At 38.3% G+C, this 288,358-nt stretch overlaps 1 protein-coding gene across 3 annotated transcripts; it reads left to right on the forward strand.

Annotated features, from left to right (window-relative positions):
* Positions 1 to 47,443: 47,443 nt before the first annotated feature.
* Positions 47,444 to 164,819, forward strand: MAN2A1 (mannosidase alpha class 2A member 1). Of its 3 annotated transcripts, XM_075725887.1 has the most exons (22): positions 47,444 to 47,578; positions 59,864 to 60,124; positions 68,029 to 68,173; positions 81,498 to 81,669; positions 83,017 to 83,144; positions 84,700 to 84,873; positions 87,254 to 87,440; positions 94,610 to 94,787; positions 97,007 to 97,209; positions 102,670 to 102,855; positions 104,250 to 104,364; positions 107,292 to 107,359; positions 124,688 to 124,853; positions 127,750 to 127,980; positions 128,093 to 128,215; positions 136,391 to 136,505; positions 140,553 to 140,686; positions 144,372 to 144,513; positions 146,820 to 146,953; positions 158,854 to 159,048; positions 163,451 to 163,561; positions 164,510 to 164,819. In XM_075725887.1, exons 1-22 carry the CDS (start codon positions 47,444 to 47,446, stop codon positions 164,660 to 164,662), a joined length of 3,456 nt encoding a protein of 1,151 aa, XP_075582002.1. In that variant the 3' UTR covers positions 164,663 to 164,819. The 3 variants fall into 3 exon arrangements, with proteins under 3 accessions (XP_075582002.1, XP_075582005.1, XP_075582003.1); XM_075725888.1 differs by lacking the exons at positions 47,444 to 47,578; positions 59,864 to 60,124 and adding an exon at positions 63,234 to 63,372; XM_075725890.1 differs by lacking the exons at positions 158,854 to 159,048; positions 163,451 to 163,561; positions 164,510 to 164,819 and having other exon boundaries at positions 144,372 to 144,517; positions 146,825 to 146,864.
* Positions 164,820 to 288,358: the final 123,539 nt, after the last annotated feature.

Genomic DNA, 288,358 nt, shown 5'->3' on the forward strand with positions numbered 1-288,358 from the left:
AAGGGCTCTTCTGCTCCTCACCCCACCCCACCAGCCAGCAGGCTGGGGGTGCACAAGATGTTGGGAGGGGACACAGCTGGGACAGCTGACCCCAAGTGACCAAAGGGATATTCCATACCATATGACGTCATGCTCAGCTGGGGGAAGAAGAAGGGACAGGGGGACATTCGGAGTTATGGTGTTTGTCTTCCCAAGTAACCGTTAAGTGTGATGGAGCCCTGCTTTCCTGGAGATGGCTGAACACCTGCCTGCCCATGGGAAGGAGTGAACGAATTCCTTGTTTTGCTTTGTTTGCATGCGCAGCTTTTGCTTTCCCTATTAAACAGTTTTTATCTCAACCCATGATTTTTCTCACTTTTCCCTTCCGATTCTCTCCCACATCCCACTGTAGGGGAGTGAGTGAGCAGCTGTGTGGGGCTTAGTTGCTGGCTGGGGTTAAACCATGACAACTAAACAAAACTAGGACTTAATATAGATCTGCTTTTATCTTTCTGTCATGATAAAGTGTACCCTTTTATATTTTTTGCTTATCTTTTTCCTTCCTAGCTTTTGCCAAAGGCAGTAATTTGTCTTTTATCTCCTGACTTTCTTGAATATCTGCTTGTGAGAGACTTCGTTAATTTACTTGAAAAAAATGAAGTTAATTACATTACCTGGCTTCCTTTTTATTAATTTTTAACACATTTCTGTGATTGCAATAGATTACTGAAAAATCTCTGCCAGTATTGGGTTACTTAGTTCTCATATTATAACTTTCCAGCCGTTCTGATATTCTTTTCTAAAAATACTTTAAAGCTATTTACCTGGTGCCTATATAGTATGTACATATGGACAAGCATGATTTTTTATATCTTGAGCAAAAGATTAACTTTGATTATGATCCCAAAGAAGAGTTCCCAGTAAAGGAATAGTGATGAGTCATTATTAAGCCAGATATATGCATAACAATGAAGTAAGAGTGGTAACAGTCTGCATTTTCGGACCAGTGCTATCTGTAGATCATGCTCTGGAAAGGGCTGATATGGCCTGTTCCTATGTACCTAGCTGTACAGGGTCTGGTCAACCCACTAACAATGCACTAGCATTGGTAGTAACACAGAGGAATTACTGGCATATGTGTTGATTTTTTTACAACATACGTTCAGGTTGTCTGAAATTTCAGATTTACTATATTTTAACTATATTGTAAAATGTAGAGTGTTACTGGTACAAATATTTGTAAAGATAATATTGCAATAATTTATGTAGTCAGAATTTGACATGGCCCTGTTACTTGATCTGACTAATAATTCTAGATGAATGTGGATCCTAACTTTAGAAGAACATTATACTGTCAAATTTATATATGTTTGTATGCATATGTATACATACAAGCCCAGTTCTTCTGTAAAACTTCACAAAATTTTATATAACACTTAAACCCAAAATGTTTATCTATTATTTTGCATCCTTTCATTTAGCCAAAACTAGCTACATGTCAAAAATGATAAAACTTAGATGGAGCCAGATAGTCATCATTAGGATAGGCTTTTCTGGCTATAGAAATAAAATAACATGGTCTTATTTCTGCTATACCTAGGAAATAGGTTGTTAGTTGCTGTTGTTACTCCTATGGTCTGATGAGTGCTAACATGGTATCTATTTTTAGAATACTGGCTTTTAAATAATCATTTTGTGAGTAGTCTACACTCTAGGGAAATTGAAAACTAAATACTAAGTGCTGATAGGCAGATACTCAAAATGGCCTTATGTATAACATATATGTCAAACTGAGAACCGGTAAGGCAACAAAGTAATAGCATGCATAGCCATTGAATATCAGACATCCTCTTAAGTGTGTGCAATTTAATTGTTTGTTTCTTTTAGAGAGAGGTGTGTATCTGAGAAGAATATAAACTCTGAGGTCTACCATGATTAGAAACTGATTAACTAGTATTTTCAACATCTACTTTATTGACTTTTAAAGATTTGGTTAGCATGTATTTGTCTTTTAGTATGTTTAATTTGTTTGATTCTCTTTAAATGTTACCCTAGAAGGGAAATCAATTATGCAAATCAGATATTTCTTTGATGTTATCTTTTTGTTTCTATTGAATGTACCTAAAGTCTCCTTTCCCTGAACACAGTACAAGCAAACAGCCACGCAAGAAAAAGTCCATTTCTGCAATCTTTCTTTCATGCTTGCTTTCACTGCCTATCTCATGCTCATGCACACTCAGGCAATCAATATCCCTAAAAAGGTGGGGGGTGGGGTGTTAAGTAGTTTCTAGGTAGGAGCTTATCTTTATATTGATAATTTAATGGTATCTGGAATAACAGTGTGACATCATGAGAGACTGAGTTTATGCAGCTTCAACTCATAACAGCTGTGGCTCCACCTGGGACACTACTGCCTGAATTCCTTTGGCATTCCCAATCACATGCTGTACATCTTGTCAGGTTTCCCATGTGATGTAGTGGTTATCACTACATAAACAGACAATTTTGCTCTTTCTGCTTAAATTCAATCTACCCGTAAGCTATATCCATCTCTGTGACTGATGGTAGCAATTAACATTTTCCCATATAAAAGTAGCATGCAACACATTACATGATTTTATGCTGAGACAGCTGATCCCTTGAAAGAAAATCCATGAATCTGTCCAGATCAGTTCCTGAAAATATTGTCAGAGGAGTTTATGTCCTGATGCTGACATATTCTTCCAGATTTACTGAATGCTTAGCACACAGGTACAAATGCTAGTTAATCTAAAGCAGGATTCTTGTTGCTTGCTCAGTTTGAGAGCATGTAACAGTGAGACGGGCCAAATGAGGAACTGCTTCAGCTAGATTTACCCATGCCTTTATAAAATGATAGCTGAGGAAGGAAGTACACCGTACTCCTAATTGGCACAATTAAACAAAAGAGAATAGAAACTCTGTGAGGGAACTTCAAAGTCCCTGATCCTCATTCGTGAGCTTTTAAAATAGTCCAGCATTCCCCGTGCCATGTGTCTGCCGAGAATGATTTCCTCATTTCTCATTATGTATGAATGCCAGTGCACTGTGCAGCTCCAGTGCACAGTTGATTAATAAGGTCAGAATTAGAAACTGAGAGCTTTCCTTTTCTTAGCATCTACTGCAGTTTTCTTTGAACAGGATTTTCTTTGCAGATTTTCTATCATCTGAAAAATAGAACTTACTGGAACAGAACTTACATATTTTATCATGTGAGGCCCTGAACACTGTGCGGTATTCTACAGTTTTTTACAAATATTATAATTACAGTTTTAATAGTTTACATTGAAGTCTCTTAAGAGTATAATATATTTTAGAAAAATACATTAATTACCTGGAGAGTCCCTTTTTTTCCAATAGATAATCACTGTATATTCAGACACCATTTTGTTTTCAGAAGGGTAAATCTTGGTTTTATCTGAATTATGAATAAAACAACTCAATATCTTTCAAGTGTCACAATGCCATCAATCCAGTGTGACTGAATTTCTCTTCCATACAGTGATTAAAGCTGTGAATTTCAAATCAATTCCAAATTATTTTAGCTGGTTACAAATTATACAACCTTCTTCTCACCACTGCAGCCAAGGTTGTGCATGTGCAGCTGGCTAACCCTTTATCCAACTGTATTTTTATGAGTATATTTTACAAGTGTATTACAGGTACTCATTAGGTCTTCCAAATAAAAGCCTGTGCTGAAGATTACAAATGTTTGGGGGTTTTTTTGTTTGTTTGGGTTTTGGGTTTTTTTCAGATTCCTCCTTGTTTTGCCCGAGATTACGCAATTTTTAATTCTGTGATATTAGCTATAGTAACTGGTCTGGTACTTCCAATTGTTTCATCTTCAACCACCTAAGATTTTTGGTTTGAAAAATTTATTTGAAAACAAACTGAAAACCATAACAGTCCCCACCAGCCTGGCACATAAAAAGAAGGAAAGATAAATGAAGAGGATTTTATCCATCTGCACCATCAAATGAACCTAGTGCAGAAAGCAGAGTTTGGGGGAATCACAGACTCACAGAAATGTTGGCTGGAAGGGTCCTCTCCTGCTTGAAGCAGGACTATTGCAACACAAGAACTGGGTCAGCTGTGACTTTGTCCAGCTGAGTTTTCTTTGAGGATGGGCTTTCCACAGTCTCTCTGGATACCAATACCCCTTCCAGTGCTGCACTGCTCTCCTACTGAAGAAATTAATCTTCATGTGTTAAACTTCCTGTCCAATCTGAACTTCCAAGTTGAAACTAGCAGCTGCTGCCCCTTGTTTTTCCTTCTGCTTCTACAGAGAAAAATTTGGTTCTGTCATCTTTGAAACACCTCTTCAGGTAGTTGTAAGAAGGTGTTAAATTGCCTCTCAACCTCCTCTTTGCCAGACTAAACAAGCCCCGTTCTCTCTACTGCTCCTCCTATGTCACATGCTGTATGCCATTAGCCATCTTGGTAGCCCCAATGGATTCCTTACAGTTTCTCAACATCGACCTTGAACAGGGGGCCCAAAACTGGACGCCATGCTCTAGGTGCAGCCTCAGTTTAGCCACATGGAAGAAGATAACTTCATCTGCTGGATTAGGCTCTTCCAGGGTGTGGCTACATTTTTCTGCTTTTGTGATTGAGGTGTACTGTTGGCACATACCCTGCTGTAACCCCTAGGTCCTTTCCAACAGGGCTAAAGCTCAGCCAGTTGGTTTCCAGTCTTGGCTGATGAAAGGGATTATTCGGTCACAGGTACAGATCTTTGCCCTTCTTGTGGTAGAATCAGTCCCTTGTTGGTCTGATCCTTAAGTTTCTCAGGGTCCTTCTGGACTGAAGCACTACTGTTGGATGTGCCAGCCACTCCCTCTGATTTCGTACTGTCCACAGATTTGCTGCTGATGTGTTCTGTCTTGTCACCCAAGTCACTAATGGAGCTATTGAACAATATAGTCCTCAGTACAGACGCCTGGCTAAGTAGGTATTCCAGCCAGATGTTAAGCTATTGATTACTTGGCTGTGATTCTGGTTGTCCAGCCAATTTTCAGTCCATCTGACAGTCTGTTTGTCCTGCCTATCTCAACTCAGCTTGCAAATGAGAATGCTGTGGAAAACAGGGTCAAAAGCCTTACTAAATTCAAGCTATTTTACATCCACCACCCTCCCCTCATCGACACAGCCAGTCATTTCATTGCAGAAAGCAGTCAGGCTGATCAAGCTTGATTTTCCCTTGGTAAATCCATACTGACTTTTTGTGATTACTTTCTTGTCATTGTCAAACTACATTCATAGACTATATCTTTTTACTTTTTGGAGAAACAGTGACCCAAGAAGACATTTGCAGATCATCAGGTCAGCTTTCAGTTTCTGACAGATGAGAGTAGAACTCACCTTGCAATGAAAAACTGCTGTATTTTATCAACTGTTCTCACAGATAAGAGAGTTACTGCAGTAGTTTGGAAGCTGGCCATGGCAATTGGCCACTGAACTTTGTAACTGATCTTTGGACTGTAAGAGGACACGTTATATTAATAACATAGCAAAGTAAGTGCTAGTCTAAGTAGTCAAATCACTACACATTTAAAACAATAAACTGGTTGGAATCAGCTGCAGAGACATTTTACCAAAGCTGTATCTTGCACAAATACTGCAGTAGAGCTTGGGATCTGGGCCACTGATCAACTCCCTGAATCATTTTCTTTGCTACTTCATTTATTATGGCTTTAAAATACATGATTCATTTTAATGCACCTTTCTATATGCTATAGCCACAGCTATATATTCCCTGGTTGTCTCTAAAATTAACTAGTTAAACCAGGTGGTCTACAGTTCTTATTAAAGTAAAACATATGGGAACAGGAAATAATTTTACAGTATCACCATCTTGCAGGCTTTCAGGTAGATACACAACATTAGAGCAAAAAGTGCATGATGGAGAACATATTCTGCTTTATAATATAACATTCCTGATGGCATACCAGCCATCCTTTTCTGTAACATCAGTAAGAATATCTCTAAATTTTCAGAACAGTTGGAAAACAGACCTCTATGCTGTTGAATAATCCAGGTTTCCAATACGCTTTATTTAAAACTGTTTGCAGAATTTGACATAGATTGGTTTAGCAGAAAAGGGACAGACAGAAAGTTATTTCTGAAATTAGACACAAAGTCAAACAAGACACCAGGTAAAAATCCTTCCCACTGTACCTAAACTGAGACACACATAAATGTATACGGACCCAGAGTTTTCTAGTTACCAACAGCTTCTTCTGATGATGCTGAGAAAATACTTTTCTCATTTTAATTTATTCATATAGTTCATCCCAAAGACTAGTTCCACAATTATGAAAGCTACAGTGAATTTAAGAAGAAGATAGACTTTTTTTTCACTTTCCTCACCTACATGATGAAAGTACAAAAAGACAGGACTTGCTAGTTTTAAAACACTTCATGGGAATATTAATTCCTTCAGGCCACTAACTGTGTGTAATAATTTGTTTCCATTAGATTGGTTCATAACAAAAACTGTTAGGACATTAGATATCTATGTGATGCTACTTAGATTATTTAAAGATGTCTTTCCAATAATGAATAAAATAATTTTAATTTTTTTTTTAAACTTCATCTCATTTTCTACAGATACAGACATAAACAAAGAAAAGTTAAATACTCTTCATCAGGAAAGTAGAGAGGAATTTTCTAATAATAAAACAAGAACACTTAAATGTAGATAAAATGTATGTTAAATTGTATAGTTGCTTAGACAGCTATTACAGATCCTTCTGGAAAGCAAAAAGTATCATACTTACTGTAAATTCTGTATTAGCTGTAAAGAAGCTGTACAACACTTTTAGCAGCTAATGAGAATCAACCTTCCTTTGTGAAAGTAACTAAAAATTACCCATGAAAAACAAGATAATAAGGTTCATCAAAGCAAGATTTCCTGCTTACTGATTTAAATTATGATTAAAATTATTTAAGTTCCTCCACCCTGCTTCTTTCCTTGCCAGGTTCTACTCTTGCCATTAAAAGTAGGGGGAGCAATAAGTGTTCAAAGAAAATGGTTTGTCTCCTGCACTAGGCACACATGGAAGATGTTTTGTGCTTTCAGAAGTGAACTCTTAAACAGAGTAAGGAAAAGTCAGAAGTATGGAGTAACTCGGATGTGTTACCAACTCCTGTTCTTTTTCTGTCCATGTCACTTTGGCAAACAGTTGAAAAGACATTGAGCAATGATAAAATTTCACTATTTCTTGCTCTTCTTTTCCTTTTTGCCTTTGTTGTTCATTTCAGTCAAATTTTTTGCTGTTTATTAAGATGACTTACATTTTGGCTGACAGCTCAATCCAGCGCTTCAAAACAAGTCTAGGTTCTCTGCTGGTATCACAAATATTCACAAAGTATTTCATCCTACTCTATGGAAAATTCAAAGGTTATTTTTCTTTACTGTTGTAAGCAGCCTGCTGACCTTTCCCACTTGCAAGGTGATCAGATCCCATCAAAGCAGCTTATGATTGCATTTGTCAGAATTAAACTCACCTTGGATGTGCTTTTCATTCCAGGTAGTAAGCTAGGTCTTAGCTTTCCCTCAGGGTTGTCCTGACTTCTATTCAGCAAAGAGGTACTAGATGCAATTTTTCAGTTTGTAGTGGCTAATGACTTACAGAAGAATGTGAATGGAGTAAAACAAGGTGCAGATTTTTTAATTGGAGTTGTTTGTGCAGACACTCAGCATGGTGGCCACCAGCCTCTCTGGGAATTATGAATGCCAGGCACATATTGCTCAGAGGTAAGAGCTGGATGCATTTCAGGTACCAGTAATTAATCAGATGTGGGACTAAAGAGAAGCAGACATTTTCCAAGGAACGTCTGAGAAGGGAAGTGTTGCAAATACCACAGACTCTGGTTAAGTGGGGACATTTGGAGATGTAGCAATTCCCGGAACAGCTCTGGAAAACACAGAGGCTGGGCTTTTCATGTCCCCAGTCCAGCACATACCCTCTAGAGTCCAGTCACAGTACATATGCCTGCATGAGTATTTTGATTTGGATCAGGTGTGCACTTTTGAAGTGAATTTCCTGCTCATGCCACATGCTCTGGTTCACAGTTCCCGGAGGGCACATGCTTCCTTCAGATGACTCTAAACCAGAAAGGCAGCCCAGGGTAGCAGCTTTGGTAGTGCAATGACTATCAGGCACTCAGATCAGTGCTAATCTGAAGTAAAACCCCCATGAAATGCCGATAGCACAGGTGTCAGGCAGTGTGGCATAAGACACTTTCCAACTTCCCCTTCCATTTCACAGTAAGGTGAAAATACCAGTGCATATTTGATCTCAGATGACTTTTCAGAGATGGTTGACTTTTCCCCTGCATTGATTAAGTAACTATGTGTTGCAGTATACATTTAATTTCTCAGAGTAAATGTACTGTACACTATTATTAATTGTGTGCTATTTGGGCACTTGGCCTTTAGCTAGCTATTTCTTTACTGGGCTAGAGACCCATTAAAAATCTTCACTGTAGTTAAGGTATGGTGTTCACCCATAACATTTACGTCATGCACACTGGCTTACAATGGTTGATGTGTAACTGAGCAGAAGCAAAGCACAGCTGTTTTAACCCACATCTGTGATACCATGCCATGAGTGATGACAGCAATTAATCTTGTCATTCCTCTCATTTTAATGTCCACCTGTACATTTTGCCTAACCTCTCCATTTGACACTTACTTAAATCTACCTCACATACAGATTTAAAAATGCTTAAATATTTATTTGTAAATATTCTCACAGAGATCCTCTGTAGAGCAAAGAGAAGACAGGAAAATATTTTTAAATTTTCTTAAATATGCTCAAGATCATGATGCAAATTCTGTGTCACTGACTGATGGATATTTTCACATTTACTTTTTGCTCTCGAGTCAAAGGTTACAAACTACAAACGAAGACAAGTACTGATTTAAATTTTAAACTCTGGTTACATTAGAAATACACCACCCACCCAAATTGTCATCTGATCCTACACACAGCCATGTAGATTTCATTAGTTTGGCTACAAAATACATCAAAGAAGCCCTTGTTTCTATTCGCCATTTTCTTTTAGTGCCCAGAGGACTTGCTGGTATTTTCATTATGTGCTTAATTCTCCACTGTGTCGTGTCCTTTGGGTATCTGATTAGTCAGGATGTTTTAGCTATACAGTGCTCTTAGCTGTGGATATTCATTATCAATATGTTAAACATTTGATTGTGTTGCCATTACATGTGCGGTAGACCCTTAGTACAACACAAAAAGCTGTTATAAAGCACATTATTCTAGATAAGTCCAACTGAGACAGCAGTACAGGCAGTCCTTAAATCATAGTGACACAAGTCCAGTTATCCATAACATTAGATTAAATTAATGCTTAAACACAGAATGGATATTTAGGTGGACAAGCTGATGAACAAATGTTTTAATTTCATTAAATCTGTATGTTCAGTTGAGAAATATAGCAATGAAGGTTACAGTCTCAACTACAAAATAATGGTTTACATGATTTTACTTTTTACAAAGGATTGCTGAAATAATAAATTGCTGTATCCATATGAAGTATGATATAAAACACAAGAAAGGCACATTGATTCACAGGATTACTGTATCATTTCTGTTCTAAATTTCAATACTGTAATACATTAAAAATCAAAACTGAAAAGTAGATGATTGCTTTGTATTGCAATGTAACACCTTCTATGTGTTCAGAAACAAACACAACAAATATGTTCTCCCTGAAAAGACAGTGGATAACACAACATATCCACAAACATTATGGGGTTTCTCTTAGTCTTTTGCTTTTATTGTCATTCACTTTTTCAGTTTTCTGGAGCAATTTTCTGGATTAAAGATAATTTTGCACAGAGCTAACACATTTTAACAGTTTTCTCTCAAATTCTGTATGGCAATTTATTTTTATGTTACATTTATCTTACAGTTCTTCATTTTTTTATAGTAAACAATTCTACTCTCAAATGCTTTGGTTTTAATTTATAAAATTAAAAAGATCTAAATACTTCATCATAATATCCGTATAAAGAATGCTTAAAAAGAAGTAAAAGCAATTGTATATGTGAAAATTATTCATGTACAGTCATTCAAAGGTAAGTCAAGACTGTTTACTAAGAAATCAATTTTTCACATCTCTTGTTAAAAATCAGCTATGAAACATGCACCTGCTCCCATATAATTAAAAAAAAATTAATGAAAGAATCACAGGAAGACCCATGTGTGTTTCCCAAGCAGAAACAAAGTTTGGGGTTCTAAGTTGAGATCATGATATAAATAACATTGTTCAGTTTCTTGATCAATTTACCATCCTTAGAACTGATTTGGAATGTAAATATGAACACACCTGCGTACATGGATTGTACCTAGGGCTATGGTATCTAATTAGTAATATCACTAGTAGTTGATGATCTTATTAGTCAATTCTTAAGAAATAAAAATACTAGATTTTACTCTTTATGATATATATCTATATCTATATCTATATCTGTATCTATGTCCTTATCTATGTCCATATCGATGTCTGTATCTATATCTGTATCTGTACCTAGCAATGCAAGCTGTATATTTGATGGATATTGTTAATCAGATATTTGTATTACATATTTGATGGATATTGTTAATCAGATATTTTTATTAATGAATGTTGTTCACACTTCAAAATATAGCAAGTACAGGGAAGAAGACTAAGTTCTCATTCAAATTTCTATTTAGCGCAGCTGAATTTCAGTGCAAAAAATCATATTAAAATTTAATGGAGTTAGAGAAGTTATTTCATGCTTATTTTGCATCAGTCATTAAGTATTTTTAATTGAGGCTTATTTTCAGCCTTTTTATTTTCTATGGTCAGTCATGACTTTAGTCATTATAGGCAGGCAAAATCTGAAGTACAGTTTACACACATTAACAGAAATTCAATGACTAGATTTTAATTCAAACAATATCACATAGTATATATGGGCAATATATATGTGTATATATAACACAAGCAAGCTGGCCTGATTTTTTTTTATATACAGTAATCTAATAACATTTTGTAAAATATGTATCACGTGATATGTTGGATACATTCTTACTCAGTATGTCATACACTGAAAGATATTGAAGTGATTAACTAATTTACTGAGTGTGCTAATTCTTCAGCTGCAGAAATTAAAAGAGGTCCTTTCTGAAATAGGCTGATGTGACCATCCTGCTGTGAAATGAACCTTGGTTAACCAACCCTATGTCAATTGTGGAGGGTGGTGCTAACACTACTGAAACTGTGTCTTCATGAGGTCCTTAAGGATTTTTAAAAATATGGTTAGTTATCAAACAGTGTAATACAGAGTTGCATGCATGTATTTAGTCATGAAGTAGTCATATGAAATTATTAAAACAAAACCAGTATACAGGAGGGAGAGTCACCAGATGTGCTTTTTAAAATAACAGTCTCAAGAGTACATGGTCAATTGAAATACTACACGGACAGCAGCACAGTACCTACTTGACAGTCTGATTGGAAAAGTCACTCCTGTTCCATGCTGTATACCCTCTCCTTTACCAGCTCATTTTCTTCTCAAAGCAGTATTTTTGACAATAAGAGTACTGTGAAAACACCTACTGACAGCCCCTGTTAAGCTGTGCCTAGGCTATCAGCCCTGCAGCCAACAACATGGCATCAATCCATCTCATAGGTCTTGATAAACTTGCCCAGAGTGGAAATAAGGACATGACAATAAACTTGATAGGTGATTGACATCCTGAATGGCAGAAAAGAGGCTGAGAGGGCAAGGAAACACAATGATAATGGGAGATTGCAATTACTCGCATGTAGTTTGAACAGATGTCCTATAAGGTCATGAAGATGAGACTAAATCCTTAGATACCATAAACAACTGCTTTGTGGAGCAGCTAGACAGGGAACCTCAATAGGAGAAGCAACAACTCAGCTGGTCCTGAGTGCAAGACCTTGTTCATAACATTACTGTACAAAGTCACAGTGATCACAGGGCACTGGCATTTGATATGCTTTGCAGGATCCACAAAGGCAAAAAATCTCATGCCGATTTCAAAGTTGCATATAAATGAGATTTGCTAAGAGAGGATAGACAGAAAAATCTTTGTAAGTGACATGGACAATTAAAAACCACCCTAGTGGAGGCACAGAGCAAACATTTACCACTTCTCACAAAAAAAAAACCCAAACCCTTTAGGAATCCCTTAAGAAAGCCTGCATGCCTGAACAGCAGAGGTAAAGATGTACTGAAATGCACAAAACAGAAAGAATCATGAGTTCTTTTAAGTTCATGATAGGAACATAAGACAGGTCAAAAAACAACTTGAGAAACATGCAAAACTGTCGATAGGCAGAGGAGTGGTAGATGAGACTACAGAACACGTTGGTAAAATGGACTAAACCAAACAATAATGGATTGCTAGGACCAGATAGTATTCACCCATCAGGTTCCATAGGGACACTAGTAATTGCCAGCCATGAAGTGTAACATCTTACTTAAAACTGCCTGTGTTCCAGAGGACTGGAAAGTAGTTAATGTGATGCTAACTTTTTAAAAGATTCCAGTGGAGAGTTGGGGAGCCATAGACCTGAACTGCGTTACCCATATGGGATAAATGAGCAGAAATGTTTTTAAAAAATAAAATTAAATGGCACATGGATGTATCCGACACACAGAAGAAGAGTCAACCCAACTTTGTAAAGAGAAGACACCTCACACAACACTGGGATTCTCTGAAGGGACCAAGGTTCATAGGGATACTGAAGTTCTGGCACCACAAGCACTTAAAGAAAGCAATCTATCAGAAAACAAGAAGGTGGGATTGCAGAGTTAAAAGGTAGAAAACTAAACGTCAGAATATATGTTCCATTTTCACACATACAGAATGAATGTTTGAAAGTCTGCCTTCATACAATGTGAACTTACTCCAACAGAATATTGCACAGAACAAAAATCTGCATGAGTTCAAAAGGGATTAGAAAAATCTGTAATACTTAGAGGTACTTGCGGTTTGAACAAAATCCTTCTTGTTTTTAGAAATGCAAATAAAAAAAACTGTGATCAAAAATCCCTGTCCTCATATGCATTGGACTTCTGAGTTTCTATATCCATAAAGTGAGGAAGTGCAGTGCATGAAGATCACTTACCTACTGTTTATACAGCACTCAGAGGATTTTAAATGCTCAATTAGAAAAAGAAGAAGAACAACAACAACAAAAAGGAGCTTATAATGATCTTTTTCTTTATGAATTCTTTATAGGCTTCAAACAGTGCTCGTCTTTACCTAGCAGTCAATCTCAAGATACAATTAGGGTAAAGTCTTCAGTTCCTTGAGCCATCAAAACCGCCAATTAGATTTTTGCATGTCTGTGAAGTCAGAAACAGTATTCAACTTTTCAAAAAGATCGTGATTTTTTTTCTTGAGAATTCATACACAACTACTTTCTAAGATCACTGATATTCTGTGCTCCTCAAAGGAAGCAGTAGAGGAAAAGTAAGAACTTGTGAAAAAACAAATTAAAGGTTCAATGATTGGCAAGCTGTACCCAAGCAGAATCAATTCTGGTCAGACTGGATGCACTCCTGCTCTCTTACTTTATGATGCACTGAAGCATATAGGGATCAGGGGTCAGGCTTGGTGAAGGAAGGAGGAGGCATTTGCTATTGTAAGTTGTGAATGGATTCCACCTACAAAAGGCTGCCATCCAGCTCATGGTCTCCTTAAAGAAGATGATTTAGGCAGCACAATCTGCACTGGTAGTTTAACGTCTCTTCCTGGACATGCATATGGTGATGTGGTCAAACTCCAGGCATTCCCACAACTGTCTCTAGATGTAACAAGGAGGTATGGAAATGCCTTTCTTCTTATGCATATGTGCAGCAAGCACCTATAGACTGCAGCTATCAACAGGCAGAATCCACAGATCTGATCCTTGCAGCTCTTATGACTCTATCAGCCTGCAAAGGATGCTACTTCTGTCCTCATAGAGCTTTGCACAAGGCAGTGACATCCAAACAAAGGAGAAATGTGTGGACTTTCTGGGTAACAGCAAACTGCCTGAAATTCAAGGGATCAGGGAATAGACTGTATTTGTGGATTAAATTGTTCTCTCCCTTCTTTTTGTAATCCATCAAGATGAAAGATTAACAGTATTCAGCCATACAGTTAAAAGGATTCAAAAATGGCTTTCTCTCTATTTTTCTAGTGAGAGGGAGGAAATTGAGTATGCAAAAACAACAGAAGCGTGGCATGTGATATACTTAGAACAATGAGTTTCATGCTGTCTCACTTGTTCAAGGTGCCTGAATCAGCTGCATCAATATTTGAAATGAAAGAAATATTCTCAGCCCTAAATAGGTTATTGCCTAAATTTCAGGTCTCAGAAATAAGGATCTGAGGGAAAAATTTTAATCATGTTTAAAGTGATGAATATTGAAAAACATCTAAAACCCCTGAATTATTTGCACAGAGTCAATATCACTAAGGCAAAGGAGCACACAGAAGATTTATGGGACTGTAATAAGAAATTAAACCTAAATTGATTCAACAAATTACTGCATATAAGAACAAGCTGAATAATTTAAAAAATCAATATGAATAATTTGAGTAAGTGGAGAGTACAGAAGAAAAGTGTTGCGTAGGTTAACGTTTATTGCACATCTATTTAGTGACTATCTTGAAGCAACAGTTGTTGAATTAAAATCTGAGTATCTGGTATTTTTTAAGTGTATGAGAGGAGGCAGGGTAAGAAAGAGAGGCAGATAGTTTCAAACTATGTGAAAACTGTGCTATACGGTGATAATATCTGGAGTACACTTTTGCAGAGGAACATCTGCAAAATTTACGTCCCTTACTACTTTTCATGCTACTTCTGTGCAGTAAGAGAAACATTGTAAATACAAATTTAAAAATGTCCTGCGATGTAAGGTCATTTGAATTTATAAATTATTGGACTCAAAACAAGTACTAGCATCATTTTAGTAGCAAAGATGTACAAAGATTTATTTTGACAATGAATGCACTCATTTATTTCTTTTAAAACATGGCAATTACTTGTGTACTTTAGCATTAAACTGCAGAATGGAAAAAATGAAGAGAATGACACCCATTTCAAAAATATATTAAAAATACCAAAATAATAATTTTTTAAAAAGCCTTTATTTGCTGAAAAGATAGCTCTAACACTTAGGAAAACTAATTTAAGATTGTTTTGGATTTTAGAAAAAATTTTAAAACTATGGTTCACCAGCATAAAGTAGTACATAGGTTCAAACTTCACATTAGCAAATAATTGCTTCTATTTTCTAATCTTATTTCTTTCAGATTAGTTAAGGGCCACTTAGGAAGGAGTGCAGTAGCATATGCACACACCAACTGACTTAAATAATTTTGTTTGTTATTTTTGTACTCAAACAGCTAATTCTTTTTTTTTTTTTTTTTTTTAATCTCCTTAACTTGAAGGCTTAAATCCTCTCTTCTCTGCACCCTCCAGAGAGAAGGGAAAATCAAGTCAAATCATGATTCCCAGATTTCTAGTATTCTGTGGAGGCAACCACATGGAATTTGTGTGTACTGTGATCTTAATTTTAGCAAAAAGCAAAGACAAATAATTAGGAAGTTTTATAGCATTAGAGACTCCCCAAATGCAAGCTGGAGTACAGTGAAAATGGTCCATTACAAAGACCCATAGGTAGGCTGCAGTAGTTATTCTGTTTAATTAAAATCATGAAAACCAACTAACCTACAAGCCTGTGGTCTTGATTACAGTTATTTGGAAAAAAAATAGAAAAAATTATAAAGTTTAAACACCCAACATACAGAAAGCTTTAGACCTGAATAGGGAACTACTAATGCAGATTTTGAGACCTGTGCAGAATATGATTGTATTCTTTGCAGATGTAATAGTTCACATAGGCACATCTGTTCATGTACCACTAGGCTGTAATTTATTAGTGAACATTCATTATGAATTCCTGAAGGGGAAAAAAAGATGTCTTACTGTTTTGCTTGAATTCCTTAATTATCTCGCTGATTTAGTGAAACAAAGTCTATCCATATTTCCTTAAAGCTTTTGATTCTGTACTTAAGAACAGCATCATATTCAAGAAAAATCAGAACACAACCCAGAAAAGTAGGACAAATTGAATTAAAGAGATGATGCACAGTGAAAGAGAGGTCCACAATATCTTTGGACAGTGGCTTTCAGGTTGTCCACCAGACTGGAGTGACAGTTCAGGCAGGCAGCGGAGATGTGGTAGTTACCCTGTGTGTGTCTGAAAAGCGCTCCTGAGGGCAGGCTGGACTCTGACCACGCTGAGAGTGGGGCAGGGGTTGCCCAACCTGCCGGTGGGCGCAGAGCCTGCCCCAAGGCTGCATGGGGGCTGTGCAGCCATATGCATGGGAGGGAAACGGGGAGCAGAGCGCTCACAGACGCACCCACCGCCTGCCAGAGATGTGAAATAAACAGTTCAGGACTGGGAGGCACCATAAGGCACGACAGGACAAGAGGAAATGGGCTTAAGCTGCGCCAGGGGAGGTTTAGACTGGAAATTAGGAAAAATTTCTTTACGGAAAGGGTGGTCAGGCATTGGAACAGGCTGCCCAGAGAGGTGGTGGAGTCCCCATCCCTGGAGGCGTTTAAAAAACGGGTAGATGTGGCACTTCGGGATATGGTTTAGTCTGGTCTACCCTTGATTAGTCTAGAGTGGGCTTGGTAGTGTAGGTTAATGGTTGGACTGGATGATCTTAAAGGTCTTTTCCAACCTAGATGATTCTATGATTCTATGATTCTATAAGCGTGAATCATTTGCTTTGATTTGTTCCTTCTGACAAGAATATCCAATGCTCATGTAACTCACCAGATGATCTCAGGGCACTCTACAGTAAGGGCAATGAACCCTGCAGTGGCTTAGGGAGAAACTGTAACGGAGGAGGAGTGAAGCAAGCTGCTGGAGGCCACCAAGCGGGCTGGCAGCAGATGTCTGCAGAAAACCCCCTTCACGGAGCCTGGCCGCCCATGCCGCAGCCAGGGTGTGGGACTGAGGGACCCCACGCTCACGGGTAGGCAGAAAAGAGCGGGAGTGCAGTCATATACGGCATCCAGCAAGCAAGTAAGGCTTCATGGAAATAATTTGGAAAAAGATGTGGTAGACAAGAAGCAATATGTTTAGAAGTTCATTTTCACTGTATCAAAAAACCATAAAAAAATTCAGAGAGTTAAAAGCTGGACGGTTAAATTCATGGGTTTTTTTGGCATCTGTTCTAAAATAAATTCTGTAAAATGCTACTTTTAAAAGCAAATATTTAGGGGTAAAATTTATTCTCAGTAAAGAATTTTTCAATACACAAACACTTTTATTTCTTAAAAATCTTACACCAGATAAGAGATCTACAGCTCAAACAGGTCAGTCACTTCAGGAGTGAAATGTTACATCTGTTTCTCTGGACATCGGGCCCCTGCCTAGAAACCTTCTTTTTCCATAGAAACATGGCTCAGTTTGGGCTCCATTATTCAAGATACTCCCTGCACATGGTGGCACACAATGGAGTAGGCAAAGATATCCATCTTTAATAACATTTATCTCCCTGAATGTCCTTTCATTTTGACCTTTTCTCCCTGCAGCTTGGCCAATTTCCACTCCTTTTCCCTTTCAGGTCTACCACACAGGAAAAAAGGAAAGAACCATATTGAGGAGGTGGATACAATAATTTTTTTGAAAATTGAAGCTTTTGATGTCATTATACAGAAGTTATATAATCAGGTTCTCCCAATGGCATGTTGTTATGAAAAGATAGCTTTCCAGAGGTGTTCTTGCTTCAAAATCAGCCAGGAAAGGACATTAATTTATTATTGCTTTAGTAAGGCTAGGTTAAAGGTCATGAAAGAAAGCAATAAGAGGAAGGAAAATCACAAACAAGACTGAAATGTACCGTATGCCTTTTTAAATTAACCAGCACAAGGTGCCACCTGAGCAGCTTGAAGTACTGTATTGTACTTCTGTTTTGTAGGACATACAAGGTACATTTCAGCTGTTAAGTGAATTTCATTGCTTTTATTCTATCTCATTAATATTCTTTTATTGCAGGTTTCTTTGTTGACATAAATGACCTTGAAGGGAGTGTGCAATTTCAAATGTACCTAGATTTGCTGATAATGCCAAATTGGGCTGGACCAGTAAATAGAGGAGAGAGCCAACCATTTGAAAATTATCAGATTGGATAAGGGTTGGAGGCTGATAAAGTAGCTCATTCAGATTATCATGGAGAAGTGTAAGATAATGAAACAGGGCACTAGAAACAATCATAGTTTCTTTGGGCTAAAATAATATAAGTTTCAGAATTTGGAACAAACAGACAATTTACAAGAGATTGATGGTAATTAAGGCTACTTTTGCAATTTCACTTAGTTACTTTCAAGTCTCTTCAGCTCTTCTGAAAATAAATGAGGAACATGGGTCAAAATCATCTTTCACAAATGAGACTTAAGACAAGGTATGAACAGAAACCATCAGGTCTAAAAGCTTAGTTATCCATTTTGTTTTCTTTTAGTGATTGAAGCAATTTCCAGATTAATTTGAAACTGCGCAATCTCTTCCAGCAGTACCAAGAGATTGGTTTGCTCTCAAACCAGCCTAAAGGGCTAGATCCTTCAAAGATGATTAAATACTGTGATCTAGTGAGAGGAAGGAATATTTCTAGTTGCTCATCATAATTTCTGAGCCACTCCTGATTCTGCAAGCTGTATGTTTGGCAGTGAAGTAAAAGAAATCCACCATGCCCAGCAATTGTTATAATTTATATTGTAACTCTTAGGAGTCCTAGTCGTGAACCAGGTCTCACTTTTCCATTCACAAGATAAGCACCTGTGTCAACTACAAATGACCTATTAAAGAATATTTGATTTATATGTATACATTTCAATGACAAAGAAGGTCTGAGGATAACTCATTTGGTTAACAAACATGAAGAAATGCTGCTGCCAATGCAGCCAGTGTTCTGTGTCCCAAGGTGAAGTCACACAAGATAGTTGAAATGATTTAAGAGGACAAGATCCTGCTTCCTCTGCCTCCTCCTGCCCTTGCATCCCATGTCCATTCTCCCAGCCACCGGCTTTCCCTCCGTGCCTTGCTTGGGCTCTGGCCCCTCTCCCAGACTGCTTGAACTCACCAGCCTGGTGAGGCAGGAAAGTGTTTGGTTCACTGTTAGGTTTGTTTCCTCTCCGTTTAGGTAACCAAATTGGCATCGGACAAGGCTGATGAGTGCTAGAGCTGGCAGAAGGTGGGTGTGGAGGAGGAAGCCTGCAGCTAGGAGCAGGGTGTGGGAGACGCCGCAGCCTGTGGAAACTTGCCCTGGGCCACAGAGGATAACTGCGCTCCCAGCAGCTTCCCTGTGCGAGAGTCTGTGTGCATCAAATGAAACGGGTGTTCCACAACATCAGAGAATACATGGCAATGTTGCGCTTCCTGATAAAAAAATAGACCTTTTCTAGCACGAGGGAGTCAAGTATTAGTGTTCCTGCTGGGCTGTTTACAGGTCATATTTAAATTGTCAAGTAAAACAAAACAGTTGACCCATTTCTTTCCATCTGTGAAAGAAATGCTCAGTCTGTCCTTCATATCTCCTAGCTACTCATCCAAGAAAATATTTTAATATTGTCTAACTAACTAACTATGTTTTTAAATAGGAGAAATGTTCTATGTCAATCAGTACTTCTTAATTGGAAGAATGGCAGGGATTTAAACAAATAGAAATAAAAGCTTAGTTTCATTAAAATAATGCCTTCAAGTCTTTCTGCTTTTAGTTTATAACCAGGCCTAAACTTAAAAATATTAGATGTGATTAATTCTTTTAAGTAAACTGAATTCAACCCTGCCATATTTCAATTAAATCAAGAAAATAAAATAAGTCTTTTTATTTGCTTCTGGTGTTAATGGAAGAGATTCTAGAATATTTTGGCTTATTTAAAGGCAGTGAAATGTGTTAAAAATAGTCAAGGAACAATATGAATGACTCTTTGGAGAAATATAGAAGCAAAACCAAATTAATCTTTTCTGAAAGAAAAAAAAGATTCCAAGAGTTTTTCTTTGTTATCCTTGTGTTTTCCTTGTGTACCTTTGTGTTTGTGTGGTCAGGCTGCTCCATCCTTCATGCTATTCCATGGGAATTTCCGTTTGTTTGGCCAAGATCAAAAGTGTTCACTTCCAGCTATTGCTCCCTCCGGGTTGCAAAATGTAATGAGTAGTATTGACAACATAAGCCTAAAAAAGGTTTAAAAATACATTATATGAAGTCCAAACAAGTCCCATTTCCTAACTCATACTACATCTGAAGTACATTCAAATTGTCATAGAGATTTCATTTGTGTATTTGGCTGCTTCAGATGTTAGTGATAAAGATAGGTAAGAATGTACCTGCCACATTTCATCTGTCAGGTTTCTGATGCTGGATAGCAAACTGGAGCCCAGCAGCTTTTGGTGAATGTGTATAGTGCTAGTGCATTCTTTGACCCAATGCTGAAAATAACTGACCCAGCACACCTGCTCTAACTACGGGAATTGGCTGTAACTCTGTAGGACAGAAACACACAAAACTTTTAACTCTGCTGCCTCATGCAGAAAATTCATGAAAATTGCTTTTCATCCTCAGAGCAGAGAGCAACATTTATAGCCCAACCAGCCTGCCTGAAACTGTGGGGGTTTCTGCACCCACAGAGGTGCCTGATGCCCTGGGCTGGGATTGCCCCCAGCTGTCCCCATGGCCTGCCCTCCTCCGCGCCTGCCCCAGGGGGAGCATTCCACAGCCCCCAGGGAGCAGCCTGGTACTATTCATGTGGCTGGTGGAGATGGAAGAATTTGCAGTAGTGAGAGACATAAAGAGAAAGGAACAATAAGGGAGAGGTAAAAGGGTGAATTTCTGCAGGGTTTTTCATCTGCCATGTTCAGGATACATTTCGGTATGATCAGCTTTACCATGCACATTCATATGTATTAGATGAACATAGGAGACCAGAACACAGATTTGTTATGGCAGGTGTTTAGAGTCATGTAAATCCAGGTGAAGTCTTCTTTTATAACTTAAGGTTTTGCCTGAATGCACAACTTAACTAAACCATCCAGACTTGTTACATGGTGACCTATCACAGGTTTTGGATATCTGGGAGTGGGCCTGATGAATTGTCTATGAAAATAAGACAAATACACAAATGTGTATAGAATGGATCTGCAACTGGGTTCAGTGCAGAATGCATTGAACCATAACTATTGGACCTTAATGCATTGGCAGCTTTATATTTTCAAGGAAATGGGGAGAATAATGTTGAGAAAATGACTTCACAGATTCATTAGCAACATTAAAAAAGGGGGGCAGATCAGAGATCAGTTTTGAAATTCAAAGCACTTTTAAAATAAAAAAAATACTTACTTTTCCAAGGGATAGTGTAAGGTTTAGTATAGAATTGAAAGAATTAAAATTGAATGTTTGGTGCCACTTTCCCACAAAATAATGATAAAATAACAGTAAATAAAAACAATTAGCAGATATCATGCTCAAATTTGAAAAACAATAACTTATTTGGCTAGTGAAATGGAAAGTTTAATTCCAGTGGATGTTCATTTTGAGGTGTCTCATTTTACTCATTTTCATTTTTATACTTCCTTAAAAATTATTTTACTATAACACTTAAATAAACATTTGACATTTTTATTTTATTTTATTTAATAAACAAGTGTTAAAACAAAATATATGCTAATTGAAACCAGAAAATAAAGAAAAATGGCATAAAAAAATATACAAGTCAAATTACAAATGGTAAAACTTCAGTAGTGAAGAATGAACAATTTTAGATGGAATACTTGCAGCATCATTAGGCCCATCAGCTGCTGCACACTAAGCCTGGTCTTCTTATACTTGCAATATTTGATGGCAACGACCCAGTTGTATCACATCCGTCGGAAACATGAAGCAGCACTGACCCTCATAGGATCAGTGTAAGGATGGGAAGGTCCAAGAAGATCTGAGTATTTCCCAGCACAGGAACTATTCTGGGCCATGCTTTTTGATTGACATGTGCCTCTTCTGTATAGGCTGCTGCCAAGACTTTAGGAAGAGAGGCAGAGAGGCCTGGGCACAGGGAGCAGAGAAAGGATGACTGGAGCCATGAGAAGCTCCCTGTGCTTGTTTGCTGAGCCTGTTTTGTTCGGTCATTGACTCAAACATCTAACTGGTACTGCTAGAGGATGGCTGCAAAGCAGAACATGGTTTTTAGCAAAACCTAGGTATGCTAGCTTATTAGCTGCATTTTACATCATTCAGCCTGCCTGAAGCTATCACACAGCACACGGTTGTTGCTCAGCATCACACAGATTCACAGAGGAGAGGCAGCACCTGCTATGCTGCTGCCCGTGTGCATCCTGGAGTGAGCGACATGGGGGGGTGCACTAACCCAGCTGTGGCTGGGTTGCTCCAAAGTGTAGGCTGCTCCTGTTGTTGCCTTACCTGTGACACTGCAAAAATACGCCAACACATCTCACCCAGGACGTTGGGTGCCAGGGTGGCTACCATGAACATGTTCTACTAGAAGAGTAGGATCCAAGGAAAGCCTTAATATCAATTACTGGAAGAAGTCCTTTCTGGGATGTGTGTGTCTACTTCTCATGCATCCAGGCCTGGCCCTAGCTAAGGAGCTACGTGGTAACCACATTTCACTACAATACCGGGTCAGGCATGGACCCTCCCTTACTGGCACATGGGGTGCTCACAGGCCTCAGCAGGTATGGATAGGGCTGTCTGGAAGATGGGGCAGATGCTGGGGATGTGGGAAGCAACTTTGGGGTGAGGAGAGGAAAGCTGAGAAAGCTGCTGGTTTTGTATGTAGTAGCCCTTGAACCTGGGCTAAGAAAAATGTTTTGAAGAGTGAAAAGGGGTCATAGTGAGAGAAAACTGCTGCACTGGATACATCTCGACATGCCATATAAATCAGATCAATTCTCTTTTTTTTAACCTGTCAGCTGTGTTGCTTTCAAAAATACATGCAAGAGAAGGATCTTGTGCTATGGATGGAGTATCCAGCGTCACTTTCCAAGACTGCTACCACGTCCTCTGTTGGGAGGGGGCGGAGCAGAGGAGGACTGGATCATTTAATATGTGTGCACACACATAGCCATATAAAGATGCTTGCCAGGGTCATTCTTCTTTGGTAGACAAGTATGCCTGGTTGTGTTTACTTTAACTGCATGAGGTGAGATGTGGTGGCAGGACCCTGCAGTGTGGTCTAGCCGGCAGCTAAGGAGGCATGTTTCAGCAGCCAGTGCTTCTGTCTGCTGCAGTTGCTGTGGGAAGCAATGAGCAGAAAAGCTCTCAGACTCTCACTTTTGAAGACTCAGTTTTCATTGATCAGAAGAGCCCCTGGACTGGAATTCACCACTGGGTCTGATGGTACTAGCAATGACAGCAGCAACAGTTCCTCCATCTGTTGCTGATGTGATCTCTCTGGAAGGTGGTAGCCTGAAAAAGGAGAAAAGACCCCTGAAGTGCAGTCCTTTGATTTCCAGGCCCTGCTCATCATTTGGGAGACTCTGCAGTACCTCCTGAAGATCCAGTTCAGCACATCTCAGCGCAGATACCTGTGATGGGTGTACAGTCCTGACCCTGGACCTTGACACAGGCCATCTTGAGTTTCTTTAGTATGTCTATGCATGCTCTAAAACTCCACCACTTCCACTCATCTGGAAAATGCCCAGTAAATGGGGAATTAGACAAAGCTGAATAGCCTTTATTGTGGCCTAAGCTTCTCAGGGATACAAAGGATCTATCTTGCCATGTCCTTCCATGGTCTATAGCTCTTGACATATCTGTCTTTGTGAAAGTGACTGCTTTGCAGTGGACTATAAATACCAAGATGCTAAAGCACAGCCTGCATGGTGTGAAATGATAGAAGGAACGCAGGGGACAGAAGACAGTGTAGATCAAAAATGCCAAAATGGTATGGTCTCATCTGGAATACTGAAAGGAAATATTCCCTAGAAGTTGGTGAATTATGCCAGCAAATTATTTAGCAAGCGTATTACTAGAAATATGCCAAATCTGTGCCAGAAAAAATAATAAAAGTTTATTACCATAGACTATGGCATCCAGCTTCTGGGAAATGTTCCTAAAAATACTGGACATGTCCGGCAGAAAAGGTAACATAAGCCCAATTTGATACTGAATGGTATCAAGGGATATGAAACAGCTCTGTGAATAAACTGAAGGCTCGTAATACAAGAGCCTCAGACTAATATGTTTTTTCAGCATACTTTAGATTGCTATTACATATATGAAAATACAGAGTAGATTAACTAAGGCTATATTAAAATAATCTGAAATTCACAGTTTTACAATGAGACCTGCACATATCTGGGGCAAAAATAGGCACAAAGCATAAATAAAACAAAGGCTACATATGAGCACAGGATTCTGGATGGGGAGGCACCCAGCCTCCAGGGAAGAGGAAGAAACAGGCATTCTGCCTCTCCAAGGATCCTTCCCTCCTGCAGACCCTTTTTTCCTCAACTGAATAGGAAGCCTTGTAGTTGAGAGAGTCACATCATAAGCCTAATCAATTTTTAATAACTTCTGGGATATCCTGATGTTTTGGTAAGGTTAGGATTTAAGAAATGTTTAAGTGCATTTTGTTGACTTGTCCACATTTCACAGTATTGTAACATTTATGACAACTATAGGTGTAACAACTATTGGTTTTGCTATACCCCACAGAAACTAGGTTAAGCCACTGTTAGGGAAAAGAAAGTGTTAAGCATCACCATTCATGCACTCTTAATTGGATCTATCCTAATTGTATGTATCTCTTACTGCTCAGTAAGTGCTGTTCTATCATTCTTCCACTAGCTTTAAACAGTACTTCTCTTTCCTATTAGGAAAGAATATGCCTAACCAGAACTGAAACTCTTATTATATACATGATAGAAGTCTGACTTGGCCCACATAACTCATAGCTTGTTTAGTGCTAAAGTAGGGCACAGCTAAAGAGAGAACAGAATTAGGCAACAAATGGAAAAAATATCTGAAAAAAATTCTTCTAAAAAATTCCCATGCTCTTGCTTGGATTTTGAATCAGACCCTGGAAAAAACACGTGGTGATGAAGATATGTTTGACAGAACTGACTTGTAACAGGGGGGAGTGGGAATCTGAACATTTTATTTTGTCTTTTTTTATGCTAATTTCTATAGGAGATCTGTATGAGCAAGTTGCTCATCACATCCTTTTAGGGCTGCTGTGCAAAAGGACCCTAGGAATGGTCTGAGTGACTCAAGCTGGCCAAATTACTACAGGCAGCATTGGTAATGGTATATACAAGAGGCTTACTCTGGTAAAATTAAAGAAATTCATAGCTTTAGTATCCAGTTTGATGTTCTTGATTATTTCTAAATAATGAGTGTTTAGATTTAATGTCATGCCACACATTTCAGAAAATGAAAAAAATTCTATAAACGCATGAGGTATTAGACAAAATGATCATAATACCATTCATAAAAACAAGAAAAAATTTGTAGTCTTCTGTTTAAATTCATATAATAGGCATTCATTTTTTATGTTACCCATAATTAATCAGTGTGAAGAAAATATATTCAGCATAAGCAATACTACAAGTATTGTTAGCAAGAATATATTTTAAAGAAAACCATAGCTAAATCCTTTCTTTATTCATTTCATTATTCAGTGGACAAGATCAAAACAGGAGGCAAGCAGAAGTTTTTCATGTTCAGTGGATCAGCTACTCAAACACAAGTATTATTTAATTCAGACCTATGAAATGTGATGGAAGGTTACACCTCTTTTTCATGTCTCAGTCTGTGGAAGTCCAGCTTATTTAGAAAGTACTGAATGGGCCTTTCTTTATTTTCTACTCTCTTGGTAAATAGTGCTTGATAACTGAACAAAAAGAAAAACAGATGGGCAAGATAAAGGCAATTCATTAAGCATGAGCTAGAAAACATACAAAAGTAACACAGGTCAATGCAGTATGCTAAGATACTATTTATCGTGTTATTAAGTTAGTGCATCTGGATAACATCTAAAAGTCTGAATTGCAAGACAGTGCCATTTCTGCTGACCTTTTGGAGCACAGCTTAGTTTTCCAAATTCAGAGGTACAAAAGTTTAATATCAGTAGTGAATTATTCTGCTGCAGTGGAGGTACAGGCATACTGGATTGTGGTTAGTCTCTGAACACAAATGTGATACAGTCCTCTGTTTCTACAGCCTCTCCAAACCTTAAATACAAGCACATACTTTCTTACTACATCAAGTTCCTCAAATGACACTTTTGCTGATTTGAAGCACCAGTCTTTTAGAAAGATAGTTATGCTAATGCATACCTCCTTAGAAACTTCCTTAGGCATTGAGTAAATAGATAAATAACTCTGCTTTTAACAGAAGGATTTTTATCAAGGTAAACTCACCACCTGTTTAGGTTCACCAGATAGTATGATTTAACTGTCATGCTCCCAGAATGAATGTTGCAAAACAAATGAAAAAATGAAGGAAATTTATCAATATCCTAAAAGTCCCATCTTTTCCCTTCTGTCGACTGATTTTTAATGCTGGTGAAAAGTGGGAAGAATATTAAAGAATCATATTCTTTTTTCCCAGAGAGGTTCATTTTCCAGTGCTGCTTGGATCGTACACTTCAGTCTAAGAAATGCTTGTGTACTGTCTAGGGGGTTTTACCAGCAGACACAGTGAAGCCAGTATAGTTTTTCTTATAGGGTGTAATCAGAGCTGGCTGTCTTTCACAGATTCAACAACGCCTGGTAGAAAAAGAGTATAGCAAAAGACATATACCTCTGGGTTTTGGGCGAGGGCCTCCTTGTGTCTTGTAGGAGAGCACGTGATGCAGTATCCTGTGGGTTGTCTTTTCTCCGTATTGTAGACTTGGTATAATGTATAGCACAGCTCCACAAAATCTGCCAGAGTACTTAGGCAAAATTCCAAGAAATCCGTCTGTTTCTATTCTTTTTAGTGCCATTTATTTTTCTTAATATATTATCTTGCTGTTAGTAACACGAATGCTGTATTGATCAGTGGAACTATCTGATGTATATTGAGAATGTGAGAGGTGCTTTTCTATTTGCAGAATGACAGCATCAAGAAAGACAATCCGCATTTTCAGAGTAAGATTTAACTATCACCTGACTCAGCGCAGGTTGTGGCATGTATCTTTGGAAGACAGAAGGAGGCCTAAAAATGCCTTATGCCTAGGACATTCATTATTACAGAAAATATCCCTCATGCTGTTGCAGCATGATTGCATTTCGTAACATCTGTGAGGCCCAGAGGACATTCTAGCTCCAAGGCTGATGGTAAGATGTTCAATTTGCCTGCTGACTCCAAGCAATCTGAGATATGCCAAAATTTTGCTATGCGGCCAAGGTAAGATTTAAAAGGATAGTTTGACAGAACATGAAATCATACAATGTGAAAAGGAATAATTGCTTTGGAAAATTTTGACATGTGAGTATCTCAGGACAAAGAAAATACATTCTTTTTTTTCTTGAACTAGAATTGCCTAGAAAATATTACTTTAACAGTGGAAGTATAATTATGCAAGATTCTCAGTGTATGCAGTAAATGTTAAAAGATCATAACCAAGGCATAGGTTGTCACAGCAATTGCTTCGACTAGGCTAGTACAAGGACTGAAAGTAAGGACTGTAATCACAAAAGACCAAGGTCAAGGAGTAAAAGACAAACCAAAGGCAAGGCAGGAGCATGCCCGGCATCCAGTTTAGCTGCCAGTAATCCTACCAGCTCAATACTGCAAGGCAGGTCCTGAGACAGCTTGTGGGGCAGACACAAAAAAAGCTGAAGGCAGATTTGTGCAGCAGTCACAACTGGTCAGCTGGGAGCCCAAACAGGGCCCCAGCAAAGGGGCTGCTGCATTTATGGTCCTGGTGCAAAGCAGCGCACTGAATAACACAGCAGCAGGCGAACTAGCATGGATACCTATCAGTTGTTTAGGCTTAATGGCCAGCCTTTATTTCTTACACAGTTTGGTCAGGTTATCAAGACGTAGGAGACTGGCTTCTGCCAGAATGCTGTCTACTGTTTAATAGTCCACACGGAGCATAATTGCAACTGACAGTAAGTTTATTCATAGCAGTTCTTATTATTTTCTGCCAGAGATTATAGGTATACTTCTAGGAAGACTGAAAACCTGATGAAGGGTTCTACACTACCTGGACAGAAGTAATTTTTTTCTGTATTGTCAAGTGGCTGCTGTGCTGTAAGCCTGCTGATATTTTGATCAATAGTGCACTCTTGACACTTAAGTCTTTTGCGCTGAAAGATGCAAGATCTCTTTGAGTACTAAAGATCACTCTTTCCTACTCAGTTTTACAGTGTAACATAACAAAACTACTTAGCACGCATCTCTGCAAAATGTCTCATTTTTGACTGCTATCAAGCACCATGTTATAATGAAAATAGATGTCCAAGTTCAAACAAGAAAGTACATACAGCTATCATTTTGAGAAGAAGGTGGAGAAAGGATTTTGGAGAAAATAAGCTGTCTATATTCATGAAGCAGCCACTTCTGCATCACATCTACTCAAATTCCTTTTTTTCTGTATCCAGAGACATTTCCAAGCATTTAACTCTTGCTCTCAACATCATTTGCATTTACAGCTTTAACATTCTCTCCCACAGGCACCATTTTAAGGACATCTCTCAGTTCAGATCAGATCGCTGTCCATTATTACTAATAGGAAGGTACCAGGGTTCCAATTTAACATGTCAGTGATTAATAAAAAAGCATATCTCAATAGGAATATTCAGGCTTATATTTTTGCTCCTTAATCTTGGTAAATCTGGTGCATTATTTTCTCTTTAGTTGGCATAGACCATGTTCTGCTGTACCTTTGGGCTTCCCTGCCTCCCATTCCAACAAAAAACCCACACTATTGCTGATACAATATGTGTATATCAATGTTTTAAGGAAATAGAACATCTTTCCTAAAGCACATAACAGCATAAAAGTGAGGTGGAACAGGCATCACTCACAGAAAGCTGTACTGGGATTTGACAGCCAGGCTTTCAACCATGCTTTGTCCCATGAAGTAGAATTAAAACATTGGACCAGTGGAGTCTCTTCTGCAGGAATAGCTGTATTGTAAGCTTGCTGGGGGAGAACTGTTTAAACTGCATTTAAAATATAATTCTTTGTCTACTTAGGTACTGCATAAATGTAAATATACTAACAGAGCTTATTTTGTTTGAGGAACAGGTTTATATTCACTGGGAAATGCATAAGAATTATTTAGAGAACTGTATGCATACAGACAGATTGTGCTAATAGAAGCCAAGTGTTATTGATAAATCTTTGTAATAATGACCAGGCCAATGGTAACACTAGGAAACGTCTTTTGGATTCCATAACCTTTAATTCTGCTGAGACTTTGAGCAAGTGTGCCAAATGTGATGGGTAAATAGTTTGCTTTGTTTTGTTTTGTTTTAATCATAGACAAGCTGTAAGATTACACATTTAAAATAATCCACTGCAGAAATGTAACATAGCTGTGACATTTAGTCTTACTTAGCAAAGATGGGTCCAGATTAACTGTGAGGCAGAAAAACCCCACACAGTAATAATAAAACAATGATTTAAAAAAAACTACTGATAAACCCCTTATCTATTCAGAATTTGTTTTTCAGCTTGTTGATATTCCCTAAAATATCTCCCTTCTGGTACACGTGCCATTATCAATATTAAAAAAATGTAATTGTAAAGCTATTCTAAACTTTCTTTGAATGCATAGCTTTCTAATTTCCACACAGTTATTGTAGTATACATTCTTTCACTGACTGTTTGCTAAAACTTTGTATTGGTTTTGTGTGGCAAGGTTTTGGTAGCAGGGGGGCTACAGGGGTGGCTTCTGTGAGAAGCTGCTAGAAGCTTCCCCTGTGTCTGATAGAGCCAATGCTGGCTGGCTCCAAAACAGAGCCACCGCTGGCCAAGGCTGAGCCCATCAGCGGTGGTGGTAGCGCAGTGGTAGTGCAGGTGCAGCAGATATCCACCTGCAGGCCGGGGAGGACCCCACGCTGGAGCAGGGGGATGCACCTGAAGGAGGCTGTGACCCTGTGGTAAGCCCATGCCAGAACAGGCTCCTGGCAGGACCTGTGGGCCCATGAAGAGTGAGGAGCCCATGCTGACTTGTGACCCCGTGGGGGACCCACGCTGGAGCAGTCTGTTCCTGAAGGACTGCACCCCGTGGAAGGGACCCACGCTGGAGCAGTTCATGAAGAACTGCAGCCCATGGAAGGACCCACACTGGAGAAGTTCATGGAGGACTGTCTCCTGTGGGTGGGACCCCACGCTGGAGCAGGGGAAGAGTGTGAGGAGTCCTCCCTGAGGAGGAAGGAGTGGCAGAGACAACGTGTGATGAACTGACTGCAACCCCCATTCCCCGTCCCCCTGTGCTGCTCGGGGGGAGGAGGTAGAGAAAATTGGGAGTGAAGTTGAGCCTGGGAAGAAGGGAGAGGTGGGGGGAAGGTGTTTTAAGATTTGGTTTTATTTCTCATTACTCTACACATGTTCTCACTCCTCTCTCCTACCCAGTCTTGACTGGCAATAAATTAAACTGATTTTCCCCACGCTGAGCCTGTTTTGCCCGTGACAGTAAGTGGTGAGTGATCTCCCTGTCCTTAACTCGACCCATGAGCTTTTTCGTTATATTTTCTCTCCCCTGTCGAGTTGAGAAGGGGAGTGATAGAGCAGCTTTGGTGGGCTGTGGCATTTAGCCAGTGTCAACCCACCACACACTTACAAATATATATTTAAATATTTCTTAGATGCATGTGAAATTCTTTCTGTAACTGAAGAGTAATTTTATTTTACAAGACGAAAAATACATCTATTCCTGAACTGTTATTAAATGAAAAATGTTTCAATTAGAAAATAGTACAAGAGTAACATGACTTCTGCTTTGTTTGTCTAGATTTTGAATCACATCAAAGTCTTGCATTATAAAAAAGAAATCAAGAAGAGAAGATGATGGAATCTACTAACTATTTATTTACAAGGAAGGCAGTCATTTTTCAGAACTTGGGAGTAATCAAACAATTGAAAATTGCTTGGTCACAGCTATTCCATGTGTAGTCAAATCTGACTCAAAGGTTTTCTCTTTTAATTTTTTTCTTCCTTTGAAGAAACACTAGCATTTTAGTGGCTGTTTATTCATTTGGGGACCAAAAGGAGCCTAAGTAAGGCAGCATGAAGCTCTGCATAGGTTTGTAGATGCTAAGTAAGGCTAAGTTTTGACGTGATATTATTGTTAAACTATTTTTTCTTTTTTAATATAAAGTTTAATAGTTATTTCATTCAACAAATTAAAGGTGAGTGCTCAGTGCATCCAATTCTGTTAATGTTTTATCTAGTCCCTGGCAACAGGTACCAGTACTACAATTTCAGAATTTTACTCTTTTATTGACAGATGACTCTGCAAACAGTGACAAAAGTTTTCCTAAGATTTGTCAGGTTTGTCTCTTTTTATTGCAAGCTGGGTAGTTTCAGAACAAATATTGTACATATCTTTTCAGATACCTGGCCTAGCATCAAGTTTAGGAACTGCCCTTTCAACTGCTAGGTGAAAAGAGAAATAATCTGTTTCTTCTACCAGAATTTTGTGGTTTCCAAATGTGTTTTGATTACTTAATTCTATTCCAGAACTCAAGGTGTTTTAAGATAGATTATCTAGTTTCACTCAGTTTCACTAAGTTCTATACTTTTTGGTTAGGCTGGCGATTTCTAAACTGCATAAAATCCTGCGTGATCAGACCAATTCTGTTGTCCAATATGATACTCAGTTTCCTTCAACTTATTCCGGATGCTTTCCAATATACTGTGTTTCTTTCAAAGAAATAATACAACTCCAGCAATATAATGCTATGTTCATCCATTATGACAGTTTGAATTAAAAATTCACATTGTTTTCTTCTTTGGCCCTGGAAAAGTTGTCCCGAAAGGCTTAAGCTGCCTAGAGAGTATCTTAGCTCTGCAGAGGCAGGATACATCAGAAAAACAGAATTATTGATAGCTTTTCATTAGCCACTAGTAACCAAACACATCCAGGACCCAGTAATGAATTTCAGTCTTGCATGTTTGGCTGTTACACACAATCAAGACACACACAAAATTCAGATCACTGCATCCCTGGGTTAAAACTGTAATCAAATTTATCTTTATTTGCCAGTGAAACTGCTTTAAAATTAAAGGTGGTGTTTAACATTCAGCTTAAACCAATGTAAACCTATGTTCTCTTGCTTATGACAGCACAAGTATTTCTGCAATCAAAGGGACAGTTGGATTCAGGAACCCAGCTGGCTCAAACAAGTTATTTTTTGTTTCCTTAGGTATCAGCTTCATTGGTTGCCTGATCGCACTGACCATGCGCCATCATGATCTCTAATACTGTAGCACAAGACAGGTGATGTGAATTCAGGAATGGGGGAAACAGTAAGACTGACTCTGTTAGCATTAGTGACAACTTAGGTAAACTTAAACTGTGCCATGAAAGGCCTGACTTCCCAACCTGTGTGAGCTGTGATTCAGTGAACTTTAATTATCAGTCTTTTGAAAAGATGTAAAGGTGGAAAGGCTAGCCCTTAAATATCAGTTAACATATTGGTTAGCATTAGCCCTGGTAGAAATAAAATACACAAAAAGAAAGCAGAATGTCTTAAAAAACAGGGAAAGAGAATTGTTCTGTCAAGAAACATATTATCTAGCCAAAGATTTGCTGCCTCAGCTTAACTGTGAAATCAATTCTGGAATAAAGCTATACTTTCTCACCTAAGAAACTTTTTTGAGGCAGTATCCCTAACAACTCTTTCATGATGACAATAAAAAGAGAGGTTCTTCCTGCTAGGTGGTAAGAGCTTCAAAACCACTAATTCATTATCATTCCAGATTCACCACCCTCCTTTGTCCTAAATTCAAAAAAGATTCAGCAAATGCCACAACTCCCCACCCCGGAAGACTACTGTTTTATTATTAAGTAAATGATAGCGGCAGATTGTTTACGATTTCTAAAAACAAAATGAATGTAACTTGACCAGCGGGGTTAGCTCAGTTGGTTAGAGCATGGTGCTAATAACACCAAGGTCACAGGTTCAATCCCTGCTCACTGCAGGGGGGTTGGGCTCGATGATCTCTCAAGGTCCCTTCCAACCCAAAGCATTCTATGATTCTATGATTCTATGATTTTCCAACTACAGAGCAGTTTCCAAATGTTTACCTTCTAGTTTAGTGTTTATGTAACTGAATTAACAGTCTAAATCTACTTTAAATCCTAATAAAGATCTTGATTTAAAACCAAAGCTAAATTCCAAGATTACCTCTAATTCCATGTACTACAAAATATTCACATTAATAAGTGAATAGTCTGCTGTGTAATTTATATCTAATAAACATGCTAAGAAAAGAAAAAATGTGTTAATGATTTATATTGTCATTATGATTTAGAAAATTACATTATCATATACTTTCATCAAGCTACATGTCCACTTTCTTGGCACCAAAGAATTTCATCAATGGCAAAGAGTAGGCATTTTTAGTTTGTAAGGCATCTACAATTTGCACATGAAATACAAAGCAATATCCACAGTTCATAATACACACAATTTTGGTGTAACCAGAAGCACAAAAATACTCCATGTAAATCCATAATTCAGCCTCAGTGTTTTTGCTGTACAGTTTAAATGCGTAAGTGTGAATATTCTCATAATGGTTATCTGCAATTCTATGACAAACCACCAATCCCTTCCAGAGTATTCTCACTCAAGCTTGTAAGTGTTGTAAAACTTGTTGAAGGTACATTCTTTCACTGTTGGCATATAGTTAAATTATTTCTTATCCAGTTGACACACATCAAAATAAAGCTTCATCTGAAGGGCAGCAAAGTTTTTTAAGGTTTCCTGAAAGCACAGCAAGCATGAACCACTAGCACCATTGCACCAACTAGAATTTTCTAGCACCTGTCTGACCTCAAATCTCATTTGCCAGTATACACTGAGCAGGGTCTTCAAGACCACTACCATACAAGACATACTTTTGAATGAGCCTACTGTCATTAAAGCACTGAGACATAAAAATGTCTTAATTTATTTTTCTTCATGGAAAATTTCTGAGCCCATGCTTGATCGTCTTAAATTTCTGTCATTAAGTGGTCCCACCTACTGTTGAGGTCCCAGTTTTTGTAGAGATCTTGTACCTGATCTATATATGCATGCTCATATGCTCCTTTTCAGTTGTTACACTACTATAAAGCTTTTGCATCTCCATTTTCTCTGTCCCTTAAGCAAGCTTTGTAATTTCTGCTCTTGCCTTCCAGCAATAAAATGAATGAAGTTATGAAACATAAAATCAACACAAACTCCTCAGAACTGATTTCCCTTCTGAAAAGCAGATCTTGGTCCTAATAATTACAAAGGCAAAGATTCATACCTGCAGCATGTGAATTCAATGAAGTGACATTTCTTGACTTGAACAGTTTCCTTCTATGATGATAAACCTGAGCAGGCAAATTAAATCCAGCTCTTACAAATGCAAGAATAAAATGATACAGTGTGAATTTCTGTATGCAGATCAGGCACCTGTATTTCTTGTCATCACCACAGAGAGTGCCAAATGAGTCTTGTATCTTGCTGACATTGGCAATGTGGTTATGGAGCAGACATGGTCATGTTGACAAGCATGTGATTGCTTGTGATGCAGTTAGCATGCCGTGAAGAAAAAGCTATAGAAGTCAATCCTCTCCCTGTTACTTCCAGCAGAGAGGAGATTGGGAGATAATTTCCTCCCCATCATTCACACATTTTTCCTCACTGTAGAAAGACAGAGATGAAAGAGCTAATGAGCTAATTAATCATTGACTGAAGAAATGCAACATCACCAACAGAAAAGCCAAGGTACAATGTCAGGATGTTATCATAACTACTTAGTGATTCCTGTTTAATGCCATTTGATAATGAACTGTCTGAGGACCACTGGAATTGGGGATAGTTGCAGTACTTGATAGCATACATTTCTATTAGGACTTGTTTCCAATCTTCTATGCTGTGGTGGTGGAGGGCAGTACACTTATTATTAAATCTTTACATGACAGAGGACAATATTTTCTCAAAAATCACAGCACTGTTCCTGATTTAATAAAGAAAAATAAAATTCTGTAGTAAGAAGGCTCGTGTGTCCTCTTTTCTATAACATTTAAAAGGACTAGCAAACATCAATCAAATATTACAGAAAAACAATGATAACAAAGATATTATGGTCTTACAGAATTAATAAAAATGGGCAATCAGGTAGAAGACAGACATTTGATTAATGTCCTTCTGATGGAGAAGTTTCACAGTTAGCTTAACTCCTATTTAAACATACAAGTTTTCCTAAGGGACAGATAGGCTAATGCATGCCACCACTGTGGAAAATGGTGCTTGTCCTTTATTAAATCACAGCAATCAAAGAAGAAGGAGCAAATGATAGGAAACGAAGTCTTATTTGTTCTCCTGCCAACAGAACAGCTTCTCTTTTTCCTCCTACCTTTCCCTTTTTGCTTTCAAACTAAAACTCTAAAATGCTGTAACTGTAGGACACCATGTTACAAAATTCTTCCTCTGTGCATTTCCCACAGGAATTGTGGAGCCATCCTCACCAGAACTGTATAAATAGTACTAAAATCTTTCTTTGTTTTTCTTTCTGAATTGTGCCATGGAGTAGTGGAATAATGCAACCAAGTATTGTGCTTACCTACAATGTTGTAGGTCATGTACTGCAAGGGCCGTATCAGCTTGTTACAACACGTTACAGCATGTAAAAAACTCCCTTTTTTCTGTTTTGTTTTTTAAGTTAACACTTCAACATCCTACAGAGTTTTTGCACAGGGGTCTTGCTGCCCAGTAGCCCTTAGCAGGCCATCTATCTCCTTGCTGACAGTGTTGGCTATGTGGCAAATCAGTCTAAACACAAAAATGGGCTGGTGGGAGGAAGTTGCAAGGTACTTGACAAAGTAACGGGCATTCTTTCTGTTTTCCAGTATATAATAATTTTCTCATCTTGTTAATGTGTATTTTTTTTCTGCATTCTTGTTCTTTAAGTGTCCACTGCTTTATACTGCACACACAAAGGCACACACACATTTACTGCAAAAGTTTCTGTTTAAATCTCAACCAGCTAAGCAATGTTATGGCTGCCACTACCTCCTGCAACCCCAAACAGCCCGGAGCAGCAGCCAGGGTCTGTGGAAAGCACTCCCCCTCTGTAGGGGGTGCTGGGACAGGTGGAGACATGCTGTCCATCCCTTTGGTTAGTGTAATACTGTTAGCTTTCTTCAGTTAGAATTAATCTTTAGCACATTTGTGAGATACATGTGTGGGCAGCATAAAAGGTATCTATTTTAGGGGGTTTTAGGGATATTTAGGAAGGCAAAAAGGATTAGTTTGGTCTGAAGAAATGTAACTAGTGAAATCTGTATTCCTGTGATGTTTGTTATTTTTTGTCCATCTTTCTTTGTCTTCTCCTTTTAATAATGTACGGGCTTTTTAGAGTTGGGCTGCCTACAGAATTTTTTTGGTTGCTTTGTACAGAGCCTCACACATTAAGGATAATTTTTCAGAACCTTCTTGCCTGCAGTCAACTGCATCAACCAAGAGAAAAAGGTATTTCTCAAAAGGTGAAGTTGATTTGTAATATTCTGTTCACGATGTACTTTTCAGTTGAATTGAAAAGAGATCAAAGGAAAAAATAAGAACCAGAATATCATTTGAAAATACACCATACTTTGCTCCTGCAATTCTGAAGCTTTATTTTCAATAGGCAGTAAGCAACAACAGACATATGCAAATTTTGTTCCATAGTGTCAACATTATTCCAAGAAAAGTAAATTTGTAAATATATGCTGTGATTTTATTAGTTTGTATACCAAACATTAGAAACATCTGACATATTCTTAGGGATGTTTGCATTTGAAGTTACAGTGAATTATCTCCTCAAATAAAGATCTAAAACTTCCATAGAAATGAACAGTTATTTTCTATCAAGGTGGGCCGTGAAATAACATATTGCCATATACTCACATACACTCCAAGGCATCACTCCAAAGCATAGCAAAATATTCACTACCAAATGTACTTCTGCACCATCCTGGCTACTTAGGCTATTACTGCATAATGTGAGTTGTGGATGTGCTCAGCTTCCTTCTCACAGCACATGGTTTAACACTCATGGATTCAAAACATGCATAAAAGCATTAGTGAGGTTGCAATATCATTAGCTTTTTTGTCCCAGGTCAAAGTTCAAAAAGAATGAAACATGTCTCTGATACATTTAATCTTTACATGACTATAGATCACTGATATTTGACCCATTTTTTGTACTTTAGAGGCTAAGTCAGATGGTCAAGATTATATTTTAAACAAATACATCACAGCAAAACATAAGCTAAGCTTGGTTTATGTTTGTTTTTGTTACTAGATTTACAATGATAAAACAGACTTTCTGAAGTAGATAGTGCTAATTTTACACTTGTAACCATCCTTTTTAACAAGTATAACATTTGCTGCTCTGATGAACATTTTTGTTACTGTTTGCTTTTTAATATTCATTAAATATTAGTTAATTAAAAATCTAAACTGATATTTCTACGTGACTTCTTACAACATAACTGAGACATTGTGCTTTACTTTGCTGTTGCTAATGCAGAACATTATCTCTACCCATTAATTGTTGCTTTAGTCCCCTTAAACTATGTTTGCACTTAAAGATTTGCAGTTCCCAGAATGGTTTGCCAGCTATGGCTAATTCTGAGAAAAATCAGGATAACACTATGTTCTTTATCTTTCATTAAATACTGCCTTCCTGTTATGCTTTCTAGAGATGGTATTTAGCATATTTAGGATACATGAAGGTGCAGAAAACTGACTGTACCTGTTTTGGAGATGTAACCATAGTATTACATAATAGCTCTGATCACTATATTTCTTGAGAACTGAATGACACTGGAAGAGTTCTGTTCCACAATGCTCAGATTTTCTTTCCTTACCTCAGCCTATGCTTTACTCTTAAAGCCAGTGCTGCATTGTTTACAATAAAAGCTTCTCTCTCTGTGCTCCATCTTTGCTTTGTGTTGAATACTGAATCAGCTTTTATTTTGAGAATATATGTGTAGCGGATACATTGTTCATTATTTCTTATGTTTTTATTGTGTTTTAGACAATGTCCATATAATTAAAGATATGACTAAGTACACAAATAAAAACCAGATATCCAATAGCATTCAGCAAAGAAAGAAGGCATTCTTTCACTTTGTAAAAATACATTGATACATTGTGTAATGGTTAGATTCATCATGAATGAACAGGCTTGTCCAAAACCAATTTATTATTTTTTTGTCATTAAAAATTATTTGAGTGTTCCGTGTTGTAGAATGGCATATTATTATTCTGTAACAACTTCAGTAAGCTTTCATGTGGGCTTACACACCTTCAGCCAGACCTAACGAAATGTGGCTTGTCACGGCTTACTTTCAGATCTTTGAAGCTAACTTTTTGATTTTTGGCATGCCGTGCTCATCAAATTAACATTTGTTGTGAAGCTATCTGCCCTGTAGAATCCAGCTGTTTTGACTCAGCCCATCTAGGATTACAGCAGGACTGTTCACTTCAAGGTTCTCCAGTAGAAAAGGGCTTTGTTGCAGTTAGTGGGCAAACTGGTCATCCATTAGGAAAAATTAATTCAGTGCTCAAGGCAAACATCCTTTACAGAGGTTAAGACATATGGTTCATGAAAAAGCTTGGAAAAATGTGTCAGACAGCATTTGGTGAGAGGGATCATAAAGTTCTAATTTGACCTGTAAGAACGGTCAGCACTGTTGTCTGTAGACAAAAAAAAAGTCCTCCATGGGTTTGAGAGGGTCATGAATCTTCATGGGCATGCATTTAGCATTGTTCTATTCTATGCTTTTGCAGTTTAGTGCAATCTATAATAGATTAATATAACGATTGAGTTACTTAGCCTATCAGGATAACAGAACAGAAGTAATCGATTGTCAGCCCCTACATTAACTTTCTGCATAGATGCAGTTTCAACGTTCTGATCTTAAAAAAGAAGTACCATGCCATTTTTTCCTCTCTAACCTAAATAATATATTGTTAAATAAAGACAGAAACTGTAAACATATATTTAAAACCATGCACTCTAAAAGCAGCTGGAGGCAACTTCTGTATGTAAGGGAATAAAAAACCCCAGAGATATACAAGTACCTTATAAAACTAAATTTCTGCAGCAATTCACTTCAGAAAATACGAGAGGCTTTGTTAATTGCTCATGTTCCACTGTTATATAGTGTTTCAAGATCTATACTAGGCCAATGCAGCCTAATTCTAAAGCCACCAGTGTTTAAATCTCTCTCTATATATATACACACACTAATGATTTACATAAAATTTACATGATTCTGGTCCTTGATTCAATCAAGTGATCAAACACAATATTTAAAAGTTATATGCCAAAAACAAGCAAAGAAATTCAATGGAGGTGAAAGCAATGCCTTATTTTCCTTCACTAGTTACTAATATTTTAGAGAAGAATGACCTGACTGCTTGGGAAGTTCATTGATTTTTGCAGTCTGGAGCCTTACACCTTCAATAAATGCAAAGACTGGCAAGTACTGCCACATGATACTAATAGTAGGCAATGAGGAACTGCTAAACTGTTTCCTGGTTGATTTTTCATTTGTATTTAAATAGAAGTGATTGATCTGACATTGAGGAAACATCAAATAAAAATAGACTGTCAGGAATATGAGGCCTTGTTGGTTTAAAAAGGGGAAGGGCAAGAGGAAGGGAAAAGGGAAAGAGAAAAGGGAAAGAGAAAAGGGAAGGAGAGTGAACAGCAAGGGTGAAAGAAACAGAAAAGAAAGAAGGAAGCTTGCAATAATTCTAACTTGATCGAGTTACTCCATGAACAGCTAATGCATTATAGTTTTCTACAGCTGTATCTAAAATAGTAAACATCTCCAGTCACAGTAGTCTTGCTCCCCCTCCATGTTCCTGCTGTTTTTCCTGCATTTGTTCCTTACAATATTTGCAGTTTACTCTCTTCCTTTCTTCCTTCACACAACATTTTAGCTATCTTTTCCTCCCATGGTGCCTTGATTTCCTCCCTGTGCCTTCCAGTGAGGTTATGGGCAAAGGCAGTATAAGCTGTGCATGTTCTGAGCAACGTATTCTTGGATGGTCAATATCTGCGTAGTTTTGTCACTTACTGTATCCCAGCCACCACTTCTCATATGTTTCTGAGAAATTAAGTGGTTTTAATATTCCATCTTTGTCCAATGCAGTTTACTGCATCCACAGGTTGAAAAGTTACTGAAGTGGGAAAGGAAAAAGGAATGTATGTTCAGATAAGCTAAGTTTCCTAAGAAAATGAAAATAAGAATTGTCCCTCGTTATGTCCATTTCATAGAATCATAGCATTGTTCAGGTTGGAAAAGACCTTTAAGATCATCCAGTCCAACCATTAACCTAACATTACCAAGTCTACCACTAAACCAATTAAGGGTAGAGTAGCAATTTCATGTTTCCTGGCTTGGTGGCTGGATTATTTTTTAATGAAAGTAAAAACTAGGAATCATTAAGGTTGGAAAGGATCTCTAAGATCATCATTCCAACCATCAACCCAACACCACCATGCCCACTAAACCATGTCCCAGAGTGCCACATCTACCCATTTTTTGAACACTTCCAGGGATGGGGACTCCACCACCTCTCTGGGCAGCCTCTTCCAATGCTTGAGCACCCTTTCCATGAAGAAATTTTTCCTAATATCCAATCTAAACCTCCCCTGACACAGCTTGAGCCCATTTCCTCTCGTCTTGTCGCTAACTACTTGGGAGAACAGACCAACACCCACCTCACTACAGGTAGCTGTAGAGAGTGATAAGGTTTCCGCTCAGCCTCCTCTTCTCCAGACTAAACAACCCCAGTTCCCTCAGCTGCTCCTCATAAGACCTGTGCTCCAGACTCTTCACCAGCTTCATTGCCCTTCTCTGAAAACGCTCCAGCAACTCAGTGTCCTTCTTGTAGTGAGGGGCCCAAAACTGGACACAGTATTCCAGGTGCAGCCTCACCAGCGCCGAGTCCAGGGAGACAATCACCTCCTTGCTCCTGCTGGCCACACTATTCCTGATACAAGCCAGGATGCTGTTGGCCTTCTTGGCTACTTGGGCACACTGCTGGCTCATGTTCAGCCGGCTGTCGACCAACACCCCCAGGTCCTTTTCCATCCCACCAGGCAGCTTTCCAGCCACTCTTCCCCAAGCCTGTAGCGTTGCATGGGGTGGTTGTGACCCAAGTGCAGGACTTGGCACTTGCCCTTGTTGAACCTCATACAGTTGGCCTCAGCCCATTGATCCAGCCTGTCCATATCCCTCTGCAGGGCCATCCTACCCTCAAGCAGATCAACACTCCCGCCCAGTTTGGTGTCATCTGCAATTTGTACCAAATATAAATCCTAAGAATACATATGCTTAACACCGGTGGAAAAAAGCAAAGAAGGGCAGGGAGGATCTCAAGTCTTGAGGACAGATTATGATAAAGGTGAATTCTTCTCACTTATGCACTTGTATCTGTACATCAGAATATACTATCCATAATTATTATGCCTTGCAGGTTCCCCCCATTATAGTGTCATGCATATATGCATGTGCTGCTATTACCTCTGTTGTTTTTGTATTATTAAAAAACACTCACAAAAAGCTTAGTATACAAGGGAACCTCAGAAGAAATAAAAATTTCAGAACAACCACAACTGTTTTAGAATGTAAAACAACAACACTGAGTTCCATTTCCAGCAAGAAATATCTTAGGCAAACTGAAAATGTTCTAGCCCTCTGTAACATACTCAGCAATATAACATCAAACCCAGTATGTTATGGATTTAAGAAACTGTCTCCTTTTCTTATATTGCAGCTGTTGCTACAAAGGATGGATGTTAATGTAAGAGCATTTAATTCAAGAAGCAAATAAGAAAAATCAGTTTCTTGAAGATGACATGCAAAGTTTTCCAAATCCTATGTTCCTGCAGACATCTGAGGCTAGTTACAGTTTTCAGATAAGCAACTATTAATCACTTGTCCAATCCAACAATAATGGTTTTATATCATGATGATACACTTACAATGCCCTGACCAAAATAACTTGTCTCTAAGAACTAAAGGTATATATATATTCATTATAGAAGTTATATACATTTTAAAATAGACATACCATCTTTAATCTCATGATTTAATATTCATTGTCTTGGTGTAGAACCACACTTCTGTCAGTACATACTTTCACAGATTTTTTTACAATAGTTTTTTTTACAATACTATTAACAACAATAATTATATGTTGATCCACTCTTACAAGTTAGCTTGCAGTTAAGAAAGTTGTAAAAGTTATACTTGTATAATACTTCTATATTTTCTTCCTTGTTTGGATGCTAGATCCCTTCACATATGGAGTTTACTTGACTGTACAGTTTCTTAACAGCCAGAGATAAGGTTTCCGTAGTCTGTAGTGGAAAATGAATTGAGATACCATCAGCCTGGTCAGTAAGAAAACAACTGTTGAAAAACTTGTTTCCTCTGTTTGCTACTAGAGGCTAGATCCAGAACAAGAGTTTGGCATCTAAGGAAGGCATTAGACAAACTTTAGGTCCCCAAATCCAAACCTGAGATCTAAAAATATCCACTCAGCAGGTGCCTATGGCTTAAGACATATCTGTATTTAAGATGAGACTTCTTCATATGACTACAGCTCTGGTTCTGCACTTCCATATAAGTTTGTCCCAACCTCAGTATCCAGGTTCCCATCTAACCCTAAAAGGGTAGAAAAAACACAGGCATAACTCTGAAGATATAGCAAGCAAGTCCTTCACAAAATGCAATTCTTGATACATAACTAAAACAAAAAGAAGAAAAAAAGAAAAAAAACTATGTTGGAAACACTGCTATGTCCACCTTCTATACTGTAGCCTAGTGCACAGGTTACTGGCAGGAGAAAAAAGGAGACCAAAGTTCAAACAGTGTATTCTTGCCAGTACTGAAATGTTTCAACACACAAAATGTGTGTGTATGTACACATAGATAATATTGACATAATACGTGGACTACACACATATATAAATATATATATATATATAAAATATGTATTTATTTATGGCTTCATACACAGATATGTATATAAAGCCTTGAGTAAACACAGCTAGTTTACAAATGTGGTCAGCATCACCATATTCTTCCTTCCACACTTCAAAAGTGGAAATAGTATATCTTCGAAAAATAAACTATGAACATCTGTATTCAACAGAAAAATCAAAATTACAGAGCCTAAGTAGATGAAAATATACATTTCCAGTCTCTTACTAATATACCTGAATCATGGGAAAAGTTTTACACAAACAATTGTCTTCAGTGTTTCCTGTTGACTGCCCAGGTGTTTGAACAGCTCTAGGTTTTTAAGCCTTACTTCTGAGGCTAACACTTCTCCTTATCCCCTCTGTATCATAATTCAGGCATCTAAAAAAGGAACCTGAATTCTACTTGAGAAGAATTTTTTTGGCCTAGCACTACATCTCTAGGAGAATCAGAACTCTGCATAGGTTTTAATACTGTGTAGTACTGATATCCATTTCACCTTATGTGTGAAAGGAAAAAAAAACAAACCCCAAACCAGAACTGAAAACTTTGTCATTCTTGTCCTTGATACCACCCATACCAGATTTATTGACGTTAGACCAGAATTTTCATTCTTAGACACACAGCTAATGTTGATTAGCTGTGTCCCTCATTCTACAGAAGATATATTCTTATTTATCAGCTATTAAACATTAGAATACTACAGTATGTCTAACAAAACAGAACAGAGCATGTATCTAAACAGGTAATGATATCTAATGTTAACTGTCACCGAAAAAAAATCACCAATCACAAGAATAGGAAGAGTTGCAAAATCAAACATGGAGAAAACAACGTGCCACAATGTTGCCTAGAAAACCTGAATTGGTCCATACATACATTATGACACAGTTTTAAAGTAACCTGCATTTGCCCCCTCAAACTAATATACATTATGACACAGCTTTAAGGTGTAAGACCAGATATTACTTTCCTCTTAACCCCCGGATTATTCAGACTGCTCTCACTGAAACTATTGTGATTCAGAATACGGTTTTACTGTAATCTTAAGTTGTGACCTCTCATATTACTCCCTATACTCCATTGAAACAGTGAACCGAGAGTAGAATGGTTGATTTCCTTACAGTTCAATGATGTTCTAAGAAATCAGAATTTATTCCAAACATTACAGTTTTATGTGTAAAAGATCCTTGTGAGTAAAGCTCTAAGCTCATCGCTTTCATTGGCCTCAGCTGCAAATGTGAATTCTGCATATTTCTGCAATTTAGATCATGTATGTCTTGAGAAAGAACCCAGAAAGCAAAGAATCCTTACCAGATTTCTGTAGGTATTTCAGTTCGTGTGACTTAGTATCACCCAGAAACCCTCTAACAGAGAGGAGAACAGGGTCTGATTGTCCGTGGCAATATTTGTTCTCTTAGCCACCTGACCACTACTGTCTCTCTGCAGTACTCGTCTCATTCATCAAACAGTTTCTGACTTTTTGAACAAGCAAACAGAAGGTCTACAGTGGACCGGCTTGTTCACAGTCTTGTTTTTTCCTCTAGGCACCTTGTTACCCTGTTCAGTGAATCAACTGAATATTACATGAAAAAAAAGAGGAAAAATAGTACCTGATCATGCACAAGATGAACAAAGGCTTCAGAGTCAACCTTAGTAACATGTACCCCAAATCCTGAGGCCATTTTTTGTAATCTTAGAGTTAGTTTACTGTAGATTTAAATATAATTTCCCTCTTAAGAAAAAATAAATTTGGAAATGACATCTTACATAGATCACGGCAAAGTTGGATTTTTGGATTCACGAAGGTATCTGAACTCCGCTAACAAAACAAAAAATGGAGTAAGAAGCATTGTTATTTTCTGTGGGGATCTACCACTAGAGGGGGAATAGAGCAAATGTGAAATGGTAAGATTCTTGTGTTTACAGCTTTTTGCTTAACAGCACAGTAATGTCAGGTTTCAAAATCCCTGGGTTTTATTCCAGATTCTGTAGGAGGTCCATCTGCATCTTTCCTCTATTTTGCCTGACACGGAGCATTGTGTCCTTGCACTGTCATTCTGTCCCCTAACCTGCTTCATCTCTTATTCCTAGCTTTCCCCGGTTGTCAGTCCCTTTCCATTCCTATGCTGGCCCCCATCTTTTTGTCCTTCCCCAGGTTATTCCCTGTATTGTCCCCACTGCTCAGCTGCTGCTCTCTTCAACCTCTCTTTCAGACTCCCCTGCATTAAAAAATCTTAAATGCAGCCAGTGTGCCCAATAATGCACCATGTATGAGAGACGCAGTTTCTCTGCTGTCAGCAATTCCCACCACGGTAGCTCGTAACGTCCATAGCCAGTAACTGCAGGAGTCCTGTACTGCCTTTCAAAGCCAGAATCAAACACTTTAACTTTTTGTCCAGTGGGAGAAAGGGAAGGAGAAGTTATGAATAACTGAGCCTTCAAGTAGGTTCTCTAAGATATCGGAACAAGCTCCGAACATGGAGAAACTTAGCAACAATTTAAGCCTCTCTGCTCCTGCAAAAGTCCACTGAAATTAATTGGCGAAATTTTTGTGTGTTATTGCAGTTTCAACAACTTTGGAGGGATTTGCATGGAAAAGGAAAAGAAAGTAGCAGTGCCAACACATACATCCTGACTTCAAGTAGTGGGGGTATGTCTCAACGACAGTCCTTAAAAAAAAAGCACACACACAGTGGTAAGAGATGTTTTCAGCATGTGTCTAGTTCTCAACAGCAGCCAATGATTCGGAAGTTAAGTACTTCCCCAAAACATTGGTCAGAAGCAGACACCAGGCACGAACATTTTCAAACCTGAGCAGACTAAATGTATGAAAATTGGAAGCAGCTAAAGGCTGCAATGGAGGAGTGGGGCAGTCTGAATGGCAGGCCCTCGCCCAGTCCGTTACAGCTGTGACCCCTTCCTACGGGCACATGCGGTGCTTTTCACGAAGCTTGCTACTCACTCAGGCGCAGAAAAGCCTGACCCAAGCTGGAGCTCGACAGCGGCCCACAAACGCGCCTAATGCTGTTGGTGGAGGAACAGGACTCGTATGGCGAGGCACGACGGGTCTTGGCCAAACAACGCGGGCATACGGGGGCTCGTTCGGTGCCGGCAGTCACCCCACACCCCCCTTCCTCCCCCCGGCCGCCGCTCCCCGCTCTGCAGTGGCGCACGGCAAGGCCCGGGAAGGGCGGCGGAGGCCCAAGGCTCCCCTCGCTTCCCCCTCCAGCCTCCTCACTCCCCTCGGCGGAGGCTGCCGCACACCGCCTGCCGACGACGGGGCGGCGGCGAGCGCAGGGAGGCCGTTCCGCGGCGCCTCCGAGCGGCCGCCGCCGCAGGGCAGCCGTCCCCGCGCCGCCCGGCGGGAAGCAGCTCCGGGCCGGCCCTGCCGCGCCGAAGCGGGGGCGCGGGCCCCTCCTCCTCACGGCAGCGCCGCGGCCGAGGGGAAGCGGCGGCGGCGGCGGCTGCGGCCCCTCGCGCCGCCGGGGGGCAGCACCGCCCCCAACGGCCGCCCCGCGCGCGCTACCCCCGCGGCGCTGGGGCGGTGCGGGCCGCTGGGGGCGGTGCCGCGCCCGTGACACGCGCGCGGCGCCGCCCACCCGCCCGGGCGCGCGGGGGCGGAGCGCGGCGCGCGGCGGCGGCGGCGGCGGCGGCCGCGGCTGTTTGGGCGCGGAGCGTGTGCGCGGCGGCCCGCGGTGCTGCGGCGGCGGCGGCAGCGGCAGCGCTCTGGCCGCCGGGCGGCGGAGGAGGCGCCAGACTCCGGCGCCGCTTGCCGGCAACGAGGGGGAGCGGGGCGGCTAGTCAGGCGGCCGGAGGAGGAGGAGGAGGAGGAGGAAGGGAGGGGGCAGCAGCGGCGCTCGGTCGGCCCCGCAGCGCTGCCGTCGCCACTTCCCCGCTGGGCGCTCGCCTGCCCGGGAACGCGATCTGCTGCCGGAAACTCTGGGCTCGCCGCGGCGGCCGGCTCTCGGCAGGGCTCTCCGCCCCGGCGCAGCGGGCGGGGAGTGGGGGAGGCGCAACTTCTCGCACTTCTCCGGAGAAGACTTGGGGCTGCCCCGCGCAGGGGTCGGCGGCGCCTGGGGTCCCCAGCGCCCGCCGCGGCGGGAGAACTTCCCCTTCCGAGCGCGGGGCGGCGAGTGGGGCCCGGGAGCGCCGGCCGCGGCGGGAGGAGCACGGCGGCGGCGGCGGGGCCGGCCGGGCGGCCGCGGAGATGAAGCTGAGCCGGCAGTTCACGGTGTTCGGCAGCGCGGTCTTCTGCGTGGTGATCTTCTCCCTCTACCTGATGCTGGACCGCGGCCACTTCGACCACCCGAAGAGCCCCCGGCGGGAGGGCACCTTCCCCAAGGTGAGCGGGGCGGAGGTGGAGGGGAGGGCAGGGCGGCCGGCGGGCACCCTCCCCGCTCCCCGCCGGCGGTGGCGGGGCGCGGCTGGGCCCCTCCGGGGCGGCGGTGTCGGGGCGCCGCGGCCGCCGGGCCGTGGGGGCGGGTGCGAGCGGTGCCGCCTCTGGGCGGCGCTGCTGGCGGCGCGGGGCGGCGGGGGGAGGTGGGCGCAGCCCGCGGCCCGGAGGGGCGGGGGGGGGGGGGGCGGGCGGCTGGCGGGGGGCGCGCCCCGGGCGGGACGGGACGGGACGGGGGCTGAGACGGGGCTTCAGCGGCCGGCCGGCCGCCCTCCTCGGGAGCGGGGCGGGCAGCGGAAGGGGGAGTGCGGGGCTTACTCTGCGCTGTGGAAACCGGTGCTGAGGAGGGGTGGGAGCTGGCAGGGAAAGCTGGGAAGTGGAGGGTAGACCTGAGCTGTGGCATCAACAGGTAGGTTTAGAGCATTGCTGACTTTATGTTACTGCTTTCCTTCTCGCTAAGCCTTGCTTTGGAGCCGTAACTGGCTGATAGCTGACTGCACCGCGTGGTTACACGAAGCAGTTCTTCAGTTCCTCGCTTTCCCTTACTCTCTGTGCGGGAGAGACATTTAAAAGCTGTATATCGTGGTCATGTTCTAGTAAGGACTGTTTAACCATGACAAGATAAAAGTATTTCAGAGAGCACATGGTAAGCTGTGCAGAATGGCCGATTGCTGCTGGGTGTGAATAGCTTTGCTTCCTTATAGTAGTAGACAAAAAGTTGTAGAAAGTAAAGTTAGAGTTTATTTATGCTTGTGCTCTATTTATTTTTTGGGAAATAAACCAAATGAAAGTGGTTTTTTTTAGTACAACAGTGAGGCTTCAGGTGAATAGAAAAACTTAAACGGCTTATTTAAAAAGTAACAATTATCCTGGTGATGGAATCACTAATTTCTTGTTTAATGCAAAGCTAATTGTTGATAGCATTTTGTGAGTGGTAAAGATACTTAAATGTAAAGAAGGAATGCAGATCTGTTCTGCCTTCATTCCTTTGAGTTACAGTTAAGGGGTCAGCCACTGGGTTTTTTTTTTTTTGCAGGAACCAAGAGAATGGGAAAGAAGCTTAGGACAAGGAAGTAATACAAGGCTGGCTACAGCAGCTGTGTCTGTTCAGTATATAGTTCCAGCAGAGGGTAATGCCATGTGTGACACTTGTAACAGCTAAATAAAAGTGCTGTGTTGGTGATATGGTCAGTATCTTATATTAGGAAATCGCTTCATCTGTCTTTATACCAGCAGTTGAGTTTAATCCAGGTAAAGAATAGAACAAGAAAGCTCATACGTGGGCGGTCTTTTTTTTTTTTTTTTTTTAAATGGTAGATTTTGATTTGAAATACTTGAGTGAACAGGGAAGATTTGTTAGACGTTTTGTCTTCCATTGTCAGTGTCTTGCAGTTGAAATTCCTGTCTGTGTTCTACAGTGTAGTGCTGGTCTGCAGTGTAACATGGTCTTTTATCTCTTGTGACCAAGGGTTCAGTACCTTAATCTGTTGTTACACCTCTTCCTTCTACGTGATCTAGTCAGCTAGAGACAAACATTTCTCCTTCCGACCTCCTCCCTCCCCTCGGTCTTCTAGAACAGTCTGTCAGTGGTTTTTTGCCTTTTCCATATCTAAATTTCTTTGAGGCTGCTGACTCTCACTGGAGAATCCTCTGCCTGTTACTGTTTTGGTCCTTCCTTTGGGTGAACAGTTACGTTTTCCTTTCTTACTGTTTTATCCTTTGAGGAGGTTACAGATGAAATTGATGTGATTTTGTCATTTCTACCCTATGGGCAGCAAAAGGAAATTTTTCACTTTGTTACAACTGAGAAACCTCTGACACCTGGCAAATGCGTTCAGAGCCCTGTAACACATCAGTTAAAGTAAATGCAAAAGATGAAGAGTGGAATAGAAGCCACCGAAAATATTTGAAAAGAACAGCTTTAATACTACCTCAGCTGACAAAAAATTGTGTCAGTGCAGTGTTGCCAGAACTCAGTGTACTGTAAGTGAAACTAGCCACAGATGTAAAAACTTCAAGCTGTTTTTGTTTGTGAAGAGCTGTGGCAGCCATAGATCGTCTGTCTGTAGGTTTAGGAAGGCATTCTATTTCATGATGACAAAGGTCAGAATTTTTTTTTTGCTTAGAAAAAAGAATTGAGACTTTTTTCACAAGTTACTGGATTGATTCACATCATGCCTCTTTCTGTTCTGACAATGTGCTAATTTTTCAGCTTTGCTGTTCCTCTGTGCAGTTCTGGTAACAACATACGTCACCTTTCATGTCCCGGAAGTTGCATATCAATTAGTTTCTTCTTTCTGACCTACGTGGCTTATGCTAAACTCAAGAGGAGAGCAGTGGGTACCTCTGGAAGCAGTCTCGTGTTTAGTTTATGAGTGTTTGTCTATCTAGGCTTTTTATTTAATTTTTGCCAGGATTAGAGTTGGAATTTTTCAGCTGGCAGTGCCTGTTGGTCTGTATTCACCTGAACTGTCATGGTACCTAATACCAGCAGTAAAATAAATGATTAGGATTGCTGCTCCACTTGGGGTAGTTTGCATCAGAATCAGTCTTGTGAACCTGTCTTCTTTCAGACTTACCTGCCAGTGTAGCCAAGAGTTGTCCGTTTGGAGCTTGCTTTCCAGCTTGAGAGTTCAGGTAGTTGTTCAATGATGTCAACAGAAATGTCTTGCAGAAATAATTTTTGGACAAGTTCTCCCAAGATGGGTGAATATCCATAGGCAGATGCCTCTAGCCAAATGCTTGTAAATGCCTTCACTGCTGTGCTAAACAGCACCCGTGATCAGGCTTGGGAGATAGTGGTGACGCTGTGTCTTTTTAGGTGTTGGGTTTGCATCAGTAGTCAGTGTTACAGTGAATGTTATCCACACCTATCCATGGTAAGGTGGCATCTATAATAGAACTTGAGCTAAAGTAATTTATAGCCTTGTCATCATTGGTGGTGCGTTTAAATCGTAGTGTCAGAAGATCTGTATGTTGCCATAGAACTGAAGTCCCTGTTAATTTTGGCAAGTACCTATCATACATGGAGTTCAAGACTTACTGGCCTCTCCTCTGTACTTTCTGTGTACATCTTTATGGATCCTGCCTGGTTGTCAGGTGTATATTGTTCTTACGATGGCCTTATCACAACCTCTCTGAGCCTGTTCCTAGCCACAGGATGCTCCTGTCTCGGGCTAGGAACAATGTTACAACATTGCGCAGAGACGGGCTCAAGGTGGAGGGATAGCTTTAGGTGCATTTTTAGATAATGATCTGTACTGACAACTGGTACAATAATAGTGTAAGAGTTTTCTAACAGAATATAGTGGAAAAATGGTTGAGCATATTGTTTTTGTCTGTAATAACACGGAATTCTCTTGAGAAATCTTGTGTGACTGTACAGTGGAGGGAGGTTCAGAGTGGTGACTAGTCCTGTGCTACCTCTTGGGCGGTGGGTGTCAGGTGCAAGTGATTTGTGGGCTATGCTGATAACTGCTAGATGAAAACTACATTCAAATCAAGCCTGAAGTGGAATAAGTCCATAGACAGCTTATCTTGAAGAATCCGTGTTATTATATATGGGTGAATACTGAATACTGATAAGCCCATATTAATGTATTCTGTATTTTGGGCCCAAATGAAAAAAAAATCATTAGCCTGACACAGCTTGTTTTCTCAGCTAACTTTACTTTGACTTAGAACAGATCCATAAAAGCTGTTCGTTTACAGAAGCTTGTGGAATATTTCTTCTGATTTTAAATTTTGCTAGATTCACACCTAGGCATGCATGGCATACATTAAAAATCCAATTAAAAAAATTAAGTGGATGATTTGTTTGTAAGAGTACCTTGCTTCAAAATATATGGCCTTTGTGTAGTCTTCACATGAAAGTTCATTTTTAGTGAATTTTATGCCTGAGCAAGACAAAACAGCAACACAACACAGCATCCTCTGTCACTACCTGATAGGTGATGGACATGAGCCTTTTCCTCTAACCACTTTCACACAGCTTGCTTTGGCTTTTATGGGACATATCTCCCCACTGTGTGCAAGGTTGTTTCTGGAAATACATTTTTAAAACTCAAGTCTGCCATGATTCCAGTTGATAACTGGAATGTCACCAAGTAGTTTCTCCTTTTTATCTTTGTTTTTTCCCTTAAACTTTATGAAAAGGCAAAGAACAAACATACAGCAACTATCATCCTTACTGTTTTCTTTTTTCTAAACAACTGTTATTTGAATAAGATCTCTCTCTTTCCCCCACTCTGTGTTTCCTTCCCCTTCCTGCCTTTGACCACCATTATTTGAAGCTTACTCTGATCTTCTCATATGTGTTAACTGCTTTTATGGGCTCAGTAGTTGCGTTGCACTAAACAGAGGTGATCAGGTACAGTTCCTCTGAAAGCAGCTGGCTTGTTTTGTTTCCAGTGTCCTTTCAGCGGAGCATTAAGTGGCCTGGCCGTTGGTGGTGCTGCTAAAGCTTTTTTACTGGCTTCATGCTTTCAAGGCATCTACACAATGGATCAAGTACTACTGCAAAAATGGTGCAAGCAGTGATTGTTGCAGTATGGAGTGTCAGCTTGCCAGTGATTTGGTAGCAGTACCACCTGGCCAAAATATGAATCATGGTAGGGTGGAGCAGTGGTAGGACCAAATACATGGCAGAAACACCAGCAGTTCTCTGAATCTGTGTGTTGCACAAAGGTGCCTTGTGAACTTTTCTCTGGAGTACTGCTGAGGTAGTACTTCCCGTACTGTAAGGAAGCACTACCTTCAGTCAGCCCTGAGTTCCGTTAGGTGGCTGTAACTACCGTGTATCAACTCACGCTTGGTAGTTACCGTGCATAATTCTGTGCAGTGCAAACCTCAGCTCCCTCCGGTGTCAGTGAGTCTGTATGCTTCCTGTTTTGAAATAGCTCCTGCTACACTATAAACACCTTTTCCACCTAAGAATTTTGCTAGGTGCCTTGCTGTGATGAAGTAGCTGAAATTGATGGCTTACATGGACTATAAACACACACATTTTGTTGCTGCATGTTCTTAGTAACTGGTGTATTTTTATGAGCTCGTTTGGGAGCTTTCAGACCAAGGAACAGGACTTCTGTATGTGGAAGTATTGGAAGTGGTGTGATCAGGTATTTAGGACATGTTAGTTTCACTCTAAAATGTGAATGGTAGCAAGTAAGGTTGTATGTAATTTCAAAGTTGTCATTTTCTGACTTCTGAGCACTGAAAAATTGTGGGCATATTGACTTTTAGTAGCATTCTTAATGAGTTTCATGTCAGAGAAGACTGAATGTTGAGTGAAGAAATCCACAGAAGGAATTATCATTTTCCTTTATTTGAAACATGTTGACTTACTAGATAAGGCTTTGTTTGTTTGGTTTTTAACACTACTTAGTAAGTTCACAGCCTAAAAGCCTTTGAGTGTCATGGGAACGATCTTGAGTGTAAGACAATGAAAATTTAGAATTGTAAAGGAAGGAGGGGCTGTCTTTGTGAGCATAATTACAGGTCAGTAACAATTCTTTGTACTTCCTACTGTTGACGGAGTGTGTTTGTCTTCCTTGCTTGCACATTTTGTGTGAAGTTTTGGCTAAGCAGCAGTCAAGCAGAAGCTAATAGCATCCTTCAATTACAGTCTTTAAATCTGGTGCAAGATGTATTTTTCAGAAAAGTAGTCACACCACCTATAAGTGAGCACATCCTTCTGCTACCTAGAGTCAATGCCTAACTTAACCTGTATAAACTAAATGGAGAGAAAAAGTTTCCTAGTTTGCTATTACTTGACCTTTTCTTTGTTTGACACATGGTTTTGTTATTTTAAGTTTTGACTTGTTCAAATAAAAATAAACGTTATTAAAATGCTCATACTCTTAATGCCATGTAAGTTGTGCTTCAGTTTTGCACTGCTAGCCATTTAAATAAAGATTCAGTATAGGGCAGGGAGAGGAATGAAAAAGGAAATGTACCTGAAACGTATCAGCTAGAGTAGTAGTGAACATTTTTCAGATTAATTGACTTCAGACAGGGAATATTCCTAGATTTGTCTCCATCTCTTTTTTGTTTCTCCTTGCCTTCAGATCACTGATGATGGTGTCAAATTAGTCACTAACATGCCTTACTTTTATCTCTGTAAATTATGTGAAACTTAAGTAAAGGATAATAGTACATTAAACACTCCTGTTATTGCTGCCTCTGGTAAAACAGAATGTGGAGGTCCATCAGCTTCTTGGAATCTCTTTGTCAGGCTGCTGCATCTTTGGAATAGAACTTTCTCATTTTTTAAGAGAACGGGCTTTTGTTTTGTAGTTGAGTTAATTCAGAAAAATTCCAGTGCTTTCATAAAGTAAGCTTGTTTTGAATGGTACTTTAAAGGTAGGAAATTATTAACAAGGTTATTTATATAATTTTCATCATCACAAATGCACATAAGCCTTCTGACCAGATTAATAAAGGCTTTAAACCTTGACTTGTCCTTCTGACTGATCCATTGTATGCTTGATTTTTCATTCTATGTCCTACCTTGCAATGTGAATATATGCTGAAACAGTGTGTTCAAATATTAAGCTTTGATGCTACATCAGGTTGCATTTTTAAGTTTTACCTGCTTGCTTTTTCTGTACAGGAGGTGACCATTTAATTCTACATTTAGTATGTTTTGTTCATTGTACAGTGCTCTTAACAGTTAACAGAGAATGCTTTCTGATCTTACATTCTTGGTATGCTGGCATCTGGTCAGAGGTTTATATCAAGATTTTAGTGAAGTTAGTACATGATTTGTGAAGATGTACCTGGAAATATTTATTGATGAGACTGGTGCAGAAAATGAAGTCAACTGCCATTCAGTGCAGCCAGAAGGTGCAACTTTTTAAGTCTGTTTTCCTTGCTGCTTCCTGCGGTAAGTCTGTATAGGAAACGATCTTGACTTGAATTCCACATCCCCTGGAGAGCTCTGTTCATTGTGGTACTCTGCTTTCTTCACCACAGCTCATTGGTGCACCAGAGCCTCTTATGCAGGACACTGCCAGCTCCTTTGTGGTCTCATGCTTGTTCATGTGGGTGAGAAGGAGAATGGGCTCTGGCTGGTTTTGAACCCAGCACTTGGTGGTTGCTGGCTGAGTCTGGATACAAATAATGGAGTTCCAGCTGATCTAACCTCAGAAGTCTGTAATGTGGATTTCTCCTCTGCCTGCCTGTTTCAATGCACTTTCCTAATCTGTGGGCCTGTCATACTCCCACTTTAATTATTTGAGCTAGCTGTCTTTGTCCTGATGAAATGATCATTAGTGGTCTGTTGAAAGTGACTGCATTTAGAGAAGGAGTGAACATTCATTGAGGAAATGAAAGTTGCAACTAATATCCTTTCTGCAATGTACAATGTTTAGATGGGAGAAATAGTCCATTCTACATTTCCCCAGAATAAAGCAGCTTGATCTTTCATTGTGTTACTGAACTTCCCTCCTTGTGCTGGGTGATAGCGTGCTCCTTTCTGGAGAGAGTCCTTGCTACAGATCAGACCAGTGTCAGAAGCAAACGGAGAAGGACAAGCAGAGGGCAGTAGGAAAGCAGACTGCTTTGGAGTATTTGGGACATGAAAACTGCTGAAGGGTTCAGACTGACTGAAGCATAAGGAACTGTTTATGTAGCTGGTTTATGTGGTGGAAGCGGCAGGTTGTTCAGTGGAGCTAGCAGGTATGGACAGTTTTTGTTCCAAATGCAAGGAGGGCATGCTGATCTGTGCTGTCCTCACATAGGAAGATTCCGTTGGTTCAATCCAACCCTATGTAACCATGGGGATGGTGAACAGATGTGCTGCTCACGTGATGCCATTCTTCTACTAATGCAGCTGTACCTACTTTCGGTACTGTTCTTATCAATGTATAAAGGCACAAGAGAAATGAAAGACGTTTATACCAAAGTTGTTACAAACTTGTTAACTGCTCATATATGCCAGGTGATTCATGTAACTTTACATTGCATTTCATTATGTTAAAACAAGTATGTAGATTAACAGAGCATCCTTTAATGATGTTCACTTGGACTAAGACGTACTTATCCAGACAGAGTACCTCCAATTTCCTGTGCTGAAAGTCTTGGATCAGGATTGCTTCCTTTCTGAGAAGACTCAATACTATAAACTCAGGGCAAAGTCTGCTGACATTTATGAATTGTGCAGCTAGCCAAATTTTGCTATCCAGTATCTACAAAGCCATGTAGGTTACAAAATTTCAGGCAGAATTGATTAAGGTAAAATTGGTGCATCGCTGCTCAGATTAAAAAAAAAAAAAAATTCCTCCCCCCCCCCCAATTTGTGGAAAATTTTCAAACTTAGTTTAAAACAAAATACCGTGAGAATACCTTTTTAGTACTGGCAAGGTCCTGTGTGGTTTATTTTTTAATTAGACCTATTTAATGTCCCCTGTAACGTGGTTCTAATCTGTTTTACTAGTGTGTCAACATCTGTTACTAGCAGTCAATAAGATGAAACATTTTTAGAGTAACTTTACTGTTTTGTACTGTTTCGCCTTGATATTTGAAGTTGGGCAGTGGAAGTTGGTTACATTCCTCTAAAAATGCTGAAACTGAATTTAATTTATTTTCATATGTTAATTTCATTCTCTTGAAGAGTTGCAGTATCTTCCCTGTTTAGCTCATATTAAAATAATTTTACTATGGAATACTATGTTCTAGGCATTGTCTACTCCTACCTATTCAAAATGAGTAAGGGGAAAAGGTGAATATGCAGTGAAAATAGACCTAGCTTTTGCATAATTTGGATCCACATGAAATTTTCAACTTGACAATATTCACTCACTATTGTCATACTGAATGAAAACCGGGACCCATTTCTAGTTTGTGACACTGTTTCTTAAAATTAACTCTCATGGCTGATGCGTTTCACAGCAGAAATTGAAAATATTTTTAAAATCTCAAAAGATTGGTTGCTTCTCAGTTTTAACTTAGGTACTGCATGAAGTCATAGTTACATGTTCTTAACTGTAGCTTTTTATTTCGTATTTTGGATTCAAGCTGAGTTAGCGTATGGCGTGTTTAAATGCTTTAGAGGAGAGGCGTGATACATCTCATACTCTTCAGGAAGGAAAGCAGGATTGTCTTTATTAATGTCCTCTGTTAAGTTCCACAATGGGAGGCCTTCATAAGGATTTCTTTCGCTAAATAACAGAATATCTACCTCCAAAGTTAAAGTAACAATACTTTAACATAATTCTTAGAATCACTGCTCTTCAGAGTCCTAGGTAGGCTTGAACTCTCCACCTTAGAAATAAATTATTGATGGAAGTGTGTAGCACATACAAAATCATTGTTGTTTGAAGATTATAGGGAACAAATTACTACTTCTTGTGACACAGGAAGCAGGGAACTTAGTTTACAAAGAAAAGAGATTTTTCACATAATAAAGAGCAAAATGATAGAACTTGTTATTGTAGATATTTGAAGGTTTGAAGTATAAGAAGTTAAATGAAAGGCCTGTCTTAGATCAAGTATGACATGATGTCCAAATTGGAAGTTTGTATCTGACTGCTAGAGGTTGGCAATATGTGCTAATGGAAGGATCAGTCTAAACACGTATTTGGTGGTTTTTTTAATATGTGGGTTGGGTTTGGTTTTTTTTTTTTCCTGTGTGTGTTATTGGCCAGTGCTGGAGACACATACTTGGCTAAATGACATAAGGCAGATTGGTGGTGTAATCTATGACCAGGTAGCTGACAGCCTATTGCTAAGCAATATAAAACTCTTTTCTTGTAGGAAGAGGTAAAATATTTCTAGAACATATGTGAATGAGAATACAAATTTTAAATGGTTGTTTGATTTTACAGTTGTAGAGACAACGTATATAGTGGTGGGGTAGGTGTGAACAGCATTTTAGCTGCTTACACACTTGGTAACTTTGGTGAACTATAGTCATGTGTGGTGAAGTGGGTAATAATTTGTATACATGGCAGCTATGCTTTACATTCTTAGGAATCTAAAGATCAGAGGCTATGTTGGGCAGCCTGTAAAACCCTACTCAGTATTATTTTATATATGTTATTTTCAGAGTGAGTGGCATAATAGGCTATTCGTTTTCTGAGTAGAGAAACCTTTCTTTCTTTTAAAATTTCACAGCTGTTGAAAGGGAAAATACTAATTTTACGCAGAAATATGTACGCATCATCATTAATGTAGCATTTGAAATATTTCAGTCTGGTTGTTTCTTTTGTGCCACCAGGGGGCATGGGACTACTTTTTTTCCATTCCAGTATCCCACCATCTGCATATTGATTTCCTGTTGTTTTCAGTTCATCTATTTTATGAGTTTCTAGTATTTGTCTTTAAACTGTTGAGATTCTAGGATGCTGGCCCTACATCTCAATTAGCTTAATCTGGATCTGTTGTCAAAATATATTTTTGTCTTTTGGGAAGCAATAACTGTTTGCCTGTGGTGCATTTTAAAACCTATTGTTGTTTTCAGGATGTATCAATCTAAGGAAAAGAAGCAAAGCAGTGGATCAGCTCTTTGCACAGTCCAGAAAATAAGGGGACAAACTTATCAACAGGTTAAAAATACTAAAATGTATCTTCTGCAGAATTACAAAGAACTTTGATAAAGATAGAATTATAGGAATGGTGATTTAGTAGAACCCAAAAACCTGATTGGTATCTCTTGGTAAGGGGTGTTTTTTTTTTTTTTTTTATTCCTGCAGACTTCTCAAACTGAACAGAATTTAAAAGAAAGTCCACATCACAGTTTAGAAAGGAGGCTTAATCCTTTGCAAACTACAACTTAACTACAGAAGTTGGAATTAACTTGGCAGTTGAGGAAGGCAGTTTGTCCCTTAAAAGGAAAATGCAAAGACCTCAAGTAAATTATCATCAAAGGGAGGAAAAAAGTGTCATGGACAGATGTTGTTTCTAATATTATTCTATATTACTTAGAAAATAAAGCATTTGTGCTAGGAAAAAGTTTTGCTTCTCATTAAAATCATAGGTGACAGAGTAGTTGTCTACTGAATCAATGTCATTTGTGTTGAATGTAATGGGTAAAATATAAATGCTTGAATCTGCAGAGGGTTTTGTTGTAATGACAGCTTCTTGAAAAAAACTTACTCATACATTGTATCTTTTGGGGTCCAACCACAACTTTAATAATAGGAAGTGACTGGCTTTTTGTTCTCTGTCTTATTGTTAGTTTGAAGTCCGTCCATGAAAGAAAAAAATTACTGTTAGGACAAAATATCCCTAAAAACATGTTAAATAATCTGTCCTCTTGTGATTCTGTAGACAGTAATACATTCATGCCTGGGAAAAAAAAAAAAGCATAACTCAAATTATTTGGAAGGAGTGGCTAGTACATGAGAAGGCGGTAGTATTTCCAGGTATCTTGTTCTGCTATGCTTCCTCCTGTATTCCAACAATACAGCGATTAGATGCTATTAAATTGCTTTGTGGTGTATGTCTCTCCTTCTGCGTTGCTTTGGGAGATACACTGACTTCTTTCAATTCACATTGATGTTATCCTATATCCTTTCTCTTGTGGTGCACAGTGGAATCATCCACAAAATCCTGTTGTCTGGCAACTGAATATGACCTTCTAAGTGAAATTGCTATCAGTTTGAGCCATCTTCTACAGGATTATCTTGATGTTTGTAATAGTCCAATTATACAGATTACTACTATGATCAGGCTGTTAAGGGATCTTTTAACCCCATTAAGTGCTTTTGTTAATTTCTCTCTAAATTTCACTGAAAAGAAGAAACTCAGTAGAAATACTAATTTACATGTAGAGGAAAAACCTAAAATGTGTACATACTGTTAATCCCATCATGATGCGACTGCCTTCTAAAAACTGGCTTTCCCTTTGATGTTCTGATGTGATGATAAATGAAAAGATGAGTTTTTTGCAAATCTGTGATAGACATGAAAAAAGTAGAAGTTGGCGTAATTGGTACTTGAAACAGTGTGACCTTTTCAGAACATCTTTGTATCGCTGATTAAATCTAGTGCTGCGAATTCAAGTTCATGGTGAAAAATGTAACTTCTGTTCTTTTCCCTTATTCTGAAAGGAGAAGGTTTCATATATTGGTTCAATTTCTTACTAGTTTGTCTTTACATAAAATACAGAGTAAAGATTTATTTATTTGATTTTTTTATGTGATCATATTCTATTCTGAAATTTATGTATCTTTTTAAATTCTGTCAAGAATTGGTTTGAGAAATAATTAAACTTTATTTTTTGTTTTTTTACAGGGTCAGATTTCAATATTGCAAGAAAAAATAGATCATTTAGAACGCCTGTTGGCAGAAAATAATGAGATTATTTCAAACATACGAGATTCTGTGATCAATCTGAGTGAATCGGTAAAGGATGGTCAAAAAAATCCAGAGGCTATAAACTTCAGTCAAGGATCTGTCTCTGAGCTTTTTCCTTCTGCTTCAGTTTTGCTTGCAGTTGACTCTGAGGATTGTTCGTTTGCTTCAAAAAGTGGAAGCCATGGTTCAGGTGTACAGGTAAGCAGTATGTCTTTCTTATTCTGCTGGAGTCCTAGCTGTCATTACCTCTTAATTCTGCAAATGTCTAATTACTGGTAAAAGCTTGGTACTAAGATCCTAATCTAAGACAGAATAGAATTGTTCAAAGTGATTGTTGTGTTTAACAGATGCTATGAAACTGCTCCTTTTTACCATTTTTAAACTGTCTAGAAATTGAACAGTGATTATGAAGAGCCAAGATTTCAGAATACTTACAAGTTCTTAAGAAAACCCCAAACAAAAACCAGTGATTATACTAAGATTATTGTCCAGTTCCGTGGAAAGAATTTATCTGAAAGTCTCTTCCAGTTACCCCAAATTGTTCTAAAACTATGACAAATAAATTGGAAATAATGGATAGCGTTGACTTAAATAGGCTTTACATTTTAGGGATATATGTGTAGATGGGTCTTGAGGGGGAGGCAAAGAATGTTCAGGAACTAATCATTTAGAAAAATCTCAGGTACTGTGTTCCTTTTTGAGTGCCATTTCTGTATTTTGGCATTCTTGTGTGTCTCCAGTGTGTACATGCACTTTGATCAGGAGTATTTTAAGGAGGAACATATAACATGTTGACTGGATGGCATGAACTGGGGAGGTTGAAGTTTTTAAAGTCAAACACTTCAAGTTGAATTTATTTTGCTTTCTGGTGATGCTTGTGAGTTCATGGACTCTTATATATTCAGTTTTAATGGAGTGTTTCAGGGGTGCTGAGAATACTGTGTGAAGTTTGTGATCTGTACTGTTTTTGGGAGTCTTGTGGGAGTACTATAAATATTCATAGTACTCTAAAGCAAAGATTAAATTTTGAAGTCCAGCTTTCTCATTCTAGAAATGAAAGTATTTCTATTGCAGGAGAAAGACAGTGGACTTAAGATGAATAAGTACACATATTGGAACAACTGTAACCTCTGATGTATCATTCATAATGCCTTTAAGTTCTTCAGGGATAGGCACCACCTTAATATGTCTGTTACAGAGAAAGTAGGTTTTTTTAAAGGCAGTATCTTACTGTTCATGTTTCTAATATACTTTAAGACTTCTGTGCAGGAAAGTAAAGCATGTGGACCTATCGTTGCATATGAAGTTACTGGATGGTAAACAGGTTATTCCTTCTACAGTCTGTTACCATATTAAGTGATGTGCTTTTTAGGTGCATTAGAAATAAATTATAGTAAATGCAAATTGCGAATTTTGAGGTAAAATGTGTTAGCTTAAATTCTTAGACATGTTAACCTGTTATGAATGGAAAGTAAAACATGTTTTCTTAAACTGTTGTCATGTTTTGCTTCACATTTGCAGAATGTCAGAATATGTAGCTCCTATCAACTAATGTACCTGCCTATATAATGGTAGGCTGTAGTAGCTAAACTTCTTTTTGACAATTTTCCTTACTTTTAAGTTTATATGCATGTACTTAAGTAACAAGTATAGCAGGGAATATTCTTAATACTGTTTGCTTACTCACACTTTCTTTCCTTGCCGTGCATAGAGAGGGAGGGCTTTAACGTTCTTCATGTCATTGCGTTAGTACCTTGTACTCAGCAGGTTATCTGCCGTCATCCTTAAATCTCTTTAACGTGGCTTCTGCATACAGTTTCTCATCCTGTGAGTCTAACCCACATTTCAGTTAGGGTATCTAAGACCTTAACTTTAGCAGAACTCCTGTAACGCCATGTTAAGGAGCTGGTCTAAATTACTGTATTTGAATATGGTTTTAAAATTTAGTAATTTGCCAAGCTTGATGTATTCCACAAGCTCAGTTAATTTATTTTCTTCTAGATTTTTTAATAAAGACCAAGAAATTCTGGGATTTAGAGCACTGTTTTTTTAAATTGTATTTTAAATTCTAAACCAGCTTGTGTTAATTACCTGCTGTTCATAAATGTTAACTTAAACCCACAGATTTGGACCTTACTTTTTCCGTTTTTGTCTTTTAAAGTGGATGTATGAGAATAAAATGAGAGACTAGAAAAAAGTAAGAGCTAATATAGGTGAGAACATAGTGTTTGGATAAAAATCACTTTAGAGAATGGAGGCAAAAGAGGCTTTACTGAATAAATTATGGGAGTTCATTATAGTCTCCCATAATGGAGAAACCATTATGAGAATGGATTAAAAACCTTTGAGATATTTCAGTGAGAAATATTACCAGGACTTGCTACTCAGAGAGATGTATTTTCTTTGCATAAATCAGACAAAACAAGTTATGAATAACATGAGACCCAAAAGATTCTTGGATAAGATAGCTAAAGGATTTTTTTCATGGAGGAATTGTAAATCAAGAAATTGCATACTTACTTATTTGTGGTGTTTGTAAGTAGGTAGGAAATTGTAATAGAGCTGGCCACTGAAAAAAACACTAAATTGAGAATTCATGTAATTCAAATTAAATAGAAGACTAATGTGTACTTTTTTCAAAAAATAAAAATAGAGCTAGGTAATAAAGCCAATACAATTAGGAACTCTGGATGAAATATGATTATGACCTGACACTTTTTTAGGTTAGTAGTTCAAGAAATATCTGGAATTTGTGCTCAAAGAAAACAATTCTCAACAGCCATCATGCTGAGCTGGAAGGTCTTTTACCTAATGCAGTGAGGTGTCTCCTCTCTTACCCATTTCAACTGAAGCATCTAACATTGTGCTTAGTAATGTTGTTCCTCTTAAAAATGAGGCATGAATCACTCTTCAAAAAGGCGGCCTGGAGAGGCACAAACTATGCTTTTATTTCTTCTGTGCAGTAGTTTAGTGTTCACTGGGGTGAATGTTGTGATGTTTGCCCAAGACTTGCATTACTTCAGCAGTTTGAGTCCCTCAGTATAGAGAAACAATAAGCCCATAGAGAAAAAAAGACAACTGATAAGTTTTCAAATGTTTTAACTGAAAAGCTTGTGAGTACATGACTGGCTTCTGAAGCAGCCGTAATAAAGACAGGCAGCATCCTTCTTGAATTTCTATTTGTATACTGTTTTTACAAAGTCCTTGCTTTCTAGATCAGGATTTTATACTTAGAAATGAAATTAAAATATGTCCAGAAAATACTTGTCTTTAACCTTTTTTGCTTCTTACTGACTAGGTACTTGGAACTTATTCTTCACTTGCAGTCATGTAACCTGGTAAAGTGATGATGTAATTTGTAATTAATCCTTTGCACAATTCTTACTGAGGATGGTGTTACATGAAAGATAAAAATCACTTAACATCTGTCTTCTGGATGTCTTGGAGTAAGTGCAATGATTTCAGCCTGATCTGGCTTCAGTTTATGCCAGTGGCAGTTTTTGAGTCCTAATTTTTTTTCTTGGCTTTTTTTAACTGCTTCTGATTAACATTCAAATCACAGAATGGCCAAATGGGTGAGGTTGGCCAGGACCTCTGGAGGTCATCTGGTCCAACCCCCCCTGCTCAAGCCAGGCCAGCTAGAGCCAGTTGCCCAGGAGCACGTCCAGATGGCTTCTGAAGGAGGGAGACTCTACCACCTCTCTGGGCAACCTGTCCCAGTGCTTGGTCACCCTCACAGGGAAAAAGTGTTTCCTGATGTTCAGGAGCAACCTCCTGTGTTTTAGTTTGTGCCCATTGCCTCTTGTCCTGTCACTGGGCACCACTGAAAAGAACTTGGCTCCTCCTTTGCACTCTCCCTTCAGGTATTTGTACATATTGATAAGATCCCCCCAAGCCTTCTGTAAGCTAAACAGTCCCAGCTCTCTCAGCTTTTCCTCATAGGAGAGATGCTCCCATCCCTTCATCATCTTAGTGGCCCTTTGCTGGACTCTCTCTAGTGTGTCCATGTCTCTCTTGCACTGGGTTGCTCAGAACTGGACCCAGCGCTCCAGGTGTGGCCTCACCAGTGCTGAGTAGAGGGGAAGAATCACCTCCCTTGACCTGCTGGCAACACTTCTTTTAATGCAGTCCGGGATACCATTAGCCTTCTTTGCTGCAAGGGCACATTGCTGTCTTGCATTCAATTTGGTGTCCACCAGGACCCCCAGGGCCTTTCCTGCCAAGCTGCTTTCCAGCTGGGCAGCCTCCAGCATGTACTGGTGCTTGGGGTTGTTCCTCCCCAGGTGTAGGACTTTGCACTTGCCCTTGTTGAACTGCATGAGGTTCCTGTTGGCCCATTTCTCCAGCCTGTTGAGATCCCTCTGCGTGGCAGCATGGCCTTCTGGTGTATTGGCCCCTCCTCCCAGTTTGGTATTGTCTACAAATTTGCTGAGGGGGCGCTCTGCCCCATCTTCCAAATCATTAATGAAGATGTTTGAAGTAATGAAGATCCAAGGAGACCTGGACAAGCTGGAGAGGTGGGCCTGTGTGAACCTCATGAGGTTCAACAAGGCCAAGTGCAAGATCCTGCACATGGGACAGGGCAACCCCTGATATCAATGCAGGCTGGGGCATGAAGGGATTGAGAGCAGCCCTGCAGAGAAGGACTTGGCAGTACTGGTGGATGAAAAGCTGGACATGAGCCAACAATGTGCACTTGCAGCCCAGAAAGCCAACCGAATCCTGGGCTGCATCAAAAGAAGCGTGGCCAGCAGGTCAAGGGAGGTGATTCTGCCCCTCTGCTCTGCTCTGGTGAGACCTCACCTGGAGCACTGTGTCCAGCTCTGGAGCCCTCAGCATGAAAAGGTCATGGACCTGCTGGAGCGGGTCCAGAGGAGGGCCACCAAAATGATCCGAGGGCTGGAGCACCCCTCCTATGTGGACAGACGGAGCGAGTTGGGGTTGTTCAGCCTGGAGAAGAGAAGGCTGTGGGGAGACCTTATTGCGGCCTTTCAGTACTTAAAGGGGGCCTACAGGAAAGATGGGGACAATCTTTTTAATAAGGCCTGTTGTGACAGGACAAGGAGTAATGGTTTTAAACTGAAACAGGATAGATTTAGACTGGATATAAGGAAGAAATTTTTTACAATGAGGGTGGTGAAGCAGTGGAACAGGTTGCCCAGAGAGGTATTGGATGACCTATCCCTAGAAACATTCCAGGTCAGGTTGGATGGGGCTCTGAGCAACCTGATCTAGTTGAAGCTGTCCCTGCTCACTGCAGGGGGGTTGGGCTAGATGACCTCTAAAGGTCCCTTCCAACCCAAAGCGTTCTATGATTCTGTGATTCTATGCACTCTAATTTTCTTCAAAGGTTGCATTTCACAGAAGAATTACAGTTCCTCAAAATCAGATTTTAGAAGAGCAAGAAAATATGTTATTAGGGTAATTTCAGTGTAACCCGTATTTGGTCCCTTCAAGCTGGCCATACAGACTGCATATATCTGCAAGTATTGCACCTGTATTTTCCATTAAGCAATATTGTCCAAAGGTGGAAGCAATCCTGGTGGAGCAGTGACATGACAAGATCTTGTACAGGCCATAGATATCTAGTGTATGGACATTGTAGGCCCAAATGAGGCTCTGCTAGTTCTAGGATTACAGGGGTTTGTACTCCCATCTAATATTACTTAATTCTCTTTGTATCTTAAGTTAAAGGCCTGTGGTGGTTTGACCTTGGCTGGCTTGCAGATGCCACCCCAGCCAAGGTCACCCCACTGCAGTCCTTTTTGGCACCCAACTTGGGGCTTGAGGAATGAGAGATCAGGACAGTAATTGAGAGTGGCAGTGGCCAAAACTTGGACACTGGATGTTGCCAGAGTGAAATAACTGTGGGGATTCTTTTGTTGCTTTAATGAGGTGAAGCAACAAGGAGTGGAGTTCTGTTGTGAGTGTAAATTTTCCACTTTTTCAGTGTTGTTATGTCATTTTGATTTTGGTGTGAGAATTTTTTTTTGTAGACATAGGTTTGTGAAGAGTGTGTGATGAATGTATATTTTTACCGACTGTTCTTAAGTATGTATTTCACGGAAGTGAGAGTGGAGTGTATTGAGTGCATGTGCCCAGGTGTTGGCAGTGGGAGTCTCTGGGGGTGGTGTCTGTGAGAGGAGAGGCCAGCACTGCCCTGTGGTGGACACACCTGTTCCAGCCAGCTACAAAACAGACCCACTGCGGGATACAGCTGAGCCCTCCCTCAGCAAGGGTGGTGGCAGCTCTGGGAGAACATGTTTTAAGAAGGGGGAAAACACTGCGTGGCAGTGAAGTATAAGGAAAAAAAGGTGGCAGGGACAACCCTGTGAACACCAAGGTTATTGAAGAAGGAAGGGCAGAAGGTGCTCCAGCTTGCAGAGCAGGTGGGGGAGACCATTGTAGAGCAAGTATTTCCCTGCAGCTCATGGAGGACCCCATGCTGGAGCAGGTGGATATTTTCAGAAGGAACTGTGGCCCGTGGGGGATCCACACTGGAGCAGTTCATGAAGGACTGTAGCTTGTGGAAGGGACCTCATGCTGGAGCAGGCAAAAAGTGTGAGGAGGAAGGAGTGACAGAGAGGAACCATTATGGACTGACCACAACCCCTATATCCCTGCACCACTTGGGGCAGGGGTACATACAGGGGTTGGGAATGAAGGAGTGAAGTTGAACAGGGCTAGAAGAGAGGTGGGGAGAAGGTGTTTTAGATTTGTCTTTGTTTCTCACTATCCAACTCTATTTTAATTGGTAAGAAATTAATTTAATGTTCCCCAAGTCAAGTCTGTTTTGTCTGTGATGGTAATTGGTAAGTGATCTCCCTGTCTTTATCTTGACCCATGAGCTTTTAATCTTATTTCTCCCCGTCCTGTTGTGGAGGGGGAGTGGGAGAGCAGCTGGGTTGAGGGTTTGGCAGCCAGCCAGCCACCCAAGGTCAACCTGTCACAAGGCCTCATGTCCTTTAGTCAGGTGTTTGTTTCAGATGTCTGTATTTTTCTCAGGTTTCCTAGCAGAAAAGAAACCAGGTCACTACCAGAAAGTTTTAACTCCTCTGGTGTTCATGCAGTAAATTACTCCTGTAGCCTATTTTTGTGGCGGTGAAATGTTTGTTGAAGAAATTTTGTCAGGTGTACAATTGTATTCTAACATGGGGTTAGAACTAACCTAAAGCTTAGCTTTAAGTTTTGTAAACTGTAGTGCCAGTAAAAGGCTTGTCCAGATGATAATTCATGTTCATCAAGTTTTCCTTCTTTCCGAAGAGCAGAGCATTACAACAACAAAAAAAAAAAAAAAAAAAAGAAAGAAAAGTTGGATATGGTAACTGTGGTCTAAACTCACATTAGAAGATTGTCTTTGAAGCTATCTGGTGGTATCTAAATTTCATAGGAACTTGTTAAAGTAACTCTGGAGTTGCTTTAATAACCTGTAACCTTGTGCATTGACAAACGAAATGTGTCCTTCTTTGTGTAATTAGTGTACTGGGCAACAGTAGATATATAAGGAGCTTTGTTATAGCAATTGGCTATAGTTCTGAACATTTTTCCTTGATAGTTTCTTTCAGTTCCCTTTCCAGAGTTTGACTTTTAGAATCACAGAATCGTTTAGGTTGGAAAACACCTTCAAGATTGAGTCCAACCATTAACCTAGTGCTGCCAAGTCCACCACTTCTGCCTCAATCTCTCTCATGTTGTCAGCTCTTCTCACTGCTTGCTTAGTTTGTCCTCTTCATCTTCTGCACTCCCCTATTTAGTGTATTGTGCTATTCTATGTAATTCTTTCCCTACCCTCCTGCCCCAATGCCATTGTGAGCTGTCATAATTTTTGTGACTTAAGGGTCTTATGCCTACCCTTTATCTAATCAATTTCAGTTTCCTTAGAACAGGGCCTGCCAAATGCTTTACTTCCTGCCACCTGTGTCTTGGGTGTCCTAGTGTGACTTTAAACTTGCTCTCATTTGTCAGTTTCCTATTCATTTGACACTTTATCTCTCTCTGTGTAATGAGCAAGCTGATCCATTTTTGCTGAAAACAACTTTGTTTTTTAATAGCAGAACTGGTTTTGTGAATTCATGCTTTATATTCTTTTTACGTTTTTTTAGATGTTGGATGTCTATGACATTCTTCCTTTCGATAATCCAGATGGTGGTGTGTGGAAACAAGGATTTGATATCACATACAATGAAAATGAATGGGACAGTGAACCGCTTCAAGTTTTTGTTGTGCCTCACTCACATAATGACCCAGGTAATATTTCAACTGTATTGACTTGGGTATCTAAAGGCTTTTGAATTAAGAAACATATTACCATTGCTGTTAATATTTGGGTTTTTTGGAAGCATACTGCTTAATATGTTAGATTGAAGTCTAGCAAGGCAGTTAAGGAGATGTATAATTCAACTTGACTTCAAGTAACAGCTGTTACGATAAAAGTTGTACATGTACTTATTTATTAACTGGAGTAGAACTTCAGTTTTGATATGGAAGGTAATATGGATTTTTCTGTGTTCGTCCTGCTGGTAATCCAGTCAGTTTATTCATTGCTGCATTAAATATGGCCTGTTCTTATTTTGACTTTTTGGACTGTCATAGATATTTAACCCTCAGCCTGTGCTAAAGGGGTGTGACTTTTGGGAGATAATGACAATGGCAAATCTGAGGTTTTTGACTGTAGCACTTTCTTTACTGTTTTGTGCACATCCCCGCCCCCAACCTACAGTAGGATAATATAAAGTTATATTGGGTTTCAATGGCAAGGTTGTGGTAGCAGGGGGGCTACAGGGGTGGCTTCCGTGAGAAGCTGCTAGAAGCTTCTGTGTCTGATAGAGCCAATACCAGCCGGCTCCAAGACGGACCCATCACTGGCCAAGGCCAAGCCAGTCGGCAACAGTGGTAGTGCCTCTGGCATAACATATTTAAGAAGGGGGAAAAGAAAAAAAACACTGGGACACAAACTTCAGCTGGAGACAGGAGTGAGAACATGTGAGAGGAACGACTCTGCAGACACCAAGGTCAGTGCAGGAGGAGGAGGAGGTGCTCCAGGCACCGGAGCAGAGATTTCTCTGCAGCCCCTGGTGAAGACCATGGTGAGGCAGGCTGTGCCCCTGCAGCCCAGGGAGGTCCACGGTGGAGCAGATATCCACCTGCAGTCTGTGGAGGATCCCATGCTGGAGCAGGTGGATGTGCCTGGAGGAGGCTGTGACCCTCGTGGGAAGCCCGTGCTGGAGCAGGCTCCTGGCAGGACCTGTGGAGAGAAGAGCCCACGCTGGAGCAGGTTTCCTGGCAGGACTTGTGACCCCGTGGGGGACCCACGCCAGAGCAGTCCGCTTCTGAAGGACTGCACCCTGGGGAAGGGACCCATGCTGGAGCAGTTCATGAAGCACAGTAGCCCATGGGAAGGACCCATGTTGGAGGAGTTCATGGAGGACTGTCTCCCATGGGTGGGACCCCACGCTGGAGCAGGAGAAGAGTGTGAGGAGTCCTCCCCTGAGAAGGAAGGAGCAGCAGAGAACATGCGTGATGAACTGACTGCAACCCCCATTCCCCATCCCCCTGTGCTGCTCGGGGGGAGGAGGTAGAGAAAATTGGGAGTGAAGTTGAGCCTGGGAAGGAGGAAGAGGTGGGGGGAAGGTGTTTTAAGATTTGGTTTTATTTCTCATTACCCTACACATGTTCTCACTCCTCTCCTACCCAGTCTTGACTGGCAATAAATTAAACTGATTTTCCCCAAGTCGAGTCTGTTTTGCCCGTGATGGTAATTGGTGAGTGATCTCCCTATCCTTAACTCGACCCATGAGCTTTTTCGTTGTATTTTCTCTCCCCTGTTGAGTTGAGAAGGGGAGTGATAAAGCAGCTGTGTGGTTGCTGCAGTTGCCGACTAAGCAGTGGCCAACTGGGGCTAAACCATAAGAAAAGTCTGGATTTAAATTGAAGCCTAGGTATGCTTGCATAAGTTAACTTTTTCCTCCCATGTGGATATTTACTGTGTAATAAATAGAAGGGGGAAGTGTCACTGTATTTTGAAATGGCTGTATAATACACCCAAAAGCAGTGAATTATACTGCTGTAGTATACTCCTGGTACGTGTACACTGACCATGAGAAGCTGGTGAAGGTGCTTGTTATTGTGGAAAGCCACAATTACAGTGATTTTAAACTTTACTACTGTGTATCTCTAACAATTTAATTTGCTGTTTGAAGTACTGTGGATTTGGGTGAAGTAACATACAGTAGTTTGAACATAAGTGACTTTTATTTGCACGTATCTAGCGTTTTCAAAGAAAATGAATACTGGAATTTGGAGGGACTGTGTTGTCCAGTTATGACAGCTAAAATAACAAAGTATGGATATAGTAAAAATATTCAGAGAAAATAATCACCGTATGAACTTTGATCTGCTTTTTTGTAGAACTGTCGTTAAACCTGTGTCCACTTAGTTCCTTCCTGGTGGTTGTTCTCCTGAAAACTTTCCCAGAGAGAAGCCATACTTGTACAGCCATTTATTGAATCTGAAACCATCCTAAAGGAATGTACATAACTTCTAATTCTCTTGGTTCTTATTAGAATGGGGTGTGGAGTTTACTTCTCTCCCTTCTCTCTGCTGAAGCTAGTAGGATCATGTCCTAATTGGGAGAGGATGCTTGGCATCCCACTAGAAGCCAGATGAATGGTGTCACATCTGTCCTCCTGAGATGATTTTGGCTGGATTGAACAAAGACACCCTACACAGTGCAGGCTGAGGTAGCTCTACAGGAGCACGAGGCTTGGGAGCTGCTGGGGAGTCCTGAGGGAAGCTGAGAAAAGGTTTGCAAAAAACTTCTGCTGGTGTCCATTCAAGTCATGAGGTTTGGTAGGGGCTCAATGTTCTGGCACTGATTTTTTTTTTTTTTCTTAATTTCCTCAGATGCAGTCTGTTAGTAGAGGCTAAGAGCCTGCATTTTTAAACTTCACATTCCCTGTCCCCTTTTCAGTAGATAAGTAGAGGAGGCTTTCTTTTTTTTTAAATGTCCTTGATACTAACTTTCAGACCATTTGTTTTGGTAGACTTTTCCAAACCTAACCAGTAGATTTCTTCTAATTCTGGTGCTAAGCTTGCTGTTTTCATGACTGTCTAGGTTGATATATGAAAATGGTCTTCTCTCTGTTTTCTACTGTAGAATTTATAAAAAATACTGTGGTTTCATAACTGCACATCCAAGATGTTTCAGATCTTTTGGCATTGCTGTTAGACCTCTGCCCCTTTCAGTAAAGGAGGCTAGTTTTGACTATCCATATGGGTCCCGTAAAAGAACAGGTTTGTGTTTTTTTTTTTAACACAACCCCTGGTTCTTTTTCTACATGTTCTAGTAATTTTGGTTTTATCCTTTTTTTAAAAAAAAAAAATTGTATTTTATTTACAGTCCTTCTGTAACTGTCTTCCAAAACAGAATATATTGGGCTGATTTCCTCTGCGGTGCCTGGCCTGTCGTGTCAGTACTCCATGCAGAATTGACCAGTTTCTTTTGCCATTCTGGAAGGACTCTTTGGAGCTAACCTTTAGCTTTCTGACCTCCAGCCTTCTACTTTCTTCTTCATATCTAGATTCCTGTCTTGCCTCCTATAATCAGGCAAACAACTGTGCTAGATTTTCACAGCCACCATCTTTTGTGTCTGATGAACTTTTGGCATTGGGTGCCTTAACCTAGTGTTTGGTTCATCCTGTAACACCAGTTCTGCTTACTAAAAGTAGTCCACTGAGCACTCATGTTCTAAGGAATTTGAGTAGTAAAGTTACTGGACCTCTTTTACATCCAGTTTATTTCGGTAGATACTAATATCTATCACTACAAATTACATTCTCCTTTACTGTATGCCAGGCAAGGCATGCAGTCTTGAGGCTGCTGTTGGCTCAGCTGGCCAATAGCAAAGGCTATCAATATCAGGTTATGCTGGAGAAGGCTTCGTCAGTGCCTCCGGATTTTTAGGTACATGTCTTGGGACTAGCAAACTAAATAGCTCTGTATTGCTCCTATGAGAAGGGTCCCAAAATTAATGGAATTGTTGGTAAGAAGGACACATCTCTTATTAGCCTCCAAATTAGGATGGCAAGTTACTAAGCTCACTCAATGAGGAAAGCCTTGAGCTCCACTATGTATTTGCCATGAGACTTGAAATATTATAACTTCTTTTGGAAGGTCAGAGGATAACAAGGGTTTTCTCCAGGTCCAGAGAAATGGGCAATTCCACTCCATGTATGGCGCTCTTCTCTGTCAGGTTTGGGTTCTTGGTCTGTGTTAAAAAAAACCCAACCAAACAACAAAAAACCCAACAAAAAACCCCACCCCAGAACCACCCAACAAACAGTTAGAAAACCCCCAAACAACCCCCCCCAAAACCAAACAAAAAAACAGTAGGCCCAAATAAACCAACCATACCACCAAAAAAACCAAACAAAAAATCCACCAAAAAAAACCCCAAACAAAAACCCCCACCCTCCCACCCCCTCCAAAAAAAGTTTGAGTCACCAGAAATATTAAACTTCTAAGACAGATAAGGCATGGATACTGCTCTACAACCAGAGGTAGCCTCACCGACACCTTTTCGTGTTTAACTTTTTGTGTTATCAATCATGGAATTTCCTGTACTTTCTCAGTACAAGTTTTCTACTTACCCAGGAAGTATGTTTGTGATGTGACTGTCTACTCCTTAATTTTACATCTGAATGATGTCTCTTGGTACACTTGAGAGAACCATTTAATGAAGTTTAATCTGATTCTATTTTGCCCTCTCCAGCACTGCTCTGGCCCTTTTCCAAACATGTGTGGGCCATAATGAACTTAGCTTCAGAGATGCATTTTTCCTAGCATTTGATATCTGTCTTGGAGGGAGTCACTCATTAAATATATAGTAAAGTACGTGTTCTTCCAGCTCTCTGAAAGAAGTCCTCTCTGTGGCTACAGCTTTGATAATAAGGTTTGAAGAATTCTGTGAAGTTATGAGAGCTGTCTTCTTTCTTTCTGTTGCAACTTTTTTTCTGCATAGGTTATTCCCAAGGACTTGCCTGAAGTCTTAATGGTGCTGTCATTCACCTTTGACAGCTGACTTTCTTACTGGTGTCCAGTTTTTGCTTCCTAAAGTCTTATTCCTTAATACCTAAGTTCTTCATGCCTTTACTATAGAATTATATCTGTTCTTCCACCAGCAGCAACTAGAATCAAAAGAACTGCATCTCCTCATGCATACAGTCTAAATATCTACCAGCTTCTTCAGGCTCCTCAGTTGATATCAAGTAGAGTTAAACTGAGATGTAATCCTGGTAAATGTAACCTGTTCTGTTACCAAAGGTGATTGTGCAAGACTGGTTATTATTTGCTTTTACAGAGTGTTATCATGGAAGTCTCCTGACTTGGTACTGCTTTTGGTTAAGGAAACTTCTGTGGAATTGTTGGCAGTATGAAACCGCATACTAATAAGCACTTGAAAGAAGGAAAATTTATCTGTAACGGAGATCTGAAATCTCTTGTATAGCTAATGGTTACATTATTCCTTTACCACAGAAGATTGAAAGGTATGGTGCAAAGGACCTTCTGGCAAAAAAGCTTAAGGCATAATGAACGTATAGTGTAATGATGTATGTGAAAATATTTACCAAGGAATGGTGTCAGTAAAGATACAACTATATAAGCTGCAGAAGCTTTAAATTCTCATTACACTTTATGTTTTCTCATCTGAGGCTACTTTAACTTTTCACGTAACCAGTTAATGCTAGTGAGAATCTGTAGCTCAAAGGCAAAGAAACTTTCTTGAAACAGAATCCACAGGGAAAGGGGTGGTCTTAGGTTCCAAGCTCTGTTTTGGGGGATGACTTGTGTGCTGATGCTCTGAAGCACTTGGTGTTGCTAAATTCTGCAACTCTGGGTTAACTGCTTCCATGTGAATTCAATCAGTACCTACAAACTTGGGGTCTCTGTGCTTCTCCCGTCAGTAGCTAATGTATTTACTCATTATTGGGAAATCGGGTGTGACAATGGGTCCCCTTCACACTTTTGATCAGTGGCAGGCATAATTGTCTTTTAGTTGCTGGCAGTTGATGAAGATTTGAGCACCTCAGTAGCGTGTCTGATCTGGGGGGACTCACACAGTGCAAATGAATCTCAAGCCACGGAGACATGTTCAGTTTACAGATAGCTGTGTTGTGTGAGTTTATAGTCATCACAGATGGGTGGCATTTCTTTCTGCAGCAGATTAAGGAGCAATCATATAACCTGCTGTGCTGGCAAAGCCCTTATGTTGCTCTCATGTGCTTCAACAGCAGTTTCATGTGATTGCCTGAAGTGGATTAAGCAGCTGAACTCCAGAGGGGAGAACTCTGCTCAGGGACAGCAATGCTGTCAACCAGCACAACTGGACTTGAAAGATGATATTCAGATATGACCCAAGGGGTTTATAGACACCTCTAGCATTTATTGCTCTGTTGGCAGTGATGACTTTGGTAATATCTTCTCATTAAATTATTTAAGAATTGATACTTGTGAGCTTTGTAATATATGTGTGTACTAGATCAGAGTATTTTATTGCTGAATGTGGTTGTTACAGACCTAGTACAAGCAGCACTTAAGTGGAATTAAGAGAGACTAAAATTTCCTTCTCCTCTCTGCCTGCTCACCCCCAATTTCTGCCTAAGCAAAAACGTATGTGAAAGTGTATGTGCACCTATGTCAGGTCTAAATACTAATTTTTAACACTTAATTAATTATCTATGGTATTGGTAACTTTACCTTACTAGCACTCACATTAACCTCTTTTTATTATTTAAGACAGTCTCAATTTCTCAGGTGGAAATCTGTATAGCCCTGTGAAGTAATTGCAGTGTTAAGATACAAGAAAACATAAGTTTGATACTCCTAATATACCATGGAGTTTCAGATTAGTTTTCTGTTGACCAGATCTGGATATGGTTTTCAGGTGACTTCTTAGTTTTCTTGACATGTTTGGAACACAGTTATTTAGACAGTTGCCTACCCACCAAAATAGAAGAACAGGTTAGTATAAAGCTGAAGCACAAAAGAAAAAATGCTAGTTGAATGACATCTGAGAATGTTACCTTTAAAAGTTGCAGGCTGTAAATCGGAAGTTTGCTGATTGATATATTCATGTTGTGTTTTAATAGGAAGATTAAAAAGAGGTCACAGTCACCACTTTGTCTAGAACTTGTTTTCCTTTTTATAAACAGCAACAGTATATAGTGTTTTCTTAAAAAAAGAATTGTGAAGGCTATGTAAAGACTATAAAATATACGTTGGATGGTGAACACCTAATTTTTCTATTGTAGAGGAAGATGAGATCTAGGAATAGAATGGGAAACTGGGCAGCTCACAAGTTTTTCTTGACATGCTGGATTACAGAAATCTGAGTTTTATTCCTGGCTCACTTCTCAGTATTTCTGTGGTTGCATATGAGGTGGTAGGGACTTTTAAGGAGAGAGTTTTTTCTTTTTCCTTTGTCTGGGTTTAAAACAAAACAAAACAAAACAAAAAAAACCCCACCAAAATTCAGGGCAGCTCCACTGAAAACTGACAGGACTGTTACAGAGAGCGTGCACTTAATTCCTGATCAGTATAATTTTTCTTCCCATGTTAGTTATGAGGGCAGCAGATTTGATATGTACAAAGCATTACACGCTTATGTATTGTGTAAGCCTAACACATAACAAGTCTAATTACAATTTTTGAAGTACCTCATGGTTCACAACCATGCTTTTGGTGAAATGTGCAATCATTTGAGGTTTTTAGTTACGCTTATGAAATTAAATGTGATAAATATGGAATGATTCTTGTGCTCCATTGAGCAGAGATCTTTTACAAGTTAAAGTAGACCACTGAAAAAGTAAATACACTGTTGTAGCTTTTTAATATTGGTGTCTCTGCTCCTCCCTAAATGACTTTATTACAGAGAATATTTTTTGGGAACAAGCGGCTCATCTTCTATTTATCTTCTGAATCAGAATGAATGCTTCAACACAGGGATCTTTCAGGTGGCTTTCTGTCTTATTCTGGTTTATACTATGCCAAATAGAAAAATTAATAGCAATCTTAGACTGCTTTTATTTTTAATTTTGAAATAGCCTTACCTGAGAGACATCATGTTTCTGAAGTCTTCTTTCACAGTATTGGCCAATAAGCCATTTGTCTTTATTGAAAAGATACTTCTTTTTGGTGAAATTAGCACTTATATTTTATGCCAGAAACATCTGTAAAATATTAACTAGTGTATTTGCTCTATTTAGTTTTGACATCATAGAATGATGCAAGATTTCTAAATTAAACAATTTATGCATATATTCTATATCTTAAAATAAGTTATTGCTGAATCTAGAAATGAACTAAGCTAAATTCTATCCATGTGTAACTGTACTTAGTAAAATCTAAGTTAAAGCTTAGCTTTTGGATTTATTTCTAGTATTTGCATTATTGTCATTATTGTGTGTCTGTGTATGATCAGTTAAACACATATACCATGCTTAAGTTCTCCAAAGCACTGGTAAGAATACATGGCTAGAAGTCTATTAATTTTTTTTGTTGTTTTTAAGAAAAACTTTTACCATGGGGAACATGGATGTAATTAAGAACTAAGACATCCTCTTTCAGCTTATGATTCTTTTTTACTTCTTTAGCTATCAAAACAGTTACTCAATTGTGTCTTCTTCCAGGAACTAGTTAGTTGAGAATTAAGCACAACTGTAAAAAAAATTACTTTTTTACTTACTCAGGTGTACATTTTAAAAATCCAACAACTGAAGTTCCACCAATTTGGTTGCAAAGAGATTGCTTTTATTTTCTGGAAAGCTGTATAATGCCAGCTGAAATGTAATGGTTTAATGGTTTAATTCTGACAAAAAATTAATAAATCACTCAAGTTTCTTAGGTTACAAGAAGCAGCATTGATTTGTGAAATTTAGACTCAGTGAAAATTGATTATGATCTGCTGTAAAGTAAATCAGACATGCAAACTGCCCTCATGTCCTGGTTTCAGCTGGGATAGAGTTAATTTTCTTCCTAGTAGCTGGCATAGTGCTGTGTTTTGGATTTAGTAGGAGAAGAATGCTGATAACATGCTGATGTTTTTAGTTGTTGCTAAGTACTGCTTATGCTAGTCAAGGACTTTCCAGCTTCCCATGCTCTGCCAGGTGCACAAGAAACTGGGAGGGGGCACAGCCAGAATAGTTGATCCAAACTGACCAAAGGGCTATTCCATACCATATGGCGTCATGCTCAGTATAGAAACTGGGGGGGGTTGGCCGGGGACCAGCGATCGCTGCTCGGGAACTGTCTGGGTATCGGTCGGCGGGTGGTAAGCAATTGCATTGTGCATCACTTGCTTTGTATATTGTTATTATTATTATCATTATTATATTGTTATTATTATCATTACTATTTTACTTTATTTCAATTATGAAACTGTTCTTATCTCAACCCGGGAGTGTTTCTCACTCTTACTCCTCCGATTTTCTCCCCCATCCCATCGGGGTAGAGGGAGTGAGTGAGCAGCTGCGTGGTGCTTAGTTGCTGGCTGGGGCTAAACCATGACACCTCAAAAAATGCATTTATCTAACAAGTGATAGTATTCCAGAGATGCACTAGATCTGCCTCTTCATTAAAACTGGCTTCATGAGAAACTACAAATTTTTTTAAGGACACGTTTCCTCTTAAACATTGGAGGGTGACTTATCGTAGTAAGCAATTGAAAAGTCTTTTTTGTTTCATTTCAACAATTAATTTTAAACCAAAAGACAAAACAAATAATGTCCAAAACCCCCTCCCCCCCAACAAACCAAAAATCCAAACAGCCTTGCAGATACATGTGAGCAGTGCTCAACCACTGTAATGATTTCATGTTTTCAAAATTGATTTATGATTCTTATGTGATATTAGGGACTGAGAAGTGAAATAATAAATTCAATGTCGTAGTCTTTAGTAGTAGTAGACTTATAGCTAGCAACTGTAAATTAGTTTATTCATTGTTCTGTTCAGGTTTTGATAATTGATTTAAATCTTTATAGCTCCATGTAAAGTTGGACAGGCCTTGTAAGTCATGGGGTTAAGAGCTATGGTGAAATTTAACAAGAGCAAATGCCTGATTCTGCACCTGACAGAGAGTAGTGCCAGGCGCCAGTATAAATTGGGAGAGGAGTGGCTGGAGAGCGGGCCCTGCAGAAAGGGATCTGGGGGTGCTGGTTGACGGCAGACTGAACCTGAGTCAGCGGTGTGCCCTGGCAGCCAAGAGGGCAAACCGCATCCTGGGGAGCATCAAACACAGCATAGCCAGACGGTCAAAAGAGGTGATCATCCCGCTGTATTCAGTGTTGGTGCAGGCTCACCTGGAGTGTTTTGTGCAGTTTTGGGCCCCACAATTTCAGAAGGATGTCAGGGTCCTTGAATGCATCCAGAGGAGGGCAACAAAGCTGGTGAAAGTGCTGGAAGGCATGTCTGTGAGGAGCGGCTGGGGACTTTGGTTTTTTCTAATTTGGAGAAAAGGAGGCTGAGGGGCAACCTGATTGCTCTCTACAGCTTCCTGAGGAGGGCAAGTGGAGAGGGAGGTGCTGATCTCTTCTCCCTGGGATCCAGGGATAGGATGCGTGGGAATGGTTCAAAGCTGCATCAGTGGAGGTTCTGACTTGACATTAGGAAGCATTTCTTTACCGAGAGGGTGGTCAAACACTGGAACAGGCTTCCTAGAGAGGAGGTTGATGCCCTGAGCCTATCCATATTTAAGAGGCATTTTGACACTGCCCCTCATAACATGCGCTTCACTTTTGGTCAGCTCTGATCAGGCAGTTGGACTAGATGATTGTTGTAGGTCACTTCCAACTGAAATACTCTATTCTATTCTGTTATATTCTACTCTATTTAGAAAAATATATATGTAAGTGCAAGATGCTAGGTGCATGATAGTTAAATTTCAGAGGACTTAGTGTTGGCTTGCAACTAATTCTGTGAATACTTACAAATATTTCCTAGGACTTTCTGAAGATTCAGTGTGTTAACCATGTTATACCCTTCCTCTATAGCTTAATAAACTGAATATGTTAAAATAACCTCTAATTGTAACACTGTTCTTCCTACATCATAATGTATTCTTATGCCAGCTGCTTTGTCATTTAGCTCTGTGCTTCTTTATTTAGGTTGGTATATTAAGTTTTTCAAGAACGTTTAAGAAGACTAATTCAGTGTAAGTTAGCTTTTATTGCTGCAATATAAAAATATGCTAAAATAGTTTATTATTATGATGCATTTCTGTGTAGGAAAAACATAATATGATTTTGGTTCATCTGTTAGTTGTGTGCTAGCATGATATTATCTCTTGCAGAAGAAATTCCTGGTAAAAAGCTATAAATTTGTAGTCTGCTATATGTGGATCTTCTAATGTAAATATCAGTAAAATATTTATTTGTTTTTTTGAAAAGTAAATGATCACTGAAAAATATTAACTGGTCATGTCATCTCGGCTCTTTGAGTGAAAACTTCCATTAAAAAAACAGTTCCTGAAATAGGGATCACAAAAAATTGGATTAAAAACAGCACAAAAGGAAAATAAATTCAGCTTATTCATCACTTTTGTTTTCAATCTTCAGGAAACTATTGTGTAATAGTAATTTACTGTCAACTTTTTTGTATTAAGCTGTTTCCATGCCTCTAAAGAAAGTACGTTTTAAGTTTAAATTTTAAGCCGTCATATTAACTGTTGACAAGATCTATTTTTCTCCTTCAGGATAGATTAGATTAGATCCTAGTATTTTATCTGTACAGAAACTTATTCAGATGTGATGATTCTTCTAGATGCTAAACATCTGTTTAAAAATAAGTTATTGAGCTAGCACTTTCCTCTGGAGTGTTATGGTTTTATTTCCTAATTTGCAAAGTAAAAAAGGGAGGTTTTTGGAAACTTGCGGTGTTTTTGTTTGTTTCAGAGTACTTTATTAAAATTTGACCTTTACAAAGCGAGAGTACAACCGAAGTAAGAGTACGCCAGTGTCTAGTGGTTATTCCCAATTACAAGATTCTTTATTTGAAATATAATTAACAATTTTATGTGAAAAGAAAGTGCATATTGACAAATTACATGAGCTCTGCATTTCTACCTAAGATTAATGTAATTTGTTTTCTATTGTTAAAGTAGAACATATCCTTTCTGAATCAATATTCAGACTATTTATTAATAAAGTGATTTTCTTTTATTAGACTTCAAAATGATTTTTTTTAATACTCAAATTTTCTCCATTTATGTAACTGCCTTGAAACAATATTGTCTTATTCCAGAACAGCCTAATCCTGTATCTTCTCATAAGCAGACTGGCATTGTGTTAGAATGGTAGTGCCTCTGCAGAACAGAACTGGTAAATCAGAGTGAAATCACTAGGACCATATTTGTCTGGAGCACAATCCTCACATTATGTGGAAGCTTTCACAAAATCTTAAAATGTGGATGCATGCTATAGGACCAATTTGTAACCTCGCTTGCATTCATCAGTAGATACTCTGTTCTATTTGATACTTCCTTAAACTCAACTGCTGAGTCCATTTTGGAAGCACTTGAATGAAAATCCTCACACATGATAAGAGCTGGTATTGAAGAGTAGGAATATGCCACTAAGCAGACAGGCTTATCTTCTTCTTTTTTCCAGTTATAGTTAACAGAAAGAACATGTCCCTTCCAGGTTCTGGGAAGGAAGATGCATGTCCTTTCTCATGCAGGGTTTTAGGGAGGAGTTAAAGAATTTCGTGGAAGGCTCTGCACTGTGAGGTCTGAATATGTGTTAAAGTTGGTTTTTCATTTACTCTGCATCTCACTGATAGCTTTTTCTAATGAGGGATGCAGCTACAATGTATTTCTCAGTCATTGCTAACAAAGCCTTCATTCATAAATGATGCTGAACATGTGTTGCAGGGCTTACTGCTGCCTCATTTGCCCCTGTTTTATTTCTTTACATTCAACGTCTGTGGGATTCCATTAGCGACTCTTAATTTTGTCCTCAAGCTGTAGGTGTAAGATGCTGCTAGTAAAGATTTTCATTCAGTTGTTTTATATAAAGTAGGGTGATGGGGTGCTTTATGACTTGAAAGAAGAGATAAGACATTGAGGGAAGGAGTAGGCAGTGTTGGGGGTGTGTGTGTTGAGAATAGGGCTTGGGCTGAGAAGATGATCTGTTAGTAGATGCTACGGGCCTCCTGATGTGAGAGATGAGGAAACCTGGTAGAAGTTATCAAGGAAGATCGATTTGCAGATATGTACATCTTCCTTTTCAACTACTTAATTTGTGCTTAAATTAAAAAAAAAAAAAATCCACATATTTTTAAAACCTGTGTATTCTGTCAATGAAAGTAGAAAGCCTAATGTTCCATATATTTATACATTTAGGAAATAAAACATCTAAACTTAGCAAAAAGAAACTCCTGGAGGCGTTAGCACTTCGAACTGTCTGCAGCATGTAAAGTTCAGCTTTTAAAGAAGATGCTTCCCTTTTTGTAGGGAGTGGAAGAAGGCAGGTCTCTAAGACTGTTGAAAGCAACTTAAATTTTGTGTTTTCATTTTTGTAGGTTGGCTGAAGACTTTTGATGATTACTTCAGAGATCAGACACAGCATATCTTAAATAATATGGTTATAAAACTGCAAGAAGACAACCGAAGGAAATTTATGTGGTCTGAGATTTCATACTTTTCAAAATGGTGGGATGGAATAGATAGCCAAAAAAAGGATGCCGTTAAAAGGTATGAACACTAAACTATTTCTTGTATTCCATGTGGTATGTTCTGAGACTTTGTGTATTTGACTACACTGTAAACTTGAGATTTCACTTGTTGCAATGCAGATTTGCGAGAATAATTGACTACTCAAGTTCTGATTTTTTGGGCTTGGCTTGTTTATTTCCAGTTACAAAATAAAACTCCATTTGCTTGGGTAAACTTGAAGTAAGGATGTAGTTTGGAGTATTCAAAAAGGGGGTGTTTGGTTTTGTTTTTGTGGGGTTTTTTTTTTTTTTTTTTTACTTTGCTTTAAGACAGGGTCCAACAGTTCTTAGCTCATCTCTCTGATGCCTTCCTCATGGCCCCCATCAAGATGCACAGGTTGCAGTATAAATTAAGGCTATGAGAACTTCACAGCTGCAAAGGTTAGGTAATGCTGGAAATCTTGGAAATGACATAGAAAACTGTCTATTTAAGAATTTCTGTACAAAGCATGAGTATCATAGCACAGCTGTTGTTTTTTGAGATTAAAAAGATCCCTTGGAACACAATAAACAGTAAATGATAGTCACTAGGGAACTGTGCCCTTTCTTCGGGGGAATCAGGTATTGGTTAAATTCCTGTAAGAGTTATAGAAGCTACACTGGAGATTATTTTTGCTCTATGTTTTTCATTACTCTTATGGGTTTTATCTATAATGTGACTAAGTTTTGATAAGTTTACTGTATTTCTTTCTTGAATTCATTAAACATTTATATGCTAGTGTACAATATAAGTGCTGAAATTACATCATTTAACTGTAGGGACCACCTGATGCTGGAAGCATGATCATTATGTTCAGTGACATCTTAATAGAGACACTCAATCATCCTGTGATCTGTTTCAAGAAGGCATTTTGATGAGTGAGATGGTCTGAAGCCTTTATAGATACAATAAACTCTGAAGTTCTATCAGCTCTTCAAAACAATAAAAAGAACAGTAGATTGAAGATGGGGACATATTAGTAGTGCTTGAAATGTGGAATATCTAGGCATCTTGCTCAACTGGCCTTCAGTACTGTGGCACATACACTTTTATTTTGTAATCTATGCAGGAAATAGCCTTCTTCCCGACTAAAAAAAAAATCAAATATTATGGCACATGCAGTAGAGCTGGTAGTTTTGGTTGCACACGGGCATTAAAAATTTCACTGTTCACCTATTCATTCTTTCCCTGTTTCATTAAAGAAATGTAGTCCAGTGACAGAATTAGCACAAGCAATTTAGATTTTGGCATTGTGTCTGTGGTAATGAATTTCTGAATAGCTAATACTATTTTTTAAGAGTGTATTTTCATATGCAAGATCCTGAACACAATTTACATATTTTTCAGGTTAATAAAAGATGGACAATTTGAAATAGTAACAGGAGGATGGGTCATGCCTGATGAAGCCTCTCCTCATTATTTTGCTTTAATTGACCAACTGATAGAAGGACATCAATGGCTAGAAAAGAACCTTGGTATGTAGCTTGATCTAAAATTTAACTGTGCTAATACAGGAAGTCACTTAGAAAAATACTTTGTTGTATTTCTGAGGTGCTTAGAAGGCTCTCTTTACTCTGCTTTCCTGAAACATTAAATCAGACCACTTACTGGAAGCTATAGGATTGAGTCTAGTATTTGCAATTACTTTTTGCAGGTAGAACTTCCTGGATGAAGTGTATTAAAGCAATTTTATGTCATAAAATTTTGTATTGATCAGTGAAAGGTGTACATAGTATATTAACATAATAAAATACAACACTAGATCTTGCTGAATCACGTCACTGGTATCACAAACAGTTTCCGATTGCCACTTCTGTCTCTTGAGAATTGTGACAAAGGCCTTAAAATGACTGAAAAATATATATTCCTTTCATGTGTTTGGATGTATTCTGCAGGCTGTGTATTTATAAGGTTCTCTTGTGTAAGGCTTTCAAAAAAGTAAGTATGAAATTTAGTAGCGATTGTTGTAGCAGTAGTAGTTATAAAACCTAAACCCATTGTAATGTTAGAATTGTTCATATTTAAAAAAAAAAAAAAAAAGGCTGACTCACTTGCTTTTGAAACTTTGAGGAATTACTGACTGCAGTAACATTGGCTGAACTGTTCTCATGGCTTTGGGAGGTTTTTTTTGTTTAGCTCTATAAGTAGGGATAATGTTCCGTAAGTAGAGATAACCCTTTTTATATAGAAAATATTTGTACAGTGATTTTAACAGCAAGTTAACATTACTTGATCCAATTAACCAATATTATTTTGAAAAGCTGTTTCACTGTTTTTCTTACATTGCAGTTTCCATAAACACAGCTTGACATAATTAGGAGATGGGGGGGAGGGAAGGCCTAATAAAAAGTTAATGCATTCATTACAGGTTTTTTTGGTAAGACAGTAAAAATGTGCCTAAGGAACCATGTTGAATCAGTTAAGCAAGAGTTAGATATAGCTTCTTTATTTGCTAGTATGAAGTTCAGTGAAAAGACAGTAATAATCAACATGATTCTAATGATTGCCAACCAAATAAATCAAAACAAATAACAAGTTAGTTCCAAAGCCAACAAAGGTTAACACTGTTAAATTACAGTGAAAATTCAACAAGCTACAACATCAATCCATCTCTATCCATTCATTTTCTTTCAGCTTTCCTTTCCCATTGTAACGTCTGTAAACTACTCAAAGTGAAAAAGGAAATGTATTTCATTGTGATTACATGTAAAGATGTTTGAGACACATTTGAAAGAAATAGTGTAACAATGTAGAGTACTAATCTCAGGGTGTTTATGTAGTTAGACAGAATGCCTTGCCTGTAAGACATTTGATTGAACTTTTTTTGTTAATTGTTTATCAGTTTCATTCTAGCTTATTAATTTCAGGGTGTGTTCTGCAGGAGGCTTAATATAATACTCAGCTGTGTATTTGAATTTGTCTTCTTGGAAATCTTATCTTTAGTGCTCTGATTTGAATTATATTGGTATAGCTTTCTCTGAGTGAAAAGTAAAACTTTCTTCCCATTTTACTTTTTCGTTTTGTCAACAGGAGTAAAACCAAAGTCTGGTTGGGCAATTGATCCTTTCGGGCATTCACCAACAATGGCCTACCTTCTGAAACGCACAGGATTTTCCAATATGCTTATACAGAGAGTTCATTACTCAGTTAAAAAACACTTTGCAACGCAGAAGACACTAGAATTTTTTTGGAGACAGAACTGGGGTACGTGTTTTTCCTTTATGTCAATTTATTTTGTTAATTTACACAGGTAAAATATGAAGAGAACTTGAATAAATACTGTTGAAATCCTTACAGAACAGGTTATTTAGAGAAGTTAGTCTAGACTTGAAAATTTTAGATTTGCAGTTCTGTTTGGGGGAAAAAAAAAAAAGTCTTTCTTCTAGGTTAAGTTTTAGGGAATTTTTTTTTTAATAGCAGAAACGGAATGTGAGTACCTGTGGGTTAGGAAAGGGATTAAATATAAAAACTGTATTATTGCCATGTTCCTCTGATCTTCCTGTTTATTCACTTTCTTTTGTGCTTTTGCTTTCTCTTACTTCCCTTCTCCCACATTCCTTACAAGTATATATAAAAAAAGTAAACAGGTAGAATATTCTTTTTCCTTCTTTGTTTTCTTCCTCCTACTCCTACTATGTGGAAATGAAGTAGAGGAGAAGGAATGTTTCTCTTGGGGTGGGGGGGAAGGGCCAGTAGTGAATATCTGAACATGGAGAAATCTGTCTTGTTTATGTTCTTAGTAAGGAAAAAAACTTTCAAGCAACCAGATTTCCTCAGCTGGTGTGACAAATTAGTGTAATTAATTACAGTAGCTTTCTGTGGACTTGAAATTTGTAGGTTGTCTTCAGTCAGAAAAATAGATACAAAACATTTCATCGTTTTAATTTGCAATGAAACGCTCATCTAAAACTTAATTCTTAGAATAAATATAATTGCTTTTTTGATATTACTTATACAATATAGAGTATGAAAGTTTTCTTAGGTAATGTAGTGATTATACCTTAGCAAACTGATGTGTCTGTAAATGAATGTACTTTTCTATATGAATATTTTGTTTTGCTTTGTACTGTACCAGCATTCCAACAAGCTGTACGATGAATGTATGTAGTTGAGGTTTTGGTCCTTCTGTTTTTTAAAGTAAGCTAGTATGCCACTACTTTATCAATACAGGGTCAAACAAATTTATTTAGTACTTATTATTGAAAGGTGGTGGTGATTTTGAAGCTTTTTAGTTCCTCTGTGTGTTTAATTGGAAATTGTAGGAAGGAGGGTATTCAGAGACAGAAATCTGCTGCACAACTGAACTTGACTTGAGGAAAACACCACTGTCAAAGAAGCTGTCAGATACTGACACTTCAGAGATTTTTCTTTGAACATTGGTATATGCCACTCACTGTACAGAATACTTAATTGACAGGCCTTATTCCTAAATAGTTGCATACGTAAATCATATGTATGGATATGGTCTAGTGTTTTGGCTTCAAAAGGAGGCTTTTCAAGACAGATCACATATCAAAGATCCCTGTACACTCATGTGACATAATATGTAGACATGGTACCTGAGATAAAGACAACTCCTGTAGTTGAAAAGTAAATGTATATATTTATGGAATACTACCTTTTTAGTAATAAGTAAGTAGTAGTAAAATGGGAGTTTTTAAACAAAAGGTCTGGATTGGAACTGTGAAGACTTATGCTGCTATGGTTTTGAAGAATATTTTCATATGTATTGTTGACATACTTAGGAACCAGGTTCTATGGCACATCTACAGCATTCATCCCTTTTTTTTCAGCATAAAATTACTTTAAGTAGTTAGGGCTGGAAGTAGGTAATCAGCATTTAGGGGTTTTACCAGATGAGTAAGCTTAAGGTTCTCTTAAGTTCTATGAGAACTTCAGGTTCTCTTTAAAGTTAAATTTTGAAAGACCTTCTTTTGAGAGTTGACAAGATGTGTATATATCTCTGCTCCTGGTGGGTTAAACTTTAGGGAGTGGAGATGGAAAAGTTAGGATCACAAACATGGTCTCAGCAGTGCATAGAATTCTATGTAATTTTATGTACAAGCACACAGAATCTATCTACAAGGATGTAGAATTGTACTGTTAATGCATTGAAGTTATGTGTTCAAGAAATTAAAATACTGATAAATCCAACCTATTCAAATGTTGTGCTAATGAGGTAATGACAGCAGTGTGGGTTGGGTTTTGGTTTGGGTTTTTTTGGGGGTGTTTTTTGTTTGGTTTTGATTCAGTCGAAGTATAAAAGATGTGTTTTATTCACCTCTAAAACTCTTGAAATGAGATTTATTTGGGTAAAAAAAAAATACTCACATTTTGTTCCTGTCTTTCACAATCAGCTGGGACTTGATTGGAAAGTTCCAATCTTTGTGGTATCTCTGGGTTTAGCCTCTTTATATGTAAGGTACATACAAAAGTAGGCTCCAGGTATGGGTATTCAAAGCAAGGAATTATCTTGATCTGATGTTTTTAATACAATTCTTGGATTAAGAACATGGAACTGATTTAGTTTTGGTAAATCTGAGAGGGTTTATTTTAAAGGTGTGCTCTATGTATTTAATTCCAGATTTGGGATCCAGTACAGATATCCTTTGTCATATGATGCCTTTCTATAGCTATGATGTTCCTCATACTTGTGGTCCAGATCCAAAAATCTGCTGCCAGTTTGATTTCAAACGTCTTCCTGGAGGAAGAGTAAGCTGTCCTTGGAGAGTTCCACCAGAAGCCATTCATTCTGGAAATGTTCAACACAGGTACAGTTTTTACATATTTTGCAAGGGAGTAACTTTAAAAAAAAAAATTATGCTGGTCAAAGATGGTATCTAGCATAGCTTGGTCAATTTATATAGTTTCTAAACTTGCCATAGGAAAATAATACCTATTATTTGACCTAGTGTTTGCTCATAAGCTCGGAACATAACTGACAGTGAAATTTGAAGATAGGTTATAAGTAAGGAAGATGCATTACATTTTTTTCTGTTTATGATACATGAGTAACTATTACTATCTCTGAATGCTAGGCAGAACATAGTAATCTGGTTATAGTCACATTGCTGGTTACTGTAGTTTTTGCAAATTTTGTGAATAGACAGTAATCTCTCTCCTGCCAGTAGAAGACTTCGGGGACAGCATGGTGTGGTATGATGTAACTGCAAATGGTGAGATGTTTTCCATGGTATATCCTTGCAAAAGTTGGCAATCTGTAGCCGAGGTTTCCTGAAGTGGACACTTTAAATAAATCTGAGTCCTATGTCTTACATGTCTGGAGGGGGTGAGGAGGGTGAAATTGTATTAACCTCAATTTTGTTTTTCAAATACAAACACTGAGTTGTTTTGCCGTGGGTAAGAATCAAGTTTTACAGTTTTACAAAGCTGCTTTTCAATTTGGGGGGGGAGAGGGAGGGGAGGTGGGGGGAGGAAGGGAAGATAGAACTGCTAAAGGTTTTTCCAGAAAAAAATTGTATTCTACAGTCCTGTTACTATCTTCAGGCCTTCAAACCATCCCCAAATTCAAGAGTTAGAAATTTAGGTAGATGTTTACAATTGTTGCAGATTGCTGAGTATAACAAATGTATACAGGGTGCAAACACACGTATACAGGATAGCAGGGTGACTTTTTGGTTCTAGTCTTGATGCTGAAGTTTTGAAATGGTGATGATATGTTGGTTCTCGACATGTCAAGTCTGCATGTCCTTTTTCTGAGTATGAATTATGCCAAGCATCTTGAAAACTTCACTTTATCAGTAAGATTCAAGTACAAAATTTTATTGAAGATAAAACCAAAATAAAACAGAATACATCACAGTTGTCATATTTTAAGGTAGAAATTGGAATGATGACAGGAAAAAATCATTTTCTTTAAAAGAAGAAAAATGAAAACTGAAGGTGACAGGAGAACAGCAGAGCTAATAGAAGAACCATTGACACACTCAGTGCTTATCAAATAGGAAGGAAAGCTCATGTGTCTTTAAATCAAAGTTGTAAAAAGAAAAATCTCGAATATGTATCCCAACTAGCTGAGACCAGTATTTGTAGAAGAGTAACTGCTTGTTTAAGAAATACCTGGAACATATAGGCTATAAATATAATGCAGAGAGCCTTCTTGGAATGCTTTTTAAGTGGGGTTTTTTTTTAATTGGATCTTAATTTATCCCTGCACTTCCAAGATGCATAACAATCTAAATTAGACCTTGTAAAAGAAATGGTTCTTTCATCATGTCATATGACATCGAAGAATAAAAGAAATGAGGCAGGTATGTAGTGAATGTATGATCAAATTGAAGAGACCATCATCTCAATACGGTCTCTGAAACGTAATCTTTTGCATCAGCTTTTGGTGCATAAAACCAGTTTTGGTGTCTAACAGGGAGTTGAAACAGCAGTATGGTAGATAATACCTAAGGGAAAAGTAAAACTAACACATGGTCTTTGAGTTGGGAGCCTGGATTATTTACATTTGGAACACTGGAAGGAACACAGGTACCATGCTTTGAGAGTGTAGTTTCAAATAAATCCACTAAAACATAGGAACTAGTGTTTTGCTGGAAAATGCTAAAAACACTACTCATATCTTACAAAAAAGAAAATGTTGGAATATTGTAGGCAACCAGAAACTTCTTTGATCTGACACCTGTAACAACACAAGTTTTACAGTTGTTATGATGAGGAGACGCACAAGATCCAGGAGTAGTCAGAAAATCTATCTTTACATCGTAAGCTTTCCAAGGTTGAAGGTTTGTAGCTAGCACACTAATTAATCTGTCTCTCATCTGATTGCTTTTTTTTTTTTTAAAGACTGGAAAAATACAGGGGATCTACACTACATGGATCTGAAAAAAATACTTGATATACACTTGATTAATTTAGAGGCAAGGTTTACATTGCTGACCTTTCCTCAATGCTAAAGCAGCAACAAAATTGATAAAACACAGATCTTGAAAACTCAGCGGGGGCTGTTGCTTTTTGATTTCAATACTATTATGGCCATACATTTATACTGAAGAGATATTGAATTGAAAACTTAAGACTAGTAGCTGTTGGATTTATCATTGCCTTGGTACTTTAGTTGTGATTTGGTAGGAAGGAATGAAACAGAAGCCTGACTGAAAGCCTGTACTTGTTTAATTACACTTCATAACAGCTTAAGTTGTAAAGATTGCTGTTGCACTAGCCCTGTTTTGCAGCTGCATCCTTATCCATATGTTTGATTGTTGAAGTTCTAGTTTTTCACACTAGCAAGAAAAACCAACTGTTTCCTTTTTTTCCTTGAATGCTAATGAGTTGTTTTGTTAGAGGAAGCATAGCTTTTTTTGGTGTATGTCTCCCTCTCCCATGCATGGAAGTAGGAAAGAATCTGTACTGCAAGTTAATTGCTTCAGAGAAGGAGCAGAAAATGGACTTTCCCCTTCACCTGCTACTGTTCAAGAGCCCTGTTTTACCCTTCAGCTTTTTTCTCTTTATGGTTGGTCACATTGCACAACATGTAACTGGTGTTCAGAATTACATTGCTGATGTGGCATTGGTGGTTAATGTTCGTAATTGCCAACCTCAAGAATCTGAGGCCACCCTCTTAGGAAGTACTCATCCTGTCTTCATAGCCATCTCCTCCACAAAATTACCTGAATAGAAAATTGCCAATCCACCACATTTTTTTTTTTTTTCTAGTTGAGATATTTGAGCAAAGAGTGAGTCCCTAATGCTTCATGTGCTATATGGGCTGAAGCAGTAGGGACTATGAAGCCATGACCACTGTCAAACTTGTCACATAGGACTTGATACAGCTGCTGCAAAATTTCTTGTGATTCCTGCAGACTCTGGGTGGCTACTGGTCCTTCTCCTTTGACATAGGAATGGGCAAAACAAGCCGCCTTCATTGTTTTGATATGTTTTAGCCAAATACTTGGAATTTTTGCGTTAAAAGAACACACTTGTCCTATGAAGGGGTTTTCTTTCTTTTGAAAGGTTTTAAGCATTCAACAACAATCTGAAAGCTTTCCAAAGAAAGGTGAAAAATATTCTTGATGCTGTTTCTGACAATGTTGATATACTTCAGTGTTGCCAACTAAGAGTGCAGTTAGGGTTGCTCTGAATATTGACAGCTACATAATGTGTCTTATGTACAATTCCAAGAACAACTGATTGTATAAAACCAAAAGTTTGGTTCTATTTTGGTTTGGGTTTTTTTTCTTTTTTTTTTTTTAAAGCCATTAAAATGGAGTTGCTGCTGATATGCTATATCCATAATTATGGTGCTACAAAAAGTTTTATCATGACTGATCTCTCTGGTTTTCAATTTTTTATTCAGGTAGGCAGGATAAACGTATCAAAATGTATCTAATACTGTCTTGCTGGGGAACAAGAAGGGGCAAGTGTTGGTGAGACTCAGTGGAATCTTTTTTTTTTTTTTCCTCCAGAAGTATTTTTCATCTTCAGCAAATTCTGTCTAGGGCTTTCTGCTGACTCTTTCTCACTCCTGTATGAAATAGTGATTTAGGAAGATATTTGAGAGAAACTTAAGAGGATATATCTGATTTGAGACACGTAATTTTTCCTTTATGTTTTTGCAATTGAAACTGGTTTGCAAAGGAGGAAGATCCTGCTGCCTCCCTAAAAACACCTAATAATCCTACATTTATGAGTACTTTAAAGAAAGGGAGAACAGCAGCACTGATGAATATTGCAGTAGATTTGGAAAGAAACTAGACGAGGATTTTGAAGAGGGATGTCAAAGTCAAATATTCTTTTAACTGTAAGCTTTTGTGAAGTCCTGTGTTTTTCAAGAGGCTGTAAAATAAAGTATGTTCCCAACCATAGCCTGCATGTGGAAAGTTTGAGTCAGGCTGGCTTCTTAGAAGGTAGAATTACAAAGTCTTATGTTATGCTGATTGTTCTGCTAGTTCTGTGGAGAGGAAGCTGTTGAAAGTCATGGAAAATATTGATTCAAGCCTAAATATTTGGTAGTCTGAACTATAAATCAAACTATAGACAGAGAGGGGGAGAAGCCACTAGTTGGATCTATTCTAGTCTCAAGAGAACTATGTAGATCCTTAATCAAAGATGCTGTTGTGCCCCCTTTCTCCCTCCAGAATACAGTCAGATCTTGTGTTTACTCAGTACTTTTATAATCTGATAAACAAATAAACCCTGACTTGCTGATCAAAAAAATATGGGTTTCAAATACATTGGACTAGATTCAGTTCTCACATAGTCCAGGAGGAAGCAGTTAATGACCTGCTATGCCACCTGGATGCTCACAAGTCTATGGGGCCAGATGGGATCCACCCGAGAGTATTGAGGGAGCTGGCAGAGGAGCTTGCCAAGCCACTTTCCATCATCTATCAGCAGTCCTGGTTCACAGGGGAGGTTCCTGATGACTGGAGGCTTGCCAACGTGACGCCCATCTACAAGAAGGGCCAGAAGGAGGACCTGGGAAACTACAGGCCTGTCAGCCTGACCTCAGTGACGGGAAAGATTATGGAGAGGTTCATTTTGAGTGAACTCCACAGGCATGTGCAGGTCAACCAGCGGATCAGGCCCAGCCAGCATGGGTTCATGAAAGGCAGGTCCTGCTTGACCAACCTGATCTCCTTCTATGACCTGGTGACCCACCTGGTAGATGATGGAAAAGCTGTGGATGTCATTTACCTGGACTTGAGCAAAGCTTTTGACACCGTCTCCCACAATATTCTCCTTGGGAAGCTGGCAGCTCATGCCTTGGATGGGCGTAGTCTTCGCTGGGTAAAAAACTGGTTAGGTGGCTGAGCCCAGAGACTTGTGGTAAATGGAGTTAAGTCCAGTTGGCAGCCGGTCATGAGCGGTGTTCCCCAGGGCTCAGTTTTGAGGCCAGCCTTGTTTAATATCTTTATCGATGATCTGGATGAGGGGATTGAGTGCACCCTCAGTAAGTTTGCAGACGACACCAAATTGGATGGGAGTGTCGATCTGCTGGAGGGTAGGATGGCCCTGCAGAGGGACCTGGACAGGCTGGATTGATGGGCTGGGGCCAGCTGTATGAGGTTCAACAAGGCCAAGTGCTGGGTCCTGTACTTCGGGCACAACAACCCCATGCAACACTACAGGCTTGGGGAAGAGTGGCTGGAAAGCTGCCTGGCTGAAAAGGACCTGGGGGTGTTGGTAGACAGCCGGCTGAACATGAGCCAGCAGTGTGCCCAAGTGGCCAAGGAGGCCAACAGCATCCTGGCTTGTATCAGAAACAGTGTGGCCAGCAGGAGCAGGGAGATGATTGTCCCCCTGTACTCAGCGCTGGTGAGGCCGCACCTGGAATACTGTGTCCAGTTTTGGGCCCCTCAATACAAGAAAGACATTGAGGTGCTGGAGCGTGTCCAGAGAAGGGCAGTGAAGCTGGTGAAGGGTCTGGAGAACAGGCCTTATGAGGAGCGGCTCAGGGAACTGGGACTGTTTAGCTTAGAGAAGAGGAGGCTGAGGGGAGACCTTATCGCTCTCTACAACTACCTGAAAGGAGGTTGTAGTGAGGTGGGTGTTGGTCTCTTCTCCCAAGTAGTTAGGGATAGGATGAGAGGAAATGGCCTCAAGCTGCGCCAGGGGAGATTTAGATTGGAAATTAGGAAAAATTTCTTTACGGAAAGGGTGGTCAAGAATTGGAACAGGCTACCCAGAGAGGTGGTGGAGTCCCCATCCCTGGAAGTGTTCAAAAAGTGGGTAGATGTGGCACTTTGGGACATGGTTTAGTCTAGTCTACCTTTGATTGGTTTAGAGTAGACTTGGTAGTGTAGGTTAATGGTTGGACTGGATGATCTTAAAGGTCTTTTCCAACCTAAACGATTCTGTGTTTCTATTCTATGATTCTATAAACGCTTATATAATAAATCTTCAGGAGTATGAGATGAAAGTAGATTTTGGTAGACCATCTATTAAAAAGACTTGTAGAAACAAAAAGCTCACTGGAATCTGGATTTTGCTGCTGCTTTCTCTTTAAAACGTTGTCATTTGTATTCCGTTTTCTTAAATATGTTACTATGGTTTATACTCCCTACTCAAATTACTTCCATAACTTTAATTAGAGAGGATCAGCATCTGAAGATTTTGATAGTGATTGTGGTTGGGAGGGGGAGAGTGGGGAATGGACCTTTTCAATAACCCAGACATAAGACTTACAACTTTTAATGCATTGCTGCTTAATGACAGAACTGATATTTTAGCCATGAAAGAGTTAGTAGGTGCCAAAGGAAAATTTTACTGCCATTTTTCTGTTTGTGCACATGTAGATTTTTTGTTGGTTTTTTTTTTTTTAAAGGCCAAAAGCAGAAAAGCTATGGGTTTAATTTCTCAGTGCATGTGCTTAAAGCTGAAGAGGGCTGGCTCTGAGACAGGTGAGAAGCTGGCTGAAGGGGGAGCAGTGATTGTTAGCAGTGAACTTCCTCCAGAATTTTTGTTTTTTCTTTTTTGCAAGGCTGTCATTCCTCAAAGGTTAATTTATTGGCAGTTTGTCTGTCAAGGACATGAAGATATGAAGCAAAGTATCCAAGGGAATTACCAGAGGGGATGAGAAGAGCTTGCTTATTACTGTAAATAAGGGCTGGAGAGGATTAGGATTGTTATCTAAATATAAAGCAGGTAAACATAATTTAAACTGAAGGTTAGTTCTGCCACAGGAACAAATTGATGCAGACTGACTTACTGTTTGAGATAGAGCTTGATAAGCTTATTGGAGGATTTTAATTAGCATAGTGTTTGCAACAATAGTAGGTTGAATGTGGTGTCCCGGTGGCAGGAATTGCATCCAGCTTTTTGTTACAAAATGAAATAGCTGAGTTTTTGTATGTCTTCTTTAGGGTTGCCCTAATGCACCACTTGATATCAAGAATTGTTTCATCTAATGCTGACCTTTATTCTTCTTTTTGTGAAATTGCCTTTTTCCCCCCCCCCCCCCCCTCTCTTCAAGGGCTTGGATGATTTTAGATCAATACAGAAAGAAGTCGAAGCTTTTCCGTACTAAAGTTCTGTTGGCTCCACTAGGGGATGATTTCCGCTATGCTGAGAGCTCAGAATGGGATCAGCAGTACCAGAATTACCAGAAGTTGTTTGATTATATGAATTCTCACCCTGAGTGGCATGTTAAGGTAAATACAACACTTTTTCTGGTTTGTGAAGAAAACAGTATTTCTCAGTATTTTGAGATTCTTCATGGAAAAAAGTTGTGGTTTGGCTTGGTTTTGTGGGGTTTTTTTTGTTTTTTTTTTTTTAACTGTGGAGCTTTATATATTATTTAAAAGCAGATTGGTTTGTCTTGGCAGGTTACATTTTTTTTTTTACCTTTACCATCTCCTCTTCCTCCAAAACACAAACTTTGCTATTAATAATATCTGCTTGAAAACTATAAATAATATCCAAACTAGATCATTTTAGAGAACAGCTATTAGGTTTGATTGTTTTCTTAGTACTCTTGTTTTCACAGGCTTCAGGCGTTGTTATTTAAGGCTTACAGGCTTTGTTATTTAAAACTATTGTATTTTCTTATTGGAATTTCAAGCAAATTTTGTTGCTTTGCTTGGGTTCTCTTGGTCTTATGTCCCAAAACAAACAAAAAAATCCTAAGAGGTGCCATTGCTGGTACAGTAAAATCTAAGAAATTGACCTGGCTACAGAAGGAGTGAACATACTAACACAATTATCAGATGAGATATCACTTTAAATCATTAATGTTTGAGTGTTAATATACATATTTGTACATTCTAATGTGTAAGCTGACTACTTTAGAGACTTCTTGTACTACGGATGTTCTCTGTACTCAGACACCTTTTCATCATCTTTCAACATGGTAATAAGAAATAGGGGACCGCAACCTTGTTTCTTCTTGAGTATCACATGAGACCACTGTTGCTGCTTTCTCATTTAGGCATTTTAAACCCCGTCTGGTCTCTTTTCGTGTGTTGTTTGTATGTGCATCTTTTTTTCCTCACCTTTTCTGAGACCTCCCACCATTCCTTTAACTGCAAATTTGAGTAGTGTCCGTAGTGTGTTAGTTCTTCCTGCTGACTTCCGGACTTGTGTCCTCTATAAGATAGATGATCTCTTGGTATCACAACTGGCCTGAGAGCTGGATTTAGCATCTGTTTCCTATGGGATGTGGGTGACCTGATACATGTGGATGCCTGCTATATCTAACTGGAGGGAGATGGACCTGGAGAGTACTCTTTTAAATCTTTTAAATCTAAAGCTCAACTTTTAAATCTAAAGCTTGCTGCTATCACCAGCTTTACTCCCCTCAAAATGGATATAGTGTGCAGGTAGTTACTCTTTGGATACTAACAGCAGTATACTTTCTGTGATCTCCATTCCTACTAACCTGGGCTGGATGATTTCTTCTTTGGGGCAAAACCTTTAGCCATCTTGGGTTAAGCATATGTTGGAGATCTGGAGCACAACGGAGTTAATTTTGAAAACACAGGATTAAGACAAATATGCTCTTGTTGCATTACAATAAGTTTCTTACTTAGTCCAGACATCTACATACATAATATTGAGATATTACTTACCTCATGTATTAGACTCACTCATAAGACACAAAAGAACACTTTGCTTATTTGTTGAGATTTAGTTTGTATTTTAGATACCAATTTATACTTAAAAAAAATGTATTTCATATTTCATGAATCATAGAATGGTTTGGGTTGGAAGGGAACCTTAAAGGTCATCTAGTGCAGCCCCCCTGCAGTGAGCTGGGACATGTTCAACTAGATCAGGTTGCTCAAAACTCTGTCCAGCGTGATGTTGAATGTTCCCAGGGATGGGGCATCCACAACCTCTCTGGGTGACCTGTTCCAGTGTTTCACCACCCTCATCATAAAAAATTTCTTCCTTATATCTCGTCTGAATCTACCTTCTTTTAGTTTAAAACCATTACTCCTTGTCCTGTCACTGCAGGCCCTACTAAAAATCCTGTCCCCAGCTTTCTTCCAAGCCCCCTTTAAGTATTGAAAAGCTGCACTAAGGTCTCCCTGGAGCCTTCTCTTCTCCAGGCTAAACCACCCCAACTCTCTCAGCCTTTCTTCATAGGAGAGGTGCTCCATCCCTCTGATCATTTTTGTGGCCCTCCTGTGGACCTGCTCCAGCAGGTCTATGTCTGTCTTATACTAACTTGAAATGCTTTTGGAAGAACTATTCAGCTTGTCTGAAAAGTGTGTAGCGAAACTCTAAAGCTCTTTAGGATTTCTGCTATAATTCTGCTGGAAGACTAGGGTATTTCTGAAATGTATATGAAACCAAGCATATTCATTCTGTTCATATGCCTAAAGAAAGAATATGGAACTATGTTATAGTAATTTTCACTTTCATTCAGGCCCAGTTTGGAACTTTATCAGATTACTTTGAAGCTCTGCGCAAAGAAAGCAATTTGGGTGAAAAGAGCAGCAATTCGTTTTTCCCTATTTTAAGCGGAGACTTCTTCACCTATGCAGACAGAGATCATCATTACTGGAGTGGATACTTTACATCGCGACCCTTCTATAAACGACTGGATAGAGTTCTGGAATCCTACCTACGGTAAATACTGCCATTCAGTAAATTCATAACATGTCTTGGCACACAGGAGAGATGAATATATAGGTACTCTAAATCTGTTAGATGGAAAAGTGATTTTGAAATGCACGGTTTAAGTTTTCTTACAATAAGGATAGCCTAAATGGCCCCCAAATGTAGTTCTTGTTACAGAGATTAGTTCATGTTAGTGAATTGACAGAAATACAATGATACTTTTTCCATCAAAACAAATAAGTTCTTCTAAAACACTATTCAAGTGATCAGCAAGTCCTGATTCCATGAAAAATAGCAGGTAGTGTGCTTTTTATTTCTGTATCGGATTTGGTTAGCTGTCAGATCAATCTGTCATTATGGCTATACTGTGAACTCTTCTAGGTGCGAATTTTACAAGGTTGCTAGAGGCAGTTGGGAAGTAGTCAGGAATATTGTGTGCCAAGTGATCTCAGATTGTAAGGTACTACTCTGCTGAAAAGTGTTTGCATCTTCTTTAAAGGAAAAATTATTGCTGAATTTTGCTAATGGAGTATTTAAGTGGTTCTCCTTTGTAGCAGCTGTAGATAAGATGCATTGTAAAATGATTTAACTGTATTTTAAGGCTCCAGAAAGAAATCTGGGACAGATGCATATGATGTAAACCCTGGATATCTATCTATTTCCAAAATTTAGAAACTCAGTTTCCAAAATATTATTCTTCCAAGGATCCTTAGTCATAGGGCACTTCTTTTTCTTCTGGAAGGACCCTTTAAAATACACCTATTGTAGTGCTTATGTGTGCTGTTCAGACCTTTTTGTGCTGGAGAAGAGCTTTTGTAATGCTGAGAAATCCTTCCTTAAGGATTGATTACAATTTTTTTGTGTGTGTTGTGATGACTGCTGCAGTAGTAGAGGGAGGGAGCAAGAGAATTGTGGAAAGTAGTGTTTTGGGAGCATGGAAAGTAGAGTTTTGGAGGCAGATACAAGTAGCTTTCAGAAGAGAAACCTCTGTATCTAGCAGAATTTGTTTTCCTTCTTCCAAAGGATCAAGTCTTTGGTAAAGTGGAGTTTCACAAACCTGGGACGCAGCTACTCTGTGATCTGTAGCATGTTTTTCATGTAATAAAAGTGGCTTTTTCTAGCCTTTTCTCTGCACTCTAAGAATACAGAGTAAGAGACCTGAGCAAATAAAGAAAATTAGTGAAGAAGAAATGAAAGCAATAGAAAGACTAAGAAATGTGTAAGGAGAGTTGAGATCAAGGGCCTGAGAATGGAAGGGTGTTAAGGAAGTGACAACGTAACATAACTTTGAAGGCATTGCATTGACCAGCAAGGAGAAAAGTTTAACAAATGGGAGAGCAGCGTGGAAAGAAGCCAAAGACTGTCAGGAAGGAGAAGAAAAATAAGACCAAGCTGAGAGAAATGACAAAAAGCAAGGCAAGGATCCCTTTGGCAGAAGAATGTAAAACTAATATAGTAAGGAGGAGTTATCAGAGGAGTGACTTCTGCAGTGTTTTAATCAGAAGTTTTGCATGTTACAAGTATTAACCTATGTACAAAACCAAGAACGTTAGAAGATTACAAAAAGGGCATTTGTAAGGCTAACAGTAATCAGGAAGTTTGACAACTGTTCACATATAGTTTACAAATGGAGTACCAAGCATCACTAGAAATATGATTTTCTTAGAAACATTTAATTTTTGACTTACTGTATTGACATCATAAATACTGATTAGCTCTGTTTCATTAGCTTGTTTATCATAAGAATCTTTGATTTTCAGTGAAAACAGCCTTTTTTAATACTGCTATTGGAAAAGACAAGTTATGTAGAAAACAGGGTAGATGATGTCCTTACAAACTGCATTCCCTACTTAGTTGTTTTTCATACTTTTGCCTAAATTCCGTTCTGTTTGTTAAAATGCACCAGAGATTTAATTTTCTTTTAGCTTTATCATAGCCTACTTTCTCAAAATTTTTTAGTGTACTTACTTTACTGTCATTTTTTTGTTTCTTATTACTTACATTGCAGAAAACTTCATATTAACTGCTTTCAACATTATTTGTAGTATTTATAACTTTACATTGTTAAAAGATTCCTTCATGTAAGAATTTCAGTTACCTTCAACTTCTGAAAAAAGTACTAGAATTACAGATAAAAAATCTCTAGAAGAAAACTAAACCTTCAGTCTTATGAATTAAATCAAAACACATTTCTAAAAATTTACCTGGGAAGTTTTTCATCCTTCATTATCCTCTCTGCATAACATGTAGGCACAAAATGTATAGACGTGTTCTTGTCAGTTTAATATCAGGTTTTTGGGCCGTTTTGCTTTCAGAGACCTGGAGAATCTTCAAGGATGGCATATTAGCTGTGAGAACAGCAGAATTAGGGGTTTTGTCTTGTCTTTTTTTATTTTCTTTAAAGTCAGAGGGAATACATTATGATAATGTTTAATTAATAACACCCTTGTCCCAACCTTGTGATTAAATTTTTCATAGTTCTTTTTGAGCTATCTAGTGTGCATATATATCTGTATGTATATATATATATGTAGGGGAATGAACCATGAACAGGAGATAAATATATATATGTGTGTGTATTCTTCACCAAGGTTGAATGCTTTTAAGTTCCAGCAGTACCAGGATTAAGAAGTACTTCACTGCTACTTAATAGCCAGGAAACAGTGTTCAGGCTCAGGACCTCCTATGATGACTGGCCATTTAAGCAAGAAAAGAGTTGGTTGGTTGGGTTTTTCCCGTTTTTAAGAAAGTTTCGGGTTTATGCATTAAAGAAAGTGCATGAAAGTTTAAGGATTTGGTGATAGAGATTGACATCATTGCTGATTTGAGACATAATTGATTTTTTAATCTTAAGTGAGAGATGGATGGATTGATGTCGTTTGAAGGGTGATGAAATCAGTGACCAGAAGTTTGTTTAATGTAATAATGGAGAGATGCAAAGAACAGCATAGTTGGGGGCGAGTTAGTAACACATTTTGTGATTTCATTCTTTACAGATGTAATCAGGGAAAAACTGTGGTAAGTCTGCCAAAAAGATTGTTGAAGTAATTGTTGAAGTAATTCAGAAGCAGGACAAGAGCTGCAGTGATACTTCTAACTGTACAAATGGATAGAAAAGACCACGTCTTTAGAGTTCAGAAACTCTTGGAAAAATTATTTATTATTCATTTAGGTTACAGATAAAGTGGACCTAAAGGTAACCTAGTGTAAACTTTGAGCAATCAATGAAGCAAATTTTGCTCTATTTGGAGTGTCCCATCAGGTAGAGACACAGTGACAAATTACAAGAAAGTGGATAATTTATGGTAACTACTTTAGGTAATCTGCAGTAGTTTGAAATAGAGGTGAGAAAACCGTGATTAATATCTTGCCATAAAAGCTGTATAGCTTACTTATAAGTTGAAGTGTTCTCTAATGTAATGTTTCGTGTGGTTTCACTTCTGAGTGTCTTTCATCTTTGACCATTGAACCATTCTAATGTTTAGAATAATATTGAGACTTGAAAGGAAAATTCTGCATCTCAGAGACTGATGTACTGAATGGATCTGTAAAACAGAATCATTTATTTTTCTGAAAGGCAAAAGAGTTCCAAGAGTTCTTTATAGACAAAATGGATTTAAAGTGAAGTTCTGGAAGCTGTATGAACTGAAAATGTATTTACTATACAGCTTTGTTTTAATGTTACTTCTTTTGGTTTCAAGGTTATTACCTTGTTTATAAATAATGGACTTCCCTGTTCTTAAAAAAAAAAAAAAAAAAAGTGGATTGTGGGGAGGGAAATCTAACCTGTGTTTCAAGGGCTAAAGTTTTTTGTGTTCTCTTCATAGCTGCAGTTGGGTCAGTGTTTAGTGGCTAAGTCAAAGAGTAAAACACTTTCAGACAGGGTTTATCCACTAGGTGAATGTGCATCTGGTGCCTTTTTAACTGCAATATACTTGTTTTCCTTTCAAGTTAAGCTGTAATAGGACGAAGTAGGAATGCATAGATGTAGGAATTTACACTAAGGAACATTAAAATCACAGCTGTTAAGCTTAAGTGCTCTAGTAATAAAAAAAAAGGAATTACAACTTTTAACCTCTTGATTTTGTGTGTAGGTTCTGAGCAGTCATCTCAGCTGTAAGCGCAAAATCTCATCCTCTTCCTCAAATATTAATATGAAAATGAATTGAGCTGTTATAGTGTACCTTTCACTTTAGTTTGACACAGGCTACTTGCAGTTTTTACTTGTCGCCTATGTGATGCATAAAGACAAAGAGACCAAACTGAATCCAAAGGTATTTTTCATCTTAACAGTTAATGTCAATGCACAGTTTGAAAACCCAGGTTGAGAATGATTTTAAAATTTGTTGATGTACCTGGTTTAAATTTGAACACATGCACTCACTGGCAGCTTGGGTAAATGTAAAAGTTAATGTATTTTCCTTTTTTCTTCTTCATCTTTTTATTTGCATGCTTAGAAGTTAGTTTTACATTTGTTTCAAGAAAATCGGTTATTTTGCTTTGTATGTTTTTTATAACATTAACCTGTATCTTCTTGGTTTCTTCAAACACTTGAGAAACCTTCATTAAGCTCAAATAAAATTTGAAAAGGATTGTGACACTTTTCAGACTTAGAAAAACAGAACTGTAACATTTTAGGAAAAGGAGATAGGAAAAAAATTAAACAGATGGTTTCCCAGAATTTCTACAGGCATCTTTGTCAGTCAGATATTCATATTGACTAGCAATTATAGTTTGTTTTGGTTTGGGGTTTTTTGGGTTTGGGGTTTTCTTTGTGTTTCTTGTTTTGGTTTGTTTTTTTTATAAAATAAATGTAGATTCTCATAAAGCAAGTGAGAACCTAATGGTAATATTTGAATGCTAGGCTTTTGCATAAGAAACAGGAGAGGACGACTCTGGATTCTGTTCGGTCTACAGGTTTTTGAATCCAGTGTTCTCACCATTCAGGTGAATGTATAGTGAGCAGGTGCATGAACTGCCTAGGTCTTTAGGAGAATTTGGTTTGCTTAAAGTACAAATGGCAGAATAGTTATTATATAGAATGTACAGATTAATTTATTTCTTTAAGATAATTTTATTTGTTTAATAAGTTGCTTTTTGAAGTGGAAATTGTATTGTGTCCTGTAAGGCAGTCTATCCTTACTGTATCATTTTAAGATCAGATCTGTATACCTCACACATTTGTGAAAATGGTATGTTACTTTGTACTGGCATACTTTTATTTTAAAGCTCTATTTTCCATCACTGAAGCCTTGCAGGAAGCTTATAAGGTGTAAAACTAGTTGATGATGAAGTGCAGCAGTGATTTTTTAATTGTTTGAAGTTAGATACAGGCTAAAAAGTACAAGATTAATGTTTAAAGAACTCGCGGAACTAGGCATGAGGAAAGATGTAAAAACATCAGTTTATTCTTCAGGTAAAATGTGTGTTGCTTTTATATAAGTATTTGATCCTTCTCTGCAATTCCAGGGCAGCTGAAATCCTCTACTCCTTGGCTTTGGTACAGTCCACTAAGTCTGAGAAGATGAGTGTATTTCCTTCAGTGGATAACTATAAATTGCTGACAGAAGCTAGGAGGAACCTTGGACTCTTTCAGCACCATGATGCTATTACAGGAACATCTAAAGATTGGGTAGTTGTGGATTATGGCACTAGGTAATTTATTATAAATATATAAACTTAAATCTTAATTTCCCTTTGCTTTTTTAAAACAGAAATATTTATTTCAGAGATACAGATTTGCTATAGCTAGCAACATACTCGGTACTGAAAGTGTAGTGGTGCTCTACAAGAGACGTGGATTTGATTACCCATGGTCTTCATTTATGAAATATTTTTTAATCCTCATGTCCAAACAAAATTTCTGAAGTTCCAAAGAAGCTAGGTAGACACGGTACCGAGAGTTCTTCAATAACAGGGCTATTATTTTCTGCAGTAACTATTGTATAGGAGAACGTTTTATATCTGCCTGTGCCAAGCAATGATCAAGGGACATGCTAATTTCAGCATATATTCCTTGGAAAATCCCACACCCTCTGTAACCTACCTTTCTTCAATGTGGGAAATCTTTTTCATGTTGCCAATCTTCTACTTAATTTGTCTGTTGTTGTTTATTGCTCTTGTATCTGGTGGGTAGTTGCTTTGTCAGTATTTACAAATTATTCTGCTAGCTACTTTGTGGAATTTTTTTGAAGAAGAGTGCATGAGATATATATATGTCTGTGTAGATACATGCTTTAATTATGCATTTGTTCAGAAAATTATGTATTGGAATGTTAAGCACTAGTAAATTTGAAGTAGATGATCGTAGATGGTTGATGGTAGACCATATGTCCATTAAACAAGTTATTGTTCTAAACTGCCTCTAAAATCCTTGTTCTGGTTTAAACTGTGGCATTCATGACAACTATTTTAAATTCCATAAACCTGTTAATTTTTTATCTATTAAAACATAGATATAATCAAGGTATAAACATGTGCAATGCACTTGATTATGACAGAATAAAATACAAGCTTTTTTCACTTTACAAATAAAATTGAACAGCCCTCTGTATTTTAAGAATTTGTAAACCTTATGTCAGTTGAAGCAATGGAAATAATGGTAATTTTAAATTTTTGTGTTTCTCATTGTTTTTCTAATCCTGCTTAAAGGCAATCTCACCTTTGTGACCAGCGTTTCATGCTTGTCTCCACTATAGATACTGAAATCAAACATATAAACCACAAACTTTCCTAAGACTAGCATTCGGAAAAAAGTACTTGGTATTTTGAGGGTGTATGTTTTGTAGCATAAGTGGGGTGGATGTGTACCTCATTTTCAGTGTTCAAGGTAGGAATATAATGAAATTCAGAACATTTCTGCATTCGGTCTGGTTGCCCATTGCAACAAGCTGTTCTTAATTTCATGCTATATTGATATTAAAAACTACATTTATTTTTCTGTGACTCATACTTTTGAATTATTTAATATTTAATATTTTTAAATTTTGATACTGTCACATCAAATAAAAGCAACTGAAAATTAACTAGGACTTTAAAATTTTTAACAGGCTTTTCCATTCAATCTTGAACTTGAAGAAAGTGATAATTGACTCTGCTCATATTCTTATCCTAAAGGATAAAGGTGCTTATAATTATGACATATCAACTCCATTCCTGAAGATGGTAAGCTGTCTTTCTTGTTTTCCCCAAAAATAAAATGCGAACTATGTCCTTTCAATACAGTTTGAGCGGCCTGGGAAAAGTCAGAATGAAATTTGCTGCTAATACCTGCTCAAAAATCTGCTACTTATCGCTGTTCATATTAATTGAAAATACTGAAAAGTAAAAAGTGAAAACTTGAGTTAATAACAAAAAAAACCCCCATACTTGGGCTTATTTTGTTCCGCTTTGTGAATCACATAGTAAAATCGGGTGTTCTAATTTTCTTGTGGACATACGTTTTTTGGTGATTTCAGTGACATTTATGATAAGTGGATATGTAACAGTATGGAGTCCTGTAATTTAACTTTGCTTATTACTTAACAAATGTAGGAAGAGGAAAATTTCCACCCTGAACATAAGCCTAAGCTGAATTTGGAAGACCAGGTCTAGACAAGACCTTGTGCTTTTTTCCTTAGCTGAAACAGGAATCTACTGATTATAAAGTCAGCAGCAGATCCCCACATATCATTTTGGGACCCATTTTACCCTGAAGAGCACCTTGAAGAAACACACTTGCTAATAGTGTTTCCTTTAAAAATTCTTAGTTTCTTCACTTTCTGAACAAAAGCTCTCTGCTGTGATAGCTAAGTAGTCTTAGGAAGTCTGCCTAAGTCCATATACCTGGAATAGAGAGGAAACAATGTGCTTTAGTTTCTTTGTGCATAAACATAGCAGGATTAAGACAGTCATTATTATATGATTACCTCACACTTCTAACATAACTAATATGACATATATTCTGCCGGCTTAGATGTGCCAGATGTGTCATACCTTGAAACCTCTTCCAGTCACATATATTTTAAAAAAGAAAAAAAGCTAAATAGTTCTTTATACATTTTATGACTTTCATACTAATACATATGTGCATGCTACATATATGTGCCTGTGGGTGTGTGCTGTGTGTATGTGTGCCGCAAATACGTCATTTTTCTTCTGGTTGGAAAGGCTAACAAAATGCATGTGAACCTTCATAAAGTAAGAATATTTCGAAGTCATTCATGGAATAAAGTTTTCACCTCTGCTCTGAGTTGTATTGGAAGATGTTGTGATGTTACATTTTACTAAACTTTCATTGTTCCTGTTCTTTATGAGTCTGGATTAATACCACTGGATTGTAGAAGTACTAATTACTGTTTAAACTGTGTATTGCCTAGGAGCATACTAAGTCAAACCCACTGTTACCACTGTGAAAGCAGAAATTAAAAAGAAAGTTCTTATTTCAATTAATTTATTATATCTATATAAAACAGGAAAAAAAGGTGATTACAGAAGTAGATTATGATTTATATGTATGATATACAGTAACTGCAGCATATCATAAACCTAATATTCCCACAGTACCTTCATTACCAGGGCAAAAGGTTTTTAATGTAGGATTTGTAGAATGCTAATGGGAGAACTTCAGGATACTTACAAAAAACCTTTTGCAAACCTTGAACAAAAGTAGAAAGTTAAGAGGCACTTGTTTTGAAATGCCATCATTGTATTTTGGTGGCTGATGGGAGCTGACATCACGAATTGGTCAGAGATGGGCATTCAGAATGAATGTTGAGAGAGTTGAGAAAGACAAATGATGAAGACTGAAGATTGAAAACAGCTGTTGTCTTTGAGGGGTGAAGAAGGAAAAAACACATGGTCAGTAGAACAGGGCAAAAGACTGTAGCAGCATCCCAGTAGATAATAGGTACAACCAGGGGAAAATTGTCATTCTTGAAGCCAGAAAAAAGAAGTTGGAAATAAGATATGATGGAAGGATTCTAGAATGACATTGCATGCACTGTGTTTATGCTATTCTTAATTACTAGTTACACACAAAAGCATCATGGTTTTCTCAGTTGGTAGCTGAATACTTTGTGCATCATGTAAGTTTTACAGACTGTACAACAGTAAACAAACAAAAACTAGATTGTTTTGAAGACAGTACACTGAAAAATAGAAGGCACTCAGAGATCCCTGAATGATCCAACCAATAGGATGAGATCCAACCTATAAAACTAAAGCTATGCAACCATTGCACCGTTCCTGTATTAATCTTATTTCTTCGAGTGCAGAAAGAAAACTTTCATGTAAGTGGCAATAGTTGGATTTGAAAAACGTGATTTGAGGATGTTTTGGAGTATTCTGAGGAACTGGGAGCTTTGCACTTCAGTTGCAAAGTCTATAGTTGTCACCTTTATATGAACCAATAGGAATGTAACAGTACATGAAACAGCTTCGCTGTTCTCTTAAAGGTTAACGCAATAGCGACAGCAATGGCTTGTCACTACCTTTTCTTACTGGAAGTGAGCACTGGGTCATATTGTATTTAAGAAAAGAGAGAAACTAGTGAAAAATAGCAGTCAATCAATATTGTGAAACAAGTCTTCAATTAGTTTATATCACATAAAAATCATGCACACACCCCAAATTATGTTTTTTGAAAACTTTATGTAGAATATATGAGATCTGCAGAATACTAAACTCTAAATCCTTGTGATAAATATACAGGAATGTAGGCTTTCAGAGAGTAAATTTATAACAAGAGAAAGTTAGTAAAAGTATATGATAAGTATTTGCAAAATTTGAAGGAAGTTGGGGATTATGATGTCTTGTATGCAAAAATGAAAACACGGGGGTGACAATTTGATAAGGGTATCTAATAAGGGACATTTAATGAAAGCAAAGGTTTCTCAATTAATTGATCAAAGTGAGTATTTTTCTTTGTAAATCTGAAGTACTTCGTTTGTAAACTTTTGTGGTTCATCATCCTATGTAGTGTCTTAAAATAAGCTCTGTTTATGGTATGGCTAGCATGGTTTTGTACTTCATCAAGTTCATATAATAGACAAAGCTCATATATTATATGTTTAAGTGTATTCAAAAGCAAATTCAAAGATGCTCTCTTGCAGGATGATTTTCAGTCTTCCCAAGATTCTTTGCCACGCAAGACGGTTATAAAACTGACATCGCAACCAAGGTAAATAATTTATGTATTAGTGTCTAAGATTCTTTTAGCAATGTGTTTGTTTTCACTACCTAGTAGGTTCCTATGCCACTTAATTTTTTTTTAACTTTCAGTCAAAATAAAGGTAAAATTTAAAAAAAAAATCTAAAAAAAAAATTAAAAAAGGTAAAAAGGTAGCCTGGCATATTATGCTAATACTACTATGTCTAGTTGAAAGAGGACACAGCACTTCAAAACTGTAGGAGTTTCTCACATGCCACTAATTCAGCTGCAGCAAGTAAAGTAGTCTGTTTACTATGTGCTTTTACAGCATTGTAATCCTTAATAAATTATGCTTGAGAGCAGCAGTAGAAAATTCTAATTAAACATAATTACAGTTAGGTCAATTAACACTGTGAGCAAAACAGGCCTAAAAATCACAGTGTAGAAATGCTGCATTGCCTTTAAAATTCAAGTAGAAGATAAAGAGACAACAGTGTCCTAATTTAACTTGAACTTTCCATTATATTAAGAGAGCTTACGTCTTTGTTTATATGTAGTTCTAGAGTATTCAGTTGAAACTGACATCCTGCTATCCCCATGAATGTTCAGTATCCAATGGGAAATAAACATTCATTAAAAGTTGACTCATCCAAATAAAGTGAACAAGATGTATGGGTATGAGAACTGCTATCTGTGTAAATGAAGTAATACAAAGTTTTTGCTTACAGAACAAAAGACTTAAGATTCATTTAAAAAGTAGTGAATGCTATTTTTGCTGATGTTAGTATTTAATTTCTCTAGTTCTAGCAAGTGGCAAGCTAAAAAAACTTACTTGCCTAATTCGTGAAGGTGTCAGACTATTCATCAGACTAACTGCTACTGTTAAAAAGTTCTAATCACCTTTGAAAAAATGAGCAAAGTCTGATCCTTGTGAACTTTTGGGGGAAGCTGTCTTCAGTCCTATAAAGTTAAATGTATATAATGTGTGTGTATATGTAGTTTCAGTATAAGCTTGTCTCTAGAGCAGTCATGTAGACATAGGTACTATTTTATCTGTTTTAAATTGGAGTGCTAGATAGGTGCTAATAGATTATCTTAAACTTGTCCAAAATTGTCAAAAACTTAGGTGCCTAGCTATTTATTTAACTAAAACATTTTAACTTTTTCAAATTATCCCCTCAGATATCTTCACTGGGAGAGGATTGCATATATTGTATATAAACACTTGGCTAGAGGCAAGTTACAATGTAAACTTTCTTTGCCATGTGAGGATAGCTTTAATGCTTTTGCTTTCCTTGCCAAGGTTAGCTGTTGAAATTTCCCCCATGCCCCTTCTATCCCCTGATAAGCCTTTTGTTTGCATCCACTGTTCCACTTACCTCTCTGCATAGTATGCTAAGTAAGTTTTTTCCTTTTTGGTATTTATGCCTTTCAGGCATTTGCTTGGTTTTTTTCCCCTCTTAGTTGTACATCAAGAAGATACATATGTCAAGCTTTTTTATTTTAAAATTAGTATTATCCTAGCAGCCTTGTGCTGCTGTTGTCTAAACTTGCCTTAACTTACTAAGAAGATAACATTGGTAGATAATTGCTGATTTTAACTTGTCTGGTATTGTGAAGATACCATACAGTCATATAAGATGTGGTTCATGTTCCAAAGACTGTGTAATCAGAATTATGGGAGATAGAATAAAGAGGAAAAAAATGTGGGGGGCAAGGGAAGGAGACAGATTACAAAGGAATATTGATATTGCTGCCTGAAAACCTGTTTTTTGTAATGACTTACTGTTTGGAAACACTTTCAAAGCAATGCTTAAGTGCACACTACTTCGTGTTGCCTTTGTTGTTAATTTTTATTTGAATATATGTATGTTCAATTATTTTTCTCTTATAAAAATGAGCTTAGTCTTTCTAGGATTCTAACTTTATCTCTGGTTGTAGTCTGAATCTCCACTAACACTACTACCATTGTGAAAAGTGGGATGTAAGCTCAGATAGTAACTTTCGCTTAAATCTAGTATGTGAATATTATGACTGTGCATCTGAGTTTGCTAAGTAACCAGTAAAGATGTGAAATGTTAATTTCAGTAGAATCTTAAATTAAACTTGATAAACTTATCATTAAGGATTACTGTGCTTAAACTTCAGCATTTGAAGCTTCTAAGACAGAAACTGATATTTCAAATTTTGAGTCAGCAGCAGATTGAAAATACTGATTCTTATCAAAACTTTATTATTTGGTTATCCTCTATTCATAATAGTCTTTATTGTTCATGTCTGTAGCATGAAATCTCTAGATTTCTTTCTGTTAATCTGTTCTAATATACCATTATGTGGGATAGAAATTAAGTCAATGTAACTGGCAAAGTGTTACTTTTCTTTAGTTGGCTAAATATTTAGCTTTTTGTAGTTTTGCATTTCCATGTCAAGATTTTTAAAAATGGCTGTATGTAAATTGATTATTCTTATAAAAGTTTGGTTCGTGTCACCTATAAATTTAGAGGAACACTACTGATGGGAAGCTCATAAGATGATGTTTTTTTTTTTAATCTGATTTATTACTCAATCATTTTCCTGTTTTTTTCTTACTTTACTGAGTTGATGCTGTCAATTTCAAATCTAACCTACTTTTCAACAGGAAAGTAGTTGTTGGTGTGCTTTTGCCTCTCATCCGGCCTTCCTTTTTGATATTTTTTAGTAAAGTGATCTCTTCGCTGCTTGTGAAATTCGTAGTCAGTAGTGAAATGAGAGCTGGTACAACTTGATTACATGGAAAGAAAGAAAAGGGGGGGAGGGAATCTTTCAGTAGTCATTGCTCTAGTACAGAGTAGCTCCAGATTGTTGTGTAGTTGAGAAGTATCTTCCAAACTGTTTCTAAGTAGGTACCACTTTTAATATATTTGGTATCGTTTCCCTCCGCACCCTATGCATCTCTTCTTTGTAGTGCTCTGTTGCCATCTTTTTATGAATCCGTAGTTTTATAAAAAAAGGAACGTGTTAAATTTCAATGAAATAGGTGTGTAGAGTTTCTTAAATCTTACTGTGACTCTGCCACCTTAGGACAACTAAGTGGTCTTATGATCAGGCTTTTGAGTACTGACCTTCTGGCATATTTAATTACACTAAACCCCTTTTAATTGATAAATGAAGTTGCATGCTTTTTTTAAGAAATGTTACTTCCAGCTGAAAAACAAAGCTTTCACAAGATAATATCCAATTGGATATGCAACTACTTTTGTCTTGTTCTGAAATTAACAATTATTACAGTGTGTCTTAGAGACAAAGCCCATGAGTGTGCTGATAAATTGGATACTGCATCATGCTTCTGTGAGAGCCCTGTCCCTTGATACTATCATTGCTTCTTGGGAATAGTCTGCCAGAGGTCATACTGCCCAAATGGCAAAAGACTTGCACTCACCGGACTTGGCGCGGGGGGTGTATGGGGGGTAGTATGGGTTGGAAACTTGCCATCCAGTTTAAGCTGTTGGCTGTTGGTGAAGGATATGTTGACAGTGTGAGTCGCAAGACTTCCTAGCTATTTCTATCTACAGTGTTTCCTGGACACAGCATTGCAGGGGAGTGTGACACATGGCCAAATAACTGAATTGGCTGTCTGTACCAACTTGTATTTTGTAGTGATATTGTTTGGCACAACATGGTGAACCTAGGAGTGAATGAAACCTAACAGTATCAATCATGCTTTTCTCCTCTTCCCGCCCCCTGCCCTCCCCCTCCACTTCTGAGCTTTCATGTAGCTGGCTGGGGAGTTTCAGTACTAAGCTCTATTGCACACTACAAGTATGGTGTAAGACATGCCATCTGAACTGAAGATGCTATGATATTGAAAGACTTTTAAACATCATTGATTTAGGACTATTTTTCGTGCTAAACCAACAATACTTATAATTTGCCCACAGATTACTTTTGTCAGCTAATCATAGGGGAATGGCATGATATCCTTCTTATCAGGCTAGTTTAATAGCTTAGCAGACACATTTTTCACTAGATGAAATATTCAGGTTGCCTAAGGGATTAATTCTGAGTAGGATACACTGTAATCAATGATATCTTCAAAGATCTGTCAAAGGACCAAGCAGTTTAGTGCTTTATAAAAGAAAGATTCATTTTTCCAAATAGAGGATACAAAATAATCTGGGCTATTATCCTTACTTCAACATCTATGAAAAGGTTTTGGCATAAGATTGTAATTAACGAAGCTTTGGCATAAGTTGTGTTCATCCCGTTAGGTCCAAAATTTGTGATCTTTTTTGAGAAAAGAAAATTCTGATTTACCTTTAAGGTTTTGCAAGTTGGTTACCTTTTCAAAAATTCACTTGGCAGGTGTACCCACTGCTTTCTCAACACAGCACTATAGTGTAGAAATTAGAGCTATGTTGTTTAATGTGTGATAAAGAAAAATGTACAAAGGTCAAAAATTCTTGGCACAGTAGTGTGTTACTGTATTTGGTTGGAAGATGACAGCAAGGATAACTTGCTTGAGAAAGAAACTTTGTTGGTGTGATATGCCAAAAGGGAAAGCTGTCATGATGTGAAGCAATTGATTAAAGCGTCACACCAAAGGAACTGTATCTTTCTGAGCTTAGAAGGTGACTGGATTGGGGTAATGTTTTAATATTCTCATTTGGCAACTTTAACTTTGGTGTTTTTTTTGTTGTTTTTTTTGACCCGTGTTCCCATGTTGGTAGAATCAATCTAAACAGATGTCCGACATAGTTACAGGGAGAGCATGCTCTGACAGCATCTGACATTTTAGCAACATATATTTTAATTACCTTTTATGTTTGCATGAGATCTGAGTTGTATGTATTTCTAGTTATAAACTGAAACAGTTTTAAAAAAAAAGCAGTTGAAACAAGGGTAATCTCAATTGTCAGAGGGGAAAAATGCTTAAAGAAACAAGAAAGAATACAGTAACATTTAAAATGAGGCCAAAAATATTTGTGGCAGTTTGTACATTGTTAATAAGCACACTTGTTCCCCAGGGGGAAAAAAAAACAAAAACAAAAAACCAAAACCAAACCAACAGTTTTAGGTTTTTATTGCATGAAATAGTGACAACAATATGCACAACCTTGTTCTGTTTTTGTTAAAGTGAAACGTCTCTGTTAGTAACTTTAAGGGAGGTGGACAGAATGAATGGTCATTCAGTCAGGCCTTAAGACTCTTTTCTTCTGTTAAGAAACAACACTTAATTAAGCACTTGTATTCTCAGTGCAGTAGTGCAAGTAGTTCAAAAAATAGAAAACCCTTGAAATTTTGTGTGAAGAACTGCACTTTTAGTTTGCCATACCCTGGTTGCTTAGGCTGAATACAGCCTAATGATTTTTTTTTTAAAATTACTTTAAAGTGTTAATCTCAGTGTTCAGTTGCCTGATCAATTTACTAGATTCCAGGTGACTTGTAACTGCCATGAACGTGTTCTGTTTGTAGTAAACTCAAGGCCATTTTGACTAAATTGAATGGGTATTTAAAAAGCATTCTCCCTCTTGATTTTCATGATGGAAGAGCTGTTGGAAAGGCAATGAAATGCTTGGCTGACACAGGATAACTCAGGCATCCTATAACTTCAGTTAAAAATCATTCTGGCAGAAGTGGTGACTTCACAATGAGCAAAAACAAAAGCAGGATACCTTCATTCTGCTTTATAGGAGGAAGTTAGCTGTGCAACCACCTTTATGACCAAAACTGACAAATTCTGCATTGATAATGCCTAATGGAAGAGGAAGTGAGAGGCATGGAAATGTTCACAGCACCTTGATTCCTTAATTCCCACTCTTTCTGTAAGGTCACAGCAGTTTTTCAGAGACTTCCATTTTTACTGTGCAAGTTTTCTACTTCCTGTCTTAATTACACTACATGCAGGCTTATCTCAGAACTGACTCCCTGCACTGGCAGTTGACATTTCACTAAAAGTTTACCTGGGAACTCTGAAAACAAAACAACAAATAAGCTAAGGGGTGAATGTCTGTTTTGATGTAAGGGATAGCTCTTTAAAACTGAACTGATGGTGCATTTTTTGAGGATTTGTAAATTTTCATTATTAAGAAGAAAAAAATGCATCGTTGATCTGTAATTTAATTGTACTTCAAAGCTTTCTGTGGAATTAATCTTTATTTTTTCAAAACTCAGTTTTGACTGTCATGCTACTGAATTCAAGTTGTTCTGAAAGTTGTTAAATTTCAAAATTTTAATCATTACTTTTTCAGTGCTTAAAATTCTTATCTAGCAAACTTTTTTTTGGTTTTTGTTCTGTCTTATTGCTGATATACCAATGACGGTCTGTTCTAGATATTTTTGTTCACTGACTGTCTTTGAAATTGCAGTTGCAAAATTAAACTAGTAAGTTGATATAGTTTGTAGAATCTTTGCAGTTTCTCAAAATGGCACAAATTTAGGATTTTTGGTTCAATGCACAGAATTTCAACAGTTTTTGTAGGGGTTTGCAGTACCAGTGCAATCAGATTGTGAAGGTGTTTGATGCTTCAGTTGCTATAAAAAATTATAACATTAAAATAAAAATCCCACAATTAGGTGTTACAAGAAATTTCTGGGTTCTTCTGAAAACACTGTTTGTAATAGAAGTGTCATATGAAATGCAGAAAGAATAGATTAACTAAACATACTTTGTGGGGAGGAAAAAAAAAGGTTTGTTTTTCAAAAAAACCAAACGGTGATTATTGTGAAGGACTATGCTAGTAAAGAATTGAATACAACTGAAAGATCTGCATTGTATGCATGTACCTGTTGAAGCAGTTTTGGAAGTAGAAGATACACATTTTCAGTATACTAGTATATTTGTGTATTATTTCTTTTTTTTCCAGGCACTGGCCCCTTCAGCCTTTTTACTGGAGTTGCTTTGAGGCAATACTGTAGTTAGTCCAAGGGTCTCAAGGCACAGACTGAAGTGATATGGCATACTTAAAATCTTTCTACTCTTCTGAACCAGATTTTTTTTCCCTTCTAAATGCAGATTTATAAAGCCTGCACTACAAGAGGAACAAGGAAAGGATTTTAGTGAAGGTACTTCCTGATCCTGAAAAAGTCAGGGGGCTTCAAGCCCATCTTGGACTTCAGAACATCTCACAACTTTGTGGTAAAAGAAAAATTTAAAATAGTGCCTTTGGACTTAATCCTTTTATCCTTAATTGGAGAGTAGTTATGTGCTCCAGATTAGGATATGTGTGCCACTAGAATCCATCCAAATCATAGGAAGTATGTGTATCTGGCATATGTAGTAGGTACATAACATTCTGAAAGTCTTGTCTTAGGTTGATGTTGGTTTTTTTTGTGTTCTCAAAATTTATAGTTCTTGCTGTGCTGTTGTCTGTGTTTATCGTGAATGCTGTTTTCTTGAGGGTGTTCCATGATTTGTTCTTGAGAAAACCACGCAAAGGTCCTGTTTCCTCTGAGAGTAAAGAGATGGAATATGTGCCTGTCATCTGCCTAATTCTCTGCCTTTTGCATGAGCAATAGATATTATACAGATACATCTGCAGAGTTTTAAAAAGAGAATTGATAGGAATGTGTATATGTGAGTTCTCTCGCATTTATTTATTAATCTAAAGTTTGGCTTTGGGTTTGTCATTGGGTTTGTCATGAGAAAGGGCATTTCTGGAGTGATTCAGAATTCTGAAATGTCAAGCTAAGGTAATGGAACTTTTTTTTAAGCACAGTATCATTGTTTTTAATTATTTGTATGTTAATCAGAGCTGTCAGCTGCTACTACTTTTAGAAAGAATGTGCAATTTTAACATTATAGCTCTATTTCTAAACTAAGCATCTAACTTCCTCTTCAAATGCTGTTAAAATCATAGTATAATTCTATTTTGTGTTAGTTGAAACTCTACTGAATTGTTGTGAATTTACTTATTTATTGATAGCATCTCTCTCTATTTCTTGATGTCACCAGTATGGTTTTATAATGAAAAGCTCATCTGTGGATAATAGATTCTGTTTCCACCTTTGTTTTTATATGTTATGAAAGCAAGACAAATTTATATTGTGTGCTTGTAGTTTCAAGTTGAGATTAGATTCTTACTAATTCTTCTGCAGGATTTTTTTCATAAGCTGGAAAAGATGTCTTCCTTAGGAAGACGCAAAAATCTTAATATTTGTTCATATAAGATAATAATTTATTATATATATATTCAAGCTTAATATTCTACTCTATACTAAACAGTTTAACTGGATTATAAGAGTTGCTGCTTAGATGTAAATAGATTACTTTTTAAAAATTATTTTTAATTTTTTTTTTAATTACATTTGTCACAGTATTGATAGTCCTGAATTCAGATTCTTAGATTTACAAGAAGCTTAGCTGGATGTGATGCAGAGGACCATATTAGCATTATTTATCTTAGCCACTTAAATAAGCTGAAAAGTCTTCTTAGACTTTATCCAGTCAGTGAAACACCCCTTGGGAAGGTATCGTAATCTCCTTTTGGGGGGAGCTTGCTTTTCTCTGACTATACAGAGGAGAACTGTTTGTTTAACTTGAATTTTTATTAAACCACCTATATTCCCACTGCCCCAAATATCATGTTGACATCTGACAGTATATCTAAGACTGCAGCTTTTTAATCATAAGGTTTTCCTCACAAAGGACTTTTCTATTTAATTAAATATCTAGGACCGTATAGTTATGAACGCTAGTGGTTTCAGCATCTACTGTATCTTGGAGGAGGTGTGCATTAAAGCTGTAGCAGTTTTTGAAACTAAGTGTTGTAATCTAATTAGATGTGTTGATACAGTCTAAAGCACACTTTCACTGTAGCTTCATTTGGTGCTCTGAGCTTAACTTGGCGACCTTTGTGAAAGTTCATTTTCATAATGTGCAGAGTCAATTTAAAATAAAAACACTAACCCAAACAGGAATCTTGAAATAGATCTGATCCCTTTTTTAAAAAAAACGGAAAGCAAAAAAGCAGACTTGGCATTGTGTTTTAATTCCACACTTTCATTTAATTTCTGGTCAGTTTATTGTAAATGCATTTTTGCCAGTACTATTTTTACTCAGTTCATAGACAGAATTGCTGTTTGCCTAGCTGTTACTTAAATGTTCATCGATAAATGTTGGATATCTCATGTTATTCAACTTATATCCTTGGGTATCCACCTGAGCAGGGTGGAGTTATTTGTGCAAAGTGAGGCCAAAAACAGGCAAGGAATTTTTTAGTTCAGATCATAGAATCACAAATTGTTTTCTATTTGTATCAATCATGCTAATAGAATAGAATGTAAATATATGATAAAATTTGAAGTCGTACTGGGGACAAACACTCTATATAGGATTAGAATTTAAAACTATTTTAGTAAACTGGAGCCAGTGTTTCGTAGTCAAAGAGCAAAATGAAGAAGGCAAGTGGAGGTATTACACACCACATGGAAAAATAGTGTGGGGACTAACCAAATAGATATTAGTGAAGCAGAAAAAGCCTAGTCATTACAGAAGATCAGATTGAGAGTGTTACTTGTCAGAGGCAATTTTGCTTTTGGATTCTTTAAATGGAAATGTGTGTAAAATACAGCTGAAAATGTGCTACACTCAGAGTGATGAAGGCTTCATCAAAAATACGGTATCTAGTTTTAGAAAACATACTTTGAGAGATGAGACTTTGAGAAGGCTTAACAGGAAAACAAGAGTACTAAGTTGAAGAAGGTGACCAAAGAGATGTTGAAAGAGTTATCTGTTTAGTTAGAAAAGGCTGATAATGAGGAACATAAATCTATAAATACATTTAGGTTTGTTACAAAGAGAATCAGTTGTATTATACTTGCAGTGGAAAAAAGACATGCTTGGAAGAAATGTTTTTAATGTAAAGTGATGAAAAATGTAATCGTATATGAGCAAAATGGGTGCTTGAGCTGCAGAATACTATAAACAGTTTTGGACATTTTCAGAAATAGTGATTGCAGCATTTGTCAAAGTTTGTCCTACTGGATCCTCATTCTGGTTAAGAGGTCAAACTACAGCAACCTTCTAGTCCACTGTTTGGGTTTTTTTATTAATATATAGATTTATCTTTTGTTTCTTGAAGTTAGTCTTGAGAGTCATAGCAGAACAGCATATTTTGTAGTACCCAGCATGGCCTAAGGTTATAGGCTAGTCTGTTTTGTACATACTGTCTTTTATTTGACCAACTGGGATAAATGAGAAAAGTGGACTGGTTTAAGGCATACAAGACCTTCCAGTGACCTGAAATGTTACATGATGTTTGTATGAGAAGGAGTTGCTCTAATGAGATAACAGGTCTGCTTACAGCTGCTGTTCCTAATGCACAGGCACAGCAATTTATGCTCAGCTTGTCATACAGGCAAAAGGAATTTCCTGTTTACAATAAATAGTTTTTTTCCCTCTGACAAATGTTAATTTGGCACTTGGCAGATCTGCTACAAAAGGAAGAGTGTTTCTGTATTGCTTTTGATGAAAAAGCTGTCCTGAGTGCTGGGTATTTTAACAGTTTTACACATTAAATTTTTGCAGAGTAATACATTTATTTTAATCTTTTTTTTTTTTTTTTTTTACTATGGGTAGGTAGGTTTCTGATGAGGTGAGAAGTGTTGAGTAGAGTAATAACTACTTACATTAGTAGCAACAGATCAGTTCTCTGTAGGAATGCAAAGGTCAAGATACTTCCTAATACTGGAAAATTCTGGATTTTCCCTCTGCCTCTCCCCCCTGCATATATGTAGCATACATAGTATATGTATGTGTATGTATCTAGTTATATTTATCAAAGAAATATCTAAATCCCTAACACCAAATTTCTGTAAATTAGTTTGTATGGTTTGACATGGAAGTGTATTTTCCCTTCTAGAAAAGAAAAAAACCCTGATGCAGAATTATTCCATCTTATGGGTATTACTGGTTTTGCTTCCTTTCTGGATATGCAGTAGGAAGAAAATTATTTTTGGATTATTGGACAAGTATCCATGCATATCTCTTCAAGATTATAATAAATAATTCCTCAGGGGCTTATGGACTTTTTAATTCAAAATTAACTGACAAATTGATTTCCACATTCTTTGTTCCCTTATTTTTTGGTAGGGTTTTCCACTATTAAAAGAAAGTTGTGAGCCAGATGTCACTGATAATAGCTCAAGACACACAGAGGCTTAGAGTTCAGTGTTTTGAATAACATGTATTAGAAAAAGTATAATTTGGAATAAATCAGGAGAACTTTTTACATTTCAGAAATAAATATTCATATGGCAGAGGGGGAGATGAGGATCATTTTAAAAAAATACCTGCAGAGTCAAATTTTCTTTAAAACAAGCATGAATCAGACTTGAATACCTTCAGAAACCGGATTGGTCGCATAATTTTCATGCATGAGATTTTGAATTACTTTGTCCAAAACTTTCTCTGTTACCTAACTTTCTTGCTAAATATATTTTGAATAGGACTGAAAGGTGTCTTGAAATGCTGTGAAACATACCGTTTCTAAACCTCAATTTAATAACTGATAGAAGAGTTGTAGAAAAAAGCATTAATCTTTGTCAAGGAGAGTGTCCTGATCATGAGCCTAAACAGTTGGCTTTTGATTAGTCTTGTTCCTAAAGGACTATTAAGAACATGGCTTGAGATACTAGAAAATTACTAATTTTTGAAGAACCAGAGGAGCAGCATGACCAGATGATTTCAGATGATATCCTGAATTTTTTTTTTTTTTAAAAAGAATGAAGTTGATTAAAGGACACTTCAAGTTGTATATATGGCATTTGTATGGCATTTATTTTTTTCTTTTAAGGCTTCCAACATACAGCAGAAGTCACGTAATTCAGATATTTTTTTATGGTATTTTTGGCAGCTACCATGGCAAGCAGTGCTTTACACAGTTTAAATGCTAATCCCCAGTTCGTTTCCACCTCATATACATCAATGTACTAATTAAACAATGCTGCTGTCTCCTGACTCTTCTCACATCTTTCAAAGTAATTTTTTCTTGCATATTGTCAGATATGGAACAGTTTTGATTCTCTCCTGGCCCCTCATTTGATGTCTGGAGTGGTTTTATTGTTTTATTGTCCCAGTGAGATTACTTTATTTATAGAATTTCAGTTTTGTTTAGAATTCTAAAAATCTTAGTCCATCATAGTCCATCAGCTGCCAAGATCTCAGAATAACTTTCTAGTTGAATTCTGGTTTCTAACCCACCAGTCCTTCTGGTGATTTTTATCATATGTAGAGTTACTTCAATTCCTTTTATTTAGGGCTTAAAGCTTTTCAATGTCTGTTCATGATTTTTCCCTCCCTTTCACTCCCCCCACCCTTCTGACATTTCAGGAGAACTTAGGCGCTTCTGTTTGTTCTTCTTGTCAGTCAGTGGAAGACCATTAATACAGTATATAATTTGGCTTCATGGCTTGTATCTTTTCTCAATTTTGGATATACTTCTAGCAGTTTTGCTTTTTTTATCACTTAGCTGCTATTTAGCTTAGCCACTGTTCTTTAGCTTAGCCTCTATAACAGAAGAGGGAAAGAAACTAACCAGCTTTGAAGGTGCTGTTCATGTAACTTTGCATTGAAATTGTGCATATGTGCCCAGTGAACTGGTTCTGATGAATTATAATGGGAAATGCTCTAGTCTGTCTGCAAAGGTTTGTCAGAAAGATCCTAGTAAAATTGATCAGTCTGAGCTAGAGTGCCTCAAGGAATTGGGTCTCAAAGTGAACTTGAATAAAGGTCTTCCACTGAGCAATGGAAGCTGTTCTAAGCTGTCCTGAGTCCAAGTGTCTTGTAGAGGTGGTCATCTGAATAATCCTTTGTCACTGATGATCCTCTGACATTTACTAGTAATGAGTTCTGGTTTCTCACATTAGTTGAATGCATTGCTTGTGAAGGCAGCATTGAATGAACTTTAAAAGAAAATGGTAATTGTGTTGCAGGTGTTACCAGTAAATGTGTGTATGTATCAATATATATGTATGCCCATATGCTTGTGCATATTGGTGAAACAAAAAGAACAGTGGTCTGAAATATTGTAACTTTTCAGATTAAAACAAAATTTGCAATAGTGTTCTAGGGGACCAAGATTAAAGTTGTTAAAGATCTGAATCAGTTTATTCACTTTTTGCCTGTGAATATAGCTACACCGGTTTATATGTTTTCTTGATAATTTAAGAAAGAAAGTATTTGAAATAAGAATAGGGAGGTGGCTTTTTTAATCTCTGGCTGAAAATGTTTCACAGCAAGTTAAATCTTTACTACAGGAAAGACTAGTCAAAATATTCTTTGATGCTTGAATGTGTGTGTTTAATAGAAGGGTTTGTTAGTGGTATATGGTAGGTTATATAGGGGAAATGATCATGGTTTTATGAATAAAGGATACTTGTTCTGGGTTTCGGAGACCCAGAAAAGTATGGGGTAAAAAAATTCAACGTATGTCTTTCCAAAAGTGTCTAAAAAGCAGGTGGCACAATTTGGTTTTCTGAAATTGCAAATATTTGCACATCAGAGATGCATCCAATTTAGGATTAAGAGCTCAAATGTGCAGCTGTTTCTCATTTTTTGAGAGGCTGAGAGCAGTTTACTGCTGCTTCCAGTGCACAGATGATATACGTGGTCTCTGTATGAGTAAATTGGCCATGTTTTTACCTGTGGAAAGTTTATATTAAAATAATTTCAGAATTCTTTGTTTTCTTCAATAAATGAAAGAAATTATGGCTGACATTTGGCCATAATGGTGTTTCTAAAGTGAAATATTTCAGGTAGAATTTTTCATCTGAATTTTACCAGTAGGCATTAAAACCCCTCCCTCTTTATTTGGACAAAAGATGTGAAGCTTTGTAGTTTTCTTGGCACTGTTGCCAAAGACTGGTGATCTGAATAGAGAAAGGAAAATAATTGCTTGCTGCTTCTAAAAGACAGTAATATTCACGTTTTTCCCTTAAAATCTGGAATAGAAAACCTTTAAATATTGTCAAGTTGCTTCTCTGTGTAATGCAGCCACAACACATTAAGCAGTTGTACTCTACATTTGTGGATGACGTTCTTAGTAATGATACAGCTTAAGTGAAGTGTAGCTCTTTGTTTCATATAGAATTTAAAATAGTTATAGTGGGATGTTATTTAATGGTGGGAGTTGAATTGGTACTTCAGAAGCAATGTGATTTGATTCCATTAGTCAGTGCTTTTGTATATGCACAAGAATTATATCTTATTGAGTATAAATACTTCAGTCCTGCCGAAATAAAATTTGAAAACAAAATACTAGCATCTAGGCAAAATTCCTGCATTTCAACTGCTGAAAATCTGCCCTGTCATTACTAGCTTCATCTGACTGCCTTATTACTCTGCATACACCTAATGCACTTACAATACATTGATTCAAGGAGCTATAAAACGTATGTACCTTGGTTTTGTTGGAATATATATATGTATAAAAAAAAAGTAATCTGGTGAAATATAATGGTAATATGGCAGTTCTTAAGGTATTTTGTCATGGGTGAATTTGTCGTGCGATTAAATATGAAACATGTTTATATCAATGGGAAGATGAACAAAGTTTCTGGAAATATTTTTACCTGAACATGTTCTTTGTTTGGCAGATAATTTAAACTTAATGAGGATGTATAGCATTACTAGAAAGTAATTGTATGCATAAACCAGCATTTTACTTGGAGGCTTAAGAATTGAGCAATTCCACTGTATAAAAAGAATAAGTAAAAGATTTTTGTAATGTTCTGTTGATGGATGAGAATAATGATTTATGCTGAGCTTTGGTGTTGGATCATCTCTTAGATCTGTATTGGTTTTGACACAGTTCTTACACTCTTCTTTCACAGTGTATGAGGACTTCTTAAAAAAGTAACTAATCTTATTTTTTTGTCTTCCTACTTTTTAATGGGTCTAGACTGAGAGCAATGTTGGTTGAGTTTGGTTTTGATTCCACAACTGTTATAAAAACGTTATGTTAACATTTAAATTAATATCTTATCCAAAAGAAGACATGTTCAGTTAAGCAAAAGTGTAAAATGACCTACCCAAGCCTAGGGGAGGCTCTCACAAAGTTTTGCACAAGTTCTTAAAGGCTCTGAAAGCTGGCCAGGAGTATGCTTAACTGTTCCAACACAAAACAAGAGCATCCCAAAGCACTTTTGGTTGTGCTAGAAGGCAACTTACTACAGCTGGATGCACAAATATGCAAGAAGAATAGTTGTTATGCATGGAAGTCATGATGTGACAGTACTTCAGCACAGGAATCTTCATCTAAGGAGTTAAAAGGAAAATAATTTTTTATGGGAAGCTCATTCTATGTATGGCAGGTAACCCAAAGGTTCCTGATAGAAAAAGCTAATATACATTCTGATTTAGTTTATTCAACTAATGAGAAGTTGGAGTTGGCCTTGCCTACTGATTATGAGGTAATAGGGTATGAAATTGAAGATGAACAGCCTAAGTTTGCAGGAAAAAGAGGGAGCCAATGAAAAGATAAGGGGAAAATGGTAGCCTGGTTAATGTTCATAAGGATTCTGAGTATCTGTACTGCATTTGTTAAAATTAGAGTAGTGTTGCAAAAAAATCAAAAGGTAGGGTGGAAAGAGAGTAGGTGAGATTTTTCCAGCAGTATGGAGATGAAGGAGGAATTTTCCTTGTGTGTTGTATTGCGTTCATGTTTTAGTGGTGGATTAACTTAGTCTCTCTGACTTTACACCAAAATTGTGTAGAAGTCCTCTTTCTCAGACTAAGGAGTTAAATTTGTACTTCCTTACTAACTTTAAGCAGTTTGCTGCTGCTTCTCAGCCCTGAAATTTTGCCATTTCATTATTTCCAAAGTATCATCTCAGCAGTTTTGTCCACTGCCTGCCAGACCTCATGGTGCCAGGGAGACATCACCCTCCTCTGGCATGTGTGTAGAGGAGGGCTACCCTCAGTCCTTCTAGAGCTAGTGTTGGAAAAGAAAAGATTAAAGAGTTTAGCTATGTAAGTAACTTGTTAGCAGGACCTCAGTTGTACTGTAGAGCCAGGCTAGCCAATAATGGAGCACAGAGCGTCTAAATGTATAGGTAAGGAACCTGGAAGACTTATAGTCAGAATGTGAGATTATGGAAAGAGGTTCAAGCAACAGGGGATGTTTAAGTTAAAGACCTGCGTGCCAGAATGAGATTTCTAGTTTGGGTGGAAGGAGACAATTTTAGATGAAGTGGTTTGATATGTGAAGGTGGCAATTGAATTTGAAGGTTAAGATGTGAAAGGAAAAGAAAGAAAACCACTGACAAATACCTGAGGAATCTGTGTAGAAAACAGCAGAGAGTGAGGAGAATCTACTTAGAACAAATGCTGAAGGAGTGATTTGATAAGTAAGAAATGGATATCATGGAAACTGATGAAAGATAAGATTTCATGAACTCTGTTTTACAGTGGGAAGGGTCAAGGAGGTTGAAGATAGAATATTGGTTCTGCTGTGTATCTAAGAAGTTATTGGAAATTTTGGCAAGAATATTTTTCATTGCTAAAGACAGGTTGTTTTAAAGGATGAAATGAACAGATGGAAGGTTGAGGGAGTAGTTTTAAGCAGTGCATTCTTTGAGTTTGGCAATGCAAAGACAAGAAGTACGATGATAACCCTACAGATGCATGAGGCATGAATATTCTAGTATGATTTTATTTTTCTATACCATACAATATGTGAACCTGTAATAAAAAAAATTATATAGGCTAATAAAGTTGCTCTGTTCAGTTTCTGGGCTGATTCTTTTGGTTAGTAACATAATCTGTGCTCAAATGGAAGAACAGGCATAAGATTACATAAAAATTAGTTGTTCCATATGTATCTAATAAAAAGATTTCAGTGTATATGCAGACAGTTGCCATAGGGAATTTTGGTAAATTATAATTTAAATAATTTTGAACTTTCCCTTATAGCAGAAAGAAACTAATTGCTTTAAAGAATATATATCAGATATATGTATGTACAGCGGGTTTTGTTCATTACTTCATTGTTATTAATTTTTGTTAAAGGGAAAGCAACTGTGGATAAGAATTTAATAGTTCAGTCTGAAAAATAAATTTAAAATACCCTTAAATAGCACAATTGTGCTTGCAACTGTTAATAACAATTCTTTAGTAGTTAAGATGGGACATTGATGTATTTTTATTGTAAGGTATTTTTAAAATTGCTTGGAAAAATAACAACATTAAGGAGATCTGCCAAGTATTGATGTTAAATATCCATTGTTTCCTGGTTATGTTTTGCATATTTATTTGTTGTGATATGTACTTGTTGTTCTAATGTTGTTTCAATGCTCTATATGTAAAATCTGTGTGCAATTATATTAAACCTGAAGGAGGAAGCTTGTTTGCCAAAAGATAATTTGGCAAATATGTTTTTGCAGGTACCTTTTGATATATAATCCTACGGAACAAGAGCGATTTTCAGTGGTTTCAGTCAATGTGAATTCACCCGGAGTTAAATTATTATCTCCTTTGGGAAAACCTGTTACTGTCCAGATTAGTGCTGTTTGGGATGGAGCAACTACAGTGTCACATGAAGCATATCAGGTATGCTACTTTAAGTAAAAAGCATGAATGTATTTTTTTACAGATATTGTAGCTTCACAGTTGAAAAAAATGGAAAGCATACTTCAAATATTGGCAGCTCTGTCCTCTGCAGATAACACCACTAATTCAGTCATTTTTTGGAAAAAAGAAACTTACGTATATTTAGTGTTGATGTTTCTTAAACTGATTAAGTTTTTAAATTTTTGTGATATGGTTGTCCTGGTTTTGGCTGGGATAGAGTGAATTTTCTTCCTAGTAGCAGGCATAGTGCTGTGTTTTGGATTTAGTATAAGAAGAATGTTGATAACACACTGATGTTTTTAGTTGTTGCTAAGTAGTGCTTACACTAGTCAAGGACTATTCAGCTTCCCATAGTCTGCCAGGTAAACAAGAAGCTGGGAGGGGGCACAGCCAAGACAGTTGACCCAAACTGGCCAAAGGGCTATTCCATACCATATGATGTCATGCTCAGTATAGAAACTAGGGGAGTTGGCCCGGGGAGCAGCGATCACTGCTCGGGAACTGTCTGGGTATCGGTCGGTGGGTGGTGAGCAATTGCATTGTGCATCACTTGCTTTGTATATTATTATGATTACTATTATTATAATATTGTTATTATTAGTACTACTATTTTACTTTATTTTATTTCAATTATTGAACTGTTCTTATCTCAACCCAGGAGTTTTTCTCACTCTTACTCCTCCGATTCTCTCCCCCATCTCATCGGGGCAGGGGAAGTGAGTGAGCAGCTGCATGGTGATTAGTTGCTGGCTGGGGTTAAACCATGACAATGCTGTATTGCATTTAAAGGGTCAGTTTCAGCTGCAAGAACAGAAAATATTGGACATGCCTCTTTTTCCCCCACTTTCTAAAGCTGCTTTTCCTTCAAGTGATAGTCCATACACATAGTCACACAATCTATATTGTGCTCAAGCGCTCCAGCTGAAAGGTTTTGTAAGTACAATGGCTTAAGTGGTTAGAGTCTGATTTCCCCGCCCCCGCCCCCCCCCCCCCCCCCCGCCCCCCCCCGGTCTTCCAGATATAGGGGCTGGATAGTAATCTGCGTTACTCTTATACTCAAGCTAGACAGATGACTTTGAGTCCACCTCTTGTTTTTGGTTTTAAACAAAGTTTCTGAGAATTTTTGAATCATACATCATTATAGAAGATTGTCCTCAATGATTGCACTTCAGAAATTGTATTTTGTTAAATCCTTAGTGATATAATAGTACTGTATAAGCTCTGTGTTTTTTACTCTCAGGCTTACATTCTTAGTCTGATTCCTTTTGACTTGGGAGCCAAGCTGAACTTGTTTCAGGATAACGTTCCTGTGATGATAATTCAATAAGTGTGTCTCAGTTATCTTCCAAAGGGATAATTATTGATAATTGTTGTGGGTTAACCACAGTAGGCAGCTCAGCCCCACACAGCTGCTCGCTCACTGCCCCCAGCAGAATGGTGGAGGAAATTGGCGGGATAACAGTGAGAAAATGCAAGGAATGAGATAAAGACAGTTTAATAGGTAAAGCAAAAGCTGTATGTATGAGCAAAGCAGAACAAGGAATTCATTCACTCCTTCCCATCAGCAGGCAGGTGTTCAGCCATCTCCAGGAAAGCAGGGCTCCAGAGCGCGTAATGGTCACTTGGGAAGACAAACGCCATCATGCTGAACACCCCCCGCCTACCTCTTTTTTTTTCTCACAGTTTGTATTTTGAGCACAATGCCATATGGTCTGGGGTATCCCTTTGGTCACTTGGGGTCAGCTGTCCCAGCCGTGTCCCCTCCCAACTTCTGGTGCACCCCCAGCCTGCTGGCTGGCAGAGAAGTATGAGAAACAGAAAAGGCCCTGATGCCACATAAGCAGTACTCAGTGATAGCTAAAACATCCCTGTGTTATCAACATTGTTGATAACAAAACATAGCACCATATGAGCTACTATGAAGAAATTTAGCTCTGTCCCAGCCAAAACCAGTACAATAATTTAACACTGTCAATTGCCTGAAGAAGAAGTGGGTGGGTGTTGGTCTCTTCTCCCAAGTAGCTAGCGATAGGACAAGAGGAAATGGGCTTAAGCTGCGCCAGGGGAGGTTTAGACTGGAAATTAGGAAAAATTTCTTTACGGAAAGGGTGGTCAGGCATTGGAACAGGCTACCCAGAGAGGTGGTGGAGTCCCCATCCCTGGAGGCGTTTAAAAAACGGGTAGATGTGGCACTTCGGGATATGGTTTAGTCTGGTCTACCCTTGATTAGTCTAGAGTGGGCTTGGTAGTGTAGGTTAATGGTTGGACTGGATGATCTTAAAGGTCTTTTCCAACCTAGATGATTCTATGATTCTATGATTCTAAGAAGAACTAAAATTATATATCCGTACCTCAAATTCTAAGCAAATTGCTTTGGAGCTCTACCTTGTATCTTACTCTTCTGTGCAGATTACTTTGTAGCTCCTAAATAAGCAGAGACTAAAAATGAGACAGTTGCCTTACATTTCCTATTTAAATTATTGGATTTTTAAATGCAGCTTAAGTGACAAGTAGGATCTGTGTGCACTTGATATGCTACTTGTGTCATTAATGCACAGCAAATATGCTCAAAACTGCACATCACAGCTAACATTCTTTTTAAACAAGATTCAAAATCATGATTGCATTTATATAACTGATCTTGATACTAAGTAAATTAATGATGCAGACATTTTTGTTTGCTAATTCTTCTTAACATGCTTCAGCTATTAATTTTGGAATGCCATTTGTAATTTCATATTAATTTATGGAATATGGGAAAAATTCAGCCATCCTAAAATTATTGAAGGAAAAGGCGTTACTTTGATCATAAATCTAATATGAAAAGTTGATCCTTTGCTGTTTTTAATAATGGTTTCTTCTTTACTCCCAACAGATCTCTTTCATGGCACATCTACCACCTCTGGGGCTTGGAGTTTACCAGCTTTTGGAGGTTCAGAGTTCAGAAGCTGTTTTAGCAGAGTATAATATATACACGAGGAATGGTAGGCAGGAGAAGCCAGACAAACTTTTCAAGATAAAAGAGATGCAGAATTCTGTGGATAATGTAATCTTAGAAAATTCTTACATGAAACTGTGGTTTTCTGGAATGTCTGGATTACTGGAGGTGTGTTGCATTGTATTTCAAAACACTATGTTTTACTTTTTTAAGAACTTCCATTCTTAGTTGTGGAAACCTAAATGTGTCAGCTATTTCAAATGCGATTCTCTGTCCTTAGAAAATAAATACGAAAGAAGATGGTAAAAATCATCAAATGAAGGTGGAGTTTGCTTGGTATGGAACTACAAGTAACCGGGATAAAAGTGGAGCTTATCTCTTCTTACCAGATGGAGACGCCAAGGTAAATCTTCCGTTTGCAGAGAGATTCTAATCTTGAAGTAACTTGAAGCATTATGCAAATACAGATCGGAAGAGCTAGTTTTCCCCAACACTGAAATACAGCCGTGTGGCTGGAAGTAATGACATCTGTTACTGAAATGATTGGCAGAACTTCATAACCCTAGGTTTGGGTGAAAACACGCATTAATTTGAAAGTGCAAAAATATATTTATGAATCACCAAAAAACTTAAATAAGGTGCTACCCTTGCAAGAAATCCAGTGAGACATGTCAATTCACTCTCAATAAAATAAGTTCACTTTCACTTCCTATGGTGAAAAAGTATAGGACATACTGATTCATTTCTTCATTTCTTGGCTGGATTCTTAAGATTTCTTCATTGTGAATAGGGAGCTTCCAGTTCAGAGTGTAGTACTTTTTTAGCTAATATTAGCATATGAAGTTTAATTTAGTAATTAAGATACTGAGTCACAATTGATGAATGTAAAGACAAAGTGGCAAGCAACTGTTCTGATTCAGTTGTCTAGGGTTACCAGTATTTTTAGCTGCATAATTATTGGAGGGCCACAGCGTACTCCTATTAGTTTTCAAATTGGAAATTCAGAAATGACAGTGTTCTTACAATGACTTAATTACAATATGGAATCTACTGTACCACTTTTGGAACTGGAAAGGTGATATTTCAGAAAGCAAATGATGAGATAATGAACACTTCTAAGAAGTTAGCTAGTTTGTATCATGTTTCTTCTGCCCAGTTTCTCCTGGGGAAACTTAAGTTGCATGCATAAGGCAAACTGGGAGTTCTGTGTTTACCACTTCAGGAAGTAAGGAAGGGTAATCATTCTGGGTTTTTTTTGTTGTTGTTAGACGTGTAAATCAGTCTGGAAGTGGACAGAACAGTTTCCTTTCCTTTTAACAGTCTCTCCTAGAGGCACATGTTTTGAGGTCTGTGAGTTGGCAGTTCTAAACCATTTAGTATATTTAATCCCATAATTGTTTGCATCAGTTATGTTCAACAGGCTTCACTTGCTTTTAATTTTTAAAGGCCAGTGGTTTTGATCTGTGAATACCTGAACAATATCACTTAGGCTTTTTAATTTTTACCTTTCATCAGCTGCATGGTCACACTTTAACTAGTTTTATTTTAGATGCTACTTTGTCTTTTGCTTATAAACACAATAATCACTAAATCTAACAGTTACATAATTTTAACTACACTTTTGAATTATTTGCTTTGTAAAAATAATCTGGACAAATCTAGGTAGCAAAATGCTATGGTTCGAACAGGAAGTCTCACATCCCTGCAAGCACAGTTAAATGTACATACTGAACTTTTATGAAAAATTAAAGTACATTTTTCATTAACATTAAAAAGGGTGGTGTGTTCAGCTTTTGTAACTTTTTATACAATAAAAATGAAATCATGATACTTCTAAAAATTCTGCTTCATTAATATACCATAAGGCTCATTTGGCTTACATTTTAATAACATTAATTATGTTGTCCCACTGGGAATAACAGTGTAATTCTATAGTAGTTTCTAAAACAGTCTGAACTAATGATTTCTGTCCTAAAAGAAATGCCATCTGTTCAAGGTTCCCAGCGTGAGGTGGATTGACTAACATTTTCTAAGTTCTTGTGTGGAGTGGCTATAAGATAGATTACAGACTGTTTTCTTGATTTTTGGCTGGGTGGTTTTTGTTTTTTTTTTTCTCCTATCCCACTCTCCCTAAGTATTACTGCAACATTTACAAAGAATAATTGCATGTTGGGTCATTTTCCTCTGGTATGAGTACAGTTAGATGTTTTCATTACCTTTGTTAACTGGTTGCTTTGTCACCTGATAAGTCTTTTGGTTCCTTTCTTTTCAGTTCTGCAATGCTCAGAAATTATTTCTCTTCATTTAGTATAATTGCTTGTCTTACTATAGTACTTATAGCCTTTCTGATCTTGGGTTCTTCTGCCAGTTTAGTTTTGGAAACTTGGTGCTGCAACATGCTAGACTTGCAGGCCATGACTTAAAGCCATGTCAGTTTAGAACACTTGACACATACAGTGCAGCTCTGGTCATCAGTGGGATGTTATGAGTGGGTGTTGTGTTTTCTGCAGATGATGGTCTGTGTACTAGAATGTACACAGGTCTGAATCTTTCAAGAGGTTCCTTGGATTAATCATCTTTATGGCTGACCTAAAACCAGCCTGGAGTGCTGCAAAGAGTGCATCCTTGCTAAGTGGTAAGCCTCTAGTACCAGCACTAAGTTGGACATCAGCAGAGACCTGGGTTAATGACAGTGATTTACAGGTTATTAAACAGAAGGTACGCTGAACACTGATAACTCTTGGTCACTGCTCTGGAAAGAATAGCTGGACTTAAGGCTCTACGACACCATGGCAAACATTGCCATGGTGCAGCTAGACAGCCCCCAGTAAGAACAGTCTCCGGGGTTGTGGCATAGGGTCTTGTCCGTGGACGATTCTGTCTCTGCTGTCTCTGAAGTGTGGAAGTAGTTCAGTGGCAGCCTCAGGTCAGGACATGAGTGCAAAGTCCAGGACAGCGACACAGAGCAGAGGCTCCATGCTGCAGCTCTAGAGATAAGGCAGTGCTCCTATCATGTCTTTGTATTTTCTGCAAAACAGAACAAAAGCAAGGTACCAGGGAAAAAGACAGGCAGTATCTTAATTTTTTAACACGTCAGTGCTGCTTAACTGGTGGACAATGTTATCAAGGTTTGGAAGGAAGGGACTTCCTTGGACCTTGCAACAAGTGTAAACAAAAGGATCCTGCCTATGAAAGGAAAACATGTTTGTATCTCTTGTGATTTTGTGAAGAATGGTCAACTCCGTAAATCTGTTAGATCTGGGAGGAATAAAAAAATGGGTATTCAATAAACTCTGAAACAGTTAAATGTCTATATTTTCTTCTGTGTATTCAAGACAAGTCAATACGTGATGACCTGCTTACTAGCCATGTTTGGTATTAATAGGGAATAGAACAAAGCAGGTTTTTTCAAAGGATCAGATGCTAAGTGTTTGTGGGATCTGTGTGAGTCGTTCATTTTCTTGTTTTACAAATCAATTTTTCAGAATCAAAGCGGACTCTTGATAGACCCAGATTGGAAAATTGTGATTTTTTCCCTCAGGCAGCTGTATCTATGCACACATGTAGGTACTAGTTGCTGAAGGTACTTACATACTAACAGAGTATGTAAGAAAATAGATTTTTTTTTTTTTTTTTTTTAATATCCTGCAGGATCTCTAGTGCTAGAGCTTTTCTCCCTTTTTTTCCTCTTTACACTATGTCTCCGTGGTTGGACTTTCTTTACTGATGATGATCTCTGACTCGTATAGCTGCAGTGGCTGCTACTAGGTTCAAGAAACTTTTTTCATGACAGGTCCTTCTTTAATCTGTCACGATTACCTATTACTTGTTGCCTCTACTTCTCAGAGAAGAACACGTATCTGAGTTATCTAAATACTTGGCCTTCAAACCTAAGGAAAAGATAATGGTATCTTTCTGCATTTATTAAGTAAGATTGGGATGTTCCACTGCCCAAAAAGAGGGAGACTATGCATTCAGAGTATCCTGCTGTATCCATCTTCAGATCTTCCCTCTCAAAAAGGCAGAGGATCTTCATTCAAGTATAGTATTCTTACTTTTAATGCTTACCCTGTTTTTGCATGCCTGACAACAGGAAAAGACAAGTACACAGGCACCATTACCTGGAGGGTGCTCACAATACTCAAGAAGCGGCTGCCTTTTGAAGTGTCCGTTCTTTCCTTGATACTATCTATCTACTATCATATCTATCATCTAAAAATCTGCCCCACATATTGGTGGGGTTTTTCGAGACAAAAGTATTAAAATGACAACCAGCTCTCTTCTGCCATGTAATTCTTTAAAACACAATTCTGAAGAGCTCATAGTATTTGATTTCCCAACCCCCCAAATCCCAGTCTAATCTCAAACCCTGACAAATGAAGGGTAGTCTGTTACTGATAAGCCACTTTTCTTGAAGGCTTTGTCTTGAGTTCTTTTTTAAAATCTCAGGCATATCAAGAGCAATTGAGTCTGTGTTGAAAAACTTTCCTCTGGGCATAGTTTATTTGACTTCCATACCAACAGTGTGCTGCACTGCCAGAAATTTCAAAGATGGTTAGTAGTGCTTCGCTTGACTACAAGGGGAAAGGCTTATTGCCCATGCTTCATGCCTTCAGGCTGCAATATGCCATGCCAGCTTCTATGCAAGTCAGTAAACCTTTAAGTGAAGACGTCTTTCCAGTTATCTCCACCCCTTGGCACTTTGGCACCTGATTTGGTGCCAAGTATTTTATGATATCCTAGGGCTATGGGATATTATTTTGCACCAAGTATTCTCCCTTTTAAATTTTTAGCTTGCTTTCCTGGCCCTCTTCCCCTTCCTTCAAGGGGAGGTTGTCGTATTTCCCTTGAATATGAGTACTGAGAAATAGTTTCTGGACCCTTTGACCCATAGTTCTGTTACCCTGTTTCTGAAAATACTGCTTTCCAGGGTCAACAAAACCTGCCACAGCAGGCAGCTGAATCTTGTACAGTGGAACTTACTCCAGTGGAGCTGAGGGGAACAGATTTTACAGTGACTATTCATTTTTAACTGTTTAGGAAGTGGAGTCTCGAGACTACCACTGGATATGAGACCCAAATATTTTTATTCCTAATTTCTAATTTTATTCCTAATTCCTAATCTGAGTAATCATAGAATCCTTCATTCTGGGAGGTCATTTAGTCCAAGCTTGCACTCAAAGCAGAGTGAATACTGAATGCAGACCAGGGCTTTGTCCAGTCAGTTTTGCAAATAGCTCTATCATTGTTTGTGCCTTCCACTTAGAAAGGAAAGTGTTTGTGTCTGAGTCTGCATCTTAGTCAGACTTTCACGTCAAAAGTATCTTTATATTTCAGAGCCAGGACCAGGATCATTTCACAGGCCTCTGTGCATCTCACCAAGGATCTTTACAGTGATGCTAGAATAATTGCACATTCAATGTATAAAGATGTTTTCCTGCTTAAAAGCCTGATTTATTGAAATGTTTTTAGTGTGACAAACCTGGTCAATTATCTCTTTATAGGTTCTGAACTCAGTATGTCTCCAGATGACTATCACAAAATCACTTTCTAGGATTAGTGCTTTTGTAAGCACTAAATATGAATTAAGAGGCTTCCATGTTCTCTCAGTACCATATTTTTTTCTTCATTTTTCCTGTTTGCCCAACAATCAGGAAGGCAACAGGCATCCTCGAGAACTTGAGTATACATCATATCTCCACTCTTTTTATCAGAAAGAAATTGTCTAACCCCCAAAACCGCATGATAGCATGGGCCTTTAACTCTCTTCATTTGTACCTTTTCCCCACACTGTGTCTGAATTAGAGGCTTGCAAACTGGTTTTGATACATTTGTCTCAATGCATGTGCCGGTGGAATCACAAATTATGATTTAAAAAGAATTCACTAGTTTCAGACAATACCTGCAAAATGACACTTAATTCCTTTTCTTCCCTATCACCTTGTCTTGCCATATAGTTCAGAACACTAAGTGTGGTTGCCTTTATCTTCAGCTGGGGAGCTGATCTGGCTACATGTGCAGCTTGGAGACTCCAGTGCGTGAACTTAATGTTTGTGGCAATATCCCAGAATCTGAGAGCTGTTCAACGCATCTTATTTCAGCTTTCTACTTGGATGGGAACAATGAATTTTGGTAGTTGTTGTCAATGTCACCATCATGTTTTATACTAACAACCTAGACTGAACGAGTTCCTCCAGGTATTTTTTTACTTTTTGTTTTTTAAAAAAATTACTTCAGGTAATTTTTTCTTTTTTTAATAAGTGCACAGCCTTTTGCATTCCTTTGTCACTCATCCAGCATCTCTCCATTTGGCTGGTTTGGTCCTGGATGATAGCTCCAGTGAGAGCCCTAGTGAGAAATGTTCTTACAAACAACAGAAATAAGCCCAGAAAATAGGTGTTACTTTGCTAACAGAATGTATTTGGCAGGCTGCTGTTCATGTAAGTAGTATTCTACTAGGTAATAATTGGCGAGGGTATTTGCTTAGCCTGAAGACCTCAGGTTTCTTAGTTCATTTTCTGAGAGTTTCTTTAGCTGCTGTTTCAGTCCTTCATTGCTAACTGAGGATCTCCATGTTGCCCTACCCTGAAGGTAGGGTTTTGAAGGGTTTGATTATTACACCTTCCTGTCAGTAGTCCAGTTCCTCTATGGGATTTTAATCTAAACATATACTTCTAGGAGTGTGTAGTCACATGTTAAATGAGTTTGTCTTCTCTACCTGTGTGTGATAGGTAAACAGATGGATAGTAATTTCCTCTGACAGAAGAAAGGGGAAGATTCAGTCTACATGTACTGATCTTGGCAGTTTTTCATGGAAATAAGAAAACCCAAAAGCCAGCTGAAATTCTAACCTAAGATGAGGTTTTCAAATTTCCTTCATCCCAGCATATTAATTCACCTGGCTTCTGTGCCCTCCTAATACCATACTGCTCCTGTATTTCTCAGCTAGCAAATCGATTTTGCATAATAGATAACACTTGTCAGTTTTATTGACAAGATGAGGCAGGCCCCTTGGAAGTATCTCATCATTTTTTCATGTCAACTGTTAAGGAGTCTGAAAGAATGTTTCCTCATTTGGGTTTTTGTACTGATTAACTGGATAAAACATTGCTGTTAAGATGATCAGCAGAAAAATCTCTCTCCCTAAAACAACCTGTGTCACTGAAGTGTAAGCAACTATGATTCCTCTACCAAACTCCTGTGCAAAGTAGTCCTGTAGTTGATAGCTGCAGAGTTGGTTGTCTCCTGGAGCTCTGGCAAAGCTGTGTTAACAGTTAAACAGTGTTCTGTCTGAAGCTTTAAGAATAAATATGTGAACAGAAAGTCAGGCTTTTAGTCTTTGAAAGTCTCTTTCAGTTTCTTCTTTTATACAATACTTTTTGCAATCTTCTGTATGAATATACATATATGCTCAAAGAAGAAGATTGGACGATACATATCTATACTTGTTCTTCTCTGACATGTTTTGTCTGTATGTATGTAATCTTCATTTCCTCTCTTCCTCAAGATACATTTGATCTTTGGTTTCCTTGCTTGAGAAGAACGAGCATGCTCTGTTGTTCATATGACACTGGTATATACAGGAGGAAGACAGCACCCTCTAAGTGCTTTCTGCTTAGATCCCTCTGAATAACATGTTTTTCCGGTATTTTGTTGGGTTTTTTTGAGTGAAGTCTTCATTTATTGCTGTTGCCCTATAGTAGTAGTTGCATGTGTTATATTGTCATTTTTGGCTTTGTACATGCTTAATATTTAACCCATTTTTATCTTTGTAGCCATCCATGTATTTCTGTAGTGTGTGTATAGTTCAGCTTGGGATCAATTGTTTTAAAAAACAGCCATGGTTTGCTTAGCCAAGACTCAAAATACTGTGACTATATGGGAAAAAAATTTTCTTCATCTTTTTGGTTTGACTATGGGTATGAGAAATTTCTGCTAGTCTTGAAGAGACATTAGTAAGAAACCAATATCCCTGTTGAGGTTTCTTAATGGTTCCCAGCTCTACCCTGCATTCCAGGGGGATCCCCTGGCAAGTGTAGCTGCTTTTGATGAAGAAAAAGCTTCCTCTTCCACTTTGAAAAGGATATGCAAACTGATCCACAGGCAGCGTAGAGGCAGCTTTCTTCGTGCAGTATGTACCACCGATATAGTAAACTTTGAACAAACCAAACAGACAGTTAAACCATCTGCCACAGATTATGAAACGACAGTATTTGGTTACTGGTTAGCAAGTGTAATTTTGCTAGCAAAAAAGCTCATCCAGATGTTTGCAATATTAATACATTATTGTGTTTTTCTGTAGGCCTTATATCCATTAATCCTCATAAAATACCTGTGAGAGATGTCGTGAGGATTGTCCTAATTTTAGCTAAAGGAAAACTGAGGCTCTGAAGAGTAGTTGCTGGATTTCAGATTAGGAGTAATTTTTTAATTCCCAGTTTTCAGACTACACTTAAATATAGAACATTTAAAAAAAAATAAGACTACTTAATATTTATTAAATATTTTGATTTATTGACACTACTTTTATGCAAAACTTTCAAAATAATTATTCTAACTTTTTATTTTCTTTTTGTAGCCATATATTTTTACAGATCCACCTACCATAAGAATTGCTCATGGAAGGATTTTCTCAGAAGTTGTATGTTTTTTCCACCATGTGACACATACCATGCGACTGTATAACGTCCAGGGTAAGAGTTGTGAAATTCTGTCTCTGTCAGCAGTTATTTTTCATCACTACAGTCTTGGATCGTACCTGTCTTTTTACTGTTTAAATGCACTTCTGAACTAGTGCAGAATTCATCATACTGAGGTCTTTACTCCCAGCGCACCATGATCCCTTTCTGAGCATCATGCTAGTCATTAAGCTGGCATGCTTAAACTCAACAGATTTGTTGGAGATACCTCTCAGTAGTAGGAAATTTTATAGTATAAATTACCTACAATGGGGTCCTGAACTTTACTGCGTCATCTGAATGCTGTAGGTAGCTGTAAATTATGAAAATGAGAAAAAAAATATTAGAAATATATTGAAGATGATGTAAAAATATAGTATCTTCCATAGCTTCTAACCTACTGATGGAGATACAACAATATCTTCTCTAAAGTCACAAAGAATGTGAAGTTATTTGTTAGTGGCATTAATAGTGAAGTCTCGTATACTCCACAAGTATAGGCATGCTTTTGTAACCTGTAAGCTTCCTCTTTATGTCCTTTTCCTGCTTGGAAGACCTCATGACAGAATTGGCTGTGTCTGTTGAGAGGCAGTGGCACTGAATACTGGCTTACTGATTCTTAGGACATAACTTTGTATCAATTTTGCTTGCTTTTCTTTCAGTAAGGCTTTCATTTTTTGTTTCTCTACTGTTCAACTACTGATTTCCAAGAAAATTCTAGGAAAACTGTAACTTTGGAAACTCTGTACCCTTCCAAATTTGATGATTAAATTGGCCAGTGAAAAATGTAAAATGGAGGAATCATGGTACAATTGTATAAACTTGTTTTCCTGTAGACAGTTGACTTAAAATGCTTAAGTGTATCTTTTTTTAATTGAAGTAGGAAACATACTTTTTCAGTTGTTCATCTGTTTGTATTTACTCTACTGGAATTTTTCTGAAATACAGGAGCATTACCTAATGTTTTCAGCGCTTGAAGGAACTTAAACATGTTTTCTATTAGCATTACTTTTACTGTAGGTGTCAAAATTGTCTGCATGGTTTTTAAAATATTATTTATTATATTTAATTATTTTTCTAAACACCTTCAAAAACAAATAACAGAGCTGTAAGTACTTTGAAAGTCTCCCTTGCTCTTTTCCTTATTCCTTTTAGGTTTCAACAATAACATAGCTGGAAATACCTACTTTGCAGTTGCACAGAACTGATCTGTTTGATTTTAGTCTTTTTAGTTGTAATATATTTCTCTTTAGAACTAAAATCGATTCAGAAGCCTCATTTTTTATGATGTAAGTGTATACTTTGAAGTTTGAAGCTGCTAGAGTTCACCCATATTCCCTATATTGATCAGAGTTCAGTTGCCAGCTCGTCTGATACAGTAATTCTACTCTAGATCACATTCCTTATGAATACAAACCAACATCTTGTATAGTAATTTGTTGTTAAAGATCCTGAAGAAACATGTTTATATTCAAGATTATTTTTTTGGTTTTATGTGACCAATATGTAGAATGGGCTTAGATGTTAAAAAAAAAAAAAAAAAGTACCTTGAGGTCAAGATGTACTAGGTTGCCAAAAATGTGAAAAGAAAGTTGCTTTGCTGTGTTGGTTTCACTAAATTAAACTTCTTAGCAAGGAGGGAACTTACATAAGGAGAATGTTTAGTGTAGTGAAGTGGAGGGAAAAAGCCTCAAAAAAGCCTGAAAGATCTCTGTTTTGGTTAGGGTTGTTTGGGTGAGGTTGTTTGGTTTTTTAAAATGGATTTCTTTCTAATACTCCCTTTTCTTTAATTTGTTACTAAGTGCCTACCAGAAATATTATACTTCCATTTCACAGTTCACAGAAAATGAATTGTCAGTGAAAATAACCTGCTTGCCAATTCCTAACACATAAGTTTATCTTTCGAGTTCACTATCTAGTTTTTTTCTCTTGACAATTTTTAATTCATCACACGGTTTCAGTACTTACACTGTTACATATCTAGTCATCATGGCGAAGTCCTGTACCATGTTCCCACCTTTTACAAGGAAAAATGATGCAATTATTTTATATATTTTCTCTGTTTACTTTTATACGGTGTTTTTATTTAATTTCTTCATATGAAATGGCCTTTTTCAAAGTTAAAAATTGATGACTTTGCATCATTGTTTTGCTGAGATCTGTTTCCTGGGCTTTTTAGGGGAAGTTATTTCTACAGCATTACTTCAATTAAAAGAAGGAATCCTGAGGTCTTACTAGTACTGCACATATGTACAGTAACAAAGTATGTGGAGAGAAATAAATATGTGTATGTGTATACATATATTTTGCTTTTAAATAAAGACCTGATACTCCTATTGTAAGCCACCTGCTTGCCAGGGTGTGGAAAGCCTGATTATGTGGCTAATCCAACTGCTGGACAGTACTTCTGAGTCCTACAGCTTCTTAAGCAGTTTTGGTAAAACACTGCTTTTTCCACTTTTGGCTTTAGAATTCTGTTGATTTTGAGCAGAAAATACTCATGACTTGACAACTCAGTTCAGTAATTGACCAAGGAGTGCTTTTTAACTTCTTCTGCTTCCGTTGGCATCTGGTTTTGATATCAGCATGATTTTGTTAATCTTTTTATCAGAAGCTTCTTATGTTTCGTTATCTTTGTAATTGTATTTTTTGTATTAACTCAAATTATGCAGTAGAAAAGAGCTGGAAGTAATTCATGCTCTGGTCATTTTAAAATTGTGAACTGAAATATTGTGTCCTTGTTCAATGTACTTGTGCTTTAATAGTCCTACTTTAAAATAGTTGGAAAATCTATGACTAAGAGCATCAAAAGCAGAGCATACAGATCCACTTTCTCCAGACTAGGTCTGGAAAAATAGATTTAATTACCTGAACCGAATGTTTTTCATTTAGCAGTGTAGTATAATAGCCATTGGTGAATGTTAACTTTTTAACAGTTGCTGGTACTGCTGCAGGTGGCATTCAGATTTTAAAAAAGATGAGGAGACAAATACAGAGCTTGACATCCTCCTCATTCAGGTGACAAAATCACAAGTCTGACTGCATTATACATACTAAATAATAGCATAAAAATTGTGGCAGGTGGACACTTTCAGCATTCCGTTGCATAAAGGTTCAGGGTGTTTGTTTTAGATTTTGACAAAGTAAAGACCTTCTTAAGGAAACTATTCCAACATGCTCTCAAACAGAACTGCTAAAAAAAATTTAAAATATAGTGTGTTTACAATCTGTCAGACAAGAACAATGTAATTTCTTCTCACTACAAAAGAAATTTCATATCTATGTTCTGCCTGGCAGAAGTCTTTCGACAATTGTTAATCCCATTAGACTATAGAAAGGGTAGAAGTGGTCATGCTGAATGATGGTATGATTCCAGACCAAACTGTGTCTCAAACTGTCTGAAAAGGTCAGGTTATTATTAAAGTGCAAGGCACTGTAGGAAAAAATCTCACTGAACATCTGTCTCCATTTTCAGATAGGTAATCCTTCTTTTAATAAATAGGCATCTTTTCCATGTCAACAAAGACTTGTCTCCTGGTTGTAGTCATATCATTGTGCAGTTTCTTAATTTACTGTCCGTAAGGAAGATTATCCCTGTTTTGGTTAAAACAGCTGACTGATTTCCTGCTTAGTGCAACAGTTGCTGTCAAGAAGCTGGTAACTTCATTTTTGTCTGTGAATGGCTACAGACATGTAAGAGTCAAGGGGAGAAGTGAATGGCTAGGTCTTGCTCCACTGTACTACTTCCTGCTAAAGAGAGCATGTAAGAGTTTTGTGCCGTTTCCTACAGATTTACCAGAACCCACGCTGGTTCTTATCATGAATTGCTTCTGTTCCACTTCAGTGAAGGTTTCAGTCAGCCTGTTCAATGAGTACTGAATTAGAAGTAATGCTATATCATATGGTACATAACTGAACTGTCTTCGAATATCTGGTTAGATGTAACAAAAGGAAAACTAGAATGGGAAAACTAGATCACTGTTCTGGGAGCATAATAATTCTTATACATGTGGCAGTCGCTTTTAAAAATTGAGAGGTTTTAAATGCATCTTTTTCATGTAGGTTTGGAAGGCCAGTCTCTTGAAGTTTCCAACATTGTGGATATTAGAGGAGAATATAATCGTGAGCTTGCAATGAGAATTTCATCTGACATAAACAGTCAAAATAGATTCTATACTGATCTTAATGGATATCAGGTAATTATTGTCTATTAATTACAAAAGCCTACAGTCTCAGTTTTGGCTGTCTTAATACTTCTGATTGTAAAAAGTTTGAGTCATATTAATCAAACTCTCATGTTAAACTCCACTAATCATTTAAAAGGAGAAAAGCTTTAAAAAATGTATCCATTACAAAATTTGATTTAGACGAGATGAAGTAGCAACTGTTTTCTTTCAAGGAGTTTGTTAAATATTCCTTTATATCCTTTTTAACATAAGAATTGTAACATAGCAAGTTATGACAAGCCACCATGTAGTTGCATGTATATCTGCATGCCTTCTTTTCCCTCTGCTTTGTCTATTTAATTAGAGCCCTTTGGGTAGCACCACGCTAGGTGTGGATAAGGTCCAGCAGCTCAGACCTAGAGAACAACCGCTTGCTGCTGTGGTGGAAAGAAGTGACGCATTCTTAGAGCGTAATAACTTAGAATCATAGAATCGTTTAGGTTGGAAAGACCTTTGAGATCATCCAGTCCAACCATTAACATAACACTACCAAGGCCACCACTAGAACAGTTAAGGGTAGAGTAGCAATTTCGTGTTTCCTGGCTTGGTGGCTGGATTATTTTTAATGAAAGTAAAAACTAGGAATCACTAGGGTTGGAAAGGATCTCTAAGATCATCAGTCCAGCCATCAACCCAACACCACCATGCCCACTAAACCATGTCCCAAAGTGCCACGTCTACACGGTTTTTGAACACTTCCAGGGATGGGACTCCACCACCTCTCTGGGCAACCTGTTCCAATCCTTTCCATGACGAAATTTCTCCTGATATCCAATCTAAATCTCCCCTGGCGCAGCTTGAGGCCATTTCCTCTCGTCCTATTGCTAACTACTTGGGAGAAGAGACCAACACCCACCTCACTACAACCTCCTTTCAGGTAGTTGTAGAGAGCGATAAGGTCTCCCCTCAGCCTCCTCTTCTCTAAGCTAAACAGTCCCAGTTCCCTGAGCCGCACCTCATAAGGCCTGTGCTCCAGACCCTTCACCAGCCTTGTTGCCCTTCTCTGGACACACTCCAGCACCTCAATGTCTTTCTTGTATTGATGAGCCCAAAACTGGACACAGTATTCCAGGTGCGGCCTCACCAGTGCTGAGTACAGGGGAACAATCACCTCCCTGCTCCTGCTGGCCACTCTACTCCTGATTGTCCTGGTTTCGGCTGGGATAGAGTTAACTTTCTTCCTAGTAGCAGGCACAGTGCTGTGTTTTGGATTTAATAGGAGAAGAACGTTGATAACACGCTGATGTTCTTAGTTGTTGCTGAGTACTGCTTATGCTAGTCAAGGACTTTTCAGCTTCCCATGCTCTGCCAGGTACACAAGAAACTGGGAGGGGGCACAGGCAGAATAGTTGATCCAAACTGACCAAAGGGCTATTCCATACCACATGACGTCATGCTCAGTATAGAAACTGGGGGGGTTGGCCGGGGAGCAGCGATTGCTGCTCGGGAACTGCCTGGGTATCGGTCATCGGGTCGTGAGCAATTGCATTGTGCATCACTTGCTTTGTGTATTATTATTACTATTATTATTATATTGTTATTATTATTATTATTTTACTGTATTTTATTTCAATTATTGAACTGTTCTTATCTCAACCCAGGAGTGTTTCTCACTCTTACTCCTCCGATTCTCTCCCCCGTCCCATCGGGGTAGGGGAAGTGAGCGAGCAGCTGTGTGGTGCTTATTGCTGGCTGGGGCTAAACCACGACACTGATACAAGCCAGGATGCTGTTGGCCTTCTTGGCCACCTGGGCACACTGCTGGCTCCTGTTCAGCCGGCTGTCAACCAGCACCCCCAGGTCCTTTTCCACAGGGCAGCTTCCCAGCCACTCTTCCCCAAGCCTGTAGTGTTGCATGGGGTTGTTGTGCCCGAAGTACAGGACCCAGCACTTGCCCTTGTTGAACCTCATACAGCTGGCCCCAGCCCATCGATCCAGCCTGTCCAGTTCCCTCTGCAGTGCCATCCTACCCTCAAGCAGATTGACAATCCCACCCAGTTTGGTGTCATCTGCAAACTTAGTGAGGGTGCACTCAATCCCCTCATCCAGATCGTTGATAAAGATATTAAACAAGACTGGCCTCAAAACTGAGCCCTGGGGAACACCATTCGTGACTGGTCGCCAACTGGACTTAACTCCATTTACCACAAGTCTCTGGGCTTGGCCACCTAACCAGTTTTTTACCCAGTGAAGAGTACACCTGTCCAAGCCATGAGCCGACAGCTTTTCTAGGAGAATGCTGTGGGAGATGGTATCAAAGGTTTTGCTGAAGTCCAGGTAGATGACATCCATAGCCTTTCCTTCATCCACTAGGCAGGTCACCTGGTCATAGAAGGAGATCAGGTTGGTCAAGCAGGACCTGCCTTTCATGAACCCATGCTGGCTGGGCCTGATCCCCTGGTTGACCTGCACATGCCTGTTGAGCGCACTCAATATGAACTGCTCCATAATCTTTCCCACACCGAGGTCAGGCTGACAGGCCTGTAGTTCCCTAGGTCCTCCTTCCAGGCCTTCTTGAAGATGGGTGTCACATTGGCAAGCCTCCAGTCATAAGACGCCTCCCCTATTAATCAGGACTGCTGATAGATGATGGAGAGTCGCTTGGCAAGCTCCTCTGCCAGCTCCCTCAGTACTCCCGGGTGGATCCCATCTGGCCCCATAGACTTGTGAGCATCCAGGTGGCATAGCAGGTCATTAACTGCTTCCTCCTGGATTATGGGAGCTCCATTTTGCTCCCTGTCTTCTAGCTCAGGAGGCTGAAAACCCTGGGGATAACTGGTCGGACTATTAAAGACAGAGGCAAAGAAGGCATTAAGTACCTCAGCCTTTTCCTCATTGTTAGTGGCAATGTTCCCCCCCCCACATCCAGCAAACGATGGAGATTCTCCTTGGCTCTCCTTTTATTGTTGTACTTGTAAAAACATTTTTTATTATCTTTTACAACAGTGGCCAGATTGAGTTCTAGCTGGGCTTTTGCCTTTTTTTTGCCTAGGTGTTGCAAGTTGTTCTATTGGTGTTGCATCAGATGAAATATAGTGTGACTATTTTCTTAACTTGGAATCTGCAGCACACACAGAGTGTGTCCTTACCTTCCTTGCTTGCTAAAAATAGGTTTGCAAATGCATTGAAAATCATACCTGCTGAGTAAGAGGCTACTGTTTTTCCAGTTAGTGTGTAGTACTGCATTTTGCTGGAGACAGTAAAGTGAATATTTAAACAGAAAATAATTTTAATACTACCACTCATTTGTCATGTACCATTCAAGAATCCCACTAGCACTTTAATAAGTTGCCATTATAAACGAACAATTCCTTTTCTGCTATCTTGAATCTATTCACTGCTTGCTCTCTAGAGGAGAAAAAAATTTCTCTCATTCTATAACTGTGATTATTCCTTTTTTTGTAGGTTCCCGTGATGAATCTTTCAGTTTTTTCTAAACATTCTTTGATCTAAAAGTACATTGAAGTTATCATTTCCAAAGTGGTAATTTTAGCCGCAAATCTCCAAAAAGCTAAATAATACAGTCGAGTGAATGCTTTGGTGCTGGTTGTCAATCAGTACTTCTAAAGCACATGGGATAAATGTCTGAAAAGGTCTTTGAAATTTAAATGCATAAGAAGAATGTATTTTATTGAAGTTCGTGTTCATACTGCAGATCCAGCCCAGACTGACGATGAGCAAATTGCCTCTTCAAGCAAATATCTACCCTATGACTACAATGGCTTATATCCAAGATGTTGGCGTTCGTCTGACACTTCATTCGGCTCAGTCTCTAGGTGTTGCAAGCTTGAAAAATGGTAAGTATGATAGATATTATAAAGGCCTATCCTTCATGATTGTCTGAAATAGTTCATTCAGAGATTACTATACCTACTAGCATTTAAAGAAAGGAAATATGTTTCTCCAGCTCGGACAAGTTTTAGAATATGTCCATAAGGGAGGAGGTAGAGGTTATTCCCACATAAGATCCTGTCATTTTCAGTGGAAGATCTGTCTCAAACTAGAAACAGAGGGAAAAGATTACGAAGACGACAAAATGAGCAGTAAGTTGTCAGAACCAGTTATTTTTCACCCAAGAACTCTGATGGAACTCAAGCATGAAACAGCAAAACCAAGTGGCTTGTTCTCTTTTGTACTGCTCTGGTAGCAGAAGGCCTAAGATGGATAATGTGATGCTGGTCATGTTTTTTGATTTGTTTGTTTGCTTTAGAGTAGAAAGCACTAGTCTTAAGGTATACGCAGTATACCCTAACATCCCTGTTAAGGAAAACAATAGCTGCTTTTTTGAAGACTAGAATTAGTGAATTAAAGGATGAAAATGATGCTGGGTAAGAATCAACATACTAATTCTGAAGCAAAATCATACCTCACAAATTTAATGGAGTACTTTTAAAGACCTGATGAATACATTTACAAGAAAAAATCAACTCATATTAGGAATTCCAAAAGGGACACAGTCTTGTCCCTCACAGCAGAGAAGGCTGTGATGAATGGCCTGGAGGGACACCATCATGCCCACTAAACCATGTCCCAAAGTGCCACGTCTACATGGTTTTTGTTCCCCCCCACATCCAGCAAAGGATGGAGATTCTCCTTGGCTCTCTTTTTATTGTTGATGTACTTGTAAAAATATTTTTTTATTATCTTTTACAACAGTGGCCAGATTGAGTTCTAGCTGGGCTTTTAGCTTTCTAATTTCCTCCTTGCATGACCTAACAAGATCCCTGTACTCTTCCTGAGTTGCCTGCCCCTTCTTCCAAAGGTGGTAGACTCTCCTTTTTTCCCTGAGTCAAGAAAAAGCTCCCTGTTCAGCCAGGCGGGTCATCTTCCCCAACGGTTGGTCTTATGGCACATGGGGACAGCCCGCTCCTGCGCCCTTAAGACTTCCTTCTTGAACAAGGCCCAGCCTTCCTAGACCCCTTAGATCTTCTAAGATTTGTTTGAAGACTTTGGTAGAAGTTTGTCATAGGTTTGTCCTTCTTACTGTGGGTCTAGCTTTTTTAGAGTCTTATCATATCTGTCTGTCAGCCCATTTTTGTACAGTGATCCACAAAGACCATCAATTTGAGACACAATCCTAGCCTTATACCTTAGTTCAAAATGATAGTTTGTTTCTTACTCATTGCCAGCTGACTTCTCTCCTGGATACACAAACTCTGTTTTTACTTGAGGGAAGGGAAGAACAAGTATTTAGGAAAATTGGGTAAGTATTTGTAGAACGCTGAAGAAGTACAAACAAGACCACCTTAGTAAGCAGCCTTTTCTAGTAGCTTAAATGCGCATTTCTTATTTAGGAAACAAGTACGTCAGTCTTCCAGTTTTATTTAGGAAACAAGTACATTTGTTTGAAGATTCAGTGTGCAACAACCGTTAACAGCCTTAATTACATGCCATGAACTGGTTTCCCTCTGGAGATACAAACTTGAAGATATGAACTTCATCTTCTGTAAGGCTATTTATGATTTAATGTCATGCTTAGAGCTATTCTAAGTGGCAATGCTACAGTTGAGTGTAAACTCAGAACTTCATACTCAGTGTTCATCTGGTGCAAAGTTCTTTCCTACTTCCACAAGTGAAAATACCCTTACAAGAAGGAGTTGTGAGTATTTATATACTCATATTTCCTAGTGTTTTTGCTTCTACCTCCAACTGTAAAACAAAAACAAAAAAAAGGAAAAAATATATTTAGGTGGTGCACTCTTTTATGGAGTGCAAGATGAAGACAGTTCCTCCACAGAAGGTCTCTCCATATGGCTGCAGCTACTTGGGGTGCATCTTTGATGTGCCAAGTGTCCTTGTTACAAATAGTAGTTAACAGTAATAACTTTTCATGCTAAACTTCTGTTTAGACTCTTATGTTAAAAATTTGCAGGACCTTCTGAAAGGCTTGTGAAAATTTTTTGGAAGGTTATAAGCAGCCAAAGCCCAAAAGGTATTAAGTGTTTTCATCATCAGACCTAACAATATTAATCTGCTGTTACTCTTCCATATGCAAGATAAAAGTTGTGATTCTTTGTCAGTTACATTTCAGGGTATTTTTCTTATGTTTAATGAAGTTTTGCATATTCTTGTTACCAGTATAATCCTTGTATTGCTCTTTCAGGGCAGCTGGAAGTGATCATGGATCGTCGACTTATGCAGGATGACAACCGTGGCCTTGGACAAGGTGTCCAAGATAACAAGATTACGGCTAATATCTTCCGACTTCTGCTGGAAAAAAGACATGGAACAGATGTGGTAGGATTCACTGTCTGGATTTTTCTGGCTAATTAAGATACAAATACTTATTTCTGTTGCAGCAGCAGTGAACTCAGTAAAGAAATTATTTTATGAGCAGTAGAACTAAGGAAACATAACTTCCAAGTGGGTTTTGTCAGCTTGCTTGCATATTCTCATCATAAAGACTTCATCTTTCACTGTTCCTCACACAAAAACCTGCAGTGTCTGCTTTCTCACTCACACTTCAACACAAGACTGGGGTACCATTGTGGAAGTCTCTTTTTCTTTCTTTCTTTTTTTTTTTTTTTCTCCTTTTTTATTGAGGAAGCTTTTAGAAATTGCTAATTAGCTAGACTTCTGCTTCTTAACAAAGTTAACTGAGTCTGGACAAAGGTTGACAAATTATTTTGGATGAATGGGTGGAAAGAGAAAACAGCTTATAAATTTAATTTTCTTAGGAAATAAGATTTAAGTGGAAATACTTAGATGCCAGACATCGAAGCCTTCTCACTTCATTATGATTCTAGGCAAGTTGAGACCATTTTGTTGTAAGGGTTTTTTTTACTTGCACAGATCATCTCAGTTCACCTTTTTCTTTATTAGTCTTTTGAGTAACTCCTCAATTTTCTTTCAGTTCTTTGCATTTTCTCTCTGCTTTTTTTCCCCTGTCATTTTTAAGAAGGACAAAATAAGAAGTACATCTTCATACTGAGGCAGTAGAATCATGATGACAGCACTGAGTATATTTTAAAATCATCACATAGCTAAAGATGAGAGGTTGTATACTGAGCTGCTAATGAATATGCAGATAAACCAGAATTAATTCCATATTATAATGGATATCATTAACCATTGCGAGAGGATGATAATATCAAGCTTAAAGCTAATTTCCACCACTTAATGATTGACAGTGGTTTTTTCAGGTTGTGCATGTCATTATGATTTTATGGTTCTTCATCCTGTATGACACAGGCAGCATATTAACTGCATTTATCAGTGTGGTGTGCAAATATCTGAGCTAACTTGAAAGAAGCTAACAAGTTCTGCAGCGGTCTAACTTTGACAGCAATGAGCATTGCACAGGTTAACCTACCTTCGCAAGAAGAAACCTGCAGAGAGATCTGTGCTGCCACAGAAAACTTCTTTAGTACCCAGGATAATTTGTGTTGTATTAAATTAGAATGTGAACCTGCTTAAGTAAGAATTATTGGACATGGAAATCTATGTTTACAGTAGCAAATAATTTGAAACAACACGAGCAGATCAAATCAGTTAGTGCCATGGTGCTTGCATTGACCCTGCGTGCAGTTTTGGTATTTTCCATAGACCCATAAAACGACTCACTAAAAGGTATTTCTGGAAGTCTTCTAGTCCAGTCCCTGCTCAAAGCCAGGTCTATTTTGTGTCAGAACAGACTTAAAAAAATGTCCAAAAGATTAGTTACCCATTCAGACGGTAATGGAGATGTGAGGGGTTAGAGCATGTTTGGTGCATACCTCCAGGGGAGCTTCTTGGTTACTTCCTTCTAAAAGAAAACCAGTCCATGCACACTGAGACTCCTCTGCAAACTAGCACAGTGCGTGGTTAAGTGGGGTTCACCATAAGTTTAATTTCAGAACAGCAATGCTGCTTCAAGCCAAATACTCCTTTGGAAAATAGTTTGAGGTTACCTCAATTAAAACAAGGGCAGCCTGAACAATTCTGGGATTATCTGGTTAGTGAAACATTTACATACGTCTTTGCATACATTTACCAGTCTGTTTGGGATGCCAGTCAGACATCAGCTCAGTACAATAACAATAGAATATTTCCCTTTTCTTATTAAAATCCTCTTCCTTTCCTCCATTTTTGAAAGATTCTGTGCAAGTTGCTGAGACTCTTTCAAAGGAGAAGGGACACTTATCTGCTATGATCAAAAACCTTTGAGCTGTTTTGGGTATGTTGTTCTAGCATCTGCCTTCCTTCCCCCTGACCCTTCCTGCTGGGCTTATAATGGTTTAAATAGCTGCAGAGTAAGCCTTTAAGGGTGGTTGGTTCTTACACGCTCTTGCAGGGACATTAAAAGAGGGGGGATCAAAGCTATGGAGGAGTGGGCACAGTCAAAGAGGTGCTGTTGTCCTAACTGATACATTGTGTGCAACCCCCAGGAGCCAAGCAAGATGTTTAAAAGAAACATTTATCTTTCTGGTGTTGTATTTGGAATTCCCCATTGCTATATTAAGAGTGTTCTAGCATTTTGGTTTTCAAAATTTACCTGAACTTCTGTAACATTTTCTGATTCAGATGTGTTGAAGTAAGGAAGGGTAGTAGTTCCCTTTCTTTCTGTTTTGTTAAATGTACAAACATACTTTTTTTTAGTGCATTGTTATTCAGAAGGTAGTTGTTATAATAGTTTAAAAACAACCCTGTCAGAAAAATTATGAAGAGATTATATGCAGCTTGTAGATGTAATCGGCTGTGGTGTGACTCATACACTGACCCTAATTTTGTTGTCAAGCCCCTATTTTGTTACTGACTTGAGGAACCGTGGAAGCTACAGGAGGAGAGAGTTTTGATCATATGGCATTTTTGACAGTACAAGTTTTTTCTAAAGTGTATTCCAAAATATTTCATTCTGTTTTTTCTCAAAACCAGTTCTGAAGAATGGGATTTTTTCTGCTCTTTAGGAAACTTCCCCATAAAAGGAGAGTGTGTGAAGTGTAGGATGTGCAATTCTTTAAAATTAATTAAAATAAATGTGCATCACTTTGGTGTAATTACTGTGGAGTTTTTTGGTTATGACAATACCAACCAGAAGTCTCTTTTCATTTACATCTCCAAAATACATTTTTCCTTCCCCAACCCCACCCTGAACAGTATATTGTAATGGCAGAGTCAAACCACATGAAAGTCCTGAAGTGCAAGATTGACCTGTCCAGTGGGTAGGTAGAATTCTTAATAATCGCTAGCATACTCAGGTAGCCTGTATTCTAAGTCCCTAATCCTAACATAACCTGGCTTTTGGCTCTTGAATTCTAGCTCATCTAGCCAATAGTAAATACTCGTGCTGATATTGCCTCTGTGTAAAAGACTTCAAGTTGATATGTTTTGCTGAAGTTTTTTTATTTATTTTTTTTCCCCCCCTAAGACAAAAAGTGTATTCAGAATGATGGTATTGTTCATTAAGTAAGCTATGTATGTAGTAAGAGCTGGGCAAATCTCATTTCACTTTATACTCACCTGATTTATTGACAAATGTGTCCCTCAGACCTCTGTTGATGTTGTGGTGTTTTGATACAATTTCTGTATACATCTTTTTCTCCTTCTACTAGATGTAACTAATTCTGCTTGTATGTTCATTTTGTCCTTGCAAGCATATTTTGGCTCTGCATATCTTTTTGACTTCTCTCCTAATATTCACTCTTCTTTTTCCTCAGGTTGTTAAGCAAGAACTGAATGCATTTGATTTTTAAATTGCAGGGATTATTATTTAGCTGAGCATGAAACTGAGTACAGTTATCAATACTTCTTGTCAAAAGAGTAAATGTTTCTTTATTTTTGAAAATACAGATTCTTTATATTTATTATAAGTTTTGTTAAAAATAAGCATTGATAGCTTTTTACTTTCTGGGCCTTAGTGTGCTATATTAGTATAGGTTAAATAGGTTAAATAGGTTGAATTCCATTCAATTATAAATAGGTTTTCTAGGAAGTGGTAATATCTTTACTTCATCAATGACATAGCTAGAGAAAAGATGCCATTCCAGGCACACGCTTTGTTCTTCAGTTTCCTATTTCATACCTTGCCTTGGCTTGCTCAATTTATATAACTGGATTTATAGCCTAGTCTCAAGCAGAGAGCCAGGATTCAATGGCTCAAATAGCTGCTATGATTTGGGGGAGGTTATTTAGAGAAACAATGATACATGCAGTTAATAAAATCACAAATATGTGGCAGACAGATAATCAAACTTCTTCTGTCACATACAACTACTCTTTTTTTCTCATTAAGTATCTGTCAGTATCCACTTTCTCTGAAAATACATACTTGGTGATATAGCCATTTCTGTGATTATTGAGTTGCATTTGCCACTTACTTGGTGTGCATATTTATAATGCATATGTATGTTTCACATAGTAGCTATATACCATACTGTGCATTGCTATGCTATGTTTAACCACACCTGAACAAGCATAATTAACTTGATGTTTCAAAAATGCAGAAACTCAACATCGGCTTAACTACTACCATCTGGAAGGATTTTCAAGCCCATGTGTGACAACCTCAGACATTCTAATATCATTTTTAATTATGACTACTATAGTGAACTTGTCAAATATATACAAAATCTTGCACTTTAAAGTTTTGGAGGCTGATGGTGGCTGCAGAAGGGGAAAAAAAAACCAAACCCAAACATTTCCCTCTCTTACTCTCACACAGAACACAATGCATCTTCCTTAGAGCCTTGCCGCATATATTTTAGTAAGGGAGGTACTCTTATTTCTTGTTTCATCTGAAGAGAGATTCAGGTATGTGTTAGTTCTTTACAGCTTTGCTTAAAACTCTACATTTAAATTATTATTACTGCTACTACTGTATAGATGATACTATATTTCTTAAGCGGCAGACACAAACTTCCAGCTTAAGAACCGTGTTTCCATCTCTTATTTATCTGCAAATACTGTCTGCTTTCAGGCCAGCACCATCCTCGTTTTTATGCCAGGGCACCTTACAGCTTAATTTCTTTCAAATACTGTTTTTTTCTTGACGCTGTGATAAAGATGTGCTGCAGAAAGCTTCTAAATAAAGACTGAGTTGTCTACAAGTTCCATTCATGTGATACTCTCTAAAGCTGTAGGGAGTTGTGGTTTAGCCCCAGCCAGTAACTAAGCACCACGCAACCACTTGCTCACTCGCCCTGCCCTGGTGGGATGGGGGAGAGAATCGGAGGAGTAAGAGTGAGAAACACTCCTGGGTTGAGATAAGAACAGTTTCATAATTGAAATAAAGTAAAAGAGTAATGATAATAATAACAATATAATAATAATAATAGTAATAATAATATACAGAGCAAGTGATGCACAATGCAATTGCTCACCACCTGCCAACCAATACCCAGACAGTTACTGCGCAGCAACTGCTCCCCCTGGCCAGCTCCCCCCAGTTTATATACTGAGCATGACGTCATATGGTATGAATAGCCCTTTGGTCAGTTTGGGTGAGCTGTCCTGGCTGTGCCCCCTCCCAGTTTTCTTGTTTATCTGGCAGAGCATGGGAAGCTGAAAAGTCCTTGACTAGCATAAGCAGTACTTAGCAACAACTAAAACATCAGTGTGTTATCAGCACTATTCTCCTACGAAATCCAAAACACAGCACTATGCCAGCTACTAGGAAGAAAATTAACTCTATCCCAGCCGAAACCAGGACAGGAGTGAATGTTCTCACCCTACAACAGGGCAGCAGCTACTTACTGTGGCTGGCTCATGGTGAAGTAGGTAGTATAGAGGACTGGCTTCCTCTGATTTCTGGACTTAGAGCTATGTCTGTTTTGTGGGGTTTTTTTGTGTATGTACATACATCTCTACAGTGAATTACTTTCCTTTGGTTGCTTTTGTTTGTCTTCGTTTGTGCATACCTGTCTACCAGCTCTGTTTAGAAAGAAAGTATTTTACTTCAGTAGTATGCATAGTATTCAAGCTTGGTCTCTCCATTTTTAGCCCATATAATTTACCAGAGCAGGAGGGTAACCTCTTTAAGGTCTTTTCTGATCTTATCTGAGCTGGTGCAGTTTGTGGTCTTAAAGTTAAACCTTTCTGTATCACTACTTCTAGGAAGGCCTACTCATTCCTGCTGCAAGCTCTGGTGGTAGGGCAGAATCCTTCCTAAAGGAGGGAGAAAAGCTGTAAGTCAGGCTGCTGCTTCTCATATTCTCAAGTGAAATAACTCTCTAGGGATAATCTTCTGTCACGTGGAACAAACAGTTTCCATCAGCAGCAAAAACTTCACATGAGCAGCAGACTTCCAATGCAAATAGCCTCTCTGGAGGACAAAAATTAGGAGATACCATTGTGTAATTTCTGTCTTTATTATCAGTCTGGTGACCTACTTCCTCATCAAAGCAGAACTCCAGAAAATTTCTGATCACTGTGTTCTGCCACCATTGGGGACAGGATAAGCTCTTCCCAGTCAACAGGAAACATAATCTAGCACTGTATCCCTTCCACAACTCTAGCATGGGTTATTTATATAGGTATTATGTCCCTCCTCCTTCCTTCTGCACCGTTATGGAACAACATAAACACTGTAAGAAGATTTAGAAGAAATAAAATTGGTGGGAGAGGCTATAACTAAAGTATAAAGTACTTTTATTGTTGAGAAAAGCATGTCATGCCCTCTATCTGCTTTTGTGATCCCCAGACTTTCTTTCTCCTGCCTGGTCTTGGAGGAGCAGAACCACAGCAGGCTCCCATTTATCTACCTGGGATGAGAGGAGTCCTCTGGTCTTAAGAGACTACCAAATTTGGCTCTAGCAGACTGGGAAGAACTCCTCCTATGGGTCCAAATTTCCCTGGATTTGGTTACCTGTAGCAGTCCCAGGTTTCCTCACCTGCAGTCTCAGTAACAGCGAAGAATTCACAGGCAATACAGAAACTCCCTGGTGATTTTAGAGTTGCTCTGAACCAGCTAACAGCCTCATGGATATTTTACAGTGTCTCAGAACTTTCATTTCCTCTATAATCAGCCTCCAGGGACCCCTTTCACCTAGTGTGGCAGAAATGTATTTCCCGTGTAAGAGCCTCCAAGTGAATTTGATGGAAAATCTTCCATTCCCAGATGTAAAGAGGTAGTATCAGTTTGTCTGCACAGTTGAGTCCTCCTTTGCTGGTCACTTCAATAGCTATCAAAAAAACCTAAGCATTCCAGATCATGGTTCTCAATAAAGGACTTGAATTATATTGCCAAAAGAATTTATGCTTTGATATGCAAAACTGTAACAAGACTGATGAATATTTCAGTGTTGACAAAAATGTGTATATGAACAATTCAGGCAGATCTAAACCTTATATTTTTCAGGATTTTTGCCCCTTATCTATTTGTAGGATTTCAGGAAAGACTCATACTCTAGTATAGCAGAAAATAATCTGGTATCAGTATTCTTGTTTATAGTCTTTGTAAGATTTCAGGATAGGTGCCTGTTCAGTACTTATATTTGTGGCTATTATTTCTGGTTACAATTTATCCAGGCCTCCCTAAAAGTCTAATTCATTGTAGAGGACTAGCTTTTTTACAGAGATTACAGAAAATTGTTCTGCTGAAGATTGTTGTGCAGCTTGGAGGTCTTGGGTGTTCTGAACCCCACTGCTCAGAGAAGATGGTCCTATCACCTTGTTTGATTTCTGTATTCAATTCCTTCAGCAACCACTAGCCAGTTTGAAAGCTGCTTGAAGTGATGGACATGTTTTCTTTGGCAGATGGTTACATCAGCATTGCACTCTTGGACACTGAAAAGGAATTATTCACCTCAGAAGACTTCATCCAGTTTTCATCAGTGACTAATTGCTATTTGTTGCATTATGGGTGTAAGCCCCATGGTATCTAACATCCTTCTCCTTTCCTTCTTCAAAGCACTAGGAGTTTTGAGAGGCACACAAAAATCTAGCTCCAGACATTGATCTCAGAAGAAATGATACATCTGTATCTGGAGGACTTTCAGAACTTGTTGGAGTTTGATTATTCTTTTTGTATTACAATGTGCAACTTTCGATTAATTTAAAGCAAGTGCATGTGATTTTCATTTGGTGAGGTACCAGCCAGGCAGTCTTGCATGTAAAGCCTCCAACTAAGTTGAAACCATTTACTGCTTGATGTCAATTTCATGAATTTGACTAGTATCAGTCCCAAATAAAATCTGAATTTCTCTTCCAAGTTGGGAGCTTTAGGGCGATGTGTGTGCAAGAATATTGTGCAATTTTCTCACTCTCTTCCTGTTTACAGACACCTCCTTCCTCAAGGGGGGAGCACTCTGCATAGTTAAGGATTCAAGATGCCTGTCTTAAAGTTAATTGTTTCTCTGTTAGCTCAATTGAAGTCCAATTATCAACTGTTCAGTTTTACTTTGTTCTCTACAGTATTTTCCATTTCTTTATTCCATTCAATTACTAAATGATTTCTGAAGAGTCTAATTAGTGTTTCTCCCCTCTAATTAAGGACCTTAGTTCCTCAATTACCAGAAAACTCTTTGAGTCTTTTCTTAATCTGTTCCATCCTCCCTTTATCAATAAAAGAGCTCATTTCTGATATAAGAGCACTTTTTGTAGATGAGACCATTCTTAGAATTTGTTTCAAATTGTAACCTAGGGTTATATTGGAGTATGGTTTGTTTTTCCTCAAAACTAAAAGTTTAGAATTATTCACCTGACTTTTGATGGCAAGGAAAGATCCCATATGAGGATTTGTTTATACCTATTGCTCAGTCATTCAAGGGGTTGTGTTTCAACACAGACAGTTTCCAATTGGTAAACTGTATATGAACGTGCTGTAAGGTAGTTAAAAAAGGCAGTATTTGCTTTCATTAGAGCTCGTTATGCCAGCACTCAGCTATATCAGTGGCATTCGTCAGAATCTTGTCAATACGTAATGTTTGTAAGGCTGCCAGTGGATCTGCATTCACACTTTGAGTGCTAAACACTGTCACTGAAGTTGAGGAAATAATGCCACTTTTGAGCAAGCAGTACTTTAATTAGATGGAGACTGTGAGACTACATCTTCTGACTTAGCATCAGCAGGGTACTGCTGAAAGCCACCCACATAGTGAATGCGCATATAGAGTAACTATTCTTCCAAATGTGTTGTCTGTACATGGAAAGCCTTCCCAACTGTCTCCCCAGAATCCTGTTTAAATTTTGGATCACTAGATGGAGAGGGGAAAGATGTACCTCAATCCTTCTGTGACTGTGATGTACCTAGGGAGGAGTGGGATTTGAAGTGCCCCTTCTGGATCTTCTGTGATAGCATTGTCTCCACAGTGTTTGTAAAACCCTTTTTCCCTTGGTCTCATGGCAGCTTTTGACCTCTGCTGTACTCTCCATTCCCATTGCTGTTACATAAATTCACTGAATGACTGCAGTTCTTCTGTTGGTGCAGTCATCCAAAACTGACTGTCGTTCCAGATGTGTGAATACAAGATCCAAGATAAAATCTCCACCTGAATCTTAGTGTAGCTTTTCAAAGTTTGAGTTTTGTATAATGCTTAAGTATAATGCTTATGGCTGTAGTAACACAACTAAATACAGCAGGAGTGAAAATGAGCCAAGTTGAATCAGCTCTGGCTCTAGCATTTGCCAGAGTCCTTCATGACTGTGTTTCTCTGCAATCCTCAGTTATTCCCAGAATCTAGGAACTGAGGAGCCACTCTTTATGGTTCTGCTATGGGCTATCTGAAAATTCAGTCTCGGGATCTGAGGTTCGACAAGGCTACGTGCCAAGGCTTGCACTGGGGTCACAACAACCCCATTACAGGCTTGGGGGAGAGTGGCTGGGAAGCTGCCTGGCAGAAAAGCACCTGGGGGTGTCAGTCAACAGCCAGCTGAACATGAGCCAGCAGTGTGCCCAGGTGGCCAAGAAGGCCAACAGCATCCTGGCTTGTATGAGGAATAGTGTGGCCAGCAGGAGCAGGGAGGTGATTGTCCCCCTGTACTCGGCACTGGTGAGGCTGCATCTTGAATACTGTGTCCAGTTTTGGGCCCCAGTCTTGTAGTGTTGCTTCTGTGAAGTTGTTTCTGTGAAGGCTCACCCTTCTTCCTCTTTGCAACTCCTTGGAGTCCCTGAAATCTGGGGTTGAGGGGAACTGTGCTGGATATGGGGCATGCACTTCTTCAACATGTTTGTAGTGTGTGTTAGGCAATGGTTGCAAGTAGAGGAGGAAATGGATGAATGTGAATTCTGTTCAGGCAAAATTTCTTGATCTCAAATGCCTTGAATAGGATTGCCCATGGTTTAAAACTGCATATGAAAAACTGTTCTCAAGTAACTGTTGTTGCTCGACAGTAGTTTTGTCTTCTGCTTATTCTCAGGTAACATGCCCAGAACTGGGGCTTTTGATTCATCTTTCGTTTTAAATATTGTAGTAGGACGAATAAATTATTTGACTGATTAATGTGTAATTTGTAAGATATTCTAGGAGACCTTTTATTAAGTTCTTAGATGCAAGCAATCAACTTATTTTACAGAAAAGAATGATTGAATAATAGTAAGAAAACTGACAATAAAATGTTTTGACTGACTTTAGCACATCTGTGGCAACAGAGTAAACGGTGTTTCTTTTGGGGTGAAACGGTGCATTCTTTGAAAGAACAAGTATATGCATATTTTCCCTGTGGGTAGAGCATACGTGCAGTCACACTTAGCTTTAGCTGTACTTAGAGCAAGGTTGCTCATACTTTAATTGGAAAAGAAGAAAATCATGACAAGGAAGTTTGCCAGTGATGCTGAACTATTCAAGGTAATAAAAAAAAAAAAAAACAAGGCTAAGGAATTGGAGGAGTCAACACTGATTAAGCATGCAGTAAAGTAGCAGATAGAATTCAATGTAAATAAATGTAGTGAGGCACATGGAGGAGCGATCCTCTACAACTATCAACTTTTTGGAAAGTAATTTGGGGGTCATAATAGATCTATAAAAATACTAGCATCAATGCTAAGTAGCTACCAAAGAGGCAAACGGTGTTAGTCATTAATAACAAAAGCGCCAAGAATAAACCAGAAATTAACATCTTGCATTAATTCAGCTCTGGCATATTTTCAATTGCTACACTGTCAGATGTATTTAATTCTACTGCAGAGGTATAAATAAATGTGTATACATGCATACGCACCCCAAAACAGGAATTACTGTCATGGTTGTCCACTATAAGCTGATAAATAATCCTCCCCTTTGCTTTAAGTATGTGCCATTTATTTTTTATTTCCGTCTTTTTAGCCTATCATAAAATGCAAATTTATAACATCAGTGCTTAAGAGACTATGTTTTCAGTAAACTTTCTGCAAAGTTTTCACTAAAAGTCACCTGTTTAACTATAAACAAGCAGGGTTTTATCTGATTAAGTATGCAAGCAAAAATAAGAGCAAAATAAGTTTTCACGCATTTCTGCCTTATCTTCATTGACATTCTAAAACATAAATTGCCTTTTTAAAGCTCCTTTGTTTTCTTTTCTGGCTTCTATGGAGCTTTAACTAGCTGTTGTGAATATGTAGGACTTGGTCATCTCGGGTTTGTAACACAGCTTCTGCAGACACCTAAAAGCATTGCAAATACAAAACTTGGGAAAGTACAAAATTTGTAAAATCTTGGGAGAGTCCCTTCAGTTCCTGTTGGCATGATTTGAAATAAAACTGCTGAAAGAAATCTTTTGTATTGCAGACCAAGACAAAGATACTAGTTGCAATTTATTCCAGGAAACAGTTTTAAGAAGTTAGATTTAAAAAGAAGGAGGGATTTATGATACAAGTTCAATGAATCTGAAGAAAGTAGATAAGAAATTTATGCAGAAAAGGAAGCCTGCAAAAGACTAGCTGGCTGTCAGTATTCAATTAGATACTGAATAAACAGGAGCAACTTGCTAAAGTGGTAGCTAGTTTCTTTCTCTAAACTGCATTGTTTACACGTGAAAGGCTAACACAGAAAACTGAGCAATGGTGTGAAATGAGGTATCTAATGATAATTTTGAAAGATGTACTAATGATTTGTAAAAACAGGAAGTATAGCTAATACTAGAAAAGAGAATTAGTGGATGATCAGAAGTTTCAAAAAGTAATTAAATGGACAGTCTACAAATTAAAATTTTCTGTTAAATTAATGGAATCATATAAGCCGGTTTCAAAATTTAGACAAGATAGTGCATTAACTTGATTTTACAATATTTTCTCTTGTATTTTGCAGAATGAAGAAAAGGCATCAGTCAGTTTTCCCTCACTTCTTAGCCATATGACTTCTTCTTTCTTAAATCATCCTGTAATTCCAATGACAACATACGCAGATTCAGGTGTCCCAGACATGCTGAATACTTTTACTCCACTCATGTCATCCATGCCTTGTGACATGCATATAGTCAATCTGAGGACAATCCAATCAAAGGTAAGGTCAAACCACTATTTTTAACAGCAAACATGTGATATAGCTTATTCATATAGTCTAATCAAATACTTTATTCTAGGAAAATAATTTTTGATATGATAAACAGCAGAGTGATGACTAGTTCTTGTTAATTCTGCAAGAACTAGAGACTTGTGTCAGTTTGAGTAACATAAAATACAGGAATTGTTTTTTCACAACATAATGATATGCATAGTGCATTATTCTGTCTCTGAAGGGGGCACATTTCAGTGCATTCCCAAAGTTTAAGAGCAGAGGGGTTCATATACTTTGGCCTCTTCTGTATTAAGAAGAATTAAATTTAAGGTCATTAGACTTTGTTCTGAGCACAATATTATTTTTTTTTAATAAAACTTATAGTTTTAAACCCATCTGATTCCATTTGGAAGACTTAAAGAAAATCTACCATATCTTAAAATCCATAGAATAAATTTCAAAAATATTTCTAAACTTAAATGCAAGACCTTTTCTAATTATTCTAACATCAGCTTATGGTCCTTGGTTCCTGTGAAACTGTTTTCTGGTAGGTTTACAGAAAAGGAAAAAAAAGAATAAAAAAATCCCAAACAAAAAGCCTGTTCTGTACTCAGTTCTTTTCCTTGCAAAGGAACTTACACAATTGTAACCACCATATTTCAAATTTTTGTTTGATAAACTATAGAAGTAGAACTGTTTGTGCATCTGTCTTTCACCAGCTCTTGTATAAATTCTTTTCAGTTTTTTAACACCTTTTAAAATGTGGGTATATTAACTTTATGCTGTGTTGCAGCACTCACCAGTGCTGTTACCATAGATAAAATCCCTTTTTAATTCTGCCATACTTAGAAACTTAAAACCTGTAGTTGTCCCTTCTCCCTTAGACTCTCTGTGGTGGCTGAGGTAGAACTGTTCATTTATAATAACCTCAGATTATATTCAGAATGTGTGCAAAACTTGCCATTAGCTACTGGTTTATTTTAGTTCTTCATTTTCAGTCTTAATCCTTATTTTAAAACGTAAAGAATCAGTTTACTTTCTCATGCTTTCTGTGTTAGTAGTTCAATCTGACGTACACTCCTTCAGCTGTGACTGTTTCTTATTTTGAATTTCAAAGTGGAATAACTCTTGATTCTGCAGGTCTCATGCCTTTGAAGAGTTAGGAGGAAGCTTCGTATTGAATTAAGTCTTCATATGCAGTGTACGTTTCACACTTCACTGTAAAATCTTTTCATTTACCTCAGCCAGCTCAGCACCACCTGGTTGCTTCAGCATGTCGAGTTCAGAGGCAGACCTTCACAAACATGCCCCCTCTCCCTTTTCAAGGCCTAAACTTCCTCGTGTTGTTTGTATCATGTGGCTGTGAAACCTGTGAAGAAGGCGGGCTCTATGTCTGTTCTGAGTTCAATGTTACTACCCATAGGTGAATTCTACGATTTCATCTGGGCTATACTGGCCTCACTATCCCAGTTGGTATAAGATTGTTCAAGGCTATGATCTCTTCCCTGTCCACAACTGTATATTTCAGTGATTACTTTATTGACAGCTCTAGAGCTTGCAGCATTACTTTGTGCCCTTCATAGTGAAAGTCATCAGTAGTCATAGGATAGGAGCGCTATTGTTGCAGGTACAGAACAGTCCACAGCAAAAGCGGTGCTATGCCTTGCAAACAATTTCTTGCATGCCAAAATGGTCTTTTAAAATATCCCCTCACTTTCTGCTTCCTTTCTGCATCTTCCAGGATTTTGAATTTGAATGACAAGTGTCATAATTCTGTCTAATTGACACAATGCATTTTTTCCAGAAATGTAGACTACTTCATTGCTTTAGCTGTTGAAGTTGATTTTCAAGAAATTATATAATTACAATTTCACACAAAGGGGTACCAAATTAAAATAAAGTATTATTAAGATTTAAGGTAGAAATTGGAATGCATGAAAATACGTTAAAGCATAAATAAGAAAAAAATGTAAGGAATTCTTAGTTTCCCTTTCTACTCTGCTTCTCTCAGTGGGAATAATATTGCTGTTGTTGTAAGATACGTGATCCTGTCATGAAAGAGTCCAATGCCTTAGGAATATGAAATAAAAAAAAAAAAAAATTCAATAAAGCTCTAGTTTTTCAGTTGTTTGACACAGATTTTACCTACTGACTGGCCCTCAAGATTTAAAAACTGAGTACATTTGTCCCTTTATACTAAATATAGATACAGATTTTTGTCTGTTGCTTGAACTTTTCAGTGCATGTCTGTTAGCTTACAGTAATCAGATTTAAAAAGTGCTTAAATGGTTTTTCTTTCTCATCAAAATTTTAGCAGCATTGCCCTGGGATACTGCTTATGAGAAAGCCCAGCAAATTTTTTTTTCTATCCAGAAGCCTGATGCGAGAACTGCATTTTAATTCTCTCAGATCAAAATCAAATTAAACTTCGGCATCTCTTCCAAGAAAGGCAGTCAGAGATTTGATAGTGCAATAGTTAGGGATTTTTTTCTCTTATAATAATGCTGTGAAGTTCTACAAGATTTGTTGAAAATTGAGAAATTTATTACAGGTTTTCATGCAGTTAGCATGGTCATGTTTAGAAGGTGTATTTGTTGTAAATTAAGTTCATCCTTGCTTGGACATTCCTTAGGCTTGCATATGCTTAATCTAATTTACCTATAGATGATATAAGAAAAGCCAAGTTAAAGTAGATGCAGAGGTATGGCAACTTGCTCAGTCTTACACCTGCTTTGATAATAGGTTAGAATAGCTTAATTTATTACACATGGATGCTATGTGCATGACAAAGTCCTGGGAATTTGAAAAGTTTGATACTGTATCATTAATGTTTATACTTGCCAAAACTATTTTCTTGAAGGTGTCATTAATTGTTTATTAGCTTTCTGTTTTAAATCTTTTGAATCTGAATTAAGATAATATTTAATTTTAAAAACTTAAGAGATTAAATATTCATGCCATCATTTGAAATACATAAATGCATTTGTTATGCAGATGACTACAAGATAATTCCACTGTAATAGAGAAAGTGTTGATACCCATTACTGACTTGTCATTTTTAACATCAATTTACCCCATAGGAAGTCAGGCTTTTGCAGTATGAATTGTAATATTTCGCTAATCTGATGTTTAGGCAGATGGTATTATTTTGTGTGCATAAAAATGTCTACTTGTAAGTGCAACATTGTCACATCAGTGACAGTGAAAACCAAGTCTGGTATTTCTTAGTTGGAGACAGAAAATAATTTTGTCATATCATCATTATTACCTTACTTAATGTAGAAAGTGGTACTACTGGTCCAATAACAGGATAAGAACTTTTTCAACCATCAATGATACTAAGTATTGCAAACTTGTCTGAATATGCTGACTGTAGACACCATTCATTAACTAAGGTGGTTATAAGCTAGTATTGTTCATTAAAATCTTCTCAAACTGAGTTTTATTCATGATTTGTAAACTATGCAGTTTTTATCAGTCAGTGTTTTACTGTGAAGTATCTCCTTTCAGTTCCAAATAGTGTTGTGTAAATTTTTGCTAGTTTAAATTAGGAAGTTACTTAGAAAACACTAATACTAAGTTTATCAGTTTACCATTATTTATTATCTGAATGAGTACTTAATACTATGAATTTGTCGTACTATCAAGCTGTAAAAGAAAAAAAATAAAGTTTTTGTATAAATTGACATTTCCCAGCCAGTCTTAGGATATGACTTTGTTTTCTGAAGTACATATCAAAACAAGATTCTGATTTGAGGCATTTATATGCTATTCTTGTGACCATTTTTCCTAAGTGATTTTTAATGATTTGGTCCAAACTAGGAAGTTGAGATTGTGGGTTACTCTTGGGTTACTCTTTGATGCCTATTGAGACTCAAGAGTACTGTATGTCTTACCTATAAACACAAAATTTATTTAATATTTGTATTTTAGTGTACAATTTCATGTACACATTAAGCTGAGTTAGATTTTAGAATGCAACTTTGCAAAATGAAAGCTTGATGGAGAATACTCACAATGAGTATTTAAAACATGTTATTGTAATTAGCATATGATTTCTAGTTTGGTTTTGGTTTTGCCATATAATTTTTCTGGGAAGCCAATTAACACAACTATGATAGCTATGCTTACATTCTGAGTCTGTGCACGTGCATCTATTGAGCTTTGAACTCCTTGGTTGACAACTTACACTTACATTGTGTAGTACTTTGTGTATCTAAACTTCCTTTGCTCTTTAGTTCTTTTCTGTGTTTAGACTTATAAACATTAAAAGATGTTCCATCTAGGCTGACCATTTAAGGCAATAGTGGCTCTGTCACTGTAAGGTAATGACAATTTTATGGGGTCCTAAAATGTCTTTCTAGCTCTACTACTTTCTGAGTAATTTTTTTATTTTGTTTATTTGTAGGTAGATATGGAGCCATCTGATGAAGCTGCTCTGATTCTTCACAGAAAGGGATTTGATTGTAGATTTTCAAACAGAGACATGGGTCTTCTCTGTTCCACTACTCAGGGAAAGGTATAATGACATTTTATGGGTAGCTTACATTACAAGTATTGCAGAAACACTGATATTTAAATCAAATTACAGGTGAAGTCTAGGTAGTTATTTCTCAAGAATTATACTTCCAGGATAATAGTGAAGTTTATCTTGAAAGCTGCTTTCCATTTGATAAAGATATCGATCTGCTGGTGTGTGGGAATGTTGATGTAAGCATCAACAAGTAAAGTTCTAGGTCAGTTAATGAGATAAAATCTCATTAACTCCTTGTAAATGTTGTTCTCATATAACATGGATCAGTATTTCTCAAATAATTTTTAGTAGTGTTTTAGAACTTTACTAAGTAAAGAGAGTCAAATTTCATCTTCTGAAGTGTCTCTTGAATAGTATTAACATATCCACAAATTATGTGACTGTTGCTTTCAAAACTGTTGCTTATTATAGCATGTCCTTTGTCTATCCACACTCACTTACATGACCTATACCTTTGCAAATATCTGAGTGTTTTGCAGTTGCTATAGAATTGATGTGATACATGAACTTGTGAAATATAAATTATACAACTTTGTTCTGAGGGTTACAGATGGACTGGATGGTTATGAATCTGTAGAAATTTTGTAATCAGATTTTGAAATAGGTTTGGGATTTTCTTTAAGCAGAAGAGTAAGTGTTGTTTTGTTTAGAACCAAGAAGAGTTTTAATCCAAATACTTCTGATCAGTTTTTTTAATATATTGATTTAACATGCTTGCTTTGAAATGTGGCAAGTGAACACTGCCTGAAAAGATCTAGTTTAGTGTATAGCATTTGAGACATGGTACTTAAAAATATTCATAATCCTTGGTGTAAGAATTGCTGTGCTGATACCTGTAAGCAGATGTATAATTTGGATCATTGTTAGAGATTAGGTTAAAGTCAATTTTAAGGTATATACTGTATTTTCTAAATAGATTTCTTTTTTTTCCAGATAAAGGTGCATAAACTCTTTAACAAATTCAGAGTGGAAAGTCTTACACCCGCATCTTTATCGTTGATGCATTCACCTCTGGATGCCAGAAATATAAGTGAAATAAATATGAGTTCTATGGAGATAAATACGTTCCGGATTCGGCTAAGATGAAATCTGGCTTTAATACTCAGATAGAGAAGAGGAATCTGCAATTACATCTCCTCTAAGTTTCACGTGCAATAAGAAGCACATTATTATTATTCCAGCTTCTGGATACTGTGAGAAAAACATGCATTCGGTAATTTTTTTGACCAACACAGTGAAAAGCCATGTTGCAAGTAACTTTTTTGTTTGGTGTGGTTTTTCTGGGGGGGGGGGGGGGGGGGTAGGTTTGGGGTTTTTTTTTCTGTTGTTGGTTTTTTGTTTTGGTTTGTTTTGGGTTTTTTCCATAAAATAGCAGCATCAGTATAAGTTAATGCAACAAGTGAAGAAACTTCTAAGGATGTTAACCTCTCAACAGATTAAATCTCAGGTTAAATGCTAACTAATGATGTTTCTGGTGTTTTAATTTTCATAAAGAGGGGATTGGATTTTAAACAGCCTTCTTTGCTGATCCTTGACGAATTTATGTACAAATAATTCAGTGTAGAGAGTCCTGATGCAGCTTGGAAATAAAATGGAATAAAATGTTCTTGTGTAGTAGCTAATGTCCAAATATCTACAATCATTTATATAAATGACAATAATCTCAATTTCTTCCACAATTAATTTCAATTTATTCAACACAAAGGGGATTATTAATTGTGGTAAAATGAAAGCCTGCAGTACTTGTGATAAGTGATGGTAGATGTTAATACTTCTACCATTCACCTGAGTTATGTAAATAGGAAAACATGAACCTACAAAATAATTTTGCAATGGAAATGTTTAATAAAACTCCCATTTTGTTACTTGACACACTGGGATATGTGCAATTATTCCATTATCATGTATGATGAGAAATGTCCGTAATTATCATCAGTACAAGATTTTTTATAAAATTCATTTAGATACCAATGTTCTCTGAAATGAGTTTTCTATTTCAAGATTACCATATCAAGATAAATGTGCCTTATTTTTTGATAAGTCTTGTTACAATTTTGGTGTCTATGTTAATGTTTTTTGGGGAAAGGTAGTTTATATAATACTTAAGCTGTGTATCTCCAATTTGACAATGCTGGCTACACTCTGATCTATGTCCTCCTGCACCAAGTTTGTGCTATCTTATTCTGAACATTTTGACTATTTGAATGTATTGAAATGATGTCATAATATGAAACACAGACAAAAAGAAGGAATTACTGTAAAATCTAAATTCAGCTGCTTTCAAGGAAATTGCAACTTGATGCAGAGAGTTGATAGTAAGCAAGACATAGTTTGCAAACCCATCGAAATGTGCTTGCATGTCACAGACTGTGGTGACCTATTGATTCAGAATCATGTGCCTATATTTTAAACAACATTTTTCAAACTTGCAACCTCACTTACATTGCCAGTGTTCACATTACTGAAGAATGGAGTCTTACATTTTGCTTTGTTTTCGCATATTAAGTAATTCATATTTAGTGCTGAAGCCATTCAAGTGTGAAAAATACTTCCCTAAGTAGAGCTGCTGTTTACAGTTAATATATTTAAACATGCACTTGAGTATGATCCCATTTCCTAGTCTTCATTTACCTTCATAACTCTTTCTTCTGTCTCTTGCTTATGCTTTACTTTTCTGTACATCATTGCTTATCTTTAATACTAATGCATGAAAAGTCATCGTAACTGGTAAAAAGATGTACTTTTTTCTAACTCTAGTATTGCCTACTGTATTTAATTTCATCATTGTTGTTCCACAGTGTATCAAACTGTATCATGTAGCTACAGTCTATCTTAAAAGAAAATGAAAGTGAAACTTTGATTTTATGCGTTGTCATAGATTGGATCTCTGTTGGGATTGTGTAGATTTCCTTACTTAATTCAATCTACTGTGTGTTTTGTATTAATGGAATATTTAGTAGGATCTGGTGCAAGTTATATCAAGAATATAAGAACCACTAACCACAAATGGAAGAATCAGATGGATCCAGTAAATGGATATTTTCATGCAATAAACATGTACTGTACGTTTCCTTAGCTCTAGTATTTGAAAATACTGGTTTTGTTGGAACTCAAAGCTTGGTAGACTTGCCAGCATAAAGTTCTCATAACACTTATTTTGTTGCATCTTCAGAATTAAAATGCTTCACAGACTTTTATGTGTTCTGTGCAAGAGAGCTTTCAAAATAGTATTTCAGTTTTGTTAGGCAGAAAAGTAAAATTTTGATGCAATAAAATTTTAAAGTATTTTGCCTGTTGGAATTGCTTCCAAAAGATGTTTCATATAACATTGGTTCTTTTCTTTTATCATCAGCTGTACAATCACGATGCCTGAATCTTCCTTAACCAGCAGATTTAGTCTTTGTTCCTATATTTTGCATGTTTTATGTAACAATAGAACAGCCTTCAATTTGGGATCCTTTCCTGAAATTCTTAACTAAATCAAAACTCCAGTCAAAGTCTGATAATAAATTTTAATTTAATTGGTTCAGAATGTGGCTGTCGATGGGGGTTTTTTTGTTTATTTGGATTTTTTCAATAGCTCTTAATGAATACTTAATGCTGTATTTTTGTTAAATTGGATATTTTGATTAAGTTCTTGGTTTTTCTATGCATTGGCCATCTACTTTAATCATTATTTTCTTTTTTCTATTTTTATAGCTGCTGGGTATAACTACTGGTTAAGAGAACCAAGCATCTTTACCTTCCAGTATGGTTTTAAAGACAATGCTGTGTAAGAAATAGTTTAAAACCTTGTGATTACTTTCCATACCAGAGTTGTACCTGTACTGATTTTTTTTTTTCTTACATTCCTTTATCTTAAATGTCTTTGGTTTACTTGCTCATATTGTCTGAAACAAACTGATTTCAATTGAAGGTTTTTGATATTTTCTCTTGGAAGGTTTTATATCTTATGGGGATATGTAAAATAAGATCTCTAATAAAAGATAATGTTATTGTGAGATGTGGTCAGTGTCATTAATGCCTTAGGCATAGTACATTTAAAAAAACAGAGAGAAACAACAAGCATGCCTTCTGTAAGAAGGCTGATATCTTGGTAGCTTTTGGGAATTACAATTATCTGTAGTGAGATGAACTCCTGATGAAAAATGCAATTTATTTCACAGGTGCCAAACAGAAGAAGATAGATGCTAACTTCAGAGATGTAAACATGTGTGATTGCACAGTGTAGGAAGGGAACAGGTACCTCTTCTTTCACAAAAGAAACCTTGTGCTGACTTAGAAGAAAATAGTAAAAGGTGTAAAATTCTATAATTTTTTTTTTTACCTGAATTAATCTCATTTCTCTTTTAAGCATTTAAAAGTGATGCAATGGAAGCTGTTCTTGTAAATTAAATTAACAAACACACCATTAGAAGATAAAGTCAAAATAACAGTTCAACTGTAATTAGACTGTACACTTTTAAGAAAATAATATATATGCTAATGTAAAATGCTGTAATTACATATGACAAGTTGAACAGGCATAGGTGCTTTACAGGTTTGCTTCCCAAAGTGCTGATGGAGCTTGAGCATAATGAGTTGCAAAGACAATTAGTATAAAATTCAGTCAGTGCCTGAAACTATTTGATGTTGGACTGGATAGTCCTAGCTATAAATATAAAAGTATACATATACACATGCTATGTAAATCCCCATAATTTTAAAGCTGATGTTTCAAGACAAAAGTATATAACTGTAGCAGGCAGCAATGTGTACGGGTCCAATTTAAAGCACCCCTTCACCTTTTTAAGGTCATGTTATTCTGGAATCCGTTACTATCAGCATAACCATCTGGACAGAACATACTCTACTAATTCCAGTTACCAATAAAGTCATCTTTTACTTTTTGAAATTAAATTAACTATATTTGATGTATACCTGTCCCTCATGTTTTAAAATAACAGGTGCTAGAACCCTCTACACATTTTTACTGATACTGACACTAAAATACATTACTCAGATTTAACAGGTTATCTGACTTGTGATGAGTTGTATATATGACAATATAAAATAGAGACTCAGTTCATGTCCTCTTTATTTTAGGATAACTATTCTGTCATAGTACTAAGAATTTGCAACAACAGAAATCAACCAAAGATATTGATTTTGTCTTCTAAAAGTGGGAACATACAAAAAATCCAATACATGATCTAGAATAAGCTCAATTCATTGGAGAACTATTGGGATTTTCAGACAGTGTTCTTACTGATAGAAAGTTTGTCTGTCTCCAAACATTTCTGTAAATTATAGTGTTAAATTGTGGCTCTGTCAGTCTTTTAATATCCAGATTTTATGAACTAATCAATATTTAAAGTCCATATTGCATCACTAGCTTTTATCTGCCACAATTTCTATGTAGTAGCTATAATGCATTATTTACATCACTCTCCTTCCTTTAGGTAAATTATTCAATAACACTGAGGGTAATGAGAAAATAATTAAATAAATTTCCATCACATATGTAAACTTGTGCTGTCTGAACTGTAAAGACAGGGATATTTTTTAACTGTACATTTCAGAGCTTCAGATTCTCAGTATAACATATTCTTCCTGCTTATACAGTGCCTGTTAAAGGGATGCCCTTTTGACTGACAGTATATAAAATCATTCATATTATAGGTATGACTAAACTGGAGATTTTAATTCCAGCAGTGTCTGTCCTGCTGTACCACCACCACCACTCCCTGTGCATCACACACATCCGTCATGCAGAAAGGTATGTATGTGCCTCTGTTCCTTTCAAATCATGACCTGCAAAGTAACTTGTGGTCTCTTCAGGTAACTAGTCTATTTTTATTTCTGTCTCTTAGTTATTCCTTTTGTAGTACTTCCTCCTTTCTTAGCATGTCAGATAAATATGTAGGTGTTTGTAGACTCCAGCAAGTACACAGCCTTCCAGCTCTGCCCAGTGCATACTACAGAGCTTTCTGGAGTCACTGCTTGCAATGTCAGCCAAAGCATGACGTGTGCTGGATGTGAGCATTCAGCCAGCTCTTCAAGAATTACATGGTTTTAATCTACATCAATGAGCACATGAATGGGGCACATGCCCTACTTGCTTGCCACAACTGCCTCACATCACTAGCCTGCTGTTCAGGAACATACATTTTTCTCCCTCTGAAAATCCACTTGAACAGGCTTTAGTGCTGTTCTCCCTTTTTCTCCTCCTCCATTTCTTTTCCCAGTTTCCCAAAAGAAATTTATACATTAGTGAGCTGGAATTGTGTGTAATCAAGAATCCAGGAATTCCTGATGCTCATCAAGACAAATGGGGGAGTGCTGACAAACTCTGCTCTGTCAGTGCTCTGCCTAGGTAGCATGATATAAGGCAATCTCCATTTCGGGACCTGTCAGTCATCCCCAAGTTTACCTGTAACCTACCTTCCAGAAGTCCTGAATAATGCTCAGAATTAATTGATCTGTCTTGATCAGGCAATAACAAACCAGAGACTTATTGATAATGCCCACTGTTACAGGTTTGGCTACTGGGGACCCTCTAAGATCGACTTGTTCACATCAGTGACCAACAAGGTCTATAATTTCTGTGGTTTGGGCTGTTTTCTCTTTGAGTTCTATATCAGATGTTTCCTGACTCTGTTTTCCAGAAGCAGGTAGGTACGACCCTATGGATATAACTAGATTGAAAAAAGAAATCTCTGTTTCAAGTAACCTGTGCATACAACTCTCAGTAAGAATGGGATGCAACCTAATTCATTCTGAAGAAATTAAGACTTTTTTACAGCTTTCTTTTTAGAACTTGAATCTTTAAACTATAGGCTTTGTACTGGAAAAACTTTATGAAAACAGTGAAATCAAAATAATTTGCAAGTTCTCAATTTTTCAGTAAATATTAACTTCAACTCAATTCCAAAGACTTTTCTGCATAGCAACTGTCTTGTAGTACTGCAAAAAGTGAACAGTAATGTACTGTGAGCAAACCTCTATGATATATATTTTACACATATTGTTGTAAAATATCTGAAACTGCCAGGTTCTGCCATCTTTTAAGACAGTGAAAGTAGTTAAGCTTTTTTTGAAACAAGGACCACTGGAGGATTTCCAGGAAAGATAGAAAAAATTACCTGTAAGCACAGGTAAAATCTTTGTTAGAACAAAAGATGTAGGTATATTGAGAAACCCAGACATAAAACAACTGGACAGTCAAGTCACATTAAAAGAATCATCAATCTGATTGGTTTAGATCAGAAAGTTCTCTAGAAAGTAGAGGATATTAAAGTTTTGGTTAACTTAGATTTTAATAACAGAAAAGAGCTTCGAAGACTTTAGCAGTAAAATGCACTGATGAAAGAAAATGAGCTGTTCCAGATGACAGTGAAGGTCATTCTTTTGATGATACCAGTTAAATACTATGAGCAATACTATACATTTACAGCACTTCTTCTCAAGGTCCACAAAGACTTGAGGAGGAGAAAGCAAATTGTCCCAATCCAAATCATGCAAAAGTCTTATATCTTTGAGAAAATTCCTTGGTGACTTACTTGGCTTAATTCATTATGGTGGCCAAAGGAATAGAAGTGAAAAGGAGGAAGAAGATCAAAAAGGGCCTGGTAATAACATTGTGTAGTTCTGTTCTGCTAGGGACTGGAGCTTCTCTCATATGAGGAGGGTCTGGAAGAGCTGGGACTGTTCAGCCTGGAGAAGAGAAGGGTTGGGGATCTTATCAATGTATATAAATATCTGAAGGGAGGGTGTAGAGAAGACAGAGCCAGGCTCTTTTCAGTGGTGCCTGGTGACAGCACTAGAGGCAATGGGCACAGACTATAAAACACAGGAGGTTCTTCCTGTACATCAGGAAACACTTCCACTGTGAGAGTGACTAAGCACTGGAACAGGTTGCTTATAGAGGTTGTGCAATCTCCATCCTTGGCAATACTAAAAAGCTGTCTGCACACGGTCCTGGGCAACGGGGTCTAGGAAGCCCTGCTTGAGCAGGGGTCTCAACCAGATGACCTCCAGGCGTCCCTGCCAGCCTCAACCATTCAGTCATTCTGTGGTACTGCATGGCCTGTTCCTGTGAAGGGGAAGGAAGTCTTCATTAGATAACCAGAACTTGTACAAGATCTGGATGCATGTTTGAAGATATGAAGTATATAGATATTTTTCTTACTTTTTATATCACTGTTACTATCACAGAAAGTCTTGAGTTACTGCAGGTGTCTTTGGTCTAATCTAACTGACAAGTAATCACTTGCTAATCAGCAAATCTGAAATTCTGTTCTATTAATTTTGAACTCAGTCCTTGTTGAATCACTGCCCTTCAGAAAAATAGCAATAAATTTTCTGTGGAAAAGATTTGGTTTGCTCTGGAAGATGAGATTTACGTCTATGCTCTAATGATTAGAAGAAATATAAATATTCCTGTTTCCACTGCTGGGAAATGGGTGTAGGATAGCAGGCCTGCACTGAAAGACAGCAAATTTTTTTAAGGTAAAGAGACAATTAAGTAAATTTATGGAACTGAAAAATCAACAGTCAAGGATCCATCCTAGAAATACAGTTCACCTTTGAGCCCATGATAATTTGTTCCTGATCACAGAGAGAATGCTTGGATTTCAAAAGTTAAGTATTCCAGCTGATGATCAGAGGATGGCTCCACTGTGTATGCCAGGAAGAGGAAGGTTTTAAGATTATATCACTATTTTAAACTCTTGGATATTCTGCAGTTCTAAAAACTTCTGTCAAGGTAAGAGAGAATTTACCTGGGGGAAAAGGAAATCTGGCAGTGGAAAACACAGAAAATGGGACTGAGTGAGCATCTAGCCGAGACTAGCTCACTGGGAGAGCAACAAAGTACGTTGCTGTTAACATATCTGGGACTTTGAATAGTGTAAGAGGTCTGAAACTTAACAAGTAGAAAAAAATGTTGATAGTGAATGCATGGTTTTGCATCTATTACAAACCAAGGGAGAAACATGAACCTATAGTGCTTTGTCAAGCTGAGATATCTGGAATCTAAAAATTCATATTATCTTAGGAAACATGTAATCTTCTATAGGATTTGGAGGGGAGAGTGGGGATTGGCATGGTGACTTTTGCAAGCTAATGCTATAAAGATGAGATCCGTGTACAGCATCCGGTTGCTCAATGACAGTAACAATCTCATTGGCACACAGCAGCATTTCTTATAGCTGGGCATCAGCAGACAACCCTACAAAACTCTCATTTGGAGATTGTTGAAAGTGCAAATGGATTTCTGTCATTTGGACAGTGTACGGATCCTGCCAACTCGAACTGATAATAGTTTCTGTTTGAGTAGAAAAAATGTGATGATAACTTCTGACAAGCCAAATGGAGAAGCCCTTTAAAAGAAGTGGGTATTTCATTTGTTTCACTCTGAGAAGAATAAACAGTACCAGCCACTATCTGAAAAAGGGAGAGATCCTGTAACTATTCTGACTCATGTAGCAAAACAATGTGTAAGTTGAATGTAGGTCCCAAGGGTTTACCCAAATTTCTTCATTAAAGTCTGCCAAAGGAGTTCTCTACAATAAGGGCAATGCAACTAAAATCCTCAGTTTTGAGGTTTTAGCTGAGGAAATGCTGTAAAAACTTTGTGCCTGTGAATTAAAACAGAAAAGACAGAAAAAGCAGATTTTGGAAAAACATAGCATTCCTCAAGTTTACTTTGAAAGATGACTTACACCAGTGGCTGAATGCAGAAAGAGCTTGGTCTAGTCTCCATCAAGTGTTTGAATGTTTCATCTTGATTGAAATTCTAAGTTTCTTACTGCCATTATATTCTCATGGAAATAATTTATTTAGATATCCTGTTTGAAGTTGTAGGAATCTTGAAAATTAGAACTGAGACCTTGGACATGTCTGTCTATGATATAAGGGACCAGTGAATAAGGCAGAGGATGTGTTTTGACACGTTTGTGGTAGACTTTGTCATAAAGCAGAAGTATTAAAAGCATTCAGTAGTTTCATGTCAGTGGATACTCCATGGCAGCAACCATACAGACTGGTGTGAAAATGCAAACTTAGCCACAGGAGGCTACTTTCTCTCTTGGTTCTCTGCTTTCAGGAAGAGTAAATAGGTCTTCTGCAGAGTGACTCAGAGAAGGAGTCTGCTCTTAGGTATACTGAAGCATTCTCTGCACAGCCCTTTCTCATGCTTACATACAGATGCTTATAGGGAGATTAATCTTTTGGAGCTCAACTTTACTTTTGGAATATCATCAGACATCAGGAGATCAAACAGCTTGGACACAGTAGTCTTTGAGCCAAAAGGATATCTTAAAAAAAAAAAATATTGAAAAAGTATTTAACAGGATATAAAGCCAAAAGGCAAAAAGAGATATTTTTGGAGGCTGTGATATAACAAATTAGTGTCTGTGAAAACTATAAGATCAATGCTACAATATAGGCTATATTGACTAATTGTATGTATGTACCTTCTATCACAGAAGGATGGGCTGTGGGTGAAAGTTGCTGCAATGACTTTGTCTGTGAACTCAGTCTTCCTCTTGCAGTTGAAGAGAATCCCAGTTTTTCATTCAGTACTTGATTTAATTAAAGCACAGGAGCATTTCACTGATCATCACCCAAGGATAATAAGTGACTATCAGCTGCATAATGCTAGACCTTTGATTTACACCAAACCACCAGATTCCCTATAGGTAGCTGTCATGGTTTTATATACTGGTACTGCAAGCAAAATGCTCCTGTGAGATTTGGTGGCTGAAAAGCCAGTAGGTCATGATGCAGGTTCACATCACTATTTGTGGGGTTTCTTTTGCCATGAAAGAATTCCAACACATTTGCTTACACACGATGTTTTCCCAGGTGACATGCAGGTGTACAGGTAGGCATGGCCAACAGTGACCAGTGCTACAGAGGAGGTGAAGAGAAAGCCACCACTCCCACCCTTGGCACAAAGTGGATGGCAAAGCAGCAGTGCCAGGCAGGCAGGTGCTGCTCAAGTTCTGGAAAGTAGATTGCTGGGTTGGGGGTCTCAGTTTGCAGCTACTTTGCACTGATTTGCTGAGGAACCAAATATTTAGTGTTAGGCAACACCTAGAATTACCACAGTAAGGATGGAAGGCTAGTAAGACTGAGTCATGTTAAAAATGGGAGAAAAGATACTTTCCTTTAAATCTAATGTGGCACTGTGCATAACTCCTGTGAGCAAAGAAAACAAATGACTAACAGTCCCAGCTTTTAAATTAAAACACTTTCAAACTTTCTAATATTTCCTGAATATTTCATGTGTTAAATATTTGGCACATAATTCTTGAAAGTCTTTAACATATTCTGCAAATATTGGTGGATTACAGTACAGGATCATTGGATCTGTGCTCTTTCAAAAGCCTTTTCAAATGTATGTAATCCTCTTTTAAAATAAAAAAGGAAAAGAACACAGTTAAAAATCATGTACCTATTAGATTATTTAGTGAAGTGATTACAGTGATCTTTTTTCAATGTATGGTTTTATATACTACAGTGTGCAGACATATTTTGTTTGTATTTTGAATTACAGGAAATAATTCTATTTAGGACATACAATTTAGTAAATAGAATATTTTCTCAATATAAAATGCTAAGAGACAACTGTTCAAAATGGATGATTTTTTAAAAAGAAAATATTTGAAAGATTTGATTTTTATACACTACCTACACACTATTCTACATTCTTGAAAATTATATCTTTAGATTAATACACAAATCCACTTCTCTGAATATATTTTCTTTGTAATTTATATGAATTAATCTATAATTTAGAGATGCAATCATTAACAAGGAATACTGCACCTCCACTTTAGAATAGACCACTTTCACCTATCGACTAGAATATAGGCAACAGGAGCATTCACATCTGATTCTTGTTGCCATGACAATGGCTTTGGTCCCTCTTTTGTGCTTGGAAGAGCTTTCTCTCTTTCTCTCTTTCTTTCTCCATTTCTTTCTCCCTTTCTCCCTTCCTCTCTTTCTCTCTTTCTCTCTTTCTTCCTCCCTTCCTCCCTTCCTCCCTTCCTCCCTTCCTCCCTTCCTCCCTTCCTCCCTTCCTCCCTTCCTCCCTTCCTCCCTTCCTCCCTTCCTCCCTTCCTCCCTTCCTCCCTTCCTCCCTTCCTCCCTTCCTCCCTTCCTCCCTTCCTCTCTTTCTCTCTCTCTTTCTCTCTCTCTCTTTCTCCAAGCCTAATGCTCAGCTTGCTGTTCCTGCTCCAAATTCCTTACATGAAGAAAGATAAGGTTAATAGAAGACTAACAACAAACAAGATAAGAAAACATATTTGATTGTAAGAATGCCTTCAAATACAATTGAGGAAAAGTTGTGAATACAGAATTTCTCTAAAATGTAGGCCTACGCATGGCCAAGCTTGTCTGGCTATACATCTCTGCTTTTATGAGAAGGGTAATACAGCTCAGTGGAGGATATGAGAATTTTGATACAGTTTTTGCTGTAATTTTGGATGTGATGAGGTTTGTGTCTGAAGCCAGCAGGCCAAAATTAAGTGTCATTTATGTTCCTGAAGCTCTACTAAAGTCAGTGTCCTAGTGTTGACACTTCAGACAACAGAGAGCTTTGCTATTCCAGCTCACTTTCTCCATTGTTCATTATTTAAACATTTGTGTTCAACCACACAAGCAATCAGCTAGTGCAGTGGTGTCATCACTTCATCTGAAAAAACATCTCCAATCATTCCCTTGCTAGTTACTCCAAGGCTGTAAATGCAATTGTGAGTTTAGGACAGAAAGTATCACCATTTCTTCCTCACTGGCTTAAGAGTTTTTACTTCAGGTTCCTCTGCCCCTTAGCAGGTAGTGTAAAATTTCACTGGCAAAAATCTCTGAGTCTTCTGCATAGTACCATTCAGTCCATGTACCACTATTACACTCCTTCTAGTAGCAAATAACAGTAATTCTTGCAGACATGGACCATATGCACATCTAGCTCTTCACCAGTTATTCTACTAGCAGTTTTATGCCTGGTTTTCCAACTTTTTATTATCATTTGGTAAAACTTTCCTGAGAAAGCTGCACAAAGTAAAACACCTTTGTAGAAAAATCCCAGCTAATTTAGGTATAAAACTTCTTAGAACGTGTTTGAGAGTCTAAGAATAATAATCAGTGCTTGCAGCTATCACAACAGGATGTTAGTTGCCGCATTCACAGAAAGGGTACGTAGTATAAAGGCAACACCATTAACCTTCTGTTCACATTCAATAAAAATAGAAGAATCTAGCTTCCAAATCACTTTAATATTCTTGTATCTAAATTCCTAGCTGTAGAGATATAGCTAAAAGCCATAGTTTGCAGCAATAAAAGCAGAAAGGCCTTATGCGTTGTGATCATAGCCACTTCCATCATAACAAGTCGGTTCTGGTTCAAAGAAAGTTGGAAGCATTTTGCATACCCATTCAGTGTGCTGCAAACATCTCTGTCATTCGCTCTGTTGGAAAAAATGGTGTGTCGGGATGGCTAGTTGTATTTTTCTTTCCAAAATTAAGTCTGATGTAAGCTCTTACAAACCATGGAATGGAAACATGTTGCCCCTCAAAGATATGAGATGCTGAAAATATTGCCTTTTAGCATGAAGGCGTTCTTGGCTTCTTCTGAGTTTCCACCATATTTGTTATCTCTCACAGATGCCATTCTTTCAAGATGACATAGCCCTCCATTTCTGTCTTTGCTGCATGCAATTTAAAACTGCTTGTATGCTGACTTTGGCAGCAGTGCTGTAGATTGCCCTGTGGGTTAGGTCATTATGCAAGTGGCCTGGGGAGAACATGTCTGCTTTTTCTTATCCTAAAGGGTGTCTACTGTATGTTTTCCATGAGAAGCCTCAGGTCACTCTCCAGAGGCTCTGTCAGTTTGCTACTCACATCAGATGGTAATGAGTACAAATTGTAAATGTTTGTCTATTTTAACCAGTCGTTTGTGATTCGAGGATCCTCAAGCTGCAGATTGACAAGACTGTCTGAACTGGTCTCGAAATGCATATGTGGTCTCGAATTTCCTCTCCAGATGCCTGCTGGAATTCCTAGGGATTCAAACATGGATGTGCTCTTAAGTTTAAGGGCTGTAGGGGTAAGAAAACTGTAAAACCCCACAATTCAGTTTTGCTGTCTCATAAACTTAATTCTCATTATTCATTCTGCTTTTCTAACGTATGCTTTTCAGTGAGTCGAATTCTGCTAAACTCCTTTATGAATACTAGAGGAAATCACACTAAAAAAGTGATGTAGGGCTTTCTGAAGGAATACTTTCTAGCAAAAGAGAGTATCTTTCTAGCAAATCATTCTGTTATACATTAGATCCAGAATATTTCTTAGTGTTTACAAAGAAACCATTTTAGATACTGTCCTGGTTTCGGCTGGGATAGAGTTAATTTTCTTCCTAATAGCTGGCATAGTGGTGTGTTTTGGATTTAGTAAGAGAATAATGTTGATAACACACGGATGTTTTAGTTGTTGCTAAGTACTGCTTATGCTAGTCAAGGACTTTTCAGCTTCCCATGCTCTGCCAGGTGCACAAGAAAATGGGAGGAGGCACATCCAGGATAGTTGATCCACCCTGACCAAAGGGCTATTCCATACCATATGATGTCATGCTCAGTATATAAACTAGGGGAGTTGGCTGGGGAGCAGCAATTGCTGCTCAGGGACTGGCTGGATATCAGTCAGTGGGTGGTGAGCAGTTGCATCACTTGGGTTTTTTTCCCTGTGTTTTGTTTCTCTCTCTAGTTGTTCTCTTTTTCATTACAATTTTTATGATGATGATGATTATTATTATTTTATTTCAATTCTTAAAGTGTTCTTATCTGAACCCACGAGTTTTCTTCCTTTTGCTCTTGTGATTCTCTCCCCCATCCCACCATGGGGGGAGGGTGACCAAGCGGCTGTGTGGTGCTTGGTTGCCGACAGGGGCTAAACCATGACAGATACAATCAGCAATAGTTGTCTAATAAACATTCTCATGTGGATGAAACAACATAGCAGCAATGCCACACTTAGAGCTAACTCTCAGGAAGTTTGCTTCCAGTCAGCCGCTGGTGTTAGGAGAAAGGACGTTAAACTGTGAATTTCAAGAAAGGATCCTCCTCTACATGTGCCAAGAAAAATGCTGCCCTTATTCCAGTATACAAAGCTCTTCCAGCTCTGTCAGCCTGTCTGGTACCAGAAGGCAAACCATACAGAACTTGGAAAGCACTGATGTTTTTGGAGACTCAATTTACTCTTCTCTTTAATTGAATACCTTACTTTTTAAAAGCAGAATAGCTTATTACTCTCCAGAACTAGAAGTACATTGACACCTATTGGGAACCTTGGTAATTTTACTTATTGCCTTAGTAAATAAAATCTATTAATATTAAGCTGTTAGAGAGTGGAGCTTTAATTTTTATCAGTGCAAGTCAGAATATTGCCTGTTGTAGACAACAAACCGCATCTGTTCCTTAGCTGGGGATACAGAGGGCTGCTTTAGAGTTGCAGGAGAAGGGGGATAATATTGTGAAAAAATGTGCATATGCAGCACAACTGGGGGAGGCATTTTGGCTCAAATGGCTAAGTCAGAGATACAAATTTGCAACTTTTCCTACATCTAGATGAATATTCAAAGGAGATACTTGTTTCATTAATATTTTCCTGGATCAAAGTTTCAAAATATATAAAATTCAAAAATGTATACAAATACCTGAATGTCCTCTCTTAACTTTGTCTTATGGCTGTTGAAAATGATGAAATATCGAAAATGATGTGAGCTGGGTTGGAAATAGCAGGCTGCCATATGACCCTCAGGAAGGTTTTTATTTAATATTGAGATATTATTAAAAACTCTGTTGTATGACAATTTGCACTGGCCAGCAGGATGGTGATAGCGGAGCATAGTAAGTAGCATATACATTAGAAAATTAATGTAAGCTAATATGAAAGTGTATGCATGTATTATGCTTGTATGTCATTTACCATGAGACCCCGCTCTTCAGCAGCCCAAGCATCTGTTTGCTATCATTTAGAGGTACTGTGCTTTTAGCTGGTGTGTCATGGAATGCTGTGAGTTGCACTTGTTTGCCAACTATCTAGTTTAGGAAGGTACCCAGTTCCAAAAGGCTGTAGATTAGCCAACTAATGTAGTAAAAATGTCTGTTACAGGTTTCTGAATGTCCGCATCTGGGATGATGACAGAAACTGATAATGGGATATTAAGATATATAATGGATAATTCTCAGTTACCTAAGAAATACCTTCTATTAGGCTAGTGATTAGGGTTTTCCCCATTGGTAGAAGTGACAGAATATGGCTGATCTCTGGAGCTGAAGGGGTTTCACCCAGAAATGCCTAAGGCTTATCACTTACTCTTGCTGTCTGATTTGTTAGTCTGCTTGAGTTGTGGTGAAGAAGTTGTTTCTCTAATTCACTAAAAGGTGGATGACCCCTTCAAGTGGCATTCTCTAAAGTTGCTACTGAACACATTTGATCCTGACTTGTTGGGGCATACTAACACGCCAAAGAGAGCTGATATGTATCAGCCTGGTATCAGCTGTCTAGATGGTCCATCTGCTTTATTCTACAGAGTATGCATAATTTAAAGGTGTCCCCTTGCACTGTGACATCCTTCAGTTCTCCTTAATTGCTTGTTTGAAACTCTCTGTCATCAGTATTAAAACTGATGCCACACTTTCTTTGCTTTCTTCAGGTTTTCCTAATTCTTAAATGCCATTTCTTGACTTTTTTTTTTGCACAATTTTACACCTGGCACCAGCCTTTTATAATAGATAAGCTCAACAATCAGAACAAGCTTTTGAAGAGATGCTAGATAGCATGAACAAGTGCCTATTTTTTGCATGAAAACTCCCCACATAACACTTTTTTGGGAGACTGAGAGCTATTCATAACTTCTAACAAGTGGGTTTTAAAAACAGTAAGTAAACTGGTTAATGTACCCAGTAGATTTTGGGAATCCTCCCCAATGTGAATACATCCAGAGATGATCACTCAAAGCAGGAAAAAAAAAAAAAAAAAAAATGTTACTTAACAATAACTGTTCATTCTTTAGAGATGTTTCCAATACGTACATCCATAACCTACACTTCTGTCTTTCTCCCTCACAGTCCTGACTCCAAATTCTTGGACTGAGAGGAAGTGACTGGGAGAGATCTACCCATTTATATTTCTGTATAAATTGAAAATGAGTGCAAGAGGCTTGGACTGCTCCAGGATTGATAAGAGTGTAAAAGGTTCTGCTTAACAATGTCAGTACACTTGTACCTATAGCACGAATGTATATGAATGGGTACAAATACAATGCATCGTTTATTTTAATGGTAAGAACAAAGCATAAAGACTTTAAAAGAGAGAATGTTGTATATACACCTGTCCTCCTATTCTCTGGAAGGCTTATCATTTTCAGATGTTCCAATAGGTGTCTCTGCATTTGTTGAGTCTGTTATAAAAGCTACCACAGCAGCTAACCTCTTCTCCTTTAAAAAAAAGAAGAATTGCAGTAGTCTTTCTGATCTCTTATATCATCAGCCTTTTCCTTTTATAGGATTTTCTCTTAACTCTTTATTGCTAATGAGATGTGAAGAAGTGATTTTGATTTCTTTTTCCTTCTTTCCTGCTTATTCGAACCTCTGTGTCTCTGTCCTGTTTGCCATTAGACTCAACCTGTATGTTCAAAAAGAAAATAGCCCAGTAGCAGATTAATAGTATTCATAAATTATTAGAGGGCAGTTCTATTTCTGTTAGATTCATGACTGGTTATTTCTGAGTTCATCTTTTTAAACTCATAAATAAGCAATAGTACTTGTCTATGATTGATCTATAACCTAGCAAATATATCTGCTAATGTTTTTGTAGGCATCTAGATAGTAAGGAGTCTCAGGAAAAAAATTGAAAGGAAAGAGAGGGCAATACCTTATTTATCATATGAAACATTCATTAGTTTTCCCAAAGGCTTACTACATAATTCATGTCAATATTTGTGTCACATGACCAACAGAGAGAATACAAAGTTACTGGTTGCTCTGATGATACGCTTACTTCTGTGTATGCAAATTAAAAATTTGATTTAATTGATCTCTTTTGATTCTAATCTGTTTCAAAGATCTTAATTTTCATTTCAACTAGGTTTTGTGATATAAGGAGTTCTCTGAATGGTCTTAAAATTCTATCCATAAATTAAGGGGATTTTTCTCAATTATCAATTTTATTTCAGGCCTTCCAGATCTCTTCGCCTATCCATAGTGAGATGAATGTTATATAATGGGCATGTGCTACGTATTAGAGAAAGAAAAATGTTTTCTCACAGCACTTTTCATTCTAGATACTGTGTTTCTTGGACTGAAAAAAATTATCAGAAGAAACACATGTTGTGAAGGATAGAGGAAAACATCCTTCCCTCATTTTTCTGATTTGGTGATATTTCTTTGGTATCAAATCTTTCTGACTTGAATGTTCTCTGCTTTCAGTAGCTTCAGGCCTGCATGAAGATTAAATTCCTGTTAATATATTCATAGTCTTTGCATGTCTTTGAGACTATAGTCTTTTCTGTGAAATAATTCTGGCATTTGCTATAACACTTTGTCCAGACTTTTAACTAACCTTGCAACTATGTTAGTAGACTTGATACTTCAGCATCTTCCTTTAAATGTATCTTGTCTCTTGACATGTAAATACCTTTAATCAAAAACATGTCTTTCATTTTGGACATATATATTTATTTAAGTTTTTTCTATAATTCTTATACTTTTATATTCTTTTGGCACCACACCTACTATTCAGGATTAGGCACTGCAGTATATATACCAGAGAAAGGACAACTGGACTGGGAGATGAATTTCAGAATGGGTAAGTGCATATGGGAAGCTATATATATATAAAATGACAGGCTCTAAATTAGCTGTTGCTGAGGAATGAGATCCAGGAGGCACTGTGTATAGTTCTCTGAAAATGTCAGTTCCAGTGCTTAGCAGCAGGCAAGAAGAAAAACAGAATGTTGGGCTTTGTTGTCAGAAGGAGAGTCAAGGAAAAAAAAAAAAAAAACAACCCACCAACCAGAAAATACTGTTGTGAATTTGTGCAAATCAACAGTATGACCCTGTCTTGAATATTGCCTGCTGTTCTAATTATTTCTCCTTTAAAATTATATAGAAGAACTATAAAAAGTAATGGATGCCTAATAGGGATGATTAGAGTGGCTTCTGTATAAGGAAAGAGTAAAAAGCTGGTACTCCTCAACACAGAATAAAAAATTATGAAATGGCAAAACTGAAAGACATTTATAAAATTATGAAACTATAGATGTGTGTGGATACAGTAGATAGGAAATTACTTACTGTCTTTTTACCTCATAAGAACTAGCTAAGACAGAATGAAATTATTGAGTAACAAATATAAACCAAAAAAGGGAAGTAGTATAACTTGTGGAAACCCAATGGGCAAATAGATTTACAAAGAGGCTAGACAAATTCAGAAAAGATAGGTCTTCCAGTGGCTGTTAAAAACAGCAGCCCAGGTACAACCTGCAGTTCTGAAAATCCCTAAACCATTGATTGTTGGATTTCAGGAGAGTAAAGCAGGGCAAGGATTGTTTTATAGCGGTCCTGTAGTAATGTTCTTCTCTTCTTAAAAATAATGTATTGACCACTGTTTGTTATAATATGTACACCCCCACCTGACCAATCTAGCAATTATTATGCAAAATTGCCTACACAAGATACAAATCATGTATTCCTCTCCCTAGACCACTTTATGACTATTCTTATCAATGGCATCCATTTATGCAGAAGTATGCAGAATAATTCTCAGACAAGTTTGTACTGAAATGGTGGTTGTAGGAAAATGGGTGCAATTCAGATACACAGACTAAAATTTATAAATAAGCATTACCTCCCTTTTAGCTGAAAAGTATGTGTAGCCTCTTCGCATCACTACTGAAAATATTTTAATGACTTAGTAGGTGAATCACTAACAAAACTTTGCTGCTTCTTAGAAATAGAGGCCTATAGACTTTTTTACATACATGACATAACATGATATTATAATCTAATTCTGCTGGCAAAAGTTTAAGAGAAGTTGTGTAGAGTAACCGACTTCTGTGTTTGGAGTATATCATGTCAGTCAGGCTCAATCAGCTGCCTAATGTTATTTGCCATAAGTACACAGAGTAGTTTCCAGAATAGAGGTATGACTCCAGATACCTCGGAATCTTCAGTGTAAAGAAAATAAAATGCCTGCAAAATGCAGAGAAACAAGATTTGCTGTCATTCTTTAGAGCCTGAAAGGAAAGGTTTGTCTACCTATAGAACTGTGTTGGGAAAGACAAAGCAGTGACTCTTTTTTCCTTCCTGTTTTTGACTATTCATAATTTTAAACTTGTTGTAAAATTGAAAACAAATAATCTGAAAAATTAGCAAATATGTTTTTCTTGGGACCTCAGAGATCATCCATGTTTGAAGTCCTATGAGTTTAGAAACAGAAATAAGAAAGTTACATTTTCTATGAGGCTGGAATACTTGAAAAGCACATGAAAGGTATGTAGCCTTAGAACACATTATTGAAGACAGACCCACATGTTGTTCTTGTTCTTTGTCAGACTTTTATAACAAAAGGAAAACCTTATTAAAGTATGTACATAGAAAGCTAACTCAAAAGAAATGCTGTTCTGATAGAAACTTCAGCAGTATTCTATACATTTACTTTGTGCTCAACGGCAAGACAGTCTAAAAGTTATTTTGATCCAAGGGCATTATTCACACATCAAGAACATTCCTATATCTGCGTAATTCACATTTTTCTTCCCCAAAAGTCTTATTAGGTAGCTTAACTTATGCAACTTTTGTCAACAGAGGCAGTTAAGACTATAACACAGGATTCTTTGCCTTGGCATGAATGCCTTCCCCTAACCTGTCTGCAGGTCATCAGTTAGGACACCCATGCTCTTTCTTCCCATGTGGCCTGAAACACATGTGTGCTCCCATTCCCTAACTCAGTGTGTGTCTGATATATAACCAGGTATAACTAAGTAACTGAACTTATTCACACAATACATATATCTGGTCATGTCAAGACGAGGACACCAAGAGGCCCTTGGGAAAATGAATGACAGGGAAGGGGCTGCAGCCTTCCCAGAATATTCACACTGCCCCCCTCCCTCTCCCCACCCTGCCCCTCAAAACAGTCATCAAGTTTGTGTCCTACTCCCTTTCCACATGTGAGGGAGCTTGGGAAGAATAGTGGCATAGAGTGGACCAAAAGCCAGACTGCTTTGGCAATGGCAGCTTATCAGTAATTAAAAGAATTCCATATGGATTTTTATATATTGTAGCTGGAATGTAGCCATGACCTGATAAAACAGGAATACATGTCACTGGCACATTGCATTAGCGTACTCCTACTCAGTTTGCCAAGGTTATTGATGAAAATATTTAAAGTCCTTCAGTTCTAAGACCAATACTTGAAAAACTCCCTAACTCCTTTCTCCAGCCCAGTAGTTATTCCTTCATCAGAGCTCCATGCCATCTCCCTTTCAGGCATTTCATCAACCATCTTTTTAAGTTCATATATTAATTCCCAATGCTCACTAATGTTGTGTACTTTCAGGCTGTTTAATTTCATCAGTTATATATGTTTAGATACCTATATTTATTTTTCTGTCTCCAAATGACAATAAAAGCTTCTTTGTGGTATTCTAAGTCACAAGACTCCTATGATGCTTGAGCATGTATGTCAAGTGATTTAGCTAAACTTAATACGACCTGTTAGTAGTTGCTAAGAAAATACTAGCTAGTAAAGTAAAAACCAGAAGAGTAAAAATGTCACGCCCCTATTATTTAAATGAAAGGAAATTAATATAGTTCATTACAGTTAATGAAATGATCTGCCTGCCACAATCTAGTCAAGATTAGGGATTGGGAATTCAAAAGCTCAAGGCTCAGACCATTTGAATAATTTTGTGGGTAAACTTGAGTGAACAGAATTGAATCTCTTCCATCCTCCTGCTGGCACATGATGCTCTGCTGTGTCTTGGGGCACAAAACAAGACTGGCACAGGAGAGAGAGGCAGATTCCATTGCCACATCATGTAGTGAAACCAACACACAGTATCTGTGCATGCAAAAAATATGGTATGAATGACTGAAGTGACTATAGCAGGCTTGAAGGAACGTGGATAGTGCACAGCTGGGGAAAAAAAAATCCTTGCAGAATTACTGCTATTAGTCTGATTTTATGCTACTTCTCAGTCTCTGTCTTCGCAGCTATGTTATAGCTCTACTAACAGTCAGCACTCTACATCTGTGCTATAGTTCAGCATTCACAGCCTCTGTGTAGTTGATTTTGTAGTGAGGATTTGATACTGTTTATATCATTACTTTCACCTTTATCCATTAATTTTGCTTTACAACTCCAGACTTAATAGGAGTTTTGTGTTGGATAACCCTTTACAAAAGGTGTGTTGAAATCAGTGGAAGGTAAATGCAAAAGCTGCAACTATATTCTGCATGAGAATATGGTTCTCACCAGTGCTTTATAAAGCAAAATCGTCTTGGAAAAATGTAAATCTTGAAATAAGGAACTAACAAAGTCTGAATTTGGTCATGTACCCCCAAAAGAGCTGGAGGTGAGGTTCAGATTAATTTCATGTAATTGTATGGCACAGGTATTGTTTTACTTGGTTAAAATATAACTGCTGTAGTTAATATACATATCACAGACATTTACATCTATTCTTTCTGTGTGTCTTCTATAGAGAAATAATCCTTTGTTGTTGGTTTTCTATACCTTTTTACCATCAGCTTAGACATTCCAACCTAAGCAATATTATGTTTTAAACCTTTGTAATGCAGCACATGGGAACATAATTTCTACCACCATGAGGGAAAAATTCTGTATTGATGGAGAAAATGTTTGTTTGGGGTTTTTTTTTTTTTTTATTTGCAGGAGACAGTGTAGAGGTCTGCATGTTTATAAAGAAAATTGACTTCCATGTACTGCTGAGAAACAGAACAGCTGCCATACAGATTTTGAAAATATTACCATTTGATAAATGTGCAACATAAGCACCATGACTTCAATAAAATTAACTTTAGTTTTCCCATCAGCAAGAGAAGAACAAGTTCAAGATTAGTTATGCATTAAACAATCAATTCATGGAGACTAAATGAAGAAGGGAAGACCTTGAAATAGAAGTCATACAAAAAGGGGAACTGATTGGTCTTTATATTAATGTTTCTGTTCAGTATCGTTCACATTTTTGTCATTCATTTAATAAAGAACTGCAAGTCCTAGTCTGAAATTCATGGAATAATGAATGGACTTCTGCTAAAAACTAAACACAAAAAAATCTCTCTCTGTGTGCACATATGTATAAATACATAGAGATGTAGTTATAAGCAGTGCCGTGCCAGAACCTTCTCAACTTTGGCTGGTAGTTGTGCAGTTTGTGCTGAAAATAGTGCCTTGAAAGCTGGAGGATTCTTCTGTGCATACACAGAGGTCTTCAAATTAGAGTGCAAGTCATAGGCAAAATCTAAACTGAACATTTTGTAGGAGGAATGTGTAGGAGGTTTTTCAGGCTATATGAATTGCATCTTAGTTTACAGAAAGAATGACAAATTTTGATTAAGGGTTAGCCAAACTGTATTTCATATCGAGGTCAGTAAAATGTTATACCAGATGCTCTGACTATTATAGCTCTCATTCATCTAAGAAACAATTTTTATTTTTTTTTTTAAGGTTTATAATCCATGTGTTCACATATTCAAAAATTTCTTACAAGGTTTCAATGGAAAAACAGTTTATGTTCTGCTCCAATTCGTAGAATCACAGAATCATTTAGGTTGGAAAAGACCTTTAAGATCATCCAGTCCAACCATTAACCTAACACTACCAACTCCAGCACTAAACCGATTAAGGGCAGAGTAACAATTAATTTCATGTTTCCTGGCTTGGTGGCTGGATTATTTTTTAATGAGAGTAAAACTAGGAATCACTAAGTTTGGAAAGGACCTCTAAGATCATCAATCTAACCGTCAACCCAACACCACCATGCCTACTAAACCATGTCCCAAAGTGCCACATCTACCCATTTTTTGAACACCTCCAGGGGTGGGGACTCCACCACCTCTCTGGGCAGCGTGTTCCAATGCTTGACCACTCTGTCCCTGAAGAAATTCTTCCTAATATCCAATCTAAACCTCTCCTGGATCAGCTTGAGCCCATTTCCTCTCATCCTATCCCTAACTACTCGGGAGAAGAGACCAACACCCACCTCATTACAACCTCCTTTCAGGTAGTTGTAGGGAGCGATAAGGTCTCCCCTCAGCCACCTCTTCTCCAGGCTAAACAACACCAGTTCCCTCAGCCACTCCTCATAGGACTTGCTCTCCAGACCCTGGACATGCTCCAGCACCTCAATGTCTTTCTTGTATTGAGGGGCCCAAAACTGAACACAGTATTCAAGATGCAGCCTCACCAGTGCCAAGTACAGGGAGACAATCACCTCCCTGCTCCTGCTGGCCACACCATTCCTGATACAAGCCAGGATGCTGTTGGCCTTCTTGGCCACCTGGGCACACTGCTGGCTCCTGTTCAGCCGGCTGTTGACTAACACCCCCAGGCCTTTTCCACAGGGCAGCTTTCCAGCCACTCTTCCCCAAGCCTGTAGTGTTGCAATTCATAGAATCTAATTTTAAAATTGGAATCCTAACTCTTAAAAATATTACCAATATTTTGTGCAAGAAGGTAGAAAATTTCTTTTTTAAGTGGAGATGTTTTACATGACATAGTATGTTTGGACAAAGAAAGTTTTATTAGATTCTTACAGAGAAATTTGCTGAAAAATCTAATTATTTCTCACAGACTAGAGTATTTTATAAAATCAGATATATTGCCTACTAAGGACATCTGAACCTAATTTTAATCTTTTTGTGTGAAGGAGTTCCTCTAGCAGAGAAAGTTCAGTGGCTTTCTAACTCCAAATATAAGCATGATTTAAAAAGATATTGTGGTATACTCAATCAAATTTCACTGATTTTAGCTTGACATTTAAACAATGATTTAGAAGTTACAGATGAACTTGTCTCATAGCTTTTAAAAGAGAGAATCTTCCCTGAATCTTTCTTAGTATATGAAGCATTGACTCATTCTAGAGAAGAAATATTAGCTATCTTCTTATTTCCACAAGAATTTGAAATGATGAGACAGAAATACAGTTAACTTCTTGAGGAAGAATATTTCTTTACTCAGATTCAGCAATCTACATAAAATATATTTTTTTTTCCTACCTACCAGCTTCCAGTCTGGAATGAAGCAGATAATTTGTTTTTATTTTTATATAATCACATGGGGTTTTTTTAGAAATTATTTGTTTTTATTAGGTATTCAAAACCAAAGAACAAGAGACCATGCTCAGCAGAGAAATGTGTTGGAAGACATGAAGAGATACAAGACAATTTACTGATACAGATGATAAAGCACTAGCTCGATGCAATCCAGAATCCTGAACTGATCAAATATTATTTCTGTGATCTCTTTCTCACAAAGGAGAAGGTGAATAAATCTTCCATTCTCCAATTTGCATTGCTTTGGGGAAGGGAATTAGCCAGCTGAAAAGACGGCACCTACTGGGCACAGTGATGCTGTGTAAGCATTCACTACTTCACCTGAGGGAAATCTTAGAAATGTAGTTGCTCATTAGAGTATTTGCAGGCCACACATCACTTGCAAAGCGGTGCTGGTGGCTGAGAGGAGGTTAATGCAATAACTGGTAATGCTGAAGAAGATGGAAAGAGGAGACAGAGATGAAGGTATACCAATGCAGGGACTCAGCAGGCAATGCAACAGATATCGTAGGTTTGGTCTGAAGCCTTGGTTCTGTTACGACTCTTCCACTCTTATAAGCAGTTCACCACTCCCTCCTAAGCTTGTGCTCACTCAGCTGCAAAGAAGAAAGTTGGCAGTGCTGTAAACTGAAGTGGTCAATGACAAAAAATGTATGTATGGAGGGAGAGTGGAGAAATTTTACCAGTGTTGCACTCTGTATCTGCAAGAATCAAAAGACAGAAAAAACCTTGCCATATTTCTACCAAATGGCTAATTCTGACATGCTTGATGGGCACAGCAGTTAAATCAAACAGGAAGCTAGCTGAAACAGCTGAAAAAGTTTGAGTATTTTTGCATTTCAGATAAAAGTAAAATCTTTGAAGCTATTGTGTTCAAATAGAATGAAACTACAAAAAGCCAGTGACTTTATTTAAGAATGAAAAGATGAACAGTACCCTAGAAAGAGGACTAGAACTTGACTAGATTTGAAACAAAAGAACTGGGGGAAGAGAAAGAGAGTGAAAGAACAACGGAAAACCTCAGTCTGACTTTTCACAAGGCAATTGGACAGGCATCAGACATAGTCCAGACAAAAAAAAAAAAAAAAAAAAATCTGAAATATCTCATGCAAATAGAGATATTTTAGAATGACAGGGCTCAGGACTAGAGAGCTCTAACAACAGCTCAGGAGGATATTGGAGCCAAGACAATGCTCAGCACCCATCTAAAAGTTGCAAGAAACATAATTCTACAGGAGTTTGTAAGAGCTTGTGTAATGTTCAAAAAATTGGCAAAGGTGCCAATAACACCACAGTCAAGTTCTCTAGAAAAGCCTGAAAGGAAATGGGTTATTAAACTATTTTAAGCTGCACACTGATGTACAAAATAGTGTGTTGCCAAAAAGTGGTACTTATTAGTATTAACAATGAAAACAGGCATGGGTATTACACAGATAATTCTGTAAAAAAGCATACCTGAGACAAGAATCACCCCCAAAAGAAGGAAAGCCTGGAGTAGCACAAAATACAGTTGTTGCCATCAGTAATACTTTTGCTCCAGCAAAGATCCCTTGGAACGATGTGCTTCATAGGAAGTGTGCCTAAACTAGCTGCTCAACACAGTAATCTGCAAATGCTGCTTTGGGCTGATGTCCTGTGGACATTCAATGAAAACCTTAGCACTAAATAAAAGAAGCTGAAGGAGTTAATTGAGGAAGCAGCTGTGGTCAGGAACAACACCAGGAAGAACAACTTCAGTTGTCTACAGATGTCTCCAAAGGGGGTATTAGCCTAATGCTCTTTGCAGCAGTGTGAAAACTGCTGCTCAATACTGAAGACCGTTGGTCTGTGTGTGAGACAAGCGAACAGAAATGAAGCATCATAAATGCAGAGGAACTCTCTGAATACGAAAGGCTTTAAGTCTTTATGGGAGGCAAGCATTACCCAAAATGGCACAAAAATCTGAAATTATTATTGCCAGCAAGGGACTTGGAGACTGGCACTCTTACCCTTCCCTATTCCTTCCCCTGAGAGAAAAAAGGAGAGGATTTTTTTTTTTTCCATCTATACAGGCTGACAAGGATTCCTAAAATCAGTGAGAACAAAAATGTTCTTTACATAAGTTGTTCCCAACTACTCAATCTGGAGTCCTTTTTCATCTCTGAAAATGACAGTTCCTAGTGTCCATGGTATGTCATTATGGTAAATATTTTAATTGAAGACGTCAGAAAGGGTACAAGGCACTTGGGAGCAGCTGCAGCCCTTCTGGCATTTAAGAGTAATATAGTGAAGAAAAGTCCAAACACAATACTGGCTAACTTGTTTAGTGAAAATAAAACAAAACCATAAGCTTCAATTATCACAGACTAAAGTACTGCTTTGGGAGAGACCACAAAGAAAGTGTTACACCCTTTAGTGCAGGCAGCTGTGAAAGTATATTCCTGGGTTATGTTGCAAGCCAGAGAGGAGAATAAGGTGTGTTTTCATTTTTTTGTATTATTTGGTTTAATACAAGGACAAAGATTCACAAAGTGTTATGGAATAATTTGTGTAAAAGGATAAATTAAGGTCTTTAGGGGTGGAAAGTCCAGAGAAAGTCTAAGAATATTTTATCCTAGTCTTAGATGAACAGTGTTGAATTTTTTGAACTTTGCTATAACTGAACAGGCCAGGTCAAGTGAAAGCCCACATTAGTGGCACAGGAAAAGAATGGTCCTCTGTAGTAAAGTAACGCAATTTTATTTAGATTGTCTAAAAAAATACATGTCATCTGCAGTATTATTTTCACTGCTGTGTGAAAATATTCTCATGCCCAAGACCATATCAGTAACTGGGAGAAGGTGAAGCACAACTCGCTGTGTGTAGAGCTCATCACAGCAAAGAGCCAGTTTGTCAGACCAGCAGTGTTTATGGTCCTACCTATGTCTTGCCCTTGCTTCAGCTAACAAATGCTTTGAAACTGATAAACATAGGGCGTCAGTGAAGAGTGTGTAATATGTGATTTCTTCTGAGAACAGAAAAAAAGGTTATTTTATCAGGAAATGACATAGGGCTCTTTCAGAAGTGTCTGTAGGAATTGGAAGGAACCTTAGCCAATGAAGCCATAATCAGGAATCATGTGGAAGCAGGGCACAGAGACAAATCCTTCTCTGGGTGAGGAACTCAACCCAGTGACATAAGCCACACCTTGCTGTGGGTTAAAAATACACTATACATGAATCTATGCAGCCAGAATTAAGGTGACTGGCACACTTTGGGAGGTATATCAATGCTAGCTCTAAACCAGACAATTTTGGAAGCAATGTAGGGAAGAAGTAAAGTCATAGATTTCAGGGTGAAGACTCAAAGAGTCACATCTTGAGTAGGTCACTCAAATTTTTTTTCAGGGCAGGTTTGCACTGAAGGCAATAAACTCATAATACAACCAGATAGATTAAGGCTAACATGGACATGCCTCCATGTGCTTCAATCACATCTTCAAATTCAGGGTAGGCATGGGATAAATAGGTGGTGGTATAAAGGCATTAAATGAAAGCATCTAGTTTGAGACAAAGGAAATAGTAAGAAAAGCCTGAACAAACAAAAGCAGTAGGGTGATTGTAAAAAGGGATTAGGGTCTGGATGTAGGCAGGATCACAAAGTGTAGTGATTTAAAAGGAAGAGGAAGGCAGAACAAAATGTTTTGAAGGAAAAAAGCTAGTGCAAGCTTCAAAAAGACATGGTCAAACCAGGTTTTTGCTGTACAAGAGATTTTTTTTTTTTTTTAATGTGGAATTGAAGGAAACAAGTGTAGATAACCACATGAGCTCTTAGTAACAGGACTGTGACCAAGCTGTGTGGTGTGAAAAACTGGCTATGAACTTTCTTCGGACACAATCTCTTCATTTAAAATCCTTCGTCTAAAAGCCTGTGGGTTTCCTCAAAATGAGAAGATTTCTAGGATAAAAATTTTTTACTTTTTACTTTACAAGAATTTCTTCCTTTATGCTAACCCAAAGGACAAGATAGAGTCCAGGGCTTTATTGATGTGTAATAATGAGTAAAAAAGAATAAAGTGCCCATCTCGGGCTTTTGCAATACTGTTAAGATGAAGAATTCATAGAGGAATACTATCGAATGGAGCAAGGTCAAAGGTATAAAGCTTTCAGTAATCTGAAAAGAGTCCAAAATTTTATCCACCCCTTTCCCTGGTTGCTTGACATTTTGATGGTAAAAAAGGTAAATCTAGTTTCCAGGTGCATATTCTAGAGGGAAAAAACTAACATGCTAGTTTGATCAGAGTAATAGTAAAGCTTCTGAAGAGCACAGCTTCTTAGTGAATGTATACAATATTGTACAGAAAAGCCCAGGGAAATAAGAAGAGGCAATTGTATGAATCAAAAGGAAAAGTGGGCCAGGCTATTTTGGTAATAATTACAGTTATCAATACACGACACAACAATTTGAGGTGAAACCTTCTGGAGGGATAGAATCTTATTTTTAGCTTTCTTTCAAAAGCTAATGTATATATAAATGCAATGTGTTTCTTTCTCCATTTAAATGGATGTTAATGAGAACAGCTTTGAAAAAACAAAATTTCTATGACTAGCTTAAATTCATCCATACTCATTAGATGCTCAATTATGTGAAACAAACTTTTCACCACATGCCAGAGGCTTAATTTAATTTGCCCAGGATAAGCAGTTAACCATATCTGTAAAGCTCTGAATTTTTTGGAAATTACTTCACGGTAGTGAAGGAAAAACTATTAAATGCTGGAAAGCCATAGGCAGACTAAAATTCAACATTGTTTATCCTAGATCTAAGGGTATTTACTTGAGGTATTTGTGTAAAAAAGGCATTACATTCCATGCTACACAGTGGCTCATTGAAGTAAACTGTCATCAATATTAGGGTGAAATAACCTTCCATTTGCATTGCAGGAGTGTACTTCGGTTGTTTTATGATATTTCAGGAAGAGTGATGTCTTAAAGTTCCTGAGTCAGAGGACTTTTTCTAGTAATTTACAATCAAAGATTAGCAAATAATTTCTTTTCAAAGGGGTAGGTAGTTACTCCCCCTCCCTGGAGACAAGGGGAGAATTTTTTTTTAGAAATGTAATTTTTTTAATGACATCAGTTAAGTTTGTATGCAGTATCAAGACTGACAAATTAAACCAAAATTTGATTAAGAGAAGAAGCCTTGTGAAACTAAAGCAGGCAATTTTCCTACTGTGGGTTTTTTTGCTATCTTTGAAAGCTAAAATCAAGCTAGAAAATATGAACAAAGTAGCTGCATCTACAGTCAGTATACTGGTCCTACCTGAAAGAAATCTTCAAAATTCAACCATTTGTCATATGATTGTGGAGCAATCCTAATGGGATCCCATTTTTATAAAGACTTAGAAAGTTTCGCTACTTTACTTTATGTCCTTCTATGAAAATATTGTATTAAACTGAGTTATCACTAATAAATATATATTGGCCAAAAATTTTAGAACAAGAAGTGAAAAATCAGTTTTGAATACCAGGTCGCTGGATAACTACTCTTCTGATGCTGAATAACCAAGGTTTCCCTCCAGGTTAAAATGTCTGTACACTAGTTTATCTCTCTGCCATAAGACCTGCTTAGGGCAGTGCCACGCACTTTCAGCAGTCTATGAAATACTCCTGAAGCTGATCAATATCCAGGGTTAGATAATTTAAAACAGTTTTGGCAAACTCTTTTAGACCAATACACGATATATGACCTCAGAAGCAACATGACATTTACATGTCTAAAGTTACTCCTATTAAATGACTTGCTGTTCTTCTAATAGGGTCCTGATGAGGATTTGCTGTCTTAAAATTAAGCTTTCTCCCAGTGAATACACATTACCCAAGTCATTATTATGATCATCTTAATTTGCTTGCCCCATCCACTGAGGTACTTGATGCAGTAGAGGCAGCCAAGAAAAATTTTCTCTCTTGCTGTTTAATTTCCTTAACCCAATTCATTAGATTTGTGTTGAAGCTGTGTCTTGAATTGGGCTCCACAAGAGGAAAAGGGTAATAAATCACAAAATTATAGAACAGTTTAGTTGGAAAAGACCTTTAAAGATTATCTAGTTCCAACCCCCTACCATGGGCAATGTATCTTTCACTAGATCAGGTTGCTCAAAGACCTGTCCAACCTGACTTTGAAGATTTGCAATTTGGGCATCCACAACTTTTCTGGGCAACTTGTTCCAGTGTTTCACCACCCTCATCATAAAAAAATTCTTCCTTATATCTAATCTAAATCTATATTCTCTTAGTTTAAAACCATTACCTCTTGTCCTGTCACTACAGGCCCTAGTAAAAAGCCTCTCTACGGCTTTCTTATAAGGCCTCTTTAAGTGTTGAAAGACCACAATAAGGTCTTCCCAGAGCCTGCTTTTCTCCAGGCTGAACTACCCCAACATTTTCAGCCTTTCTTCATAGGAGAGGTGTTCCAGCCCTCTGATCATTTTCATGGCCCTCCTCTAGGCCTACTCCAACAGGTCCATGTCTTTCCTGTGCTGAGGACCCCAGAGCTGGATGCAATACTCCAGGTGGGGTCTCCTAAGAGCAGGGTAGAGCGGCAGGATCACCTCCCTCAACCTGCCAGCCATGTTTTTTTTTAAGCAGCCCAGGATACAATTGGCTTTGTGGGCTGCAAGTGTACATTGTCGGCTTGCATTTAATTTTTCATCTGTCAGTATCGCCAAGTCTTCCTCCACAGGGCAGCTCTCAACCAGTTAGTTCATCCCCCTTCCTATACTGATACTGGGGATTGCGCCAACGCAGGTGCAAGACCTTGCACCTGATGTTGTTGAACTTCAGGACATTTCACATGGGCTCACAACTCAAGCCTGTCAAGGTCTCTCTGAATAGCATACCTTCCCTCAAGCACACCAACTGTGCCACTCAGCTTGGTGTCATCTGTGAACTTGCTGAGGGTGTGCTCAATCCCACTAGCTACGTCATTGATGAAGATATTAGATAATACTGGTCCCACTATGGACCTTTGAGAGATACCACTCATTATTGGTTTCCATGTGGACATGGAGCTATGGACTATAACTCTTTGGATGTGGCCATCCAGACTTATCCATCTAGCAGTCCATCCACCTGCCCTGGTTTCAGCTGAGATAGAGTTATTTTTTTTCCTAGTAGCTGGCATAGTGCTGTGTTTTGGATTTAGTAGGAGAAACGGTGATAACACATGGATGTTGTAGTTGTTGCTAAGTACTGCTTATGCTAGTCAAGGACTTTTCAGCTTCCCATGCTCTGCCAGGGGCACAAGAAACTGGGAGGGGGCACAGCCAGGATAGTTGATCCAAACTGACCAAAGGGCTATTCCATGCCATATGACATCATGCTCAGTATATAAGCTGCAGGGAGTTGGCTGAGGGGAGCAATTGCTGCTCAGGAACTATCTGGGTATCGGTCAGCAGGTGGTAAGCAATTACATTGTGCATCACTTGCTTTGTATATTATTATTACTATTATTATTATTATTATTTTATTGTTATTATCATTACTGTTTTACTTTATTTTAATTATGAAACTGTTCTTATCTCAACCCAGGAGTGTTTGTCACTCTTACTCTTCCAACTTTCTCCCCCATCCCACTGGGGCAGGGGGAGTGAGTGAGCGGCTGCGTGGTGCTTGGTTGCTGGCTGGGGCTAAACCACGACACCACCAAACCTGTATTTCTCCAATTTAGCAGCAAGAATGCTCTGGGTGACCATATCAAAGGCCTTACAGAAGTCAAGGTAGATGACATCCCTAGATCTTCCCTTGTTCACTGATGCAGTCACCCATCATAGAATAGTCACTAGAATAGTCAGGCACTACTTGCCCTTGGGGTAGCCATGTTGGCTGCCTCTAATCACCTCCCTGTTTTCCATACATTTTGACATATCTTCCAGGAGAATCTGTTCTGACATATCTTCCAGGAGGATCTGTTCCATGATCTTATCACGCACAGAGTGGGGCTGACTGGTCAGTAGTTTCTAGGGTCCTCCTTTTTACCTTTTCTAAAAATGGGTGTGATGTTTCCCTTTTTCCAGTCACTGGGGACGTTGTCTGACTGCCATGACTTTTCAAATATGATGAAGAGTTATTTGGGAACTACATCAGCCAATTATCTCAGGACCCTGGGAGGCATGTCATCAGGTCCCAAGAACTTATGTATGTTCTGGTTCGCCAGGTGGTCTCAAACCTGATCTTCTCCTATGATAGGAAGGACTGCATTCTCCAGTCCCTGTCTTGAGTTTCAGGGGCTTGAGATATGTGAGAAGAGAGATTACCACTAAGAACTCTGGCAAAAAAATTGTTGAGTGCCTCAGCCTTCTTCATGTCAGTTGTCACTAGTTCTCCTGTATTATTTATTGGGGGATGTGTACATTTTCTTTAATCTTCCTTTTCTGACCAACATACCTGCAGAAGACCTTCTCATGAATCTTTGTATCCCTTGCCAAATTCAGCTCCAGCTGTGCCTTAGCTTTTCTGATCCCATCCCTACACACCCAGACAGCGTCCCTATATTCTTCCCGGGATACACATCCCCGGTTCCACTGCCTGTGCATTTCCTTCTTACACTTTAGTTTGACTTGAAGGTCCTTACTCAGACATGTCAGTCTCATGCCTTCCTTTCCTGATTTCTCCCACATGGCAACTGAGAGCTCTTGCTCTCTAAGAAAAATGTCCTTAAAGAGCTGTTAGCTCTGTTCATCTCCTTCATCTCTGAGGGCAGTTACTCAGAGGGTCTCATCCACTAATTCCTTAAACAACTGTAAGTTTGCTCTCCTAAAATTCAGGGTCCTGACTATACTCATCACTTGGCCCATATCCCTCAAGACTATGAATTCCACCAGGGCTCTCAACTTGTTCATCACTGTTTTTCAAAGACTTCTCTGTGCAATCAATTAATTTTTCAACATAGAGGGCAACTCCGTGCCCCTCTTTTCTTGTCTGTCCCTTCTGAACAGTTTATAACCATCAACTGCAGCACTGCAATTGTGTGATTCTTCTCACCATGTTTCAGTGACAGCAACTAGATCATAGTTTTCTAGCTGCACAGTGGCTTCCAGATCCTGCTGCTTGTTACTCATGCTGTGTGCATTAGTATAGAGGTACTTCAGCTGGGCTATTGACCATGTCGCCTTTCTAGAGGAACACATCCTAATTCATTTGAGACATTTCACAGGCTTTTTTCCCTGTTGGTTCCTCATACATCAACAGCCCCTGTCTTGTTTGAAAAGTTTGCTCAGGTTTGTGTTTGGTTGTGTTGCTGATGCAAGCATCTAGATGATACCCACTGGCATCATAAAACAGCCTTCTGGGAACTTCAGGTATTGGCAAATTTTGGTAGCTGCTATCCATGAGTCTGGATCTCACGCAGGTGCCTACATATTGGACTCAAAGGTATTAGGTGGCAATTTCTTCAGATCTGCCTAGATATAGTCTCAGCATTCCCATTACCTAGCTATTGTCACATATGCAGATTTTTGTAATGACCACTTGCAAACTTGGTCTGAAGTAAGATTTCCATGAAAAGCAGCACTCAGAGGAATCGTCTCTGTTTATTGGGCATTAATATCAGTGAGTGCAGTTATGAACAGAGTGCAGTCTGTCTTTGCTTACCGCTAAGTTAGGAATTGATATACCTACATTGATAAAGGTGGTTTATGCTCTCTAATTTAAGAAGAAAGATGCACTTGCTGATGTCAAACAGCAGTAGATTTTGAACAAAATGTTTTATGCATCCAGAGAGAGCAACAAAACTGGTGAAGGGTCTAGAGAACAAGTCTAATGGGTAGCATCTGGGGGAACTGGGGTTGTTTAGTCTGGAGAAAAGGAGGCTGAGGGGAGACATTATCACTCTCTACAACTACCTGAAAGGAGGTTGTAGTGAGGTGGGTGTCAGTCTCTTCTGCCAAGTAACAAGCAATAGGACAAGAGGAAATGGCCTCAAGTTATGCCAGGGGAGGTTTAGTTTGGATATTCGGAAAAGTATCTTCACTGAAAGGGTTGTCCAGCATTGGAAGAGGCTGCCTAGGGAAGTGGTTGAGTCACCATCCTTGGTAGTATTTAAAAGATATGTAAACATGGCACTTCAGAACATGGTTTAGTGGTGGACTTGGCAGTGTTAGGTTAATGGTTGGACTTCATGATCTTAAGGGGGCTTTCCAACCGAAATGATTCAGTGATTCTATGCTATGTACACTGTAATCAGCCTGGGGAGATCACTGGCTTACAATGTTTCCTTTTTTTTTTTAAAGGCTGGATAACATTCAGGCCATTAATTACATTTGTAGCCATAGTTAACTTAATTATGTAGGGGTAATCAAGCTTCTTGCTTCAGGGTGTAAACTAATTACTGCAAGGGACATCTGCATCTCATGGGCAGCACTGCAAATTTGGAAAGTGCATCTTAGGCTCTTCCTCTTCTTTTCAGAGACAGTGTTAATTACTAATTGGATGAGAAACTGACTTATTTTGTGTGAAAAAGCTTTATTGCATGTAAATTACATGGAAGCATGGTCTATTCTATTGCTGAATAAATGAAATGGTACCATCATCTGTAGAGTTTGGGTCTTTTATTCTAATTCAAGTATGAAAGAAGGCTGATAAATTGAACAAGTCTAATGGTCTAGTGTGTATAAACCTATCATCACAATTTAATTGATGCCTTATCAATTTTAAATCCCTTATGAATGTTTTCCATACTGAACTGGAAGGGACTTTGTCAATGTGAGACAACGCTTTTCTGCAGAATAGACTGAATGCTTGTACCCTTGACAGTATAGCATTGCAAAGTTACGCACTTTTATGGAGATCAAATGAGGTACTTACAGTCTTTTCTGGTGTAAAAAACCTGAACTGTTGGATCATGTTTTGACTAGGGAAGAGACCTTTTCAGAGTGAATGAAGAACTGTGAGAACCAGTGTATTCTGTAAAGAAGCTATTTCTTGCAGAAGAGTATGAGGAAATAAAAAGAGTGGCTTATGTCCCCAAAATTATGATGATGATGATGATCTTCCAGTTGTCTCAAGAGGCTTTCTAGCACCTTGTTCTTTCTCTATGTTTTTCTTTGTTCTTTGACATATCAGTTTTTAAGGGATTGAATTCCTAGAACTGAGCAATATTAAACAACACTCTCAAGTGTATCTTGTTTTCTGCTAGCAATACAATATTTCAGAAGGATGAAAATTAAAATGTCATTAAAAAGGTGAATAGATTTGATGAGACTGAGTATTGAAGTTTGGCATTTTTGTGAAATATAGAAGTCACTAAACTTTTCTTTATATCACTGTCCTCTACTGCAAAACAAAAAGTTCATATGTATTAAGTTTTGTGAGTTTCAATTGATTAGTGTTTATCAGTGTTTTGAGACACGAATTGAAAATGTTCTGTATGCAAAAAAATGCATATTGTTATAAAAGGTCTTCAAAAGTTATTTCAAAATGGATATTAAATATGTAATAAAATACAAATTGATGTGCCTCTCTGAAATGAGAGGACTCAGCTTCCAGGAGAAGTGATGGAAATTAATAAACTTGACTACTGCAAGTTACCCAGCAGGCGATAGTGTTATAATTATCATTCTCAAACAAGGCACTCAATAAGATTTAGCATTCTTCCTGTTTGAAAAGTAATCGTTAAGATTCTGTCTCTCAAAAGTCATTATATGGTGCCAAAAACCTTAACGCATTTGTAGTTTTCAATTGAGCTTTAACTCTAATTGCCTCGACAAGTTTTACAAAGCAATCCTAACAAACAGCTTAGAAAAGTTCAACAAAGAGGGATGAAGCCACAGCCTTAGCTCCAGTCACAGAAGACTCAGTGACAGGCAGGACCTAAAGCAGGTACAGGGCTGCAAGCCCAGTGTCCATCTTGAATGGGAACCCAGAGTAAGTTTATCAGCAAGACTGATCCTTGATTAGACCTCAGAAACACAGCACATTAGAACGCATTTAAAGTTACAAGGATAAATATCACAAGCTACACATGGAGAATTCTTATGTCTCTGCTAACAATGTCAAGATAAGACACTTGAAGATAATCACCTGACTGGTGTTTGAAGTACCTGTTCTTGTGAGCAATTACTCAAGTCCAGACAATCATTGGAATAAATGAGACCCTTATGTCTAAAAAAGACATACCATTTTAGGTGCGTAGGAAGATCCATCTCCTGTAAAAAATTGAGATGATTCACAAAATGGTACTTATGAAAAGGGCAGAAACAACATCCTTTATACTTATCTTCAGAAGAACAGACTTTGTTCATCTTGTTGAACTCGATTCTTCTACCTGGTCATAGACATTCTGCAGAGTTGCCAGATCATTCAGCATTTCCGTGTTTTCCATCTGAATTACTTACTTTGCTCCTGTTCACACACATAGGGATTACAAGAATTCTCCTTCAAAAGTCGTTGGCATGGTTGCCTTCTCATGTATGGAGACTGGACAGCAGATTGAGCCACTATTTCTATTATACCAGTAATTGAGAAACAGAAGCAAGCAAAATGCAGTTGTTTGGTTTGCTTTGATCTTTCATAGAGAATTGCAACAATTTGCCTTGTCTTCCAATGACCCATTGGTCATTCTGACAAAGCTTTTTGAAAGATTCAGCAGCCAGTGATAATGCAGAATTGAGAGGGAGGAAGTCCCTCTGTACCTAAGTTGCTTTAGATTCTCTCCAGTAAAAATACTGAGATAATTGTCTGGTTGTAAAATCCAGAACTGATGGTTAAGGTTTTGAAAACATTTCCTAACACCCTTGTTTTGTGTTCTGTTTGTCCCATGGTACCTGTTAAATGATATAACAATAATATGGTTATAATTCCAAGTTAAAGTCCTATAATTAGGTAAGTTCACACAAAGTGTTTTGATCTTACCAAATTGTGGAACTATATCTAGTGACTGTCATCTGTTACTGCGATGTTTTAGAGTTTCAGCTTTTGAGGTTTAGACCATACTAACTGTGTGAAAAATGCTTGATCAAGCAGTGTGCACCATATAATGAAGTAGGTAGAAGGACTCATAAAATCCCAGTCCAGTGTTACTGGTGTACAAAGCAGAGGTTACTGTCATGCAATGTGTTGCAAAAGCACATCCAGTGTTCTAGGGAGGTCAGCTACATGTGGGGACAAGTACATACGGGGACTCTGATATTGCAAAGCATAATCCAATCTACCTCTTTATTGACTTAGACTGCACCGTTAAAAAGAACTGCAATTCATCCCATCTTACTTTGGGAGGAAAAACCAATAAACTTTGCAAAACCTTTGTAGACTTTTAGGTTTCTTTTTAACATGCATTGTGCACAGATGTTAACAGAGTTGCTGTTGACCCATAATTCTTTCTTCATCAAGGGCTGAGCAGAATTTAGTACCAGCAATTTTAAAGGGACAAGCTTTTAGGCCTGCAAATGTGCATATAAATAAAAACAGTGTTATTCCAGCTCCATTGTTAAAGAAAGAAAAATGATCCATGTTCTCTCTAAGGATAACTAAGTCTCACAATATATTTATTTCAAGATTTAGGTGCTATTGGAAATAATAACAAATCACCCAACAACTATTAGTGAGCCTTTGCCCATATCCAACAAGCTTATTAATTGCCTGTAACCTTTGCTTCTCTATCCTGCACAAGAAACAAAAGCAGTTTCTTGGAAAAAGATAAAGTTAAAAAAAATTATCAGATGTACCTTGAGGAGCAAATAATATTACTGACAGATATTGACTGTAGGAATGCTTTGTTATATTGACTTATTTCCACCTCCTAAGATAATTTTCAGAAATAATATTTTATACTCACTATATGTGTTACCATCTGTCCTAGTTTTGGCTGGCATAAAGTTAATTTTCTTCCTAGTAGTTGGCATAGTGCTGTGTTTTGGATTTAGGATGAGAATAATATTGATAACACATGGATGTTGTAGTTGTTGCTAAGTACTGCTTATGCTAGTCAAGGACTTTTCAGCTTCCCATGCTCTGCCAGGTGCACAAGAAACTGGGAGAGGACACATCCAGGATAGTTGATCCACCCTGACCAAAGGGCTATTCCATACCATATGATGTCATGCTCAGTATATAAACTGGGAGGGGGGGGGGGGGGGGGAGAGGGTAGCCGGTGGGAGCAATCACTGCTTGGGAACTGTCCGGGTATCAATTGGCAGGTGGTGAGCAATTACATTGTGCATCACTTGCTTTGTATATTATTATTACTATTATTATTATTATATCATTTCTCTTTTACTTTATTTCAATTATGAAACTGCTCTTATCTCAACCCAGAAGTGTTTCTCACTCTTACTCTTCCAACTCTCTCCCCCATCCCACTGGGGCAGGGGGAGTGAGCGAGTGGTTGCGTGATGTTTAGTTGCTGGCTGGGGCTAGACCACAACACCATCCTGCTCAGGAAGCTTGCCCATCATCCAGAAAGAGAAGTACTATGGAGAAACTAAGGAGAGAATGAGGTTCATGTAGAGGAAGCTGCACTGGTTAAAGGATGTCCACAGCAAGGGCAAGGGCAACAGAACTGCACAGGAAGGGCCTGTTAGGTAGTGATTAGTACTATAGATCTTCTAGTGGGCAAGAGATGAGTAGGAGTTGTGGACAGAGAAATGTGAAGCACTGAGAGACTCTGTCATCATATTGAAGGGAAAAAAAAAGGAAGAATGAGCTGAGAACAGAAAAGTCATGGATGGTGAATGACAGAAAGTCATAGAAATATTAAAGGCCATGGCACAAAAGTGATACTGGTAGATACTGTGGAAAAAAACCAAAGGATGATTAGAAAGGAGAATTGCAGCAAAAGACAGCTAAGTTAAAGTAGCACCTGGTGAAGACTGTAATCAAATAATAGCTTTCTGGGTGGATGTGGAACCAAGACTCCTGATTATATTAAACTATGAGGGCGAGGTAATGTGCAGAGCAGGCGGTGGACTGATTATTGACATGAAGGCTGACATCATCATTTAGTTTAACATACTATCAAAAAAGACAAAAATGCAGGAAACCGGAGAGCTTAACTCCAGAAAACAGGTTGATGGCTAGGTACATTTGATATGAGAACAAATAGAGGAAAGAGGCTTTGAGCCTGCTGCCTAAGAAAAAGGAGAGAAGCTACAAAGCCAGAGGTGACAGGGTGTGGAAAGAGATGAAGAAGCCCAGTGCCTAAATTATTCTCTGTATGAGGAAAATGGAGGTCATCTCTGTATGCGGCACAGGGATCCAGGAATGGCAGTAGCAGAGAGGAGCTGAAAGGTCATGAATGTCTAGATTCCTTAGAAACTGCAATTAGGAATCATGTTAAAGATGGAGCATGCACTCCAGAAACTCAGAGAGAAAGGTACAGGGCAGCATGTAAAAGGGAAGAAGGAAATAAAGAAGGGGACTGGATGGAGGAGGGATATTGTGGCAGCAAGTACAGATGGAATAAATGCAGTTTTGGGACAGTGCCACCCCAGGTGATGAAGAAGGGGTAAAGGAAGATGTGCAGGTGGTGTCTGGAACCTGCTGATGACTGAAAAGGGAAACAGGAATGCCGGAGACAAAAGGAACTGTGAGCTTTGAAAACAGCAAGGATCAAAAATGAAAGAAAAAAATGGAGCAAATGGTGAGCGACTGGTGAGAAGCACGGGTGAACTGTGGAGAGTATTTAAATAACCCTCTGAGTAGTATTTAAAAAATGCTATACAGTCAGCATCTGTGGAAGCTTAACACTCTTCCCCTATCCTCATCCAGGCAGCTTATGCCTTGTTCCATGCTGTTGAAGTCATCTCTCTTCTTCCAGTGTAACAGTATGTACTCTGCAATTGCTTTTTAATCTTTCTTCAGGTTTAGCTTGAAGCACAAAGCTTAATTTCATGCATTTATGCAATGTAAAATTTCTTCTTATTCTGGATTTTAAGGATACAAAAATTCAAACACACCATAAACAAAGCAAAAACTTAAGTTTCTCATTTTCTGCTTAATTCTTGTTTCCAGAAATCTGTCACTTAAGGTTTTGTGGGGTATTTTTAATAGAGAATTTAGAAGACTAATGTGTGTCCTTGGGGATTCAGGGAACAATAATCATTATAGCAGGGTATCTGACACTAAATTGCACATTTAGCCATCAAATTCTGCTACATTTTTCTAGAACCCAGTATAAATATAAGCTTCCAAGATTTACTTTCAAGACATAGGTTTAAATTAAGGAGTTCTGTTTTCTTTTCTTCTGAGTTGCTTTGCCTTTTGGTTTTGTTTTTTTTTTTTTGTTTTGTTTTGTTTTGTTTTCTTGAGGCGCATAGGCTTCAGCATTCCTGAGCAGGTAAGAAATTGCAGTTGGCAGTTCTTTACACCACATTCAGATTGATGTACTGACATCACACTGTAAATTGCTAAATAAAGTAATTAAGATATGAAGCTACATAAAATGTTTTCTGTTAATTGCACACATTTTCCCCTGTATTTCATTTTTGCAATCATATCCTATTTACTCTTTGCCATGAGTCATTGTAATCAATTGACTGTACAATAAACGTACTCTAAATTGAGCAAGGTAATAACACTGTTTGGCTTTGAAAGCATTGGCAGAATGACGTTTGCATAAAAGTCAGGTTTTATATCTTCAACTGTAGATGTTTTAAGGCAGCAGATGCCTTTTGGGTGTGTCTATGAAGGACATTAGTACAGAGCACAGGGCTCCAGCTGCTGGCTCAGTGCATGATAGACTATCGACAGAGCACAGCACAGTGCTTATAAGCTTTGGCACAGTCTTGATCTGAAGGGACTACCCAAGTTGTTTCTGAAGCTAGCTTATGCCACATTTGCCCAGGAGTTTCTGCGACATGCTGCTTTCCATGATACAGACATACCCTTAAGTCTATGCAGACAAAATGTTTTTCTTCCATTTTTCATTTCTAAATACAGCTGGGGCCACAAGAAATGAGGCACAAAACCTCCTCCAGGGTGGTGGCTGGACTATGATTTATTTATTTTTTACAACCTTGGAGCAATCTGAGATTATTAATTTCAAAGCTCTTCTTTCCTGAGTTATCTTTGTAATTTGGCCTCCGATAATAATAAATCTTGCCACCTGTAATCACAGTTTCTGAAAATGTTCATATTTACAAGGGGCTAGTAACCATCTAGCAATCATAATAGCTGAGCCTGTAAAAGACAGGATCTTAAACTCCAAATACTCAAAGTGTAGTTCTGCTCCATCTCTTATAGGAAGTTACACTGGCATTTTGTAAGTTAAATTTCACATGCATTTTGGCTTAACATAGTTTTCAGTCAATGCAGCAGCTCTCCAAAGTATCTTATGTAATTTTGGTCATGTCACACACTAATATTTAAGTCTTTTACCAAAAAGAATTGCCACTCATAGCAGCCTGAAGCCTTGGAGTTCTGTATGAAGAAACTGTACACAGTACACAGCAGTCACAGCAAAGTCCTTTGTTTTGTACAGCCATTACACATGAAAAACAAGAGTATACAGAGTATTAATTTCAAATACTGACTCAGGATAGTATTGTTGTTTAATTTCATGGTAGCCCAGAAACCTTTATGAGGGGATGTTCCCATTTTGGTTGTAAATGCACCACTCTACAGCTCCAGTCTATATTTTAGACACACACTTCTGCATTTCTCTGGACTATATTTTTAATGAAGACTGAGAAAAAGGGGGCTTTTTAAATGTACTTTACAGGCTTTCATACCTATTCTTAATGTCTCAAACCCACATATTGAGCAATACCAAATGTTTAACTGTTTATACAGGAAATGAGTTATTAAAAATGTTATTGAATGGCCCCAGTGTGAACATTGCATTATTTTCTCACATTGTGAATGTCATTTTTTCACATTGAATAAAATGTAAAAGAAGGCTTGAATAACACATAGTAGGAAGTCTAAAAAGCCTTATTTTTATATTACAGAGTCTGACACAAAGTTCACTGAGCAGAATGAATCTTTCTACTGTTTTCAATGAGGTTTAGATGAAGCTTTATGGCAACATTATGTTTTGGTTGTGTGATTGTTTATGCTTTATGATGAATCAGAGATATGTACTAATGAATCACCCCCTTGAATGCTACTGCTATATTGAAATAGAGGGTAATTATTGCCACCTTTAACAACTGATTCTGTCTCTCTCAAGAGAATTCAAATAAATAGGCTTGTTTTATTATACCAGCCATAGGAAACACAGAATAAAAACATAGTAGTCCTGGTATTATTCTGGTTTCAGTATTTTAGCTTACTTCATGTGCCCTTAAACACTTTTACACAGCCTGTGATAAGCTCTTGTACCTCAGGCTGTATTTTCTCCACAGAAGATGAAGAAACCTGTGGATTCTGTCTGAAACAAAAATACTTCCTTATGATCAAAACAAGGAAAGATGCCTTCCCACCAAGCAAACAGTGTAATCTCAAGGGCATCATCTAGTCACCTCTGTATTCTATTTCTGAAATCTGTTTTATTGACACTGACAACACTGCATGGTGTCCACCCCTCACTACTCACAAAAACGCTGCAGAAGGACACTTGAGTGGCTGGGAAGCCTGGGGCTGACAGTGTGCTCACCGTGTGCTCTCTTAGCCTGCAGTCTGTTTCAGAGGTGCACAAATGTCAAGGTTATTCTGCTGACTGCCTGTGGTGGTTTGACCCTGGCTGGATGCCAAGTGCCCACCAAAGCTGCTCTATCACTCCCCTTAACTCGACAGGGGAGAGAAAATATAATGAAAAAGCTCATGGGTCGAGTTAAGGACAGGGAGATCACTCACCACTTACTGTCACGGGCAAAACAGACTCGACTTGGGGAAAATCAGTTTAATTTATTCCCAACCAAAACTGAGAGAGGAGTGAGAACATGTGTAGGGTAATGAGAAATAAAACCAAATCTTAAAACACCTTCCCCCACCTCTTCCTTCTTCCCAGGCTCAACTTCACTCCTCATTTTCTCTACCTCCTCCTCCCGAGCAGCACAGGGGGATGGGGAATGGGGGTTGCAGTCAGTTCATCACACGTTGTCTCTGCTGCTCCTTCCTCCCCATGGGAGGACTCCTCACACTCTTCCCCTGCTCCAGCGTGCAGTCCCACCCATGAGAGACAGTCCTCCACGAACTTCTCCAACATGGGTCCTTCCCACAGGCTACAGTTTTTCATGAACTGCTCCAGCGTGGGTCCCTTCCACAGGGTACAGTCCTTCAGGAGCAGGCTGCTCCAGCGTGGGTCCCCCACGGGGTCACAAGCTCTGCCAGCAAACCTGCTCCAGCGTGGGCTCCTCTCTCCACAGGTTCTGCCATGAGTCTGCTCCAGCACAGGCTTCCCATGGGGGTCACAGCCTCCTCCAGGCACATCCACCTGCTCCAACGTGGGATCCTCCCCGGGCTGCAGGTGGAGATCTGCTCCCCCGTGGACCTCCCTGGGCTGCAGGGGCACAGCCTGCCTCACCATGGTCTTCACCAGGGGCTGCAGGGGAATCTCTGCTCCAGTGCCTGCAGCACCTCCTCCCCCTCCTCCTGCACTGACCTTGGTGTCTGCAGAGTCGTTCCTCTCACATATTCTCACTCCTCACTCTAGCTGCAGTTTGTGTCCTGGTGGTCGTTTGTTGGTATTTTTTTTTTTCCCTTCTTAAATATGTTATGTCAGAGGCGCTACCACTGTTGCCGACTGGCTTGGCCTTGGCGAGCAGGTGGGTCTGTCTTGGAGCTGGCTGGCATTGGTTTTATTGGACATAGGGGAATCTTCTAGGAGCTTTTCACAGAAGCCACCCCTGTAGCACCCCTGCTACTGAAACCTTGCCATGCAAATCCAAGACACTACCTTATAATTCAGGTACATAGGAGTGATGTGGTGAATCAGGTCTGTAACCACTGCTGACTGCAGGGGCAGACAACCCGTCAAGAAATGGCCTGCTGCACACATAGCTCTTTATCACCTTTGCTAACAGTTGCCTTCGTCAAGAGAGCAGGGAGAGTGCATGCAGCAGTGCATGCAGTTAGGGTCTCTTCTGGGGAGGGGAAGAAGCAATGTGAACATTTCTTATTTGGCAAGTAAGAAATGTACCGGGCCAGTAGAGAAGGGAAGTGCAGTGACTGCAGACCCTGCAAGGACTGGGCTGAGGGGTTGTGTATGGACCTGGGGCAGGTCTAGGTGTGAGGTCTGCAGTCAGGACCTGGGCAGAGAGAGGTTTATTGTGTGGCTTGAAAGGGGTTATTTGTGAGAGTGTGGGAGGGAGCAACAGACAAAGACAGAGAGGTTTAGCAGCATGGGAGAAGTGAGTGGTAAGTAAAGAGAAAATGACAGATCATCTGCAGTATGGACAGTTGAGTATAGATCGCTGGGTATGGCAGCGCAGTTGGGCATGTCCTCTCTGTGTCCCTGCTCTGTGCCAGCTGCAAGAAAGGCCATCTGGAGCACCGATTTATACTGTGAGTCACCAACATTAACAACAAAAATGGCTGGCTGCCTCTGAGCTGTGGGTATCACTTTGCTAAAGAAATCCAATGGTCCTCTTACAGGCAAAGGTGGTTCCACATATCCTTATAAAAGTTGTAGTAAAAGTTACACTGCTGTCAGTTAAATTTCTATCATCTTCCTAATCTGAATTTGGGTAATTTCCCTGTGAAGCCAATGGGTCTTGGAGAGACTTGTGTACCTGCCCACTGAAGCGAGGGAACAGCATCAGGGCCTAAACTGTATCCTGTACTAACAACCAAACCTGATCAGTATCTGCACAATTTAAGAAGGTCTTAAAGGCACACTTTCTACAGATCTTGCTTCAGGAAAACGCCATACAGCAGAATCCATTCAAAAGGCAAACAACTTTTATAAGCTTCTTGCAGGGGTGATTTAGCTACATCCAGTGGAAGTGTAAAAGCTATTGGAAACAGAGATATTATCTTAGCTGCATCTTTGGTGTCAGAAATTTAACAATGCCTCATGGGATCCTATCTTGTCCCTTGTCCCTAAGTGAAACTAGCAGCCCAGTTTTGTTCTCATTGAAGACAGTGAGAAAAGAAACACTCCCTAAATTTGTTAGTATGCAAGGGGCAGGTTTCAGGAGAATCCAGATAGTCTGTACTTTCAGTTTGTTGTCTTCTGACATCTTCCCTCAGAGTATCCTGGCAACAGTGGCACTTCTGACAAACAAAAGCCATACCGACACTACTGCATCCAGTCAGAATGACAATGACTTTCCATTTCAGTATTTGTTCAAACAGTTGTTTAAATATGTGAAGCACTCCAGTTGAGACCAAAAAAAGAAAAAAAGTGTCGCTGAGCAATATTATATTGGAGCATTTTTGGAACTTGCAGCAGAGCAACACTTACACAGGTGCAATGAACTAAACAAGTTTAATTTTTCAAATAGCTTGCTGGTGACCTTAATTCAGGGTTTTCTCAAGTAGATAGCTTTGGCTGTGAAATAAAAAACTGGAGAAAAGAGTCTTCCACAAAGCACAAAACCCAATTTGCAGAATGAAATTCTTACAAGGTCAAGAAGTTACTACTCTTCAAAAAATGGCATTTAAAGAAAAACACTGCTCTCACCTAATGCATTAGCATCTACAGTGACAAAGGCATTCAGCTATCTGAATTTTCTTCACAAAGCCTTTATACACTCTTTTAAGAATAGTCATATGTAATCCAATACAAAGGCAAAGCAAAACAGTGAAGTGCCCTATACCGCTCAGCATACTATGGATCTCTGAGAGGTGCAAAGGAATGATCTAGGAATTATGTAATTAATTTTTCAACTTAATTTATTTTTAATCTAAACCACCGTCAGCAATAAAAAGAGGAAAGATACATTTCAGATAGCCGTGTCTCTAGCACTGAGCAGAACAGCATTTGAGGAGTATATTTACCATAGTCCTTGGTAGAGCACTCTTGATTGATCTGACCATTACAGAGCACCTTGTGGCACACGAATATAGGAAAATAACCTCCACCAGAAAGGCCAAATATAAAACGTGTAATGCCAGCATTGGGCTGCCCATATTAGCATCATTTTCCTACATATTTCCAACCATTATTCCTTCAACTTTAACTTCCCTACCAATAAAAATTAGGAAAACTCTAGGTTTGAAGGCACTCCAGGTACACCCTGGAGCTTGCTGATATACAAGCTTGCATGCAGAGACCCTCCTTGAAATACTGGTTGAGCTGCACCAGACCTGGGTTACCCACAAGGCAGTTTGCTCAGCTGAAATGCACTGTGATGGACAGATGTTGCTGGGATGCATTGGCAACTGTTCGGGAGACTCCCAATAAAAGGCTCATTTACCACTTTAACATCCAGGTTAGAGTGCAGCAGGCAAGCAAGAAGCAAGTTGTCTTTATACCTATGGCTACACTACAGGCCCCCTCAAAGTCCCCCAGCTTAAGGGGTGCTGTTGGAAGTCAGCTGTTCATCCCTGATGACTGATATAATTTTGTAGGCAAGAAAGACAATTAGATGGCAACACTGAAAGGAATTTTTCTAACTGCAATGTGTGCAGCTTATTCACTAACACAGCAAATCCTTTGTGAATTCTGTGCAAGCTTCTTCAGTTCAAGTCTACTGTACATTCACTCCATTTAAAAAGATTTGGTTTGGTCTTACTTTAAAGTTGTGGTACTTATGCATGACTTGCATATGAATGAGGTGAATGAATTCATCACTGAGAAGCTAGATTAAGTTCTGCAGCTGTTCAGCCTGGGGACCTGGTTCAAAGCACAGCCAGAATGACTGAAAAATCCTTTACTGGTTGAGGCAGTTTTAGTTTGCAGTCTAACATAGCAAGCAGCATTAGAAATGCTAGACTGGAAAATAAATTAAAATTACTTGTTTACTCACATTATCTGTAGAATAAAGATTTTTAAGAGGGCTACTCTGCAGGTAAGTAATGATAGCATATGAGTTGTCCCCACAGCTGCCTGACCTTGAGGGTGTTAATTTGTGTCTTGAGTGCAGCTGTGACACTCGCAGCAAGTATTCACAACCAAGATGTCAAAGGAGCTTTACAAATTGCAGATCAAATACAGGACGTTTGTTGTGGCAGAGAACAAAGTGAGAAGGAGGAGAAGAATGTCTCTGTTCTTCATGTTTGACTTTTTATGCAGTGTTCTCTCACAAATGATATTTCAGGTATGTTCAGAAATTCTGATAATTAATAATAATAAATATAATAAATATAATAATAATAATAACAACAACAACAACAACAACAACAACCTGATAGTATGACAGAGGAAGAAACACAATTGTGTGAACAGAGGCCCAGAAGACTAAAACTCCTTGTCATGAGTCTAAAAGTAATTGTCTACACAGCACCAAATTCTTCTGTATGAGTTGGAAGAAAGTTGAAGTTCCAGTTAAAGAATATCTGACAGTACAAGCTGAGGGGAGTGGAAGTGATAAGGAAAAAAAGAGAAAGGATCCAAACAGAGGGAAAAAGTAGAGAGATAAGGCAGAACTTCTGTGACAGAGACCACAGCAGAAACCGTGGTTGCATAAAACACAACTGTGTTGCTGACATAGAGGCCTGTACTTTGAGAAAGTGAGACCTGCATAAGGTGGTTTCTCTTACTGTAAAGTCTTAGGCTGTTCTAGATACACTGGCTGGAAGATTTCTGCTTACTGAAACTAAGGAGACACATAAGGAACACTATGACCAGTAAATGGCATCTAGGTTCCTCACTGCTGATTTGTACTATTGATGAAGGAATTTCAGCAACAACTGCCATGCTTCTTTCTTGGTAGAAAATAGTGACCAAGCAATAAAGCAACTAGTTTACATGAAAGTCTACCAAAGCTAGAACCATTTCAGTGTTTGAATTCTGCTAAAACCCAGCCTTGTCTATTGACTAATGATCACTTGGCAGTGGATAAGGATAAGGATCAAATATCAGAAAATCACAAGAGAAACTGTTGATAACTTTATTTAAGACTCTGTTGATATAAATTTAGTATTAGCAATGAAGGATGCTTTTGATTTGCTGGTTGTTTTTCAAAAGATAGCATCCAAGTATGGTTTCTTTCTCTTTGCTGAAGAGACTATTTTGCTTGGAGGTGTTTCTCACCTATCCACCAGAAAAAAACCAAACCACCACCAGAATGAATCCTGGTAGCTTGGCCTTCTTGCACTGTAAAAAGTTTTAAACACTTTATCTAATGTATTAAGTGCCCAATTATTCCTGTACCTCTTGTTCACATACCATTCTGCACTTTTATGTTGGGTAATGGAATAAAGTTGCATGTGACATCTGTATTTTCTATTGATCTTTGTGTGTTTTTAGTGTAATGCTCCTGAGAGTATTAGTGTCATGTCCCCCCTCAGTGTGTGACAGTACTTTTAAGAGCACCAAGTTGTGTTCAAATCCACCTCTTTGAACCTATAACAGCAGCAGTCACAGGCTGAACCAAAGCTAGCAAGCATGACAGTAAGACTTCCATGTTGTGTGGTGGTTACTGCTTGTGTGTTTCCATACAAAATGAGCGTAAAATGTTTTCCTTTAATTTCCAGTGAAATGAAAGCACCCTGGACTTTGCTTTGCTTACTGGCAGCAACAAAACCAGAAGGAGTATCGACTTCACTGGCTGGCTTTCAGGGTTCTTGGCACTGCTTGCAGCCATTCACTGTCTGTACAGATTGCTCTTCTGCCAGGGACCCTACAAAATCCCCTAGGATTTCTATCCTTAGAGTTTCAGCCTTGCAGATATGAGCCTGAGCACCTTGTCTCTATTTGGGGTTCTTAATAGCCTCCTGCTGCTTTTGCTGTTTGGTTACCCTCATGTGTTTGCAGCCTTTGACCTGGAGCCACCTACCAGACAAATCTACCTGCTGAGCTGCTGGAGTCTACTTGGGAGGCAGGGATTTCTCCACCACCTGGGAATTGGAACTTACCAGATACCCAGCTTCAGAATGGGCCTGCCACTGTGGCTACCTGCAAGCCAAAGGCAAGAGCCTGGCATCTCCAGTTTCAAGGAGTCCGAAAGGAGTTACTGTAGATTCCCTTAGAAGACTCCTTGGAGTTGGTGAAAGGTAATGGAAATTGTGATGCTTCACATGAAACAATTAAGGCTCAACAAGAATTTTTCAAATAAATTATTTTACTGGAGCATTATTAACTTCTGTAAGTAACCAGTGTGTGTTCCCTTGTATCTTTGTTCTTGGGTGACTTGAATAATTTTATTTTTAAACCAAACTAATTCACAGTAAATCCTCAACATGAGAGAAGAAACAGCAGAATTATGAACATCTGTATTAATCAACTCCATGTAACATTGCATGCTGGGGCAACAATACTAAACCATTATTTTTTTTCTAAATTGATTTCATTTTTACTACAATATTCCTGTACCCTAAGCTATAATATGGTCATATTCATATCTCAAAACTATTAGCTGCAGATTTCACAGCTGTTTCTATGATCCAACTTTACAAATAGAACATACTATCACAAATTGGTAAAAATAGTGAAATACATCCTATGTCTGCAATCGCATGCCAGATGACTCCTGTATGCAACCTAGAATTTGAAGGCATGACCACATCAGGAGTTCCAGATATCTTCTGAACTTTTTCACCCTGGCAATGTGTGTGTGTGTGTGTGCGTAAGTACACATAATTTCTAGCTGAATTACACAAGACAACATTTGGAAAGGAAATTATATAAGGCAAGATCATCTAATCATAACTTCCTTTCCTTATACCTTATTTAGAACCAGAAAAGGCCTCTCTGCTCTGCTGTTTCATGTATAGAAGTAATTAAGAGTGTGTTAAAACTCTAAACCTGTGCATTTGCAGTGAAAGGGAGCGAAGTAAACAGTAATGCTCCTAATTTTACAAGACTCCAAATACCTACCAGGTCAGAGTTGCAGTCATGTTGCTGATCACTCTGTCATTCCAGCCTGAGGTACAAAAATATAGATGAGAAGAAGTTTAAATTGGTTTACGTTTCTGGCATGCTCATTTCTTGTCCTTCAAGGACTATTTTTGAGTTTGCAGTAAAATCTGTAGAAAAATCATATGGTTGACCTTTGTTTTTAAAAGTAGACAGGAATGCATAAATCATCTGGTTCGGAACTTCACTAAAAAAAATTTAAAAATCTATCAACAGTGTTCTGAAATACTTAGAAATTGTATTTCTGACAATCCCGTCCCTCCTCCCCGACCCCATCAAGTGATTAGATCTATGCAAGTTCTTGGCAGGTTCAGCAATAACCTTATGAGGGTTTGGAATTCTGTGGGCAGTTGTACAATAAAAGACACTTATACTTTATCTTGGGTTTTGAGGTATGTTCGATTCCCCTTCTGTCCTAACAATGTCTCCAGACTTTGTTTTAGAAGCACACAACAGCATATTATGCCAAGATGATCAGCAAAAACATTCACTCCAGCCTGGCTTCCAAAGCTTTTGGGGAGTCCACTAATCACATCCCTACAAGATGCTTTTTGTTTTTTTTTACCTTCCCTATATACTTCATCCCTTTATTACTCTTGCAGTAATTTCCACCTTTTCCACTTGAACTAATAACTTCCTACATGGCATTGTGTCAAATTCCTCCACTGAATTCCAAAGAGAAGAGACCTGGAGCACCTGCCCTGTCCAGAATACTAACTGTTTTTATCGTACCAAAAATGCTTGATGACACAACCTGCCTTTCTAACACTGTTGTGTGTTTAGTCCATTTTCAACTTACCTGCAATTTTTCAAGTAAAGACTAATTTGAGCTCTAACTGTTGCAGAGGCCAAACTCTTGCCCATGTGGTTTCCCAGCTAATTTCCCTTGTAACTCTTCCTTTTTGAACCTATGTTAATATTCTATTGATCCGTGTTCTGGTTTCCAGTTTGATGGTATCTTTCTCTGGGATGAAAGATTCATTGTAAATTCTCACTGCTGGATATGTGGTTTTATTTCCCAACTCTTTCAGAATTCTGGAATAAAAAGTATCCTGTCCCCTAGTGGAAAACCAAATAATTTATTTTTGCTTTTGTTTATGCATTAAAAGTTGTTATGTATCTTTGAAACTCCGGTAAAATATTCATTTTTTGAGCCATACCTACTTTGTATTCTTTACATTTTTCATGTAATTTCCCACGAACGAAAAACACCCTGGACTTTAGTCTTTTTACTAACGGTAACAAAACCAGATAGAATATCCACTTTATTGGCTGGCTTCCAAGGTTTCCAGCCTCAGTTTCAGCCAGCAACATTATACAGGCTGCTCTGAAGACACTGACCCTGCAAACCCTCAAACCTTATGTCCTGATTTTCGCTGGGACAGAGTTAATATTCTTCCTAGTAGCTGGTATAGTGCTGTGTTTTGGATTTAGCATGAAAATAAAGTTGATAACTCACTGATGTTTTAGTTGTTGCTAAGTGGTGCTTACACTAGTCAAGGACTTTTCAGCTTCCCATGCTCTGCCAGGTGCACAAGAAACTGGGAGGGGGCACAGCCAGAATAGCTGACCCAAACTGCCCAAAGGGATGTCCCATATCATATATAAGCTGGGGGGAGTTGGCCAGGGGGTAGTGACCACTGCTCAGGGACTGGCTGGACATCGGTTGGTGGGTGGTGAGCAATTCCATCATGTATCACTTTCTTTGTATATTCTTGTTGTTATTATTACTACTACTACTACTATTTTACTTTATTTTATTTTAATTATTAAACTATTCTTATCTCAGCCCACGAGTTTTCTTACTTTTACTCTTCTGATTCTCTCCCCCATCCCACCAGAGGGGAGTGAGCGAGTGGCTGTGAGGTGCTCGGTTAAACCATGACACCTTATAAACTCTGTATCTGTCTGTGCATTCTCTTCTCTCCCCCTTTTTGTTTTCACTCTTTTTAATTACAGGGGGGCAGGGACGAATCTCTATTTTAATTTCCTTTGCCAGGTTTAACTCAACCTGACTATCCATGTAGTATCCTTCCTTTACCTGAACAACTGTTCAGTATTTTATGACATAATTAAAAAAATTAAAAAAATTAATTAAAATAATTAAAAAAAACCAAAAGAAACCCAAGACCTAAGTACCATTGTCCTCCTCTAAGGTAGTAAATCTCCATGGAAATATGCTTACTGATACAGATTCATTATCATTATTATTTTTATTATTATTATTTATATTTATATATTTATTTTTATTAGTATATAATATATTTATGCTTTTATAATATAGTAATATACACAAAATATAATATAATAATATTAGTGTATATATTACTACTAACAGGGCAGAATTGTTTGTTTAGAGATTAACCACACACAAACATAAAAAAGTATGGAAGAATATTTAAATAGCCACTATAGGTTAAGATATTTGAATCTAAGGATTTCCAGACAACTTGAGTTTCTTCACATGGAGGAAAAAAGAGTGGAAAATGTGCCATGAAAAAAATTACATTTAATAACCTATTTCAGTGGTGATTTCTCAAATAAAACACTCTTTTCATTTGAATAATTCCCATTAAAGGTATTATATCAAAGGAGTATAGCTAATGTTTATTATAACATTGTTTTGTAGAAAGAAAACTCTCAATTATATCTTTCATTTTTGTTTTGAAAAATGAAAAAATGACAACCACCTTGGAGTATAGTCTTTCATGCACCTGCTTTAATGTATTAGTTGACTTAATCCAGGGATATGTAGGAAGGGACCAAAAGCTAAACTAGAGTAAATACATTCTCCTCTCTGTTTTTTGGCAGATTGGCTAGATCTCTTTTGAGTTCAGTTTTTGTTTGTTTTTCTTGATGAAAACCTCAATTTGAATTATAACCTAAGGCACAAGTGTTCTGGACTTGCTGCATTTAGCTCCTGAAGATACAACAACAGGACATGGGTTCTATTTTGCAAGGCACCATGGCAGCACATTGAAGGACCTGTCCTTATCACAAAGACATTTCAGATAAAATAGGCAAGAGAAATCAGGTCAGAGGGCCAGCACAGGCACTGAGAGGAGTTACATCTGATTTTACAGGACCAAACCAGTGCATAAAACAGGAACAGGATAAAGTTCTTTGAGCATCTGCCCAGCCTTGTACCTGCTGGGCTGGTGGTATTCTTTGTTGCACGCCCTACGTAACCACAAGTTAGCAGAGGTACTCAAGTCATGGTCTTGGTGGCTTGTGACAGCAGTTCCTAATTCCTTGTGCAGAGGTGTTTCCTGGATCCCCAGTCCTGTAAATCAGCAGTTACGTGCATTCAGCAATTACCAGGTTACAGATTCCTTGCTGATTTAATCATGACTCACGAATAAGCAGCTCAAGACAGGCACTGAGGAGCTCCTTGCACCAGCTCCTGCCTGCTTCCCTGAGTACAGGTGCTTGCTTACCTGAGCCCTGGACCAGCTAGCTCCCCTGCCCACTGGTCTCCAGTGTGACTGTCAGAGGTGTGCTGGCACGGCAGGATGAGCTCAGAACACCCTTATGCCAGGTTTGGAAAGCAAGGGGATTAGACTAGTGCTTGTTTGTGGTGAGTGTAGGAGATGGTTAGGGGAAAGCTGGTGCAGAGAATCTGGGGGAGAAAGAGGATACATGGCAGGGAGGTGTGGATAGACACGCATTCCTTCTTCCTGGCTGCACCTGAGCACACCCAGGTACTGCAACTCTCATTCACCAGGACTGACGCTGCTATCTTGAAAATTAGGTTTGGGAATTACCCTGTTAAAATAAGCATCAGTATGAGCTACTCAAAGTATTCTGGCAGCTGTGGTTTGAGGAAAGTATGAATTTAAGGTAAATGAAAACACTATCCACCAGGCTCTGAGCAGCATCACAGGAAAAGCCACACGCACTTCAGCACTTTTGCTACAGATCAATGCTGCCCACTTTTCCAGACAGATTGGCAGATTACTCAACAGTTTGCAACAGAGGAATCCTACGCCACAGTATTGAATTCCACTCTGGGAAACAGCCTAGCTCAAGATAGCACATTATGACCACTTCTGGCTATTGTTGTCTCTGTGCACTGGTCAAATGTTACTTCTCTGATCCCTAACACGTGCAACTTCCTTTCAGCTGCTAGAATGACGGAAATTATTTTGTACTGCATGTTGTATGAAGTAGAATGCTGCAAAGTAAGCAATGACTGTAGTAATCACATGGTCAAATGGTTTACAGTTCTTTGAAAGATGGGATATCCTGACAGGTCAGATAGAATTACCAATATTGCATTGTCTAAATGAAAGGGTGTTTTGAGCAGGATTCTGCTGGGGACTATCCTGAGTGATGTACTAGTCAATATTTTCATTATGATCTAGATGATTGTCCTGGTTTCAGCTGGGATAGAGTTAATTTTTTTCCTAGTAGCTGGCATGGTGCTGTGTTTTGGATTTAGGATGAGAATAATATTGGTAACACATGGATGTTGTAGTTGTTGCTAAGTACTGCTTATGCTAGTCAAGGACTTTTCAGCTTCCCATGCTCTGCCAGGTGCACAAGAAACTGGGAGGGGGCACAGCCAGCATAGTTGATCCAAACTGACCAAAGGGCTATTCCATACCATATGATGTCATGCTCAGTATACAAACTGGGGTGGGGGGGAGTCAGCCGGGGAGCAGTGATCGCTGCTCGGGAATTGGCTGGGTATTGGTCAGCAGGTGGTGAGCAATTGCATTGTGCATCACTTGCTTTGTATATTATTATTACTTTTATTATTATTACTATTATTATTATTATATTGTTATTATTATCATTACTATTTTACTTTATTTCAATTATTAAACTGTTCTTATCTCAACCCGGGAGTGTTTCTCACTCTTACTCCTCCAATTTTCTCCCCCATCCCATCGGGGTAGGGGGAGTCAGTGAGGGGCTGCGTGGTGCTTAGTTGCTGGCTGGGGCTAAACCACGACAGTAATAGAAGCAGAAGCACAGGTATTACATTTGTCAGCAGCACCAAGCTAGGAGGGACAGCAAGGACACTGAAGAATTCAAATAATGTCATCAAAATGGAGGCACAGCCCCCCTCAACTTCAAAAGCCACAGGATATATGAACACTCTTTAACTGCCCAGTACAGTTTTAAGTTACAGTGACTATCTTGGCCTTAGTTATTTAATGAGAACTTCCCATGTATATAGTTCAAGTCATGGAGGCTTTTAAGGAACTGTGTTTTAATACTTACAGGGAAATGTAACATGTATCTTAACAAGGGTTTTACAAACTTCTCCTTTTAGGAAAAGAAACAATCATTTACAAGCTCATCAGATTGAGCCTTTAGTTACATAGGGAGTGTTCTAATGGGACCTGAGGCACAGTGTAAACTGGATGTGTGCTGTGGCCCTGTGAGATGTTTGCAGAAAGAGCCAAAGAGAGAAATGTTGACTGAGTTATACCTATGAAAATATTCCAGCTCTCTGCACTCCCCAGACAGAAATTAAAGCAGCAATAGGATGATACATCTTTAATGCCCTAAAGACAACTGAAAGCTGACCTCGTCTCACTAAATACTAAAGAGGATTTAGTCGTGCCTTAATGGTAAGAAACACCAGGCAGTCACTTTCTCACAAATGAGGAATAAATTCTTACCGCATCCTCAGGTTTCCTATTTAGATCTCTTCTGGTCTCAAATAGGAAAACCCTCAAAGACATTACAACAGGTCTGAATCTTCTGCAGTATGCCAGAGTGCCAGGATCTGTCAGGCCTGCCTGGAAATGGCCATTCCTTTTGCCATTTTGCTATTTAAAAGCTGCTTCATAGATTACACTATACCTTTCAGATTATTAGAAAGTCCATTTAAGTGCTTCTAGATGCAAAGCAACATTACTTAATGTTCCAGCTCTGAGGAAGCTGCTTTATCATACCCACAAGAAACCTGTCTGAGAGCAATGGTTCTGGTACTGCATCCTAGATGTGTAGGTTTTCTGCCAGAATAAAGGATGTTTTCAGTAGGTTAAGGTAATTTGCTTTCTGCTCCTTTCTGGGAAAACCTGTAGATCTGCTACACTCAGTTTCTTCACTGCCAGCTGCATGTCATCAGGGAGGACCCCTGTGTGGATACTTGGACCAGAAGGAGAAGGTAGCCAGAATGCAGGAATGGGTGGCCATGGGCTGGGTCGTGAGTATGGAATCACAGCATCAGGTTGGGCTAGTTAAACACCTGTGGAGTTGAGGCATTGGTTTGTCTGCTAAACAGAGTTAACCAGGCTTTTACTGTACAAGGGTCTCATGAAAATAAATAAATGCACTCACTCAGAAATTTAGGTATTTAGTGCTGATTGCCCTAAAGGACCCCAAAGAGAAATTAGAAATTCTGTCTCCAGAGCAGGGCTTGAATAATCTTGTGACTACAAGAGAACAATGAGGAGAAAAATAAAAATTGAACAGCTGTTTTTGAAGTAAGTACAATCCATTCTGTGCAGTGAATAAATCAGGGATCCCTGGGAAAAAAGATGGTATGTGATCATATGTTTGTAATCTAACACACTTTGTGTGCTTGGTTGTGTGACTTAACAAAAGTCTCTGTGTGAATTCTGATTGCCTGTTTGCAAACACAATTTTCCCTTTACTAATTCTTTCCCCCCTCTTTGGTAGAAGGAGTTGCCACAGTGTTATAAGATGCTTTCAACACCTCTTGGCTAATCAGACTGTGAACATCCTGCCCTGGGACACACTGGACTGCTCTGGAGCTTTGATAAACTCCAGGATTTTGGGATGCTGTTCTCCCTGCAGAATGCAGTGAGATCCTCCCTTGGTGGATGTGCACGCTGTTGCCTGGGAAGGCACCATGGCACCCGTCCACCCCCCCACCCCGCCCCAGGGAGGAGAGCAACATGGGGGAAGCCCTGTTTCCTTCTCCACACAGGTGTGTACCTCTGGTTCACTCATACCACAGGCATGGAGTTTGCTGCTGCCATTTTGGAAAGGAAAATGTGGCTGCTGAACTTGCTCCTTGCATTTCTTTAGTTCTTAGCATGGCTCTGAAGTGGCAGGTTCTTAGGTGATGGGCAGCTGAGGAGCTGTGGATGCAGCCCTTACAGCTGCTGCCTGGCTCCAGCATGGCCCTACCTGTGGTAATGAGTCCAGCCCATGTCAGCAGTAGCAAACAGTGTGTCAAATGCATGTATGAAAGACGAATTTCAAGAACAAAGAAGGAATTGTCAACAGTATTCAAAGAAAATGAAGAAAACGTGGTGGTAAAACAGTGAGGTATAAAACCAGTAAATTACACATTTTGGACCAGTGAAGAACATTTCTGTACTTGATGTCACAGAATACAGTCTATTGCATCACAGTAATAATATAAAATGAGATGCATGTTACAATACCATTATCACTTATTAGATCAAGTGCACAAATGTTATTGCTTATACACATTCACTGAAACAAATATACCTGGAAATGAACTGAATTAATCAACAGGTCACCCCTACCTCTGCCTTTTAGAGGAAGTCAAATCAGTTTCCTACATGCACCCAGCTGTGGTAAGGGAGTACCAAGCAGGGAGCTTAGCATGCAAGCAGCTGCTGTTCTGCTTCTGCCGAAGGGAGGAAACAGGACGATTTCAACAAGCTGTTAGTAACTCTGTGTAATGTATCATGCAAATGCACTCCTTGAAACATGAATTTGAGGGCAGTCTGGAAAAATACCAATATTCTTATAGTTAGTTGAGAAACTGCTTTTTGACTTCTTTTTGATAAGGTTAGTTGCTAATTTTGTTTATTTATTATTGCAACCCATATTAAGGCATTTGATCTTGTCATTGTGAATACCAATTTTCTTACACTTTAATCACTTCAATATTTATGAAAATTGTACCACCCTGATCAGTTAATAATTGACCAAACAAAAGCCTGCACTCAAGTTAACGGTGTTATTTTCTTACTTGTGTAACTGCTACCAAATAATGGCCAGCTGGGCTCATTGTGGAGCTGAATGCCCAGAGTTTTTAGAAATGACAGAGCAAAACAGTGCTCTATAGACAGAGGCCAAGTGGTGTTATGAAGACTTGGACTTGAAATGGCACACTACATATTCATATTCAGAAAACAAGAAGCCTGATTATCTCTGCTGAGATCTAATTGTGACTAAACTGGTAGCTAAGATGAGGTGCTTGTCTGGAAAAGATATAAATTGTCTTTGTGGTTTGGCTGCTCACAGTGAAGTGATGAGTGTTGGAAGATTGCATTAAGCAGCTGAAAGAGGATATACAGATCACAAAGCATCTCAGCTGGCTTTCACAGTTACATGGCATTGCATATGAACTAGGTCCAGTAGTTTGTGGTTAGGTTAGTTAACTCCTTAAAAAATATATTATCAGTATGTTAGAAGACTAAAAACAGAATGAAAGGGTAATGTGTACTTTTCTACATTTTGAGGAGCTGCAGCTCCTTGGCATTGCTAGACTTTACAATATTGTCACTTGACTGATAGCATACTTGCTATTGGCAGTGTGTTCTTTGCCATACAGTCTTATGCAGATCAATTAAGACATGAATCCAGTGCCAATCTAATCTTTGTTTAAGGCTAAATTTCCTGGTTTGTGGGGAGGCAGACTAGAGGACCCTGCAGGAACACTGACTGTAGGAAAATGGCTGAACGTGAAGCCATTTTGCCAGGTTTAGGAGAAATGCATCATGAATGGAGAAAATGATAGTAATCTTAGGCTGTATTTATCCTGCTGTGCTTAGATGTCAAAAGCATCAAAGATTTGAGGGCTCAGTTAGTGCCAGTGATTTAATGGGTGTTGAGGAAGGAAAAAGCATATAGTCTCATCTCATACAAATCTTTTGTCAACAAACTTCTGCATGTGATGTGGCCAGTCATATATACTGGTTATTTACTACTGCAAAAACATTTATGCAGAGTCTGCTGCTCCATGGAATGAAAAAACTATTAAAGTGCAAGATTCTGCCATCCAAATGATACATGAGAATATGGCTGAGAGTTGTGCAGTCAGAACATTTAATTTTCAAAAAAGGACCTTCACAAAGGTCCTGACTCCAGTCCGTATGCACTAAGTGCACTGGCAAAATAAATGCTGAATACCCCCAGTTGTGAATACCCCCAGAAATTGTATCTACTTTTAAAAATAAAGGCTGGTGTTGCAAACCATACATGCAATTAAGTGGTTCAGCTGCATACCACAACTATGCACACAAAATGTTTGTGTGTGTATGTGAGCATGTATATGTATAGAGGGTCAACTATTTGTTACTATTGTACTTTAACCTCCTTCTGCAAAACAATAGACAATTCCTTTTCCAACTATCTAAGTAGCCAATAAAAATGCAAGGTAGAAAACAAGTATATCATATTTATACAGATGTTATATCTGGAATGATCCTCTGCAAATCCCTTTCTCATTTGGGTAATTTTTATTTTGAATCTTTTAAATTTTTTTTTCACTTTTGTATGAAACAGAAGCGATAAGGAGAGGAGAATTAATGTAATGGTCTTTTTGGCTGGGGAAGGAGGACTTTATCTCTGTGATTCTTTTCTTATGCGCTGGAGAAAAAGGTGCCCATATGCAGTGCAAAAGTGAGTGTAGGTACCACTGCCAGTTGTCAAGCAAATAACAGGTGGAAATGGTAGCTGTTGCACAGGAAAACTGGCACTGAAGAGTGATGAATTTTTTTGTTTCTAGTAGGAGTGATGAGCAGCAAGCATCTGAAGCTCTGTTAAAGGATGAGAGGGTTTCCTAATGCTCACAGACCCCACTTCTGCTTCAGTCTGTCTCCTTTCTGTCTCTTCAGGCCAACTATGTGTCCGGTTATTCCAGTCAGCTTTTTCCTGTCTGCTAGACCCTGTGTCCTACCTTATGCTTTCTCCACATGGGTCTTGACATGACAAAACTTAACTAATAACTCTTCTAGTCTCAATAACTTTCTCAAAGCTCCCCCCGCCCCTGCTTTTTTTTGCACCCCCCACTCCCCCCCCACCCCCCTGCCTTGTCTCTTGCTGACCCCTCTTCCACCATTTTTGGTTGTGTTTCTGCTTAGTTAGTTCCAGCACCATATTTCTCTGGCATGGCTTTCCCTCTTCTGTCCTTCCTACCCAGGTCGCTAGCTTCATTCTGAGCAAGAGTGGAACCTGAAATTTTTCTAACTGTTTGACTGAAGGCAGACAACCAGCTTAGAAACTTTCAATTTCAGTGGTCAAACCTGTCAAAACTAAAGTGATTATAAACGGGTTTTATTGGCTGTGTCCCTAGAATCCAGTAATATTTGTACAAAAATATGGAAATTGAACTGCTGTTCTTGGGTATGTAAGATACAGTTCTTGTTTCAGCATGAAGAAAGAAAAATATTGAAATTCAATAGCAGTTATAAGTAATTATTTATTATGAGGCACTCAGAGATTCTGAATTATGAACAGAAACACTCTGATAAATTATCCAAAAGTATACAGAACCTTAACAAAGTTAGTTTGAATTGTTCATGATGGGAAACACAAAGGCACTGATCCTTCTGTGTTTATGATATGTGAACATAAAACACACATGAAGACAAAAATTGGCCAACAGATCACTTAGACTGATCTCAAGCCCACTTTCATGCTTTGCACTGTATGTCCTTCTTTATTAGGTTTGTTCAGAGTTACTTAGTATATCACTTAAATAGGATTCTTTAATCATTTTAACCTTAGGTTTGCTCTATCTATTCACAGGCTCCACCATATTAGTAACACAGTAGCTGTCCTTGTGCTGTGGATCTTTTCAATATGAGCTGACCAAAAATTTGAATGTTTGTTGCTCGTGAAGTTCTGACAGGTCAACATTTATTTCCATACTGAAATGGGATTAAATATTCAGTGTATCAAAAGTTTTCATTTCATGTTTTTAAAAAGAAGTAATAATTTTGAAATATCAATTGTCTTTGAGGGGCTGCAAGGAAGAAAAAAAAATTAACAGACAACTCTGCACCTGTTCTATTTGTTTCTGCATCTGGTTTTGAGAAACAGTGAGAGATACCAGCCATCTATGCAGTACTTTAATAAAAAAAACAACGACTTGTAAATAAAATTACTTATCTAGATTAAACAATTGTAGTCATTAGGATAGAAATTTTAGAAAAATACAATATAAAGGACTGTATTAAGAAATTAGTCTTCAGAAAAATTATGTTCTGGATTACCTCCCAAAAAGTTTTTTTTTTTTTTTCTACAATGATTTAATAAAAAGAAAACAATACTTCAGTGGTAAATAAAGGTTCTTTGTAACATTCAGCTCCTTTCTTAATAAATGAGAATATTTTCATTTTTTCCTTAGATGCTTGAGAGAAATATGGGCATAATATTCCTACATTCATTAAACTTTAATTTTTCAATATATGAGTATATGTCTGGCATAATTTATGTTAATGTTTGTTTACCTCTGTGGAAGAAAATATATATATGTGTACATATTTATTATTTGAGATGTAGGCTGCACTTCCTCAGATAATGATTCTCAATTTGAGAAGAATAGTCTTTTTGTTTCCAGCTTTGTATATGGAATGTGGTGCATGCTGCAAAACTGCTGATCAATATTTGATGAATATTAATTTTCAGTTAAGTCATCCTGGACATGTAAGAATTTTTTTTTTAGGGTTTTTTTTCTGTATTTTTCTAAAGCACCATTTTCTAAAGCACAAGTATTCAGGGAAAGCCTAAAAAAATCACAGTGAATATTACAACAACAAAATTAATTTCAGCCTACACAATTAGTGCTTTTGTGTTGAGTACAATATTCAGATGCATAACTTAAAGTTCACACAGGTAATGATTATTGATATAAGTTGTTCTGTAGGAAACAGACAATATAACATCTGCTATATTCACGAGTGAAACAATAAAATTAATTGTTCTAAACAATGTGCTAATCAGAAATTATTAGCTCACTATGTTCATCAGTAATTTTGAATAATGAATGTCTGAAAACATTGCCTTTTGTTACTGGCCAATTTGCAAATAAACAGGAAAATTTGTCAAATAAATTGTGCATTACATATCATATGGTCTGTTTTCCTTGGATACAAAGTTGGCTTCAATAAATCTGTCCTTTGAAAATCCCTGAGCTCTTTCAGACTACCAGTCTACTATTACTTCAGAGACTTCAGGCTTAACATTTCCTCAATACTGATTTTATAAAAATTGAAGGGTGTTTCACCTCCTAACAGAAATAAGTATCCAGATGTTGTGGTACCATTATTTAGCAGTATTTTCTAAGGAGCAATATTTATTTTCTGATGTTAGACATTATGAAACATTTAATAGAATCATGTGTTCTCATGGCTTATATGATAGACTCATTTGAGTTGGTACTGTTTTGTGATGAAATATTTTAATAAGGTATATAATAGATAATTATTACATATAGTATGTGTACATATTACATTATTACATATAGTATATACAATAACTATATATTATTATATACACAATATGACTTTAATATAGAATCATAGACTCATAGAACACTTTGGGTTGGAAGGGACCTTTAGAGGTCATCTAGCCCAACCCCCCTGCAGTGAACAGGGACATCTGCAACTAGATCAGGTTGCTCAGAGCCCCGTCCAACCTGACCTGGAATGTTGCCAGGGATGGGGCCTCCACTACCTCTCTGGGCAACCTGTTCCACTGCTTCACCACCCTCACTGTAAAAAACTTCTTCCTTATATCCCGTCTAAATCTATTCTTCTTTAGTTTAAATCCATTACTCCTTGTCCTGTCACAACAGGCCTTGCTAAAAAGACTGTCTCCATCTTTCCTATAGGCCCCCTTTAAGTACTGAAAGGCTGCAATAAGGTCTCCCCACAGCCTTCTCTTCTCCAGGCTGAACAACCCCAACTCTCTCAGCCTGTCCTCGTAGGAGAGGTGCTCCAGCCCTCGGATCATTTTTGTGGCCCTCCTCTGGACCCGCTCCAACAGGTCCATGTCCTTCTTGTGCTGAGGGCTCCAGAGCTGGATGCAGTGCTCCAGGTGAGGTCTCACCAGAGCAGAGCAGAGGGGCAGAATCACCTCCCTTGACCTGCTGGCCACGCTTCTTTTGATGCAGCCCAGGGTTCAGTTGGCTTTCTGGGCTGCAAGTGCACATTGTTGGCTCATGTCCAGCTTTTCATCCACCAGTACTGCCAAGTCCTTCTCTGCAGGGCTGCTCTCAATCTTTTCATTCCCCAGCCTGCATTAATATCAGGGGTTGCCCCGTCCCAGATGCAGAATCTTGCACTTGGCCTTGTTGAACCTCATGAGGTTCACAGAGGCCCACCTCTCCAGCTTGTCCAGGTCCCCTTGGATCTTCATTACTTCAAACATCTTCATTAATGGTTTGGAAGATGGGGCAGAGCGCCCCCTCAGCAAATTTGTAGACAATACCAAACTCCAGGCTGAACAACACCAACTCTCTCAGCCTGTTCTTGCAGGAGAGGTAATATGTAAAGGTTTTTTCCCATAGCCTGTCCTGCTTATACCAGAAAAACTTCCAGCAAAGGTTTAAAAGGTGTTCATCTTAACATCTTAAGAGACATACCTAGCGCTATAGGCTTCACCTTGGTCTATGTCCTGGAAATCACATATGCTTGGTTTTTTAACCTGTAAACTTGAATACCAGCAGAAACTGCACTTATATGGGATCTAAACAGAAATGTATGCTGTTAGTTCAACACAGGATGTAAAATTTATAACTTAAGGAACTATTCCCAATTTGTAGGGTTAGTGGTCTGGAAAGAAATGGGATTATATCACTATGGTTTGCAAAGTTATTTTCTTAATGTCCCCTTTCTTAAAGTTCTTTCTGTGTGCTTTGAAAACTATCTATATGAGTAATTGGAAGGTACATATGAAAGTTATCTACATGAAGTATCGTTCTTTTCTCACTGTCACAGATACCACATCCATGTTAAGGGAGAGAGGATTGACTAAAGAGTTTCCAGCAACTTCATGATTCAGTTTATTGTAAATAATGGTTAAAATAATGGCTTATTCTACCTGAAATTCATCCTGTCCCCCATGTGTCCATCCAAAAAAGACATACATCAATATTTACTGCTGTTTTTTTCATTCAGCCTTACAGTTCAAATCTCTTTGTCTAAAAAAAAAGAAAAAAAAAATCTATGGGTCAATCTTGCAGATTTTTTATCATCTTGGTTCTTTGTCACTTGAATTTTCATTTTGGAATGTTCATTTCCTTTTGTTTTAAAGTACAATATTTTAATAGTGCTGCAGGAAATAATTGGTTCCTAGTCTGTTGTTTCTGACATTTTGTGGAATGGAATAATATAGTAACTCTAGTTTCTGAGGGCAGCATCTTATAACATTTGACCTAAGTCTTATAGAAAAAAGCTTTGTAGTAAATAAAATATAAATGAATGTGTGTTATTTATTCCAAAACCAGTTATGGTGAAGGTACTGAGAATACTACTTCAAACTGATTTCTCTTCAGTAGTTGCATAGGAAGAAGAGGTTTTATTTCTCAAAATACAGTACATTTTTAACATTAGTTTTGATTCGATATTGGAACAAAACATTTAATTTTGAAACAGGGGGGTTTTTTTGTTAAATAGATTGGACTGAGCCAGTTAACTTTTATGTGGTAAATCACAATGTAAAGTAAAAATGTAATAAATACAAAGATTCAGGGTAAAAAGTATAACACTCTCTCAGTAAGGTTGATATTGGAATATTTTGACCTTTTCAAATTCTTTCTATTAATTGAAAAATCAGATTACCTCAACTTTAAATGTATACATATTATGAACTACACAATTATAAATCAAATTATATATTTTAAATTGTCCATCTGGAAAATATAGTGATAAAAACTTGAAGTGTTATAAAATTGTTACAAAGACTGTTATGGCAATATGAGATTACTTGTGTGTGATTGAACAACTTCATTATATCCTATTAAATTAGTATTTCAAATCTCAAATATTTTTTTTTAAAACTCAGTAAATACATTTCTGCTAATCTGTTTATTTTACAGAAAACCTCACAAAGCAAAAGGACTTTCCACGTATGAGTGCAGTATTTATTACTTAGTATTTTGTTCTATAAAGCATGATGACTGTGTTAGAAATAATATTAGACTGGACACATGAAAAATCCAGTGCTTTTGCTGTCTTCCCTCTACAGGAAAATATAATAACTACCTAAAAAACTAGCATATCAGGATCTTTCCCAGCAAGTTATACCAGGTCAGTTCTGAATATAATTACTTTTGTAAATGTTAGCAGCTGTAGGATATCAGGATTTTAATTTGCCGGGGGAAATAACTACTCATCCATGTAGTGTGTCTGACATTGACTTGATCCTGGTATGATTTATGAGGTGATAACTTTGATTCAATAGCTGGTACACTCATTGTAATTCACTGAAAGGTGACTAATTTGAAATACAGTAGTTGCACTTAAAAAGTTAATTCTCCTTTGGTTGCTTCCCTAGGTTTGAGAGAGAATCCACGTAGTTAAAAGGAGGATACCACTGAAACTGAAGATTTCTCCAAAGGTGGAATGAACTTTCAAAGTGTGACCTCTGTACAAAATGTTTACTTTGATGAATGTATCCAATTCCTATTCTGATAGGAGATGTGCCTTAGAATATTTTCGTAGAGATGCTTGGTGTTTTGTACTGGCTGAACCCAGACAATAATTTAAACCTGAAGTGTGTCATAGAATTTTACCATTTCAGCATCAGCAGCAATGCAATACTGTAAATTTCTATCCCCAAAAGCACTGTGAAATTGGCAATCTGGGATTTTATTTTGTTAGTTGTTTCTGTAGCGAGAATGCCTACATTACATACTAAATGATGTTGACTTCCAGACTGCCAACACTGCAGGTTCAGTCAGGCTTTTGAATGCTGTATCACACTGGCTGTTTTCCGTCTTGAACACCTTTGCTAGTAAGAGGAGAACAGATAAACCTCCACCTGAACCTGTGCTGCCCCATAAACTCCTGTTCTCAATTACAGTCATAGCAAATCCACAGAATTTATCACAGCGTGTTTTGCAGTATTTTTCATACAATCAAGAAATGTACACATTTGTGATTTCTTTATGAAGTTGTGCTTAAGCTACAACCATATAAAAAAACCCCAAAGTTAAACACCTTAAATTTTTATTACTCACAGCTCTTAGTTTACGTAAGTCATTCAACATGCTTTCTTTGAAATATAGTTATATGCCTTGACCTTAAATCCATTGTTTGTGGATGTCATTTAAATTTCTGGCAGATTTAGAAAGATAGTTATCAAATTTGGATTTATGAACACCTGATTTTAACAAGGGGGCAGATTTTGATCTTACATCAAGGTTACATTAACTTAAATCATTTGGCAGAGTGGAGTAAATCACTGAGTAGGGTTATTCTGAATTTATATTTGTTTAACTGAGAAGACCACTTATATGTAAATTTTTAAGAAAATGTGAAGATTTAGTGTTGTAGTTTTACGTTTTAGACTTCTGCAAAAAACCACATTCGTTCAGTCATTAGTATCAGTAAAAATTAATTACTTTCTTGCCATCCCCGCCTTTGCTATAACAGATTTTTCTTCCATTATAGAATCTATTTTCCTCTTGCTGAATAAATGGGGCTGTCTGTGCTGGTAGTTCACCATGCATGTATCAAGAGAGACTTTACTCTTCAAATTTAATTTTCTTTGATTTTCATAGCTTTACATAGATATCCAGTGTGAAAAAAACTCTTATACTATCTTTTAAAAAATTAATTTAGTGCCTGTGAATAGATCAATATCTCCAGAGGCTGGAATGTTCTCTTTATTCACTGAAAACACACAACAAAATGCAGGAAAGGTTTACATTTTGGCTCATTTCCTTGTGCCACTAAACAAAGGGCTGAAATGACAACCTCTGAATAAGATTATTTTATGTTCATTGAGAATTAGGAATGAGTGTTGAATCTACCAAGGAAATTTTATTTATGTAGCATGGGTGTGTGGTAACTGCATGGATAATTCATTTCTATTCAGGCTGCTAAACAGCCTTCTCATGGTAAGAATCTAGCAACTACCACTGAGTTGAGCTGAATTTGAAGAATTAAATGATGATGCAGAGCATCCAGCCTCATGACTCACTCATTTTCTATTGATTAAAGGTTGGACATGTTGATAATCCAGGATTGTCAAAAAGTAGAATTACAAGTAAACTCTTTTCACTATTTTAGTAATGCTTATCTGTCTGGATTCAAAGTTAAGATCCAGGAGCCTTCATGTTCATACACTGTACAAACATGTGGAAAAAATCCCAAAAGTTCTTATGTGATTTAGTAGTCTGTTCTGTTTTCAAAATTCATTTAGGATCATAAAAGAATTTAGTCTGGAATGGACATCCGTGGGTCCCATCTAGCCAATGCAAAGCAGGGATACCTTCCAAGTTAGAGTTTGTTTTTCAAGGCCTTATCCAATTGAATTTTGAAAAGCATCCAAGAATGGAGGTTCCCAACTTCTCTGAGCAATGTGTCCCTGCTCTTACCTGCTGTGTCTATGGAAGATTTTTCCATTGGTTGGCATTTACATTATCTCAACTTTTGCCTCTTGTCTGTGCACCTCTGAGCAGATTGTGCCTCTGTAACACCCTATTAGGTAGCTGATAAGATCGATCTCAGATTATTCTTCTCTAGACTGAAAAATCGGGCTTCCTCAGCCTCTTTGCACTCTGGATCAACCAAAGGTACTAATCATTTAAGGACAAAGCTACAAAGAGGTAGTTTTGAAGTACCTGGATCTTACTTGGTATCTCAGTACTCTAACTTTTTTCTTTTTTCTTTTATTTTTGTACTGTAGACAGATGGCTTTGTGGATTTAGTCTGAAAATTGCAGGCTTGCTTTCTGGTTTGAATAATTTCTGAAGGTACTATCCAGCAACATTGTGAGTATGACGTAAAGTGACAGACAGGAGGAGAGAAACAGCTGAAATATTTCCACAGCTAAAGAAGCTATATGTACATCAAAGGGGATAGTATTGAATCATTTAAAAGAATTTTCTCTGGTTCCCTGATGTAGATGTCATTTTAAATTATCTTATTTATTGTCTGTGGTTTTTAATGCACCATTTTAAAAATGAAGGAAAAAAGTCAACAATCAACACCCACATTTTACACAAAATCTTGTTTGCACTTGCTGTGCAAAAAAAAAAGCAGCAGATCAGTCATTCTAAAGACAGCTTTAGTCCTGCCAGTATTTGTAGAGAACCACTATCCATAAATGTGTGTGCAATAGATAGTCTAATTGCTTCATTCATAGTTGCAGGATATGCATTCTCTTCCTTGGTGACAGCAAACTTCACGTTGTTTCCTATTCACTGTATTTCTTGACGAAGATCAGAGCTGCATATCAATCACAGAAGCATCTGCTTGCATTAAACATTTCTTGCTCTTTTCCTGTGACAAGTGACTTATTGTCATGTTTGACAGTGCTTGTGTTTGTGTCATCTCAATGCTGTCCGGAATCTTTTTCTTATAATTCAGCAGCGTTTGAGCACTCATCACTTTTAAATGCATTGCTTAACCCTCACATTACTGGCATTGCCCAAACTGGCAGCCAAACAACTTCCTGGAAGGATCTGAAATTTTTTGAGCCTTAATTAAACAAATTGTCATATTGTCTATATGTCTGCATGTTACTTGTGATTGCTCATGTGTTTTTGTCCATTAGGAAATAATAGGTGATGTTCCTGCTGCAGGATAGAAAGCAAAAGATAAAATAGCTACTCAATGTGCAGAGATACTTTAAAATAAGTATGCATGTAGAGCAGTAGGAGAGGAATGTCTGATGTTTGGTATATATTTTTATAATATGAAAGTCAAAGCTGATGGCATTTAAAACAGCTTACCTTTGTAGACTCTGGGCATGACTTTCTCATATATTTTCACTAGTTTTTCTCTCTCTCTCTTTTCTTTTTCTTTCTTTTTTTTTTTTTAGTTGCAGACAACTGCCAGGTTTAAGTGGGTCTTTTATTCTTGCTTTATTTTTTCCTACAGAGATACAAATTTTCTGTCCAAATTAGGTGCAAATATAGTCATGCCACAAATCCAGATAACAGAATGTCCACAGAGATTAAAGGTGGGAAATTTCAGCAATAAAAATATAAACCTCTATTGTCTGAGCTAATGGAGATACCTATTTTTGCTTAATGTAGCACTTTAGCCACAATACTTCTCTTAAAAGTGGCTTTATTGTCCTTGTCCTTTTAGTTTGCTTTTCTTTTTCATTTACTTTCTGTTCCTTCACTCACTTTTTTTCCTTCATTCCTCTCACAAATGTTTCTTTGTTTTCATTTTCATAGTACTTTTTTCCCTAGGTCATGTTTCTAACTTTCCTTTTCTTCTTCTTTTCCCTTTCCTTTTAAAGCCATACATCCTATGGCACTAAAAAGAAAAAAAAAAAACAAACCAAAAACCAAACCAAAACCAACTTATCTTTTTTTTTTTTTTTGTTGCTTTTCCCCAGCATATCATCTGTGTGTTCTTATTTTGTATATACATTCTTTCTGCTCTTTCCCAGTGTGTACTCATCCTCACCTTGTGCAACTGCAGGGACAACACAAGTATTTGTCCTGCTGCCTTTTCTCATGTTCCCACATCACCAGAGAACAAGCAGAAAGGAAAGTTAACTTTAACTCTTACATATTTTGATGCCTATTCTTCTCCTACACAAGGCATCCTTGTCATCCACTCTTTTTTTCATTCTCCAAAAAAAGAAAAGTTGTGTTTCTTCTGAGCATCTCAGGACACTCAAGCAATGCTTTTATGGAGAAGTGTTATGTAGCTTCTTTTTTGTGGACTTTTAAAGTTTTCATCTGTGGAGTAGGACACAAATGACTGAAAAATGTTACCCACTCATTCCAAGATAGTGCTTATCCTATTGGATTAACTTTTAATTTACTTATTTTTGTGGTTCACCTCATCTGGATTGGGTGTGTATATCCGTTGTCAGTGAGTCCAAGGAGAGTATTTTGTAGAGAAGGAAGATTTGCAAGCCAGAAGAGGGTTTTCTTCTTCTCTCAAGATGATACTTCTAGGGTTAATGAGGTTCATTCAGAATTTGTGTATTCCTTCTGACTTGTTTTTTTTTTATCATGTAGGAGTTTCCCAGTGGCCAATACGTGCAAACAGTTAACCTAATGATTTCATGAAAAAGTTGCGAAACAACATCTAATTGCTTGACTGGGAGGCTCATTTCTCTAATTTCTTCCTAGAAGCACGATGTCTACAGCTTGTTCAGAATGGAGTAACATGTTTGTTCTCAGTTTGTGCAATTGTGAACATATAATGCTTGACCTGTTTTGTTTTGGCTGACGGTGGAGTGGCAGACTGGATTTAAACAGCCTCTGTAGGTTTTAAAAGCCTTTTGTGAAGCAGGATGTGGCTATATTTAAGACTTGTTCCTTCCTTGCTGATGGAGACACCACACTATATACCTCTTAAATATGCACCTTTTCTGTCAGCAGATGAGTGAGCCTTTGCTGGATTGTGCCTTAGAATGCAGAGCTCAGTCACTGCTACATATAGTTAAAGGTCTGTGTCCCCCACTTTGAGAAAAACAGCTTATGCTCAAACAGCCACAGGATGTTCTGTAGATGTTTTTGTTTTCCACATGCTTCCTTGATCTGTTTAATATATTTTTACTTAGAATAATCTTTTTTTTAATTCTGGCATTTAGGTGTGTGTTTTACTTTTCTATGGAGCTGAACTGTGCAAGCTGTTTTGTTGAAATGGAGGCATTGTTACCTGGGAAAGCAATCAATAACACATATAATTTTTAATCTGTTTTGTCAGCCTAATACTAATGTACTGCGTTTGCATACAGACTATCCTCCTAGCAGTCTCCTTTCTGTACTTTCTTTGATCATCGATTGGCCTGCTACAATCCTCATACTTGATGCTGTGTTACTTTAAATGTGCTGGACTACCAGCTACCTTCTGCTTTATGTATGTAGAAGTACTCTGGCTACTGTAGTGCACCCCACCAAAATAGCTTGATTATGCCTTAGTTATTTATGAATGGTGACAAAGCGAGTATTTGGAAGGCAAAAGGTTGTTACCTGTATAAACGAACCCCGAACCCTTTGGAATACCCCTGTGGCCTACACTATCTGTACCACTGTATTGTGCTGTGCCCTACACCACTTTTGCAAGATTAAAGATAAAAGGTTTTGTTTGTTATGGCTGAAGACACTTGCAGACATGCAGGTGTAGTCATCTGGTGGAAACACAGACATTTCACCTGTTCAAGCTCCTACCTGCTTCAGGAATGAAGCACGATAAACAGAGGAAAACCAGCAGCCTGCTTCTTCTCATGCTAGAATCATAGACTCATAGAATGCTTTGGGTTGGAAGGGACTTTTAGAGGTCATCTAGCCCAACCCCCCTGCAGTGAACAAGGACAGCTTCAACTAGATCAGGTTGCTCAGAGCCCCGTCCAACCCCACCTTGAATGTTTCTAGGGATGGTGCCTTCACTACCTCTCTGGGCAACCTGTTCCACTGCTTCACCACCCTCACTGTAAAAAACTTCTTCCTTATATCCCGTCTAAATCTATTCTTCTTTAGTTTAAATCCATTACTCCTTGTCCTGTCACAACAGGCCTTGTCAAAAAGACTGTCTCCATCTTTCCTATAGGCCCCCTTTAAGTACTGAAAGGCTGCACTAAGGTCTCCCCACAGCCTTCTCTTCTCCAGGCTGAACAACCCCAACTTTCTCAGCCTGTCCTCGTAGGAGAGGTGCTCCAGCCCTCGGATCATTTTTGTGGCCCTCCTCTGGACCCGCTCCAACAGGTCCATGTCCTTCTTGTGCTGAGGGCTCCAGAGCTGGACACAGTGCTCCAGGTGAGGTCTCACCAGAGCAGAGTAGAGGGGCAGAATCACCTCCCTCGACCTGCTGGCCACGCTTCTTTTGATGCAGCCCAGGGTTCAGTTGGCTTTCTGGGCTGCAAGTGCACTTTGTTGGCTCATGTCCAGCTTTTCATCCACCAGTACTGCCAAGTCCTTCTCTGCAGGGCTGCTCTCAATCCCTTCATCCCCCAGCCTGTACTGATATTGGGGGTTGCCCCATCCCAGATGCAGAATCTTGCACTTGGCCTTGTTGAACCTCATGAGGTTCACAGAGGCCCACCTCTCCAGCTTGTCCAGGTCCCCTTGGATGACATCTTGTCCTTCTGGTGTGTCAACCACACCACTCAGCTTGGTGTCATCTGCAAACTTGCTGAGGGTGCATTCAATCCCACTGTTTATGTCATTCATGAATATATCAAACAACACTGGTCCCAGTATGGACCCCTGAGGGACTCCACTTGTCACCAGTCTCCATTTGGACATCAAGCCATTGACCACTACCCTCTGGATCATAGAATCATAGAATCGTTTATCATAGAATCATAGAATAGTTTAGGTTGGAAAAGACCTTTAAGATCATCCAGTCCAACCATTAACCTAACACTACCAACTCCACCATTAAACCAATTAAGAGTAGAGTAGTAATTTCATGTTTCCTGGCTTGGTGCCTGGATTATTTTTTAATGAAAGTAAAAACTAGGAATCATTAAGATTGGAAAGGATCTCTAAGATCATCATTCCAACCATCAACCTAACACCACCATGCCCACTAAACCATGTCCCCAAGTGCCATGTCTACCCATTTTTTGAACTCTTCCAGAAATTTTTCCTAATATCCAATCTAAACCTCCCCTGGTGCAGCTTGAGCCCATTTCCTCTTGTCCTATCACTGACTACTTGGTAGAAGAGCCCAACACCCACCTCACTACAACCTCCTTTCAGGTAGTTGTAGAGAGCGATAAGGTCTCCCCTCAGCCTCCTCTTCTCCAGGCTAAACAACACCAGTTCCCTCAGCCACTCCTCATAAGACCTGTGCTCCAGACCCTTCACCAGCTTTGTTGCCCTTCTCTGGACACACTCCAGCACCTCAATGTCTTTCTTGTATTGAGGGACCCAAAACCGGACACGGTATTCCAGGTGCAGCCTCACCAGTGCCAAGTACAGAGGGACAATCACCTCCCTGCTCCTGCTGGCCACACTATTCCTGATACAAGCCAGGATACTCTTGGCCTCTTGGTACATGTACTCTTGGTACATGGTGGGCAAGGCAAGGATTCACTTGCCATCCCAATTGTGGACTTGTTTCCACTCACAGCTTCCCTCTAAGACCCTGCCTACATCCTGGTGGGGGGAGGATACTGGATCCTTTTGATCACGGGCTTTCTCTGGTGGCTGTCCCTGTTCAGCTTTCTGGGAGGTCAGAGCGTGGTTCCACCAGTCTATTCAGATACGTCAGATTGGGTTATTGTCAGCATCTATCCATCTTCTCTGTATCACTCAGGATTTTGTAGATTTTTGTCATATTCCCTCAAGGTCCTCTATTTTTCTAAAAGGTCCTAGCCTGCTCAACTGTTGTTTAAAAGAAAACTGGTTTATACTTTTAGCTAAAGCAACAAGGAAGTTTGAGTACCTTCCAGTTCTACCATATCCTTTCTGATATAGAGCCCAGAACCATAATAGTATTCATGGTTCATATGCAGCATGGATTTATGCAGCAAAGCAATTACACTCACTTCTTTATTTGCTAATCTTTTCTTGACATTTGGTTTGCTTGTTTGTTCTCTTATTTTATCTCTACTGACCACCAAACTGCTTATCATACTACTCAGGAGCAACATCTTGGGGTTAATGGACAACTGAGAACAATTCTAACTTCACATGTGGAAGTCTTCCCACACACCACTTCCTGCCTAGTTTTACATTTAGTCACGTTGAATCTCATTTGCCATTTTAGATAGGTTCCTTGGTCATGTGAAATACAGTTCATGTCAATCAGTCCTCATCATTATGACACTGAATAACTCAGCTGACAGCAAACTTTGCCACCCCATTGCTCACCCACTTTTTCAGGATACATAAAAAAATGTTGAACAGCCTCATATACCTGTGGAACTGGTAACCTCCCTCCATTTCAAGAATTAACCAATTTTTATTGTTTTTCTGTCTCTTGTCTTTTAATTTTTTTTTTATTATTATTTGTCTATGCAAGGACTTTCCCTTTTGTACCATGGCTGCTTACTTTGCTAAAAGTCAGGTATTGAGATGAGTCCTCCACAACAGAAGGTTCTGCCATGGGAATCTTCACAGTTTATTCTCCCTTAAAGGCAAATGTGAAGAATTTCTTTGGCCTCAAATCCTATATGGATGCACTTGGAAATGTGAGGTAAGTGAATTTAGGCTTCATGTCTATTTCTCAGGACTTTCAATTGCAGCCTCAAGATAGGTATATAAGCCCATGCATGAAACTAGATTTCACATGTTCATCAATCTTTAACATTTCTCCTTGCATTTCTTTGGGATCCCAGTGCTCATCATGTTGACTGTTTGCATTCCTGAACCAGCATCCTCATTCAACGATGTGCTATATGTAACAATTTTTGTTTACCAAAGTCAGTTTCATATACTCCAGTCCCTGACCTAAATATCTATTAGGCTTTCCAGTGTGGAACATCACAGTGCCTAAGGCCCTTTATTGATGCCTGTGTTGGGAGTTCATAACAGAAGCTTCTTCCATATAATAGGGTTTCATCAACTGAGAGAAAAAAAAAGAAAGATGTGAATAAGCAGCTGGATATTTTGACTGATCACGGAATAACTGTGAACTGTCAGCAGGGAGTAGCCTTGAAAAAGGCAAGTATGATCCTAAGATGATGGGAGAAGAATTCTTAGGAAACAGAGAAGTATTAATGTATTGCTGCTGTTGTTCAGGGCTTGAGTGAGAGTTTTTTTTCTTGATTTCATGTTCAGTTCTTCTTTCTTCTGTTAAAAACCAAATAAATAAAAGTTAGGCTGCTGTAGGTGAGGTTTCCTTGGATGGCTGGGGTAGTAGGAATCCTTTCTCTTGAGTTTAGAAGAGCTCACGATGTGAATCTCTAATAAGGGTGCATCTTGGCATTGCCTTTTCCACATTTTTAGCTAGTTTTTAGCTAGTTTTGGCACAGCTTCGGCAACTGTTTTTTCCAGAAGATCTACTGGGCAGTCAACACAAAAAAAAAATACATAAGTCATTTCTACAAGAAGTTCATCCAGTGGTGCTCTTTGGGACATATTAAGCCAAAATGTAGTTGTGTAAAAGAGGACAAATCCTGCTTTGATGAAAAATTTGGAAATTGTATTACCAGTAGTTTTCCTTCACTATGAAGTATACAATTACTGCTACAAATGATTTTGACATTTTACAATGTAAAGTTTGATAATAAAATTTGATAATTGAATTGTCAAGGTTTTACAGATAGGGACTGATCTCATCCAATCTTTTATATACAGTGTATTTCATCTTGGTGGTGATATTCAGCTTTTACTTTTTAAAGAAGCAATTAAATCTTTGGGGCCCTTGCCTTTGACAGAATGTAAGATTATTAAGGCCATTTGTAGCAGATCCTCTTAGGTTTAGTTGTCTGAATACCCGGCTCAGCAATTCTGTGAGGATGCAGCAAAGCAGGTGTCATAAAAGAACTGCCCTTGTTTTTGTTGAGCTCTTACTCCTGGAAGATATTTGATACCTTATAAATATTAACTGAATTGTTGTAATAAAACTGTTTTGTTATTTATAGTGTGTCTTTATTTTTTGTCATACATAATTTAGTATCTTTTAGCATGAATGTAATTGCTAGGCTTTTGCAAATGTAATTTATATTGAGCTTAAAGGATGGGAAGAAGCAGCTGGGTTCTAGTCTCTGATTTCTGTAATGTCTCTGCTGCTGCCATATGGTAAAATTTAAATAAATAAACATGATCACAGTCTGAAAGGTACAGCATATATTCTATGCTAATCCAGTTTTAGAGTAGTTTGTGAAGATAGTCATTACCCGTAATTGGTTTAGTGGTGGACTTGGTAATGTTAGGTTAATGGTTGGAATGGATGATCTTAAAGGTCTTTTCCAACCTAAATGATTCTATGATTCCATGATTATGTAGACATTCTTTGGCTCAGCTAGTCTGTATGTTCATAAATGAACAGCTTCATATCACAGAAAGGAAAACAGATTTGGAAGGAACAAGAGCTCTCCACACCTACTTATCACTAAATCCCTAAACCAAACAGATTTTTTTTACAATAGTCAGATAGGAAGTATACTTCCTATGTAGCTTAATTGAAATTCTCTTTTGTATCTTCCAGACTTACCTACTTTATTTATAGCATATGAAACTACTCTATTGTCATTTAGCAGGCTATACAGAATCTTCATATTCAAACTGGTTGTGATAAGCACCTTTTTCTTGGAGCATCTCATTATATTTGCTTTGACTGAGATGAGATCATTGAACTGGTTGCTTACTGCTGTGAAAGTCTGTTATTATAGACAACTTCATCCATAGCTTGAAAGTTGTTCTAAAGACTGGATATGGTCACCATTTTGAAAATAGGTAAATCGGAACTAGAAGAAAATTTTTAATGTACAATAATTATAATTAATTTTGCATATTTATGACCTAAATTCTACAGAAAATCTGTACAAAACCAGAATTTTATCAGTAATGTGACATCACTAGAGTGAGCCCTCATGCCAATAGGATAAATGCTTGTTATATGTGATTGTCCATTATATTAGAACTTGGCAATTTACTGCATTCAGATGATAAATAACTGTCTGATTTGGATTGAACTTCAACATAAAGTACTTCTACAGAAATTACTTTTTTTTTCATAGAATTTATTATAGTGAATTTCAAATTCTATATGAAAGTATAAATCTTAACAAATTGGTTTTGAAACAGAGGAATATGAAAACTGCATATTTCAAAGTCTTTGATCATAAATTATAAAAGTAAAAATGTATAAAAATTTTCAGAGAATTCTGGTTCACTCATGCATTGTATGGTCTAAATACAGGGAATTAAATACTTTATTCTTTTACTCTATAAAATTCTCCAAAACCTTTCCTTCCAGGCAAAACTAAGCACAGCTGCACTGTAAGCTTCTGTTATGTTTGTAATATATTGTAACTTTCTTAATTTAGGAATTGAACAACATCTTCACCTTCTTTGTCTAATTTTGCTTGAGGAAAAATTTTAAGATTAAGCTACTCATTTCTCACTGATTTAAAACTTTCTGGAAAATCCAAAGGTAAGTAGAACACAAACCTGTTCTGTACTCAAAACAAGCTAGACTTACAGATTATTTGCCTCAGGCTCATATTGTTTTAAAAGACTATACTCTTTGAGCAACTTAAAAATATACAGTCACTGTATTATTGCTGAAGTGTTAAATAAAAATATTTGATACCGGAACTTTTCAAAAGGGGTAATTTTAATTCAAACTACAATTAAAGGATTAAATCCATTCTTTTCAATCAGAGTCACAATGTTGACTTGAAGAAATCTTGTTGTAGATTTGCTCAGCCTTACTTTTTCTTTTTCTGTGCCTGATATGAACGTGAGTAAAATACAAATATATTGAGACAAACTGCCTATGATTAAGTGCTCAATCAATTCTATTGCGTTTGCATTATCTTGTTTACAATTGTTACCTGTAACATTGTATGACAAATAACAATTACCGATCTAATGAATGAGAAGAATTAATATCTATGGAACAGCATTTGATCAACAAAAAACCTAAATTCATAATCAAGTCTGAAGTGTCTTTCCCTTCTTAGAAAATCCATCTCTTGTTCCTTCCTTCAGAAACCAAACATACAAATCAGTTCAGTTCTCTGATCAGAGACCACAGTAAGTTTAGTGTTAGGGGAGCACTCTAGAAAAGGGTCAAAGCTAATTCTGTTATCTCTGTTATATTATGAATCAAACCTCCTTTCAGTTTTGAATAAATGCTTTGCACACATCATACAGAAGTTACCTATTACTCTGATTCCTTATTTGAATTTCCTTATTTTTATTTTATTCTTCATACAAAATATACATCGTGAATGACTTTGTCTCTGTGAATACATGGGAGAGTGATTGTTGACTACTTTCAAGCATATAACCTAGTTGTACTGAATCATCTTTTTGGAGGGTGCTGCATTTCCCCATTAGTGATACAGAACATTTACTTTCCTAACTTTGGTTCTCCAAAGTAGATGACAGTATGCAGTGTGCTAAATCTCTACAGTGTCATTCAACTCAGTAAATGTGGGTGATCTCCAAAAATCCTAGAGTATTTTTCAAACTGTATCTTTAATGTTGAGAAACATTTAATTATCACCAGATACTAGGCACCTGTGGGAAAAATCATAGCAGGTATGAAATACTGTGTCTCACCACCATGCAAAAGAATTTAATTTACCTAGAGAACTCAACAGATGACAAGTAACTTTCCTAAAAGTTGCAATACAGAAGGAGACTCTCAAAAGTAACAATTTTGGCCAAGTTCACTGCATCAGTCTAAATGATTTCTGAGCAGGATACCTATTCAATCTCTCCATGTGACAATTTCATTACACAGTTGATCATGATTCTGCTGATCTGTTTCCCCCACCTTCTGTACACTGAGTTCTTTGGATGGTAATTTGATTTATTCCCTTTCCCACAACCAAATGCCTGATTGTTACTGGTTGGGAAGTGTAAAGGTATTTATACATTTTCAAGCAAGCATGCCTTCTTCATAAAACTGTTGTGTTTTGTTAATACCTCTAATGTTTCTTTCCATACACAGCAGATACATGCACTTAAAAAATTCTATGATGTTACTTTTGGATTATGAGGAACAGCAAACCAAGAAAGATCTAAATAAGTTCTTCCAATCATAATTTTTACATATATTACATATTTGCTGGTTTTATGTACCTATGTGTGTGCCTGTTTGCTCAACTATCCAGGAAACCACAAAAGATGTCAAAGAAAACTAGACACACATCTATCAATAAGATAAGCCAGTGTAGATATCTAGCAGGACATAGTGTCTGAAACTGGCAGAAGATTCTCTTCCTACACTTTTTTTAAGGGCTGAGGAATTTAATCAGCAACTTGAAGACCAGCCTACAAATTTTCAACTCATATGTTATTTGTCTTTGAGCATATGGACCTGAAAGCCCCAAATCCATCAAATATACATACGGATCTAAGTGTCTTCGAGTAACTCAGGAAATGCAAATATCCCAGAAAAATACTGCTTTTCATGTGGAATGCATTTATAACAATATAAAAAATTGTCAGAGAATTTCTGAATTTCTAAATTATCCACATGATAGAACCAGATACAGTTTGGATTTTAAAAGAATTAGAAATATACATTATTGAACATATAGCTGGAGAAACATCCAAAAGAGGCTTACTAAAGGAATATCTGAATTGAAGAACATTTTCAGATGAGAAAACTGATGAGATAAAAAAAACTAAGCACATGAAATGGAGGAACAAAACAAAGAAAATTGTCCCAAACTTTTATTTGTGTTTTTGTTCCCAGGGTTTGAGAGAAGATGCATATCTCATTATTTTTGTGTTTTATTGAGATCTTGGTAAGGAGGAAGCTAGAATGCCAATATGAGGAAGAAACTACTGTTCTTATAAGGAGTAACATATGGTTGTGGAATAAATTTACAGAGCAGCCTTATAGCAAAAAAATGGTACTACATGAAAGAGGTGTGTGTCTTTGGGTTAAAAATTCTGAAGAAAAAATATTTTTAGTGAAAACAGTGAAAGTCATAAGTTTCTGGTGCTGGGGTAATTTCCATGGCTGGAAGACAGCCTTGGAGCTATGGGTCCTGGAGTGACTGACATCTTCAACTCATAGCTGGTTGCCTTAAAGCTGTAGATTTTGAAAAAAACAGCTTTCCCAGGAAGCTTGGAGGAAGGTGTTTTGCACGAATTTTACACTGGGTTTTTGTGATCTGAGTAAGAAAGGCACTCAGACTCTGTGAAGTATTATTTAGAATGCCGTTTATTGGAGCTAACCATATAAGGAAAGAGAGGATAGTGTAGATAACCTTACACCCCTTCAGATGCTGGGAACCCCACATCAAAAGGCATTGAACGAGCCTCCATTCAGGGTACAGCACACTTTGTTGGTCTGATCTATAGAAGTTTACCTCATTTAGGTCTTTTGAGCTTTTATATGATTTTCCTAATATGGGCTGGATTTTTGTGTAAAAAAGTGCATTTACAGGGAGATTTTCACAGCAGAAAAAAACAGTAGTCTTTTTTTTTTTTTTTTTTTTTTTTAGGGATATGTATGTGAAAATATGCTTATATTTAATTAGATTGTTCCTGAGATTGTAGACATAATTACATTGTTTTAGTCCCTGTATGAAGGGGAGAAAACCACATGTACATCAATAAAGTTGATTGCTAATATGTTAGACAATATGACACTGTATCAAGACCAGCTGAAATAAAGCAGAAATAATGGCATAATGAAGATGAGTCACAAGACATCAGGAACACTTCTTTTCTTTTTTTCCTTAGGGGAATACTTTAGAGGTATGTTAACTAGTCTTCCTGTTTGTTTGCAAGCTTTTTATTTCCTGCTGAAGAAATGCTGAAAGTCCTGAAATTTCATTGCATTAATCTAGAGCTCTGAGTCTCTTTCCTGCATAGTCCTGGGGATAACTTTTGTTCTCATGTAAAAGTCAAACCCTATGTGTGCAGTTTATTCAACCTGAACTGCAAATGAAAGTGGGTCAAGGGGCTAGAAAAGGCAAAGGGCACACATCCAAGTGGGGAAGCATCTTTGGAAGTGATCCTTTACTAAATGCAGCAAAGTAAGCGTGTATGCATGCCGGGAATTAGCTTGTTTTTTTCTTTTTTTTTTTTTTTCTTTTCTTTTTTTGTTTAAAGGAAGTTTTGTCAAAATGTTAAAAGTCTTGGGGTTTTTATTATTCAGAACAAAAAGTCAGAATGTACTTCTTCAAGTTCTTCAATTTTCCATTTGGCAAACATTGCTTTTCTTTATACAATCATCCCCCACATCTTTCTCTTTCTTACATGGCTTACAATTAATGTGTAAAGTTGTTTACTTTACAAGAAGCAGATAGCACAGACAACATCCAGACAATTCTGGGAATAGCCTTCACTTAATCTGCTATTATTGCAAAAACAGTTGGCGTATCTTCATACTTGCGGTTTTGCCCACGTTGCAGCAAAATCAATATAGGACGGCATTGCCATAGCTGAATTTAGACAAATGCAGTTATAGTTCTATCTTTGTTAGCAGAACACTGGTAATCTCTAAGTCTGCACCACATTTCTACTACAAAGAGCTCAACCTGTTGTACGATGCACTGGTCACATCAGTATGGCATTGTGGCCAGACAGTGTCCATGTGCACAAATTTCCCTTGTTTCTCACCATTCTAAGGACTCATGGTATTCTGAGAAACACATGCCTCATGCATACTCTTCATCACATTTTTTATTAGGAGCAGCTAATATAAAACATCTGTAGCTTTTTGGTTTTCACTCTAAATGCGGTATGAGGTTGTGCTCCTTGCTTCTGCTGCCATGACTGAAAAGACAAGGTAAGTGTTGCTCAACTTGCAGACATCCACACTGAGACACCAGGAGTAGGGACTGTGCTTTCATTTCTCAGCCCTATATCACACATGACCCTAAGGGGGATCAGGATAGGATCATATGCTGGGATTGTGAGCTGTCCATGTCCTGTTTAGCCTGATTACATACTGGGATGGGCAGTGGCTCCACATAAATGACCATTTTTATGCTTAGCTTTGCTTATTTTTTCCTCTTTGCCCTTCAATAACTGATTAATCAACTTAACTGCAAAAGATGGTCTTTAGTCTAGGCAGTCTCAATGCCTTCCAAGGCTTTATCCATGGCAGCTCTTAGGTGTAGGTTCCTGCCTACCATGTATATTGCAGTGGACACAGACAACACTCTTTATTGTCAAGGATCAGTAGGATTTTTTGAGTTTTGGGAGGGGTTCTTGATTTTGTTTCTGTGTTTGTTTGTTTGTTTGTTTGGGTTTTTTTTTTAACCTTTGAAGCTTATTTCACTTATGGCTTCACAAGCATAGCAAATAAGAAGGAGGAGAAGTCTGAATTCTGTAGTATCCTGCAAACAGACAGATGAGCAGGTGAGCATTTATCTGTATGGCTGTCAGACCTGCTGTACCATTTGAAACTACATCCTTAAGTAAATATTTCAATAGTTCTACAACTTGAGCTTATTAAGACACAGTTGAATGTATTTCTTTCTCTGAACAGTTTATTCACATTTGGGATTTTTTAAATCTCTGTATTAAAAAACTGATTGTCAGAACAAGCAGGTGACGTGTTTCACGTACAGTAGGTGGGGGTTTTTATCTTCATTTTTATGTATCTTTAGATATTAAAATAACAAAATGTACTATTTTAAAAACAGGAAGTGATTTGACAGCTCTATTTGCTTCTGCTCTTCACCAGCTCCCTATATGTAGGTCTAAAGTATCAATATTGGCATTGCAGCACTTGCAGACATGTCTTTGGCATTAAAATTTCTGTTTTCACTGAATCTCTTTGCTTTAGTAATATGTACAGAATTTGCATCTCCAGAAATAGTGGGTGATTTTTAAATATCCTTCACTGAATAGTCTGTTCCCTGGGGCATGCCTTTACTACTATGGGGCTATGCATGCAATGTAACGTGCCAAGGACTCAGGAATAAAAATTGATGTATATGAAGGAACTATACGATGACCTGTGCTCTCTAGAGGGAAGTCTCAAGCCAAGTACATTTGGAGCCTGTCAATGCTTGTGGCAGATAGAGATACCCAGGCACACTGAGGTCTCAGAAAAGTAGATTTTTGAGTGATTACCCACTGCTGCTACTTTTGTAACTATCCAGAAGATCATTTTCCAGCTGCCTTTTCAAATGCAGGTCTTTCTTCCATTTTTGAACAAAAACAAACAAATTAACCCTCTGGGACCTCAGAACAAGGCAAACCAGATGGTATTTCTTATAACAAGATTATGTGTTTAATTCCCACATGAGTATGTTTTACCGCATCATGACTGTAACAACCTAAAAAGGCAAGAAGAGACACTAGGGCTTATTATTTCCTTTGGTTTTTGTGCTGCCTGTTACTTACATCGAGCAAGCCCACTATGTCTGTGCTTGGTGGCTGCCTAATATAAAATATCACCATTGCTCCTAATGAAAGAGTTATTCTTCTGAGATTTCACTTTCTACTGTTGAACTGCATCTGCCATGAGAATAAAAATTTTGAATACCAGGAAACTGAGGGCACTTATTGTATTAGGACTTCCATTTTCTTTCATATCTCTTGCTCTGCTGTATGATGTCATTTTACAGATGAATTAGGCAGAAGAATGATATCAGAGGGGGACTAGGTTGTTCAATTCTTAAGTGCTAGAAAAAAGGTGGGAAATGCAGTTTGTACCAATGTTCTTCGCCAGGCTCAGCCACTGAAGGCATACTTCAAGTGTGTGCATGCTGTTGCTAGGGAAGAATGGTCACGTGAGTCTCTTACATAATGTCATTAATATTTCAGTTTGAAACTTTGCATTCTTCTCATCTTGCAGCTTATGCCTCTAATAGCAAAAGCCCTTACATGGGGCACCTGGTTTGAAACAAAGGAAATAAAAGGTAAGTTTAGAAGGGATAATGAAAAAGCTACAACAGAAGAGAGCAGATTGCAATGTGATTGAGATTAACTGGTACTGCCTTTGCTTGTTGTATTCCAAAAAGATGAAAGAAGACTGAATTGTTAATTTGAGGCAGTTTTTATTGATAAACTGGAATATGTATTCTTTTGGCATAGGATATGTGGGAGGAGGGGATCAGTAAAAGGAAGAGGAGGGGAAGTTTCTGTGGTATCCAGATGACAGATGAAACTAATTTTGTCTTGTGCCTTTCCAAACACATAATCGTTTACGCACTTTAGATGTGTTCAAAGCTATATGTGGTAGAAATGTGCAGTCAAACACATGCATATAATCTTCCCCAGATTTTCTTTTCCTAGAAATTGGATGCATAAGGAGATGTTTTATTATTCTGAGCTCTCACATGGCACCTGAATCCCTCACTCATACTATGTTTTCTGTATTGGCATCAGGAGTCTTGGGATGATCATTATGAACAAGTAGACTTAATTAATAGTAACAAATGAGGTTAAAATACCTTTTAGAAGACACTTGATTTAATAGAGAAAACAAGTGGTGGGTTGTCAGCTCCAGTGAGGGTATACTCTTCTCTTAAATGCTGCCAAGATGTGAGAAAGGTTTAAGATATGCTGTTGATTGTAGAAAACTTGGCAAGACATTATTTATAGCCCATCAGACTTGTTTCACAGAAACACTACAAACAAAGCATAGATAAGACTGTCAAGCCATAGAAAGCAGTGATACATGTTTACAAAACCAAAAAAACCCAACCAAAATCCCTGTGGAGGTTTGACCCTGGCTGGATGCCAAGTGCCCACCAAAGCTGCTCTATCACTCCCCTTCTCAACTCGACAGGGGAGAGAAAATATAATGAAAAAGCTCATAGGTTGAGATAAGGACAGGGAGATCACTCACCAGTTACCATCATGGGCAAAACAGACTTGACTTGGGGAAAATCAGTTTAATTTATTCCCAACCAAAAATGAATAAGAAAGAGGAGTGAGAACATGTGTAGGGTAATGAGAAATAAAACCAAATCTTAAAACACCTTCCCCCCATCTCTCCTTTCTTCCCAGGCTCAACTTCACTCCTCATTTTCTCTACCTCCCCCCCACAAGCAGTGCGGGGGGATGGGGAATGGGGGTTGCAGTCAGTTCATCACACGTTGTCTCTGCTGCTCCTTCCTCCCCATGGGAGGACTCCTCACACTCTTCCCCTGCTCCAGTGTGCAGTCCCACCCATGAGAGACAGTCCTCCACGAACTTCTCCAACATGGGTCCTTCCCACAGGCTACAGTTTTTCATGAACTGCTCCAGCGTGGGTCCCTTCCATGGGGTGCAGTCCTTCAGGAGCAGGCTGCTCCAGCGTGGGTCCCCCACGGGGTTACAAGCTCTGCCAGCAAACCTGCTCCAGCGTGGGCTCCTCCCTCTCCATGGGTCCACAGGTCCTGCCAGGAGCCTGCTCCAGCACGGGCTTCCCATGGGGTCAGAGTCTCCTTTGGGCACATCCACCTGCTCCAACGTGGGATCCTCCCTGGGCTGCAGGTGGATATCTGCTCCAGCATGGACCTCCCTGGGCTGCAGGGGCACAGCCTGCCTCACCATGGTCTTCACCAGGGGCTGCAGGGGAATCTCTGCTCCAGTGCCTGCAGCACCTCCTCCTCCTCCTCCTGCACTGACCTTGGTGTCTGCAGAGTCGTTCCTCTCACATATTCTCACTCCTCACTCCAGCTGCAGTTTATGTCCTGGTGGTGGTTTGTTTCGGGCTTTTTTTTCCCCTTCTTAAATATGTTATGTCAGAGGCGCTACCACTGTTGCCAACTGGCTTGGCCTTGGCCAGTGGTGGGTCCATCTTGGAGCTGGCAAGGCATTGGCTCTTTTGAACATAGGGGAATCTTCTAGCAGCTTTTCACAGAAGCCACCACTGTAGTTCCCCTGCTCTCAAAACCTTGCCACACAAACCCAGTACAAACCCCCAACAAAAAAAACCCCACACTTTGGAATAAGTTTAGTGACATAAATGATGATGTTTGAACACAGAGATTGCACCTGATTCAGGACTAGTGAAAAGTTTTTGTTATTGTAGTCATGAAAACAGCTGCAGCCCTCTCTTCTTTCACTCATGCAGGTGTCACCCCTCAAATTCTGCTGCACGTGCTAACAGCTTCTGTTGTCTGTACATGGGTACATGCCATATTTAACTGATTGTTCTGAAAAGTGGGTACAGAACAATCTTTACCTATTCTTCGGCTCCTTGTCCAGGTCTACCATTGCCTTTCTAAGAGAAGATTGTTAGAAGATCTGAATTTGAATAACAGACCCAGTTGCAGTCATAATGTTGCATAAATGCAATTTGTTATTTCATCAAGTGTTCAAGTGTATGCATTAGAAATAGAATAATTTTGGATGATAATGTAATGATTATTTGTTTTCCCTGTAAGGGTGACACTTAATAACCTGATTTCTAGACAAAGTGACAGTAATGAAACTCACTTGCAAGAGGCTAGACAAAGATACACTACCATGACTTCGCAACTGATTTTAGAGAACACTGCTGGAAGCTTTGATATTCGCCTTCATGTGAAGCTATAAAGGATCTCACCCACCTGCAGACTTAAAAAGCATAGCTGACTGAAAATAATGCAATTGTATTATATTGCTGATATCTGTGTAAAATTTGAGTTTAAATGATGGCATAGCAGTTAGGATTCATGTGCACAGGACACAAGCTAGATTTTCATGGACAGGCAAATTCCTTAGACAGTTAAGTTTAACCTTAAACACAACATTTAAATGCAAACAGATTAAGTTTGTCCCAAAATTATGTAAAAGGCAAACTCTCTCTTTACCATTTGATGAAAACTTGCACAATCTGTAAAGGCATTTCTGTGTCTGCCCCTAAATTGCCATGTAAGACCAGGCAATTCAGTTAACTTTTCTGTACCTCAGCTTATCTGCATACAAAATGGACAATATCAATTCCTGAGAAAACATTTTAGAACTTACCATATATTCATGTTTGAACAGGATGGAAGCTACTACTCCATTAGCTCATGATGGAGCTGTGGACTGTATTAGTTCATGTACATGCATCCTATCCATTTTTGCAGGGGGAAGCTAAGACTGATCCCTAGAATATTCTAGCCAGAACTGAAGCACAACAAATGGATGTTTCACCCACCATTTGAAGTTTTGCAGAGGAAATAAATCCAAAAGACAGGCAGCTGGTAACTTGACACTTTACTTACTGTTCAGACAAAGAAGTGGTGGTGGGCTTACATTCCTCTTCCCTGCTTTGAAGTTTACAGCATTATGAGAGGCAGCTGGTGCCCCTTAAGCCTTGTCCTTATCCACTGCCATGTATCGCAGAGCTATTGCAACTTGGGTAGGGAGGCTCAGAGGTTTCTCAAACTACACTGTGAGGCAGACAGATCATCAGGTGCTATGTTATTCTATCATCTGGTGCACAAAGTTCTGTAATTTTTATCTATTTATGCTTCTGTATTGGAAGTAGTTAGACCACATTTTGTCTGAGACAACATAATTCAATCCATTTGCTACTTTTTTTTTTTCTGACTTGCTTATCATTTGTGAATATTTGGAGAAGAGGCCATTTCAGTTATGACCAGGGCAGTGTAAATCCACCAAAGATGGGGCTGTATTCCTAGTAAATAAAAAAGATACTGTGAAGTGATGCAACATCAGGTTTTTTGGTGCATTTGGGCATATGTTTAATACAGTCTTTTGTAGCTGTACACTATCCATAGATTCCTTGCCTTGTTCATTTAATTAAATGATCTATAAACTAACTGAAAGTCTTTTCAGTCATTAAACTGTCATGATGTAATGTACACTTTCATGTCTTACTCACTAAAGTCTATCTATACATTTCTGTAAGTACAAAAATCACTAGTTTTCTCATAGGCTTTTCTTTGGCATTCAATGTGATAACGTTTGTGGAGACTGGTTTATTTTCATTTTACTTTCATGGGGAGAAAATATTCTTAATGGCATTAATATGTAGGGAGCAGAGGCACAAAAAGTTAAGACCTATTACTCTGAAATTTCCAGAAGCTGGTACTCAGATAAGGATCCGTGGCATGCTGGTAAGTTCTCTGCATTGTTCTCACTGACTTTTGTTGTGCTAGCATCAGTGCATCTGTATGCAAGACTGTAAGATGAGGATCCAAGCACCAAACAGAAATACACTGTCAGAACTGTTTGTAGACGTTTTGAATAAAGTGGTTTGCCAAACTTTATCTGGGCATGCTGTGTGGTAGAAGGAGCGTTAAAATCCAATTTTGTGTGGCAATATTTTACAGCCTTAGTTTGACTGACAGATTTTAAGGCCAGAAGAGACCATTAGATCACCTAGTCACATATGCCCTGTGTATTACAGGACATACTATTTCTTCCAGTGACTCCAGACTAAGTACATTTTCTGGAAAGGTGCCTGGCTTTGATTTGAGAGCACCAAGTAATGGACAATCTACCATTCCCTTTGGGAGTTTGTTCCAGCTGTTAATCACCTACACTGTTAAATTTTTTATCTTATTCCTATTTTGAATTTGCGTGCTTGCCTTTTCTATCCATTCATTTCTGTCTTTCCCTGCTAGATTAAAGAGTTCCTTAGTTCCTTGTGGGGGTGCTTATACACTGCAATCACGCTACCTGCCAGCATTTTTTTTGATAAGATAAACAGACTGATATTTTTAAGTCCTCACTCACCTGAATTTTCTGCAGCCTGGAATAATTTTGCAGCTTTTTTTTCTATATCATCTCCAATTTCTTCAGTGACATTTTAAAAATGAACTGTGTGCAGTATGCAGAACAGGAGGCAGTTTGCCAGTATCAGTCTCACCAGTGCTATCTAGAGGCATAAAATCACCACTGCTTTTCATTACTCCTCCTCCTTACTTGTTCCTGTGAGGTTTGCATTAACCTACATTGTCTCTACGTTTTACTGGGAACTAATTTTTATTTGTTTGCCTGCAATGACCCTGATTTTCTTTTTCAGACTTGCTGCTATCAGGAAATAGTTTCTTGTTGTGTAGATATGTACTGCATTTTGGCTTGGGGGGTGGAGAAGGGCAGGAATTTTTGTTTTGCTGTAAAAATGCATTGTGGTTCAATTCCAGAGCTGGTCTCTTTGGCCTTACACTTTACTAGTTTTGTGTAACCTTCGTCAGCTTCTTCTGTGCTGATATAATACATATTTCTGAATCATACTTAGAAATATAGAGTTTTATACTACTCAACTCTAGAAACAACCCATGTTCAAAATTAGTTCTTTATTGGGAGTTGTTTATGCAGCTAATCAATTGTCTAATCATTAGTCTTTTTAATATATGCTTTGTTGTAGTGTTTATCATAAATTTGTTAATTGAAGGATAATAGATGCTGAGTCAAAAGCCTCATGAAAATTATATTTGTGCAGTAATTTCACCAACCAAAATTCTAATCTCACCAAATGTGATTTATTTGATTTATTAGAACTTTTTTTTTCTCTTAGAAAGTATCAGTTGACCTTGATTATATTATCTTTATTTAATTTTTGCTTGGTATAATTCCATACTAGCTTTTCTATGGTTTTTCCTAGTGTGATATAATTACTGACAATTTCCCATTGGAGCATTCTCAATATTTTTTGAATCCTTTAGAGTGTCTTCAATATGCTAGCTAATATAATATAGCTAGGAAAAGTCCAGAAAATTCTTCAACCAATTTATTAATAATGTTTGAATGAAAGTTACACAGGCGTGTTGTTTTAAAACAAAATACTTCTAATAGATTGTCTTTAAAATGCCTCTTAGTTATTAATAGATTTAATTGGATCCCTGTAAAGTGATGTTAGTAAAGCATTGTGCTTATTTCCAAATCCTGAGCAGAAGTATTGGCTCTATTTTTTCTGCATCATTATTTGCAATTTTTATGATATCTTCTGTCAAAATATCCATGGTCTTTCTTTAATTCTTGGATACTTTAAAAACTCCTTGTTCTTTTTTTAAGTTATGTCAGCCACTGCTTTTCCCCCACGTGTCTTTATCTTCTGATATAAGTACCTTTGCTATTTATTTTACTTTTTTTGTTTGTTTGTTTCCACAAGTTTCATCTTTGAGTTTCTTATCACTGCTTTTATGAGACCAGTATTTCCCATTCACTGCAGCACAATCAGAACTCTGTAACAGAAGAAGCTTATCCTCTATAGGTCAGTTTTTTTCATTATACAGTTGCATTCAGCAACACATCTGATCCATCTGTGTACTGATGCAGGATGCTGGTATGTCATGCAAGAGTACAAAAAAATGTATTAAGTTTGCACAGATCATAATACCTCTGACTTCCATTTCTTGATAGGCACTTTACTAGTCTTTTTTTAAATGTAGTTTTACCTGTCTTTTGGGGTTTTAAGAAAACTAAAATGGAAACAAACCTCAAAAAATATATTCCTTGTATTCATAGTGACACAGAAATAAGTCATAAGTAGGATTCAAATCTGTTCAGTCTCCAGAAAGACATGTCAGTAGAGCTGAGGGGTACTGGAGTGCAGTATGTCTGCTTAGTCCTCCTTGCAGGCCATAAAGGGCCTGATCACAGTATATGGCTGAGAGATGGAAAACACAGCTTGAGTCTTCATTCATAATTTGCCCATATTTTTCTCAGGTATTAGTGACAGCATGACAATAGTAAACTGTAGGAATCTAGATGTCTGTTCCAGGACACACTCTTCCATCAGATCCTGGAAAGTGTACTTCAGTGAGCATGAGCCTTTATTGCCAGTTCCAGCTGAACCTGTTTTCTTACTCCATCTGCTTCTTCCCTACACAGGTTTTCACATAATTTCCAGATTCTCATTCTCTCTCTTTCCTTTGAGACTTCTCATATTAATTTCTTTCTCTCCCAGTTAAGCCTTTTAACTCACTGCTTTTCCTGTTTTATCTCATTTTTACCACTGCTTGCTACTTTGACTTTAGACCCTTCAGTAGCTCCCTTAATGCTACTGTTCCCAAATGTTATTGGTCTTAATCCTTATCTCCTCACTCTGGAGTCAATCTCTGGCTTCCCCAGTCAGTCTCTCCCTGCAGAAGCTTCTCATTTCTCTGATTTAAAATGTAGTTGTTTCTTTTTGCATGCTGGCAGGGGGGCATAGAGAGCTTATAGGAGGTGCAGTCCCTCAGGACCACAGTAGACTATGGGAGAGGAAAGCAGGAAATTTTCTGTTCAGATGAGGTTCTTGAACATCTGTTTGTTGGCAGAGTCTTTGAAAAATCCTCAGTAGTCTCCATGGTCTATTTCTCGCCCTAGATTTCTTAAACATTTCTAACACTGATTTTTTTCCTCTGCCAGAGAAAAGGAAAGGGGGAAGCAAAAATAACATTCAAGCAAAAGGATAGCCCTGCTGTATTTCAGATCTTTTCTTCCAACATTGTTGGTGAAAGAACTGTAAGACTTTTTAAAATATTAGTGGAGAGGACAAGATATTTCCATGAACTCTTTCTTTGAAATAAATGGCCTAAACTAGCCAAAGCTTGCCCCTCTGTCTGTGTAAAATAGACTTTCCATGAGAGTATCAATCTTGTTTTAACTTTGTAAACCACAGCTGCAAATAACCTGTAGTTACTTTAGCCATTGATATTATTGTCATATAGTTTAATTAAAATATTCCAATTTTATTCAGAATAGGTGAATACTGTAAAAAATTAACCTTAGAGGACAAATGCCTGTTACCTTGTTTATACCAATACTCTGCTAGTAGCGTGTAAATCACTTGTTGCATAGCAGTCTGACACCATGTTGAGGGGGCTTTTGTAATAAATAAAGCAAAGCAACCTATTCTGTATGTACGCAGAAATGCGTAAGTGTGATGACTGCCTACTTCACAGCTTATGCTTCAATTATACCTTATGTATCTACATACTTTTGAAAACTGTGATACATCGTTAGACATTCAAATCCTTCTGAATACCTGGATCATAGACAAACCGAAATGTCAGACTTTATAAGAATATGGTTTTCATGGCTCTAGAAAATCTTTATTTCAGATTTTTAAAAATGAAACTATTAATAAGAGAACAAATAACTCACAAGCCATTAAAATAGATCATCAAGGAAAATTAGGAACTCTAGTTATGAACGGTGACAAAATATTTAACACATTAATGCCTTTTTTAATTAACACTAGTTCTTAGCTGAGACTTTAGATACCAATTTATGAAAAATATTGGCTGCATTTTATGAAATTATAAAAGTGTTTGTAATGCAAATTGGCATTGGGATATGTAGTAATAATAATGGAGATACATTTGCCAAAGTAGGGAGTGAATGTGTATGTGTGTGCATGCATGCATGTGCACAGATTTTTGCAAACGCGTGCACATAAGTCATGTTCACTCCCACTGCTGGTGAAATTATCTTCATTGTGCATGTGGATGTCTGTGAAGAACAAGAGAAATAATTATTCCTGTGGGAGTCTCTAGTGTCATAGCAGGCAATAAATAACTTGTGGAGAAATTGTGATGAATTGGGTGTGTCATGCAAGATAAATTTTAGTATCCTGTTAAGAAGATCAGGTGAGTGAGGAACTGAATGAAGGGTCTGACAGGTTGAAGCAGAAAAGATTGGGGTTTTACCCCTTCTCTGTCCTTTTAATCTCTCCACCTCAAATCCCACTGTCACCTTTTCCCAAATCCTTTCTTAGTTCCCTTCCATCATGCAGACTCCCTGTTTCTTCTGCTAGTGCTTTTTCACTGTCTCTTCTACAGTGACTTGATAATAAGAAGATCAGTAAGATTGGAAGGGGTAAAAACCATGAATGGAGAAAGAGAGACTGACATTTTACTCAAGCCGAAGAGTAATCAGGACATATTGCAGCCCTGCTGATAGGTGAAAGAAGCGGTACACTTGGAGATACCACAAGGCTATCACCCTGTGATAGCCCTCCCCTCCAGGGAAGGAAAGTTACAGGGCTCTCTTCAGGTGTGTGGCTGTGCCCCTCTGTGCTAAGAGGTCTTTGCACTTAGAGCAGTCACAGCAGTTCCATTTATCTGCATTTAAAATCTTTCCCATTGATGTTTTCACTTTTCAGATATTTTAAACATCATTGAATCTCTTGTAACTTTTCACTGGTCTTCTCTGTGATACCAGTATCTGATTTCATGTTTTGCAGTGCTTGCGGTTTCCACAGACTCACATGTGACCCAGAATTCACTAGGTGCAGAAAATGTCCACAGTTCAGAAAAATGAAGACAGCTTCTGTGTTTCTCAAAATGATAGTTTATAAGAAATATTAGAGCAATAATGGATAATGCATTTCAGGGTTTGTCTGATCCTTTAAAAAAATCAGTCCACTTATTCATCCAGAATTGCAGCATTTTCTATTGTTTATGCTTTGTTTTGTCAATTTCTCTTGTTTTCAATTTAAAACAAAAGCAAAAATTGTCACATAATAAATTGAAGCCAAAGAAAGGTTTACAGAAATGTGGATTGCTATTTTTGCCAGGTTTGCAAGTGGGAAGAGGCAGACATCTATTTTGATGTTTCCTTTAAAAATGTTTGTTTGAGCTGTTGCAGGTACAACTAATGATGTTTTGGAAAGCTTATTTCATGTAAACTTTCCTTAGGTATTTTTTGTATAATGAACTTGCCAAACATTCTAAGGCAGAATACTGCTTCTTTCCACTGCATTATTCTGTATTATTTTTGTCCATACATATGTCCAATTTTTATAAAAATTGTCATTAAAAGTTTTAACTCTTCAAATATTGGAAATACATAATTGTATTCTTATTGTTTCTACTGAGTGCCTTTCTTTTAATATGAAACAAAATTATGCAACAGAGGAACAATGTTATGGTTGCAAGTAATCATGACTGTGATGGTATGTTAAGGAATAAAAACGGTGTATGGGAGACAAAAGGAAAAAAAAAGGCAAACAGAAAAGAAAGCCTACCTATAAGTATTATTGTGACTGTGGACTTGAAGTGAGTAAACTAGATAAAATAAAGGGGAAAACTAATTTTAGATATTATTCTGAATTGAACGCCTGATGAGACAGTAGCTACCTTGATTTTATTTTCTTTCACTCCACATAGCAATATTAACTTCATTTCAGAGACTAGTGCTCTCTTAAAGACACAGGATATCCTCCTGATTTCAAAAAAACAGTCATACTGACAGGTGGGCAGAGCAGTCCTCAACATTGCTTCTTTTAAGCCACTAACCCCATGACTGAGGAAAGTGACTCTCCTGACAATATCTCAGGTCAGAAGAACTACCTCAGGAGTCTCAGGCAGCCAATTCTCATGATGTTTTTTTCCTATGCATTTGACTGGCCTCTCTCTCGGGAAGGCATTATTTCATCAATATTGATAATCCTATACATATTTATGGAACAAAACATAGATGTCCCCAGAGTTTTGTGCCTAGAAATTCCAAATACATATGCTCAAGACTGCAATCCAAATGAGTTATTAAAAATAGGGTTAGCTTTGGTTTATGTGTCTTTTTGTTACCTGTGAATTTAAATGGTAGCGAGACATTATCACTCATTGTCTCTTCAACCTCCTAAAGCATAAGAGCATGAAGTACTCCCATGAGGAAGATGCAGGAGGGAAACTTATTCCACAGTTCATCATTAGGGCAGGAACCTCAAGGCAATTCCTATATTGCTGCTGTCCCCTGGCATACATGGAGCAATGGTTTATGGCCAATTAATCTGTCTATTGTTGATACTTTTTGTTGTTCTACCACCCTGCTCCCATCTTATGAGGTCCCCTCTGCAGAGTTCAGGAAAGCATACACACTTTCTTACCTTAAAAATTCATGCTTAGGATGTCTTTGGCTTAAATAACACCAAATGCATTGTGTGAAGTCCTTATGTCATCCTGTGAATTCTCAACGTATGCTCTAGCTCTCCTTGTGGACAGTATTTCAAGATGTTATTGTTAAAGCTGTGTGCTTCTTTGGTGGAATAAACAAGCTTACCTATCATTTTAACTGCAAGTTCATCCTGCAAGTTATTATTAATTCTGAATGGGGAAACACAAGTCAGAGAGGAGTGTAGTGCTCTTGGGTTTGATAAGACTGAAGCACAAGCTGAGGGCAATCTGTTGTAAGCAGTGGAGGTGGAAGCCGAGAGGCGAAGCAACCATTTTCCTGTAATCACTAATTAGACTGTTTTGTTTTGTACCTTACTGCATCAGTTTGTGAAATACTAAGTGGAACTTGACTGGCTATTTCTATGTCTTTGTAAACCTCACTTATGGCTATCAAAATTCAAATCTGTAATCTTTTAACCAAACTCTAGTAATGGCAATGTAGCTTCTGGTGCTTTTAAAAAGCTTGAGAAGAGCTGGTTGTATGTTTGCTCAGTTGACTGAATTTTGCCACTTCACATGTCAATCTTTTGAAAGTGCTTCTTTTTCTGTTAAAATGTAATGCACACTACAATGATTAAACTGTAGTACATCCCAGAAAGGCAGCTACAAGCCTACAGCTATGTTTTAAAGGGCATTCCACATCCTCTGTGTTATCACAGTTAATTACAGGAAAACTCATCAGTTTGAATTCTGTCTTTAATGTGAACCCATTTAAAATTCTGATTCGGAAGAAGACCCTTTGAGGAAGACAATCTATAAACTCAGTGCCAAGACTTTCATTGCATATAAAATGAGTCCCTTCATCGGTCCTGAAGTTTAAATGAGTTAGAAAGAAATGGCAAATATGAACCTCATGACAATTTAATATCATCTTGTTATATCATTTCTTAGAGTAAATTTTGCAGTCTTTTCTAAGGAAAATCCTTACCTTCTTCAATAAAATATTAGAAAAATTAGCCCTCTTTTTGTTATTCTTACTAACGTATCAGTAATACTTCCAGACATATTTAAGCATATGCTTAGCTAAAAAGACACAAAAAATTTAAGCATTTGTATTTCTGCATTTTCTTTCACAGAAGGAAAGACTAAGGGTTTGATTACCCTATTGTTTGGGTTTGCATTTGTTTGGGGTTTTCTTTTGCATTAATGCAGATAAAATGTACTCACTTTCTCTCCTGACCCAGGCTTTGTCATGGGAGAGAAAGACTATAAGTGAGTTGCAGCCAGGGATCATGATGCAATCAAAGACTCTAACTAGAAAAAATAGGTTTGACCGTAGTTTACTCAGATCACCTCCTAGATCTTTGTGGCTGTCTCAAGAACATGTCAACAGTACAGTCTGGCTTTAGAAGAATTGCTGCTTTGTCTCAAGGAAAGAACTTAGAAAACTATACACTACACAGTCACCAGTTGATGTCTTTCTCATTTCACATTATCACAAAATGTAGTAGCTGCTGTATAGAAGACAGAAAAGTTTGTCTCTTTCCAAATGAGCTGAGAGACAAAATACCAGCAAGGTGATGATGTGTGTGTGTGGTAAAGAGCAGGGAAATGAAGTAAAGAAAGATGAGCTTACCTGATTCCAGTGCTCTTTCTAAGAATGTAGGATCACTTGGCTGTTGGTTTTGATTTTTTGTTGTTGGGTTGAGTTTTTTTAATGCAAACAAAAATGCATAAGAAAAATAGACGACACAGACAAGACTAAGCTATAGAGAGGTTGGGCCAGATTTTGAAGCTGACTTTGAGACAGGAAAAAAGAGGGGAGTGCGGAAGTGGAAAAGACAGGTTTTTGGGAGTGTGAATGGAGAAAGCAAATAGCTTGATTATTATTCCCGAATGTTCTGGCTTCAAGTGGTGTAGGAAATTGTACCAGACCAAGAGCTTGCCCATGCATTTGGATTACTTATTTCACTAGAGAGTCGAACATCTGGGGCATGAACAACTAATTAATGATTATATAAATTCAGCTGGTGTCAAACACTAACTGGGGGTTACAATGGGACATGAGGTTGAAACCACTGTTGGTGTAGGCAACAGTGGTGTGTTTGTTCAACCGTAGTTGAATCAAGACCCATCTTAAAACCAGTCAGATTTTGTCATCACTGCTACTAATGGGAAGTCCTTTCACAGCCACACTACAGACTTTTTCTTATAGTTTAATTTGAAGAAACAAGAAATGAATCTCAGGAAGAGTTCATAGTGAAAAGCGTACATGAGTTTGGGCAATTTTCAGAAGAAGATTTACTGGACAAACTTGTGTTTGCCTGAGAAAGAAAGAATGTGATACCAGTCCATGCAAAAATGTTTAGGAGAAACCACAAGATTGCAAGGAAACAACTAGACAAATTGAAGATGTGTAACTTCAGAAGAGAAACTGAAAGCACTAGAAAGATTTCATCAGGGTAAATAAAACCAGCTGATTCACATGTATGTTTGTAAATTGGCCACATTGACTTGACATATAATATGAATAGCCAAAAACTATCTATCTAAGCAAAATGTATCATCACAAAAAGAGTGACATAAAAAACTAATGAGAAAAAATACATATGTAACCAACTTAGAAACAATAATGAATATTAATGAGATTGAAGAAAAACTGGCATGAAAATTAATTCAGAACATGTCCATAAAGCTCTAAGATCAAAATCGAATCTAGAAATTACTATCAAGTGGAAATAGGGAAGCACTTTGTGTAGTGGAAATGATCTGGTATGTCAGTAACTCAATGACTGAGAAACATAATCAAGAGAAGGCTTGAGGAATTGCAGGAGCCCACCAGAGACCGGACCAGAAACACTCACAGGTCAAAAAATGTCAGTAAGTCAATAAGTGTGTAATGTGTGTAGTAATGTGTGTAACTAAAACAAAACAAAACAAAACAAAACAAAACAAAAAAAAAAAGAAAGAAATTAATATCAAGTGAAGTCTAGAGATCAACCTTGAGCTGCTTTAGCTGAATCCCTCTCTGGGTGATACTGTAGAAGGTTCATGCTAAGAATAATGGGAGAATGTGGGTATTTTGCAGCAATTAACTTGCTGTTTGAAAAGTAACTGTTGGGTTCAGCATCACACAGTGGGAAAAAATGCTACACTACCTTTCTACATCTCTGTGCTTTGTATCATCTGCTTATGATCCTCCTTTAAATTTGTGGCCTGATTCAGAGCCTGTTCTCAGTGTGATTTCAAAGACAGGTAAAAGCCTACAAATAACATGCTCTGTTGTATAATACCTTATTTAAAAAAAAAAAAAATCCAAATATTTTGTAACTGTTGTGTGAATTTTCATAGGACTTTGTCAGGAACTGCTTTACAGCAGGCTAATACATGCCTATACTTACATACCTGACTGAGACAAATCAGCTTACCTCAGGGAAAAAGTAGATGAGCAGGTGACTTTATAGCCTCTGCCCTGACACCATACAATGGTGGGGCAGGGTGACCTAACAGCTGCTCTGCTCTTCACAGGCTACCTCCAGGCTTAACAACTTTTCAGGGAAAACAGATATCTGCGTGTCCTTCTCTGCTATCAGTCAGTGTGAGGAGCAAGAAGACTCCTGATACATTTAGTCTGTCTGTGTTTTGCCATCTCCATGAAACCACAACAAAACTGAGCTCCCACTAAGTCTGCAGTGTGGGAGCTGCTATGAATCTCCTTACCTCAGTACCAAACTGTGAGCTGTCAGCTACTACATTCTCCGAAAACTGTACTCAACTGTGATGGTTGCTCATGCACTTAATGCTTGATCACCTGGGTCCCTTGTGCTCATGTTTGTTCAGAACCACAGTACTGTAGTTGCAGCTGTCAATGCTGGGGTCCATTACTAGTTGTACTGGCTGTAAATGGCCACTGAAAGCCCTCCTCGTTCATCAGGGTGACACCCAGTTCATGTCCATTTCATTTGTCCATGCATCTCAGTGTAGAAGGCAGACACTCATGAATCAACACTCTTGTGAAAAATCTCATGTGTTATGATCTGAAATGGCAATAAAAGTTATCAATCCTGAGCTATAAAAAAGTGTAAGAACTGCTTAGGTATTCCTAATAATAATGAATAAATATATAAATAATTAGGTATACCTAATAAATAAATAATTAGGTATACCTAATAATAATAAACCCCTGTGAATTTTCATTAATCATTTGTTCCTTAACTAAGATGTATTTTCTGTTACCCACGAATCCTCAGCCTGCCCTATCAGATGTGTGACTTTAGGTATAAAACATTAGGCAGAGACAATAGCAGCATTACCACAAAGTGTTTCTCTCTAGAAACACTTTGCTGTCTTCACAAGAGAACACATGCAAGCTGTTTGGTGTCTTCAGTGAGGTTAAAGCAGTCCATGAAACCCTATTCAAAACCAGAGATCTGGTATGCTTTTTCATATGAACAACATTAGGAAGGAGACATACAGATGCACTGGAAACCAAGTAACCGCGTGCTCCAGCATGCAAGGTGTAGCTGCGTTTATCTTGCAGTGCAGCTTCAGTGAATTCCAGTAGCTTCTAGCCATGTAAGAGAGCAGAGCAGGCAGCACCAGGAGTTTTATAAACAGTTCAAGGAGGTATTAGCCAGTTGCAGTAGAACTCCCACCTGTCTTAAAATATGGAGTGACTGAATGCCAGGTATTACCACTTTGTGACAAGACATGCACAGAATAATTTAAAGATTCTTATGAAACGCAGGTAAGTACACACAAGTCAGCATAAGAAAACCAGAAATTACAGGTAGTGCATATTAATGCAAACCTCTCAGAAACTTCATGATTTGAGAGAACCAAAAAAAGAATGGCTGCATTGCTGGTATTGGCTGGTTTACTCTGATCTGGAATTATTAATGAATAAGAAATAGAGCAATATTTATCAGAAAAAAACCCCGCACATTTATCTGCATCTAGTTATTCAATTGTATTCATAGTTCCTGGATGTTTTTAGTGCTCTAAGAAATACATTATACCTGAGTTCTGTGTTGTTCTTAATTTGACTGTGCTTAGAGCATGGTGGGGAACAGAAAGAAGATTGAAAAGGAAGTTTGCATAAATGATCTCATTTGTGCACCAGGCCATTACTTGAAATAGTCATCACACCCATGACCAGCAGATTATACTGATTTTTGGCAATCCTTTCTTTGGTGAAAGTTTTTCAACACTTTGAAGATTGATCATCAGCGCAGACAGGAGTTATCTATAGTTTGTCAGTGACATACAAGCAAAGTCTTTAAGTTTAAGGCTTAACTTTGTGATGTATGTGTTACCATGTGAACTAATTTCTGCTAATTGGCCCTGATGATCATAGAAAAAGTTAAGTGATCAATAGTACATAGATACTTTATCTGCCTACCACAATCTGTGCACTATTTGAGAAGACAGTATTTTCCAAGATATCTTTTTTAACTGGCATGAAAACTGTCAAAGAAGATAAACTATCTTTAAATCAGAAAATAGCTTCTTTCCTGCTGTCTTATCAAACAACACCATATAGTCTAGAAATGTGTGTTTGCTGAATTACTAATGGGAAGATTTTTGTGTATGAGAATAGAAGTTATGACACTTGATTTGGATAAACATGTTTTAAAAAAATCTTTGCCTCCTAGGAATAAACCAAAGTATGTGGGAATGAAATATTTAGTACTAGTTTGTGCCAGATGAATGGGAAAATATAGAAGGAAAATAACTGAAATTCAGGTGTTACCATAAAAATATTAAGCGGTGAAGTGTGAAGTATAAACAGAAGATAGAACTTGGACGAGGCATCTTGGCTAGCTGAAGTATCATCAGTGTCATGAGAAGCTTAAACATGGAATTTGAAGCCCAGCTATGAATATCAAAAAGGCATCTTATAGGTTAATCGAAAATTTGCAGAAAGTTTAGTCAATATTTCAGTAATGTTGAACTTCAGACTATATTGGTATTGGTAGTTAGCTGGAACATGGTAACATGGACTGTATGGTGAAATGGCTTGACATGTGGCACTGACAATTGAGCAGAGTGCTGCAGGATTCTGGTTCTGGTCTCCAGACAGCTGGAGCTCATCACTGAATGGATGCTTTAGACTCAAGGGCTCCTGGAGACCAAAGAGTAGAGATATTTTCTGATAGCAAAATCAGGCAGCAAACCACTGCTGACACCAGAAAAAAAAGGAAAACCCTCTTCTTATAGAATCATAGAATCGACCAGGTTGGAAAACACCTTTAAGATCATCCAGTCCAACCATTAAACTAACATTACCAAATCCACCACTAAACTAATTAAGGGTAGAGTAGCAACGCCACGTCTCCTGGCTTGGTGGCTGGATAATTTATAATGAAAGTAAAAACTAGGATCTTCAGTCCAATCATCAACCCAAAACCCCCATGCCCACTAAATCATGTCCCAAAGTGCACAACTACCCGTTTTTTGAACGCTTTCAGGGATGGTGACTCAACCACCTCTCTAGGCAGCGTGTTCCAATGCTTGACTACCCTTTCCGTGAAGAAATTTTTCCTAATATCCAATCTAAACCTCCCCTGACACTACTTGAGGCCATTTCCTCTCATCCTATCCCTAACTACATGGGAGAAGAGACCAACACCCACCTCACTACAACCTCCTTTCAGGTAGTTGTAGGGAGCGATAAGGTCTCCCCTCAGCCTCCTCTTCTCCAGGCTAAACAACCCCAGTTCCCTCAGCCACTCCTCATAAGACCTGTGCTCCAGACCCTTCACCAGCTTTGTTGCCCTTCTCTGGACACGCTCCAGCACCTCAGTGCTTGTTCTTGTATTGAGGGGCCCAAAACTGGACACAGTATTCCAGGTGCGGCCTCACCAGTGCCGAGTACAGGGGAACAATCACCTCCCTGCTCCTGCTGGCCACACTATTCCTGATACAAGCCAGGATGCTGTTGGTCCTCTTGGCCACCTGGGCACACTGCTGGCTCATGTTCAGCTGGCTGTCAACCAACACCCCCAGGTCCTTTTCCACCAGGCAGCTTTCCAGCCACTCTTCCCCAGGCTTGTAGCGTTGCATGGGGTTGTTGTGACCCAAGTGCAGGACCTGGCACTTGGCCTTGTTAAACCTCATACAGCTGGCCTCAGCCCATTGATCCAGCCTGTCCAGATCCCTCTGCAGGGCCATCCTACCCTCGAGCAGATTGACACTCCCACCCAACTTGGTGTCATCTGCAAACTTACTGAGGTGCACTCAATCCCCTCATCCAGATCGTTGATAAAGATATTAAACAAGACTGGCCCCAAAACTGAGTCCTGGGGAACACTGCTCATGACCAGCCGCCAACTGGACTTAACTCCATTCACCACAACTCTCTGGGCTTGACCACCCAGCCAGTTTTTTACCCAATGAAGAGTACTCCCATCCAAGCCATAAGCTGCCAGCTTCCCAAGGAGAATGTTATGCGACACTGCATCAAAGGCTCTGCTGAAGTCCAGGTAGATGACGTCCACAGCCTTTCCTTCATCCTCTAGGCAGGTCACCTGGTCATAAAAGGAGATCAGGTTGGTCAAGCAGGATGACCTGCCTTCCGTAAACCCATGCTGGCTGGGCCCAATCCCCTGGTTGACCTGCACATGCTTGTTGAGCTAACTCAGTATGAAACGCTCCATAATCTTTCCTGGCACCGAGGTCAGGCTGACAGGTCTGTAGTTCCCCAGGCCCTTCTTCCAGCCCTTCTTGTAGATGGGTGTCACATTGGCAAGCCTCCAGTCATCAGGGACTTCCCTTGTTAACCAGGACTGTTGATAGATGATGGAAAGTGGCTTGGCGAGATCCTCTGCCAGCTCCCTCAATACTCTTGGGTGGATCCCATCCGGCTCCAGAGACTTGTGAACGTCCAGGTGGCATGGCAGGTCATTAACTGCTTCCTCCTGGACTATGAGGGCTCCATTCTGCTCCCCATCCTTGTCTTCCAGCTCAGGGAGCTGAGTACCCTGGGATGACTGGTCTGGCTATTGAAAACAGAGGCAAAGAAGCATTAAGTACCTCAGCCTTTTCCTCGTCCTTAGTGACAATATTCCCCCCCGCCATCCAGCAAACAATGGAGAATTCTCCTTGGCTCTCCTTTTATTGTTGATGTACTTAGAAAAACTTTTTTTATTATCTCTTACAACAGTGACCAGATTGAGTTCTAGCTGGGCTTTTGCTTTTCTAATTTCGTCCCTGCATAGCCTAACGAGATCCCTGTAATCTTCCCGAGTTGCCTGCCCCTTCTTCCAAAGGTGGTAGACTCTCCTTTTTTCCCTGAGTCCCAGCAAAAGCTTCCTGTTCAGCCAGGCCGGTTGTCTTCCCCACCAGTTGGTCTTACGGTACATGGGGAGAGCCTGCTCCTGCACCCTTAAGACTTCCTTCTTGAAGAAGGTCCAGCTTTTCTGGACCCCTTTGCCTTTCAGGACTGCCTCCCAAGGAACTTTCCCAACTAGGGTCCTGAAGAGGCCAAAGTCTACCCTCTGGAAGTCCATGGTAACAGTTCTGCTGCCCCTCCTCTTTACATCACCAAGAATCAAAAACTCTATCATATCGTGGTTGCTAAGCCCAAGACAGCCACCGACCATGACATCTCCCACCAGTCCTTCTCTGTTTGTAAACAGCAGGTCAAGCAAGGCACCTCCCCTGGTAGGCTCACTTACCAGCTGCATCAGAAAGTTATCCTCCACACACTCTAGGAACTTCCTAGACTGTTGCCTCTCTGCTGTGTTGTATTTCCAGCAGATGTCTGGCAAGTTGAAGTCCCCCACGAGAACAAGGGCTAGCGATTGCAAGACTTCTGCCAGCTGCTTGTAGAATGCTTCATATACCTCTACATCCTGGTTGGGTGGTCTATAGCAGACTCCCAACAGGACATCTGCCTTGCTGGCCTTTCCCCTCATCCTTACCCATAAGCACTCGACCTTATCATCACCGCTGTCAAGCTCTATACAGTCAAAACACTCCCTAACATACAGAGCCACCCCACTGCCTCTCTTTCCATGCCTATCCCTTCTGAAGAGCTTATAGCCATCCAGTGCAGCACTCCAGTCATGAGAGTTGTCCCACCACGTTTCTGTGATGGCGACTATGTCATAGCTATCCTGCTGCACAAGGGCTTCCAGCTTCTCCTGGTTGTTGCCCATGCATTGGTGTAGATGCACTTGAGATGGGCTATCGATTTCACCCCCAGCGTTGCCATGCCGTCCCTGGGCTCCTCACTAGCGAGCCTGGTTATATCCCCTTCCCCCTTTGAACCTAGTTTAAAGCCCTCTCAATGAGTCCCGCCAGGTCCTGGGTGAGAATCCTTGTCCCCTTTGGAGACAGCCAATCTCCATCAGCCGCCAGCAGTCCTGGTGCCATGTAAACCTCCCCATGATCGAAAAAACGAAAATTCCACCGGTGGCTCCAGCCTCTGAGCCACCTGTTAGTCAGGTGAGTTTTCCCATTCCTTTCAGCATTCTTCTCTGCCATTGACGGGATTGAGGAAAACACTACCTGCACTCCCGATCCTGCAACCAATCACCCCAGTGCCCTGAAGTCCCTCATCATTGCTTTAGGACTTCTCTGTAATCTCGTCACTGCCAACTTGTACAACCAGCAACGGGTAATAATTGGAGGGCCTTACGAAGTCAGCGAGTTTCATAGTAACGTCCCTAACCCAGGCCCCAGGGAGGCAGCAGACTTCCCTGTGGTGTGGGTCCGGACGGCAGATTGGGCCCTCAGTTCCCCACAGGAGGGAATCGCCTACGACAATTACCCTCCTTTGTTTCTTAACAGGGGCAGCTGTAATCCGTGGGGTGACTCACTGGCCCTTGGCAACCCCATGGCTGGACCTTCACCTTCACCTCCCTCCCCACTTGCCTGGCCCTCAAGCTCCAGAGCCCCGTATCTGTTGGGTAGGGGCAACTGGGAAGGTGAGGGAGACCAGGAGGGGATTCGCCTGCCACTGCGGGCAGTGACTTGTTTCAACTCCCCCCATCTCTTAGGTCCCCTCCTTCTTCTTGCTGGCAAGAGGGTAGGGGATCCTCCGCTCCTTGTGGGGCCTCCATCTGCTGCCTCAACCCCAGGAATGGTAGGTTGCGGCTCCACCAGTCTATCTCCTGCTCGCACTCCCTGATACTCCTCAGCCTTTCCACCTCCTCCTTCAGCTCTGCCACCAGGCTGAGATCATCTACCTGGTCACACCAAAGACATTTGCTGTCTCCGCTGCCCTCCGGTACAAGCGACAGGCTCAGGCACTCCCCGCAGCTGGGGACCTGGACAGCTGCGTGTCTGTGTGGGAGCTCCGCCTGGGTTGCCGCATTCTTTCTAGTGGAGGCTTTCGAGCGAGTGGTAACCACAGCTGCCAGGTCCTCTCCTGGGAGGACAAGGACCACTGCCTGAGTTTCCCTTTGGAACTAGGAGGCTGTGGGGACTTGGCCTTCCCCGCTCGCCCTGACTGTGTGAACTGCCGCACCACGCCCTCTTTGCCGGTCCTGTTCATCCCGCTCCTGATCGCTCGTGCTCCCTGGGGGCTGCTTTTACAGGTGAGGGGGTTTGGCCGCCGTCACTCCTGTCCCCGTCCACGCTGCATCAGAGCTGCCGCACATCAGCAGCTCGCCCTTTCCCGCTCTTCCCCCCTCTAGGTGGGGGGCTGGCGTTCCCGCTCTATCCCTGTGCTTTTTGCCGCTTTGGCAAGGGTACCCCGGCACGAGCGGCCGCTCCGGAGCCCTTCGCCTCGGTGACTGCCTTATGAGCCTTACTTCTTCAGAGCCTTGTGTCTGCGTTGGAATGATCTCTGGTACATCCTAGTCCTGAACTCTGCCCAGGAACTGTCTAATCGCATGTTAGCTGATACACATCAAAACGTTGCTGTGGAGAGTCCTAAATGGTAAACAGTATGAACAGACATGGCTCAGCACTTGGGATCCTGGCCCTGTTTTACTTACTGACATGGATGCCACAAACCTTCTGGGTTTCAGCTCTGGATTTTAATCATATGAATTAAAAGGGATCACGATATTATGAAAACCTACATAAAATCAGAATTCTTATTTTGAGTCCCCCTTAGAAGAAGAGAAATGTTTTCCCTGAGATTCTGTCTACAATGCTGGCTAATGTTGTCTCACAATTCACCATTTACTTTTTTTGTTGACGTTGAAACAGGTGTTGTAGTTCTTTGAAGCAGGTGTGCTCAGCAGTCTTGATCCCTTTGTGCAGTCCTAGGGCACATCTTTGTTGCTCTCAGGACGACAGCTGGGTGAGTGCTGTTCCCCATTTCTCAGCCACAGCGTTCTCCAAGAGGTCCCCATGGAGCACACTCTCTCTGCAGACATGAGCTAGCCAGGATACACACACAGTGACTGGGACTGTGACGTGTATCTCTCTTAAACCAGGGGCAGGCTCTCCGGTCTCAGGTATGGAGTTCACTCTGATGAGCTCCTAGGTGTTATGTTCAAAGAAATAATATAATAATGACTCAGCGAGCTACCACTGCTAGTTCTTATGTATCTAAAAGAAAAAAAAGGGAAAAAATACTTTAATTACCATACTGACATTTTTGGGGTTTTGGAAATATTTGGAAATATGGAAATAAAGAATATAGAAATTATTACTGGAGTTAACTCTCTAGATGTTGTATTTCATCTGAGTTACAAACTAGGCCTGTGATATGACACCAAATTCACAGGAAAGTGCAGAGAAGTGCAAATGTCTTAAATAAGGGATGTTTAAGCAATCAGATGCCATCCGATCAAATTGTAAAGAAGGTAGATTCTCCCATAAGTGTTTTTTAACTTGACTATGGCACAAAAGAACATATTCTCTTTTCCTGTGTTTGTTCACATATTGATATATAATACATAATGCATAGGTTTTCAAACAGTTGCCTGAATTTGTGATTTAGAATATATGTATGATAACTAATTTGGAAACCTAATGAATTGTTTTTATTGACTAAAATTAAAATTAAAAAATTCTCTAGCATAAGGATATTTTTCTTCCAGTTACAATTTTCTGTTCAAAGAATGCTCCCTTGCTTATCATAAGAAAATTCATACCCTGCAAACCTGCAGTACTCTCCATTTTTCAATGTATTATTTAACTTTCAACAACATACCTGAGGACACAATCCAAAAGAACAGCAGCAAAGAAAACCCCTCCTCTCTGGCCTAAAATTCTAAATAAAATACACTCATTATTTGTGGTACTTATTTTCAGAAGAATGAGCTGTGAAGAATAGCTTCAAGTAATGAACTGATTTTACTGCTATAAGCTTAAGACAAAGCAAAACAAAAGATAGAAGAATAATGCTTCAGCCTTCATCCAGGAACATATTCTGCATGTACATTCATCCTGTAGACGGCAAGCAAATTCAAATGGAAGTTTAAGAATATGCCAAAGTATAGACCTGTTTCAAGCCAATGCAATTTGATAAATCAGTATCAAATCTTTAAAAACCCATCTTCTACTGAATATAATACCACTAATTACTACTTTTGATAATGGAAACAACAGCTGAAGTAAAAAATGAATGCAACTCTAAAATGTATGTTAAATGGAAGAAACATACATAATGTATATGCTCAATAGAAGAACCATACATAATATATATGCTCAAAAAGCTATATTTAGATCAACAACAACAACGTATTTTCCACACATAAATTTTCTTTACACCAGAAAATAATTCATATAGTTGTCCAAAACATATATACATACAAGTTTATTCTTCAAAATTGTGGTCCCTTTAAGTAAGTTGTTAAGTAAATTGTTAACTAACTTAAAAAGACAGGGAATTAACTTCCAGTATAATTTGAATTTAAATCAGTAAATAACTCCCACACTTGAAGTTACATCATTGATTTTCAACAATATAAAATACATAAAGCAGTAAGTATTTATTTCCCTGTAGGAAAAATAACCCAATTATCTCACAAACTACTGTTATCAGTTTAGCAACTAAAATAAGCATTTGCTGAAAGTAACTTTGCTCATTTTTTTTAGAACATTATCTGAAAGGCATAAATGACTTAGAGACAGAGCAATATAGTTATCACTCAAACGAATATTTTGCATATTATACTTAAATTGATCTTTTTAGAGACATTGATACACTTTTCTTCTTTTTCAAAATTTATGCTTAGAGTAGAATGAAGGGGGACTCTGGGTTCTTCTGGAACTTTTCTTCCTGCTCCTGTGCTTATTTGAATGTTTTTCTCCCACTTACCTACTGACCACATACTTTAACTTATTTGGGGAAAAAATCCCTAAATTTTCACTCAATACAAGTTACTCATAAGTAGTATTCCACCTGCAAATACCTCAGACTTTAAAGGCAGATGTTTTATTTCTGTGTTTCTGCTGAGATTGAAACCAGTGGTGCGATGAAAAGCTCTAAAATGCCTACCAATGACTGAAAAATCAAAAGCACATCAGACTTTTGTGCACGTGTAGAAATCATTCATGTGTAGCAAACTAAACATCATTATTACTCCTGTCTGGTACTGATATATTATTGTTTTTTCTAAATGTAAGTCAAGGGATTAAACAACTGAAGACAGAGGTGTTGATTTTAAAGTCAGCTTTACCCTCTGCAGAATAGAAAATAAGGAGAATTCCCTCCTTATGACCAGTCATTACATTGTGCACTAAAGCTTTTTCATAACTGCTGGCAGTTTGTAGTAACAGAAATACATCAGTGAGCTGTGGAAAGCCTCAGCTTTCAAATCTCTCATGCTTTCCTGGATTCAATTTTTTAGTCCTATTAACCATTAAGACTTCTGTTTTCTCCTTCATGTCCATAGGAACCAGGATTTCAGGAGTTAAATCACATATACTTTGTATACATGTACATGAATATGTACACATCTATATATGCTATCTTTAAGACTCCAGATAACATATAGATGGGGACCCATTCTTGTTGCCTTTCTGTGCCTTCCTTTGTCTTATTCACTGTGTAGTGATGAACCTGACATTTTACACTGGAAAAGTAGATTAAAATCCATAAGAACAGTGTTATGTTAGTGAATATCATAAAAGCTTCTATGGCAGGCAAGACTTATAGGGAAAAATCTTTTATTAGAAAAAGCCAAAAATATCCAGAAAAAAGTACAGGCTTTCAGGTGCACAAGCCCTTTTTAAGTCTGAAACAGAAAAATTCAAATCATCGCTGACACAGTGGTTACTGTTACACAAAAGATTACTACTTCTTCTTAGAAGATGGTGAACCACACTATATCTAATGTTTTAATGTATAACCTCTGCGATCATGGTTGTTTTACAAAGCAGAGCTTGTATTTTCCTTGGAGTTGTTAATAAGAAAAGTCAATCTTCTCTGAATAATCAGTGTTGTTTCATTCAGCAGGCCCTTTAATTATTGTTATGCATTAACTAATCTTTTACTAGCAAGGTGAAGAGACAACACTGGTCATTTTACCTATAGGCAGCATAGTAAACAATCTAAGCTAAACTCTTTTTTATGTTATTTTTATTGGATGTCTATATTATGATAACAATTACGTGCTCAAGTCAGAATTTTCATGCTGAGCCAGATACCAGTCAAACAGAACACCCTGCTCTGCTGAGCTTAGAAGTGTAGCAGTAACTAGATATTCTGAAATAACATTGGGTCATACTGAGTTCAGGTTTCAGTAATGATATGGGAATGGCTTCCTTCCTATATCATTGCTTCTAGGAGCCTGGGAGGAAACCCAGACCCCACTGAAGTCAAAATATTGGTTAGATGATTACTTGGTTTCATTCTATTCTGTTTATTGAACTGTATACGTTGCAGATGAATTATACTAGATACAGTTTTCCTCTAAGATTTGAGTATGTCTCTTTGCCACATGAACAAAACTTCTATTAGTACCTGAAGAACTGATCATTACAGCAGTGCTGTGTAGGTTCTGCCATTGCACCTAACAGATCATTATGGGTCTCTGAAATGTCCAGAACAGCATCACTTCTCATTAGTTTTATGTATGTCACTAATTATTCTGATAATAATTTCAGAACCTCCATTCCACCACTTTGAAGTAGTTAATGATAATAAACTAGTTAAAATGTAAAAGTCTATGCGCTGCTGTCATTTTGTTTGTCACACATAACTGCCTGGGAAAAGCTGAATGAAATTAATAAGTACTCCTTTTGTTTGAATTGACAATTCTATGCAGTCATGGCATGTTCCCACTCTTACTTCTTTCAGTGTACTTAAAATATAAGTATTAAGTTAGTGGAAAATTAAGACAGAATCATGATGATCTATTTAGCAAGTCTTAACAAATATGAAGAGGCATTTGTTTGCTGTTAACATGAGCACTACTGACACTGTGTTCCAGGTGTGCCATTCTTTTCTCTACTTACTGAGAGACTCTGCTCTTGCAATATTGCCAAACAGTTGCAAAGACCTCACCAATACGCTGGGTATTTACTGCAAATGAGTACCTGGACTGAGGGAAATATCCATTTATTACGCTAGCTCCATCAAAACCCAACCTTTCAGTCCACTGAGATCTACTCTTCTGGCTAACAGTTCAGTCAGTATCTTCTCTTTTATGCCTCTTCAGATCTTCAAGGTAATATATTGCTGTAGGAAATGTGGACTGGAAAAAGAAGAATTTGAAAGAGCTAATTAGAAAGAAAGATTTTCAGTTTACTTTTGTAAAGTTCAAAATGCCAAGAAAAGTTGTATTTTAATTAAAAAAAAAAAAACAGATTAGGGTTTTTTGAACTGCAGCACTTTTTTGTACTCTTGGACACTTAATGGATTTGCAGATCTGTTCCAAGCATTCACTCTGTTAAACAAACCACAAATGTCTTAAAAGTACATTGAGTAAGCAGAAAATCTAAAAGGACAGAAGATGTTTCAAAGAGAGCCATAACAGCCTGCCCACCTGCCCAGGAGGGAAACTGGCTAAACCTGTGATATTTGTTTCTTGGAGTTTTATTTTCAATTTCAAGGAGGATTCAGAAGAGAAAAATTAGACATGCACTTATATGAACACAAAAAGCCTTGTACAGTTGTACTTTTTGGTTGTACTATAATAGCACCTAGATGAAGAAACCAGACAGGGATCCCCTGTAGCTGCTGGGCACACGTATTACTAAAGCAAACCTTAAAGTTGTGAAGGACTTAATGTCTTAGCAAAAGTCATGACAATATTGTGAATAAACTACTAGCCAGAGAGGACAAATAGAACAGTAATTAATTATGGGCACAGTTTGCAGCTAAAGCTTTCACTTAATTCTGTTTTTATCAGTAGCAATAAGCAACAATTTGAAAAATCACAGGTGAAAAGAAGAGCAACTGGCTCCAGTCAAACCAAGGGTCGGTCTAGCAAGGTATCCTGTTTCAGAGAGTAGCCGGTCACTTACAAATGGGGAATAGTATAAGGGACAGATGTAGAAATACTTTCTGAGAATACTCTCCTAGTTTTCAGCAATTCAACTCAGAGACTTCCTGAAGTGTTGACATGTTGTTAATAGTCTGTGGTGGGATTTTCTTCCATAAAGTTTCCAGGTTGCTTCTGGACATATGTTAGCTTGTAGCATCCAAACCATTCTGAAGCAAGGAGTTCCACACAGGTGTTATCTATCTAGTGAAAGGAACTGGTGTTACAAAGAGGGTAAGGTTGTGTTTTGGACAGAGGTGTGAAGCAGGCAAATGGGTGCTGAAGACTGACCACAGGGTTTAGTGACAATAACAGTTTCCAGGATCTGTCAGACTGTGAGGAGGTGATAACAAAACAAACACTTGCATTGACTGTGCAAAGGTTTGTAGATCTCTTCATTCTGCCAGTGGGGTTAAACCCAAGGGTTTTGTGTTGCTTCTGTATGTATATGGCAATGCTACAAAATGAGAAGGAAGTGTAGGAGGAGTACTGCAGTTCCAGTGACTGCCTCTGGTGTTACCTTGGCTATAAGGTCACACTCACTGGAGTTCATAATTTCAGATTTAGCTGCAGCTGACTCAGCCGCTTTGTTACTCTGCCACTCTTAGGTTAAAAGAATCTGTGAAGAAACTTGTCAGAGGGCAGTTTCTCTTTGGTGAATTCAAGCTTCTCCTTCCTTCACCCATGCTGTTCTTTTTGAAAAAACTTCTTCTAAGCATCAAGGGCAAAAGGGCAAGTGGGAGTACCTCCTAGGGTCAAACTCCTTTCTGTTTACACTGTTCATCAAACTGGAGTGAATGCACGTCTGTTTTTTCCACAGGTCTGTTTAAAGCATGCAGGATGTTTAAAATGTCTGCACAATGATTTAATGCTACTAAAATTGACAGTCCGACAGGGCAAAAAGATATTAAGATGGGGATCTTTCCTGACAGCTGTAGAAACCACCAGCACTGTCTTTTTGATCAGCTTTACAACACTATCCGTTATTGTCAGTATCATTGTCATAGCTGGGATGTGACAACCTTTCTTTCCCTAAAGGACTTAATTTGTGATATAAAACATTCTTAATCAGCTTAGTGCACATTCCGAGGGGACAGTAGACAGCAGGCTTAGTACTGTAAGGTGCTTTCCACACACTGTAGGAATGGAAAGCACTCAGCACAGTTTAAGATCAAGGTCAGTGAATGCAAGCAAACTCATTAAAGCATTTATGGGGGGCCTGGATAGATTAGATGTCCTTACTGACCTCTGCACCATGTTTTCATTATTCTGCAAATAAATAAATAAAAAGACTGTATTAGAACCATATATTTTCAGTGTGAATGTTATTATCAGTATAATTATAGAATATCTTCATACCTTTGTTCTTATATTTTGTATGCTTTGTGTCTTGTTTGGAAAACACACATTTATTGCTTTTGAAAATGTATTTGCAGAATGTATATGCAGTCTTGTACTTTAATCCAATGACACCTACACTCTTGATATCTTACTGTTCATTTTGAATATATACAGTAAGCATTACTTTTATCCATTTTTCATGAATAAACCTACGTGTTGGCAGGGGGAAATGTTTTTGGTTTGGTGGTTTTTTTTTTTTTAATTTTGTCTTCTTTCAGTTAATTTTAACTTCATTATTAAGATGAATTGTAATGATGTTTAAAACCCTAGAGGCGAACTGGTTTCATTTGATTTCTTCTGGTAGATGAGAAAAAAAAATCTTAGCAGTTGCAATCTTCTGTGAAATGTGTCCCATACTCTTGAGCTTACATTTTTAATGTGCCTTTCAAACTAAAATTGATTTCTCTCTTTCTTTTAAAATAAAAACAATGCATATTTTATGAGAAAATGAATACCTTTGATATTTTTTTTAATTGATTGATAAGCATTCACAGCTAGGGTGATGAGAGGAACCGTTGCCTTCTTAACTATTCATAAAAATCTACATTATTTCACACTCAAGCTAGAATGCACAAACATTTGTGTAAATCTCTCAGAGATAATTATTATTTAAAATCGTGTATTTCTGAGTTGCTATCTGCTTTATGTAATGCAAACCACCACTTCTAGGACAATCCAGCTACAAGCATTGATAACATTCAGTGAGGTAAATGCAGAAAACTCACCTGCAGAAGACTTGGGGAGAACCAGAGATCTTCTACCTTACATCATTAAGTGTTAAAAATATTTTATGGTTATCTCAAATAGTATTGCCATCTATAATCTCCTATCTGAATCTCTGTATGAATCTATAAACCCTTGGACTTGTGGCTTTGTATGGTAGTTTGATATAGTGAGTAGCATAATTGTATGTATTTTGAGGTAAGGAAGTGTAAGAGTTGTTCCTTTTTCATCTATATTAAACTGGGATTTGTGAGGTTTGAGCACCTCCTCCCCCCCACCTCTCCTGGTTAAAATCCCAAGTCTTCCTTTGCTGGTCTAATTATTAGCAAATTGCTCTTGCTAGATCAATGGGCATACTTTCAACTCTAATAAGAATGGGGAAAAAAAAATCTTCAAAGCTGAGGTATTTTTAGTCCTACAGTCTGATTGATTTTGTGTGTGTGTGTGTATGGTACAAAATTGTGGTAGGAAGGCTCCTTTACATTCCAAATCAAATTTCAGATTTAAACCCAGCTTTTTTTAAAACCTAGCCCTATTTTCTGTAAATTCTAAGGAATGGAATATTTCTTGAGAACACCTTTTTGATGTGTCTATTCCTATCCTCTGTGCCCAATATAATACGTAAATCTTCCTCAGCTTTTCAGTGTTAGTCATGATTTCCAAAATCTTTTTGCTCTGTGAATAGTTACTCAGTCTGGTAGTGAAACATAGTTGCCCTACTGCAGAACACAAAGGAGACTTCTTTCAGGCTTTATATGAAGTGTTTTTCATATTAAAGTCTTATTAAGAGTAAAAGGAAAAACATTCCTACAAAAACATTTCCTGTTTAGAAGTGGGCCAAGCAGTAGTAATTTTTGCAGGTAAAAATGAGCATTGAATTTTTTCTGGTGTGGAGTAAGAAGAAAAAGGGGCTAAACCAGTCACATCCTGAAAGCTTCCTCCTACTCAAAACTACATTTTAATCACCAAAGAATGCTGGAAAAGCCAAACTAAATGCTTGTTTAGCATAATGAGTTCACTGGGGAGAGCACTGCCGTCTTTTAGGAGGAGGCAGTCTGGCACTTTTTACATACAACAGCTCCTCCCTCAGTAACAACAGTTACCAAAACTATTGTTCAAAGCTGGGGGCGGGGGGAGGGCAGAGAAACTGAGCAGACTTCCCCAGTAGAGGCAAAACCTTAAGATTAGTACCCCTGCTTTAAGCAGGTGAGTGTTTTTCATATGTCTTGAGCTGACTCAAGATGGTAGAACTCCGAATTATTTTTCTAGAGGCTTCAGGATACTGTCTCCAGGAATGTTTTTGTCTTGGCATTGTTTCACTTATATATTTACTGTGAAAAAGAACTTGCTATGACTATTCAGCAATAAGATTTTGAGTTTACTTCAGCTGTAATGTATGTTGCAAAATGTACCTAGTTGCCTTAATTCATAGTGACGAAAAGAAGCACATGCCTAACAACTGTATGTAGCAAAAGTCACAGACATGTTCATAGACATCAGATTGCATCAGGGGTCCCTAGTCGATGGAAAACCAGAATTTGAACTGGAAGCTTTAGCCCATTTGAACAGCTATTTTGAGCAACTCCATGTACTCTTGCAATAATGGGTCAGTGTCTTGACGTTAAAGATATTTTGGCTGCTTTTTCTGCATCTCCTGAAACACTGACATTATGGCAGCTTTTCAAAAGAGTTTGCAAAGAAAACCTGAATAAACACTTACAAATATGTGCCTACATGAAAGCTTTGTTGCCATGTTATTTGTACTGATGCCACCTGTAAACTTGGATTAATTTTTTCCTCCTCTATAAACCTTGTTTTCAGTATGCCTTCCAAGTAGACATTCATCAAGAAGAATTACATACTCATTTTTTTAGTGTTTGCTTAAGGTTATGTATAAATGATAAAGCAAAACATATGATAAAGGAAATCCAGACTTATACGTTGCCAATATGGGTTCATCTCCATCTTCTGCTGAGATATGTGTTTGGCTAACGAAGACATATATTTTGCACTCTACCTGAAAAACAGGTTCTTAACTTAATTGCAATATCAAAAATTTCCATTTCTGAAATTAGTTTCTGACTTGGATAAAAATGTAATCAAACCAATGCCATTGTTATGGGACCACTGTCATGAGCTGGTATCTTGTTGACTTACTAGGAAAAAGAAACTGGCTGAACTCTTCATTTGGAATACTACTTATTTACTGTTACCCCATTATTAGAGATAAAATACTTCACTATCAGTCACAGCTACTGGCCAATAAATACCATCAGTTAATACTTTTCAGATGTAGTCTCTGAACTGTTTAGCATATAGAGGAACAAGTATTCACTCTTCACCTTGCATTATGAGTCATCTAAATCACACTGTTTAGTTTTCTTTGGTAGACTGAAACTTTTCAAACAAGACCACAACAGACAGATGGTTTAGGTGTTCAGATGAATACTTATTGTGCTAGGATTCAGGTACTTCCATGGTTGTCTACACTTTCACAAATAAAGAGTAACATGACCCCCAAAATCAAATCATTTTACTCTAAGATCTACTATTGTTCAGAGAAATCCTGACAGATTTATTTTTACTCTGTGTGACTGAAGGTACAGAAAGTAAGATCTCTATTAATTTGTTTAGGAACAGAGAAAAGAATGGCCACTAACACTATGTTTCAAACAGGGACACAAGGTCATCTCAGCTCCTAAACTCACGTGTGCATGCAGGCTGTGCTTTAGTCCTGTGTTGCAATTCCTCCTTCCGTGCCCCAACTCTGTGCAAAAGAAATTAGGATGTGGAGGCTTAAAAGGAACCGCAGGGTGGCTTGGCGAGCTCACCACCCTGGGGTGCGTGCTCAAGACTGTTCAGTACCATGCCCTGCAGTTTGGACAGAGAAACTTTATCTGCATAAATTACCTATTTAGAGCACACGTGTAGAAGATCTAGTGTGGAAGGTATATATGCCTCTCATACGACTTCTGTTTGGTCATCAGCATGGCTAGCAAAGGGAAAGGAATTTGCTTTTTCTCCTCCAGCATAATTTTGAAGGTTACCACAACTGAATGCAAAATCCTAGCTGCCTGGGTGAAGTATAAAGAGGACTTTTGGGCTTCAACCAAGAATATAGCCCTCATTGTAAAGACTCTATTCAAGGGTCTTTCCTGTGCCTGCTTTATCTCTGTCAAACCAGCTTTGTGACAGAGGATTCTCCACCAGGAGATGATCCATGGGACGCTCCGTACTGAGGCTGTACAGAACAATAGCAAAGCTAAATAAACTTAGGTGAGGGTCACTGTGTTCAGACACCATCTAAAATGAAATTACTACATTTTGATCAATTAATACAGCCCAGAAAATATTGTGTAGGACTTTTTAGTGAATTAGAGAGAAGCCTGGTCCTGGGACACTTGAGATCTCACTGTCTGCAGAAACCAAACTGGGAGGAGAGTTGAAGACATAGGAAGAAAACATTTCTGTGCTGCTTGTTTGCACTGTCACGTTGGAAACTGGGTTAATCAAGAGAGACCAAAGCTATTGTGGAGGTTTGTTTTATTTGTCATTTACTATTTAATTCTTGCTACTTTTTCCAACCAGAAGCTGATTTCTCTTTTTGCCACTGAAATTTTCTGTAGGTGTCTAACTTAGTGTAGGTAAGTGCAAAGGCTTTGAAAAAAGTCTTGACTGCCAAAACTGTGGTTGAGAACTTGATCTTAAGCTATTTGCTGGCCTGTGAACAGATGTACATTTTGTAAACATCTGTAGCACTTTAAGCCACTACTGCCCTCCAGCTGCTTGTAACTACCCCTCTGCTATGGACTCTTGCTCACACACCTGTGCTAATAGACTGTTTCTTAGTCTACTCCCTGCAATATTAGCACAACTAACAGGTTTGACCCGACTTGATTGGTATGACCTGAATCAGATAAAACCTCACACAAACTGCTCTGTCGACAGAGCTTTCTGAGCAGTAACCTTCAGAAGAAAGGAACTGTGAGAAGTAACAGTGTTGTAATATCATATATCACTGCAGCTGGATCTGGAAGAAAACCTCTGGCTATGGAATTTGTGTTTAGAGAAAATTGAAACTCTTTGAATCTAGTCTTTGATGTGGTTGACATTGTTTGACATAAAGACTGCTGTTATTAATACTATTTGAACATCCCTAGTAAGCAGACCAAAAAGTAAGCAACCACCACCAACACTTGCTGACCCCATTTGTGGTCTTCCCCAGTAACTTCTCAGGTGTTTTGCCAGGGCAGTGTTAAAAAGCTGCATGCAGCAGGCCACGGCCTGCTCTGTCACAAGTAACTGTCAGTCACCAGGGTTATAAATCTAGCATTTTTCAAAAGCAGAAATTCAGTTTTTAGACAGTCCATGTCCATGAAGTGGATGCTGAAAATCACCCACAAGAGATTCAGTAGTTTTGCCATGGGAATCTCCTGTTGCATGATGTATGAAAATAAGCTGTGTTTTTAGAAGACAGTATTCTAGTTTTAGCACACATTCAAACTGTCATAACCAATTTTTAATTATTATTTTATTATTATTATTTATTTTATTATTATTTATTATTTTTATTATTTGTTAGGGAAGAAAAGAAAGTTCTGTTATTTTCAAATGTAATTTTCTGTATCTTTCAAGCCACCATACCCTTTCCAAATTATGTTTGCAAGGGTTTCAGCCAGAGTAAAAAAAATGAAGTGCAAACTTGAGTCATTTCTTCACTCAGAGTATTGCATCTCAAACTCAGAGAATTCTGCTGAAGGTGGCCTAATGAAGCCTTTAAGTCATATAGAATTACGTATTTAATACCTGCAGCTGTGTTAGGAGGTTGCCAAACTGTTTGTTCATTACTAACCATTTCTAGAAGTGGGTATCCTAGAAGTTTTTCACACAATAAGCTTCATTAAACTAGCTCAAAACAGAAAGTTTCAGTAGGGGAGTGGTATGACAGATGCAAGCCTTTATTACATGATGGCCATTGTTGGTAAGTCCACGTAATTTTTTATAAAAAAAAAATTTTTTTTTTCTTTTTCTGTTCTCCACTAGGAGCTAGGAATTTAGATGGCAGTGGTCAGCTGAGAGCAATGAAATTAAAAGAAAGAGAGAGAAAGAGACAACTATCCCACATTAACAATAGCTTTTTAGTGAACAGACTTCAACTACATGCACACGTTCAGTGACATGCCTACAGTAGACCTACTGCAAGGAAATATTTCATTTGTGTAAGGAAATGAGAGTCGGACATTCTTAAATACTAATCAAAGTGCTTACTGGCCAGATTACCCAACCCTTCGATTTGTGAGGTAGAAATAATACAATTTAGATATATCAGGGAGGTTTTGCAAGATTACTCATTGAAGTTTGTAAAAACATTTCCAAGACACAGTGTACTACACATGCTAAGTGTTTTTATTTTGTAGACTTTCAGTTTTCAGTAAAATATTGTATTAGATTATTCTTTCAACGCGTCTTCTCACTACTTTACCAGACCCCAGTTGAAAGAAAGAGCTAAGAGTCAAATATTTTCAAAGTAGAATAAATAAGGAATACAAGGATAAGGAATGGGTTGTTAAACCCTTACAACTATCAGAAAGCCAGGCTAAAGCCCTTGTCCTACTGCTGACTGGAAGCTAGTCAATGTTATTCCAATGTACAAGAAGGGCAAGAGGGTACACCCAGGAAACTACAGACCCGTTAGTCCAACCTCAGTTGCTGGAAAAATTATGCAGAAGATCATACTGGGTACTACTGAAAAGCATTTAAAGAACAATGCAAGTCCTATTTAACTAATTTGATATCCTTCTATGATAAGGTCACCTGCCTAGTGGATCAAAGGCAGGCAGTGGATGTAGTTTTCCTGGATTTTAGTAAGGCTTTTGATACTGTCCCTCACAGCATCCTTCTGGATATGTTGTCCAGCTGTGAGATGAGCAGGTACACACTGCACTGCATGAAGACCTGGCTGAGCAGCAGAGCTCAATGGGGCTACATCTGGCTGCTGGCTGGTGACCAGCAGTGTTCCTCAGGGCTCAAATCTAGGGCCAGTTCTGTTCAATATTTTTATCAATGATCTGGATGCTGGAGTGGAATGCACCATTAGTAAGTTTGTTGATGATACCAAATTGGAAGGTGCTGTTGACTCTCTCAAGGGACGAGAGTGATCTAGATAGATTGGAGCATTGGGCAAAGATTAATGGGATGAAATTTAACATGCCTAAGTGCCAGATTCTGCACTTGGGATGGAGTAATGCTGGGCACAAGTATAAATTGGGAGAGGAATGGCTGGAGACCAGCCCTGCAGAAAGGGGTCTGGGGGTGCTGGTTGACAGCAGGCTCAACATGAGTCAGCGGTGTGCCCTGGCAGCCAAGAGGGCAAACCGCATCCTGGGGTGCATCAAACACAGCATAGCCAGACAGTCAAAAGAGGTGATTACCCTGCTGTATTCAGCGTTGGTGCAGGCTCACCTTGAGTGTTGTGTGCAGTTCTGGGCCCAAAATTGCAGAAGAATGTTAAGGTCCTTGAATGCATCCAGAGGAGGGCAACAAAGCTGGTGAAAGTGCTGGAAGGCATGTCTGTGAGGAGAGGCTGGGGGCTTTGGTTTTTCTAATTTGGAGAAAAGGAGGCTGAGGGGCAACCTGATTGCTCTCTACAGCTTCCTGAGGAGGGCAAGTGGAGAGGGAGGTGCTGATCTCTTCTTCCTGGGATCCAGGGATAGGACACATAGGAACGATTCTAAGCTGCGACATGGGAGGTTCAGACTGGACATGAGGAAGCCTTTCTTTACCAAGAGGGTAGTCAAACACTGGAACAGGCTTCCTGTAGAAGTGGTCAATGCCCCATGCATGCCAGTGTTTAAGAGGCTTTTTGACAATGCCCTTAATAACTGCTTTAACTTTTGTTCAGCCCTGAATTGATCAGGCAGTTGGACTAGATGATTGTTGCAGCTCCTTTCCAACTGAAAATGTAATATTCTATTCTATTCTATTCTACACTGTGGTCAAAAAGAGGTTTTTTTTTTTCCTTTTTCCATGAGGATATGATTTTTCCCCAGTTACAGACAGTTTGATAAAACATTGTGGGCTTTTTTTTTTTTTTTTTTATAGTTCACCAACAGTGTTCTTCAGCCATTCTGTGCATCTTACCAGCATATTTATCATGTTTATGCTTTGCCTGTAAAGACTCCAAAGTGTCTCCACTTCACAAACCTCTTGCTTTATTCTGTCTTTTAGCTAGGAGTCTCTGTCTGTTGATAACATTTTATGCTTTGGATGGCAATCTACTGTGTCCATGGGTTGTGTGTGTTATTTTTGTCATATTCCTGCAATCAACACCTTGGACTTAGACAGGTGCATTATCAAATTCTCTCGTGGTGATTCTTACATTAGTAGTGTACAAATATCAATTCACTAATGAAAAGTAGTGAACATCAGATAAGACTCATTTAACACATATGTGCAAGAATACCTTGGTTTGTTTAACTTAGATTGTACAGATGTCTAAGTGCTCAAGAAAGTGAAAAATTGTCCTCCTCTATTTAATAATCTGGACAAAATATTCTTTAAATGTTCTTCACCAGAATCAAATCCAAGTTGACTCAGAAGCTGAAATCACAGAAGGTGAAATATATTAGAAATGAAACAGTTCAGAAGGATACATCCTGGCAGGAGCTCCTAGCTCTGCCTATGGGGAGTTACATCCCTGCTCACTAGATATAGAAGCAATTGATACCCATGAGCTGATCAGAGGTCCCTTTCTCAGTGTTAGCCAGTGTTCTCAGCTACTCATGTTGCTCTGCTGTGTCTTGGAGCATCTGGAGGAACAAAGCCAGTGCCCCAGCCTGTGCTTCTAGTTCAGCTCTGCAGAAAGATAGCCACGGCATCTAGCATGGGAGTCATGAGAAAATATGCCTTAGGCAGCAATGCCTTGATGTATAAAGGTAAATGAGGGAGTGGCATCAGGCTCCTTAATGGGAAGTAAAGAGGGTACAGGAGGCTGGAATATATATTAGGGTCTTTGTTTGTGTCAGTGAGACATGCAGTAGATGAGTGGAGATAGATAAGGGCTTGGTTTCGAAGACCCAGTTTTGGGAGGTGGGGAAGGAAGTAGAAGGTAGGAGGGAGGGTAGGAGGATGAAGGAAGTTAGTCCATAGGCCCATCTCTTTCTCCCTGTGTGTGTGAATCTCCATTAAGCCAAGAGCTATTACTGTTCCATCAAAGGACATTAACTGTCCAAGATTTTATCTTGTTCCATCTTTTCCTTTCCTTCCCTTCCCCATATACTGACCCTGGATAAAGTTCATGTTCCAAGTTCTTACATAAACTTCAGAATAACTTTTAATCACACTTGTTGCAATGGCTTTTTTGCAGGCTAAGAATTATCATTATGCAGCATACCCTAAAACCACTGTCTTCTGGTCTTAGTCTGCCTTCAGTATAGAGAGAATCCTTTCATCACATTTAAATTACCACCAAACTCCATTTACAATGCTTCAAGCAGAGCAACGTTCAATCTGTAACTTTTCACTCTGTTTGTCTTGTCTCTCAAGTGTGCAAAGTTTGGTGCCTCTCCTAAGGACTATTAACTAAAATTATTTTGGTTAGAGTTACGAATTCTGCTAAGCAAGAAAAAGTCTTTCACCATAATTTTAATTTTGTTTTGCTTTCATTTCTTACTTCCAACATAAATCTTAACTGTACAGACACAGGCAGCCCAAAATACACCAGTCTATAAACTGCATATTTATATGCAATTGTCCCAGATAAATCAAAGGGTCACAAAACTAAAGCATTAAATCTTCACACCTTTCATAACAAGGCTGCAACTGGCGACTTCTTGTGGGGGGAGCCAAGCTTAATTCAGGATCTGCCTGGATACACTGTTTTCTTTTGATAAAGATGTCCCATTTTGTCATTTCAAAAATATATTTCTATCACAAATATTCCCCAGAAACAACTTTAAGCATCTAATAAACATCAAACCACTTCATCATTGACTATATGTGTGGTTATATGTTCTCTGTGACACCATTAGGACAAATTAAAATTTGCCATCTTTTGAAAAGCAACTTGGGTGAAACATGTCATCTTCTCTTTGATATACAGTGGGTGAAATGTACATAAAACCAGCAACCAGAGAGCTTGTTTAGCTTACTACTTCTCTGAAGCTTTTCTTATTCTTATTGATGAGTTTGTAGCCATAGTGGGCTCTTAAGACTTTAAATTGCAACAAACTAATGTGTCAGGTTTCTCCCAGAGACACAGCTTTTCAAATCTAGCTTTGTCATCCATTCTGCTAGTACTTTTATCTGACCAGGGATGACATACCTGTACGGGCTTTCCTTTTTATCCCTTCTTATATTTCAAAGCTTTTTTCTGCCTCAGACCTGACACTGACAATCCTTTTGTGTTTTCCTTGGTGCCTCAGAGGCTTAATGGTCCAACACAGTAGCTGAACCTTTAGAAATTTCTTCTGTACCTCTGCAGAGACTGCTTCAGTAAGGGCCATAGAGCTGTCACCATGAAAAGTGAGAGGCCCCTATGGTTAAACATTCCTTAGTGTTTTCGTTTCTGAAAGAGACAGCAGAATGGGTAAATGGATTTCTTTCAACCACACAGTTGCTTACAGCTGTACACAATCTTCTTGGGTTGTGTAATGGGATGAAGCTGTGCTAGGAAGTTGGCTAATTCCCCTTATGTTACTGCAGGTGATTCATTTGATGAAGGGCTTGATAGTTAACAATTTGAAAAAATCAATTATTTGCAAGCCTATTAATATTAAATACTTAAACATCTTATACAAGCATGTAATTTAAATGCAATTAAAGAGTTATTAAAAGTCAAATATCAATTAATGATTGACAGAGTATCCACTAATTGACTAGAAATCTTGGGGCTACTGTGAGGACCACAGTGAACTGGAAATCCACTACAAATAAAATGCTTGGGGATTTTGAGGTATTTTAAAAGCAATTTTCTATACAGCTTGCTGTGAGCTAAACAGTCTTATTTTAAAATTAGTTTAAGGCCTGCTCCTCCAAATATTGCCATGAACATCCTGCTGACTGTAATGGGACTATTCAAAAAGATATGTGCTATTTGCAAGAGTAAAAGCTGTGCAAGTTATGGACAGGCATCTTCTTGAAAAGCAATGAAGGGTTTTTTTTTTTTTTTTTTACACAACTACCTTTCCTTCAGTCTGTGTCTTGTGGCCTTAGCAAATTTCTCACCTCTGAGAAAGATCATATGAATTTTTTCTTCCTGACATGATATTAGGTTTAGATGTTTCTTTTGTTATTTTGGAGAAACTTATTTTGTGTAAGCCTAGCTGTTGATCATTTCACATTGTTACTTATGTAAAGTAATTTAATAAATGTTTTATTAGGGGGACTGTTGTATAACATTATTCCTCACAATCTTAAAACACTTCCTCATTACAATTTTGCATTGTACATAACAGATTCAAAGGGGGGTGGGGGGTGTGGGGGGGTTGGTGATAGTATAAAAAAAGCCTCCTCAATACTTTTTGCTGTTTCTTGTTACCCTGCTGACACAGAGGAACTAAGGCATATGACAGTTTCCTGAGAAGCTTAACAGTGGACTTACACTCACAGGTTGTGTTAGATGAGAACAGTCTGCAACCTAGAAAGAAGTGGTATTTTAAT

The sequence above is a fragment of the Pelecanus crispus genome, chromosome Z (assembly GCF_030463565.1).
Source record: "Pelecanus crispus isolate bPelCri1 chromosome Z, bPelCri1.pri, whole genome shotgun sequence".
NCBI lineage: Eukaryota > Metazoa > Chordata > Aves > Pelecaniformes > Pelecanidae > Pelecanus > Pelecanus crispus.

Excerpts from the sequence above, each read along its gene's own strand:
- MAN2A1 (XM_075725887.1), top strand. The coding sequence starts at position 47,444 with ATGAAGCTGAGCCGGCAGTTCACGGTGTTCGGCAGCGCGGTCTTCTGC. Across the intron at positions 81,670-83,016 it reads AAAAAGGATGCCGTTAAAAG|GTTAATAAAAGATGGACAAT; the intron begins GTATGAACACTA and ends CATATTTTTCAG. Across the intron at positions 107,360-124,687 it reads AAACTGACATCGCAACCAAG|GTACCTTTTGATATATAATC; the intron begins GTAAATAATTTA and ends ATGTTTTTGCAG.